This window comes from Carcharhinus amblyrhynchos, chromosome 2 (assembly GCF_965287045.1).
Source record: "Carcharhinus amblyrhynchos chromosome 2, sCarAmb.v2.hapA, whole genome shotgun sequence".
NCBI lineage: Eukaryota > Metazoa > Chordata > Chondrichthyes > Carcharhiniformes > Carcharhinidae > Carcharhinus > Carcharhinus amblyrhynchos.
Window position 1 is genome coordinate 86,519,262 of NC_137325.1, and position 239,518 is coordinate 86,758,779.

At 41.1% G+C, this 239,518-nt stretch overlaps 1 protein-coding gene across 6 annotated transcripts; it reads right to left on the reverse strand.

Annotated features, from left to right (window-relative positions):
- Window positions 1-24,263: 24,263 nt before the first annotated feature.
- On the reverse strand, window positions 24,264-213,891 carry LOC145356100 (tyrosine-protein phosphatase non-receptor type 3-like). Of its 6 annotated transcripts, XM_080208739.1 has the most exons (28): window positions 213,362-213,451; window positions 167,799-167,953; window positions 153,446-153,553; window positions 153,295-153,337; window positions 149,475-149,544; window positions 147,346-147,390; window positions 134,465-134,517; window positions 129,980-130,100; window positions 129,437-129,524; window positions 127,058-127,146; window positions 125,487-125,550; window positions 124,299-124,471; window positions 119,201-119,335; window positions 117,130-117,312; window positions 96,685-96,708; window positions 94,832-95,066; window positions 88,924-89,007; window positions 86,958-87,014; window positions 73,455-73,611; window positions 67,505-67,671; window positions 64,871-64,961; window positions 64,622-64,683; window positions 61,749-61,895; window positions 51,594-51,722; window positions 38,738-38,889; window positions 36,095-36,230; window positions 34,131-34,215; window positions 24,264-33,593 (listed from the first exon to the last, which is right to left on the reverse strand). In XM_080208739.1, exons 2-28 carry the CDS (start codon window positions 167,934-167,936, stop codon window positions 33,589-33,591), a joined length of 2,841 nt encoding a protein of 946 aa, XP_080064865.1. In that variant the 5' UTR covers window positions 167,937-167,953; window positions 213,362-213,451; the 3' UTR covers window positions 24,264-33,588. The 6 variants fall into 6 exon arrangements, with proteins under 6 accessions (XP_080064865.1, XP_080064833.1, XP_080064850.1 ...); XM_080208707.1 differs by lacking the exon at window positions 213,362-213,451 and adding an exon at window positions 213,828-213,891 and having other exon boundaries at window positions 24,264-34,215; XM_080208724.1 differs by lacking the exon at window positions 213,362-213,451 and adding an exon at window positions 213,081-213,184 and having other exon boundaries at window positions 24,264-34,215.
- Window positions 213,892-239,518: the final 25,627 nt, after the last annotated feature.

Consider the following 239,518-nt stretch of genomic DNA (forward strand, 5'->3'; position numbering starts at 1 on the left):
TATATGATGTATATTCTGCAAATACCAAGCAAAGTTTTGACAGAAGCATCTGTTATCCAAAATTAACTGATGGTAATTGTAGGAAATGTCCATGAACCAACTCTGTCACACGATCAAAGTCAACCTTGTGTCCTATATATCAAGTTTCAGCAATTTTCAAATGTATTTTTACATTTCATCTTGATATGTGAATTAGGTCAGCAATGGTACTTGCAAAATAAACAGGTAAAGTAAAAAGATATGCTGCACAGTTACAGAAAATAAATGAATAAAGAATTCTTTTCTCTTTGGGCTTCTGTTTTATGTCCAAAAATACAACAGATCTATAAAGAACAAAGAAAATTGCAACACAAGAACAGGCCCTACAGCCCTCCAAGTCTGCACAGACCATGAAAAACTATGTTTGCCAACACTTAAATGATTGTCCTGGAACTTCTAAAAATTAAAGATTGATCTTCTCTTCACTGAGGTGAGCAATGGACAAAGTTAAAGTTTATTTATTAGTCACAAATTGGCTTACATTAACACTGCAACGAAGTTACTGTGGAATTCCCTTAGTCACCGCAGTTCGGCGCCCGTTCAGGTCAATGCACCTAACCAGTACGTCTTTCAGAATGCAGGAGGAAACCCATGCGGACACAGGGAGAACGTGCAAACTCCACACAGACAGTGACCCAAGCCAGGAATCGAACCTGGGTTCCTAGTGCTGTGAGGCAGCAGTGCTAACCACTGGCATTGTGATATTAAAAGATATATATTCTTTAATTTTCTTTGATACTTTCATTTATTGGTTCATAACATTTTTGGGAGATGGTTGGAAAAGACTATTTGACTGAATCATGAATCATAGAATTGCTACAGTACAGAAGGAGGCCATTTGGCCAATTGAGTCTGTACTGGCCACAATCCCATACAGGCCCTATTTCTATAACCCCATATATTTACCCTGCTAATCCCCCTGACACAAAGGGAAATTTAGCATGGCCAATCACCCTAATCTGCACATCTTTGGACAGTAGGAGGAAACCGGAGCACCCCGAGGAAACACAGTCAGACACAGGGAGAATGTGCAAACTCCACACAGACAGTGACCTGAGGCTGGAATTGAACCTGGAACCCTGGGGCTGTGAGGCAACAGTGCTGACCACTGTGCCTCAATGCATTGGTTCAGTTTGAGTTGGGAGATCCTGTGGAAAACCTCCATGAAAATATCTAATCAGAGTTGACAACCCTAAGCAAACATGAGATGGACCAGATCTGAAAGAGGAAGAGTCACTCCCGTGCTCATGTTTGGATCATTTCCGTGTTTCAGGCAAACATTTGATGTGAATCCTGGGAGGGATTTACAATGGGGTGGATACAGGTAGGGTAGGCCCTCAGATACACTCCTGGATGTGAATATTAAGATACTTTTGTTGCTGTTAAAGGGACGGAGCCAGAAGTCATCGAGGCATTGAAGATTGCTGTGACAGAAACAAGAAATTTTAAGATAAAATCTTGGGTCTTCAACCTAAAGATTGGCCCCAGAAACTCACAACATGGCCCAACATCACATTTTTATGGATGATCTGAGGCCAAGCAGAAGAAAAATGGATGGGGAGACAGCACTGGATTTACCATGGAGCAAACCGTGTTGTTGTGTGGAATGGAGTTCCCAGATGATGAGTCCCAAACATGCAAGAGATTTGGGGAGGAAGGCGGAGGATGGGATAATAGTGGGAAGCTTGTCAGTTCAGTTCCACGACACATTCTCACCCCCAGGGAACTCCATGGAGAAGTCTAGAAATCAACTTAGCTGCCTACTTCACAAGGCAGGGCAACCAACTATGTTGATGAAGACCTCAATCAGGTGTAACGTTACAGCCTTGCAGATCTTGAAATAATAAGATTTAGGGTTTTGAGGTATAAAACCCTCCTAATTAAAAAGCTCAAAATTCTTAATTCCTAACATTAGGGTCCTCAGTTGTTCTTAACCTACCAGGTTTGAATAAGTAATATTTATGAATCAAGTCAAATTTATTCAGCAAGATTTTATGTTTCGAACAAGAAGCAGTGTGAACAACATAGAAGTTTCTCATCTCTCAAGATCTCAGGAATTCCTGGTGTTGCCAGCACAGGTGGTATCTCTCTCTGTCTTTGAAGTGACATTGAACTGTGTCCAGAAGAGTTATACCCCAGAAGCCATGGCATCACTGCGCCAGTGAAGGCCTGGATTTAACAATGTTTAGCCTTCAGTCTCCTTTTCTGGAAATGGGTTAAATTCACCTTTTTTATTCCATAGGATGCAAATCATCTTCTGCCACCCCATTCCTCTAACAAGAGCCATACAGACTAAAGACAATTATTAATTTATTTTCTCCTGCCTTACAAGTCATTAACTGAGATACAGCTCTATTTTTCTTACTCCTTTTGAAGTTTATGTTCCAGTACAAACAAAAGCACATTTTTTTAGATATGTAAAAGCCATAAATAAGGTCTCATTCTCTTGTCAATATATGTTAACCCAAACTGCACAGATATCAGAAAATAAAGGTTCCCTTATTGTTCAGATCAATTAAAGCAATACATGGCTTTGTTTAATAATAGTGCCATCCTGAACTCACTGCTGTTAACTATTCTGTCAAAGCAGAAACCTCCTTGCATTAAGACGTTGCAACAACATTGAAGACATAAGTTCATCAAATGTAATTTCGCTAAAGCAACCCGCCTTCCTGTTCCCCCAGTCACCTTGATTGCTAAGTGTCAAACAGAAATTCAAACTGAAACATTTAATTTTAAACTGTGGCTACAGAATAAAATCCAAACATGTTACAGATTTTACAAGTTAGTATCATTATCAAAACCTTACAAAAAGCTCCATAAAAGTGTTAGTCTCATAGTCTCAGCAAACTTCAAAAGTTAAGGGCTGAATTTACTCTCTGAGGGTGAAGTCCGGTAATTGGGACTGGAAGTCAAGTTGATAACTGGCACAGTCTTGCATAGTTCTGAATGTTGGAGGCCCTTGTAGAACTAATTTGAGCATCAGTGTGCAGATTTTTGCTACTTGATATAAAGTTTTCAAGTCATCAATTCTGATGTCGCTTGATAGCACTGTCGACAACTCTTTCCATTAATTTGATGCTGATTAATGCATCATATAAAAGCAAGTTCTTTATTTTTCCTGAACCGATGACTTTAACCTTACAAAACATATTCAGTCATCTGCATTTCTGCAATCTCTTCTCTATCTTATCTCAACTTCCAGTACAATTCAGGATTGAATACTTAATTTTTCAATTAATTATAAATTTCAAATGAAATTTGACAACATGAAGCAGAAGCAGTGAGAAGTTTGGTGCTAATGTAAACAGGAAGGAGTATGGAGTGATCTCATCAAATCACAAACAGCTAACAGCTAGCTGCCAAGTTTGCAGTCTCTCTCATCAAAACTGGCCAGTACAGACATTGAATTCTGGATTAAATATAGTTTAATCCAAATCTAATCACTGAAATTAACATCAGAAAGAGTACCTAAGGATATCCATTGTTTACCCAATTCTTGCACCATCTCATAGTGGTAATTCCTAATGTTACAATTTTGGCAGTGCTGCTTGTCACCTGATCATACACATATATGTGAGCATATGTATATATATGTCTGCATGTATAAGTGTGAGTACATTTGTTGTGGAGGTCATCCAACTGCACAGATTTTACCCTGAACTGAGGACTCTAATGCAAGCCATTGGCCAAAGTTCAAGCATGGACACCCCAGCCAATCATAAGAACATAAAAACATAAGAACATAAGAAATAGGAGCAGGAGTAGGCCATCTAGCCCTTCGAGCCTGCCCCGCCATTCAATAAGATCATGGCTGATCTGTCATGGCTCAGTTCCACATTCCCGCCCTCTCCCCATAACCCTTAATCCCCTCGCTTATCAAAAACCCATCAACCCGCGTCTTAAAAATATTTAGCGAGGTAGCCTCCACCACTTCAACGGGCAGAGAATTCCAGAGATTCACCACCCTTTGAGTGAAGAAGTTCCTCCTCAACTCCGTTCTAAACCGCCCCCCCTTTATCTTGAGGCTGTGCCCCCTAGTCCTACTGTCCTTTCTGAGTGGGAAGAGCCTCTCCACCTCTATCCTATCCATCCCATTCATCATCTTATATGTCTCAATGAGATCTCCCCTCATTCTTCTAAACTCTATCGAGTACAAGCCTAGTTTATTCAGCCTCTCCTCATAGCTCAACCCCCTCAACTCCGGTATCAGCCTAGTAAACCTCCTCTGCACTCCCTCCAAGGCCAAAATATCCTTGCGTAAGTGCGGCGACCAAAACTGCACACAGTACTCCAGCTGCGGCCTCACCAATGCCCTATACAGCCGTAGCAAGACCTCCCTACTTTTATATTCAATCCCCCTCACTATGAAGGCCAGTGTCCCATTTGCCTTCCTGACCACCTGCTGCACGTGCAGGCTGGGTTTTTGCGACTCATGCACAAGGACCCCGAGGTCCCTCTGCACCGTCGCCTGCTGCAGTTTTTCACCACGTAAGTAATAGTCCTTCCTACCATTATTCCTACCAAAGTGGACCACCTCGCACTTGCCAACATTAAATTCCATTTGCCAGTTCCTGGCCCATTCGCCCAGCCTATCTAGATCCTTCTGCAGACTCTCCACACCCTCCGCGCAATTTGCCGTTCCACCAATCTTGGTGTCATCAGCAAATTTCGACACCATCCACTCGGTTCCCTCCTCCAGATCATCTATATAAATGGTAAATAGCTGAGGCCCCAGCACCGACCCCTGGGGCACTCCACTAGTCACCAACTGCCAATCCGAATAGCACCCATTAACCCCCACTCTCTGCCTCCTATTTGACAACCAATCCTCTATCCACACTAACACCCTACCCCCAACTCCATGCCCCCTTACCTTCTGCAATAACCTCTCGTGAGGTACCTTGTCAAACGCCTTCTGAAAATCAAGAAAGACCACATCCACCGGCTCTCCTCTATCCACCGCCCTAGACACATCCTCATAGAACTCCAATAAATTTGTCAGACACGACTTCCCCGTAATGAAACCGTGCTGCGTCTGCTCTATCAAGCAATTCCCCTCAAGATGCCTCACTATTTCCTCCTTGATGACGGGTTCTAACATTTTACCGACAACAGACGTTAAACTAACCGGCCTATAATTCCCTGCCTTTTGCCTGCCATCCTTCTTAAACAACGGCGTAACATTAGCCGTTTTCCAATCTTCCAGCACTTCCCCGGAATCCAGCAACATTTGGAAAATAACCACCAAGGCAAACACTATCACCTCCGCCATTTCTTTCAGAACCCTCGGATGCATTCCACCCGGTCCTGGGGACTTGTCCACAATCAGTCCCTCCAGTCTGTCGAGCACCGCCTCTCTAGTAACAATAATGTCATTGAGACCCTCCAGTCCTACCACCTTTCCATCGCTAACACCCGGCAAATTATTCACATCCTCCTCCGTGAAGACCGAAACAAAAAAGTTATTCAAGGCCTCAGCCATTTCCCCATCCCCTACCACTAAGTCCCCCCTCTCATCCTCTAAGGGTCCAACGTTCACCCTAGCCAGCCTCTTCCTTTTTATATATTTATAAAAACTCTTGCTATCCCTTTTTATATTAAGCGCTAGCCCAGCTTCATAGTTTCTCCTACCCTTCTTTATCAACTTCTTTGTCAATCTTTGTTGACATTTAAACCTCTCCCAATCCTCTTCTCGCCCACTACTCTTAGCTACTATAAACGCCTCCGCTTTTAATTTAACACTTTCCTTCACCACCTTCGTTATCCACGGCTTATTACCTCTCCTCCTACGGTCCTTTTTAACCATCGGAATAAATTTCTGCTGAGCACCAAGAAAGATCTCCTTAAAGATCCTCCACTGCTCCTCAGCAGACCTACCTTCCAATGCGCTCCCCCAGTCAACATTCGCCAATTCTTCTCTCATCCTACCGTACTCCCCTCTGTTCAAACAAAGGACACGCGTCCGGGAACCCACTTTCTCCTCCTCCATCTGCTCCAGAAACTCCACCATACAATGATCACTCTCTCCAAGAGGATCCTTCACCACAAGGTCCCTAATTCTACCCGCCTCATTACACAACACCAGATCCAAGATAGCTCGCTCCCTCGTTGGCTCCAACACACACTGTTCGAGGAAACTATCCCGGCAGCATTCCAAGAACTCCTCGAGCCCACCGCGTCCAACGTGGGTCGACCAATCAATATGTACATTGAAATCCCCCATAATTATCGCCGTTCCATTCCTGCACGCCACACTTATTTGCGCGTTAACAGCCCGCCCCACCTCCAGATCATTATTTGGGGGCCTATAGACGACACCCACCAGCGTCTTCCTCCCTTTGCTGTTCCTAATCTCCACCCACAACGATTCCACCCTCTGCTCCTTGGCTCCAATATCATCCCTTGCTACCACCCTGATGCTATCCTTAATCAGCAGAGCTACGCCCCCCCCCTTTTTCCTCCTGCCTATCCTTCCTAAACACTTGATACCCCTGGACATTCAGCTCCCAGTCCCTGTCACCTTGCAGCCACGTCTCTGTAATGGCCACCAGATCATATCCATTTGTGCTGATCTGCGCCATCAGCTCATCCACTTTATTCCGAATGCTTCGTGCATTCAGATAAAGTGTCTTCATCCCAGTCTTCACCTGGACCCTATTTGCCAGAATGCCACCAACCATACTCACGCCCCCTACTCCCTTTATTATTGGGACATCCTCGGCCTCTTCCCTTACCTGTACCTCATCTGGTCTCAATAGCTGCAAGTGTTAATGTATACACATATCACATGGCTGAATTATTAGAAATGAACAACTTTCTGTATACTTTGCAAAATATGGTGAAGCAATTAGATATTAAATCTTACAAGCGTGTTCCAGCATTTCCTGAGATCATACCTTCCGAAAGCGCAGAGCAGCTCACAACTCATTTTTGAAGCATAGTTACAGTTATACCGTAGGAAATGCAAGTAGCAATCTCTAACATTCTGACATGCAACATCCATCTCCAGAACACCGCCAAGGTTACTCTGTGCCCAAAGCAAGCAGTACAAATCAAATACGATCATTCTGTATGTTTGCAGCAAGATTCACATTCTGCATAACAATAACATAAACGGGCTGATTTGATGCAATGATCTTTGTGGCCAATTTTTGCACTGATGTGGATGAGCCTTTTAAATTTTTCTTGCAGGGCCTCAAATTGTTTTTCCAGATGTTGTAGGAAGATCAGCATGGGTGGGCGGGGAGGAAGTATTGCTGGTATAAAACTATGTCTTTCTAAACATAAGAACGTAAGAAATAGGAGCAGGAGTAGGCCATCTAGCCCTTCAAGCCTGCCCCGCCATTCAATAAGATCATGGCTGATCTGAAGTGGATCAGTTCCACTTACCCGCCCGATTACCATAACCCTTAATTCTCTTATTGGTCAAAAATCTATCTACCTGTGACTTAAACACATCTAACGCGGTAGCCTCCACTGCTTCAATGGGCAGAGAATTCCAAAGATTCACCACCCTCTGGGAGAAGAAGTTCATCCTCAACTTTGTTCTAAATTGACTCCCCTGTATTTTGAGGCTGTGCCCCCTAGTTCTTGTTTCCATTCTAAGTGGAAATAACCTCGCTGCTTCTAGCCTGTCTAGCCCCTTCATTATCTTATATGTCTCTATAAGCTCTCCCCTCAACTTTCTAAACTCCAATGAGTACAGGCCCAGTCTACTCAATCTCTCCTCATAAGCTAACCCCCTCATCTCCGGTATCAACCTGGTGAACCTTCTCTGCACTCCCTCCAAAGCTAATATATCCTTTTGCAAATAAGAGGACCAAAATTGCACACAGTACTCGAATTGTGGCCTCACCAGTACCCTGTACAGTTGCAGCAAGACCTCCCTGCTTTTATATTCTATCCCCCTCGCTATAAAGGCCAACATTCCATTCACCTTCTTGATCACCTGCTGCACCTGCAGACTGGGTTTTTGTGATTCATGCACAAGGACCCCCAGGTCCCTCTGCACAGTAGCATGCTGCAGCTTTTCACCTTTTAGATAATAATCCCTCCTACTATTATTTCTACCAAAGTGGATAACCTCACATTTGCAAACATTATACTCCAACTGCCAGGTCCTCGCCCACTCACTCAGCATTAAGGACCCCATCTCCTACCATCCTTCTATCTTTAATATCCGGCAAGCTATTTGTGTCCTCCTCCGTGAAGGCCGACACAAAAAACTTATTTAAAGCCTCAGCCATTTCCTCATCGCCCACCGTTAAATCCCCCTTCTCGTCCTCCAAGGGTCCAACATTCACTATAGCCAGTCTCTTCTTTATATATTTGTAAAAACTTTTACTTTCATTTTTTATATTTAGTGCTAGTTTAGCTTCATTCTCTATCTTTCCTTTCTTTATCACCTTCTTAGTCACTCTTTGTTGTTTTTTAAATATTTCCCAATCTTCTAATCGCCCACTATTTTTAGCCGCCCTGAATGCATCAGCTTTTAATTTCATACTCTCCTTTATCTCCTTAGATAACCACGGCTGGTCATCCCTTCTCCACCATCAGAATATATTTCTGCTGAGTACAGAAAAAGATTTCCTTAAAAATCCTCCACTGTTCCTCAGCCGTCCTACCAACCAATCTGCGCCCCCAATCTACATTCGCCAATTCCGCTCTCATCCTATCGTACTCCCCTCTGTTCAAACAGAGGACACAGGTTTGGGACCCTACTTTCTCATCCTCCATCTGCATCAGAAATTCAATCATACTATGATCACTCATCCCAAGAGGATCCCTCACAAGAAGATCCCTAATTCTACCTGCCTCATTACACAGTACCCGATCTAAGATAGCTTGCTCCCTCATAGGTTCCGTTACATACTGTTCAAGGAAACTATCCCGACAGCATTCCAAGAACTCTTCCTCTAGTCCACCATGTTCGACTTGGACTTTTCCTCTCATCTTTCTAAACTCCAGCGAGTATAAGCCCAAACTGTTTAATCTCTCCTCATGCATCAACCCTTTTATTCCTGGAATCAATCTGGTGAACCTCCTCTGAACAACTTCCAATGCTACCACACCCTTCCTCTAATAAGGAAACCAAAAATAGACACAATACTCCAGATATGGTCTCAACAACACCCTATACAATTGCAACAATATTTCTCTACTTTTATACTCCAGTCCTTTTGCAATGAATGCTAACATTTCATTTTCCCTTTTTGTTACATGCTGTACCTGCATACCGACTTTCTGCGATTCATGAACAAAGACACCCAGATCCCTCTGCCCAGATACATTTTGAATCTGCTTTCAATTTAAATACTAATTTGTCTTTTGCCTTTTATCTTTTACTTCCAATCTTTCTACCTTGAAGGCAGCGAGCAATCCATTGTGCCACTTGTCCACTGTGTTTGCATTCTATGATCTTATTCATTAATCTAATATGGTGACATTATCAAAGCTCTTTTGAAAGCCTAGGTGGGGGGAGGAAGGGGGTGATTCTCCCGGCCCAGTGCAGCAGGCCTGGAGACATAAATGAAGGCCGTTTAGCAGGATCTCTGATGGGCGCCACAGCCTCTGCGGTTCTCCAGCTGCCGGATTTCCGGTGTCATCAGCTCTGTGCCAGAAATCAGTGAAGAGCTGATATGAATATTATAATCCTCATTTAAATCTTATTTGTGGGCCCAGGACTGAAGTCTCTGGGCCCGCTAGCCTCTCACCCCTCCCCTGCCAGAAGTGTTTCATTCCAACAGTGTTTACAACAGCTCCCCACTAACAGGGAGCTGGCAGCCCGACCCCGCTGGACTGAAGGGAAGCCTACTGAGCATGCGCCAATCTCTGCTGTGATAGGTTGGTGTACGTTCAGTGGCCCAGTCAGTGCTGTGGTACCGGCCTCTTCAACGGGAATCAGCCTTAGCCACAGATTTTTATCGAGATTCACGCTAGTGCACTCTACAGTGCACAGAGTATAAGAGACTCATTTTGAAAATCCAGCTAAAAAAAACAGCAGGATTTACTCCAGTTTTTATGTGAATTCAGCACCTTCAATTTTTTGGGAGAATCCCAACCCAGATAAATTGCATCAATTGTGTTACCATTGTTTACTCTTAGTTATCTCCTCAAAAAAATTAGATTTCTGTTTTGGAATCCATGCTGACAATATTTATTATTGTATTTTTTAAATTTATAAATGTTGTTCTGTTCTGTCCATTATTTTATCCATCACCAGTGTTAAATCAGTCTGTAATTTTCCAGCTATGTTTGTTCCCTTATTAAATGGAGGAATTGTGTTAGCTATCTGCAGGCTTCTGATACTGCACCTTCTTCTAATGATTTACTAAATGACTTTTACATGTTAATTGCCTTTTGCTGAGAAGAGTTTATTGCAAAATGAGGCCAAGGAACAATTGCAACAAAACTGCAAAGGGTCTGATGGGTCTTTCAGTTTTTATATGATTCAAAGTTGACATTGCAAGAATAATGATATCCCCATTATTTCATAAGAAATGTGCTTGGTTCTAATTGCCCATCTATAATAGCCTGAAGTTTAACTTTAAACAGATAACTTCTGTCTAAATTACACTTAAAGAAAAAGTGGAGATTATATGACAGGAATTAATCTTAACAGGGCATCGGGAACTAATGAAGATTCCTACAAATTGATTGTAATTTAAAAAATAAATTTCATATTTCACCATGTTTTAATCTTTGGTCCCCATTATTGATAAAAAAAATCTATAAATATCTCACATAACATTTGGATGTGTCGTGCCTGTTTTTTCAGTACTTTGAATTATCTTAGGCCACCAAAATTCTCCCAAGCCCCCCCTGGTGTGTTTGATAGTGGACATGGTGGGAGAATATAGCAGGAGGCCCAGAAATTGGTTGCATGCTGGCGTGAATTTGCAGCGGGATCTTCCACTGGTGCCCACCATGGCAGCTCAGAAAACCCACCAGCTTGGGTGAACCTCTGTTCATGCTGGTCTCTAAATCTAAGGAACAACGTGGCGTGCTGATGTTAGGACTCATCTGAACGATGGTTGGTGCTGCCTCTCGAGTTCAGGATGGACGCTGCCCATAATCCTGGACCCTGGAACACTGCAGCGGTGGGTCAGACGAGCAATTGCAGGTGGACTTTCCAGATTAGATAACCTGGAGGGGGTCCACCTTCCAGCCTTTGAATGTTCCAGGAAATCCATCATCTTTATCAGGATATCTATTTTCTTGTCTCAGAGTGCTCCCTTATCCTGAGGCCATGCCCTCATGTTTTAGAGTCTTGGAGGTTTACTTGTCCACACTGCCCCTTTTCACCAGCTAGCTGAAAGAAAATGTTAGTGTCCACCCTGTGAAGCTCCTTCAGTATCTTTTATATTTTGATGAGATCATCTCTTTGAACCTCCAGAGAATATTGGCCCAATTTACTCAGCCTCTCATCATTAGATAAATTTCTTATCCCAAGGACCAATCCATTATGTCACCTGCAAGACAACTGTATCCTTCCTTAGATTTAAAATCAAAACTGTACACAGTACTCAAGATGTGGTCTCAGTAAAGCCTACTATAATTGTAGCAAGGTTTCCTTATTCTTACTATCTCCTTGCAGTAAAGATCAATATATCAATTACCTTGCTAATTGCTTGTTGACTTTGTATGCTACCTTTCTGTGTTCCTTTTATGAACATATCTACTTAAGAAAGGAACCACAATATTTTATCCAATATTTTGTCAATTTATTTTATACACAATGACTGTGATTTTCTGGCTCTTTCCAATGGTGGGAACTTGTGGTCCCACTGCCAGTGAACCTCCGCCACTGGCAAACCCCCACCAGCAATGAATCGCCGCCACCGGCAAACCCTCACAACAGGTTTCCTGATGGCAGAGGTGGATTCAAATCCCATTGATAGTGGTGGGACCAGAAGATCCTGCTGCTAGCCAATGGCAGACCACCTCCCGCCACCGAGAAACACTTTGTGGGGGGAAGATAGTGTTGGAACTCAAGGCAGTTATATGGCAGAAGAAAGTTGCAATGTGGTATGGAAGTTAGAAACATAATAGTGAGGATGGAAACTAATAATGTTTCGGGGTGCTCAGGAAAGACAGAAAAAATAGATGTAATCACAGACAACTGGGAGTTAAATTCAGTCGATCCAGTGTGAGGGAGAAGTTACAAAACAAATAATTATGGTTAGATATCTCTAACGTGAACAAGTCCAAACTAGACAACAGATTGGCTGTTGAAAACCAGACAATAAACAAAAATATTGTTTGCTCCAGAAAGTGATAAGAAGGGCATGTGAGAACAAGCAAATGATCTTACTGGAGGAGTTCAATCAACCCATGAAAATGCGACATTCAGAGTTAGTAAATAGAATGCATGACTACCCCATGACTCAGTGCCTACGGGAGACACTGTACAATTTGAACTGATATTTGTGAATGAGTCACAAAATGTACATGGCATGGAATTGTAGCACTCCTTGGGGGACAGTGAATTCAGTGATTGAATTCACATTATCTGAAACTCAATTATACCAAAGATCAGGCTATAACTTGAAAAAGCTAAATTCAATAGAGATAATGGAAGAATTTAGGCAAATGAACTGATGGACAATATTTATTAGCAGTTCAATGAACACAAATAAAAAGGCCAAGATCTCTTGTTCCCAGAGGTAATTGTAAAATTGTAAAATGTTATAAACTAACCATGTCCTTGGCAAGTTTCTTCTTTTACTCCCTTCTAGTAGCTTGATCTGTTTTCCATTGCTGATCTTTGTATCTCTCCAAGTCCCCTGGGTTGATACTATTCTTTGTACTATGTACTCTTTTTGTTTAGTTTTATGTGTTTGTTCCCTTTTCCCTCCTGGTGGTTTTATTTGGTAAGAAGAGATTTTCTTCTTGGGAGTATACACTAGTTCAGGTTGAAGCAAAATTATTTTTGAACATCCTTCTGTTTGTCTGTAATAGTACCAGATATAGCTTTGATCAGTCTGCTATCATCAGTCTGTCTTATCCCATTAAATTTGATCTTACCAAAGCCTAGAATCTTAGTAACTGTGCTCAATTCATCATAATTGCGTAGGATATATGACACAGAAACAGGTCATTGGGCCCAGCCAGTCCATGTTGGAAGATATGCTCCATTTGATCCTCCACCACCACCCCCCCACCCGACCCTGGGCACAACACTATCTTATTCTTGGCCTCGTACTCTGCTCCTTCCTGACCCTCTGCTCCCTTGATTACAGTCCCTGGCTTTCTGCTCCCCTGTTGCAGGGCCCTGACTCTCGTGTTCCCTCGTTGCCGGGTCCTGGCTTTCGTGTTCCCTCGTTGCCGGATCCTGGCTCTTGTGTTCCCCTGCTGCCTCTCATGGAAGAAAACCTCTTTCCAGAAAACTCACCACTGATGGTGCTCATTGCTCCTCCAATGACAAGACTTTGGTGCGTTGGGGGGGTGTGTGGTGGAGGAGGTGGGGGTGCTCCCATCAGTGGCTGTGCCCTCTTCTCCCTGAGTGCTGCATTCGGTGGAGATCTCCTGGGAGCTCTGCCACCCATCCCTAATTGTCCTTGGGAAGGCGGTGGTAAGCCACCTTCATGAACCGTCACTACACGTATGGTGTAGGTGCACCCACAGTGCTGTTAAGAAGTTAATTCTTTTTTGGGACTCTCAGTCTTGGCAATAGAAGATGCTATCTATCCTCTAATTATAGAGTTCTCTTTCTATACCACTTTTCTATTCTGTTCTTCTTCCCTCCCATCACTTGAAAGTTTTTTGAGCAATAGTGCCTTGGCCTGCATTGTAGTGGTCCTCCCTGTAATCTTTCAACCTATCTTTACAGGTAGCAAGTACTTGCTGGATAGGACCAATACCTGTGGATTCTAATTCTCCATTACTTGGCTCGTTGACAGTCACACACTCCCTTTCCTGAACCTGTGTTTTTCCCTGGTATGTGATTGCAAGATCAAATATAATGTAAATATCTGGGGTTACAAGAATAGGGTGTTGTCGATGCTGACTTGATGGGTTTAATGGCCTCCTTCTGCACTGTATGGATTCTATGATTCTATAAAATGGACAAGAAACTCTTCTCTCTCCTTCAAATATCAGAGCCCTCCATTATGTACTCCAGCTCAGTGACTCTGCAGAGACTTGAGTTGAAAATATTTCTTGCATATGTGCTTGCTTGAGACAGTCTTGCCTTTCACCAAGTCCCAAATTATGTCAAACCGAGCAATGAATTCCATTCTATTATGATCGCTGTTAGTTAATGATCTAATGTAAGGATACATTTATCTAAGTCTGGCTCATCACTAATGAATAAATCTAGGTTCATTAGTTCCCTAGTTGTTACTAGAACATTCTACTGCAGAAAACTACCCTGATGTATTTGAGAAACTCATTACTACCCTGATTGAGCTATTCTGTTCTTCCCAACCTCTTTGAAAATTAAAGTCATCCATTAAATAACTTTCATTTTGAAATGCATCTCTAATCTCTGAATTAATACAATCTGCCACTTCATTGCTGCTATCAGGAGGCCCATAGACAACTACTACAATTTAAGTTCTCTTTTATTCCTCAATTCTAACTAATGAGTCTTTGCTGGATGTTTTTTCTTACCCATACTCTCTGTTGCTCATGTTTTAATAGTATCTTCAATCAATGAACATAGCTCTCCTCCAAGTGGTGTCAGTGTTCCAACAATGTTGCAAATGTGCTCTAGAATTTAGTTACTCAGCCAACATAAAAGGAAAATATATCGAAACCATGTTTTGGATCCTCATTCAGGCTGCTATATAATACACCACGAGTTCGCATCAAATTCAACAACCTTTACAGCTACATTCATTCTAAATCTGGATAGTACTAAATTATATTTTTCTCTACCACATCACTGATTATGTATTGACCATCTCGTTGTTCGCAGCACTGTGAAAGTTGCAGATGGACAAATATCAATTTCATAACGGTCTGTTACCAGACACAAAGGGCAGAATTTTCCCAAAATTGCAAAGTGGACCAGGTGAGGAAAGCAGTGTGAAACTCGCTGACTTCACAGATACCTTTTCTCGCCTGATTGAATAGTTCTCTGCAATTGCTGGTGGGGATCTCACAGCTAGCTAAGGGCCAGAGGCTAAACTTGGCAGCAAAGCCGTGATTCAGAGATTACTCACCACCCCTGCCCAACCATCAACCCATCCACCCCCACCACAATGCCAACATCAGGGCACATCACCCTTGCAGTCATCAGGGCTGTCCCGTCCCCACCAGCCACCGACCCCTCGCCTACTGCAGTCTTCGGGGCTCTCCCCGCACCCTACTACTGCACATCAGGGAGCACTCCCAATGGAGGGTAGATAAACCCCACCTCTGTCAGAGCTCCCTTGGCACTTTGACCTGCATGTGCCACTGGCACTGACCACTTGACACTGCCTCTAAGAGGCAATGCCCTTTGTCCCTGAACCCCTGGAGCATCCTGGCACTTTTACACTCCCTCGGTAGGCGTGAAACTGATCACGTAATTGGCAGGAGATGGGGAAGATCTAAAACCGAGATCTCACCAACACAAATCCCACTTCGGCCCTTTTGTAAAATTTGCCAACCAGAACAGGATTTGCGCCTGTGATGAACAGGGCTGCTAGAAGTTCTACAGTGTCCTCCTCATAGTTTACAATGCTTCCAAGTTTTGTGTCATTTGCAATTTTTTGAATTATTCATTTGTGGGACAAAGGTGTCATTGCCTGGCCAGTATGTATTGCCCAACCCGAGTTGTCCTTGAGAAAGTGATGGTGAGCTGTCTTCTTCATCACTGCAGTCCATGTGCTATGAGTTGACCCACAATGCTGTTAGGGAGAGAATTCCAGGATTTTGACCCAGCGACTGCGGAAGAACGGTGGATATATTTCACAGTCTGGACAGTGAGTGGCTGGCAAGAGAACTTGCAAGTGGTGGTGTTCCCATGTATTTGCAGCCCTTGTCCTTCTAGATGGAAGTGGTCATGGGTTTGGAAGGTGCTGTCTAAGGATCTTTGGTGAATTGTTGCAGTGTATCTTGTAGATAGTACACACTGCTACTACTGAGCGTCAGTGATGGAGGGCATGGATGGTTGTAGATTTGGTGCCAATCAAGTGGGCTGCTTTGTCCTGGATGCTGTCAAGCTTTTTGAGTGTTGTTGGAGTTGTACCCATCCAGGCAAGTGAGGAGTACTCCATCACATTCCTGACTTGTGCCTTGTACATGGCGGATGAGCTTTGGGGAGCCAGGGGATGAGTTACTCGTTGCAGCATTCCTAGCTTCTTGACCTGCTCTTGTAGCCACTGTGTTTATATACTGAGTCTCACTGAATTTCTGGTCAATGGTAATTTTGAAATTGTCCACTGCACCCAAAATCTAGATCATTAATATATATCAGGAAAAGCAAGGGTCCCAATACTGACATCACTAAAAACCTTCCTCCAGCCTGAAAAATATCCATTGAACATTACTCATTATTCTGTTTCCTATTATTCAGGCTACTTTGTATCCACGTTGTTACTGTCCCTTTTATTCCATCAGTTATAACTTTTCTCACAAGTCTGTTGTGTGGCACTGTCTCAAATGCCATTGCAAAATCCATGTATACCACATCAATAGTATTATCTTTCTGTTACCTCTTCAAAAATTTCAGTTAAACATAACTTTCCCTTTAGAAATCCATTTGGCTCTTCCTAATCAACCCACATTTTTCCATGTGATGATTAATTCTATCCTAACTAACTCCCTCTAGAACCTTCCCCACTACTGAAGTTATAATGACTGAACCGCCTCATGCCTGCAAGGAAATATCCTCCTCAAAGTACACCACTGGCTAACAGCTTCTGAAGCACTTCTGTGACCCAGGAGCTCAAAAAACCCCACAGTTGGGATTCTCTGGCCATGTTCATCCCAAGGCCAGGAAGTCCCACCCAAGTTCAACGAACCTTTGAATGGTTTGGCAAATTTTCTGTCTTGCTATGATTCCCAAGATGGGAAAATTTCAGCTCATGTATCCATCTGCAACCCCATAGTTCCTACTACGACACACTCTGCCTCCTACAAACTGACAACTGCCCCATCTCTTGATGACACATTTCCTGGCTGACTGCAAACATCACCAACGGCAAGCTGCACTGAGCCAAGAGGTGAAATCTCAGATGCTAATCTTCTTTGGAAAATCTGAACAACTCTCAACCACTTGAGAATGTTCCAGGGAAGACATAATCAGTTAGTCCACAGGAGAACGTGAGAAACAGCTCAAATTGTAACTGTGGCCATCCAAGTCATACCATCACCCATTTATTGAACCTCTCTCCAGAAAGATCCATTCCTGCTGGCATCCCAACTATTCATACAGCAGAGCCAGGAAGATTAAAGAGCGCAAGAAAAAGCGAGGCTGAGAGAGGAGCAGGGAACTTGGATTTCAATAAGGAACATGAACAGGGAAGTAAAGTTAAAGCAAAATAAAACAATAAACAGAGTCCGATAAAGTTAGCATAAGTGTAGTAGAGTTACTAATAATTTATTCTACTCATTCTACTTAAGCTAAGTGTAATAAATAGTTGTCATGTTACAGAATGCAGGTCAGCTTGGTCAAGTGGAGCGTATATCCTGTGGTATGTGTGAAGTCATACGTCCTATAAAAACACATCTGTATTGTCACCAGCTGCACAAACTTGAGCTCCAGGTTTTGGAACTTGAGCGACAACTGGAGTCACTGTTACGCATCCGCAAGGCAGAGGATTACATGGATAGCACATTTAGAGAGGTGGTCACACATCAGGTTAGAAATGTACAGCCAGAGAGGGAATGGGTAAGAAATGCTAAACAGGTGGAGCAGGAGGCCTGATCTAACATGCTTGCTAATCAGTTTTCCATTTTGGAAGCTGATGGAGGGCAATGGCTGCTCAGTGGAATGCAGCCGGAGCATAGCCTGTGGCGCTATGAGCAGTCTATCTGCACAGGGGAGGAAGAAAATAGAAGAGCAATAGTGACAGGGGATTCCAGTCAAGGGATCAGACAGGCGTTTCTGCGGCAGTAAACATGACTCCAGGACGGTGTGTTGCTCTCTGATGCCAGGTCAAAAGTATCATGGGATGGCTGCAAGACATCCTTTGGGGGAGGGGGATCAATTAGAGGTCATGGTCTACATTAGTACAAATGACATAGGTAGGAAGACGGTGAAATCCTGAAAGCATATTTCAGGGAGATATGAAGGAACTTAAAAAGCAGAACCTCAAGCTTAGTAATCTCAGAATCCAATTCCACATGTTGGTGAGCAGAGGAATCTGAGGTTTGGTCACAGAATCCCTACAGTGCAGAAGGAGCCATTTGGCCCATCAAGCCTATTCTGATAATGATTCCACCCAGGCCCTATCCCTATAACCCCATATATTTATCCTTAACATCCAGTCAAAGTGTCATTAATGGGCACTTTATCATGGTTAATCCACGTACCTCATACATCTTTGGACTGTTGGAGGAAACCAGAGCACCCGGAGGAAACCCATGCAGACACGAGGAGAATATGCAAACTCCACACAGTCCCTGGTACTGTGAGACAGCAGTGCTAATTACTGTGCCATTCTGCCACCCAATTAAATACATAACTGGAGAAAAGGTGAGGAAGGGAAGGCATCAGATTTCGGAGGCATTGGGACCAGTACTGGGGCAGGTGGGATCTGTATAAACTGGATGGATTACATCTTAAGGGAGTTGGCACTGTTATACTCACAGGGAGATTTGTAAATGCTATTGAGGTGGGTTTAAACTAACTTGCCGGGGGGTGGGAACCTGAGGGGTGACCCAAATTGGAAGGAAGTTGCTAACAGGAAGTAGTGTGGGAGTAGAAGGCAGCAGAAACTAAGCAGAGTATATATCAAATGCAGATAACAAATTGACAAAGCGAAGGGCATTCAACCTGAATGCGCAAAGCATTCATAACATAAGAACATAAGAACATAAGAAATAGGAGCAGGGGTAGGCCATCCAGCCCTTCGAGCCTGCCCCGCCATTCAATAAGATCATTTCTAGTAACAGTAATGTCATTAAGACCCTCCAGTCCTACCACCTTTCCATCGCTAACACCCGGCAAATTATTCACGTCCTCCTCCGTGAAGACAGAAACAAAAAAGTTATTCAATACCTTAGCCATATCCCCATCCCCTACCACTAGGTCCCCTTTCTCATCCTCTAAAGGACCAACATTCACCCTAGCCAGCCTCTTCCTTTTTATATATTTATAAAAACTCTTGCTATCCTTTTTTATATTAAGCGCTAGCCCAGCTTCATAGTTTCTCCTACCCTTCCTTATCAACTTCTTTGTCAATCTTTGTTGACATTTAAACCTCTCCCAATCCTCTTCTCGCCCACTACTCTTAGCTACTCTAAATTCCTCTGCTTTTAGTTTAACACTTTCCTTCATCTCCTTTGTTATCCACAGCTTATTACCTCTCCTCCTACTATCCTTTTTGACCATCGGAATAAATTTCCGTTGAGCACCAAGAAAGATCTCCTTAAAGATCCTCCACTGCTCCTCAACAGACCCTCCCTCCAACGCGCTCTCCCAGTCCACATTCGCCAATTCTTCTCTCATCCTACCGTATACAAGATGTATGATCTAACGGCACCAGTAAAGGTAAATTGTTATTGTATAATTGCCATTACAGAAACATGGCTGCATGGTGACCAAGACTTGGAACTGAATACGCAAGGATATTCAACATTTAGGACGGTCAGATAAGGAAGGTGCAATTGCATTGATAATAAGGGATAAAATCAGTGTAGAAGTAAGAAAGGATCTCAGATCGGAAGAACAGTGTGTGAAATCTATTTGGATGGAGCTAAGAAACAGCAAAGGGCAGCAGACGTTGGTTGCAGTTGCTTATAGGCCACCTAATAGTAAAGGTATGTGGGGTATAATACCAGTCAGGAGATGAGAGAACTGTGTGGCATGGGTAATACTGTAATCACTGGTGACTTCATTCTGCACTTTGGTTAAACCAAGTGATCTAATGCTGTGAAGACAAGTTTCTGAAGTGTGTTAGGGATGAGTTTCTAGAACAGTAATGTTGGGCATTATGTAATGACAAAGGGCTAATTCATGATCAAGTTGTGAAAGAATTTTTATGGATGAATGACCACATCATGATAGGATTTTATGTTTGAAAGCAAGGTCGTTTGGTCTGAAGGCAGAGTATTAAAGTTGAATAAAAGCAATTATGAATGCATGAGGCACAAATTGGTTGAAGTTGATTGGGAAAATAATTAAAAGGTGTGACTATGCCTAGGCAATGGATAGTCTTCAAATAACTATTAATTAGCTTACTGCAAAATACACATTCCTTCAAAGTGCATAAACCCAAAAAAGACAGTCAACCATGGCTGATAAAGGAAATTAAGGGTTGTATAAGATTAAAAGAAAATGTTTTTGATTTGATTTGTCACATATATTAATAATGAAAAGTATTGTTTTTTGTGCATTATACGGACAAAACATACTGTTCGTAAGAACATAAAAACTAGGAGCAGGAGTAGGCCTTCTGGCCTCTCGAACCTGCTGCACCATTCAGCAAGATCATGGCTGACCTTTTTGTGGACTCAGCTCCACTTACCCGCCCACTCACCATAACCCTTAATTCCTTTACTGTTCAAAAATTTATCTACCCTTGCCTTAAAAACATTCAATGAGGTAGCCTCAACTGCTTCACTGGGCAGGGAATTCCACAGATTCACAACCCTTTGTATGAAGAGGTTCCTCCTCAACTCAGTCCTAAATCTGCTTCCCCTTATTTTGAGTCTATGCCCCCTAGTTCTAGCTTCACCTGCCAATGAGAACAACTTCCCTGCTTCTGTCTTATCTATTCCCTTCATATATGCTTCTCTAAGATTTCCCTTCATTCTTCTGAATTCCAATGAGTATAGCCCCAGTCTACTCAGTCTCTCCTCATAAGCAAATCCTCTCAACTCCGGAATCAACCTAGTAAATCTCCTCTGCACCCCCTCCAGTGCCAGTATATCCTTTCTCAAGTAAGGAGACCAAAACTGTACACAGTACTCTAAGTGTGGCTTGACCAGCACCTTATACAGCTGGAACATATCCTCACTGTTTTTAAACTTCATCCCTCTGGCAATAAAGAACAAAATTCCATTTGCCTTCTTAATTAACTGCTGCACCTGCAAACCACCTCCTTGAGATTCTTGCACAAGGACACCCAGGTCCCTCTGCACAGCAGCATGCTGCAATTTTTTTATCATTTAAATAAGAGTCCATAGAGAAGGAAACAAGAGAGTGCAGAATGTAGTATTACAGTCATATCTAGGGTGTAGAGAATGATCAACTTAATGCAAGGTAAGTCCATTCAAAAGTCTGACAGAGGCAGGGAAGAAGCTGTTCTCGAGTTGGTTGGTACGTGACCTCACTTTTCCCATCAGAAAAAGATGGAGGAGAGTATGTCTGGGGTGTGTGGAGTCTTTAATTATGCTGTATAAATGTGTATGAAGTTGCCAGAAACAGTAGTAAAATTGAGGTTTTTAAAATAATACAGCAAAGGGAGGCCAAGAAACTTATAAGAGGGAGAATAAAATATCAATGCAATGTAGCAAAAAACATAAAAATAGACTGTCAAAAATTCTATAGGTATGTAAGGAGGAAGCGTTTGGCTAAGACAAATATGGGGTCCATTATAGGCAGAATTACATAAGAACATAAGAACATAAGAAATAGGAGCAGGAGTAGGCCATCTAGCCCTTCGAGCCTGCCCCGCCATTCAATAAGATCATGGCTGATCTGTCGTGGCTCAGTTCCACTTTCCCGCCCTCTCCCCATAACCCTTAATCCCCTCTCTTATCAAGAACCCATCAACCTGCTTCTTAAAAATATTTAGCGAGGCAGCCTCCACCACTTCAACGGGCAGAGAATTCCAGAGATTCACCACCCTTTGAGTGAAGAAGTTCCTCCTCAACTCCGTTCTAAACCGCCTCCCCTTTATCTTGAGGCTGTGCCCCCTAGTCCTACTGTCTTTTTTGAGCGGGAAGAGTCTCTCCACCTCTATCCTATCCATCCCATTCATCATCTTATACGTCTCAATGAGATCTCCCCTCATTCTTCTAAACTCTAACGAGTACAAGCCTAGTTTATTCAGCCTCTCCTCATAGCTCAATCCCCTCAACTCCGGTATCAGCCTAGTAAACCTCCTCTGCACTCCCTCCAGGGCCAAAATATCCGTGCACAGGTGCGGCGCCCAAAACTGCACACAGTACTCCAGCTGCGGCCTCACCAATGCCCTATACAGCTGCAGCAAGACCTCCCTACTTTTATATTCAATCCCCCTCGCTATGAAGGCCAGCATCCCATTCGATTAGGAGAATTCATCATGGAGAATAGATAAATGGCAAAGAAACTAAATAATTTCTTTGTATCTGTCTTCACTGAGGAAGATGCAGCAAATGTCTCAGGTGTATTTTCAAGATAAGGGAGAATGTGGAGTTGAAGGAAATTGGTATAAGAAGGTTGTATTGGAGAATTACTGGGACTGAAAGTTGTTCGACAGTGTTGAAAGAGATTGTTGTAGAGATAGTGGATTGAGTGCCCATTTTTCAAAATTATCAAAAGATTCTGGAATGATTCCTGAAGATTGGAATTTGGCAAATTTCACCCCACTTTTTAAGAGGGGAGGGAGTGAGAAAGTAGGAGATTACAGACCTGTTAGCCATACATCAGTAGTATGGAAAACGCTTGAATCTGTTATAAAGAATGTGATAAATGGACAGTTGGACACTTGTGATCTGATTGGCATAGTCAAAATTTACAAATGGAAATCATGTTTGACAACTTGGAGTTCTTTTGAAAATGTTACAACAAAATTGACAAAGGAAAGATGATCAACTTAGAATGTTTGGATTTGGTAAAGTCCCCTACATGAGGTTGATTAGCAAAATAAAATCACATCGGATAGGAGGCAATATACTGGCATGGACTAAGATTTGGCTAACAGGCAGGAAACAAAGAGTAAGAATAAATGGGTCATTCTTGCATTGGTTGGCTGTGGCCCGTGAGTTACCGCAAGGATTAGTTTCTTGGGCTGAATGGTCCATTCCTGTTCCTGTGTCAGCTGAAGCCGTTGAATGGATTGTTGACCATGACATTGAAATAATTGTTTCCCTGCCATAGGAATGAAATGTAAAAGGCATCTAAAGTTATTTCTCTTATCTTCCAACTCTTCTGATTTTCAATGTGTTCTATTGCCACATCTTCAAAAATATTACTGCAGGTCATATACACACATATTCAAACAAGACATTAAAGGAGTAAACAAACAATACTTTATTTATTGTACCAATTAATTGTAACTATTGTATCATACTGACACTTTATTTACCAACAAAAAATGTCTAGGATTTGAAGTCAGATCATGCTGAAGTGTGTTTCCCAACAACTCCAGACTAAATAAGTACAATTACTATACTAACATTAACCTTTAAGTGAAGCTACAAAAATAAAACAATTTTTTTTTGTTTTATTACATTCATTCAGGAAAGTTACTAAGTATCTTAATAATTTAAATGTTGAAAGTATTAACACCAATTTACAATTTAATGATTTTTCAGAATAGCACATTAAGATGCTAATTCAGACTTTAAAAAAATATTCACAATTATTTTGAATATCAATGTCTTACAATAGCTTAAAAATCCCCAGTGAGGATAAGAAAAAACTACTGTGGCACAAAATGTGCTTATCATCATCAAAACAAAACAGAAGAAATTAAAATAGAATCAATTAGGTACTGAACAGTATTTAAAATTTTAGTGTACAATATAATAGAATAACCAAAACAGATAATTTAACATTTTGAAGAAAAATATATGATGTTCCAGTGTTATAGATACTATGTTTAACAAACATAAAAGTGGTTATTGTTCTCTTATAAACAAGAAAGGCAAAAGTGACAAATTGGCCATCCTTACAAGTAAACAAAACTAACAGTACTCTGCATACAGTTCAACGATAATTTTATGATCTATTTGAGAAATGATTGTGATTATTTCACTGGGTTTTGTTATCAAAAAACATTGTGATACTCCAGTGAGCCTTCACTCTGGTTCAGTTCACTCTGTACACAAATAAAGACACCAGCATCTGATTCCATTAATGTTAGTGTTACATGTAGAACAAATATACTGAATGAAGAAAAAACAAATTAAAGGAGAAGTTAATTATCAACAGTACTTTAATACTTCCATTAATACTTTAGGGAAACCTCAAAGATTTGTACTTTAGACATATTCCAGTACCTTGTAGTAAATTAAATAAAAAATCAAGTTTAAATTGATTTAGTTTTGAGATTTTAGCTTTCAATTTACAACTATCTGCCAAATGATATTCAGGGTTCTCCCAAAAGCATTTCTTAATATGTCATACAAAGATTTTGTTCTATATTGCTCATTGGTCAAAGTAAAATAAGGCACAAAATACATGAAAAATAGTGTCTCACTGAAAGCACAAATTATTCTTTTGCAAAACCTACATTAGGCAATTATGGAACATTGGAAACAAAGCTCACAAAAAAGCAGAATAAGTAATTCTAAATGATCCAATCTAGATGCATTTACAAATATTAACACACTATAATAATTCTACATTTATGGTGTGATACTGAAAGTGCACCGATGGACAATGTTGATGCAAAACATTGACATCTGCGATTATTTTAAAAGTGATTTGAAAGCTTACAGTGGTGTCAAATCCCCAAAATTACCCAGTAGAGCACTCTGGTTTACTAGTTTTAAGTATACTGATAGCAGAATCACAGCTGAAGTTAATTCAGATTTTAATTTTATGCAATAAGCCAGTTAAAAAAAAACTTAACTTGATGTTTTGAACACATTTATATGCTGGAAGAATTAATTACCAAATTACCATGGTACTTGGCACTTTCAATTAAATTTCAAATAGGTTGGGTAGGTGACTGACACTGTGTCAAATCAGTATATGTTAATATTATTGCATAACTAAAATACAGCTCTGGCAGACATTTCAGTGCAAGTTTGATTTCCAATCAGTTACATTTTAGAATTAGTATAAGCTTTATCATGTGAATAAATAACATTTTGTGCCTTGCATTTTAAGTTCAGAAAGTCCCAAATTTTAAAGTACTGTAACATATGCTATACTTAAACCATTCAATTTTTATTATTGCATATACAAAGAGTAAATTAAAACACAAATTTAAATTAAACTTTGAGCTCAATTAATGATGTTTCCATTTACTTCCATTACCAAGGTAAAATGTAACCATTTGCCATCATAGAACTCAGGAGTTAAACACAAAATTATGTTTTTTTTTTAGTTAAACAAGAAAGAATGCGATTTATTAATACATTGAATGATAAGTTGTACTGTTTTAATTACATCATGGATAAATTTGTTTCATTTGGAACTTCTAGTGGGGAGCCTTGCTCACCAGAAACCCATCAATTATATGTTAATGTCTCTGGAGTATGCTTGAGCCCATGAGCTTCTGGATTAGAGGCAAGATGCTAACTCTGAGCCAAAGCAGACAATTAGTAAAATGAGCAAAGCACAAATTTGAATTTTCAGTCTGTGCTTTCTGGTGGGCAAAACTCTCCATTGAAATGAAAAGTCAGAAAATTGCACCTTATGGAAGAGGAGGATTTACTGTGAACAGGCAACACCCATATTAAACTAGTCTTAATGAGAAAGGTAAGTCAATGTTTCTTTATGAATGGGATACATTCCACATAAAATGGAAATGCAAATTGTGCTCTCATGCATTTTATTTCTTCTTATTGTACAAGTGCAATCTGTATACGTCAACAATTTATAAATTGGAATTTTTAGCATTTCATGCCCAATATTGTAAAATTTATCTTACAAATTACACCTCCGCTTAAGTTTCAATAACCTAATATGCGTGACTTATATATCTGTTCAACTACGGACAACAGAGGTTACGAGATCAGCTTTTTGTACTAGTCTGACATATGCTTTTTTAATGGTGGTTGGCTGCATGTGGATAATGAAATTAAAATTAATTTTATACTTTGCAGCTACAGATTGTGGGGTAAATTTTACATCCAAAGGGGACACTTATTAAGAATACAGATGTGAAGGCCAGCTGTCTCGATGACTGTTTCAATTCTGTGCCAAGTAAACAAAATTTAAAAGTCAAATTTAAAAATTTGCCTAAGCATATTGGAGATTTCGATCTTTGCTTTAGAAATAAGTTGTTTTGACACCACTGCCACAAATCTCTGCAATATTGCAAGGCAGATACTCATATTTCACACTTGTGGTTTCAACCTGGTGTTTGTGCAGTGCTTGGCGGGGTGGCAGGCAGTGGGGAAGAGTCTGAAAAAAGTCACTTTTGTTCCACAACTACTTTATGCCTCTTTTCCATTATATCTAGACCCTAATAATTCTAGGCATGTCAATAGCAACCCAAAAACCCATCAAGGCCAGGGATTTGAAGGTTCTGCTAAATTTAATTGCAAGACCTCATTAACATAGTTTTATGCAATTTACCACCTGGCAGCTGGCTAAATTGACAGGACAGCTAGATGCCAGGTGTGAAAACCAATTACAGGAGGTTCCAGGCGAGAACCTTGGGAACTGTCGCCATCAATCAGGAAGGGGTAGGCCACAAATTTGAACAGGGAGGTCAAAAGCAAGACAGGAATAAGGGACAGCCTGTAATCAGATGAGAGGCTGAAAGATCTCTTAAGGTACAAGGGATAGCATGCCTGCTCATCCTGGCCTACAAAAATGCTACAAAAGGCACTTAAACTCTGGAACTGCTACTCTTTCTATGTTGGATTTCCCAATTCTTGGAAATCCATGTGGCGGCAATTCAATTTAAGTTGGGCTCCCAATGTGCTATTGGAGCCCTATTTACATATGTTAATAATATTTCATGTCTTTCAATGATGGGACACTCTTGTTTCAAATGCAGTTAACGTTTTTTCGGGCGAGTCATATTGCACATTAAAAAAATGTTTACCACACTCCCATCCATTGTGGGGAAGCGTGGGAGGGGATTTAATATTGAAGCCATAGTGTCAGATAGTCTTCACTACCTTATGCACACAACTACAGAGATTTAAACTAGGAGATAAGCACTAGCTAAGCTACTTGCTAAAAGTGGTTCAGAAGGGTTAAACTGACAGAAATAAATTGGAAACCTAATCTGTACCTAGACTCATGTCGAATGCAATTTTATCTATCTATTAGTCATGAATAGTTGCTATACTGGTACAATGCAATCATGAAGTTAAAATCAATATCGATTTTCTCTTATTCCTTTTCAAATAATGCAGAAGTATATTGGTTATTTATAAAGACCTCTCCATAGCAAAATCAGTTCTCAAGTTAGTTGCTGTGATGATTAGTTTTCAGAAAATAAGTGTATTTGCAATGTTCAACCTAGGCCCTGAAGATCTTAATCCATTTTCAAAATTAATCGTCCTCTTTGAGGCTTACTTTATATGAAAGTTTTCTTTTAAAAAGCTTGTTGTAATTTTAGTGGCCAGACACGTTGTGAATACATGTAGATTTTAAATGAACCTTTTGTAAGAATGCAATGTTATATAAATACATGCCCGATGATAGGATCTTAAGGAAAGAGGGCTATCTGGCCCATCATACCTGTGTCACTGAGCTATTCAATTAGTCCCACTTCCCATTGGCCTGAAAAAATGTCAAATATATATCCAATTTTTTTTTGAAAGTTACAACGGAATCAGTTTCCACCACCCTTTTAGGCAGTGCATTCTGCATAGAACAAGTCACTGCAAACAAAAATAACAGCTCTGAGGGGGTTCTTATTAAAGTTTATTTATTAGTGTCACAAGTAGCCTTACATTAACACTGCAATGAAGATATTTTGAAAATCTCCTACCAACTATCTTAAAGCTCAATCTCTGATTTACCATTTATCACACTCTTACAAGTCCAAAAAAATACACTGGGTTTACAATAGTGCTTTTCTTGTATGAGCTACTTAATCTAACCCTCTATTCTATTCCATTTAATATTTGTTTGTATCAAGAAAATATCCAATTTCCTTCATGAAAAGTGCATGGGCTTTGCTGCAATAATAGTATTCTACTTTCTAACCACACTCATTTTGCTAAGAGGGAAGATGTATGGAGACTGATAGTCAACGTAATGGGGAAATAGAGAGTTTATGTATGCACAAGGAAAAGGACATTAACAAATGATGTGACCAATTAGATGAACAGAGGAACAGTTCTCCATTTAGCCCTTGAACAAACTCTGCCATTTAGTGAGATCATAGCTGATCTGTGACCTGACTTCATAAAATTAGCTTTGCTCCACATTCCTTAATACCTTTTGTTAACAGAAGTGTCAGATTTAAAATTAGTGATTAACCTAGTGTCAACTGTTCCTTGTGGAAGAGACTTCCAAACTTCTTCCACTCTTTAAATGTAGAAATGTTTCTTAACTTCACCTCTGAAAGGCTTGACTCTTAATTTTTAGACAATGCTTATTCTTGACTTCCCAACTACTGGAAACAGTTTTCCCCTATCTACCCTATCAGAAGGTATAAATGTTCCCATTTATACCTCAAAAGCTTTGATCAAATCATCCTAATATACCCTAGTTTGGGTAATCTCTCCTCACAATGTAATTCTTGGAGACTAGCTATCATTGCAAGACCACTCCTCAAAGGCCGATTCCCATGGTTCAATGTGGTGACTCAACAGGGCACATCTAACCATGGCTTTGTATAGCTTGCTTATATTCTAGTCTTCTAAATATAAACACCAGCCTTTTACCAGCTTTTTAAAACTGATCTTTTATACCCACCCTATAACATTTTAAAGATGTATATGGGCCTTTCAGTATCTCTGTACCTCGGTGCTTTCCATGCACCATTTTTCCATTTAGATCCATTATTTTAGATCCCTACTGAAATTTATTTGGCATAGATTTAATGAATGGGTAAAAATAAAAATTTGTAATTTTGTGCTTCTGACTACACTATCTTTGTCTCGTGGGCAAACTTTAATATGTGGCTCTCTATCCTGCATCTGAGTTATTAATAAATAGCCAACAGTTGAGGCCCTACACACATCTCTACGTGACGCATTAATTATATCCTGCCAATTAGAGTAACCGCACACTATCTCTACTCTCTGTTCAACCAATCCCCTAACCATATTAATAATTTATTCCCAATTACATGAGCTTTAAATGTCAGATTTAAAATTAAGTTGATTTACTAGTGTCACAAGTGGGCTTACATTAACACTGCAATGAAGTTACTGTGACAGTTCCCTAGTTGCCACTCTCCGGTGCCTGTTCAGAAGCACTGAAGGGCAATTTAGCATGACCAATACACCTAACCAGCATATCTTTCTGACTGTGGGAGGAAACTGGAGCACCTGGAAGAAACCCATGCTGACATGGGAAGAACATGCAGACTCTGCACAATCCAAGCCTGGAATTGAACCTGGGTCCCTGGTGCTGTGAGGCAGCAGTGCTATCCACTGTACCACCATGCCACCCAATTAACCAATGGTCTAACATGAACTACTGTTAGCAGACAAGAATTCAATGAAGCAGTTTCTAGTTCTTCAGAAACTGGTAGATATTCCTAGAAAACAGTATGGCATTGACTTTTTTTTTGTTACAATGAAAGCTGAATATGATCATCTTAGAAATGATGAAGTTAGCAAAATGACTGCATTAAAAAGTGACTGAAACTGAAAACAGGGAACACTATTTCCAAACTGCATGCCTCCCAGAATCTTGGATTAGGTTGTGAAAGAGATAGATAAAGCACTAAATATAGTTTTCCAAATATCTTTGGAAATAGAAGCTGGAGTTTGACAAATATTATACCCTTACTTTGCAGAAGAGGAATAGATAAACCAAGAAATTATAAGACTTTTTTTTGGCGGAGAATGCAGAGAAGTTTTTAGACCTCTTTTGTTTTCTATTTACTGAAATGATTTTAATATAGGTATAAGAGGAATGACATTGAAGTTTGCTTATGAGGCCAAATTAGCAACTGTAGCAAAATGAGGAATGCAAACACAGCAGCAGAGATATAAAAAAGTATTAGTGGAACAGTAGGAAATGCAGAGAAATGAGATGCAGTGTATTTTGGAGAAAGCACTGGGAAGCAAATATGTGCTAAATGATTAGCTTTTATTAGCTTGTAGGAATAAAAATAGTTAGAGGGGAACATGGATCACTAAAGGTGGGAGTACAGATAGAAAAAGCTAAACATTGGCAAATGGAAATTGGGGTTTATTTGTAAGAGCAATGAATACAAAAATAAGGAATCACCTGAAAAGTTATTGATCTTTAACCATAAGCTGGAATAAGATAGCTGAGGAAGTAATGCTTCAATTGTGCAGAACTTTAGTCAGATCCTGTATGAATTTGAAAGTTCAGTCTTAGACACCAAACTTCAGTAAATAAAATTATTCTTGGTTGGGTATAGTGTAGCTTTGTCAGAATGTTACAAGGGTTAAATTATGACTACAGGTACAGAACTTGGTTTGGTTTGCTTTCAATTGAGCAGGTAGAATGCGACAACATTGAGGTTTTAAAACGAACAGATTTGACAGGGTATGTAGAGGCAAACTATTTTCTCTGGTGTGTGAATTGAGAACAAAAAGAGGAGAATATTAAAATTAAAACAAGGCCTTTTAGAAATGAAACTAGGAAACCCTTTATCACACAAGGTAGTGGAAATCTCCCCCCAGAACGACATGAGTGTCAGGTCAATTGAGATTTTCATGAGTCAGATTGATAAATTTTTATTATCTAAGGGAAATGAGAGTTGAAGCATACAGATCAGCCGTGATCTTAGTATATGTTGGATAAATGGTCCAGTCCTGTTCCAATGTAATGATGAGGGATTTCCCACAATTGAAAGACATGCAGCTCTATACGCACATTATAGGAAGGACATTAAACTTGTGGGAAGGATATATTGAAAATTTATTACAATATCAGGATCAAGAGGTCATTGGAATGCAAAAAAGAATGCAGAATCCAGAAAATGACTTGACTTAGGAAAAACAATGAATCAAAAACCATTGGCTGAGTTTTTCTGATCCTATCTATAAAGGATTGGGGTGAGGCTTCATTGCAACATATTTGCTACCACAACTCTGGATAAATTTCTGGGGTCGAGGATTGAGTAGGTACTTATGGCAGTTTCCCAATGGGATCTCCACCTATAACCAGAGAGATTACTGGTGCAACAATTTAGGAAGTAGGAGACATCATTAAACAGACCACACAGTCCTGAAGATGGTTAATTAATTAGTGACATTGACAGAGGTTCAGGCCTTCAGCAAGTAAATGACCAAAGGAAGAGGAATCTCTAGTATGGCCGCTCTCTCAAATGGGAGCATCTGGATTTATTCCTACTGCTGCACTAGGCCAAACATCATGGTACACTTGGTAGTCCCAGGATTAGCAGCGGGAACTGAGGGTGGGCAGAAAGGAACCTGGCTCTGTAAGCATTTGCATGCAATAAATGGGAAAGAGGGGCCAGCAATGATCCTAGGAAGGGGAAGTAATAGTGAATTCAGATTGGGGCAATCAGGTGGCAGTGAATCACAAAACAACTTGTTTCCCTTTACCACCACTATTCCATCCAATTTCAGATGGGCTTGTAGAGGAACTTTCATACCAGCTGTAGCTTAAGGGCTATTGGCTGTGTTGAAATCACGTAAATTACATTTTACAAATCAAACATACTGCTCAATTTACGCACACACTTTCTGAAACATCACAGCGGCACTTGTGCATTTGTGTTTCAACAATTTTAGAGTATGCAAGTAAATAACATATATATATAATGAAGCAAAAGAAATAAGATAAGGGCACATAAGAGATTCCTGCAAAATCATGCTCTCCCCACACACAGCGTAAATTACAAGAACTGTACTGCACAAAACTCTATTGCTTCAAATTGCAAAACCTGGCACAGGATCTTTTGGGAAGTGTGAGTCAGCACTGAGCAGTGTTAGAAAAAGACTTTGGTTTTTGTGACCTTTCAGAAAGTAAATGATGAATTGCGAGTTTGTGTAAATTTATGTGAAAAGTTTCCAGTACAGCATGTCTTTGGCTTTTACTCTGTAACTAGAAGTTATTTGTTGACATGTCAACAAATGTTTGTTATAATTGGCACTAATTCTACAGTGAAACCATTATATTTTTGCAACAATACTGCTTTATTCTATTAATGTGTATAATAATTACAATTCAAGTACTTTTTTAAAAAAATTGAATAAAATTTTAAAATTGCTGAAACAACGAAAGTAATTGCTTTTCTTTTACCAGTCCTGTACAAAGTGTATCATGGAACAGTTTTGATAGGGTACATGTTATCATCAACTCTTCTGCATCCCATTTACATAGCACTGTTCTCCCTTCTTTGACTCAGGAAGGAGCTCAGCCTGGCTAGAAACACTTCACATGTCCTTCAATGTTGCATATTATAGGCTACCAGAAAGTGAGATTCAAATTTGGAAAACCTATCTTATACATGTGAACAGGAGTTTTATCTCTTAACAGTGTTACCCTCAACAGAACCACTGCAAACAGAATTAATCAACAGAAAACCAAGTTACTAATGCAACTAAATGTGATTGTAAAGTAAAGCTGTACAAAATTACAGCACAAAGATGAAGAACCGTTTCAACCTTTGGAATAGTTTGCATGTGGTATCACATGCAAAATTCATTGCAACATATTTGCTAATAAAACTATATTGCACTGAACTTGTTACTACCAAAATGGACTGCATTGTACCATAAACTAAAAACACAGACACTGGAAGGACAAGCAGCCAATCAATGCCTCTCACTGCAACACTGAAGTGGAGCACTTCTTAAGTCATTCTGAATTATCGATTTCCCACAGCCTCCTGCAGCCACATTTTAAATATCCAAAAATATAATCTACAAAATATTTAATTTAACCTGAATAAACCTATTGTGATGTTTGACAATTTGAATCATCTTACTATTCACTGTTCCCTCCTTGTGCCAGAAGTTTCATACACTGTGGCTTTGTATTAATTCTGTAGGGGTAGGTGAAACTGGATCCATGACATTGCCCCTCAGTCTGAAAACATACAGAGCTACATTCTGTGGCCTTTTAAAGCACTGTTTAAAAATATAATGTCCTATGAGGACAGACAGGCCTGAATACCAAGTCAAAGCTGTGATGCAAAATTTGGACCCTCAACTAAAACATCCTTTTTTGTATGAAGATTTATAAAGGATCAATTGTATTGCAGTATTACTGTTATACTTCTTAATTACACTTACTTACAGTGCATGAATAATTCATTAAATTTTAACCTAATCAGAAGGGCCAAATATGTAATTACACTTTGTGTGCATACATACATTTATACACGAGTCTGCATTTTCTATAAAGTTATACTGTATTGTCCTACAAAGAAGAAAACTGTAGTGCTTTCCAGTACAAGCTGTTCTGATTTCATGGAATAAGAGGCATGGTTAATCTGTGAACGAGATGAAATCAAAATGATAAATAGTCCTAAATAATCAGAAAGCAACTGTTTGAAACCAACAACTATCAGATGATTACATGAAAAACAAAAAGTTAGCAGCATTAACCATAACCATTAAACAATGCACACTGCATTTTTAGTCTTTAAATGAGCCCATTGTTGCACATTGTGTCTGTGTGGATTAAACTTAACTGCTGTCAATTTGTTAGTTTGGAAGTGCAACCTAGGCCTTAGTACTTTGCTGAAAAGGTACACTGGAGACTAATAATAAAATTTGTAACTTGAAAACATACAAAACAATATGGTAAAAGATAGTGCCTTTTAAAAAAAGTCCTCTAGAACGATGGGACACTGATATATTCCTCTTTTAAATAACAGTGTAAAGTGCCAGAAATCAGGTGTGCTCAATCATCAGGCAGGTTTCCCTTTAGATTTGTGAAGCTGGCCAAGCTCTGAGATGCGCACTACATTTCCATATTTGTTTCAATCCATTGAAATTAGTCAAAATTCTCCAACAGTGGTACTAACTTGCATCCTGGCATGCTTCCAATGGTCGAATTAAACCTTCCTCATACACACGTAGGATGGCTTCACATACAAATTTGTACTGACTCTGGAAAATAAAAGTGCTATTTAAAATATGCTTTGAGTTAAATTAAAACACATGATAACCATCAGCAACTGTAAAAGATTATTGCCCAATAATGTCTGAAAGAATAAAATCAGTTCATGCATGGATGTTCACAGTTCACACACCATCATAAACACCATTGATTGCTTTCTCTGTTCATAAAGAGTATTCACAAAATCTGAACCACTTTTGGGAAGCTTCTGTAAAGTATCTGTTGCGAAGTGACAGACTGTGGATCCCTTTTCCCTTGGGAAATCACAATAAAACAGGGGGTGCTTAGGGTGCTTTTGAAATAGAGATGGAGAGGGCAATGTGCACAGGTTCAGGGAGAGGTTTCCAAAGGCAATGTAAAATGATTGAAACGATACTCATTGACTGTGGAACATGGGAAGAGCTACAAGTTGGTATTGAAGGAATGGAGGGTGCATGCTTGCAATGAAATAGAGCTGTAATAGGTAAGGTTGCCATGTGATTTGAAAGCTAAGGCAAAGAATTTTAAATCAATTAGCAGAGCACAGGAAGTATAATTAACTGACTGTGCCTCTGGCAGGGAGTTCATTGGCCAAGATTGCTTATGGAAGATTTTGGTGAATGCTGCCCAAAACTTTCCAAACATTATTTTAAATGCTTGAAAACATACATGCAGCAGATCCTGGGATTTCTGGTATGCATTTTTGCTGGGTGGGTTTCCTGTGAAGGTAATGAGCCACTGCAGTTTGGTAACCATAAGCATGATATGAGGTTGAGAATTTGTGTGGGTAAAGCTGTGAACTGTGACATGCCTTAGGAAGCTGTGTAAAAGCAGCATCGGGAAAGTGAAGTTTAGATAGTAAAAAGATTTAGGTTAGGTAGCGGTGGGATGAAACAAGTCCAGGTGAAGTCAATTGGTGACAGTTTTAAAACTTTGGCAGGTAACTGGTGGAACCACCTGGAAAAGACCTGACTTTGGGTGGAAGTTCCTGTTCTTGAGCCTCTTTTTGGGATCCAGTATTGTGGTGGTGGCTGTACCTCTTCATGAGTAGACGTATGTAACAACAATGAGAACGCGCATTTGTAATTGTGCCTTTTATGTAGTAAAATACCCAAGCGTCTACACAAGAGGAGCATTATGAAATAAAATTTGACAAAGTTACACAAGAGATATTAGGACAGGTGATCAAAAGCCTGGTCAAGGAGATAGATTTCAAGGGGTGTCTTAAAAAGTGGGAAAGAGACATAGAAAAGCAGACGGGCATGGGGGAAGATTCCAGGATTTTCATTTTATGTGGTAAAAAGATGCCCTGTGATGGTGAAGTCAAATTATTGGTGTCACTCTTGTTACGCTTTTCCCCAAATTATCGGTGTGAATCTCAGTCATGCTTCTCACACTAATCAGTTCAATGAATGACGGTTTAGACTGCTGCAGTGCACTAAACATTTAAACTGACAGCAAAGGTGCAAGCACGATGCCATTGCTTTACATATTAAAATAACTGGAAGTAATTTAAGGTGGTGTAGCATATTGATGCACTACTGTCGTGCCATTTACTGCTGCCAAAGGCAACTTGATCATTTCAGGAAAAGAGGAGACTAAATTTGTGAAGCTTTTACACATCTTAAAATTACTTGGTTTCGTAATTGATGAGGACACAGAAGAAGATTGTGTGCTCTCTCAGAGAATGATGCAGGGTATAACTGGAACATAAAAAGAAACTAAAACAATATCTAAGACATGTATCTGAAGGTGAGGGAAGATAATAAATTAGCCAAAATTCATACAGTGCATTAGCTCGAAAATTCACTTGAGTAATCTTTCAAGATCTTGAAATTTAATTTAGTAAGTAGCTTCATTATTCTTTCACACTTATTATCCAGATCTTACCGATGTCTGTACCATCATGGCTCGTTGGTCTCTCATTGTTCTAACTATATCCAATGGATATACAGGTTGGCTGTTTTCAATTAAACACATTGCTGTCTCCATGGCAATAAGGACACCAGTTCGACCAATTCCAGCACTGCAAAGAAATCAACAAAGAATTTAAATGAAGCACTGATGAGGGGCAAAACAATTAATACGTGTATTAAGCATAACTGAGTAATTAAGACTTTTAATTTAATTTACATTAGGGTGACTGAGTGAGTGATAGACTGACATACACAAAAACAAAAGGTGAAATTTTCCTTTTTGTTGGCAAAATATCATCGCCAGCAGGAAAAGCAAAGGGTTGCCTGCTGGTGGCGTTGGTCAGTTTTCCTGAGCTTAAACTGGAAGAACAGAGGGACGCAATGTGGAAGATGAATTCTGCACGCAGGGATGAAAATTGAGAACTTTGAAATCTTGCTGAGGACACAGACTCATTGCTGAAGCTTTGCGTCACGCTCTCCTCAGGACATACACAGAAATGCAAAATTTCAAATGATCACAACAAATTTCAACCAAGGAGAAAATGTTCTTTTTGCCACTTAAAAAAATTCCACGGGTTTCATGTTGCCTCTATGGGGACCAGCCTCTGATCTACCTGTCCTGCCATCAGCTGAATGCCTCTGTTTAAAAGCCATCTCAGCACTCCCCAACACTTGTTCCAAGTCCAATCAAGAAAATGGCTGCAAGTTGCTCCAAGGTTCTCAGACGGCTACCTCATTCGAATGCTGGATGCTGCGGAGGAAAGGCACCACATCTTGTACCCGCAGATAGGAAGGAGACCTTTGAGCAAGTAGGTCAGATGTGCACAATCCCATGATTAAATCCTATGACTACAATGCTCCAGAATTTTTTTTTATAATAGATTGCCTATGCTTGCATCATCAAAAGCTTTCACTGATGGTACAAAAATAGAATCATTGAACCCTACAGTGCAGAAGGAGGCTATTCAACCCATCGAGTCTCCAACAACCACAATCCCACCCAGGCTCATCTCCATAGCCCCATGCATTTACCCTATCTGGTCCCCCCCTGACACTAAGGGGCAATTGAGCATAGCCAATCCACCTAACCTGAACATCTTTGGACTATGGGAGGAAACCCACACAGATACGGGGAGAACGTACAAACTCCGCACAGACAGTGACCCAAGTCAGGAATCAAACCCGGATCCCTGTGAGACAGCAGTGTTAACTGCTGGGCCACCGTGCTGCCCCAAATGTGTCATTAGACACTGAAAAGTGATTTTATCTATCCCAAATTTTCTCCTAGATTGCATAACAGATATTCGCCAGCAGACTATTGCTTTAGGTATCATGGTACTATGGTGCAGGTTGATGGAGCAACTAGCCTAGGTTGATTTCATGTGTGCACCTAGGCATGTATATTTCTGGTTTGGGAATGCAGTGCAAGGCTAAAATTATTTCAGATACTGCCTGTACTGACATACCAAGTTTCGTTTTTCCCACCTGAGTTCTGTAATATAACTTGCGGCAAGACCTGAGCAACACTCAGGCTTGGACTGATAATTGGCAAATTATATTTACGCCAGACCAGACAACTGCCAACTCCAACAAGAAAAAGGTCCAACCACCTCCCCTCGAGTGTAAACAGTACTATCATTGCATCATTATCCACCATCAGTAAGCTGGGGATTACCATTGACCAGAATCATAATTGGACCAGCCACATAAATACTGTGGCCACAAGAACAGTTCAGAGGGTGCAAACTCTGCAGCAAAAAAAACTCACCTTCTGACTTCCCAAATCTTATTCATCATCTAAAAGGCATTTCCACTAAATATGAAGGCTCCTTCAATGGCACCTTCCAAACCTGCAACTTTACCATCTAAAAGGATGAGGGCAGCAGACATGTGGGAGTAACACCAACTGAAAGTTTCCCCTGCAACCCCCCCACCCCCTCACAAATTAACACACCACTCCGACTTGGAAATGTATCATCGTTCATTCACTATCGTGGGTTAAAATCATGGAACTCTCTCTCTACTGTACTGACATTGTAGCAATTCAAGAAGGTGGCTCATCACTGCCACCTCAAGGACAATTTGCAGTGGGTAATAAATGCTGACCTTACCAGTGATACCCTTACCCCAGGAATGAAGTAAAAAAAAGTCTTCAAATCACAATGCGGACTAATTAGGCAAGTATTCAACGTAATGTGGTTTCCAATTAGGAAAGCCCAATTTATGCATCTAAAACTGGAAAATTTACCAGACTGGCTGATGCTTCATTTATCTTTGAAACGACAGACCAAATTAATGGTCTTCTATACCCATGAGACACCAGATGGAACTCTCTCACTTAAAAGCTGCTGTTCTATTAAACTTTAATACATTGTTATACTAGCCAACACAAATGAATACTATTAAAAGCTTTTTTGCTCAAAACAACGGGATGTTAATTTCAGAAGGAGACCATGACCTGCTCTGCAGCGGATGTCATCATTCTCTACCTGAGGATAAGGACTTCATTATTGAGACAATAGAGGGAGTGTCAAGTATTCCTGCTGATGTACCTTGCAACCAGACTCAGCACGAGAGCGTGCATAATTGTCTTCTCTGCTGAAAAGAAAATAAGTACCTGCAATGAACAATAACCGGCTCATTTTCTCTTCCAACCCTTTTCCGTCTCACACAAGTCACAAAGTCAAAGAAATCCATTGAATCATCAGGAACACCGTGATCCGGCCATGCTACGTACTGAAGATGAGTGACAGCACGTTCCAGACCCATCTGTGTCAACAGGAAAAGACAAACCAGTTCAAATTGAAGGAAATCTGTCAACATTTACTTCATACTGTTGACTATTTTCCTCAGGTCAATATCTTAAATGAAAGCAGGAAATGTTGAAAACATGCTGGCCTGTGAAGTAGATGTAAAAGTATCCTAATGAGGTTCTTAACCGTCCACTGTGGGAACCCTATGGAGGGGTGGGGGTGGAGGGTAATCTCAACGTGAAATCCTACCAGTGTAAAAGGAGTTTCGGGGCTCCCGTTAAATTCTGCAACCCCTCCATCATTTCCTCAAGGCGAGAAACGGGGGTAGAAAATGCCCCCACTGTTTTCATAAACAGAATGTAATGCAAAATGGTTGCTATAATACAGAGAATTGAGATGCATTAGAACTATCCATGAAAGAAGCGCACAATCCATCTTCAGTCATCTGTTGCAAGGTGAACAAGGCTGGGAACTGAATAGTTGGGACACTTGCATTTCAAAAGTTTAGGCAGAAAGGAAAAAGAAACAGTGAGACTTTTAATAAATTATGAAATCAGTATAACAGTGAAAACTAAGCTTGGGTCAAAAGATCAAAATCTAGGATCAGTTTGGGCAGCCATAAGAAATAGGAAGGGAAATAAATTAGTGGTGGGAATAGGCGATAGGTCTATTAACAGTAGCTACACTAAGACAGTATGAATCAAGAAATAATAGAAGCTTGTTATAAAGGGACACTGATAATTGTGGATAACTTTAGTGTTCATATTGATTTTATAAATCAAATTGGCAAAAGTAGCTTTGAGGATGAGTTCACAGAGTGTACATGGGGCAGTTTGTTAAACTAATATTTTATGGAACCATCCAAGGAACAGCCCATTTTAGATCCACTATTATGCAATTAAATCTTGGAGTAAAGGATCCTCTCAGCAAGAACACAAGAGCAAAGAAATAGGAGCAGAAGTAGATCAAATGACTGTCAAGCCTGCTTTGACATTCAAATTGATCAACCCTGATGTTGGACTTCAATTCAACTTTCATATCTGCTCGCCACATCCCTTAATTCCTTGAGACACCAAAAATCTGTCTATCTCAGCCTTATTCTGGAGCTTACGTTGGAATGATTAAAATTGCAGTTGCTGAAGCCAGGATAAAAAAGAGTGCAGATTTTAAAAAATTCATTTATGGGATGTGGTTGTAACTGGCTAGGCCAGCATTTATTGACCATTCTTAGTTATCCTTGAGAAGGTGGTGGTGAGCTGCCTTAGAATATAGAACATTACAGCACAGGACAGGCTCTTTAGCCCTCAATGTTGTGCTGAGCTATGTCCAAACCCAAGATTAAGCTATCCCACTCCCTATCATTCTGGTGTGTCCATATGCCTACCCAACAACCGCTTGAAAGTTCTTAAAGTGTCCGACTCCACTATCACAGCAGGCAGTGTATTCCACATCCCAACCACTCTCTGAGTGAAGAATCTACCTCGGACATCCCTCCTATATCTCCCATGTAACAGCTACATCCACCCAAGGAAATAGTCTCTGCACGTCCACTCTATCTAACCCCCTCATCATCTTATAAATCTCTATTAAATTGCCTCTTATCCTCCTCCGCTCTAAAGAGAAAAGTTTACTCTCCATCCTTAGCATTCACATTTGAGTCCCAGGAGAAGCTTGTCAAGTATCACTGCCCCTGGTGAAACCAAATAAAAAATGCGCAACCTTCTTTGAAAGCAAGTGCATACCAGAAACAGAGGGGAAACTAAATGAGAGGAAATACCAAACAAGCGATCGTCCATAACTCAATCATATGCATTATCCTATCTTCAGCAGAACCTTTCAGATGCAAATTGGCCTTTGCGATCATCTAAGTATCCAGCGGAACCTTACCAAACACCCCAGATGATGGACGCGGTCATCTTTGCTCCAAAGACAAACAAAAAATGCAACTGTTTCTCACACTTCTCTTTGTGCTCTCTCATTGTGAGAGGAAAGACCACAAGTTCGAGGGAGAGGCAGAGAATTGGGGCTAGAACTACAGTCCTGGAAGAGGAAGTCCTGAAGATATGCAGGATGGCAGAAGTACAGATAGTTGGTGATGGAGGAATGGGGAACCGAGTGACCTGCTGCATCAGAAATCACAGTTCCACTTAGCACTGAATAAATTGATGTTACCAATACAGCAAATGTTATGGTTTGCACTATGTTAACTTTTAACTATTTCACCTGCATTTAGCACTAACTGATGTCTCTGATCTCCTAGATTGATCTCTGGCATTGCCACAGCCAGCACAGGAGATGAGGTGGAACCTAAAGAGTCCTGTCAGGAGGACCAACAATCTAAAGCTCTACTGTCAAATGATTCCTGTGCACTCTTCACCAGCACAAACCTGTTCTGGCCTACCTATGACTTCAGACCCACAGCAATGTGGTTGACTTTTAACTGCCCTCTGAAATGGTGTGGCAAGCCACTTAGTTGAAGGGCAATTAGGGATGGGCTACAAGTGTTTGCATTACTAGCAACACCCCCATCCCATGAAGGATTTTTTAAAAAAAAATTAGATGGCTGTGTATTCTTATACAAATGAATTTCTTTTACAATATAAACAAAATTTAATGAATTGATTGCAAGCATCTCTAACAGTAAAAACTCAAAAGAATTACCTTTTTCTCAGATGCAACAGCATCAGTGTCAGATATTCCACTATACCATCTCATTTCAAACAAAATTGTAATCAATAAATCTGACTTTTAATCAGAAAGCAAAATTCCTAGACTAATGAACAATTCCATTACTATACAAATAGCACGAAAATGAGATTTATTACACATGGAAATTTCTAAAATTCACAAATATCAGCTTGATAATGACTTTGTAACAAGCATATGTCTTTGTTCAAAATCAAATATATAACTACCAATTGCAGTATTCTGAAGGATGTGTTTATCAGTAGATAACTCCACACATGCCAATTTTGTAGTGACTCATGCTGTTTTAAGTTTTGCACATAATCACCTAATATTCATGGCTACTTTCCAGTGAAAGGAATAATATTCTTTCACACGTTATGGTTTTGTTAGTTTGTGAAAACTCCTATTTTTAGCAGCTGTCACTATCATATTCATGTAAAGCGAGCTACTGACACTGCTGCAAGTTAATTATAAATTACATCAAATCATTCCTGCAAATTAAAATTAGCTGCATTAACTGTCACACATCTGAAATTATTCATGCTCTTTCAAAACATATGCGCACTTTTACACTTTGCAGTAAGGCTAGTTCAAGCAGGCTCTTTACAGCTCACTGCTCTCAAGTTATACTGCGTAACAAAATTCCAATTACACTTGAACATTTAAAATCCAAAATATGCTCTCAACTGTGCAATCAGCAGCCACGGAGATTGTGCATTAAAATTGAATTCTTTCCCATTTTCTTAATACTTTGAAGTTCAACACTGGCTTATTGTGATGTGGTTAGGTGAGGAAAATATATCACTGCTAAAGCACAAGCAAATGAAGAGTTAGGCAGACTACAGAAGTCCATCTGAGGATTGTGACTTTAAAAATTCAGTATCCACAGGTCTCTGGGGTAGAGAATTCCAAAGATTTGCAATCGTTGGAGTGAAGAAATTTGTTGACCCCTTGCTCTGCAACTGTGTTCTACATTCCTCAGCTTGGAAAAACATTTTCTCAGCATCTACCCTGTCAAACCCCTAATGTTTCAATTAGGTCATCTCAGTCTTTGAACTCCATGGATTATAAAACAAATCTACACAACCACCCCTCATAGGTAATTCCCCTAACCCAGTGCAAACTGAGTTTCCATGAACTTTTATGTTACTTTGTAAAAAGTGCAATGGAATCAAACAAAACTGGTCTTATACCAAGGACGAATTAATCACCATTGTAAGCTTCCTCTAATTGATTTGTTAAGCCTTTGAGGAGGCTCTAAATATTAAGCTTTCTCAAGGTGCTGGACACCAATTACAAAACATTTGAACTGTTAAAAATATGACTACCCACTACCATCATCTTCAACACATTGCATCAAGGTACTTACAACCTGTTGTACACCCTGGACAGGATTTCATTGGCATGAAGCAAAGTCATTGGTGGCTTCCAGACTGGCGATGACAATGCTTCAACAGTTCCCTTGGATAGTACACTTTCACAGGGCTCCTTTGTTATGCAGATTTGGCTCAACCGGTTCTCTCCCTCATTCTTAATCCGGGCATAGTTGATGAGGCACTTCACAGCCTTCTGGATCCAACAATGAGCTCAACAAATTCAGATAATAATACCTGTCCCCATTCATGCTTTTGGACAGCAGCTGTTGGTGATGATTCTTTTTCCATTTACACCACCTGTGAACCCATCTTTTGTTTCTTTTCTTATCCTGTTTGCTTAGACTTAATCTGGATGGAGGCTGGGCCCTTAGCCACCAGGCCCTGCCTGATTAAATGCCACCTCACCAGCATATTCACCACAGGTGGGGGCATTAAATACCACCAGTTAATTCAATTCCCCTCTCCATTGATGCTGACAAATGTGCTGAGTATTTCCAACATTCTCTTTTTTATTTCAGGTTTGCAGCATATGCAGCATTTTGTTTTAGTATATGACTCATTTAATGGCGGAAATATTGTCTTCTGCCTAACTAATTAGCTTGGGGCAATTATATAACTAAGTTATTTTTATCTATTAATCCTTACAAAACATCTAATATACTTACGCAATTAGCTGAGAGACATTCTGAGTGAAGAAATTTCCACGCATCTGTGTCCTAGATAATCAACCCCATACCTTAAGATGGTGCCCCCATGTTCTAGATTCCTAGCAAGTGGAAACAAACAGTGTCTATCTACTCTGTCAAGCGTCTTCAGAATTTTGTATGTTTCAATAAGGCCACCAATTGTTTTTCTAAACTCCATAGAGTATTGACCTAATATTTTCAGATCATTTAAATCACCAGCTTCTGGTGATGTGGAACTTTGGAAGAACATGAGTGTGGAATCTGAAATAGAGCAGGTCATATGAGGTCTGAATTTGGTGGATTCATTTAGTTGGCCAGGGTAACCCTTTGGAGAGGTAAAGTACCCTTTTGAAAACAGTCCTGGAACACTTTTGGGAGAGTTAAGACACCCTTTCAGAGAAGTATGGCACCCTTTGGGACTGCTAAGAGTGAACATGATTATGCACTTTTCATACACAAACTACTTGGAACTGTCGAGCTGTAAACAAAAAAGATGTCCAGCTGTCAAAATACTGTAAAAAGACCTCTGTAGCTGTAGAGAAACTGTCTAGCTGTCAAGGAACTGTAAAGGAGCTATCCAGCTAGCATGTGACTATAGAAATGTTGTCTAGCCATAAAGGAACTGTGAAACCTTCGAAGAATTATAAAAGGGATGTCCGGAACTGTCAAAACTGTCAAGGAGTTGGTCCAGGTACACAGCTGACTTGGCATGGAGTGGATAAGGGCAGAGGTTGATACTTCGGGTCAGGGGTTGACACTAAATTGCCACAGAGAGTATAAGAACATTGGAGTGGGCAGAGGGGGTCTTGCTTGGCAAGGGAATATGGGGGAAAGAGTGGGGAGCCCTAATTTGACATGGGCAAAGTAGTGGATAGAGGATTACTAAGTTAACATTGGGAGTATGAGGCCATGGGAATAGATAGAGGGATATAGGTTGGCATGGATTAGGCATCACAAGTGTGTGGAGATTGAAGGGCAAGGGCTGGGTGAATGAATCAGTTGATGGGTTGCCAAGAGACTTTCTGGTTGGCTTGACAAGTGCCACTGGAGCTGCCCACCACTGCACTTAGTCCTAAAATGGAGAATTCTGCCAACGGACAGTGGAGCTGAATTCTAGACATGAGGTGCAAGTGACTACACTTGACACCAAGTTATCATTTGACTGAGTAGGGCATTAAGGAGCCCAAGTAACATTGAAGTCAGTGGGTACCAGGGGAAAACTCTTCACGAGACAGCATATAGGAAGGTGGTTATCTCATCCCAGCCTAAGTCCAATTCATCTTCACTCATCCACCATAAAGTCAGAAATGGGCATACTTGTTGATGGTTGTACAATATCCAGTCCCATTCACAACTTCTCAAATAATTAAGCAGTTAACGGCCGCAGGCAAGGCATGGACAATTTTCAACTTTGAGCTGATAAGTGGCAAGTGACATTTGTGTGCCACACAAAAGTACCATGAAAATGACCATCTCCAACAAGAGAGAAACTAACTCCTTCCCCATGACATTAAACTACATTCATTGCCGAATCCTGCACCAACACCACCTTATGGTCACTACTGAGCAGAAACTTAACTGACCAACCATATAGCTGATTGGAAACTGTGATTCCAGTAATTGGACTCCAGACTACTCAAAAGTATTTTCACCATCGTCAAAGCACAAATCAAAAACGTAATGGAATATTCTCCACTTTCCAGGGTTATTGCAACTACAGCAACAATCAAGAAGCTTGATGCAATTCAGCAACCTGCATGGCTGGCAATGCATCCAGCATCAGTTCCCTGTGGTTGCAGATTTTGGCATCTACAGATGTATTGTAGTAACTTTCCAAGTCTTCTTCAACAACAGTTTCCCCATAACTTTTAATCGCAACATAGGGATATAGGAGCAGGAGAAGGCCATTTAGCCCATCAAGCCTCCACTGCCATTCAACATGATATTGGCTGATCATCCATTTCAATGCCTTTTCCCACAATATCCCCATATCCGTTTATGTCACCGGCATTTAGAAATCTGTCAATCTCTACTTTAAACCAACCAAAACCCCTGGCTGAAGTCCTCTGGGATTATGAATGCCAAATATTATAATACTCTGAATAAAGAATTTTCTCCTCTTCTTGGTCCTAAACATAAGAACATAAGAAATAGGAGCAGGAGTAGGCCATCTAGCCCCTCGAGCCTGCCCCGCCATTCAATAAGATCATGGCTGATCTGTCGTGGCTCAGTTCCACATTCCCGCCCTCTCCCCACAACCCTTAATCCCCTCGCTTATCAAAAACTCATCAACCCGTGTCTTAAAAATATTGAGCGAGGCAGCCTCCACCACTTCAACGGGCAGAGGATTCCAGAGATTCACCACCCTTTGAGTGAAGAAGTTCTTCCTCAACTCCGTTCTAAATCGCCCCCCCTTTATCCTGAGGCTGTGCCCTCTAGTCCTACTGTTCTTTCTGAGTGGGAAGAGCCTCTCCACCTCTATCCTATCCATCCCATTCAACATCTTATACGTCTCAATGAGATCTCCCCTCATTCTTCTAAACTCTAACGAGTACAAGCCCAGTTTATTCAGCCTCTCCTCATAGTTCAACCCCCTCAACTCCGGTATCAGCCTAGTAAACCTCCTCTGCACTCCCTCCAAGGCTAAAATATCCTTGCGTAAGTGCGGTGACCAAAACTGCATACAGTACTCCAGCTGCGGCCTCACCAGTGCCCTGTACAGCTGCAGCAAGACCTCCCTACTTTTATATTCAATCCCCCTCACTATGAAGGCCAGCATCCCATTCGCCTTCCTGACCACCTGCTGCACCTGCAGGCTGGGTTTTTGCAACTCATGCACAAGGACCCCGAGGTCCCGCTGCACCGTCGCCTGCTGCAGTTTTTCGCCACGTAAGTAATAGTCCTTCCTACCATTATTCCTACCAAAGTGGACAACCTCACATTTGCCAACATTAAATTCCATTTGCCAGTTCCTGGCCCATTCGCCCAGCCTATCTAGATCCTTCTGTAGACTCTCCACACCCTCCGCACAATTTGCCATTCCACCAATCTTGGTGTCATCAGCAAATTTCGACACCATACACTCGGTTCCCTCCTCCAGATCATCTATATACATGGTGAATAGCTGAGGCCCCAGCACCGACCCCTGGGGCACTCCACTAGTCACCAACCACCAACCTGAATAGCACCCATTAACCTCCACTCTCTGCCTCCTATTTGACAGCCAATCCTCTATCCACGCTAACACCCTACCCCCAACTCCATGCCCCCTGGCCTTCTGCAATAACCTCTTGTGAGGTACCTTGTCAAATGCCTTCTGAAAATCAAGAAAGACCACATCCACCGGCTCTCCTCTATCCACCGCCCTAGACGCATCCTCATAGAACACCAATAAATTCGTCAGACACGACTTCCCCTTAACGAAACCGTGCTGCGTCTGCTCTACCAAACAATTCTCCTCAAGGTGCCTCGCTATTTTCTCCTTGATCACGGATTCTAACATTTTTCCTACAACAGACGTTAAACTAACCGGCCTATAATTTCCTGCCTTTTGCCTGCCACCCTTCTTAAACAACAGCGTAACATTAGCCGTTTTCCAATCTTCTGGCACTTCCCCGGAATCCAGCGACATTTGGAAAGTAACCACCAAGGCATCCACTATCACCTCCGCCATTTCCTTCAGAACCCTTGGATGCATTCCATCCGGTCCTGGGGACTTGTCCACAATCAGACTCTCCAGTCTGTCGAGCACCGCCTCTCTAGTAATAATAATGTCATTCAGGCCCTCCACTCCTACCATCTTTCCATCGCTAACACCCGGCAAATTATTCACGTCCTCGTCTGTGAAGACCGAAACAAAAAAGTTATTCAGGGCCTCAGCCATTTCCCCATCCCCTACCACTAAGTCCCCCCTCTCATCCTCTAAGGGTCCAACGTTCACCCGAGCCAGCCTCTTCCTTTTTACGTATTTATAAAAACTCTTGCTATCCTTTTTTATATCAAGCGGCTTCCCTCTTAGTTTCACTTCCCTAAGTGGCTTCCCTCTTAGTTTCAAATTCTGTTCCCTGGTTCTAGTCTTCCATTGGGGTGGGGGTTCAATGAGATTGCATTATATTCTTTGAAACTCTGGAGAATACAAGCCCATCTACCCAATTATTCTTCATACTGCTGTCCTACTATTCCAGAAACAAGTCTGTTGAATCTTTGTTGCACTCTCTCTATGCCAATAGCATCGTTCCTGTGTTAAAGGGTCCAAAACTGCACAGAGTACTCCAGCAGCGGTCTAACTAAGGTTCTATACAATTCAGACTTCACCACCCCTGTATTCAAATTCTCTTGCAATAAAGACCAACATATCATCTGCTTTCCTAATTGCCTGCTGCACCTGCATGCTAACCTTCAGTGACTCACTGAGAACCCCAGGTACTTTTGTAGATCTACATTTAATCTTTCACCATTTAAGAAATACTTTGCATCTTGCTTTCTCTTACCAAAGTGGATACCCTCACATTTTTCCACATTATATTCCATCTACCATACCTTTGCCCATTCACTAAGCCTGTCCAAATCTGCTTAAAGATACTTTGGGTGCAATCTGACCAGCTAGCCATGCAAGGCAGTGAGATAGGGCAAGAGGTGAAAAATTAGGTTTGTGCCTGGTTTCTTATCTTTCCCAATCTCACGAGCAGCCACCCCACTGGCAAGAATTGCATCCAGACTCTTCTTTTGCACTAACAGCCATAAGACTGCAACTTGAGGCTCGCCCAAAAACCTGAAATTATTACATTTGTTCCCACATCCAAATCATTGACATATATTGTGAACAGCTGGGGCTGGAATACTGATCGCTGTGATATTCCACCAGTCATACTGCCAACGCAAGATTGACTCACTTATTATTTCTACTTTCTGCCAGTTTACCAATTCTTAATTTATGCCAGAATATTACCTCATCTTGAATTTTACTAATCAACCTCCTGTGAGGGACTTTATCAAAAGCCTTCTGAAAATCTAAGTGCACTAACTACATCCACTGGCTCCCCTTAATGAATTCTGTTAGTACCATCCTCAGTAAATCCCAACAGGTTTGTCAAACATGATTTCTCATTCATAAATCCATGTTGACTATGCCCAATCAGATTGTTATTACACAGGTGTTCATTTTTTCACATCCTTAATGACATATTAAAGCATTTCCCCTACTACTGACATAACCTACTACTAACTATGTAACTACTCACCTACTACTTTCCAGGGGATGGTACTAACAGGTCTGCAGTTCCCTGTTCTCTCCCCCCCTCCACGTCTTAAAACAGTGGGGTGACATTTTCTAACTTCAAATTTGCAGGAATCCATTCTACAATCTATATAATTTTGGAAGATGATCACCAATCATGTATCCACTATCTCCATGTCTAACTCTTTCAGCACTCTGGAATGTCTTCAATCCCACTGATTTCTCCAATACAACCTTCTTACTACTATTAATTTCCTTCAATTTCTCTTACTCCCTTATCCCTTTGGCCTTTAATTCTTAGAGATTTTCTGTATATTCTTCAGTGAAGACTGGTACAAAGTAATCATTTAGCTTCTCTGCCCTTTCTCTATTCCGATTATAAATTCTTCTGCCTGTAAAGGACCCACATTTGTCTTAGCCATTGTTTCCTTTTTACGTACCTATGGAAGGTTTTGCAATCTACTTACATTTTTTTGTTAGTGTACATTCATTTCCTTTTCTCCCTTTGTCAGCTTCTTAGTCCTCCTTTGCTTTATTTTAAAAATCTCCCAACTATATCTGGCAACTTTACAGGCCTTTTCTTTTAATCTTATGCAATCCTTAACTTCTTTTGTTAGTCATAGTTGACATTTTCTTTTTTATGTTTTGCACCTTTAACGAATGTATAATTGCTGTAAACTATGCAATAATTCTTTAAAGACTACCCATTGCTTATGTACTGTCACACCTTTCAATGTATTTTCACAATCCACCTCAGCCAAATTACTCCTCAAACCATCATAATAACTTCCTTTGTTCAAATTTAACACACTGGCTTCCGATTAAACTACCTCACTTTCAAACAAATTGTAAAATTCTATCATAATATGGTCACTTATCCTTAAAGATTATTTTACAACAAGATTATTAATTAGCCCTTCTTAGTTACATAATGTTGGATCTAAAGTAGCTTCTTCTCTAGTCAGTTCCTCAGCATACTACTCTAGAAAACCATTCCTAACACACCCCAGAAACTCATCTTCCTCCAGAAACATATCTTCTGTAGCATTAGTACTCATTAAGTTTAACCAATCTACTTGCGGATTGAGGTCACTTGACTACTGTATCACCCATGTCACTTGTTTCTCGAATCTCCTGATTAATAACATGTCCCACACTATACCAATATTTGGAGGTCTATAAACAATTCCTACCAATGCTTCTGTCTCTTGCTGTTTCTTAGCCCCACCCAAACAGATTCTCAGTTCTGGTCTGAGATCATCTCATTATTGTACTGGTCCCATCCCTTATTATCAGTACAACACCACCTCCTGTTCCCTTTTGCCACTCTTCCTAAATGTAAATATCCTTGAATATTCAGTTTCCAGTCATGGTCACCCTGCAGCCATGTTTCCGTAATGGCAATTAAATCATTCCCATTTACCTCTATTTGTGTCTTTGGGCACATGGCAATACACCACTTGCAAATTCTCCTCCAAGTCACACACTATTACTTTATAGACCCCTGGTCAAAATCCTAGAATCCCCGACCTAACATCACTGAGTGCTTCAGCCAATGGACAGCAGCGATTCTAGAAGGCATCTCACCATTTCTCAACAACAATAAATCTGGTCGTGCCAGGAACTTCCATGTTACAGGAATTAATTTGTTAAAAGTTAAGCTTTGACAAGCTAACAGCTGAAGGACTTAAACCATGCTGCTGTTTAAATAAATTAGTTTGAATATCAGTCTATTACAGGTATGATTGGTACCAGTATTTGCTTACAACACAGGGGCAAAGTTAATCCTATCCATCGAGAAGCAACTGGACTGGGGCAGTTAGAAACCACCCAGGTTACCTACCCATTGAAAAGCTACCAGAAACTTGCTGTTCCAAATTCTAACCCGGCTCTGAGGAGGTGAAAAACACATCCACCCAAGTCCTTTTATGTGTTTGTACATTGTATTCTGATCAAGTAAATTTTAGTAATCTGTAGTTTTTCTTCTTGGAGATAGTAGGTGAGGCACAAACAGTAATTTTGTTTCTCCTTTCCTAATGAGACTAGGAGGAATTTGAGGGCTTCTCCAGTCTCCACAATGACAGTTTAGGCCACCTTGCCAAACTCAACCCTGGAGGTCAATCCTGCCTCCTGCCTGGTGGCAGCCTCTGATCCATGCAATTTTTTGCCATTGCCTATCTGTTGCAGGTATAAAGTTACCTATCACAATTTAAATTAAGATTTAGAGTGAAAATAGATTCCTATGCTTATTAGGAATCTAGTCAACCGTGCACACAAATGATAATCATATTTCTGAGTCAATGCCAAAAGGGCAAAGTGCAACAAACTGTATAATTCCCTACATTTCTTCTGAAGGTAGCAATGCTTGGCAGTGGCTCACCATTTCACCAATCCATTGTTTCCACTTCTTTTTCAAGATCGACATAATGAAATCATGTGTAGTTCAATATGCAAAAAAACATGACTTGTAAATCAGCTCCTATCGTATATTTCTTATTTTTCCTTCTGCTGAAAGGCATAATACAAAAACCTGTCTTTTCTGAACAGATGTTGACTGATCTAGTACATATTTCTGGCACTGTTTTTATTTACAATTTGGAGTATTGGCTGTTTCTTCTTTTATTATTATTCTGAGATTCAGTAAATGAATAAGCAATACATTCTGAAATAAAATAGAGTAGCAAGCAAAAGACAATTTGTTGATTTTTAGAATCTAGGAACAAGTGACTCCTACCTCTAAATTAGTAAGTGTCATTTCTCTGAAGACATAAGCAATGCTACAATCCTCTGAGTGACATGTGACCTGAAAGCTTCCATATTTGCATACTTCTGGAGGATCTGGCCAATACTGATGGCATTTCACCTGTGACATAAAACAAAGCCAAAAACAAAGATCATTTAACAAATCAAGAGTGACTAAGCTATCAAAAGTAAACAAAGAAATCAAAAATGCTAAAAGGGAGATATGATATCTTTAATTAAAAAATAATTATTAAACACACTGGAAATATTAAAACAGAACATACCATACTAAGCAATAAAACATTATAATCTTTTGTGATTACAGTTGATCTCTTAGTAGTCAACTACAGATTACCAGATAAATCTTCATAAATGTCCCAGTTGTTAATTCATTTATCGAATCATCATGAATCAAAAACATTGGTGTGCATTCATAGTTAGTGTCTACGAAACATAATGCTTATATACAACACTGAATTGATATACAGCCCCTACAACTTTCATGCCAATGCTCATCACACCAGCCACCTATATTGGGCAAATGGTACTAATCATTTATTATAACTATAAATATCAATTACGTTATTCTGTGACCTCCTAACTTCCCCAGAATTTGTCCACCAACTACATGGCACAAGTCAGGAAAGTGATGAATTACTCTCCACTTGCCTGGATGAGTGCAGCTCCAACAAAACTAAAGAAGCTCAACACCATCCAGGACAAAGCAGCTTGCTTGATCGGCACCACCTTAAACACTCACTTGCTCCATCATCACTGGATCAAAAACCTGGAAGTGAGGGACTTCCAGGTTTTTGATCTAGTGCAACAGTGAAGAAACAATGATATCATACCAAGTCAGGACAGTGTATGGCTTGGGCAGGAACCTTCAAGTGATGGTATTCTCAGGCATCTGCTGCCCTTGTCCTTTGAGGTGGTAGAGGTCACAAATTTGGAAGGTGCTGTCAAAGGAGACCTGATGAGTTACTGCAGAGAATCTTGTAAATGGTGCATGCTGCCGCCACTGTGTGATGATGGAGCAAGTGAGCGTTTAAGGTGGTATCCTGTGATCTGGACTGTGCCCTTGCTATAGCTTGTAAATAAAAAACTGATTTTAAACTCCAAAATTCTTTATCTGGTTACTTGAAAGGAACAAAGTCTGTAATAAGCAGGACATCCAACAGCCCCACAGCGCTTAGCAACCAGGATGATTTTCTGACCCATTTGATGCAGAGGTAAATCATGCTATAGCCAGAAATTCTCGTGAGAAGGCCACAATGGAATGTGTGTCAGGGAGATTCTCTCTCCCAACCCCTCCACCAGTAACATCATTAGGTTCATGCCCAGCAAGAGTGTGATTACCATTCATTTAAATATATTTAAATATTAACAACTGGTTAATCGATATCTTCCAGCAACATCATATGTTCCCACTTGCCAGCATGACATAATGGAATCACTATTCCATTTTTAGAGAACAGATGTGATAACCATGCTGGGGGCTCGAAGGCCAGCATAGCCCCTGGCTGGTCAGGATCTGACACCCTGGCAGCGCCAACCTGTTAAAAGCTAGCTGGAGTCCTGTGTTCATCCACATTTGTAATAAAAAAAAACAACAGTTATGTATGGTCTTTTGAGCCAGGATTCCGTTCTGGAACCTTCATGTCCATTAGTAACACCACCCAGGATCATAACGAAATATATTAACACATTCAAACTACCACTGTTGGATAACTTACTATTCAAGCAGACTGATGATATCTGATGATAGGGAAAGCACTCTGCAGTGTATTGTCATTGGACTAGTAATCTAGAGACCCAGGGTAATGCTCTGGGGACCCAGGTTCAAAACCACCATAGCAGATGGCAAAATTTGAATTCAATAAAAATCTGGAATTAAATGTCTAATGTGACCATGAAGCCAATGTCAATTGTCATAAAAACCCATCTGGTGCACTACTGTCCTTTAGGGAGGAAGCATGTGATTAGATTCTGTTTTGAGTGGAGGATGTACAAGATAATGACAGAGAAATGCAGATACAAAGAGGACTGAAAAAGACAGATTATGTAATAAAAACACATCAAGGAGACAGACATATAATGATATCAGAGACACAGAAGTTAAACTGATGATATGCACATCAGAGCAAAAAGATTCTGACAGCACACAGACAAGACACAGAACAGTCCCCCTAAAATTAAGTGTAAATCATTGGTATCTACCATGAAAAGCAAGAGACCTAATATTGAGCCCTACAGAACACCACTGGAAACAGCCTTCCTGTCATTAACACCTGTGACCATTACCCATTGCTTACTGCCACTGACCAATTTAAATCCAACTTGTCACATTTCCTTGGATCCCATGGGCTCTTGCTTTTCTGACCAATCTGCCACAAACATCAAATGTGTTATTTTCCTTGTTACCCCCTCAAAAAATGTGATCAGGTTAGTCAGATAAGACTTGCCTGTACCAAATCTATGTCGACTGTATTTGATTTACATGTGCCCTTCTAAATGATGATTAATACTATCCTTCAGAAGTTTTATCCATAATTTAACACCGCCAGTTGGCTTACTGGCCTATAATTTTTTGTTCGATCCATTCCTCTTTTTCTAAAAAGTGGTAGAATGCTAGCAAGTCTGTTGATCCTTTGTAGTCAGACAGGATTGCAAAATGATAGTTACAAGCCTCTGCTATTTCCTACCTTATATTTCTTTGGAAGTTTAGATACTTTTATTCAGATCTTGGCAATTTATCAACTTTCAAGGGTGTTAAAGCCCTTAGTATTTCCTATGTTTATGCCATACAATATTTCACACACAGTGTCTGGGATTTTCTGGCCCCCTTCCACTGGTGGGATCAGAAGTCAACAGACATTTGAGTGATTCATGCATCCTCTGTGGGGCAACCTGCTATGGTGGGACTGGGAAATCCCAGTCTGTCTCCTTAGCTACAATGTGTGTACACTGACCCTCTCTTTAACGAAAACAAGAACTAAGAACCATGCATATATCTTTGGTCATCTTGCACAGTTAATTTTTTGGTCTCTAATGGGCCTTATTCTTTCCTTAGTTATCCTCTTCCTCTTTCTGCACTTATGAAATACCTTTTTTTGATTAGACTTGCTAATATTTTTTTCATGCTCCCTCTTTGCTTTCCTAATTCTTATCTAATTTCACTCCTTTTCTTTCCATATAAAAATAGTTTCTGTCGTGTTGAGTTCTTATTTTTTGTCTTATCCTATTCTGGGTATTTGACATCCTATCGTTTTTCTGTCTGGGAACATACTTGTTCTAAATCCTTCTTATCTCCTCCTTGAACACCTCCAACTGTTCTGACACTGATTTACAACCAAGTAACTGTTTCCAACTTACCTTTGCCAAATCAAATCTCAATTTTGTAAAGTAACCTTTTGTCAATTTAAAACTTTTACACTTGGTCCATCTTTTTTCTTTTCCATAACCAAGCTAAATCTAACTGAGTTAAGATCATCACCAAAATGATCTCTCTCGTAACCCTTCGACTTGCTCTGCTCCATTTTCTAAAACTAAATGCACCCCTGCCCTTTCTTATGGTGAGTTTGCTATGGACTCATCATAAGAAAATTCGAACAAATTCAGTAAAAAAATTCTGCGCCCTCAATATCTTTTCCACTGATTTTATCCCAATTAAAATTTGGGTAACTAAAATCACCTACTGTTGCTGCCCTATTGTTTCTGCACTTTTCAGCAACATATCTGCCTTTCTATCTCCCTCTGAATCTTTGGGGATCTATGGTATGCCCGCAGCTGTGTGACTACCCCTTATTTTTACCTCCATTTAACCCATATCATCTTATTTGATGATGCTTCTAGCATTTCAACCCTCCTCAATATTGCAAAATTCATTCTTTTTTAATTTTCTTGATTCTGTTTGAAAATCTTTAAAACAGAGAATGTCAATATTCTGGGTTAAGTGACATTCAGTTTGTTACATTTTTATACTCAGTATATGATTTGATATTATACGTGCAAATATTCAACTGTCCCCTCAGCTCATCTGCTTTATTAACAAGAGCCCTTCCATTTAAATATATACCAGTAATCACTGAACAACTCCTTTGTTTTCTATTTTCTAGCCTTTGCTTTCTTGGCCTTCCATACTTGCTTATTAATTTATTGTCTGCCATTTCCAGTTTTGTTTTTCCTCCTTTTGAATCTATGCTCAGGTTCACATTCCCTGCCAATCTATGAGCTCTCCCTCACCTCCTCTAAAAACATAGCTTATATCTATATAGCATCTTTAAAAGAATAAAACATCTTACGGCATTTCACAGGAGCACTACAAAGCAAAATTAGACACAAGCCACTTTGGGGGGAATTGGGCAGATGGTCAAAAGCTTTATCAGAGTATAAAAGTATACATAAGAAAGGAAGGTAGGGAGGTTTAGAAAGGGAATGCCAGAGCCTAGGGCACAGGCACCTGAATGTATGACCACCAATGCTACAGCAATTAAAATTGGATATGCTCAAATGACTGGAATTAGACGAGCACAGATGTTTCATTATTTGTAGGGCTGGTGGACATTATAGAGGTAGAGAGAGGCACAGCCAAAGAGGGATTTGGAAACTAGAATATTAATTTGCTTGTCCAAAAACCATTGGAAAGCATCAAGCATAGGGGTGATAGGTAAAAGGGACTTGGTGCATGTTGATAACTTTCGATTTAGAGGGTAAAATGTGGGATGCTACCCAGGAATACAATGAAATAGTCAAATCTAGAGATAACAAAGACACAAACGTGGGTTTCAGCAGATGATCTAAGGCAGGAAAAAGTCAGAAAATGTTACAGAAGTCGAAATTCCTTCTTAGTGATGGATATGTGGTGAGAAGCTCAACTCAATATGACACCAAGGTCACAGACAGTCTAGTTTAGTGTCAGGCTATTGTCAGAGAGAGGGATGGAGTGCATAGCTATGGGAATGGAGATCGCTTGTTAGCTCACCTGATGAAAGAGCTTGAGACTCCGAAAGCTAGTGCTGCCAAATAAACCTGTTAGACTTTAACCTGATGTTGTGAGACTTTTTGCTGTGCTTACCCCAGTTCAACGCTGGCATTTTCACATAATGGAGATTGCAGGAGAGACCAAAAGGATGGCTCCAGTTTTTCTAATATCTAATTGGAGGAAATTTTTGCTCATCCAGTATAGGAGGTGGTTAATCAGTTTGATTAGCAACAGTGAAGGAGTTCAGAGGAGTGGTTAGGAGATAGAGCTGGGTGTTATCAGCTTATGAGTGAGAAACAATGCTGTGCTTTTGGACGATGTTATAGAGGAGCAGCAAGTAGATGAAAATAGAAGGTGGGGTCAAGGATAGATCCTTGGGGGAGAATACGAGTAATGATTTAGGAGCAGGAAGTAAAGCCTTTGGAAGTGATGCTCTAATTTATTTATTAGCGTCACAAGTACACTTACATTAACACTGCAACGAAGTTACTGTGGAAATCCTCTAGTCACCACACTCTGTGCCTGTTCGGATACACTAAGGGAAAATTTAGCATTGCTGATGCACCTAACCAGCAAGTCTTTCGGACTGCTGGAAGAAACTGAAGCACCAGGAGGAAACCCATGCAGACACAGGAAAAACATGCAAACTCTACACAGACAGTGACCCAAGCTGGGAACTGAACCTGAATCCTTGGCACTGTGAGGCAGCAGTGTTAACTACTGGCTATGAATAGATAAGATAGGAATAGAACCTGCCAAGTACAGGCCCACCCAGCTGGATGACAGTGGAGGGCAGGATGGTATGGACAACTGTGTTAAAGGCTGCGGATCGGTCAAGAAAGACAAAGGGGATTATTCACCTTTGTCAGTTAAATATGTTGTCATCAGTGACTTTGACAAGAGTTGTCTCGGGAGTGTAGAAGGGGTGAAAGGAGGGATTCAAACATGGAAATCTGGGAAAGATGGACACATTTGGGAAATGACAACACAATCAAGGACTTTGGAGAAGGGAGTTTGCAAATGGGGTGGCAATTTGCAAGGAAAGTGGGCAAAGAGTTGGCTTTTCAGTAGAAGGATGATGAAATCAGAAACTGATTGGTGCAAACTTTTAACAATATCACCTAACATGGGGACCAGGAGGTGGGTCTAATGGACAAACTGAGCTCAGAAAGGCCATGAGGGGAGATGGAAGAAAAAACAGAAAAAGATGCAAGTTCAGGGAATAGGAGTACTCAATATTTACTTCCTTTCCTCATTAGAGGTTTACCTCACCTCAAACAAGTATATCCCTGTGCTCTAATCACCTCCTTCCCCAACTTAGTAAGCATCATTTTCCCCCCTCCCATTCCATTCATGCTGCCATCTTCTATCACTGCAATTTAAATTCAAAATTATCGTACATTTAAGATTTATGACTGGCTCATAATTGATTATAAAATTGTATTTCTATGCCTGTCATTCACCTTATATTCAAACGTCAGTTATGGCTCAATTTGTAACACATTCATTTCTTGCGTTAGGATGTCATGAATTTAAGCCCTATTCCTGGACATGAGCACAAAAATCTCAGTTGACTTTCCAGTGCGATATTGCATTGTCAGAGGTGCTGTATTTTGGATGACTTGTTTAACTGAGTATGTTGTCAGTTTATTATTTCAAAGATGAACAGGACTATCACGGATAATATTTATTTTTGAATCAACATCATAAAATTACATTATCAGTTCATTATAATGGACAGTAGGGTGACATAGTGGTTAGCATGCTGCTTCAAAGCATCAGGGACCCGGGTTCAATTTCAGCCTCGGGTCATGGTCCATGTGGAGTTTGCATATTCTCCCCCTGCTGTGGGGGCTTCCTCCGGGTATTCTGGTTTTCACCTAACCACCAAAGATGTGCATGTTAAGTTGACTGACTGTGCAAGATTGCCCCTTCGTATCAGAGGGACTAGTATGGTAAATATGTGGGTCATGGGCCTGGGTGGGATTGTTGTCACTGCAAGCTTGATGGGCTGAATGGCTTCCTTTTGCACTGTATGGATTCTATAATATTGCTTCGAAGCTTGCCTGTTGGTAGAAGCTTGTTGTGTGCACAATAGTTTTTGTGTTTCTTACATTACAATGGTGACCACATTTCAAAAGTACTTCATTGGCTGTACAATGCTGAGGTCAAAAGATGCCCCATAGGCTCTTGCGATCTTATATAGATACAAGTCTATCTTTATACATTTACCACTGACCAACAGCAATTGCCTTGTTGATGGCCAATGGTAATAGTACTAGAAACTCAGCTATTAGCAGGAAGGAAATGGAATCACGAGTATCACTTTTAATACTGTTTCACTTTAGATGCACAGGGTAAAGGTTATTCACCAATTGTGGTGTTTGTTTCATGTCACGGCTGTTAATAATAACACCTGCAATGTGAAAGTCCAAATGGTACAGCGGGTATTTTCCAATGCAGATTTTCTGTATTTTAGAAAATGTATTTCAAAAGAACTTACTTGCACACATTTTGAAGGACTCTTGCTTGGAAAACTATAAATCTTGAATGTGATAAATGTTTATGAAAGAGCTGTAAAAATATAGTTCTCTGTGCATCAGCTTGACTGAAAAGAGCATTATCTAACATAAAATTAATGTAGGCCTAGGTTTAGACAACTGTCACTTATTTTGATAATTCATTTTTAGTGAATGTGAATTCTGAACTATTTTCCCTCAAAAAATTCAATTTCTGAAAAAGCAACAAGAATCTATCACAAAGGCATACAAATCCCTTGGAAAAGCGCTTCATCTCACTTTGAGCACCAATGTTTTTCCCCAATCTACTGTGCACTGCAATAAAGTATGCTGAAACTTGCACTTATGTTCCATACCTGCAAGTAGCCAATTATTTGATGTTTCAATCAAATTTACTTTCAGGAAATGAAATAAAGTGTTTGAAAAATGCTGGATGAACATCCTTCCAATAGTATCTGTCTGCTTCGCAGGTTCTTGGAATAGGTACATTGAGCAGGATTTTCACACACAAACATGGAGGTGTGCTACATGTTTCTGCCATTTTTCTGGAGGCATAATTGGAGTCAGCAGAGCTATCCAACTGTATGTGGTGAGTATTCAATTAGGATAGTTAAAGGCCTATTGTCAGAGGCCAAGTTAAATTTTCCAGTTGACCTGGCAGCCCCTCCCCATCCCCTTTCTTGAAATGTCAGGGACTTTACCAGCTGCCTTGGGGCATCCTCTTGGCAATAGATCTTGAAGTCCTTCCTACCTCTCAACTGCGGTTGTCCTGTGGAAGGATTCCCCCATTACAATGGCGGTCTGACTTCTGAAGGTCTTTTATACGTCAAAATTTTAAAAATTTGGAGCAGGGGCATTGCTGGATGGCAGCAAACCTGAACTCTGCACCATAGCTTTTTCGAACTAGAGGACTTTGTATTAACCCTTCAGCTTTGAGAACCCACCATCATCCTCAGATTCTGAAGCAGTCTATGCCAATTCAAAGTTGGGTTGATAAATGGCAAGAAACATTCGCATCACGCAAGTGTGAGGCAATGACCATCTCCAACAAAAGAGAATCTGATAATCTTCCCTAGACATTTAGTAACATTATAATTACTGAATCCACCACCATCAACATCCTGAGATGTATCATTCACTAGAAACTAAACTGGACCAGCCATAAAAATATTTTGGCTATAAGAGGTTAGAGGCTTGAATTCTGAAATGATTAACTTGCGTCTTGACTTTCCAAAGCTTGTCCACTATCAAGACATGTTCAGGAATGTGATGGAATACTCACCATTTGCCTGGATGAGTAAAGCTCCAACAACATTGAAGAAACTGGAAACTATTCAGGTCAAAGCACCACACTTGGCTGAAACCAACATATATCAGTCTGAACATTCATTCTGCCTATCTTTGACACACTGAGGCTGCAGTATGTACTGTATACAAGATGCTCTGCAACAACTTATCAGGCTTCCTTCAACAGCACCTTCCAAAATTGTGACTATCGCCACCTAGAAGGACAAGGGTAACAGATGCCTGGGAACACCACCACTTGCAAGTTCCCATCTGAGCCTTACACTGTCCTTACCTGGAATTATATCACCATTTCTTCACTGTTACACTAGGTCAAAAACCTGGAACACTCTCACTACCTGCACCAAAAAGACTTCAGTGGCTCAAGAAGGGAGCTCACCACCACCTTCTCAAAGTTAAGGATGGGCAACAATGTTGGTCCAGTAACACCCACACCCCATTAAAGAATTAAACAAAAGATGGTGATAAGCCACTCTCTGGCCACCACATGAAACGTCCAACCCAGGGAAAATCTCCATTACATAGTGTGGGGGTCATGGTATAATTTAACTTGGACGACTGAGTTCCGACTTTGCCTGCTAATGTTGTCTTTCACCAACCTTTCCCCTCATCCGCTTTCCTGAATTCTTGCTTGGTAATGACTGCATGAGGGTTGATTGTTCTGGTATTTTGTCCAGGTGACCTTTATTGCACTGCGACTTGAAAGCGATTGTCAGAAGGTAATAGCTACAGGAGGTTTTCATTTGATGACCATATGTGTGAAATTTCAGGAAGATTTATTGCTAAATTGGAAGCTCCCATCCCAGAATACTGAAGTCAATTTTAGTTCCCCTACAGTTGCTTTAGCTGATATCCCTTAAACCACCTTAGACAAGGGATGAAATCTAAGATTTCTTGTATGTGCATCAACTAGACTCCAGCTCAGTTGGCTAAATAGTTAACATGTTCATCAGATTAACAGCAACAGCATGAAGTTCAATCTCCATTCTGGCTGAGGTAAACTCAGAACCTTCCTCCCTGACCTAAACTAAACTGTTAATCATGGCACTTTTTCATAGTTCAATGAATAATCACCAAAGATCTGCCTTTGGGTATAGAAGTCAAGAAAAAGATAGATCAACTACTCACTCAATAAACCTGCTGAGTAATTGGGAAAACCTTTAGATTTACAGCTGAGCAAACTGACTAAGTTTCCATTAATAAAAGTCTTCAGTAATTGATTTGAATTGCCCTTCTTAATTTTGATGTCAATGTTATTAATTTAGAACAGCTACAATTCCACTAGAACACCACATTCTACCTGACATGATTCAAAATGCGATAATGTCAAAATACTCACCCGTCCCCTTTCTGTAAGTGTTGTTAACATGACAATTAAGGATGAACCTTTCTCCCAAACTGTTTGCCAAAACTGTGGACAGGTATGCAGGAGTGGTCCTTGGGATGCTATGTACTTGTTTAGGATAGTGGTACAGCAGATTTCCATCTACAGAAGGAACAAAAACATTGTAGTGATGCACACTACATTAGTACGGTTAACAAAGCAAAGCACATTAACCTCAAAACTTTTCATTCCACTAGTTCACACACTTATCTTGAAATGTTTGACATTTTTCCTTTTTAAAGCTAAAACTGGAAATAAAAAAAATCCAAAAACAGTTCCCTTTCATTTTCTTTTATGCCTTGGCAAAGACAGACCTCAGCATTAAGTGCTGAAGGTGGAATATAGTCAGAGGAGATAATTACAAAGTCCTTTTTCTTCCTGAAAGCAGCTCAGATCCATTATCACTGCTTCCTGGAGGCTACAGCGACATTTCATGGAACCCTCTGATGCAGTGGCAGGTCAGGTGGATGGGGAAGGAGAACATCCACAGAAGAGTGTGCTGCCTCTTCCAAGCCATGATTTGTAAATAGTGGGAGGGATGAATCTCTGGAATTCTCTGCCCGTTGAAGTGGTGGAGGCTGCCTCGCTAAATATTTTTAAGAAGCGGGTTGATGGGTTTTTGATAAGAGAGGGGATTAAGGGTTATGGGGAGAGGGCGGGGAAGTGGAACTGAGCCACAACAGATCAGCCATGATCTTATTGAATGGCGGGGCAGGCTCGAAGGGCTAGATGGCCTACTCCTGCTCCTATTTCTTATGTTCTTATGTTCTTATGTCTGGCCAACACAGAGTCCCAGTGAGGCTGAAAGTTTACTTCACTGTCTACATTTTCGATCATTCCTTCTATGACAAATTCCAGCAACAACCCCACCCCTCTCGCCTGGGCATTTCGCCATGGAATAAGTCATAAGATGAATGAGTGAACAGGTATTATTGCCTTAATTATGCTTAATTAGTTAATTCCAGGGTTTTGAATGTTATGTAGCTTTAAGGATGCACAGACAGTTGTCAAATGGTCCCTTGATTAATGAGAGGTCATTCTTGGACCTTGGGTTTAAAGCGGGAAACAATTGAAAACAGACAATGATGCTCATCATGTCAATAATCTGGCTCACCAATACACCTGAACACGTGAAAAATATTGAGTCTGTTGGTCTATGTTCAACAAAGCTGAAGTTGAAATGCAGTTAATGCCAAGATGATAAAAAACAAGCTGTTTGTTGTATGCCATTTCTTTAGCTCAGCTAAACTATTTAAGGAAGTTAGAGAGATGAAGGTTTAGAAAAGAAAAATTAAAGTCTTATTTATGGCATCCTTTCACATTTCCTTACATTACTCATTCTAGAGCATCAGGAGATCAATTTTTTCATGTTGGCTGACATCGGAATGAAGTGCGAAAAATAATTCATAACATTAGTGAAGTAGCTTTCGTCCATGATGTAAGTTGCAGGATAAATTAATGAACAAATGTTATTGCCTTATTTATACTTAAGTAGTTATATCCTGGACTTTAAATATCAGAGGTTCTATATAGAGTCCTGGATGTTGACTAAATCAATAAAGTTGCAAAATATCACAACAATAGCTGGAAAATACCATTTCATAATTATTCACTATCTGTTGTTATAGCATGGATATGAAATAATACAGTGATTCAATCAGTTGTTTGGGCACTACCCAAATCATGGAGAATGGCGACCAGAGTTACATGCAGAAATGGAAACACCACTAATTTAATTCAGACTTCAATAGAATATAATTTAATCAAATAAACAATGCACTTATATTCAAAATTGTCCCCGAGAGAAAGTACCAGGCACACAGTGGCATAGTATTGCTGTCTCACAGCACCAAGGACCTGAGTTCGATTCTGTCCCTGGGTGACTGTATGGAGTTTGCACCTGGTCCCTGTGTCTGCAAGGGTTTCCTCCGGGTATTCCGGTTTGCTCGTACAGTCCAGATGTGTGCAGATTAGGTGGATTGGTCATGCTAAATTGCCCCTTAGTGTCTAAAGTAGGTGCTTCAGCCATGGTAAGGAAGTGGGGTTTCAGGAGTATGCCTTAAAAGAAATAACTTACTGGTCACACATCTGGAGTAACATAAAGGATAACTGAAATGTGAAATCTTTAGATATTTCCAACTCTATTTGAAATTATTGGTCTTTAGCATTAATTTCTTGTTATGAATAGAATGGTAAATTGCACTTTACCCCAGAACAGACTTTGATTCAGATACATTCATTTGTACAATCATATTCACAGTTTTACTTCTATGATCTCTATTTATAAATTAAACAATATCATAAAGATGAAGGATTCTTTTCATTCCAAAGGTTCCACCAATTTCTTAAATTGGCCACTAGAATTCTGCAAGAAAGAAATCCTGAGCTCCTATCCAGAAAAATAATCTCCCTGCCAAGAGGAAGAAAAGATTTTAGTTGCACTTTATGCTCAATGCTTTTGCTGTAAGAGCTTCATTGCAATGTGCTAAATCACCTCTATTGGATTATCTTCATTTAAGGAATGACAGTAGACAGTTTCATTGCAAGCTGGTCAAGAATTAATCCCTCCCTTTGGTTGATGTAATAGATTATTCTTGTGCACTCATATACGTACTGATTTGACCTGTATTTAAATCTGGGAATGTTCACAAGTCAATTTCACCAACCTCAAATTCAGATGGATGGTATGTCAAGTGGACTATTCCAACTATATTACCACCCTCAAAGGATAAAACCTTTCTGGGCTGTATATCTCACTACCATTAAATTATACATTTACTCACAGAGCCATCAATACAGTTTCTTTCATCAAGAACTTTATTACTTACATTTACATAATTGCTATTAACGTAATCGTCTGATCCATCCAAGACAACTCTTGTAACATCATCTGTACAAAACATGAAGATGTAGGAAATCAAAAATTCCCAGAAGTTATTCTCAAACCTTCTTTCTTAGCCATTTCAGAATAATCAGGAAAATCGGATTTAGAGTTCAGTGAATTGTTTTTTGTTCATTACCAGCAAATGCAATATTATCAGCATAAATAAGCCAAGAAACATGCATTTAGCACTCACATGGCAATACATCTTTGTATCTGTTTTTGTCCATATTTTGTGGCATCTTTGCACATGTGATGGCTAATCCAGGTTTTTTCCTGTACAGTTGCTTGAAAAAGAAGATAAAAAGAATTAGTTCCAACTTGGTCAAGTTTTCATTTTAATGTCAAGTTTGCTGACGGGTTCATGCCAGGCAATATTCAAAATAATTCACTACCACTGCACAAACTACTGCTCCATGAGATGGAATGCTGCCAATGAGGTTATTTGGGAGAGAGTGAAAGAAATGTAACCAAACTGGTTGTTTGAATCCCCAACCAATGATCACTAAGTCTGGTTGTATGGATGGTCTCTGAAGTGTACATTTATCATTTGCTGTAAACTTAATAAATCTATACCAGCTGATTTTTGATGTTTAAAACCTTATTAATTAGAGAAATGTAAGAAGCCTGCCTCTAACACTAGCATGAGTACGACGCTGATGTCCAAATTCTTACAATGATCTACCACTTCTGGGCTAGATATAGATCAACTTGCACCTTTAGCATAGAAAAACATCCCCAGATACTTCCTAGAAGGCAACACAAAAAAAAATATCAAATCCAGGGAGTGGATATCAGGAGAGTAGATGAAAAATTTAGCTAATGAATCTTTAGGATGACCTTAAAGGAGAAGAGATGGTGGGAGAATGACAGAGCAGCTTAGGCAAGGAATTCTGAAACCAGTGACCTAGTTGGTTGAAGGAATGACCACCAATATTAGGACAAAGGGTTGGGTTTGGGCCTGCACAAGGAAAAGGAAAATCTGAGTACAAAATCAAGGATATCCCAGATAGAACAAAGAGGAATAAACTAACTGAGGTGGGACAGAAATTAAAATCGATGCAGTGTGCAGATTTTTAAAAAACTGGAATAAATATTTTCAAATTACCCATAGAATCAAATTAAATTGAAAATAAGGCAATGTAGGATTTACATGATGATAATAGAAGAGAATATAAAATAATTACAGAATGAGATAATCAAGGCAAAGATGGAGTAACTATAATGTCTCATCCATGAAACCATTCGCCTTCTCCACTCTATGCAAAGCTTCACCTCCTTCCTAAGGTGTGGTGCTCAGAGCTGAACACGATAATCCAGCTAGTGCAGAATGAGAATTTTTTACGATGACTTAACTTTCTGACTTTTATAAGCATGGGCTGGATTTTCCCGCCCTGCTGCACTGGTCGAGTAGAGTAGCAGGGTGGGAAATATCAGCAACAAGCAGAAAATTGGACTTGCTCCCGATATCTTGGCTCTCCCAATATTGCCGGCCCCATTCTGCAGGCATAATCAGCCTCTTGTCTGGGAAGTGGATTTAAATACTTATTAACTTACTTCAGGACCATTAGTGAGCCTGGGATGCAATAGCCCAGGTTCACTTACCTTTCCAGCCTTGCCAGTGGGGGTCCTCATTGATGAGAATCACAGATGGTTCCCAGCAACAGGGATCAGATGTAATGGCTTCACCAGTGGGATCACAGGCCACTGAAGCCCCCTGGTTAGCCAGGGGCGGGCAGTGCCAACCTGGCACTGCCAATCTGGGACCTTGGTACTGCCAGTCTGGCTCCCTTGCTTTACCCTCCGGTCACTGGGCAATGCTAAGGCGGCAGGACTTGATGTGGGTGGAGTCTAATGGGGCAAGGGGAGGTCCACAGGAAGGGAGGGAACGGGCTGGTTGGTGGAGCTGGCAATTACTTTCAAACATGCATATATTAACATCCCCAGATCTCTTTGCTCTTGCATTAGTTTTGAAATTGTACTGTCTCTCCCCATTCTTCCTGCCAAATTAATGAACTTGTATTTCGTGTGAATAATTTAATCTGCCAAATATCTGCCCATTCCACCACCCTCCTAAAGTCCACTATCTTCCTCAACTGTTCATGTGTCATCTGCAAGTTTTGAAACTGCGCCCTCTACTCTTGTCTAATCTCACCAGAGCACCCATAGTAATTCTCTCTGCTTATTATTACACAACTATTGTTTGTCTTCATGTAAAATATATTAAACTGCAGTGATCAAGCATAATTGTCAGTCAAGATCACCAGCCATGATCAGCCAGAAAATATTCATATCCAATATGCAAGATAAAGGGGGGGCGGTTCAGAACGGAGTTGAGGAGGAACTTCTTCACTCAAAGGGTGGTGAATCTCTGGAATTCTCTGCCCGTTGAAGTGGTGGAGGCTGCCTCGCTAAATATTTTTAAGAAGCGGGTTGATGGGTTTTTGATAAGAGAGGGGATTAAGGGTTATGGGGAGAGGGCGGGAAAGTGGAACTGAGCCACGACAGATCAGCCACGACAGATCAGCCATGATCTTATTGAATGGCGGGGCAGGCTCGAAGGGCCAGATGGCCTACTCCTGCTCCTATTTCTTATGTTCTTATGTTCTTATGTTTATAGCCATTTGAAAAAATTCCACTTCAAAAGTCACTCCTCCTAACAACGTGATGCTCAGTTATAGCAGCAGTCAGCCAAATATGAATACAAGAAATATAAACATCAACAGTCACACAGCAGGTTTTCATCTGACTTTGTATGTATAAACAAATATGTATGTATAAACAATGCAATTGTACAAACTATTTTACGGACAACAGAGTGAACACTTACATCAAACTGATTAAGTATAGCTCCACTTTCAAGTCCTTTTCGAAGCTGAATCATGGATTCTTCTAATGAGTCACCATATTCAGGATATGAAGAATCCATGGAATTATTTGGAAAACACTGCAAGTCTGATTCCTCTTCCACCTTGTCCTCTCTATGGCTGCTTGCAACTTGAAAGTTATAAGTGATATGGACAAAGGATTTTCATTAACAATTTTACATGAAGCTGCTGATTTACACTTCACAATGTTTGTATTATTTTTTTATCTGAAATCACAAATTTAAAAAAATTGCAATATAAATATGTAGTTACATGCAGTGATTAATACAATATCAAACAGTTCATTGGTGAACAGAAGGGAAATGGGGGTTGATTCTTGTCTCACTAATAAGTAGCAAGTGAAATTTAAGGTAGGGAGTGGTGGTGATTTATCTTGGTAGTAAGAATGAGGAGAGACAATATGAAATAAAGGGTACAATTCAAAAGGGGTGCAGAAGCAGAGGTTCCAGAGGCTTTATGTACACATATCATTGAAAGTGGCAGAGCTAATGGAGAGAGTGGTTAATTTGGTCTTTGGCTCTCTAAATAGTAATATGGAGTACAAAAGCAAGGAAGTTCGAATAAACCTATAAGAAATACTGGTTCAGCCTCAGCTGGACAATTATGTCCATCTCAGGGCAGTACAATTTGGGAAAAATGTGAAGGCATTAGAGCAGGTGCAGAGAAGATTCACAGGAATAAGAACATAAGAACATAAGAAATAGGAGCAGGAGTAGGCCATCTAGCCCTTCGAGCCTGCCCCGCCATTCAATAAGATCATGGCTGATCTGAAGTGGATCAGTTCCACTTTCCCGCTTTCTCCCCATAACCCTTAATCCCCTTGTCTATCAAAAACCTATTTACCCGTGACTTAAATATATTTTGCCTCCATCACTTCAACGGGCAGAGAATTCCAGAGATTCACCACCCTTTGAGTGAAGAAGTTCCTCCTCAACTCCGTTCTAAACTGCGCCCCCCCCTTATCTTGAGGCTGTGCCCTCTAGTCCTGCTATCCTTTCTAAGCGGGAAGAATCTCTCTACCTCTACCCTATCCACCCCTTTCATTATCTCATATGTCTCTATAAGATCCCCCCTCATCCTTCTAAACTCCAACGAGTACAGACCCAATCTACTTAGTCTCTCTTCATAGTCCAACCCCCTCATCTGGTATCAGCCTAGTGAACCTCCTCTGCACTCCCTCCAAGGCCAAAATATCCTTGCGCAAGTGCAGCGACGAAAACTGCACACAGTACTCCACCTACGGCCTCACCAGTGCCCTGAACAGTTGCAGCAAAACCTCCCTGCTTTTATATTCTATCCTCCTCGCTATAAAGGCCAACATTCCATTCGCCTTCTTGATCACCGGCTGCACCTGCAGACTGGGTTTTTGCGACTCTTGCACAAGGGCCCCCAGGTCCCTCTGCACCGTAGCATACTGCAGCTTTTCGCTCTTTAAATAGTAATCCCTCCTACTATTATTTCTGCCAAAGTGGATAACCTCACACTTGCTAACATTGTACTCCATCTGCCAGGTCCTCACCCACTCGCTCAGCCTATCCAGATCCCTCTGCAGACTTTCCACACTCTCTGCACAATTTGCTTTTCCACTCATCTTTGTGTCATCAGCAAAGTTCGTTATGCTACACTCAGCCCTCTCCTCCAGATCATCTATATAAATGGTAAATAGCTGAGGCCCCAGCACCGATCCCTGCAGCACTCCACTAGTCACTAACCACCAATCAGAATAGCACCCATTGATACGAACTCTCTGCCTCCTATTAGACAACCAATCCTCTATCCACCCTAACACCATACCCCCAACTCCATCCACCCTAACCTTCTGAAGCAACCTTTTTGTGAGGCAAAATGATCTTAGGAATGGGAAAAATTTGTTAAATTGGGGAGTTGTTCTCCATGGCAAAGAGATGATTAAGAGGCAATTTTATACAAGTATTCAAAATAACCAGGGTTCTGGGCAGAGTAGGTAGGGAGGAACTTTCCCCATTTTTGAAAGGATCAGAAACCAGAACACACCACCGACGCAAGATGATTGGCAAAAGAAACCACGGTGACATGAAAAGAAACATTTTTATGCAGTGAATGGTTAGGATCTGGAATGCGTTGCCTGAGAATTTGATGGAAGGAGAATTAATCATGGTTTTCAGAGGAGAATTGGATAACTTTCTTAAGATAAATATTTACAGTACTACAGAAAAAGACAGGGGACTTGGAGCTGCTTTAGCAGACAGTTGGCACAGGCACAATGGGCTGAATGGTCACCCTCTATGCTGTAACCATTCTAAGATTTTACATACTGACAGTCACTGTTAGCCAGTATCAAACATTCTCTGGGATCAGTCCATCCTCCTTTCCAAACCTGACTTGCAGATCATTTCAGTATAGGAGACAATCAATTTCTAGCACTTGCAATTGTGAACTAATTAGCTCACTGGCAGCAATCCAATGAGTCCCGAACTAAAATATGGGCAGTGACGTTTCTGCTGGTTTTGTTCCATTTCAGTCGTGGGCTGAGGTTGTGAAGAAGGAACTTAAAATCATCCCCAAGAATCACAAAGGAACTGTTTCCCTACTGGAATTTTATTACAGATGATAAGGGTACAAACTTGAATGTCTTGACAAGTAACCCTTGCAGAGGATTGTTAGAACATAGAATGGCTTGTCAGAAACAGTTGTGGATACAGAACCCAGACAAATAGCTTTTAAGAAGTTGCTAACTATCTTCAAAAGGGCAAATTAAAGGGTGAAAAGAGCAGGGGGAAGGGAATGTGAATAGCTCTTTCAGGGAGCTGGAGCAAAGTCAAATAGCCTCTTTGTCTTGTCAAACCATAATTCTATGAAATCACAAAAGATTCCATCACTTCGACTGTTTTAAAAGTCAGCAGTAGCTAGGTTCACTAAATTAACAATTAAATGTTTAGCGTCAACACTTCGATTATGATAATATCTACAAAGTACAGTATCATTATGTTCAATCAGAAATGGTGATATATTTTTACAATTATCAATATTTTAATGATTGTGCAAAGATTGAACATGAAATAAAAGATTAACTGCAGCAAACATTTACGCGGATTGAATTTAATTGGAAGTTGTGTGTTTGGAGTGCTCAAAAGAAGGGCTACATTGAAGAATCCATTTTATGTGCAGGACTCCATTTTATAGTTATTGAAGCAATGTTGGAAAAGGTGATAGAATATCAACAGTTCAAACCTGCAAAGCTGGACGAATTGTTGGCATACAAGATAACATTGGACATCATGCGAATTACAGAATTAAATGATCGAACAACCAACTGATTAGATCTAAGCTTTTAAGTCCTGCCACATCCAGCCGTAAAAGATGGTGAATGATTAAACAACTAACTGGATGAGGCTCTACAAAAATCCCCAGCCTTGACGTTGGGGAGTTCAGTACATTAGTGCAAAAGAAAAGGTGGAAGCATTTGCAACCATCTTCAACCAGAAGTGGATGCGTGTTTGGTCTCCAGCACAGCAGATGCCAGTCCTTCAACCGATTCGATTCGCTACACGTGATATCAAGGAATAGCTGAAGGCACTGGATACTGCAAAGATTATGGGTCCTGACAACATTTCAGCAATAGAACTAAAGAGGCATGCCACCTAAGTGCCAGGCAATGACCATCACCAACAAAAGAGAATCCAACCATCACCCCATTATATTCAATGGCATTACAATTGCTGAATGCCTCATTATCAATATCCTGAAAGTTCCATTGTCCCTTTCTTTTATACCTGTGATGAAGTATCAATATTTCCCACAATAGGATTCATCCGAGGTTGTCAAAACTACCAGATTTAAATTTAATAGGTTTTTGGTATCTCAGTGCCTGACTCAAATTGAATGGGAACATTATTACCATACATTTTAATATCATTAGTAGGTTTCCCTGCTGCATCATTCTCCCACATTCAGGTTTCTGCCCATTGATGTGGAAGTTCTGGACCAACCTTGTTTGTATTTTTACCTTATTTAGATCATGATATCCTTTAAAAAAAGGTGCCCCATCTCTGGAAGGTGCATGTCTTGTCAGTGTGACGTTGTGGGACCGGCCTCCAGGATTTATTTTGACCAAGTGTCAAAACACATGGCAGGAAAAGCTGACAGTATCGCCGGCAGGCTACATATCACTTTTTCCACCTGAGTTCACACTTTGTACAACAAAATTGGAAAATTCCAGCCCTAATCTGCATTTGAAATACCTCTTAAAGTTCTTGTTCTACTACAGCTTTTGCTGTCAATCTCTGGTTCCATTTAATCCTGGCTAGATATCTTCACACACTATTCACTGCATTGTGGGCAGCACAGTGGCAAAGTGGTTAGCACTGCTGCCTCACAGCACCAGGAACCTATGTTCAATTCCAGCCTGGGGTGACTGTCTATGTGAAGTTTGCATGTTCTCCCCATGTCTGTTTGGGTGACTAGAAACTGAACTAGACCACATAAATACCATGGTAACAAGAGCATGTCAGAGGCTACAAATTTTGCTATGATTAACTCATGTCATTCCCCAAAGCCTGTCTACTATTTACAATTCCCAAGTCAGGAGCGTGACGGAATATATTCAATTTGCTTGAATGCATGCAGCTCAAATACCATTCAGGAAGCTTAACACCATCCAGCAGCCCAATTTATTGGCATTCTGTCCACCCATTGAACATTTACTCCCTCCACCACCAATGCACAGTGATGGCCGTGTGTATCATCTATAAGATGCACTGCACCCTTCGACAGCACCTACCAAATATACTTCCTTTGTCATCTAGAAGGACAAGGGCAGCAGATGCATGGGAACACCACCACCTGTAGGTTCACCACCAGGCCATACACCATCCTGGCTTGGAGCTGTATCACAGTTCCTTCACTGTCACTGGGTCAAAATCCTGGAAGTTCCTTTCTAACAGCACTGTGGGTGCACTTCAACCTGCATGGACTGCAGTGGTTCAAAAAGGTAGTGCATTACTACCTTTTCAAGGGTAATTAAGGATGGGTAATAAATGCTGGCCTAGCTAGTGTGGCCTACATTCTTGAAAGAATACATTTTTTAAAAGGTCTAATCTCATCAGTCTGTCTAACAACTACTTTAACTTTACAAGTAAGGACAAGTGAACTAATGTAAACTGGTGTATACCAAGAATGAAAGTTATGGAGGAGGTATGATGGAATGTTTTTTTAAACTGAGGATAAAATCAAGATCATATAAGGAAATTGCAAAAGATTTATTTTGCTATTAAACCTTAGACTGAATGCAGTCACTACAGTGTGAGGTGTCCTGCAGCCTTCACATTATCATGTGTGTTACCTGTTGGGCATTGACCCTCCAGTAAAATCTATTAATAAGGACACTATGCCTAGTATTTTAATTACTGATACAGAAACAAAAAGCTAGTTTCTTGACAGTGTTAACACATTGGTAAAAATCATGAATATGTTTGCTTCCTATGTTTTAATATATGAATGTGAGGAAATAACGCAATCCCCATCTTACTGAATTCCTAATCTAAGCAAAGTTATTGAGATGTGCCAAGGATGAACCAGACAAATCAGCACAAACAGGGAGGGTAAAATTTAAGAGTGTGAGATTTGTTGGCACATCTCAATGAAATAAGGTTTTAGGCTGGGCCCTGTGTTACATTACATCATATGCCATTTTTACACAGCTGAGGAAGAATAAAAATTAGGAAAAAAATTCTCAAAGACCAAATCAGCACTCATACCCATTATTTGAATGAACTGCTCTTCTGCATTATACACAAAAAAATTCTTACCCCACGTAAAATATAAACACAATGGTTTATCACTTTTACATTACATATCCATTGCAATAAAGTTAACATTTACAATAATTGATTATGTTTGTCAATTATTAGTTACCTTTCCGTTTGACCAGCAATACAAGCTCTCTGGAGTGTGACTCTCTGCTCGCTTTTATGAACATAACAACTTGGTCATGAGTATGTTCAGAGATATCTCTGCCGTTAATCAACAAGATCTGATCCCCTTCATTCAGTTTTGGCACACAAACGTCAGCCTACACATCAAATATTAAAATACTTAACATAAAAAACATAGAAAACTTTGGGATAAGAACAAAGAAACTTTAATTCTGTTAATTATGTGAAAAGAAAATTGCATTTATTTGATGCAAGAGCAATCAACTGTCTTTGGCCCTTTGACAACTTAAACAAGATGTCTCTTATTGTAAAATATTTATTGTGTTGTTCAAGAAAAATCTGATCCCAATGTTCAAATCCCAACAAGCTATTCTCAACTGACGTACCTAGACGTCCAAACTGTACATGTACATATTTACACTTCCTCTTTTTGACAACGTTTTCAATACTACTGACATTTTCTGGAACCTCAGTTCTGTCCTCTTCCATCTACAGTCATCCCTCTCATGTGAAGCACTTTCTGATTCTTTCCCTTCCACCTCTACATGTTCTGCTTCTATCCTTATCTGCAGGTGGTGACTGTGGTCATTGTTCACCTCAGCTCCACTGGATAATCTGACTTTGATCCTCTGTGAAAAAATTCTGTCTCTCATCTTATTGAATTAATCCACTGTCTTTATCAATCTCTTAATTTTAACACATGCCTACCTTTTTGTCTCGCAAAATCAAATCATTGATTTCTAACTTCCATTCTCAAATTTGAAGTTTCATTATCAGCAGTGGTTCCACTTCTCCAATTTATCAAGCTAATGATTAATGTGTAATAATGACATATTTTCGTGTTATTTTTATTTCTAATAAGAACAGAACAGTACTCTCGAAAACTACTGTTCTTGAAAATTTTTCCCTCAATGATGTTAACATTGGAAAAAGTTGTATTTCAGGTCCGGACATTGCATGTAAACATAAGCATATACAGATTATCAAATTAATATGTTAGGTGACTAATACTGATCTTCAAAAGTTAGAATTAAACCGCTGGATGTTAAAATAAAAACACAGGTTTTTCATCACAAAGGACATAGTGTAAGAGACGACGATGACTGCAGTATAAAAGCCAATAAGTTGCCAACGGCAGAAGATTTTGTACCATAAATTTATGGTTCAGGACTAGCAATTATGGAAAGTAACGGTATAATACCAAAATACGTGCGGCTTCTCATCGCTATTTGCAATCCTTCTGAACAACTGGGCAGTTATAAAACATCAGATAAGCATTGTATCCTCCAGCAAACAGACCATTAAGAAAGTGCTATTAGAATTGTAGTATTTTCACTTAGTTCAAGGTCCAGTGGCATGAACAAGTGCGAGAAGCAATTTTCACAGTTGCTAGTTAAATCTTACATGCAAGTGTTAAAAGTTAAGGCGGAAATGTGCATGTGGTTATTTAAGATTAAAGCTTTGCCCATAATAAATGAAGTGTTGGAAAATTGGACACATTGGCTGGAATTATTCTGCCATGCCCTCCCCGGGCTTGCAGAATGGAATTCTCTGTTGGCCTCTGGTGGGATTTTACACGCATCGCCTGAGCAAGGTCATAAAATACCGGCTATTATGGTCACCAGCTTTGCAAATATGTTAGAAGGATATGAAAGGAATTATTCAATGCTATGGCAAACCGTAGTGACAGCCAAGAATAGTAGATGTTTGAACGTGCTCTGATTTGATAAAGCCCTTACATGCGTGGAAGCAATAAAGTTGTTCATATTTGATACTGAAATGCTAAATAAACTAAACAAATGGCCAGTATCTTGCTCAGCATGATTCTGGATCCTGTAACATTGCTGAACTTGTTTCAATCATCCTGGTGGCACCAAGTTCCAGGTCATTACCACTTGCTGTGTATAAAAGTTTTTCTTCAGATTCTCCCTGCGTCTCTTGCCAAAAATCTTAAATGCCCAACCCCTCACCCTTCCACATCAATCAAATTTCCTCTCAATCTCTTTAACTCCAAGAAAAGACTCAGCCTTTCCAACCTAACCTTGTAACTATCCCACCACCCCCATCACTGAAAGCATTCTAGTAAATTTCCTCTGTACCCTCTAATTGATCTTCATGTCTTTCCCAAAGAGCAACCAAAACTGGATACAGAACTCCAGTTGCAACCTAACTAGAACTTTCTAAAGGTTCAGCATAACTTCCCTGCTTTGTACTCAGCGCCTCTACTAATGAAGCCCAGAATCCAACATGCTTCACTAACCACTCTCTCAATATATGTGCCATCAATGCACATGCACACCTCAGTCTCTCTTCAGCATTGTGCCATTCGTTCATTCTGCCTCTCCCTATCCTTTCTGCCAAAATGGATCACTTTGTATTTCTCTGAATCCAGTCCATTCATTCTGGTAATCTATTTGTGCCCTGTTGGAGATGATTCATATCATCACTGTTTGCTGCTCCTCCAAGTTTGGTAGCATTGGTATTTTTAAAAATCTTACTCCATATTTCAAGACACAAAGTCACAAATTAGAGCTAAAAAAAAAAGCAATGGTCCTAGCACCGATCCTTGGAAACACCACTGTCTATGATCCTTTAGATCGAAAACAACCATCTACCATGATCTGTTGATTTTATGTTTTAATGGGACACGAGAGTTGCTGGCAAGGCTATTACTTGTTCCTTGTTGCTCATTCCTAGTTACCCCAATTACCTAACTGGTTAACAAGAGAAGTTAAAGATTCTATTACATCAAAGGAAGTGGCATATAAAGTTGCCAAAGTAGGCCTGAGGGCTGGGAGCACTTCAAAATTCAGTAAAGGAAAACCAATGAATTGATTAAAAAAAAGAGAAAAGGAACATAATTATTGATTGTAAAAGCTTCCATAGCTATGTCAATAAATATAGGCTCATTAAGGGCAGAAAATGAAGAATTTACAATGGGTGGAGGAAATGGCAGAGAAACTAAACAAAAACTTTGTTTGCCTTCATGGAGGACGATACAAAAACCCTCTGAAATACTGGGGAGCAAAGGAACTAGTAAGGTTGAAGACTTGAAAGAAACTAGTATTAGTAAAGAAGTGGTGCTGGAGAAATTAATGATTATGATACTGAAATGATCAACATCTCAATGTGGAAAGAGGTGAACACATTTGGAGTACGGTATACAGTATTAGTCACCTTATTTAATGAAGGATGTAAATGTGTTGGAAACAATTCAGAGAAGGTTTACCAGACTACTACCTGGAACAGGTGGTGGGCTGTCTTATGAGAAAAGGATGGACAGGCTAAGTGTGCATCCTCTGGAGTTTAAAAGAGCAAGAGGCAACTTGATTGAAACCTACAAGTTTCTGAAGGGACTTGACAGTATGACTATGGAGAAGATGTTTTCTCTTCATGGGAGAATCTAGGACTAGGAGTCATAGCTTAAAAATAAGGGTCTGCCAGTTTAAACTGGTTGATGAGATGACATTTTTCACACAGTCTTTGGAACACTCTTCCTGTTAAGATGGTGGAAATAGAGTCCTCGAGTATTTTTAAGGCAGAGATGGATAGATTCTTGGTAAGCAAAGAAGTTATGGGTTTTTGGAGATAGGTGGGATGCTGATTTGAGTTTACCATTGTTATAAGGCAGGGTTGATCTCCCCTCTGAGAACTAACACTGCAATATCCAAAGAGGAGTACCTCACTTAAAAACCATAAAAAGTGTGTGTGAAGTGAGGTGACCTGCTCTTCAGCAACTTCTAGGGGTTAAATACAAAATAGGTCCCTGACACTCACTCTAAAATCAACACACAACAATTTATTTATCGAACTAACAATGAACAAATTAACTAAACTATTAACAAACTGAATAAATCCCTTCTATTACGGAAGAAAACAAGATTCTACTGGTATGCTGTTCAAATAAATATAATTCCCACTCACTAGCAAAATAGAATTTAATCACTCTAAATTACAACCAGATCTTGTGTCTTCCTGAATATCCTGGGCTTTCTTTGTTGATTCTTCTGTCTGGAACTTCTTTCTTTTTTGGTTTGGTACCTTTGATATCTACATGGTGCTTTCTCGAAGACATAGATGAACCTACGACAGCCAGTGATTATCTCTCTTTCTCTCTCGAAGAGAATTGAGAGCTGATAGCTCTGGCAGGTGGCAGCTGCCATCTCCTCTTTGTTCCATTGTCCCTTTCTTTTATACCTGTGATGAAGTATCAATATTTCCCACAATAGGATTCGTCCGAGGTTGCCAAAACTACCAGATTTAAATTTAATAGGTTTTTGGTATCTCAGTGCCTGACTCAAATTGAATGGGAACATCATTACCATACATTTTAATATCATTAGTAGGTTTCCCTGCTGCATCATTCTCCCACATTCAGGTTTCTGCCCATTGATGTGGAAGTTCTGGACCAACCTTGTTTGTATTTTTACCTTATTTAGATCATGATATCCTTTAAAAAAAGGTGCCCCATCTCTGGAAGGAGCATGTCTTGTCAGTGTGACCTTGTGAGACCGGCCTCCAGGATTTATTTTGACCAAGTGTCAAAACACATGGCAGGAAAAGCTGACAGTATCGCCGGCAGGCTACATATCACTTTTCCCACCTGAGTTCACACTTTGTACAACAAAATTGGAAAATTCCAGCCCTAATCTGCATTTGAAACACCTCTTAAAGTTCTTGTTCTACTACAGCTTTTGCTGTCAATCTCTGGTTCCATTTAATCCTGGCTAGATATCTTCACACATTATTCACTGCATTGTGGGCAGCACAGTGGCAAAGTGGTTAGCACCGCTGCCTCACAGCACCAGGAACCCATGTTCAATTCCAGCCTGGGGTGACTGTCTATGTGAAGTTTGCACGTTCTCCCCATGTCTGTTTGGGTTTCCTCTGGGTGCTCCAGTTTCCTCCCATACTTCAAAGAAGTGCAGGTTAGGTTGATTGGCCATTATAAATCGCTCTTTAGTGTCAAGAGGATTAGCAAGGCAAATACGTTGGGATATGGGGATACAGCCTGGGTGAGATTATTGTCAGTGCAGTCTTGATGGGCTGAATGACCTCCTCCTGCACTGTAGGGATTCTATGAAGATTTAAATGAGCCCTTTCCCAATTTAGAAGTTCTCTATTAGATTGTTCATTGCTCTTCTCCACTGCTAATCTAACCTTTATAATACAATGATCACTTTTAGCAAAATGATCCCCCACAGACCTCTGCTCTACTCAGACGACTTCATTTCCCAACATCAGTTCCAGAAATGTCTCCTTTCTAGTTGGGCCGAGAACATACTGATCATGAAAATTCTCCTGAATATATTTCAAGAATCCTTCTTCTCCTTACTCTTAACATTATCACAATCAACGTTTGGGCAACTAACTCCAGCATCACAATTCTAGACAGCGTTCGCAAATCTCTGTGATTTCCCTGCAGATTCGTTCTTCAATCTCTCACCATTTGGAGATCTATAGAATACCCCAAGTAGTGTGACTTTACTAAGCTCCTGCCATTGGCACTCTATTCTTGCTCCCTCATAGACATCCTGTCTTTCTAACCCTGCAAAGTCTTCCCTAACCAACTGCCAGCTCACCTCCCTTTTTCTCCTCCTCTATCTTTCCTGAACACTTTATATCTTCATACATTAACAGCCAGCCCTGACCATTTTTCCACTATTGCTGCTATATTAATATTCCCACACTGTTAATTGTGCTTGTTTTATTGCTCACCAACCTTATTCACCACACTTAGTTTACATTACATGCATTTTACATTCTTTTCTTACATACCTCATAGTCTTTCTTGTTTCACTTTTGCCTAATATAACAGTATTTTTTTCCTTCTCTGACTGAACAACACTTTCACTTGACGCAAATTATTCTTTTTTTCAACTTGTCTGTACTGGTGTCCATCCCCCTGCTAAGTAGCTTAAACCTTCCCCAACCATACTGGTTAACCTCCTCATCAGCACTTTAGTTTCAGTCCGGCTTTTGGATAGGTACGTCTGTCCCAGATCTGATCCCAATGCCCAAATATCTGAAGCCCACCCTCTTCACAAAAAACATTCTGCAAGTTCACAAGGAAGTATGTTAGAGCGAGTCAAGAAAGCAGAGAAATTGTGATAGGTGATGTCATGCTGGCAGTGCCCAATGAAAAGATCAAGGAAGGGGAAAAGATCAGAGGGAGGGGTCCAGCTAAAATAATTCTGAACTAAGGAACCGGGGCTACTTTGCTCCTCAAGGCTGTTTTGCCACTCGAGATCAGGTCTGCTCTATGGCCTCAATTTCACATATCCCCATTCATCCCATGCCCCCTTAATACGTTTGCATAACAAAAATCTTTCAACCTCAGATTTAAAGTTAATTGATTCAGCATCAATTCCCATTTGCAGAAAAGGATTTCAAACTTCTGTCACCCTTGTGTAAAGTGCTTCCTAACTTCATTCCTGAAAGGCCTGTCTAAATTTTAGGCCACGCTCTCGGTTTCATCTACCCTACCTGTTCTCTTTAATATCCTGAAAATTTCAATCAAATTACCCCTTAACTTCCTAAATTCCATGGAATAAGAACATAAGAAATAGGAGCAGGAGTAGGCCACCTGGCCCTTCGAGCCTGCCCCGCCATTCAATAAGATCATGGCTGATCTGTCGTGGCTCAGTTCCACTTTCCCGCCCTCTCCCCATAACCCTTAATCCCCTCGCTTATCAAAAACCCATCAACCCGCTTCTTAAAAATATTTAGCGAGGCAGCCTCCACCACTTCAACGGGCAGAGAATTCCAGATATTCACCACCCTTTGAGTGAAGAAGTTCCTCCTCAACTCCGTTCTAAACCGCCCCCCCTTTATCTTGAGGCTGTGCCCCCTAGTCCTACTGTCTTTTTTGAGCGGGAAGAGTCTCTCCACCTCTATCCTATCCATCCCATTCATCATCTTATACGTCTCAATGAGATCTCCCCTCATTCTTCTAAACTCTAACGAGTACAAGCCTAGTTTATTCAGCCTCTCCTCATAGCTCAACCCCCTCAACTCCGGTATCAGCCTAGTAAACCTCCTCTGCACTCCCTCCAAGGCCAAAATATCCTTGCGCAGGTGCGGCGCCCAAAACTGCACACAGTACTCCAGCTGCGGCCTCACCAATGCCCTATACAGCTGCAGCAAGACCTCCCTACTTTTATATTCAATCCCCCTCGCTATGAAGGCCAGCATCCCATTCGCCTTCCTGACCACATGCTGCACCTGCAGGCTGGGTTTTTGCGACTCATGCACAAGGACCCCGAGGTCCCTCTGCACCGTCGCCTGCTGCAGTTTTTCGCCACGTAAGTAATAGTCCTTCCTACCATTCTTCCTACCAAAGTGGACCACCTCACACTTGCCAACATTAAATTCCATTTGCCATTTCCTGGCCCATTCGCCCAGCCTATCTAGATCCTTCTGCAGACTCTCCACACCCTCCGCACAATTTGCCTTTCCCCCAATCTTGGTGTCATCAGCAAATTTCGACACCCTACACTCGGTTCCCTCCTCCAGATCATCTATATAAATGGTAAATAGCTGAGGCCCCAGCACCGACCCCTGGGGCACCCCACTAGTCACCAACCGCCAATCCGAATAGCACCCATTGACCCCCACTCTCTGCCTCCTATTTGACAACCAATCCTCTATCCACGCTAACACCCTACCCCCAACTCCATGTCCTCTGACCTTCTGCAGTAACCTCTTGTGAGGTACCTTGGAATGCAAACTGCAATCTCTCCTCATAGTTCAACCCTTGGTGTGCTGATATCATTCTGGTAAATCTACATTGCACTTTCTTCAAAGGCCAACATGTTCTTCCTGAGATGTGGTTCCCAGAATTGCTTACAGTACTCCAAGTGTGGTCTGATTAGGACTTCGCTGAAACATGACTTCTACCCCCTTATATGGTAATCCTAAAGAAATTAAGGTCAGCATTCCATTAGCTTTTTTTTCTGTTTACAACATTTTAACATTCTAAGTACATGAACCCTTATGCCTCTTTACAGCTCTTTTTATTGGCTTTTTGGCATTTGGGAAGTACACACTTCTATCCTTTTAAGATCCTTATATACAGCACTAGATAGAGAGAAAAAGGGAGGCTTATGGCAGAAATCTAGGTCTCAAAACGACTGAAGCCCTAGAGAAGTATATGTGAAGGAGAATGTGCAACAGGGAACTTAAAAAGGAAATTAGGACAGCAAAAAGGAGGTATATGAGAATATTGGCAGGCAAAATAAAGAAAAATCCTAAATTGTTTTACAAGTACATTAAGGGTAAAAGGGTAACTAGGAAAAGAGTAACGCCTATTAAGGACCACAGTGGTAATTTGTGTGTGGAGCCAGAGGATGTACATGGGTTCTAAATAAATGCTTTGTGTTGGTGTTCACTCAAGAGGAATGTTGATTATATATATCTATCAGTGCAGTGGTCTGTGATCCAATTAAATAAATTAACATAATCAGAGGGGAGGTTCTGAGTGGTCTGGCAGACTTAACAGTAGATAGATCTCAAAGGACAGATGAAATGTATCCCAGGCCATTGAGTGAGGCAAAGGAGGAAATAACAGGGGCGACGCAATAATTTTCAATTCTGTTCTACAGCCAATGTGGTACCATTATTCAAGAAGGGAGGAAGGGATAACCCAGGAAACTACAGGCAAATCAGTCTAACCTCTGTGGTGGGGAAACTGTTGGAAGCAATTCTGAGAGACAGAATTAATCAGCATTTAGACAGGCAGTGATTAATCAAGAACAGTCAGCATGGTTTTGTTAAGGGGAGTTCATGTCTGACCAACTTAATTGAATTTTTCAAAAATGTGATTAGATGTATAGATGAGGGCAACACATTTGACGTGGTCTACTTTGACTTCAGCAAGGTTTTTGATAAAGACGCATATGGGAGATGGAAGTGATGGTAAGAGCCCATGGGATCCAAGGAAATTTGACAAATTGGATCCAGAATTGGCTGAGTGGCAAAAAAACAGAGGATGATGATTGTGAATGTATTTCTGACTGGAAGCCTGTTTCCAGTGGGGTTCCGTAGTGTTGGGGGCCTTGCTGGTTGTAAATGATTTAGACTTGAATGTAGGGAGATTGGTCAGTAAGTTTGTGGATGATACAAACATTGATAGTGAATAATCAGAAGTACACCCCTCGACCATCACCCTCTGCTCCTTAGAGTACAGGGAGATAGATGGGTTGGTCAGATGGATTGATCAGTAGCAAATGGAACTTAGTCCGGACAAGTGTAAAGTAATGCATTGGCTAGGACAAACAAGGCAAGGGAATTCATGATGAACATCAGAACTCTGGGAAGCATCGATGATCTGTGAACCTTGGTTTGCACATACACCAGCCCCTTTTGGCAGCAGGACAGGTGGATAAAATAGTTATGAAGGCATATGGTATACTTGTCTTTATTAGCTGAGGCACAGGCTGGAATTTTACTATCCTGCCCACCACAGGAATCAGAGCAGGTGAAGGATGAACAATGGGAAAGACCGTTGACCCTGGGCAGGATTTTACGGTTTTGGGATGAGCGAGGCCATAAAATCCCACCCATTGAGTTTAACAGAGTGGTTATGCTGGAACTGCATAGAATGTTAGTTATGCTACAGCTAGAATACTGTGCACAGTTCTGGAATCCACATCATAGCAGGGATCTGATAGCAACTGAAAGGGTGCTGAGGAGATTTACCAGGATGCCACCTGAGCTGGAGAGTTTTAGTTATGGAAAGAGGTTGGATAGACTGGGGTTGTTCTCCTTGGAGCACAGGAGACTGAGGGAGGACATGATTGAGATTATATAAAGTTATGAGGGGCATAGATTGGGTAGACAGGAAGAAACTTTCCCCTTGGTGAAGGGATCAATAACTAGGGGCAAGGAGCAGGAAGTTTAGAGGGGATGTGAGAAAAAACCTTTTCATCCAGAGGATGGTGAGAGTCTGGAATTCTTTGGAGTCTGCCTGAAATGGTGGTGGAAGCAAAGACCCTCATAACGTTTAAAAAATTTTAGGTGAGCACTTGCGATAAATACTAAGGCCAAGTGCTGAAAAAGGGATTAGAATAGTCAGATGTTTGCTTTTGACCAGCACAGATGTGAAAGACTGAAGGGCCTTTTCTGTGCTTTATGACTCTATGACTTCAAATTTACCAACACTGGAATCTATTTGCCAGTTTTACCTATTTAAGCTATCAATATCGATTTGTAATGTTTTGCTTCCATTTGCGTTGCTTACAATGCAAGTTATGTGTTTCATCGGTAAATTCAGATATGTGGCTTTTCATCCCATCACCTAAAACATTAGTAGGTATGGTTAATAGTTGAGGCTTGAACACAGATCCTTGTGTGACACTATTATCCTGTCAATTACAGCATCTGCCTTTGTCCCGACTTTGCGTCTCCTGCCACTCGACCAATTTCCTAATCAGCTCAATAACGTACCTTCGATTCCACAAACATCAACATTAGTTAAACAGTCTCTTGTAAAAGTCTTTATCAAATGCCTTCTGGAAGTCCCAGTAAACAAGATGAATAACAATTCCCCTGTCCCCTTTGGTTTAGCAAGCATCAACTATCCATTACAAATCCATAGTGTCTATCTCTGATCAACTGAAAAAATTGGAGATGTTCAGTCCCATATCTTTAATGCCAGATTCTAATCACACCTTGACAAACTAGGCAATAATTCCCAGTTTCCTTCCCTCTTCTTCCTTAAATAACTGAGTGGCATACTCAAATTTCCAATCTACATGACTGGTCCTGAAATTTGTCATCATTTAGTGCCTTTTTTTTCCATTATTCTTGCGTACATTAATTTTGATCCTGATTCAATTTTAGTTTCCATGCAACATCTGGCACACTGACCTCATCCTCTTCTATAAATTCTGATGCAAAATAATTATTTAGCATTCACCATTATTGAATTATTCACCACTTCCTTATTGTCGTTGACAATATAATTGTTATCAGTTTTCAAGGGGCTGTCATTGCTCCTGATCATTTCATATTTCCTCATTGTAATTTGTGTTGGTCTTGATATCCTTTTCAAGTGCTCCTTTCAGTACTTATGTCTATCTGTTTTGTCATCCTTGGTAAGTTTTCATGTTACCATGGTCTGTATTTTGTTTTGTTTTTTTTAAAGATTTATACGGTCTCTTATGTGATAGTTATCCATGACTATTATTTTTGCAATAGGGATACAAGCTGGTTTTGTATGACATTAAATTCTGTTTTGAACAAGTCCCACTGATCTTGTCATTTTAACCATTAACAGGCCTGTCCAGTTTACTCTGGACCGTTTGTATCTTATTCCATTGAAATCAGCCTGTCTAGATCTAGAATCTTAGTTTGATGTTTTCTCCCTTTCAAATACAACATTGAACTCAAACATCTTACGCTATTACATCATGTTCATACACCATTAGGCCATCACTAAATCATGACTCATTAATCAATCAAATATAGCATATATACGCTCAAGAAATTGACGTGTTAGCCTATTCTTCTTAATGTATATGAAAGTTAAAATCCTTCATGAAAATCGCTCTGCCTATACTGCATGTTCTTTGAATCTCTATATCACTTCACATTTGCTACCAGAAACCTCCCACTACAATTTTAAATCCTCTTCTATTTCTTTATTCTACCCATGAAGTCTCCACTGTCTGCTTAACTCTCTGAATATATACTGTCTTGCTAGGTAAGTGACTTCACCTGTGATACCAAAAGTTACTCTTCTCCCTTTTTGTTTACTCTTTCCTGGTATGTGCATGTCACTGATGAGGCCAGCATTTATTGCCCATCCCTCACTGACGTAATATGTCCCAGTCCTGATCACCTAGCAGTCACGCCAAGTTGCATTTGCACCTCCAATTTATTCAGATTGTTTCTTATGCTCTGTCTCTCAAGCACTTTGAGCTTCTGCTTTCACATTTTACGAACACATTTCTTATTTCTCTCTTCTGGTTTAATTATTTGATATCTTTTGGCTTTCCCTTTGCCCATAGTACCTCATGTATAATTTTTGACTGTTTCTTCCCATTTGTTGTTTACCAACTATTTTGTATGCTACCTTTTCTATCTGAACCCTTCTCACCCCACCTCCCCCGGCTTAAACTTACAAGTTTAAAGTCCTGCTGAAAGTCCTGAAGACAGGAGGAAGGATCTGCTGGGCATGGGGAAGACTCCTGGCCAAAGAAATGTGTACAGAGGAGAAGGCAAGGTAAAAGTAGCTCAAGTATGTTCAGGAATGAAACTGGGGCCTTTTCTAAGGACTGACCATGCAGGGTCAGAGAGGAGCAGGTCAGAGTGGTAAAAACAAGGCAATGGGTGAGACTAGAAGGAGAACGAGGTCAGAGGAAAGTGAAGGGAGAAAAGGACCCAAAGGGGTGACATTACTTAAGAGTTGTTGAAGCTTGCGGTTCTTGATACCTGAAAGAAAGAAAATAGCTTTTTTGTTAAAACACCAGACAAGTTGAAGGATGAAATGGAACTGTGTTTCAGAATAACTCTGAAGGAGAGTAATTTGGTGCTGCTGCATTTGGTGGTGTATGATTTTGAACATCAATCTTGGGAAGCAGTGAAAACAATAGTTTGAGGAACGCAGAATAACATGCAGACATCTGGAATTATGGGTGGACCTGAAACACGAGGAGTGGAATTTCATTCGGAATTCCTATGGAGTAAGCTGGAGCTGGAAAGGAAGGAAATGCAACTATGAAAGTGAGTTCTAGTGTATAACTGATCAAACATTCAAAGGAAAATGGAAAGCAGTGAAAGTAAAAAAGATAAAAGAGGCAAACAGAAATCCCGTTGGAGAGAAGAACAGAATTTCAGGGTAGGCCAAACTAAGTGTTGCAAAACAAGGATTACTTACTGGACAGGTAGCCTTGTTCAACACAAATAAAGGTATGTGGCTGAAAGGTACCTTCTACAATGTTAGGACTGAGACCGCTACTGCACACAGTGATTACCGTGGCCACAACACTTTCACAGAAATAATTTTGTTACAATTAAATTAAAGAACAAAAAAAGTAGGCAGAAACAATTAGAAAGAAAAGCATGGCAGCAAGAAATCCAACAATTTCAAAATTGGACTGCTAACCAACAAACATGAGCAGCTTATTCAGAACCATTTAAACATTCTGTAGCAAGGGACTCTCCAAGCAGTGTGAAAAAGGAACACGAGAGGTGTAAAGATAGTCAAAGAGTTGCAGGGGTAAGAATGGTAGTTGTAATGATTCAGCAAGTGAGACTGGAATTTCAATTACCCTTGTGGCCCCTTCCTCATGCACTCAGTGCCATTACACCCCTTCCTTTGTTAAGGAAAGAAATGATGAAATTGTGCAGGAGGTCAAGACTTTTGCTCGATCCCTTTCATAGCAAACTGAGGCTGTGAAGCAGATGTATAAAAATTCCTTTGTTAGATATGCAGAGTAATAAAAGATTTACTGAAGTTACTGAGAAAGGCATTACTCACCGGTGATCCCGGGCTTACTCTTGATACAATGAGGGGCATTTTCTGATCAACTCCACCCTAAAAGTAGACAGTGTAGCAGAGATGTGAAGAGGGAAGTAGTGAGACGCTTCAAGACTGTATACACAATATATGAATTCAAAATATTCAATTTTCTGTTCAGAATTTACAAGGGAAGTTTGTTGTTTATCGGTTTTACACAAAGTTTTTTTAACCATTACACTTATACACTTCTCTTGCTCTTTGAAGTATTTTTATTTGAAAGAATCCTGCCTGCATCAATGTAGAAATGGTTGGATGAAGTAGCTCAGCTCAGTACTGATTTAGCTGAATTAATAATGTACAACTAAAATTAAGGATTAAATGACTGTTTACTGAAATTTATTCAACTTCTTCACATTTGGTGAGTTCTGCAATAATGTCAAAGCCAGTTCATGAATTATTGATTTTGAATTATTGATCAGAAAAATGTTCAAATAGATGATCAAAGAAAAACAAAATGAAATCGAAGCTGCTTATTATTTGTTATTCAGTTTAAAAATAGTTCCAATGGTGCAAACACAAACTCCAATGCAGTGTGTCACAACGAAGTCACATTAACTCTTTCTATCAGTGAATTACATTCATACAAGGACAAATAATTTGCACAATAAGGAGGTGAATAAGACATTGAACAGTGCATCACTCTAATTAATTTTGGAACAGCCAAACAGAGCAGTGTGCCAAGAATTTGTGGCCAGGATGCAGCTCTTCCCTTTATAAAACAAAAAAAACAGGGAACAATATTAGTTTTCCCCACCACTCCCCCATCAAAAAAAGATAGAATGACAATATCAGAATTCTACGGAGTTAAAAGCAAAATACTGTGGATGCTGGAATCTGAAACAAAAACAGAAAATGCTGCAAAATCTCAGCAGGTCTGGCAGCATCTGTGGAGAAAGAATAAAGCCAATGTTTCAAGTCTAGATGAACCTTCACCAGAGCTAAGAGCAAAGAAAATCAACAGAGATTTATACAATGAGGTGGGGGTGGGAGGGTGCTGTGATCAGATAAAGTGAATATAAACGAGGATGAAGAAGGCTGGGAAAAGTGCTACAAGTGTCCAATAAATGGTCGGAATGTGTGAATGGCAGAACAGAGGTACAAATGGACAGTACATTTCTGGGCCTGGAAAAAATGATCAATTTTGCTTCCAATTTCCACCCCTCTATTACCTTCACATGGTCCATCTCTGAAACTTCTCCTCCCTTCCTTGACTTCGCTCTCTCTCTCTCCAAAATCTTCAACACCCTCCTGTCCTTGGTCTTTTGCAATGTTAGAGCGAACTGGAGGAACAACACTTTATTTTCCCATTGGGCACTTTACAGCCTTCCAGGCTGAGCATCGAGTTCAATAACTTCAGAGCATGAACTCTCTCCTTCACATTCACCCCATTTCCATTTATTTTATTTCTCATTTCCATTTCTCCACCTCTATTCCAGCTTTCCTTCTTGGCGTCCTCTCCCCCTTCAAGGAAAGTGCCATAATCCTCAGGAAATCCCTCAACCATCTGTACCTTTGTTCTGCCATTCACACATTTCAATCACTTAATGGGCACTTTTAGCAACTTTCTCAGCCTTCTTCATCCTTATTTACATTTCCTTTGTCCAATTACAGCCACCCCACCCTCATAGTATGAATCTCTGCTAATTTTCTTTGCTCTTAGCTCTGACGAAGGGTCATCCAGACTTGAAACATTGGCTCTATTCTCTCTCCACAGATGCTGTCAGACCAGCTGAGATTTTCCAGTATTTTTTGTTTTTAATTCTAGAGTTAGTTTCTTAGAATTGAATTTCAACCCTGTTGTGTAACTATGCCATTTCACTCTATATCTTGGAAAGTTGCATTGTGCATTTTATCTTTGCTTCTACATACTGCTAAGTATACAGTCTGTAATATTACATATGATAGTGAAAGTTATGCTATTTACCTTCAAATTGAAGCCAAACTTTCCTTCTTCATCAGGTATCATTCGAACCCAGAGCAAGCCATTGTCAGTGTTTACCAGATTAGTCTGGAAGGAAGAATAAGTCAACTTTAGTCTCTCTTCATAGGCTAACCCCCTCATCTCCGGTATCAGTCTAGTGAACCTTCTCTGCACTCCTTCCAAGGCCAATATATCCTTGTGCAAGTGCGGCGACCAAAACTGCACACAGTACTCCAGCTGCGGCCTCACCAGTACCCTGTATAGTTGCAGCAAGACCTCCCTGATTTTATATTCTATCCTCCTCGCTATAAAGGCCAACATTCCATTCGCCTTCTTGATCACCTGCTGCACCTGCAGACTGGGTTTTTGCGACTCATGCACAAGGAGCCCCAGGTCCCTCTGCACCGTAGCATGCTGCAGCTTTTCGCCTTTTAAATAATAATCCCTCCTACTATTATTTCTACCAAAGTGGATAACCTCACACTTGCTAATATTATACTCCACCTGCCAGGTCCTCGCCCACTTGTTCAGCCCATTCAGATCTCTCTGCAGACTTTCCACACCCTCTACGCAATTTGCTTTTCCATTCATCTTCGTGTCATCAGCAAATTTCGTCACCTTACACTGAGCCCCCTCCTCCAGATCATCTATATCAGTTTCAGTTTCAACTGTTGGTGGCACTGAGAGAAATGCTCAATTTTTAAGTGTGTAGAACCTTGCCAGTCACAGATCCACTCAGCTTGTTGGCACATATGGTAGTGAGTGTAGTTAAGAAGTGCTAACTATTTCAGTTTCTTGGTATCTGCTTTCTCACAATTTGTAAAATCCTGATATATATCTTATTTATATAGTGAACACTAGAGCATCCCACGCCCCCGAATCAGTAGCTGCAAGCATATCATAGCAATTACACTCTTACTCTTCGCTCATACTAAAAATTAGTGTGATATGAAAGCAGCCATTATAATGCAATGCCAACTAACTGCTCATCAGACACAACATCACAAATATTTTTAATTACAGACCTCCTTATATCTTTATCATCTAGAAAGGAGGTAAGAAATGAATTAATTTCAAGATAACTTTGGACCACAGAAGCAGAAAATTCTGGTGCTCTAGGGAGTAAACAAACGGAGTGCACCAAGGCTCAGAGTGCAAGTTTGGAGTATGGTAAGTGGGGAGTTCACTGAAGTGGGGGATTAGAGACGTTTCTTTCCCCTTTGTTCTTTTTCTTCTTTTCTCACCCCTTTAGGATTGGTTGTTACTCTGCGACAGGGAAAGGAATTAATTTTTTTAGTGAGGATCTGGTAAGTGAGTCAGTTCCACTCTTTCCCCGAGGTTTAAAATGGTGCATAACTTGGCAGTTATTTAACAAAATATAAAAATAGCATTGTAAATAAGTAAATAATTGAATTAAGTAATTACTTAAAACACAATAAGGATAGCAGGATAGGTGATGTGTCAAGGCTATAGCATGTGGGTACTCCTTAATAACATTGCGATCCAGGGCAAACATGTCTGCATTAAGTGTTTATGCATGAGGAACTTCAGCTCAGAGGCATCAAGCTGGAGGCTGAGCTGCAGACACTGTGATACATCAGGGTGGGAGGGAGTTACCTGGCTGCTTTGTTTCTGGAGGCAGTCACAGGAAACAGGATAAAGGGTTTTCTGGTTTGAAAAGTGGGTTGGGACTGATGGGTGGGGAGGGTATGAATGCAGCAGAGGGCAGGAATGTCAGCCTCTGCAATTGTTCAGTAGGTTTGAGGTTCTCTCGGTTTGTCTGGATGAGAGCGAAGGCCGCAGGGTAGACGAGCACATGGCACTTTGGAACAGGAAGCCATTCAAGTGGGGGAAGCAAATAAGAATGTACTGGTAGTAGGGGACAGTACAGTGAGGGGGATTGACACTGCTCTTTGCAGCAAAGAGCCAGAGTCCAGCTGTGTTGTCTGCCCGGTGCCAGGGTTCAGTCATTTGTTTTGCACTGGAGAATTCACAGCAGGAGGGGTAGGATCCCCTTGTTGTAATCCATATAGGTACCAATGATTTAAATAGAACAAGGAAAGGGGTTCTGCATAGAGTGTTTGTGGCGTTAGGCACAAAATTAAACAATGGAACTTCCAAAGTTATAATTTCTGGAGCCAAATTGGCATTGGGTACAAAAAAAATTATAGATGAATATATCGTTCAAAGACTGGTGTGGAAGAATTGGGTTTCGGTTTGTGGGGCACTAATATGAGTACTGGGGAAAGGGGGTTGTACCGTTGGGACATCCTACATCTGAACCCTGCAGGGACCAGTGTTCTTGCAAACTATATTATTAGGGAGATAGAGAGGATTTTAAACCAAATAGAGGGGGGGGATAGTTCTAGAAAGGGGTATGTAGGTTTACAAAGCAAAATTATATGGCAGCATTGCAAGGCAGCTATTTAGGTAATGATACCTAGAGGATGACAGGAAGCACAAAGTATACAAACATAAAACAACTGCAGCAAATAGGATCAAAAGAGGGGGAAAGAGTAAAAAGTCAAAATTAATGGCTTTTCACATAAATGCACATAGTATTTGGCACAAAATAAATTAATTAATAGCACAAATTGAGGTTAATGGGTATGATCTTACAAAGAGAACAAAGCTAGGAACTAGACATTCAGGGGAATGTGACTTTTGCTAAGGACAAGCAGGAAGGAAAGGGTTGTGGAATAGCTTTGTTAGTACGAGATGGAATAAGTACAATAATGAGAAATGATTTTTGATCAGAAGATGTAGAATCCATATGGATGCAGAGAAAAATTAACAAGGGAAGACGAAACTGGTGGGAGTAGTTATAGGGCCCTCAATTGTAGATATTTGGATGGATAAATCAGGAGATAAGGAGAGCATATAAAAAAGGCTGTACGTTAATCTTCACATTGATTGGGAAAAATCAAAATGTCAGAAGTTGTCATGAAAGAGATTTCACAGAGTGTATTCAGGACAATTTCTTATAATAATATGTTGTGGAACCAACCAGGGTCAAGTTATTTTATTTGGCAATATGTAATGAGGCACATTTAATAAACAATCTCAGAGTAAAAGATATTCTAGGAAACAGTGACCATAACATGATAGAATTTAGGATTCAGTTTAAGAATGAGAAACTTGGGTCAGAAATAATTTTGCTAAATTTAAATAAGGGTAAATAAAGAATGTGGGCAGAGTTGGCTGGAGTGTACTGCAAAAGCATAGGGCAGCATGGCGGATAGTGGTTAGCACTGCAACCTCACAGTGCCAGAAACCTGGGTTCAGCCTTTGGTGACTGTGCGAAGTTTGCATGTACTCCCCATGTCTACACAGGTTTCCTCCAGGTACTCTGGTTTTCTCCCACAGTAAGATCCGCAGATTAGATGGACTGGTCATGCTAAATTGCCCCTTAATGTCCCAAGACGTGTAAACTTAGGGGGATTAGCGGGGTAAATACATGGGATTATGGGGATAGCGTAGGGGTGGGCCTGGGTAAAATACTCTGACGGAGAGTCAGTGCAGTTTTGATAGGCTGAACGGCCTTCTTCTGCACTGTAGGGATTTGACTCTATGAAAAGATGGTTAATCAGCATAGTCAGGGATAAGTTAAGCATGGTTAACCGAGGAAGTTAAGGATAGTATTAAACTGAAAAAAACACACAATGTGGCAAAGGTTTGTGATAAGCCATTGGATTTGGAAAGTTTTAAAAACTAACAGAACAGAAGGCAAGTGGTGAGGATGATATAAAGAGGGATTTCAACAAATTATGAGAGTGGGCAAAAACTTGCTGGACAGAATAAAATGTAGGAAAATGTGAAATTATGCACATTGCTAGGAAGAATTAAAAAACTGAATATCATTTAAATGGAGAAAGATAGAAAGGTGCAGCACGAAGAGATTTGGGGTCCTTATGTATAAATCACAAAGGGTTAACAATCACTTTCAACAGGCAACAGGGAAGGCACGTGGAATGTTGATCTTTAGTTTGAACACAACAGAGTTTAAAAAAAGTCTTACTAAAAACTATACAAGGCAATTACTAGTTAGAACACATCAGGAACACTGAACAGCTTTGGTCCCCATATCAGAGGAAAGATATGTGGGCATTGGAGGCAGCCCAGAGGAGGTTCACTAGGTTGATCCCAGGTATGGAGGGATTTTCTTATGAGAGGTTGAATCAGCTGAGCATGTACTCACTGGAGATTAGATCAAATTGAAACATATGGGATTCACAGCGGGGCTTGGCAGGATAGATGCTGCGAGGATATTTCTCCTGGTGGGAGAGCCCAGGACCAAAGGGCATAATCTCAGAGTAAAGGGTCATCCATTTAAGACAAAACAACAGGAATTTCTTCTCTCAAAGGGTAGTAAATCGGTGGAGTTCTCTACCACAGAAGGCTGTAGAAGTTGGGTTGTTAAAGACATCCAAGGTTGAGATAGAGATATTTTTAATCAGTAAGGGAATCAAGTGTTATGGGGATAAGACGGGAAACTGGAGTTGAGGATTATCATGTCAGATTAGTCATGATCTCACTGTATGGCAGAGCAGACTTGATGAGCCGAATGGTCTACTTCAGCTCCTATGTCTTACGGAGGATTTGCTAATTTATAATTCAAAGCTACTAACTTTCTAAATAAATTGAGTTAGAAGAAATTCAAAACTCCAGTTATGAAGGAAGACAGTTTTCAGTTTTCAAGAGAATTTTTCCCAATGAACATTCGGAAAATGATTCACATACTCACACTGCTACATTTAGCAAATTCTAAACAGAATGGTAGATATAGGATTAATGCCAACTGCAAAGCTAGAATTGAGAAGCTGAAAATTCAAGTGAAAGCTTGAACAAAGGAAACACTTAACACTATAAAAAAAAGGCAATTTGATGGCTAATTCTGAAATACCTGAACTTAAACGTTCATATTCTATTTAAAACCTTATGTGAAAGGTACCGTGAAAGATCATCGGAATTTCTTAATAAACTGAAGTTGGCTTTCTTCTGATTACTCTCATTTGCAATTCTTCAGACCCAGAATTTTCAACTTGCTTGGGAATTTAAGCCAGTCAATACTGTCTATGCCTTATAGCAGGGGCCTCCAAACTACAGCGGGCTACATCTGACCTATAGCCAGTGGGGTGGGACGGGATTCCCACTGCTGAAAACATTCCCGTGTTTGGAACCCCGCCGCTGACTCAGGACCCAGACGCAGGGACGGAAGCCACAGGCCGGACATTTGCTGCCGCTCCGCATGGTGTCTAATGGACCCATGGGAATCCCTGCCCTCTTTACCAGCCTATTGTCCAATCAGAGCTACTGTCTTGTGACTCACAGTTCATTAAACGAATCAGCAATTGAGACATCTGTTATCCAATTGCCGCTCTGCATTAATTGAGTGACAGCTGCTTTATCCAATCCGTAAGCTCCATCCGTCTGAAATGAGCGAGAACAATGATGGCGGCAATTCAGACCAATCGTAGAGCGATGTGCTCAGTGCAACACCTACATTGTAACGCAGTCACCAATTGCAATGATTAAAATTATTTGGCACCTTTATTAGAAAAATAACGTTATTATAAAAGTAACCCCCTAACTTTAGACCATTTTTTCTTTGGCCTGCGAAAATATACAATGTGGCCCTTGTACTGAAAAGTTTGGAAACCCCTGCCTTAAAGGCACAAATACACACATCACTTTCCCAAGCCTATTCACACCCTACAGAGAGTGACAAAAGCAACCTTTTAATTTTTATAAAAACAGGTGGTACACGTGGAATTGGCTAGAATGAAGAATGAACAACTCATATTGCTGTTGGAATCTTCATTTTCCCATCAAATTTAATTGCTATGTAAACTGATATAATGATAGATTACATTTTGCTTTTAAAATGAAAGCTGCATTAAGTTTTGCAAACCTTGTCATCGCAATAGTACTGGCAGGGGACCGTTTCATCCACATTTGGGGTTTTCAATCCATAGGTCTCAAGAAACTGCAAGTCAACACCATCCAGTGGGTGAGAAACAGACACAGATAGGTGATCATCACTTGGTACAATAGTGTCGATGCCATTCACCGAATGTGTGAACGATCGCCGTTGTCTTTTGATACAATGAGAGAACTGTTGTTGCATTTCATCCCCAGCAATTATCCTACAAGTAAGTTAAATTAAAATAAAAATCATGGGATGGAAGATATTCAATCATAAGGATACAAGCCTAAAACTCATAATTAGGAAACCTTTTACTCAAATTCATAATTTTTACATACATCACATTTGCTAAGAACTTTCTGGATCAAGGTATTGTGTGGCATGTAGCATTAGTTAGACTATTTCCTCCATCCACCAGCTTGGAAATATTTCCATTGTAACTTGTGAGTTAATAATGGGGTGGCAAGGGCAAAAGGTATCTGAGGCTTTAGTGAAGAGTGAGACCAACAATACATCTTCTTAACCAAGGAAACTTGAGGATCGAGAAAGAAACCTGAACAAGGAGACAGAGGATGAATTAGAATCAAATGTTACAGAAAAAGAAATGAGGAGCAGTAAGAAAGACTGGATTAGAAGAAACCAAAAGAAAGGTAGCTTTATATAATTTCTTAAGAATTAAAGAACATAAGAACTAGGAGCAGGAGTAGGCTATCTGGCCCCTTGAACCTGCTCCATCATTCAATAAGATCATGGCTGATCTTTTCATGGACTCAGCTCCACTCATCATAACCCTTAATTTCTTTACTGTTCAAAAATGTATCTATCCTTGCCTTAAAGATATTCAATGAAGTAGCCTCAACTGCTTCACTGGACAGGGAATTCCACTGATTCACAACCCTTCAGGTGAAGAAGTTCCTCTTCAACTCAGTCCTAAGTCTGCTTCCCCTTATTTTGAGGCTAGACCATTACTTCTGGTTTCATCCGCAATGGAAACAACTTTCCTGCTTCTATCTTATCTATTCCCTTTCATGTTTTTATAAGATTCTCCCTCATTTTTCTGAATTCCAATGAGCATAGTCCCAGTCTACTCAGTCTCTTCCCATAAGCCAACCCTCTCAACTCTGAAATTAACCTAGTGAATCTCCTCTACACCTCCTCCGGTGCCAGTATATTCTTTCTCAAGTAAGGCGGCCAAAACTGTACATAGTACTCCAGATATGGCCTCATCAGCACCTTGTACCGCTGCAACATAACCTCCCTGTTTTTACATTCCATCCCTCCAGCAATGAAGGACAAAACTCCATTTGCCTTCTTAATTACCTGCTGCATCTGCAGACCAACTTTTTGTGATTCATGCACAAGGACATCCAGGTCCCTCTGTACAGCAACAGGCTGCAATTTTTTTTACCATTTATACAGTATTCCATTTTACTGATCTTACGTGCAGGAACAAGGTTGACAAGTTTAAATTGTTCCCTACCTGGGACAAAAAGGTTAGTTTCCATTGTATTAACACTTATCACATTGTTATGTTCCACCCTAACTCTCTATGGTAAGTTTATTGACAACTAATTTGCAAATTCAGCAATTTCTTAAAAACGACTGGAAGGTTAAGGGCAAGATGCTATTTGTGCGAACAAGTGGAGCTACAAAAATCGACCAATACGTTCTAGAGATTCACATGTTATGGCACCCTCTCTTAATCCCCTGAACTTGCTGGCCAATTTTTACATTAATATGAATATGCATGATTAACATGGCACTATTTCCCAACAACATTTGACCCACTATAATTGATAGTACTTTACAAAGGGTGGAAGAAGAAATAGCAAACTTACTTTGGTGATTGTTGTCCCTCTGACCTGTAAAAGAATAAATTTGAAAATTACTTAATGGAATGATGTGCATACTTTGTAGACATACAAATATATCCTTATTATACTTCTGAAAGTAGATACATTCTACACTTTCCATAATAGTAAAAAAAACTGTTCAAAAGCAGGAAGCATGAGATATTAATCCAAATTTTACAGATGAAATTTTGTATTTGTATTTACACGTGTTGCCTTTTCTATTGCTTCTTACAATGCATTATATTTATTTAATAATTTTCCATCTCAATTTTGGCATAAGAAAACTTGACATACAAAAGGTGTTTAATAAAATTAGTTTAACAAAATGGTAAATAAGTAACAGCTATACTTGTGTTTCAAGGAAATAACTGGCAGGAAGGTACAAGATACTTTGAGAGTTGCAATCAGCTAATCAAAGGTAAGTTAGGCTTTTCAAACCTCGGGAGTTTTCTATTTCAACTTAGAGTGATAAATAAAATCCCGTCCACATTAACATTTATTCCAAAATAATTTCATTACCTAGTGGCTTACTCTATAAAGTTAAGAGATGCAATAAAGAGATGCAACAAAAATCAACTTACATGTCATCTTTTATATTGGACAAATATCTCAGAAAAGAAGAAAATGGATACAAAACAATGGAGAATAGGCATTATAACACTGGTATGGAATGGTATGAGGGGAACAATGCCAAAAAGAGGTGAGCAGTAGAGTTTAGGAATTTTGAAAGCAACAGGGATTGTGGGATAACTTGAAAGATCGGCCAATCAAAGATGACGAGGAAAAAGGAGAGTAACATCAACAAATGTGGGAAGAAAGGTCAGCTAAGACAAGCAGTATTCTGAGGTTTCCACCTGCAGCTTTACTCTGTCATGGCAGTTAGAAAGATTAACAGGGTTAACAAGAGAGGCACAGATGAACTGATGAGTAAGAAATACTTTGGTTCTGCCTATATTAAGCTGCAGGAACCTTACTTGTTGGGCAAATCTCTGAAGAACTGAATAATAGACCTGGAAAGGTACAGGAGGGTTTTGTCAGCAATCTGATCTTCCACTTATTGATGCTGTCACTAATAATTACCATATAAATGAAGAGAAGAGAAACAAGGGTGAAGCCCTGCAGTATACTGATGGAGATCACATAAGATAGGAAAAATCACTGGACAATACATTTTTCCTGAAAACACTTTCAGCAGCCAGCTGATGGAATGCTGGCAGTTCCAGTCTCAGGCTATGATTAGAGACCGAGTGCCTCAAGACGGGCAGAAGGCATTGGGCTACAACAGGATTGGTAAGAAGAGCAATTCGCTTTCTTCCAGCCCTAAAAAGGAGGAACTTACCTTTCAGGTCCTCATCAGCTGGGAAACTAACTGATGCTGATTGGAGCATGTGCAACTCATATCCTGCCCAATGTAAATCTAAAATGGTAACTGAGGTCAGAGGGACTAGTCACTGGGCTAGTAATCCAGAAGCAAATCCCACCACAGCAGCTGGTGGGATTTAAATTCAATTAATCAATCAAAATAAAAACTGGAATGAAAACTAGACTCAGCAATACTGGCTTTGACACCATTAGCATTTGTCATTAAAAATCCTTCTGGATTACTTTTGCTCTTGCATTTCTTATGTGGAATGGCCTACAGGCAGCTTCAGACCCGTAACAATGTGGTTGACTCTTAACTACCCACAAACACAATTGGGATGGACACATCCCATGAAAGAATAAATAAGGCACATCATAGGACATCAAATAATATTTTAAATTGGCTAGACTGCATGTTTCAAACAGTCATATAGATTGCTGTGTAGTATGTCCAGTGGAACATTGTCATGAGCACTGTGATGACAGTGAGGTGTTTGTCATAAACCATTTTTGGGGCCATCACCATCCCATTTTAGTCAGATGGGAGGCCTGAAAATTGAGCTGTTCTTGGGACTATTATGAACGTAAACAGAGACAGCAGTGCCACAAAATTGAAATACTTAGAATAAGTGCTGGAGGAGAATAGAATAGTCAACTGTGTCAAAGGCAGCTGACAGGGCAAGACATATGTGACAGGGCAACAGCAGATATACAGTAATAGAAACCATCATTGCTGACTGATCACAGCAGTCTTTGTACTGTAGGAGATACAGAAAGCAAATTTCCATTTGAAATGGGGAGAATTGGGACAGAAGTGTGAATAATTGTGCAACAATAGAGTCCCAGATGTTCAAGTAGACATTCTAAATTTGGGGAAAAAAATCAATTTATTTATCAATCTAATTTACTATTTAACAGTCAGTCACTTGTTAGGGACAAAGCAATTTAGGTTTGACCATTCTACAGCTTTGAATTTTCCTGCAGGACTTAATATCTTCCTGTCTCCTATGTTCCCAGTTATTTGGTCTTCTATATCTTAGCCATGGTGTTCTCACCGTGAACTATACAATTATAGCCTGTAGCCCTGATGGTATTCCAGCTGAGGTCTTCAAAGCTGTTGAGTTTTTACTCACATCAAGACAAAAAGAACTCCCCTTACCACCATCCTGATTTCTAGAGTTAGTCAGATTTTTGATGGACAAGGGTTATGGAGGACAGATGGCAAAGTGGAGTTGAGTCCACAACCATATTGGCTCTGCTCTTATTCAATGGTGGAGCAGGCTTGAAGAAATGAATGGTCCATTCCTGCTCCCAAGTCCTATCTTCCTATTTAAACTTTCTATTGTCTGAAAACATTCATATTGTTGAGACACATTTTACTTTGGACAAGGAACATGTTCAAGGAATACATCTATCCCTTCTCATGAACTGTGCACTAAAGGCAATATGGAAGTAAGTGCAGAGATAGGTGGTGTTTTGAAGGTTTAAGGTGGTTATTTTGGTGACAGAAAAAATATGGGGAAAGTGATATGCAGCTAGGGACAATAAAGTAGTCAGTTGTTGCAGTGATGCTAAAGATAATTCAGAGCACAGACCAAAAAGATTGAAAGCAAACAAAAGAGAGAATGTATGCACAAAGCATATTGGTCACATGCAGTTTTTGCTTTCAGGCAAAGGGATGTATAGTGTGAACATAATAAATATTGCCTTGATCTAATTCTTTCCTTTTATGTCAGGTTTCAGGTGCGGTATGGTTGTACAACAGTCTGAAATTAATAGAAAAAAATTGAATAATCAGATTGAAATACTGCATCCTAAAAATTTAGCTTTCAATGGGTCAGGGCGTTGAAATTATTTCATAGATTTTATTTATCCCAATAGAACAGGAAATTCTAGACTTTGTTGTAACTGAACAAACTATACAATGAGTATTAAACAAAATACCAAATAATTTACAGTAATACCTAATTTACAGTACTATTTGTTGCATCTAAGAGAAGTAGTAAAATAGAAGGTGCCTCAATATGTTGCTCGCAATTTATGGAAGAAGAATACAAGTCTGCTTTTTCAACCAGTCTGATGATTCAAGTAATCCTATAATTCTGAAAATGCAGACAGTCTGCCATTGTAAAGAGTTATTATAATTGGGCAAGAGTTGTAGAACATCACTTTCTAATAGCTGCCAACATAATTGCTATTTGGCAGAACTAATTCTGAAGTCCATCCCAGGCTAGAATATTGCTCCCACGTCTGGAGAGGCTCTTTTTAGCTCCATTTCGCACTCCAAGACAACTCAGTGCCGTGGCAGCCGATCCCACTCATATCCAACTCATTTTCCTCTGTCAAAACTTTTCCCTATTTAACTAGTTCAAACTCCCCACAAATCCTACAGAATTCCTCTGGGCTTGTCTTTCTCTTTCAATCTACAGGTTGAGACCTAAGCTCAGTGTTACCTACCTGCTACACCATGATTTACTTACCAAGTCTGGTAAGTGTCCTTTCCATTCTAGATTCTTCCTTTAAGGATATATTTCACAGACACTTCTAGTTTATTTTCTTGGACGCGACATGTCACTCTCAGTTCTAAAAAAACATATTCTTGGCAAACTTATAGCTGAAACATTACTTAACAAAGACGTTTCAGTTCAAAATCACTCCCTCAAATCCTATTCCAGGATCCTCCTATTCAAAATCCTCTCCAAAGACCATGGAATGAACAGGGATATCCACTGTTTGCTGAAGTCCAGGTCTGAGGTGTTCAAGTCAGGCGACACTGACCGATACAAGGAAGTTACGATCTAAGGAGATCCATCAAAGATGCCAAAAGACAGGTAGAGTCCCAGGCTAGCCACACCTATGGCAAGGTCTGCAAGACATAACAGGCTACAAGATGAAGGCATGCAAAATTGCCGGCTCCAATGCACCCCTCCCTAATGAGCTCAATGCATTCTATGCCCGTTTTGAGCAAGAGGTCAGTGAGAGTGTGCCCTCCACCCTGGAAGCGCTGGATAAACTTGTATCTGGGATCACTGTTGCAAATTACAGAGCAGCTTCCTTGAAGGTGAATCCACGCTACGACTGTAATACTACATTCTTCACTCTCTCGTTTCCTTCTCTATGAACGGAATGTTTTGTCTGTATAGCGCACAAGAAACATTAGTTTTCACTATGTTAATACATGTGACAATAATAAATCAAATCAAACATCAAACGTTTTTTGTCAACTCATGATCTGATCAGATTTGTTGGCAGTGCTCAGATGGGGTATCCGGACGAGCACTCAGATCCTGCAAGGATCAGCTGGCAAGGGTATTCACAGACATTTTCAACCTCTCTTTTACAACAATCTGAGATCCCTATCTGCTTCAAGAAGATGACCATCATCCCAGTACCAAAGAAAAACAAAGCAGCATGCCTTAATGACTATTGGCCGATGGCTCTGACATCAATCATTATGAAGTGCTTCGCAAGGTTAGTCAAGGCACAAATCAATTCCAGCCTCTTGGGCTACCTGGGTCCACTACAGTTTGCCTACCGCTGCAACAGGTCCACAGCAGACACAATTTCCCTGGGCCTGCACTCAATCCTGGAACACCTAGACAACAAGGACTCCTATATCTTACTTATTGACTATAGCTCAGCCTTCAACATTATTATTCTCACAAAACTCATTTCCAAGCTCCATTACCTGGACCTGGGCACCTTCCTCTGCAACTGGATCCTGAATTTCCTAACTCACAGGCCACAATCAGTAAGGATAGGCAACAACACCTCCTCCACAGTCATCCTCAACACCGATGCCGCACAAGGCTGTATTCTCAGCCCCCTATTATACTCCTTATACAGCTATTACTGTGTGGCCAAATTCCCCTCCAATTCGATTTTCAAGTTTGCTGATGACACCTCCATAGTGGGTTGGATCTCGAACAATGACATGACAGAATCCAGGATCGAGATAGAGAATCTGGTGAACTGGTGCGGCAACAATATTCTCTCCCTCAATGTCAACAAAACGAAGGAGACTGTCATCAACTTCAGGAACACAAAGGAGAACAGGCCCCTGTCTACATCAATGGGGATGAAGTAGAAAAGGTTGAGAGCTTCAAGTTTTTATGTGTCCAGATCACCAACAATCTATCCTGGTCCCTCATGCTGATACTCCGGTTAAGAAAGTCCACCAATGCCTCTGCTTTCTCAGAAGACGAAGGAAATTCGGCATGTTAGCTACGACTCTCACCAACTTTTACGGAAAGCATTCTTTCCGTTTGCATCATGGCTTGGTATGGCTCCTGCTCTGCCCAACCCAAGACTGCAAGAAACTATAAAGTGTTGTGAATGCAGTCCAATCCATCTCACAAACCAGCCTTCTATCCACTGACTCTATCTATACTTCTCGCTGCCTTGGCAAAGCAGCCAACATAATTAAGGACCGCATGCACCCTGGACATTCTCTCTTCTATCTTCTTCCTTTAAGGAAAAGATACCAGAGTCTGAGGACATGTACCAACCGACTCAAGAACAGCTTCTTTCCTGCTGCTGTCAGACTTTTGAATGGACTTACTTTGCATTAAGTTGATCTTTCTCTCCACCTTAGCTATGACTGTAATACTACATTCTTCGCTCTCTCGGTTCTTTCTCTAGGAACAGTATGTTTTGTCTGTATAGCGCGCAAGAAACATTAGTTTTCACTATGTTAATATATGTGACAATAATAAATCAAATCAAATATCAAACGTTTTTTGTCAACTCATGATCCGATCAGATTTATTGGCAGTGCCGCTAAATTTAGTAAACATAATCACAGGAACACACTCTGATCCCCTACAAACTCAAAAATTGCTCTAGCAATATTGATCTACATGTTATAGTGATTGTCTATAACTCTGAAAAATAATTACACATTATTGAAATTAAATTTACTTTTACATAGTATTTGAGTAATTTAAACCCATGATCAGTGAGGCATGGCTTTCAATAAAAATCCATAAGGGATTACTTAATAATTATGCTCTGAATGCAGTGTCTCCTGTACCAGAGTACACATTTGCATTGCAGCTTAGCAGAAGACAAAAATGTTTCTAAATGTTGGACTGCAGCTTTCTTCCTGATATCAGCTATTTTGCTGTAGGAAAACCAAATCCACACAAGGAAGGTAAGTATATGTGAGCATAAAGAACCAAACCACAAGACAACTGCAATATTGAGCGGAATTTTATTGCCCCTCCCACCGGTGGAATCTTCTGGCCCCACTGGACTTTAGAATAATTCGCTGCATTTTCCATCTCCACACCCATGAAACTCTGCCCATCATCTCTTTATATTTTCAGTTCCAGGATAAACTGTAATTGTAACACTACATTCTGTACTCTTGCCTTTCCTTCTCTATATACGGTATGCTTTGTCCGTACAGTGCACAAGAAGCAATACTTTTCAATGTATACTAATACACGTGACAATAATAAGTTAAATCAAATGGTATGATAAGTGAATGGGACTTGGTGCAAATTAGAGTAGCAGAGTTTGAGTGAGCTTAAATTTTGGAGGGTGGAAGATGGAAGGTTGGCCACGAGTAGTCAAATCTACAAGACACAGATGCAGGCTTCAGCAGGAAATGAGCTGAGGCAGGGGCAGAGTCAGTGATGTGATGGAGGTGAAAGCAGTCTTATTGGCCTGAATCTTAGGGTCAAATACAACATCATAGTTCATACAATCTGGTTAAGCCTCACAGTTGCTAGGGAGTTGCCAATCGCTAGGATCTAGTAGGACTTCTCTTTGTGTGGTTGATGCACACAAGAACACAGGAAGTAGAAGTAGAACTAGGCCATTCGGCCCCTTGAGCCTGCTCCTTCATTCAATACGATCATGGATGATCTGACTGTGGCTTTATCTCATTTTTTTGTCACTGCCCCCATAATCCTCAACTTCCTTGTCAATCAAAAATCTGAGTAACTTGAGCACGTAGACTTCACAGTATCAGTACCTCCAGTTGTTTTTTGATATCACATGGCGTGAATCAAATTGGTTGAAGACTTAACATCTGTGATCCTGGGGGCTTCCAGAGGAGGCTGAGATGAATCATCCACTTGGCAGTTCTGGCTGAAGATTGTTGCAAATGCTTCAGCCTTCTTTTGTACTGATGTGCTGGGCTCCTCCATCATTGAGGACGAGGATATTTGTGGAATCTCCACCTCCAGTGAGTTGCTGAATGGTCCACCATCATTGGCCAGATGTGGCAGGATTGCAGAGTTTAGATTTGATCCAGTGGCTGTGGGATTGCTTAGCTCCATCACTTCCTGTTTGCCACACAAGTGTTATAGCTTCACCAAGTTGGCACTTCATTTTTAGGTATGCCCAGTGTTGTTCTTGGCATGTCTTCCTGCACTCTTCATTGAGCCAGCACTGATCTCTGGTTTGGTGGTAATGGTAGAGTGGGGGATATGCCAAGCCATGATCTTACAGATTGTAACTGAGTACAATTCCGCATCTGCCGATGGTCTACAGAGCCCTCATGGATGTTCAGTCTTGAGTTGCTAGATCTGTTTGAAGTCTATCCCATTTAGCACGGTGGTAGTGCCACACAACGCGGTGGTTATCCTCAATGTGACGACTTTGTTGTCACAAGGACTATGCAGTGGTCACTCCAACTGATACTGTTATGGGCAGATGCATCTTCAGCAGGCAAGTGGTGAGGATGAGGTCAAGTATGTTTTTCCCTCTTGTTGGTTCCCTTACCACCTGCTGTAGTTTTAGTCTAGCAGCTGTGTCCTTTACAACTGAGCCAGCTCAGGCTTTGGGTGGTATTGCCGAGCCACTCTTGGACACTGAAGGCCCCCACCTTGAGTATGTTCTGTATCCTCCCTATCCTCAGTGCTTCCTCCAAATTGTGTTCAACATGAAGGGATACTGATTCATGAGCTGAGGGGGACAGTATTTGGTAATCAGCAGATTTCCACGCCTGTTTGACTGGTGCCAAGTCAACATTGAGGACTCCCAGGGCAACTTCCTCCCGATTATATACCACTGTGCCTGCACCTTTTCTGGGACTGTCCAGATGAGATACGACATACACAGGAATAGTGATAGTGCTAACTGGGATATTAGCTATGATTCCATTAGTACAATAATGTCAGGCTGTTGCTTTACTAGTCTGAGACACTCTCCCAATTTTGGCACAAGTCCCCAAATTTTAGTAAGGATGACTTTGCAGGGTCGACAGGGCGGGGTTTGCCGTTGTTGCTTCTGGTGCCTAGATTGATGCCATGTGTTCCATACCTTTTTGTTTTCTTTGTAGCAATTGAACACAACTGAATGGCTTGCTAAGACATTTAAGGATCAATCAAATTGCTGTGGGTGTGCAGTCACATGTAGGCAAGGTAGTGACAGCAGGTTTCTTTCATTAAAGGACACTAGTGAAGCAGATATTTCTGACCTATATTGGCTCCTGGCTAAACATTACCTCAATTTACAAACTCATACCCTAATTTTTGACTTCTTCCCTGTTTCGCCTCCATTTCTGTAACCAGTACCACAATCAACAGTGGTTTCATGGTCACCATTAGACTTTTAATTCCAAAAGTTTTCTTGAGTTTAAATTCCACCTGCTATAGTGGGATTTGAACCTGGGTTCCCAGAGCATTACCCTGGGTCTCTGAATTATTTGTCAAGTGATAATGTCACTGAGCCACTGCCTCCCCAAAATTTCTAATTATAGCAGCTTTAATGTTGCAAAGTGTCCCAAAGTTTTTCAGCTGAGTGGTAGTAATATTTGTCATCAAACAGACTGATGATGATATTAAGGCAGATGACCTCGCTTGGGAAAAGAGGTATATTTTAAGGAGTGCCTCAGGGGGATAACGGTAAAGAGGCCGAAAGGGTGAGAAAGACAATCTCACAGTTTAAGGGCTTGGTTGCTCAAGGCACAAACCCCAATAATGCAGCAATTAAAACTGGTAATGCAAAGTAGCCAGAATTAGAAGAGTGCGAATATCCCACAGCATTGTAGGATTGAAGGGGAAGAATTTGGAAATTAGGTTAAGAATTTTAAAATCGAGGTGTTGTTTAACAGAAAGCTAATGTAAGTCAGTAATGACATGGATGATAGATAAATGGGGCTTGTTGCAATTTAGGTTACAGGCAGCAGAGTTTGGATGAGCTTAAGTTTATGGAGGGTGGAAGGTGGGAGACTGGCAAGTAGTGCATTGGAATAGTCAAATCTACAGGTAACAAAGACACAAATGAGAGTTTCAGTAGCAGATGGGCTGAGGTGGGGCAAAGACAATGATGTGATGGAGTTGAAAACAGGCAGTCTCATGGCCTGGCTGTACAGATTCTCAGCTTAGGGTTAAACACAACACAAAAGTTCTCACAATCTCATTCAGCCTCACAACTGTCAGCGAGTGGGCTGGATTCAATGGCTAGAGAATGGAGTTTGTTTCGACAACCAAACACAATGGCTTTAAACTTTTCAATATTTAGTTTGATTAAATTTCTTCTCAGGCTGGAGAAGCAGTTTGACAATTTAGAAACAGTGGAAGCTTGAGAGAGGTGGGAGCAAGGTAGAGCAAACTCTTTAGTGTCTTCAGCATACGTATGGACCCTTTCTCTGTCCTTTTGGATGATATCACCCAGGGATAGCATATAAATGAGAAATATGTGGGCAAAGGATAGATCCTTCAAGGACATCAGAGATAACAGTGCAGGACTGAGAAGAAAAGTCACTCCAAAGAGGGGCATGGAGGAGGATAGTGGGTTAACTGTGCCAGAGACTGCAACAGGCTGAGAAGGACAAGGATGGATTCTTTATCATGGTCACATGAGATGACATTTGTGACTTAGATGAGATCTGTTTTAGCAGTATGGCATAGACAGAAACCTGATTAGAGTAATTAAACAAGGCAGCTCTGGCAAAGATGAGCATGGATTTGATAAGCAACAGCACATTCAAGGACCTTGAAGAGGTATGGAAGGTAGGAAGTTGGAGCTGCAGCTTGTGAAGACAGAGAGGTGAAGAGTTGGTTTTCTGAAGGGTTGGTTTTCTAAGATCTTGCCGGCAGCCAATGGTGAGTTGTGGGAAAACTTGCCGCATGGGGATTTCAATTTTTGTTGCACTATTCAATGAATGAGCGGAATCCATCGCACCAAGTAAACAAACAAAAAGACACAAGATGCCAACTCTTTAACTGGCTAGCCAGAACGATAGATGACTTGCAGTTGATTGATAAAATTTGAAAGACAGCAATCAACATGGAACTTGATAATCTGATCAATGTAGCATTCTGACAACAGATCAGATCCTCCAAAAGCAGGTCACAAAGAAAAACATTGCATGCGCATTGGAGATCAGAGAAAACGCATGAGCAAGGTGTTAGTTTCACTGTAAGTAACTCGTTACCCTCCATGTTAGAAACATTCACAAACGGTTCAGAGCATGCTCTCTTTATCCACCTCTCTACTCAAAGAGGGCCGGTTACCTTTTGGGGGATATCAATGCATAAATTGATTGAGGGTGATTTAGCAGTTTGGATCAGGAATTGGCTCGCTGATAGAAGACAGAGGGTGGTGGTTGATGGGAAATATTCAACCTGGCGTTCAGTTACAAGTGGTGTACCTCAAGGATCTGTTTTGGGGCCACTGCTGTTTGTCATTTTTATAAATGACCTAGATGAGGGTGTAGAAGGATGGATTAGTACATTTGCTGACGACACCAAAGTTGGAGGAGTTGCAGACAGTGAGGATGGATATTACAGTTTGCAGAGGGACACAGATAAGCTGTAGAGGTAGGCCGAGAGATGTCAGATGGAGTTTAATACGGAAAAGTGTGAGGTGATTCACTTTGGTAAGAATAACAGGAGTACAGAATATAGGGCTAATGGAAGGACTCTTAGTAGTGTTGACAAGCAGAGAGATCTCGGGGTACATGTGCATAGCTCCCTGAAATTTGGCACCCAGGTTGATAAGGTTGCTAAGAAGGCGTACGGTGTGTTAGCTTTTATTGGTAGAGGGATTGAATTTCGGAGCTGTGAGGTCATGTTACAACTGTACAAAACTCTGGTGCGGCCGCACTTGGAGTATTGCGTACAGTTCTGGTCACCGCATTATAAGAAAGACGTGGAGGCATTGGAAAGGGTGCAGAGGAGGTTTACCAGGATGTTGCCTGGTATGGTGGGATGGTCTTATGAGGAAAGGCTGAGGGACTTGAGGTTATTTTCATTGGAGAGAAGAAGGTTACGAGGTGACCTGATTGAGGCGTACAAGATGATCAAAGGATTGGATAGGGTGGACAGTGAGAGCCTTTTACCTCGGATGGTGATGGCTAACACAAGGGGACATAGCTTTAAATTAAGGGGTGGTAATTATAAGACGGATGTCAGAGGTAGGTTCTTTACTCAGAGGATAGTAAGGGCATGGAATGCCCTGCCTGCAGCAGTTGTGGACTTGCCAACTTTAAGGGCGTTCAAATGGTCAGTGGATAGGCATGTGGATAACATTGGAATAGTTTAGGTTAGAGGGTCATTAGATTGGTTCCACTGGTCGGCGCAACATCGAGGGCTGAACGGCCTGTACTGCGCGGTAATGTTCTATGTTAAATGGATGTGGACCTTGAACATGAACTTCTGCTTTGGACATCACGGCCTGGGAGAGATAACTGAGAATCGACAGAGACTACTTGGGTTTTCCTGCTACCTTCAGCTTTGTGCAATTAACACCTTCATTCAGAACAAGACAAAGGGCACTAGCATTAGCGTCAGCTGGATCTGATCATCGCCAGATGTGACTCTCTGAATAACATTTACACAACATATTTAGCTATCACAGCGCTAGCTGTGATACAGACCACTCCCTAGTGTGCACTAAGGTGAGGATGAAACATCTGAACCTTTTTCTTTCGAAGTAGAATTGCTATCTCATATCAGTGCCTACCCAGATAAAAAAAGTTCCATGACTCTTTTGAACATGTGCTCTCTGGCATTCTCACACAGAGCACAGAAGCGAAATAGAACATACTTTGGGACATCATCTAAACTACAGCACTGTCAAGATATGGGATGCAAGACAGAAACGTTGTTGACTGGTTCAATGCTAACATCACTGTAATAGAGCGGCTCACTGTTCACTGTCATTAAATGCATGACAGATCAGAGCAAGAAAACTCTGAATGTACTAACTACTGCTCAAAGTAAAGTCTGATAGACAGCTAGGCTGTGTGCGAATGACTACTGCTTACAACTCTGTCAGAATATTCAGATGTCCTTTGGCACAGAGAACGTCACTGGCATGTGTGAACGAACCAAAAAGGCAATAATTCCATCAGCAAAGAAATCAGTTCCATTGAAAACAAAGGAACAGGTGGTCAACACTGACTGCAACTGACAGTTGGAGTAATGAGTGATACACAATCTTGTACTTGAGACAGCACACTGTTACTAAGAAAGCTCTGGACGCTATAGGAAACCTAACTCTGATGACAGCTGAATATCAAATGTACAGTGAAGAAGTTTAGCAAAACTACTGACTCGTTACAATGACAGCTGATGTCATTGCTGTGCAAGCCATACCCCTAAGTGAAGTCAGGGAAGAGCTCCTGACCATAAAAGCACAGAACTCCAGCAACCTTTGGAACTTTTAAAATTAGAAGATTTATTAAAGAGAAAAACTAAAGCACACAAGATACAAGTTACACAGTTAAAACAATTTTACAGGACAGCTGTCAAAAAGGATTAAAAGTGCACAATTAAACTATCTTTTTGGTAATAACCTTTTATAGATTTTAACCATAAAAATCCTGTAAATTTTATCCAAGTCAAGAAATTGTTGTCACTTAATAAACGTACATCTCACAACTTCTCAACACTTCTACTCGATGTGGAATTGCAAAAAGGGGTTCAGAAACAAACTGTTTCTTAAAATAAAGACACCTGTTTAACACTGAATGGCTGCCTGTAATCCAAAACATTCACAATTTCTCAGCATCCCACACAAAGAAACTGGTTTTCAGGGACCACACCGCCACGTTTCAATCCCATAGCAGTTAGGAGAGGCGTAACCACAGCCATGCTATGTTCACCCTCACTAAAGGCACTCAACGTGCCTGATTAGTTTAGAGATTAAGCCTATCTTGCACTTTTGGAATGACTGGATGTCCATAACCTACTACAATGGGTCAGAGCACTTCACAGGGTTTCACTGATCATCTTGCAGATAACCAACCACTATGCTTCCTTACCAGCTGGACGCATTGTCCTTTCCCACATTCCTCTCACTTTTAACTGCTCAAATTGTCAACTTTTAATGTGACGATAACAGCATCAAATAAAAGCACACTTTTTGTTAGTGATCCCTCAATAAAGTGTTCATGAGTTCTATGAGCTCAACCTTCTTCTCCATAATGAGAATATAAGCATTACAAGGGTGCCCTTGAAAGGGTCCCTCAGTCTAGCCATGGGCTTTTCATATGACCACAGGCCCTTCCCAAGCACACTGCTTACCAGTTTCATTTTTAAACTGTGTCACTCCCTCAAGGTCTCAAGATGGTGGGGTTGCATTTCTATTTTGAGACTAGCTTTGACCTTCCCTTGTCACCAATCATGTCCCTCCAATTGCCCTGGAATCCCTACGATGTGCCAACAGACCTCCCTCTGGTTGATATTCAGCCTCTACTAGTAACACTCAGTACATAATAATTTTTGCCCTCTTCACTGAACCCATCAATGAACGCCCCCATGCCCTATGTGGACCTCACCCCTTTCCATCCCGAGGCTGCGTGCATGGTGATACACAAAGGTGACATCATCAACCCCCTTCCCTGTGTCCCCCCCCGCATTAGCGTTCAGGTACCATCTCCCATTATTACATTTTCCCCAATTACAGAGTGGTTGAAAGTGGCCCTCAGACGGATCACTAGGCAAGACAGAGTCACCAATTTGGAGGTCATAGAGATTGCTAATTTCTTCAACACGCAACCACTGCTAAGCCAGTGATGTCTCTGCTGATTCAGAGTTCATCAGATGATGATGACGGTATATCCAAAGACATTTGCTAGGTCATGACATTCTTGACATCCATACCTCCGCAACAAGGATACCTACAAGCAAAACTTGGAGGTGGCAGGTTTTGACATCAATTTTCAATGAAGTCTTACTGAAGTCTGTGATCCCTGGAGGCTGACTTTTTGGAAAGACATTGAAAGAGGTGACCAGAAACAAAAAGCTCAGTTAGCCAAGAAGAGGACCCAGAGAAAACAGAGGCAAATTAATCCTGCACCTTCTCAGCCCAGAGACTTGCTCTACAGCATATGTGGCTGAGACTGCCATGCCAGAGTGGGACTCCTGGGCCACACTAGGTGATGCTTAACACAGAGTGCAAATCACTTACCTTATGAAATGAAAGGCTGCCAAATTGAGGTATCTCATTAAAACATACAAGATCCTGAAGAGGTTTATTAGGGTAGATATAAAAAGATGGGCTCCCCAAGCTGGAGAATCTAAACACAGGGGCACAGTCTCAGGATAACAGGATGAAGATGTGGAAACTGTCTTCAAACAGCTTGAAATTTTCTATATCATAGGGCTGTGGATGCTCCATCATGTAGGCTAGGATAGACAAATTTGATTTCTCAGGGAATAAAGGCATATGGATAGTAAGTAACTTTCAGGTAGAAAATGGATTTGAAGCCAAAGGTCAGTCCTGATCATACCGACTAGAGGAACAGACTTAACAGGCCAAATGGTCCTACTACTTATGTTCTTAAAAGTAGAAGTCCTACTCAAATGCTGTACCATTATAAACAATTCCTAAGTATTTCTGCCACCACCACATTTTTAATAGTGAACAGCAGCCTTTTAAGTACTGCTGTTTCACTATTTTTAATGTTCCCAGCAAAGTGTATTACAGAACAAGCTCTATTCATAACCTGTTCAAATTGAGGAGAGGGATTCTTATCAGGCAATTCAATGAGACAAGCTCCCCACTGCCTCTTGCTACTGACTCGCTCAATTTTGACACATGTGAGCATTAGATGGTTGGTAAGTGCTGGAAAGTGTGGTAATATAACTGGTAATGATAATCATTTATTTCAGGGAGACTCTGTATAGACTAAGTAATGTTTTAAAAGTTCTTTAAATTAATTGAGAAAACCTACCTATTGGCCTTAAGCAGAGCATTCCACTCCATCACAGTTTAGAAGCATTTTTAAATAGGATTCTGTAGTTCACAGGCAAGAGCCACTGGGAGAAAACTAGAATTCTGTGAAGACAGAGGATTGGCTAATCTTTCTAACTGAAGCAAGCCAATAAAAATAAAAGAATTACACCAGAATGAAAAAAAAACTGAAACGTGTTAAATGACCTTTTGATGACACCTCAAGTTTTCCGCCAGGGATGATAGCATTGAAGAACAGATTCAACAAACCTTTTGCCAAAGCTTCAAGAGAGTTCCAAGTTAATTGAACTATTCAAGTAAGCAGCGAGAAATAAAATAACTACAGGCCGGTTAGCCTGACATCAACGAGCAGGGAAATGATGGAATATCACATGATTAGGTACAGTCAAAATTATTTTATGAATGGGAAATCATGTTTGAGATTTTTAGGGGTGTAACATTCAAGGGAGATAAAACAAACAAGTGGATGTAATATGTTTGGATTTCCAAAAGGCTTTCAACAATATTTGCCACACAGTAAGTTATTACACCAGATAAAGGTTAATAGGGTTGAAATATTACATTAGCAAGAATGGAGGATTGATTATTGGACACAAAGCAGAAAACTGGGATAACAGGGCATTTTTAAGATGGTGGGCTGTACCATCTCGCCCTGAAGAACCATGGATGTTAAGTCATTAAGTATATTCAAGGCTGAGATAAATCTTTGGATTTTGGAACTGGGAAATCAAGGGATATAGGACCATGTAGAAAGTGGGGTTGAGGTTTAAAATCAGATCTTAATAATGGAGCAATCTCGAGGGGCCAAATGGCCTATTTCTGCTCCTATTTATTATGTTCTTATGAGCATATGTAAAACACAAACCAGAGAAATTGAGTTTAGGTGCATGCAATATTCCAGTTCCCTGTGGAACCACTGGTTATCTTCAGTGTGGGATACAGGTGACCCATAGAAAAGTTACAGTGCAGGAAGAGACCATTTTGTCCATTATGTCTGCACTGGCCACTGAAGAGAAAAAAGTAACTAGCTGCTCATTTTAATCCCATTTTCCAACCCCTGGTCCACAGCCTCACAGGTTCCAGCACTTTAGGGGCAGATCCAGCTACCTTTTAAATGAGTTGAGCGTTTCAGCCTCAGTTACCAATTAAGGCAGTGGCCACCATTCTCTGGGTGAAAATGTTTTATCTGCAAAAAAAACTGCATGAGGTCCATTGGGCTCTAAGAGCTACTGCCCCCAGACCATACGTGTGAAATTTTACCATTCTGCCTGCCACGGGAATCACAGCAGGCAAGGGGCGGACCATGGAAAGGGCCGCTGACCTCAGGTGGAATTTTATGATTTTGGGACGAGCACAGCTGTAAAATCCCACCCCACATAACTATGTCTCTACCTCTGTTGATGGGACAGGAGATATCATGAATACTGATGACTGAACAGCGCCAGAATTTTCTGCACCTATCCACAGTGGGTGTCATGGTGAGCAGGAGAGGAGAATATCAGATATAGCATGAAAATCAATTTTACAATGTAAAACCCAGTTCACAATAGTGCTGTCAAGCTTTCAATGATGGGACGCTTTTCCCACCATGCAAAGGTGAGAATGTATTTTGCATACGTTTTTATGTCATGCATGTACATTAAATGAGGTGCTCGCCAGAATCATTGCCCCATGCTGAATCAATAAGGTATACTGACATGCAATTAGACTAATATATTATACACTCAAGTTATATAAGCTGTGTTCACCTGGCAACATGCACTTCAATCAGGATGATGATCATGCACCAGCTTTGCATCGCGCAGTGCTTGCAACATCTCAGGTTCAGCTCAGGGCCTCACTGACAAAAACACATCGTTTTTGCAGAGAGGTTACTGGACAAGGCTTTGTCTAACACATCAGCACTAAGGTACGGTTTATCTAAAGTCAGCTGCAAGGCCAGATCCCCGATTATATATCAGGAAAAGTGATGTGGAGATGCCGGCGTTGGACTGGGGTAAACACAATAAAAAGTTTCATAACACCAGGTTAAAGTCCAACCAGTTTATCTGATAGTAAACCCACAAGTTTTCGGAAACGCTGTTCCTTCATCAGGTGTGTCGAAGGTTCCACACACCTTCCACACATCTGATGAACGAACAGTGTTTCCGAAAGCTTGTGGGTTTACTATCAAATAAACTGGCTGGACTTTAACCTGGTGTTGTGAAACTTTTTACGACAGGAAAAGTGGCCAGAAAGGTTACAAGGTCCCTGACTGAAAAATGGGATACGAACATTTACCCCATTAACTACATTTGCAGCTTGGGCCAGAGTGGGAAGGTGGTGAACTGAGAAACCACTTCACTTTACATTGCTTATATTGCAAAGACTCTCTTTATCCCAATCAAGGAAGAGACAGGCAGGGTAGTCCAGTCTCAGTCATGCCCATAAGCTTATCTGCTGGATGAGAACTTAAGACCACATACATCAGTCTGGGGAGAGATTCTCAAGCATGCTCATGGACTGCAGATGATACATTCAATCCAGGGGGGCATCTACAGCCCACTGATAGGGGGAGGGTCATTTGGGGGCATTTGAAAGTATCATGTGGGAGAGGAGGAAGGACGGTGATGTGATAGTTTTTAAATTACACTTTACCAGAGGCCTCAAGTCAGGGAGTGGCAGGGTCCACAGGCACAATCAAGATCACAATGGGGGTCAAGTATTAGAGTGGAACAATTGAGAGATCATGGAGTGAGAGAAACCTCAACATCATGCCACATCAGGATGTCAGGAGAGATTTCCATATTCACACAGAGAGGGGCCAAGCAGCTCTCGCACTGGGACCTCAGCACCACTATGTTACAATATGAAGTGATTCAGCAGCGGACAATGTAAATGTGGGCAGACTCAGCTGCTGAGTTCTCGGACAGCCTCATGGACAATTGGTAAATTGAATTGAGGAGCTGAATAAAGGATCAGCCAACAGCTATGGGGCAGCACTGTGGCACACTGGTTAGCACTGCTGCCTCACAGCACCAGGGACCCGGGTTCAATTCTGGCCTAGGTTACTGTCTGTGTGGCGTGTGCACTTTCTCCCTGTGTCTTAGTGGGTTCTTCCAGGTGCTCTGGTTTCCTTCCACAGTCCAAAGACGTGCAAGTTTGGTTGATTGGCCCTGCTAAATTGAGCCTAGTGTCAGGGGAAATAACAGGGTAAATGGATGGGGTTGCAGGAATGGGGTCTGGGTGAGATAGCGGTCAGTACAGACTTGATGGGCCAAATGGTCTTCTGTTCTGTAGGGATTCTATGATTCTATTCTATGGTTCTATGAGCATTCTAGGATGAGGAGAGATGCACAGCTCAGGGTTATTCACAATGCAAGAGATCAGGAAAGCACCAATGAATGGCATTTATGCAAGATTAATACCGATAAGTAGCTCTAATTGGTGAATTTAGAATCACAGAAACCCTACAGTGCAGAAAGAGGCCATTCGGCCCATCGAGTCTGCACCGACCACAAGCCCACCCTGGCCCTACTCCATATCCCTACACATTTACCCGCTAATCCCTCTAACCTACACACCTCATGTCACTAAGCGCAATTTTTAGCATGGCCAATCAACCTAACCCGCACATCTTTGGACTGTGGGAGGAAACCAGAGCACCTGGAGGAAACCCACGCAGACATGAGGAGAATGTGCAAACCCCACACAGACAGACAACTGGGAATCAAACCCAAGTCCCTGGAGCTGTGAAGCTGCAGTGCTAACCACTATGCTACCGTGCCGCCCTACATGTGCACTTGGAAAGTGCACTTGGCACACAGGAGTGTAAAAAGCTCAGAGGAAGGACTCATAGCATGAAAGCTCTGCCACATTAGAGTTCAAGGAAACGTGACACTTTTCTACCTCTAAGCATTTCTCCTTCTACGCTAGCCTTTAACTTCTCTTGAAACGTTGCAAGAAGGGATTTAATGGTGGATCCTTTGAGAGGGAAAGGATAAAGACACATTTGAAAGGGAGGGGCACATTACCTGAAGAAAAGGATGCATTCGACATCTTTCTCTGATCATGATTTAATGCTTGCTCATTGCTCCTTCTAATTTAAAGGTCAATCTTTCAGCTAATACTGATCATCTTCTGAAGCCTTTTGCTTTTGCTACTTTTACTTAGTCCAAAAGCTTCCTAAAACAAACATGCCTCTTGAGCTATATCTTCATTCTCATCTCTCCCTTCATTTGAAGGAACAGGCTAAAGAAGCCCTAGGAGAAGGTTGGTTGCATTCTGGAAAAATGGGGAAACATGAAGATGATGATTTTTCTCTCTACTAGAGATGGAATTAAATAGGTTATGATTACAGCAAATGGACAGAACATTCTGCAAATCTCAGCTGAGGGTGCTGTTAAAGATAGATGACAAATTCTTACTGCTGATAGAAAATACATCCTCTTCATGGTCAGACCATGAAATGTCAAACGCATGATGAAACAGAACTCCAATTAAATGAGAAAGCTGCAGCAACTTTGTCAACAGGATGGAAGTTGGACTGTGATTACAACTGAACTACTAAACAATCAAGCTATAATGAAGCCATCCAGGCCTGAATTGATTCTGAATGAAATATTAAGAAAATTGAAAAGTGAACGTAACATTTTGCAGAATGATCTCTGAACTTTTGGACGAGATTTTAAGAAACCAAAAAGGTCAATTGTGATGAAAACAGACAAAAGTGAGATTGAAACTCCTAGTTTGAATTCAAGATTTTCCCCAGTCGATTACAAAATTATTTTTTAAAAAATCATTCAATATATATTAGCTGGTAGATATTTCTAAGGCCAAAAATACATTCTAATCCAATAATGTACATCTTTCACCATTTCCAAACCAAGAGCTAATTTTATACCAGTTAATAAAAACTCCTAAGTCACATACCAACTGTGCGATGCATGTTTTGGACAGGACTCCATCTCGTTTTTATTTGCAATGACTGGAATGTTCGTCTTGTAGTTATAAAAAACCTCTTCACTCTCTGTGATATATGCCATTTCAGTGGCAAGGTTATCTACGGAAGAATGCCGTGGCTTTTGAGCATCGTGCCTTAATCTTGGACTTGGCCTATTGGTAGTACAAGGGGATGAAACTTTTGTTAGTTGAAGTAGGTCCCTTGGTATCATAACTCTTAAGGAAAAAATGACATTTATGCGAAGTACTTAAAAGATTTTGGAAATAATCAGAGGGAACAACAATCACAAAATTTCCCCTAACTCAGATGTCAACTGGATTGGTGGGCACCACACATGTGGATGCCAAGTGTACCAGGTTGTCAAATGTGAAAGTGAGGTTCTCCTGACAGTACAGGCCAGTCTCAATCTTTTTATTGGCAAAATATTTAAATACTTTCTTCCTAAGAATGGGGGCAGGTCCTAAATGGTCCCTGGAAGGGAAAGACACAGCACTTTGTTGCCCACAATTCTCAAGACCTCCAGGCCCACCCTCAGATACCTGCAACTGCCATGACTACCTTCTGGCCCATAGCCTTGGCAATTTGAGATTGCACTCTCAGCCATTGTTATGACAATTTGGTGGCATCCACAGAGAATGTTCCTGGTGAGCACATGCCATAATTTATGCAGAGGTGCATTCCCCCTTCAATGGAAACAAAGTATGTCTAATAAATTAGTATTATAACATTTTCTGCATAAAATGATTACATAGAGCGCTTTTCTAATGTTTACTTGAATGCATAGTTTAGGACAAATGCATCTTGAAACAACTGCTATAAAAATGACCACGAACAATACTGAGGTTCCAGCAACTTCCCCCACCTAGTGGTATATCTGTGGAAACAAATCAGGGATGCCAAATCTTTACAAATCCACACAATTTAATTCCAATCACCCAGTGGATATTCAATTTGTGAATTTGAAGACAATCTTAAATTGTAATTGCAATAAAATGGTTACTGTTAACCAACTATTTTACATGGGCAGGATGTTTGATTTATGTTCTTATTTGATCCTTGCTCAAAATAATGAAATTCAGTGTGGGATTTTAGTAGTTAAACTGGGAGTAGACATTGCTTTTGTTTCAACTTCTTCAAACATCTTTTCTTGTTAAATTTGCCTGTGCTTTTCATGCCATTGTCAAAATAGAGCATCGAAGTGTCTTTCAGAATTGCTGGAACTGTTTTGATTATTTTGTGCCTTTTTTTCTCTGGTGCATGAGTGCTTTTTTGGCTCCATCTTGTCGAACAGGGGATATCATATTACTGTGTAGTTTACGGCTAATGGAACGTCAAACAATTAGAAAAATAAAGTGTTGTCAGAGATAATAACTCTGTGCCAGGTTCATTTCTTGGTATTCTTGCAAAAGCCAATGGTCTTTCATCAATGCTCCATTTAGCTCAGGTCGTTGGTTAAATATTTAATTAATCTTATTGTGGTTGGCTTAATAGGACAACTCAAAGCAAGTTAAATATGGCATCAGACAAGTAGACAACAGTAAATTCTAATACAACTGTTCCGTTGTTGCTAAAGGGCTTCTTAATGTGATCATTTCGAGTTAATAGCCCTTATCTCAGTGGGTGCTCGAGTGTGGGTTTGGAGTTTGCTAATCTTCATGTGGGCTGAAATCCAAGATACATATTCCACCAAGCAACACGCCCAGGGCCACAGCTTCTGCCTTCAAACTTCTACAACTCAGTTGGTTGTAAGAACATTTGTTCCACAGTTTCCCTATGGTAGTTACCATCCGAGCTGACTTTGCAACGCTGGGAGCAGTGTTAGGGCTGAATGATGAAATCTTACTTATTTTCTTATGGGGAAAGTGTGGTCTTCGGACACAATCCAATCCATAGTGAAACTAGTACCTAAATGTGCCCCATTATCCTGTTGGAGCTCCTTTGTGTTACACTGTTATGTTGTTCACTTAATTCTACTTCCAAGGATGGAACATGTTAGGTAGTTTACAACAAATGTGATCAAAGTTCTGTAACATTGTTTACCAATCAGGTGTAGATGGTGGAGAGCGAGAAGGCAAGCTTCTGGTTTCTAACTGTTCAACTGACACAGACTTTCTTAATATTGGATTCCAGACCATGCCACCAATGACACGATGACAGATCTGATTGTTGATAGTTCTGCAGTAAACAAAGAAAGAGAACGTAAATAATATGATTTTTCCAATTTGTTTTAATGTCATAAAGGTGAAAATCTACTCTATTTGTTTCAAATTAAGTTTGGTGTAATATAGAAAAATACAAAAGTAAAGGAATCTTTATTCCCGTCTAACAACATGCATTCACAATCTTTGAATATCCTTTACTACAATGGACTGTCCGATCAGCTACCTCTGCCACTTTGCTTCTTTCTTTAGCCCAGCAGGTCATACATCCTCTAAAGTTCCCCATACTCTAGCCCTGAACTCCCATCTTTCCCTAGTTTCTCTCCCATCTTCCCTCATACCTTCTCCTAGTTCATCTTATCAATGAGATGCACTCCCCTACCTTTGACCTTCCTTCCACAAAAATCTGCCATGCGTCACCCCCTTCTCAAAAATAAACTGTTTGATCCTCCCATTTCCTCCCATTTGCAACTTCTCCTTCCCCTCCAAAGCCCTTGAACATTCTATTGCCATCCAACTCTGAGTCCATCTTCCACAGTATTCCATATTTAAATCACTTCAATCAGGTTTCTGTCCCTCTTACAGCTCTCATCAAAGTTCCAAATGGCATCTATAGGACCATGGCAAAGGTGAACTGTCCCTCTTTGTCCTGCCTGCAGCCTTTGACATAGTTGGTCATACCATTCACTTCCAATGCCACTCCACCATTGCATAGCTAAGAGGAACTACACTTTCATAAGAACATAAGAAATAGGAGCAGGAGTAGGCCATCTAGCCCCTCGAGCCTGCCCCGCCATTCAATAAGATCATGGCTGATCTGTCGTGACTCAGTTCCACATTCCCGCCCTCTCCCCACAACCCTTAATCCCCTTGCCTATCAAAAACCTATCAACCCGTGTCTTAAAAATATTGAGCGAGGCAGCCTCCACCACTTCAACAGGCAGAGAATTCCAGAGATTCATCACCCTTTGAGTGAAGAAGTTCCTCCTCAACTCTGATCTAAACCGCCCCCACTTTATCTTGAGGCTGTGCCCTCTAGTCCTACTGTCCTTTCTGAGCGGGAAGAGCCTCTCCACCTCTACCCTATCCATCCCATTCAACATCTTCCACGTGTCAATGAGATCTCCCCTCATTCTTCTAAACTCTAATGAGTACAAGCCTAGTTTATTCAGCCTCTCCTCATAGTTCAACCCCCTCAACTCCGGAATCAGCCTAGTGAACCTCCTCTGCACTCCCTCCAAGGCCAAAATATCCTTGCGTAAGTGCAGCGACCAAAACTGCACACAGTACTCCAGCTGCGGCCTCACCAGTGCCCTATACAGCTGCAGCAAGACCTCCCTACTTTTATATTCAATCCCCCTCACTATGAAGGCCAGCATCCCATTCGCCTTCCTGACCACCTGCTGCACCTGCAGGCTGGGTTTTTGCGACTCATGCACAAGGACCCTGAGGTCCCTCTGCACCGTCGCATGCTGCAGTTTTTCGCCACGTAAGTAACAGTCCTTCCTACCATTATTCCTACCAAAGTGGACATCCTCACATTTGCCAACATTAAATTCCATTTGCCAGTTCCTGGCCCATTCCATAATTGTGGTCAGAGAATTACCCGCAATGGCTTCTCATCCCACTCCCATTGTTACTTCTGGTGTACCTAAGGATTCATCTTCTCCACAGTTTTCATTTACGTGTTGTCCCTCAACAACACCCAAAAATTCAGACACATGTTCCACATGTATGCTGATAACAACCCAACTCTACCCCACCACCACCTCTCTTGATCTCTCCACCATCTTCAAATTTTCAAAATAACTTGTCCAATCATCAGCACAGTGTGCAAAAATTCCTTCCAACTAAGTATTATGAAGACCAAAGTCATTATCCTTGGTTTACATCACAAATGTTGCTCTCTAACCATCAACTCCATGCCACTCCCTCGAAAGTGTCTGAGGCTAATAAGCTTGGTAAACTTCTGAACTTTCATAAGCTTGGTGTCACATTTGACCCTGGGTCTAACTTCTGACCAGTATCTGCATTAAGACCACCTACTTCCACCTGCAGAACATCATCTTACCCCATTGTGCCGCAGCTCACCAGCTGCTGAAACTCTCATCCAGTGCTTTGCAACCTTTAATTATACCCACGAATCCAGGTCGGCAATCCTCGTTCTACCCTTGATAAACTTGGTCATCTAAAATTCTGTTGTCCATGTCCTAATTTGCACCAAATCGTGTTCAGCCAAATCCCTGTGTTCACTGACCTATCTTCATTCCTGGTTCAGCAATGTTTCAATTTTAAAATCATCATTCTTGTTTTCAAATCCCACCGTGGCCTCATCCGTCCTCTTCTCTGTAGTCACCTTCAGCTCCACAACTCTGAAGTATTTGCACATCTGTAATTGTGGCCTTTTGAGCATCCCCAATTTTAATCGCTCATACCTTATTGGCTGCGCCTTCAGCTGCCTGGGCTTTCAAATACCCTCCCCGTACCTTTTCACCCCTCTACCTTGTTTTCTGCCTTTAGGATACTTCTTGAAACATACCTCTTTGACTAAGGATTTTGTTATTTTGGAAAAAAAGCTTTGGATATGTGCCTTAATATGTTACCTGGTTCAGCGTCCGTTTGTTTTATAATGCTCCCGTGGAATGTTTTGTTATATTGAAGGCACTAAACAGGTTGTAACTGTTAATGTACAAATATGAATTTATTACATTTCTGTGTGTCAACCATCCTTGTAATATTTAAGTTGCTCTGCCAATTCCGAGAGAGGTATTCTCTCTGGGCAATCGGTTGACAGTGCCCAAAAATCAATTTACATAATACTTAGCACTTAGCAAGGAAAGGGATAGTCTCTAAGGTGAATAACTACCGAGATGCCAAAAATACAAAAATACTGTGCCAACCCCTAATATAAAGCTGAAGTCCTAATATAATTTTTAATCAACTGAGAAACCTCAAAACTGATTACCACTAAACATTCTTGTACAATGCATTTTACTTGATTTAATCATAGAATTACCCCTCGTTGTAGGAGGCCATTTGGCCCATCAAGTCTGCACCGATACTCTGACAGAGCATCCCACCAAGGCCACCCCCTTCCCTATCCCCATAACATACAATTATCCTACTAATCCCCCTAACCTACACATATTTGGATAATGAGGGACAATTTAGCATGGCTAATCCACCTAACCTGCACGTTAGGACTGTGGGAGGAAACTGGAACACCCAGAGGAATCCCATGCAGACAAGGGGAGAATGTGCAAACTCCACACAGACGGCTGGAATTGAACCCCAGTCCCTGACGCTGTGAGGCAGCAGTGCTAACCATTGTGCCACTTGAAGGAAATCGCACAGACTCTTACAAGAAAGAGCCAATAGCCCACTGTGCCTATACTGGGTCTCCACAAGAGCTGTTCAAAGTTCCTTTCTCCATCCCTTCTTTAATCTTTTCTTTCCAAATTATCTTCTAAAATCATGATTTAACATTCTATCCCCTTTCATGTTAGCACAGTCCATTGCTTTACCACTGTTTGCATTAAAAATGGTTCATCCTACTCTTTTCATTTTGTTACTTTGCTTAAATTCTTGCCTCTTATACTAACTCACTGACCAGTGAAAATAGACCATTCTCAATTTACTTGAATCATATTTTAAAAGTTTCTGCACAGGTTTTCATTTCTCTTCTTAATCTTTGTTCTTCAGAAAAGTTCCATTGTGTGTCAAGGAACTAAATTATAACCAAACCTCAGAACTAAAGTAAATATATCTTGCATTATTGTAAAAAATCCTTTCTATAATCTATAATTCTTCCTAAAATAGATACTTAAAATTAGACACAACATTCTAACTGTGGTCTGCCAAATAATTTTTTTCAGGTCTAGGTTACCCTTTAGCTCCTTCTTTTAAATAGAGTTAGAAGTTTATTTATTAGTCCAAGTAAGCTTACATTAACACCACAATGAAGTTACTGTGAAATTCCATTAGTCACCACATTCTGGCGCCTGTCTGGATCAATGCACCTAACCAGCATGTCTTTCAGACTGTGGGAGGAAACCGGAGCACCCGAAGGAAACCCACACAGACACAGGAGAACATGCAAATTCCATACAGACATCAACCCCTGCCGGGAATTGAACTCGGGTCCATAGCACTATGAGGCAGCAGTGCTAACCACTGTGCGGCTGTGCTATCTGAAGGAAAGCACATGGTATCTCGCAGAAAAGATCCAATACCCTATTGTGCCTACATTGCCTCTCCACAACAGCTGTTCAGAGTTCCATTCTCCTTCCTTTCTTCAATCTTTTCCTTCCAAATCATCTTCTAAAAATATGATTGAAGATTCCACCCCCTTTTTTGTTAGCACAGTTCATTGTTCAATCACTGTTTGCATTAAAAAAGCAAAATGAATAGTTTAATCAACTTGCATTTCTGTACCAAGTAGCTCTGTCCTTAAGTTCTTTTTTTGCCTCTTCATTAATTTGCCATGTGCTACATTGCAATATATTTGAAAACTGAATAATTTGAAAAAAGTGCTATACCCTGGTTCACATTTTTTTAATATTGCAATGGGGCAAGCTGGTTTGAATTCTAAATTTTGTTGCTGTGGATGTGTTCAGCCACACTTCTCAATCTCCTTCATGTTTAATTATTATAGTTTGCAATCAGAGTAAATGCATGAATTGGCAAAAAAAATTAACTTGCGAAAATAGCAGAAGGATCGTTAATATTAACTGTCAGTATTTGTTCCTTCCCTCTGTGACTGTTAAGTGCAGGAATAGTCAGTCTTTAATGTGCAGCATTCAGAACAGACCATGTTACCAAAACAAACGGTGGTCATGCGAGACTTGCTGCTTCGTGAAAATAATTTAACAAATACACACTTATGTGTCATTGAGATATAGAATGTCAAATTGATACATGAACAACTCCGCAAAACAAGTATATAGTATATCTTAACAGAATTATGAATGTAATCAAACCTGTTCTGGTTTCTGTGGCCAAGTGTAAAATAGTTTGAGAGTACTTTTTTCTCTCGAGGTAGTGGCTTCTTTGCTTGAAAGAATGTGTGATGCTCAACACATGATTTCCAAAGGATTTTACATGCTCTATAATTAAGCATATTAAATCCAACAACACTCTCCTGAGATTCATTCTGTCAATTAAATAAACAGATTGGTAAAATTAAGCATCTTTATTCATGGCTGTATAAAGTAGGATTGAACAAAATAAAGCTAGAAACACATCTTTACAAGATTTTACTAGTTATGATCCACACAAGATTATTTTTATGTCAGCCACTAGAATATCTTCCACTGCATATCATTGTGATGATTGCTACATTATGGATATGCTTTCAAAATTCAGGTCTGTAAAAGCCTTTTTATAGAAATTTGGAAATACTGTAACATGATTTTCAGAATTAATAAGATGCTAGTTAATTTCCAAGAACTAAATATAAAGCACCAATTTTCCAGAGATAGACTGGATGTGACTACACCGCTACCCAATAGTCAGTCCTCTCTCCCCTTGTTGAAAAGATAGCAGATAAACCCTTAATACTTCCCTAGTTCAGCAAAATCTCAGAGCCATCTTCATACTTCTGCCATATTTGTTTCGCAAAAGAGCCTTTCCATGCTGCTGCACTCAAAGTTTAGTTTGTGAAAGTCCACTATGACTTAAGGCTACCAAAGTACAAAGCTGTCCCTAGTGCAGTTAAACCCCACTTCAATCCAGAAGTACTAATTACCATACACCAAACTCTAAAGTCCATACTTGCTGTATAGTCTCAACTTTAAAATGGAGAAATGGTAAAAGATAAAAAAGTCAACCAATTTTTATATAAAGGCTGCTCATTTATTATTTTCACATAATAAAGTGCACCAGCAAAAATTCCCAAATGCCATTAAATATAAACTAAATTTGATAGTCTGCCATTATCACCAATACAGTATAAACTCCCCTAATGTTATAGAACCATATATTCTCCAACCCACATGGCCCCGGGATAAGTTATGTGACATGAAAATCCATAATTTTCATGTCACATAACTACACACACACACACACACGCACACACACACACACGCACACACACGCACACACGCACACACGCACACACACAATCACTGTGATTACAATATACAACTTTTTCAGTGTGGGATACTTACAGGTTTTTGCCTTAACTGAATGAAAAATCGTTTCCTCTTGAAAGAAATCTTTGTTATATTCACCCTGAAAGAACAATATTCTAAATATATCTCAAGTTGAAAAAAACATCTGGAGTTGTGAATGATCAAAATTGAAAGTTTTAATTTGCAGAACAAGATACAATAAAATCTTTAGAACGCTTGCAGGGAAAAGTTCCTGCCCACAATGGGTAGGTTTTCGTAGGAAAACAGGTGATAGTGAATCATTAGATCATTTTACATCTTCCCTGATCTTTATTTCCAAATAGTTCAATGAATAAAGACATCAGGAGAGATATAAAACAGGCTGATGACTATCCCCTATTTACACTACAGCACAAAGTCATGATCTACTCCTTTGACATTAAACATCCTCATTACATCAATATTTACATCTGGTTTTACTAGTTGTTGAAGATTCTGCCGATGATAATGTGACACTCAAGTATACCAGAATATAATTAAGTGTTCACGTCTTCAATATTTTTCAAATATCTTCATTAATTTAAAATTAAAACACAAATTATAACAAAATAGACCATAAATGCTATTTAAACTGTTATCAAACATTTACTGCTTTTTCACCTATTCAAGTAATGTAACAGAAACTGGGTCTGGGATTTATTTGGGATGAGAGGCCAATTACTGCATCGCTTCATTTTTAATTAGGACACATTGGAATAAACTACATGCAACAAGTTTAATTTAAGATAAAGGCAAACTATTGCAGATGCTGAAATCTGAAACAAAACAGAAAATGCTGGAAAATCTCAGCAGGTCTGACAGCAACCGTGGGGAGATAATACAGCCAGCATTTCGAGTCTGAGGAAGGGTCGTCCAGACTTGAAACATTGGCTCTATTCTAAAAATCACAGAGTGGCAATGGTAGCACAGTGGTCAGCACTGCTGCCTCACAGTGTCAGGGACCCAGGTTCAATTCTGGCCTCGGGTGATGGTCTGTGTGGAGTCTGTATGTTTACCCCATGTCTAAGTGGGTTTCCTCCGGGTGCTCCACAGTCCAAAAATGTGCAGGTTAGGTGAACTGGCCATGCTGAATTGCCGCTTAGTGTCACAGGATGTGTAGGTTAGGGGGATTATCCATGGTAAACGCATGAGTTATGGGAATGGGATGGGAGGGTGGAGGGCTTGGGTAAGATGCTCTGTTGGAGACTCAATGAAGACTTGATGGGCCAAATGGCCTTCTTCTGCCTTGTAGAGATTCTATGCTGTTAGACCTGCTGAGATTTTCCAGCATTTTCTGTTCAGGATTAATGTTCACAAATAACAGGCATTTTTCCCGCAGCGCGCCAAAAATCACAACAAAACCCAAAATAAATGTTTGAACAAATGCATCAGGAATGGGCATCAGCTTTCTTCACCCCCACCACATCTCAGCCCCCCCAAAAACATAGCGATATGACATTCTCTTAGATTAACCTAAGAAATATTGCTCCCAAGAATGAATTTATAGAAATAAATAAATGCCAGCAACGTAAGTACTGTTCATGCTATAACATATCAACTAACATAAGTCAGTAACTAGTAATCTTTACCATGGATAAAAACTGATCCGAGCCATATTTCGGTAGACACGCAGCCCTTCTGAAGATATCCCAATCTTTATCTCTAAATTGCCTTGATCCTAAAATAAATAAATTAGATAAATGAATAACTCACAGCAATTTGCCAAGGACTGTAAGGAAGATGATAAGTAGATGCATCAATAAAATTGAAGATACTTGAGCACATCATGACTATTTTCAAAGGAAATTCCATTTCGTATACAGGACAAAACTTGCCAAGATATATTTAGTTCAAGTTGACTGAGGCTTTTCAAATAATAAGGGTGAGCACAATTTAGCGTCAGTCAAGAGATAGCCGCAGAATGCTGGATGAGGTAAAATTTATATAGGATACAGCATGGAAGCCTGGCCAAGAGGACACTGAATTCATTGAGCTTTGCATGAGACAAAGTTATGAATGAGAAGTTCAGCAAAAATGGTTTGAAAAGGGGCACTGATGTTCTGATGTACCTTGACCTTTTTAATGAAGTTCTATATGAGAGGCTACTAATTAATCTCAATATTAGGCAGATCAATGTCAGAGTGGTGGGTATGTTGAGGGGGCTGGGGGATATGTGGAATACTGATTGAGGTGGCTGAATGCTGAAGCAACATTGGTTCTAATTTACCTAAGTGACCTGGGTTCATAAGTCTATTGCAAAGTCATATTCCCCAAAGGGGAATTTCACAGTAACTTCATTGCGGTGTTAATGTAAGCCTTACTTGTGGCTAATAAATAAACTTTACTTTTACTTTACATATTTGCAGATGATGGCAAACTGGGAAAGGCAGTGGATCAAAGGAGAAATGAAAGAATGGGTTGGACAAAACATTAAGCCAGCAGAATAATGGCAGATTAATTTTGATGTTGCCAAGTGTAAAGTACTAAAGTACTAAAGACAGGAGGGAAAAATAGATGACACAATCTTCATAAACAGTGTTAAAAGGAAGCAGCCAAAAGGAACTTAGTTCACATTAGTTGAATGGTCCTCTGCGTGATTAGTAATGTTTGCAATTGAATCTAAGTAGCTAAAATAGGAAAATCCAAGTTAGAAGAGGTAACAATCAAACTTTATAGTACTCAGGTCAATTCTCACCTTAAAAACTGTATCCAGTTCTGGTTGCCTAGACTCTACAAAGACAGCCAAGCTTACAGGCAGTGTAGGGAAAATCTAGCGGTGAATTATGAAGAATCACTGGTGAAACTTGCACTCTTCAGTCTAGACAGGAGATATCTGTCTAAATACCTACCTGTTTATCACTATACTACTCCTCTTCTGAATGACCTGCTGATAGATCAGCATAATCTTTAAATGATTCAGGGGTCTCTGCTGGCTGCATGGTTCTAGTTTGCTTTATTGTGCATAGGAATTGGGTTCTTGCTGAGTCTCAAGTCAGTCAGTCAGTGAAGGATGCTATTTAAGAACAGAAAAGTTTTCAATTTTCTAACTTTTAAAATCCATCACCTTCATGGGCAAAATAATTAGTGTAAAAAATATGGAAAAACTAAATCAAACTACTCTACATACAATTCAATTCATGGGAAGTCACCCCAAACTAAATTAGTAAAGGACCAAAAACTGACAATATAATTTTTTTAGGACTGGCACCCAGCAGAGGGACTCTTGTAAACAATGACAAACAAAAAATTAAGGGCACACATCCCAAAAAGAGGGTCCATACTGTGGAAGTTGCCCAAATAGGAAAAAAAAATGCCTTTTTGGTTGAAGTCATTTATTTCAGATCTATATGGAGAGACAAGTTCCATGCTCAGGTTTAATGTTGTAAATTAATTAGAGCATGTATGGTAATTTTTTCTTCCTGTTGGTGAAATTATCTATAATATGGGTCAGTTCCATTACCGGCAGAGAGACAAAGTCTTCTGTCAAACAGTTTCATCATACTTTCACTAACGGAACTCCTGTGGCACAGCTGTTGAAATACAATTGTGTTGTTTAGCTATTAACCTGTCCTGTAGTTTAAGATCACTGTCCTAAATAAACTAAAAGCAATTTGGTATGCTGAAAAAAACACCACTTTTCAAAAAATATATCACACCATATCACTCAAGTTGGTGAAAGGCAAACTTTATCTTCTTCCTGAAGAAGGTGAAACCCTTTATCAGAAAATGAGCCAAGTCTGTCAGCAAGAGGGGAAATTATACCTAGTTATATATTTGAAACTACGGGGAAGAATTGAGCTCTGCCACATAACTTTTTGTTTATCTGTGAAGAGAGTAAACTTTGAAGACTAAGGTGCTAGACCACCAGCTGATTACCAGCAAAACTGCACCATTACTTTCTTCTTTCCCCCACACAAAATAGAATAAATAGCAATTACAAAATTGATCATTTTCAATGATAGGCTTACCCTTGCATTGTGCAATTCCACACCATAAAATTCAAGGGTTTTTACCCTGTTTAAATAACCAAGTTCTGCTTCCGATTGTTTAAGATCTCTAGAACACAATTAATTAAAATATAAGTCATGAGAAAAATACAAAAAAATTGCACAGTAGTTCAAAAATAGCAGACCATTTTATTTAGTGGACAATTAATTTTACTGTCTGGAATATTTATATACAGAACTGTGTGTTACATAGTTAGTGATCTAGACTGCAAATAGATCTCCACAGCATTTTTGCCAAACTTCAATTTATTCAGTACGAAGCACAATTTGATCATATACAGTTACTGGGCGTAGGAAGATAGCAATTGGTAGTGTTGGCATGACCATGACAGCTGAACAGATAAAACTGATACAAAGTCAAATGAAATTGCAAAGGTATTATGTACTTAATGAGTTACAATTGCACAAAATTCTTAAATATCACAAATAAAGAAAATTAAACTAGAAAATAGTTTGCTTATTTTTATTTCAGTTCCTTAATGAAAGCACTTTGGTGTTGTCTACCTGTGTTGTTTGTGCAAGGTCATCACATTGGTTTGAAATTCTTGGTTTTTATCAGATATAAAGTGGAAATTTTCTACATAGCCAGGATGATGTTCAGAAGGATTGTATTCACCAAGCTCAGCTGTAAGATTTAATTTAACATTAATTCACATTTTAATAGTTACCATTCCATTGCTCTGTTCACATTTTAAGCAAAATTACCTACATTTTTTGGCATTTTCCATTTATTTTAAAGGTTGATTTCACTTGGAAAATTGAGGCCTATATCTTTACTGATTTTTTCCCAATTTAAATAAATTTCTGTTTTATGCAATTTATTCACTGTAAAGTACACCATTTTGAATTAAATGGTAGATAATATATAGCATCTTCAGATAAATGAATCCACCAAAATACTTCTGTTGTTTCATTATTCTACACAAAGGAGTTTTTTCTCAATATTCCAAAATGCACAACAGTCCAATCCCTAACCTAAGAGGTTTACATAATGTAAGCCATCTATTGGTCACATCTGACAATACTGCAGTAACTTTCAATTTTTTATGTTAAAGATGACATGAGAACACATATGAACACAAATAATAAGAGCACGATTAGGTCATTTGGCCCTTCAATCGTGCATCACCAGTCAATCAGATCATGGTTAATATGGCATAGTTTTAACTTCACTGTCTTATCTACTCCCACATTACCCTCGACTCCCTTGTCAATCAAAAATTTGTGCAACTTGACATCGAATCTTTTCTACTGCTGCTGGGGGAGAATTTCTAACAATAACAACCCTCTGAGAAAATAAATTCCTCCTCCTCTTTGTCATAAATGGGAGACCTTTTTGTTTTAAACTGAGTCCCCTACATCTAGATTCGTCTCCCAGGGAAAATATCTTCTGAACATCAACCCTGTCAATCCTCCTCAGAATCTTACGTATTTCAATAAAATCACCTCTCATTCTTCTGAACTCCAATAATAGGCTCGTTGCACCACCTTGCCTCATAAGAAATATCCTGAAAATATGCCGTAGTTAAAAGAATTTCATACTTTGACAGGCATATTCCAGCCAGAGAAAAAATATTAAGAACATAAGAAATAGGAGCAGGAGTAGGCCATCTAGCCCTTCAAGCCTGCCCCGCCATTCAATAAGATCATGGCTGATCTGTCGTGGCTCAGTTCCATATTCCCGCCCTCTCCCCATAACCCTTAATCCCCTCGCTTATCAAAAACCCATCAACCCGCTTCTTAAAAATATTTAGCGAGGTAGCCTCCACCACTTCAACAGGCAGAGAATTCCAGAGATTCACCACCCTTTGAGTGAAGAAATTCTTCCTCAACTCCGTTCTAAACCACCCCCCCTTTATCTTGAGGCTGTGCCCCCTAGTCCTACTGTCCTTTCTGAGCGGGAAGAGTCTCTCCACCTCTATCCTATCCATCCCATTCATCATCTTATACGTCTCAATGAGATCTCCCCTCATTCTTCTAAACTCTAAAGAGTACAAGCCTAGCTTATTCAGCCTCTCCTCATAGCTCAACCCCCTCAACTCCGGCATCAGCCTAGTAAACCTCCTCTGCACTCCCTCCAAGGCCAAAATATCCTTGCCTAAGTACGGCGCCCAAAACTGCACACAGTACTCTAGCTGCGGCCTCACCAATGCCCTATACAGCTGCAGCAAGACCTCCCTACTTTTATATTCAATCCCCCTCGCTATGAAGGCCAGCATCCCATTCGCCTTCCTGACCACCTGCTGCACCTGCAAGCTGGGTTTTTGCAACTCATGCACAAGGACCCCGAGGTCCCTCTGCACCGTCGCCTGCTGCAGTTTTTCGCCACGTAAGTAATAATACTTCCTACCATTATTCCTACCAAAGTGGACCACCTCGCACTTGCCAACATTAAATTCTATTTGCCATTTCCTGGCCCATTCGCTCAGCCTATCTAGATCCTTCTGTAGACTCTCCACACCCTCCGCACAATTTGCCGTTCCACCAATCTTGGTGTCATCAGCAAATTTCGACACCATACACTCAGTTCCCTCCTCCAGATCATCTGTATAAATGGTAAATAGCTGAGACCCCAGCACCGACCCCTGGGGCACTCCACTAGTCACCAACCACCAATCCGAATAGCACCCATTGACCCCCACTCTCTGCCTCCTATTTGACAACCAATCCTCTATCCACGCTAACACCCTACCCCCAACTCCATGTCCCCTGACCTTCTGCAATAACCTCTTGTGAGGTACCTTGTCAAACGCCTTCTGAAAATCAAGAAAGACCACATCCACCGGCTCTCCTCTATCCACCGCCCTAGACACATCCTCATAGAACTCCAGTAAATTTGTCAGACACGACTTCCCTTTAACGAAACCGTGCTGCATCTGCTCTATCAAGCAATTCCCCTCAAGATGCCTCGCTATTTCCTCCTTGATGACGGATTCTAACATTTTACCTACAGCAGACGTTAAACTAACCAGCCTATAATTCCCTGCCTTTTGCCTGCCACCCTTCTTAAACAACGGTGTAACATTAGCCGTTTTCCAATCTTCCGGCACTTCCCCGGAATCCAGCGACGTCTGGAAAGTAACCACCAAGGCATCCACTATCCGGGAGATGTGTGGTGGTGGTGGTGGTTGGTTACTGCTGCCCATCATCACTGACGTGCTACTGCATCAGTGATGAAGAGGATGGACCTTCTGAAAAAGGGGTGTTCTGGTTCCCAGTAGCCCTCATCCCAACTCCAGAGGCAGCACCAGACACCTGACAGTTCAGATAAGTCTGAACTTCTGCACACTACATTGTTCTCAACATTTCCTGGACTGGCACGTTTTCCAACTAATGTAAAGGAGAATTGGAGTTGGTGGGAAAATTCTGGTTGGACCTTCATCTGCATTTCATTAGCAGGATGCAAATGGGTTCCATGCAGGTTGCCAGCAGAAGATCCCACAGGAAATTTACACGAGCCGGAAACTAATTTTTGGATTCCCACCGTATTCTCCACCACTGACTGCCACTGAACCTGCCGGCAGGGCATGGAAGAATTCTGCCCTAGGTTTTCTGGTACTATTCTTAAATTTGCTAATTATTCAGTTTTTAGTTTGTCGTACAAAAACACCTGCAAACTAATTAATGGCAGATGATCTCTATTCTAGGCACTGTCAATAAGTGTACGTCATCAAAATATTGTGCTCATGAGGCACTTTATTTCTTTACACTTTGCAATCACTCTTTGCATGTCTAATTGAAATGAAGGTGACTGGAAGGAACTAGGAATCATCTGACAGTCTTTTTGCATTCTTCCAATTATCTCTTTGAATATTCCAACAAATTACCATTCGTAGAATTATTTCTGGCTTGTCTGAATTGTGGATTAGAATCCCATCCATTAGTGAGTAGTCAACGAACAGAAAATCTAATGCAAAGTATGTCAACCACTGGAATAAAAAAAAAATCCTTGATTTACTGTTACAACTGATGCTTTCATTCCTGTCATCGCTTGTGTAGTTTCTCTTTCTTTGTCTCACAGAAGATTCCATCTCTCATTATTTTCTAAATTTCCACCTTACTCTCATCATCTTGTAATGTTGCTCATCATATATAACATCCTTAACTGTCTGAAATACCCTAATTGCAACCCTTATAATTAACCAATGCATTTCTGCAACTTCAGAAGTTGTCTTTGCATTCATGGCCAAAGTTGTCTCAAGTAATTTTTCCTTTCATTCCACCGTACAGTTGATAGTTCTGCTGAAGAGAAAGCTGACGTTTTTACTAACCTCTCTAACTATGATCAAGAATTTCTTTCCAATATCCCATTTTATTTCACAGTTCAGACTGTCCCTTTATCTTATGAAATCCTCTTTTTTTCTGGATTCTAAATAAAATTTCTGGCCATGATATTCTCTTTCCCATTTTCTTGAAGATGTGTGTCCCCAAATGTACCTCTGATTCAAGAAGTTTAGCTAAATTCTGATACTCCAGTTCATCATTCCTTCACTTCTGAAATTTACTCACTTTTATCCTTTTATGAGGTATTTTGCTGCTTTGAAGGTGCAATATAAATGAAACTGTTGCTGGAGACCTGATATTGGTTTAAACCAGCAACACTTTTTCAATCTGTCAGTAGAATTCAGAGAATTAAGAGGTGTGAATAGCTGCTTGAAAGTGCCTTTGACCTGACTTTGGCTGAAATCAGCAGAACCTTTGAAATGGACAAATACAAGGCAAGTATTTGCACAATATAGAAAGTTGCCCATGCTAATTGTGGACAGTTTAAGTGTGGGGATGGTACATCTATTCAAAATTATAGATTCAAAACTTGAAGTGTAGTTCAAGGAAGATCTTAGAAAAAAAGCTAAAGTGTGCTTTTGCAAACGTTTTCAGAACAGCGCACTATTTACATAAATAAATCAACCCCAAACTTTTCATCAAATTACACTGAAGCTAATGAAAACTTAAAGGGAAAATGACACAGATTATAATTTCACCACTTACATTGGACTGCATAGGAAGCAAGTAAAACTGCTTTATTGTGAGGACAAGGTAATCTGGAAAACATATAAATTTAGAGATTGTATTGTCAGAATAATGTGATGATTCACTACCGAAAGGACAACACATCCATTTGTAAAACACACTGCGCTTAGTTTAAAACAGGTTCTGAACAAGTAATTTTCATTCTTAAATAGTTGCATGATTATACATTCAAACACTTTTTCTATAATATCCTTAAGCATTGCTGCCATTATTTAAATTGACCACATACTCTGAAGGCTAAGAAACACACATAACCTTTTACAAAAAAATACACTTGCCCAGAAAGGGGGTGGCATTTGACCTAGTTTTAGGGAATGAAGTTGGGCAGTTGACAGAAGTGTCAGTGGGGCAATATTTTGGTGATAGTGACCGTAATTCGGTTAGATTTAAGGTAGTCATGCAAAGGACAAAGATGGACTAGAAATAAACGTTCTGAATTGACAGAAAGCTGATTTTAATAGGGTAAGGTAGGATCTGACCAAAGTGGACTGGGAATAACTACTTGCAGGAAAGTCAAGATTAGAGTAGTGGAAGTCATTCAAAGCCATCATGTTCCTGTAGAGGATGGGACCAACAAATCCAGAGAAACTGGGATGTCAAAGAAACATAGAATTGGGTAAGGAGAAACAGGAAGGCTCATGGCAGACTCAAGGGGCTGTAAACAGTAGATGCCCTAGAGGAGTATAGACAGTGTAAGGGTTACTTAAAAAAGAAATTAGAAGTGTGAAGAGAGGCATGAAAAAATACTGCCAGACAAAATAAAGGAAAATCCCAAGGTGTTTTATAAATATATTAAGAACAAGAGGGTAACCAGGAAAAGAGTAATGCCCATTAGAGGCCAAACTGGCAACCTGTGTGTGGAAATGAAAGGCATAGATGAGGTATTAAATGAATATTTTGCATTTATCTTCATTGTGGAGAAGGATGATGTGGGTATAGAAAGCATGGTGGAGAGCTGTGATATAATTGAACAGATTGGCATTTAGAGGGAGGAGGTGTTAGCAATTGTAGGGGGTTAAAAGTGGATAAATCCCCAGGCCCAGATGAAATGTATCTGAGGCTACTGTGTGAGGCAAGGGAAGAAATTGTAGGGGCTCTGACTAATTTTTAAATCCTGTCTGACCACAGCTGAGGTGCCACACAACAGGAGGACAGCTAATATGGTACCATTATTTAACAGGGAAGTAGGGAAAAAACAGATAATAGAAACCAATGAGTCTAATGTCAGTGGCAGAGAAATTATTAGAAAAGATTCTGAGGGACAGAATTACTCTGCACTTGGAGAAGCAACGATTAATCAAGGATAGTCAGCATGGCTCTGTCAGGAGAAGATCATGTTCAACAGATTATGTTGATTTTTTTCAGGGAGGTGACTGGGTGTGCAGAAGAGCACAGTGCAGTTGATGTAGTTTACATGGACTTCAGTGAGGCTTTTGACAAAGTCCCACAAAGGAGACTGATTGAGAAGGGAAGAGCCCATGGGATCTGAGGCAATTTGGCACCTTGGCTTAGTGGCAAGATGCAGAGGGTGTTGGTTACAGGTTGTTTTTGAGCCTGGAAATCTTTGCCAATGGTGTACTGCAGGGATTCGTGCTGGATCCCTTGTTGCTTGTAGTGTATATTAATGGTTTAGATAGGAATGTGGGAGGTTTGATCAATAAATTCGAATTAACACAAAAATTGGTGGTGCAGTATATAGCGAGGAGGAAAGTCTTAGATTACAGGGTGACATAGGTGGGCTGGTAAAATGAGCAGAACAGTGGCAAATAGAGTATAAGCCTGAAAAGTGTGAGGCGATGCATTTTGGGAAGACTAACAAGACAAGGTAATGCACAATGAATGGTAGGATGCTTAGAAGTACAGAGAACCAGCAGGTTCTCGGGGAGCATACACATAGATCCCTGAAGGCAACAGTGCTGGAAAATGGGATTAGAATAGATAGGTGCTTGGTGGGCAGTATAGGCATAATGGGCTGAAGGGTACCTTTCTCTGCTGCAAAACTGTATGACTATATGAAATTTTCTGATGGAAGACCCTTCAATCCCATCTGGTGCAGCAAACCTCACAGGGACAAGGACAGAGAATTCATGCAGAAGCCATGTCCCCCTTTTACGGCAGTAGCTGCTACATTCTGATAAATAAAGCATTTAAATGTTCCAGAGCTACTTTGATATCAGTTCCAGAGAAAAGGTGAGTGAGTAATGTAAATGGGTAAAGAGATAGTATGGATAAAGCAAGTAAGTAAGGAGATATGATTGATAAGGTAAGTGGGTAAGGAGATAGGATGGGGTATGGTAAGTGGGAAGTAGGGAAGATGACTAAGATGGGTTAGAAAGCAGGGGGGTGAGTAGGTTGGGTGGTACCTAGATAGGTAGTTTGGGGGTAGTCAGGTTGGAAGCTAGGCAGGTTGGATCTGGGGTAGGGGGATAGTCAGGTGGTGAGGACTGATCAGGGCGCATCGAGTGTTTAGGAGGGTTAGTCAGTGTTGGGATGGGGGAAATCGAGGTGTAGATGTGGTGATCTCTGAATAAGTGGGAGGGTCAACTGTATAAATACCCAGGTATTAGATTAGGTTCTTTTTCATGTCTAACATTTCTTAAATTGGTAATGTCCAAAGTCACCGTCTCTAACTCAGGGTATCAGGGATCCAGGAATTGCGCATCAGAAGTTCAAACTTCCTCGTAATTCCCATGGAATTGTTCCATTGGGACTTCCAAAGGGCCTTGTCACCCATCCCAGGATACATCCAGTCTCCAGCTATCCAGAGACTGCAAGATCTGGGCCATTAGTTACAGACAGTGAGTGAAAAGGGTACAAGGGTTTCAGTTCTCTTACGACCCTATGCGTAAAAGTATTGTTTCTGTTACTTGCGTAATGTTGATGAATGAGTGATTTTCTGAAGTTTTTATTGGTTGACACCTTAAAAAGCTTTTTGTGCAAAGTTCTGGAATTGCATTTACTAAATGAACTGCATTTACTTCAATAAAATTGAAATGCTTGTAGATGCTTGTGCATTTAAATAAAGAGTATTATTTAGGCAGACATTCACCCAAAAACGCAATGACGCAATGACACACACACACAAAGATACAGTTCAAGAGAACAGCGCACTTTACAAGTTGTGAACAAATAGGGGAGGGGGAGAAATCATGAGAGGGGAGACATGGTAAATTAAATGGAAGCGAAAAGGTAATAGAGCAGGGTAGCAATTTGGATAATGATTACCAATATGTGGCAAGGAAGGACAAAGCATAAAAACCTATAGATACGCCAGCAGATAATGAAAGATTGCAAAAATGATAAAAAGACAAGAGTTAAAGGCTCTATATCAGAATGTGTACATTCATAACTAAACTGATGAATTGTTAGCACAGATAAAAATAAATATGTATAACCGGGGCAGCAATCTGAGGGGAGTGGGGATGTAGGAGTGATGTCCAGGGCGAACTGGGGAGGGGTTCGATATCCAGGTGAGTGGGGGAGGGGGGTGGTGCGACAGATTTCCCAGTGCAGGCAAGAATCACACTTGGGCTTTTCTTTTTCAAAGTGCCATACAATTGCATCTGGGAGCTCCTCCAAAAAATGGACATGATTCTCTCCTGCTTTCACACTCATTTGGCATTTAGAATTCTTCTGATAGGATCACCCCCTTCCCCTCAGACTGAAATCTGAATATTGAAGAATCTTTACATTTTGGAATGACAGGAAGCTAGGAAAAGTCGGTATGGTTGCTGCAATAATTAAGGATGACATTAATAGAGTAGCAAGAAATGACCTTAGCTCCAAAGTGCAAGGTGTTCCACGCCCATTGGGCACCACAGGGGCTGGGGTGCGTCATTGACCCTAATAATCACATTTTAATTTGATGTTTTTTAAGTTTCCTCTACTTTGATTTTGTTCAGGCTATTCCCCCTCCTTTTGGGGAGCTGCCCCTTTTACTTTGTCCTGATTGAACTTGAGTTTGTTTATCTGGTTTGACCTCAAAAGAGGCCAAAGTGCAAGGCGTAGAGAAAAGAAATAGGAATGGCAAGAGATCACTTGTAGGCGTAATTTATAGGCTCTCTTACAGTTGTCACTAAATTGGATGAGTAAGAAAGATGCTTCAATAATCTTGAATGACTTTAAACTTCATGTTAATTAGGTGAATCAGGTTGGCATGGTAGCCTGGAAAATGAGCTAAAAATGTTTTTGGGACAATATCTTAATAGGAGTAAGTTCTAGAGCCAACAAGGAGTAGGCTGTTCTAGAGTTGGTAATATGCAGTCAGACAGGATTAATAAATAACCTCACAGTGAAAGAGCCTCTTAGTGATAGCGATCATAACATGACAGAATTTCACATTCAACTTGGGAGAGGGGAGGTGGGCAGTGTGGGTCAAAGACCAGTGTTTTAAACCTAGATAATGATAATTATAAGGATATGAAGGCAGAACTGCCTAAAGAGAACTGGGAAATTAAATTAAAAGGCAAGACAGTGAGATGCAGTGGCAGATATTTAAGGAGATACTTATTAACTCTCACCAAAGATTTATCCTAGTGGGAAAGAATCTTTAAGAGGGATGCATCATCCATTGCTCAACAAGGAAGTTAAGGATCATATCAAAGTCATGGAATCATAGAATCACAAAATCATACAGTGCAGAAGGGGCCCTTCGGCCCAAGGAGTCCACACCGACATATCAGAAACATCTGAACCATCATCTAATCCCATCTGCCAGCACTTGTCCCTAGCCCTGAATGTTATGATGTACCAAGTGCGCATCCAGATGCTTTTTAAAGGATGTGAGGCAACCCACCTCTACCACCTTCCCAGGCAGTGCATCCAGGCCATCATCACTCTCTGGATAAAAAAGTTTTTCCTTACATTCCCCTTAAACTTCCTGCCTTTCACCTTGAATCTATCTCCCCTCATGACTGACCCTTCAACTAAAGGGAACAGCTGCTCCTTATCCATTCTGTCCATGTCTCATAATCTTGTATACCTCGATTAGGTCGCACCCTCAGTCTTCTCTGCTCCAACAAAAACCAACCCAAACCTATCCAGCCTCTCTTCCTAACTCAAATGCTCCATCCCCAGCAGCATCCTGATGAACCTCCTCGATGCCCCCTCCAGTGCAATCACTACTAAAATGTGTATTAATGTGGCAACCAGAACTGCACAGAGCTCTAGCTGCGCTCTTACCAAAGGTCCACACAACTCCAACATGACTTTCCTGCTTTTGTAATCTATGCATGGATTGACAAAGGCAAGTGTCCCATATGCCTTTTTCACCACCCTATTAACCTGCCCTTCTGCTTTCAGAGATTGCGACAAACATGCCAAGGTCCCTTTGTTCCACAGAACCTCCTAGTGCCCTACCATTCATGGCTTCTAGTCAGTAAAGCAGCCTTCTGTCATCACCGTCTGTCTCCTACAACTTAGCCAATTTTGAATTCACTTTATCAAATTGCCCTGTACCCCATGTGAATTTACCTTCTTTACAAGTCTCTCTTGTGGGACCTTGTCAAAGGCTTTGCTGAAATCTACATAAACTACATTGATTGCACTACCCTCGTCTACACACCTGGTCACCTCCCTAAAAATTTCAATCAAATTTGTTAGGCGTGACCTCCATGCTGACCATCCCTGATCAAGCTTTGTCTCTCCAAGTGGAGATAGATACTCTCCTTTAGAAGTTTCTCTAATAGTTTGCCTACCACTGACCTGAGATTCACTGGTCTGTAGTTCCCTGGCTTATCTGTACAACCCTTCTTAAATAGTGCAACCAGTTGTTCTTCAGTTGTCTGGCACCTCTCCCCATTGTAGGACACAGATGGTGATGACAGAAGGCTGCTTTAGTGACTAGAAGCCATGAATGGTAGGACACTAGGAGGTTCCAAATATTATTTTGTAAATTGAGTTTGTGTCTTTCTACGTCCTGTTTGTGAACAGAACCGTCACTTACCTGACAAAGGAGCAGCGTTCTAAAAACTAGTGGCTTTTGCTACCAAATAAACCTGTTTGATTTTAACCTGGTGTTGTGAGGCTTCTTACTGTGTCCCTCTCTCCGTGGCCAGAAAGGAATTGAAAATTTGGGTCAGAGCGCCTGCAATTTCCTCCCTTGCCTCCCACAGTAGCCAAGGGCACAATTCATTTGGACCTGGAGGTTTATCCATTTTTAAGTCTGCCAACACCGACAATACCTTGTCCTTTCCTATGTCAAGTTGCTCAAGAACTTCACAATCTCTCTCCCTGAATTGCATACCCCCATCGTCCTCATTTATTTTTAGGTGAAGGCAGATGTAAAGTATTCATTCAACACTTACTAATGTCCTCTGGCTCCACCCACAGATTTCCCCCTTGGTCCCTAATAGACTCTACTCTTTCCCTGGTTATCCTCTTCCATTAATCTACTTATAGAATATCTTTATACTGTTGTGAGGGCTCAGGTGGTTAGGGGATGTAAAAGATTGGGCCTGGTGATTGGGGACTCCACAGTTAGGGGGACAGATAGGAGAGTCAGAAGTAATGGTAGGGACTCAGGGCTGGTGTGTTGCCTCCCAGGGGCTGGGGTCCAGGATGTTTCAGAGAGGGTGTTCAGGACTCTTAAGGGAGAGGGAAATCAGCCCCAAGTCATAGTTCATGTGGGGACGCATGACATAGGGAGGTTAAGGGAAGGGGATATTAAGCAGAAATTTATGGAGTTGGGGTGGAAACTTAAGGCCAAGTCAGACAGAGTGGTTATCTCGGGACTCTTGCCTATGCCATGGGATAGTTTAGAGCGGAACAGAGAGAGGGAAAGTTTGATCTCGTGGCTGAGGGGATGGTGCAGGAGGGAGGGGTTCAGGTTCTTGAACAATTGGGGCTCATTCTGGGGAAGGTGGGACCTCTACAAGAGTGATGGTCTACACCTGAATCAGAGGGGAACCAATATCTTGGGGGGAAAATTTGCTAAGGCTATGCAGAGGGGTTTAAACTGATTCAGAAGGGGGGTGGGATCCTGAGTAGCAGGGATGAAAGTGAGGGGGGCATAGATGGGGACTGCAATGCACGACATCGTGGGGGTGGAGCAGAGCAGGGTTTGAAATGCATACACTTTAATGCGAGGAGTATTCGCAATAAAGTGGATGAACTTGCAGCGTGGATCAGTACCTGGCACTTTGATGTTGTGGCCATTTCAGAGACATGGATAGAGCAGGGACAGGAATGGTTGTTGCAGGTTCCGGGGTTCAAATGCTTCAGTCGGACTAGGGAAGGAGGTAGAAGGGGGGGAGGAGTAGCATTATTAGTCAAGGATTGTATCACAGTGTCAGAGAGGAAGTTTGATGAGGACTTGTCTGTTGAGGTAGTATGGGCTGAGATTAGAAATAGGAGAGGAGAGGTCACCCTGTTGGGAGTCTTTTATAGACCTCCTAAAAGTTCTAGAGAGGTTGAGGAAAGGATTGCGGAGACGATCCTGGATAGGAGTGAAAGTAATAGGGTAATTGTTATGGGGGACTTTAACTTTACTAATATTGATTGGAATAGCTATAGCTCTAGCTCATTAGAGGGGTCAGTTTTTGCACAAAGCGTGCAAGAAGGTTTTTCGACTCAGTATGTAGATAGGCCAACTAGAGGTGAGGCTATATTGGATTTGGTGCTGGGAAATGAGCCAGACCAGGTGTTAGACTTGGAAGTTGGTGTGCATTTTGGTGATAGTGACCACAATTCGGTTACGTTCACCTTAGTGATGGAAAGGGGTAGGCATGAACCTCGGGTCAGTAGTTTCAGCTGGGGGAAGGGTAATTATGAGGCTATTAGGAGAGAATTAGGAAGCATAGGTTGTACTAGGAGGCTACAGGGTCTGGGAACGTCCGAAATGTGGAGTTTTTTCAAGGAGCAGCTACTGCGAGTCCTTGATATGTATGTCCCTGTCAGGCAAGGAGGAAATGGTCGAGCTAGGGAACCGTGGTGCACTAAAGAAGTTGATTCGCTGGTTAAAAGGAAAAAGGAGGCTTATGTCAGGATGAGACTTGAGGGCTCAGGTAGTGCACTGGAAAGCTTTAGATTGGCTAGGAGGGAGTTAAAGAGTGAGTTAAGAAGGGCTAAAAGAGGACATGAGAAGATTTTGGCTGATAGGATTAAGGAGAATCCTAAGGCGTTCTATAGATATGTTAAGAACAGAAGATTGGTTAGGGCAAGATTAGGGCCAGCAGTGGGAAGTTATGTGTGGAACCGGGAGAGATTGGAGAGGCATTGAACCAATATTTCTCTTCGGTATTCATGCAGGGAGACATAAATGTAGCTGTGGAGAACACTGGGTTACAGGGTTGCAAACTGGATAGTATTGCAGTTGATAAGGAAGATGTGCTAGATATTCTTGAGGGTTTGAAAATAGATAAGTCCCCTGGGCCGGACGGGATTTACCCTAGGATTCTCTGGGAGGCAAGAGAGGCGATTGCAGAGCCTCTGGCTCTGATCTTCAGGTCGTCGTTGGTCACAGGTATAGTGCCAGAAGATTGGACGATAGCGAATGTTGTCCCATTGTTTAAGAAGGGGAACAGAGACTTTCCCGGGAATTATAGACCGGTGAGTCTTACTTCTGTTGTGGGTAAGGTTTTAGAAAAAATTATTAGGGATAGGACTTATAGTTATTTAGAGAGTAATGAATTGATTAGAGATAGTCAGCATGGTTTTGTGGAGGGTAGGTCGTACCTTACTAACCTTATTGAGTTTTTTGAGAAAGTGACCAAAGAGGTGGATGGGGGTAAGGCAGTTGACGTGGTATATATGGACTTTAGTAAGGTGTTTGATAAGGTTCACCATGGAAGGCTTCTGCAGAAAATGCAGATGTATGGGATTGAGGGTGATTTAGTTAATTGGATCAGGAATTGGCTAGCAGATAGGAGACAGAGGGTGGTGGTTGATGGTAAGTATTCGTCATGGAGTTCGGTTACAAGTGGTGTGCCTCAGGGATCTGTTTTGGGGCCACTGCTGTTTGTAATTTTTATAAATGATCTGGATGAGGGTATAGTTGGGTGGATTAGTAAATTTGCTGATGACACCAAAGTCGGAGGTGTGGTAGATAGTGAGGAGGGGTGTCATAGTTTACAGAGAGACTTGGACAAGTTGCAGGGCTGGGCCGAGAGGTGGCGGATGGAGTTTAATGCGGAAAAGTGTGAGGTAATTCACTTTGGCAGGAATAACAGATGTGTAGAGTATAGGGCTAACGGTAGGACTCTGAATAGTGTTGATAAACAGAAGGATTTAGGTGTATGTGTACATAGATCCCTGAAAGTTGGGAATCAAGTAGATAAGGTTGTTAGGAAGGCATACGGTGTCTTGGCGTTTATTGGTAGGGGGATTGAATTTAGGAGCCACAGCGTCATGTTGCAACTGTACAAAACTCTGGTGCGGCCGCACTTGGAGTATTGTGTGCAGTTCTGGTCCCCACATTATAGGAAGGATGTGGAGGCATTGGAGAGGGTGCAGAGGAGGTTTACCAGGATGTTGCCTGGTATGGAGGGGAGGTCCTATGAGGAGAGACTGAGGGATTTGAGGTTGTTTTCGTTAGAAAGAAGGCGGCTAAGAGGGGACCTTATTGAAACATACAAGATGATTAGAGGTTTAGATAGGGTGGACAGTGATAGCCTTTTTCCTCGGATGGAGAAAGCTAGCACGAGGGGTCATAGCTTTAAGTTAAGGGGTGGTAGTTATAGGACGGATGTCAGAGGTAGGTTCTTTACCCAGAGGGTGGTGAGGGATTGGAATGCCCTGCCTGCTGCAGTTGTAAATGCGCCTAGTTTGGGGGCGTTTAAGAGATCCGTGGATAGGTTTATGGATGGAAAGGGATTGGTTTAGGTTAGAGGGTCATTGCTTTTTAATTGGTCGGCGCAACATCGTGGGCCGAAGGGCCTGTTCTGCGCTGTAATGTTCTATGTTCCCGGCTAGAGTTTTCTCATATCCCCTCTCTTTGCACTCCTAATTGTTTTTAAAGCTCCACCCTGAACTTTCTATACCTAACTAATGCGTCCACTGATTTGCCCCCCTTGTACTTTTTAAAAGCCTTTTGTTTCTTTCTCATTGTATCATGAATATCTCTGATCATCTGTGGTTCTCTGGGCTTGTTATTCCTACCTATCACCCTAGAAGGAACATGCTGGGTTTGCACCCTCTCCACTTCCTTTTTGAATGCCCCCCAAATTTAAAGTAACACTGTACAATACTGCAAAGGTTAGTGGGCGGTCAGAAGGTTAGACAGATTTTGAAACCAGTAAAGAAAGACCAAAAATAGGTAAAGAGGGAGAACTTAAAGGATGAGGGAAAGTAAGTTATAAATACAAAAACAGATTGTATGAGTTCCTAGAAATATTTTTTAAAAAATATAAAATAACTAAAGTAAGTGCTGGTTCCCTAGAGAAGAGTCTGGTGAATTAATGATGGAAAACCAAGAAATGACAGAGGTGCTAAGCAGGTATTTTGTGTCTGCCTTCACTGTTGAAGACTTAGAAAATTTCCCAAAGATATGTGAACATCATGAAGTGAAAGGCAGAGCAGCATGGCAGCACAGCGGCTAGCACTGCTGCCTCACAGCACCGGGGACCTGGGTTCAATTCCTGGCTTGGGTCACCATTTGCACATTTTCTCCGTGTTTGCAGGGTTTCCTCCGGGTGCTCTGGTTCCCTCCCACAGTCTATAGATGTGTGGGTTAGGTGGATTGGCCAATGATAAATTGCCCCTTAGTGTCAGGGGGACTAGCTAGGGTAAATGCATGGGCTTTGAAGATAGGGCCTGGGTGGTACTGGCTGAATGGCCACCTTCTGCACTATAGGAATCTATGATTCTGTGAACTTAAAATGGTCCCCATCATTATGGAAGAGGTGCTGGGGAATCATACCACTGCATCTTATATTATATGCTTCGTCGAGTTTTGACATCAAACACCAGAAGTTGTAGTAATGTCAATGGGAGATGATAAAAACCTAATAACACATTCTATTGTGCTTAAAATTAAAAAAAATTGGAATTTTAAAAACAAAAGAGTGAACCAACTTGAAAAACGCTAATTTTAAGAATGAATGTGCCCTGGCTGTAAGAAACTAAAAGCTGAAGCTCAACTCTGTTGACATCCTATATGTATAATGCTTTTAATTAATTGACCTCAAAACTCTTTAAACAATTGTCTTTTGTGATTTTCATGGAACAATCCAGAAGTATTGCTGTAGTATATCATTCCAAAAATTATAAACTAATAGTGGATTGATAAGGCCTTAGAAGGAGCAGTTTTGCGCAGTGAAATATCCAAGCTCTAAGTCAGCAAGAACAAACCTAACACCAATTCGTAATACAGCCATCTCAAATTCCCCAAATGAACATCATGCCAAAATCTGGCTACAGTTTCCAGCCTATTTTGCAGGAATTTTCACTTGCCTGCTGCATAACTACTGGGAAAAATGTATAGAGATGGTATCACAAGATTTGAGTCTTAAGAAAGAATTAGTCAGTGTAGAAAGCAATTGCTGAGTCTTTCCTTCAACACAGTGAGAATACAGAGAGAAAACAAGTCATAAAAACAGGTTCCGAAGAGGAGTGAAATTGAACTCGAAATATTAACTCTGTTTCTCTCTCTATAGATGCTGCCAAACCTGAGTGTTTCATCACTTTGTTTTTATTTCAGAAAAGCAACTCATTTGGCATTGATGAGCATGAAGACAAAACGGAGAAACATGGTGAATTATGACAGAGAGACTTGAAGGCAGAAAGTGAGATAAAGATGCCCTTTCAACCAGCAATTGGTAAACCTTCCCTGGAAATAGTCAGGATGTTGACAGTCTTGACCTTCATAAAATATTAAAATCTATTAAGGGAAAAGAAGCGTCTGATTAAAAAAAAAGTGTTTCATCAAGATTAGTAGAAAGAACAATACCAGAAAACATTGAGTTGACTCAGTTGTGGCGCTCTGCTTTCATACAAGCAGGTCATGCATTCAAGAACTACTTCAGAACTTTCTAGTCTGATGCTTTAAAAATGCCATCTTTCATATGAGATATTAAACCGAGTCCCCATCTGTTTGTTCAAATTTTCAGAGGATCCCATAACACTACTCAAAGAGTAGGACAGTTCTCTTACTGCTCTAACTAACACACTTCCTCAACCAACATCACCAAAATGGATTACTTGGAGAGTTATATCCTCGTAGTTCATACTGTACACAAATTACTTGTTGCATTTGCAAAGTAATTCCCTTGCTATGAAGAAGCAAAATGCGTTACTTTCTCCTCATGATCAAAAAGCACAAAAATAAAACCATCAGAAGGGGAAGATCATTGGAAAAGACAATGCTGTAGGCCAGTACCTGGATGAATGTCCTCATCATACTATCCGTGGGGGTCTTGTACGTGGTTGCCTGTGTTATGGCCAGCCCCCAGGGAAACAATGTAGTGCAGCACAACTTTAAATGCTGTTTAAACTATGTGAATTCCATCCATGCCCCTCTCCCCACTGCTAACCACACACACAACCCAGAACATCTTCATTTTTTTAAAAATGGACAAAATAGTTTTTGTGCTGTTTCCCCAGTGTTCTGGCTTAAGAAGAAATTTATTACCATTTATGGACAAGTAAAATATGTCAAAATATCATTGTGGTAATAATATAAATACGCTATACTAGAGTATAATGAATAAAATCAGATTTTAGGCTCATATTTTATTTGCCAATGTCTTCATTCACAGTCAATGCACCAATTACTAACATGCAATCAAACTACTCTTGCTTAATCTTCAAAATGGAAATGTTACTGTGAGAAATCAATATATATTAAAACTTATGGCCTGTTACAGGTAGAAGAGTGCATGATATATATGAAACATAATACTTACCTTCCATCAATAAATTCCTTCTTCAGATGTAAAAAATATAAGTGCCTGAAAAGTAGACCAAGATGTTAAATATCAGTGCATAATCTAAATAGAGAAGGCATTTGAAAAATAGATGGTTCCGATGTCTTCATACATTTTGATCTGCAAGTTTGAAATGGGATAATTTTCATGCCTAGCAGCTAGTAACAACATCCTGGAATTTGCCAACTGTAACATGCATTGTTAAAATGCAGAATTCTAAAGTTACATTAGATTTTCTATTGGACTTGGTTGCCACTGACACATAATGCTATTGGGCATATAACCAACAAACCAATAGTGATTTCAAAACAATTTCTCTTTGCTGAAACAACGGAAATGACTGCTACTTTCCAACATTCGTATTTGAACAATAATGCTCCTAATAGTAATAATTCAACCAAGGACTCTATCTGTGATAAACCTTGCTCCCTCGTTAAAGAGTGAGCCCACGGCTTGATTTTTCCAGTTTAAAAGTCAATCACAGCACATCACCATTTTGTGTAATTCTTGATAAATAACTAGATCTTGCAAACACATCCATATATTTCTGAAAAGTCACACTTCTGTGGAGTTGCTCCAGGGGAGGCAATACTAAAAATCAGACACAAGACACAAACAAGCAAAGTCCTTTAAAGAAACTGAGAAGCAGACATTGCACACGAACAAAGTGCAGGTCCTTTCAGGTGGCTGTGCCATAGAAACCACAGAGAACAGAACTAAAGCCTGAAATATCTGATGAAGGGTAGGCTACTAAACAGAAGAAGTTATTGAACACGTTTCTAGCAGGAAATTGGTAATAAAGGACAATTTCAAAGCTTCTTTTGCAAACAATTTAAGTTTTCAATATGATTGATATGACCCAAATTGTGTTTGTCTTAAAGAAAAAGTTATTCAAGTGATCGGATTGGTCAGCTTTGCTTGGTTTGTCAATACAGTGGAAAATAATAGAGAGATCTTATTGTTCTATTTTCTAATCAGAAAGTGGGGGGAATCTGCAAGTGACAGGCTGAAGATGCAGCAGCTGATAAAATCTACCTACAGCAGGAGTAAATGAAAACCTGTCTGGCATCTTTCATGAATGTTGAGTAAAGGACAGATCAATAAATCCTTAACTTCAAATCAATACTGCTCCAGGACTATCTGAAAAAAAAATTCTAGCCTGTGGCAATTTGAGTTAATTTTACATTTTTAACCATGCAAATAACTGAACTAATGAACTTGTGCATGAGTCGCAAAAACCCAGCTTGCAGGTGCAGCAGGTAGTCAGGAAGGCGAATGGGATGCTGGCCTTCATCGCGAGGGGGATTGAATATAAAAGTAGGGAGGTCTTGCTGCGGCTGTATAGGGCATTGGTGAGGCCGCAGCTGGAGTACTGTGTGCAGTTTTGGGCGCCGTACTTACGCAAGGATATTTTGGCCTTGGAGGGAGTGCAGAGGAGGTTTACTAGGATGATGCCGGAGTTGAGCTATGAGGAGAGGCTGAATAAATTAGGCTTGTACTCGTTAGAGTTTAGAAGAATGAGGGGAGATCTCATTGAGACGTATAGGATGATGAATGGGATGGATAGGATAGAGGTGCAGAGACTCTTCCCGCTCAGAAAGGATAGTAGGACTAGGGGGCACAGCCTCAAGATAAAGGGGGGGGCGGTTTAGAACGGAGTTGAGGAGGAACTTCTTCACTCAAAGGGTGGTGAATCTCTGGAATTCTCTGCCCGTTGAAGTGGTGGAGGCTACCTCACTAAATATTTTTAAGACGCAGGTTGATGGGTTTTTGATAAGAGAGGGGATTAAGGGTTATGGGGAGAAGGCGGGAATGTGGAACTGAGCCACGACAGATCAGCCATGATCTTATTGAATGGCGGGGCAGGCTCGAAGGGCTAGTTGGCCTACTCCTGCTCCTATTTCTTATGTTCTTATGAATGTGTTAGATAGGCTTGGAATAATATCTTTGTCAAAGCGAGAGAGTTAAAATAGAACTTGCAATATATTGCAATTTTGTGGACTGGGCAGTAGATAATTGAATAAATATTATTTACATTTTAAAGATTCTTCAGCCACACAATGTTGAAGTGTTATGCCATAAGTTGTACTTACATGCACATTGCCTACCTTGTCTGTTCTTGCTGCAGAGCATTAGGGTCCGTTACAAAAAATCTCACTCGGAAATTTAGTGTGCCTCCTAAATATTTTGGGTGAAAAAAAACACATTTAAATTATCAAAACTTCCTTTACTTTAATAATGTTATTTGTGCTGGGGAATGAAACTCCTCGCAGGGGGTCAGATATAACAACTGTTCCACTAAACTGCAAAAACATGTCTCATTTCTAACTTCAACTTGCATTCAACATTATAAAATATCCCAAATACTTCAAAGGAATATGATACAATAAAAGTTGACACCAGTCCACTTACGGAGATATTAAGGAAGATTTTTAAAAATTCTTTCATGGGATATGGGCATCACAGGCTAAGCCAGCATTTATTGCCCATCCCTAATTTCCCTCGAGAATGTGGTGTTCGTAGTATAAGGGGCTTGCACACCTAGGGGCTAATGTGGGACTGAGTACACAGTACCACCAACACAGCTATGTCAAACGGTATATGACCCAGAAACGTGAACAGATCTGAGCATGGAGACACCTCCTACCTTGTATCCTTTACTGTACTTGCATCGTTTTAGTAGTTGATAAAGACTTTCAGTTAACCTAGGGTGGCATGGTGACACAGTGTTTAGCACTGCTGCCTCACAGCGCCAGGATCTTGGGTTCAATTCCCAGCTTGGGTCACTGTATGTGCGGAGCCTGCACCATCTACCCGTGTCTATGTGGGTTTCCTCCAGGTGCTCTGATCTCCTCCTACAGTCCGAAAGACATGTGGTTAAGTGCGCTGGCCATGCTAAATTCTCCCTCAGTGTACCTCAACAGGCGCCGGATGTGGCGAATAGGGAATTTTCACAGTAACTTCATTGCAGTGTTAGTGTAAGCTTATTTGTGATACAAATAAATAAACTTTTAAAATAATTAAAAAGCTATGGAGATTTCTCTAAGACATACTGTTCTGCAACCAGCATCCTCCCAATATGGTGGTAAAAACCCAGAATCTTGCTAAAGTATAGAGACAAGGCAACACCGGAAGAAAAATTAAAAAAAAAAATTCTGCCTGAAAAGAAGCTCCAGAAGTAAAGGCGCATAGGAAAAATCACCAGTAAAAATTCCAAAGAAAGATTTGGAAACTGGAGGATGAAATTTTAAACCCCTCACTGCAGCAGACACTTCGAAGCCTATCTCTAGAGTGCAGAGTTGATGGAACCTGCAAGAGTGTGTTCAATCTTTTAAAATTACAGGTTGCACCAAGTCCTAACAACTGCTTAAGTAATTTAGTGTCAGAATTGCAGTTCGAAAGAAACTTGTTGCTAAAACCCAATCCCCAGGTCGGAGCCTGAAAACATGGTGTCTGACTGAAGGAAATGAGAAAATAATTAATTAAATATTTAGTGGCGGTCAGGATAGTCTGGCTTGGAGTGGAACCTGCAGGTGGTGGTGCTCCCATGTATCGCTGCCTTTGATCTTCGAAGTGGTAGAAGTTGCAGGTTTGGAAGGTGCTGTTGAAGAAGCCCTTGTGAGTTGTAGCACATCATGTAAGTGGTATACACTGCTGACACTATGTGTTAGTGATGGACAGTAAATGTTAAACAGGATGCCAATTAAGTGGATTGCTTTGGCTTGGGTGGTATTGAGGTTTGGGAATGTTGTTGGAACTGTATTCATCCAGGCAAGTGCAGAGTATTCCATCACACTTCTGACTGGAGGCTCGTACATGGTGAACAAGCTTTGGGGAGCCAGAAGTTGAGTTACTTGTGCTGAATTCCCAGCATCTTAACCTGCTCTTATAGCCAAGTATTTAAATAGTTGGTCCAGACTAGTTTCGTCAATGCTAACCCTGCCAAGGATGTTGATGACTGGGGATTTAGCTATGGTAATGCTAGTGAATACTGTACAGTGACGGCTAGATTATCTAAAGCTTGGTCAGAGAGATAAGTTTTATAAGGATCTTAAAGGAGGAAAGAAAAGTTGAGAGGCGGAGAGATTTTCAGAGGAAATTCCAGAGAAACTGCCTTGGCATCTGAAGGTGTAGAGTGATTAAAATTAGAAATGTTTATAAGGCCATAATAAAAGGAATGCTAATATCTTGAAGATATATTGAAGATCTTCATTTTGAATAAGTAGAACATTTCCTGTAACAGTCACTGAGAACATTTGGCAAGTGGGACATCAAGGAGGTTAGCACTGCTGCCTCACAGCACCAGGGACCGAGGTCCAATTCCAGCCTTGGACGACTGTATGAACAAATACAGAATGGTTTCCCCCAGGTGCTCCGCTTTCCTCCCACAGTCCAAAGATGTGTACATTAGGTGGACTAGCCATGCTAAATTGCTCTTATGTATCCAAACAATGTGTCAATTAGCTGGATTAACCATGGTAAATGCGCGGGGTTACAGGTACAGGGAGAGGGGACGGGCCTGGTTAAGATGTTCTTTCGGAGAGTTGGTGCATACTTGATGGGCTGAATGGCCTCCTTCTGCACTGCAGTGCTTCTGAGCTATGGTTAGTTGGTTTATTACCGATTGTCGTAAAGACCCAGCCTGAGAAGGAAATCTGCCATCCTTACCCTGGTTGGACCTATATGTTACTCCGGACCCAAAGAATTGGCTCTTGGAAGCTCTCTGAAATGGCCTAGCAAGCCACTAAGTTCGAAAGCAAAGTGATGAGCAATAAATACTGGCCTTGCCAGTAACACCCACATCCCATAAAAGATTGCGACATATCCCATGAAAGAATACACTTTGTTTCAGCTCATACTTACTGGGAGTTGGATGAAAACCAATTTCCTATCTAGCCTAACACAGCATTTCTTGTAGAAAATGCCTAACATTCCTAGGGTGTAGTAGAGCTTCTTCTCCTTCCAGCAAATATGGGAGGTTTGAGATGCTATTGATGGGGTTAGGGAGAAGAGTCTGGTAGTGCACTACAACATAGCTACTGGGGTGAGTACCTGGTATTAACAGTTAAATGACTCTTCCTAAGAATTTGATAAGGTTACAATGGAGACAAAGTATTTAGAAATACCATGCGTCACGTTTCTAGTAACACTACCAGAATTTCTGCTGTTACTTGTACAATAAGCTGCTGAAAATTGAGGAAGACACAAGAGAATTTTGTAACCGAATTGGATAAATACAGCATTAATCTTTTCATTGACGTCATGATTTGTGTTATAAAACAGGAAGCTCTTTGCTGGAATGGTCTATTCTGAGCTCTCAATGTAATTTGGGGCATGCCAACTGCTTTCAGCAGCTTGTCAATCTGGGTTTCTAATTATTCTCCAGTGCCTCCTTTTAATTTCACAAGTGGATATTGTATAAAAGCAAGATCAGACTTGATTGTGATACTTATGTATAAATAAATATTTCAACATTCATTAAAGCTCATAGCTAAACAACCATGCGTGAGAGGCTGCAAAGTCAGGGAACTGCAAACCCAATAATATTTTCAGAACAGGAAGGCAAGGAAGAAAAATACTTGTATTTGAACAAGGATTATAATGTAGAGCAATGTCAATAGCTCCTTTCACAGTAAGGTTAAGTTAGCTCCATGCCACCAGCAGAGGTAATGATCGAAAGTGGTCAAGCACTTTCTCAAAAGGTTGAGGGGGAAGATTTTTCACTTCAAAAACTTTTGTGAATTCTGAAATATAACGGCCAGTTTATTAAGGCACAGATTCCTTCATATTTGCATACATTTTTACTAAATTCATTAACATTATTCGCATTAGTTCCATTTTAAGGAAGCAACTAAAATACAGTGGCTAAATAATTCAACAGTTTTGGGAGGTTAATAACATTTAGTTATAGTAAGTCACTACACTTACCTTTAAGCTGTTTCCTGATAGGTTTGCTAGGTTCAAGCCACCTCTGTGCATGAAATATTAGTAAATCCACGTTAGATTTTACGATCAAGTTAGTAACGAAATGCATGCAGAAGAAAAAATATTCAGATTTTTAAAAATAATATATGCTTACAGGACATTCTATTGAATCATCTATAAATTGTAAACCAAAATATTCCTTTTCAATCAAGTCCAGGTGTTTATAGACCATATCCAACAGAACTTGACCAGCATCTTGTTTCTGCAAAACAAAACATGGTTTTATAGTAAGAACATGTCACCGAGATTTTATATTTTGAGTCCCAGGCTTTCACAACTCAATCAAAATGCCGAAGCAAAATACACAGATGTTGAAAATTTGAAATAGAAACAGAAAATGCTCCAGGAGCGGGCTAGAATGGCTGGAATTTGTGGTAAGAAGTCTCACAACACCAGGTTAAAGTTCAACAGGTTTATTTGATAGTAAACGCCACAAGCTTTCAGAACACTGTTCCTTCGTCAGGTGAGTGGAAAGTTCTGATCAGAAACAGGGCATATAAAGGCACACACAGTTTACAGAATACTGATTAGAATGTGAGTCTTTACAGCTAACCTGCTATTCAAGTCTTAAAGGTGAACTCAATTAAAAAATCTGAAATTAATTGAAATTTAATGATGATCATTCAAATATGGTGATCATCATAAAACCATTGTTGATGATCATGAAACCACTGATTATCGTAACTGGCCGCCCTCACTTGGAATGGCTTGTATGTGACTCCAGATCCACAGTAATTTGATTGTCTTAAATGCCCTCAGCTCAACGGCAATTAAGGATGGGCCATAAATGCTGGCTCAGCCAACGATACCCATTTCCCAAGAAAGAATTAAAAACCTATCAGGGACAAAATAAACTTTATTTTGGAAATGCTCAGGTTAATCGAGAACCAACATATAAGTTTGCAGACAACATAAAACTTGACAAAGCAGTAAAGTAGATACGATGTGAATAGTGATATGCTTTAGGATGACATAGGTTAGTGAAGTGGGCAGTGCATGGAGAAGTGTGATCTACTTTGTGGCAGATTAAGCCGAATGAACTTGCTCTGCACTGTATGCTTCTACGATTGCATGACCTAACAAAATTTCACATTTTCTCTGCAACCTCCCACCCCAAACGTAGTTTGCAGATCTTGAAAGAAAAAGAGAGGAGTAAATTTGAGAGGAGGAAGCAAAAGTGACTAACCAGTTGAAAGACATCAGAGATAAGCAAGTGTGTGACCACATGTTTCAACTTGTCATAAGCACCACTGAGAAGGCTGATATATTACATAGTAAATTAGGAATTTAGGATTAATTTGACAGCAAGATAGTTAAGTACGTGCAGGGTCTGCAGTTCCTGAAAGCAGCATTGTGATGGAATTTTCAATGGTAAAGGTGTCACACTGAAACACACATTAGCTACAATTGATTGTGAGTCTCTCACTTTTGACAGTTTTCCCTAAAACGTTGAAAATTATGGTTTATTCTTTCCATTTGTACTTTTTCTTAATAACTTAAGAAAGTTTTCTACACCATTTGTACTATAACTTGTAACTGGGATCAACAATTTGCATATGACCTCAATTTACATATTTAAGTGTAAGGCCTGTTTCAGGCTTCTTAACCATTTACAGGCCCCAGAAAACTGCATCGGGGGACCTTGCTACTGCTCCCCCTCCCCATGGTTTTCAATTTCTGATAGTTCATTTTTCAGGTTAGAATTTAGAGACTGGCAGCTGAAAATTTTTCCCTTCATATCAGTGTTTCTGTGACTTTTTAATGAGAATTCTAATTGAATTTTCATGAGATATTGCTAACTCTTTACATCTGTGAGATGAGGCAAAACCAATAGAGCAGGGAGAGAAAGATTTTAAAAGAAGTATTTTGCATGTATTTAATTTTGGGAAGCAAGAACAAGTAGATATGACCAACTTAACCTGAGAAGACTTCGTCAACAACAACATGAGAAAAAAATCAAATACAGAGCAGATTGGATAAAGGTGGCAGGGTTGTATTCTTTAAAGGGCATTAGTGAACCAATTACACTTCAACATTTTTTTGGTGCTGGCTGACAATTACCAGACACATTGAATTCAATTTCACAATTTCCCCTACTGCAATTTCAACCACCTGTGGGTTGGTTGACCAGTATCATAATCCACATAAATTAAAATTTGGTGAAGTGGGGAGGGCATGCGAGTGAGGACACAGAAGGGGAGGAGGAGGGTGAGAGCACAGCAGTAGAGGGCAAGGTCAGAGGAGGAGAGGACACAGAAGGAAACAGCAAGGGCACGGGAGAGAAGGGCACAGGAACGGGCTAGAATGGCTGGAATTTGTGGTAAGAAGTCTCACAACACCAGGTTAAAGTCCAACAGGTTTATTTGATAGTAAACGCCACAAGCTTTCGGAACACTGTTCCTTCGTCAGATGAGTGGAAAGTTCTGATCAGAAACAGGGCATATAAAGGCACACACAGTTTACAGAATACTGATTAGAATGCGAGTCTTTACAGCTAATCTGCTATTCAAGTCTTAAAGGTGCAGACAATGTGAGTGGAGATAGCATTAAGCATAGGTTAAAGAGATGTGTATTGTCTCCAGTCAGGATCCTGCATTTACTATCAAATAAACCTGTTCGACTTTAACCTGGTGTCGCGAGCCTTCTTACTGTGTTTACCCCAGTCCAACGACGGCATCTCCACATCATAGAATTTGTGACACAGAGACTGGATAGCATGGGAGGACTGGGATGGGAGATAGGAGTTACATAGGAAGGAGAATAGTATGAAGGATGGAATGGGGTTGAGGGGAAGGATGAAAAGAATCAGATGGATAAAGCACGAGGGGGATGGCCAAGGAAGGATGGAAAGGCATTTGATTAGAATTTTAAAAGGTATTACTGCAATGAAGATACTAATTTTACCACAGTATTTTGCAGGTCTCTGCTTGTCAAAATCATTCTGAGGTTATCCACTTTGAAAGGAATAATAGTAAAATGGACTATTATTTAAACGGTGAAAAGTTACAACTTGCAGAGGGACCTGGGGGTCCTTGTGCATGAATCACAAAAACTCAGTCTGCAGGTGCAGCAGGTGATCAAGAAGGCGAATGGAATGTTGGCCTTTATCGCGAGGGGGATAGAATATAAAAGCAGTGAGGTCTTGCTGCAATTGTACAAGGTACTGGTGAGGCCGCAACTAGAGTACTGTGTGCAATTTTGGTCTCCTTATTTGCGAAAGGATATATTGGCTTTGGAGGGAGTGCAGAGGAGGTTCACCAGGTTGTTTCTGGAGATGAACATAAGAACATAAGAAATAGGAGCAGGAGTAGGCCATCTGGCCCTTCGAGCCTGCCCCGCCATTCAATAAGATCATGGCTGATCTGTCGTGGCTCAGTTCCACTTTCCCGCCCTCTCCCCATAACCCTTAATCCCCTCTCTTATCAAAAACCCATCAACCCGCTTCTTAAAAATATTTAGCGAGGCAGCCTCCACCACTTCAACGGGCAGAGAATTCCAGAGATTCACCACCCTTTGAGTGAAGAAGTTCCTCCTCAACTCCGTTCTGAACCGCCCCCCCTTTATCTTGAGGCTGTGCCCCCTAGTCCTACTGTCTTTTTTGAGCGGGAAGAGTCTTTCCACCTCTATCCTATCCATCCCATTCATCATCTTATACGTCTCAATGAGATCTCCCCTCATTCTTCTAAACTCTAACGAGTACAAGCCTAGTTTATTCAGCCTCTCCTCATAGCTCAACCCCCTCAACTCCGGTATCAGCCTAGTAAACCTCCTCTGCACTCCCTCCAAGGCCAAAATATCCTTGCGCAGGTGCGGCGCCCAAAACTGCACACAGTACTCCAGCTGAGGGGGTTAGCTTATGAGGAGAGATTGAGTAGACTAGGCCTGCACTCGTTGGAGTTTAGAAGGCTGAGGGGAGATCTTATAGAGACATATAAGATAATGAAGGGGCTAGATAGGGTAGAATCAGAGAGATTATTTCCACTTAGAAAGGACAGAACTAGAGAGCACAGCCTCAAAATAAGGGGGAGTCAATTTAGAAGAGATGAGGAGGAACTTCTTCTCCCAGAGGGTAGTGAATCTTCGGAATTCTCTGTGCATTAAAGCAGTGGAGGCTACCTCGTTAAATGTGTTTAAGTCACAGATAGATAGATTTTTGACCAATAAGGGAATTAAGGGTTATAGGGAGCAAGCAGGTAAGTGGAACTGAACCACTTTCAGATCAGCCATGATCTTATTGAATGGCAGGGCAGGTCGAGGGGCTAGATGGCCTACTCCTGCTCCTGTTTCTTGTGTTCTTATGTTCTTATTCTGACACAACAGTGTAATGAACCTTTAGCTTCAGGAAACGTCTTTCACTGTCAATATGACAGGTTTCCAGTTGCCAATTTGGCTCAGGACTACATCTGACCTTAGTGACATAATACACAATGGAGACTTGTTGTAGTTCATGAGACCACAAGATAAATACAGACAAAGGAGAACATTCAGTTCATCTTAAATTATACATCCAAAAAATCCTCAAGTCCTTTCACTTGATATTTCTTGAATGTGCGCAGGATTATTGATGACATTATTCCTCTGGAAGTTCAATCCATGCACTGATCATTCTTTGTATTAAAAACCTTCCTGAAGTCAGTCCTAAATTCACTATTTTGCAATATGAATCGGTGTCCCTATTTCCTATTGTCAGATAAGCTGAGTATTCAATCCAGGTCTCCTGTAACTTCGCCCTTGGCCACTTCAAGACTATTCAGGAAATACACATGCACCCATTTTTCTTTACTACATGTACACATGCTACATGCCTGCTTTTACATTTTAACTATCACATCTAATGCCATGTACAACTTTATCTGTTGGAACATTTCCCATGCCATTGCTATTTGGATTTCAAAGCCAAAGGGTGGGATTTTCTGGCCCTTACCCTGCTGGATCTTCCAATCCCACTGAAAGTATCCCCAGCAGTGGGCTCCCTGCCATGCAAAATGCTGGAGACATCGGTAGGTCCAGAAGGTCCCACCAGTGGTGAATGTCAAGCTGCCTCCCCCATTGGAAAGCACACTGCAGAGGGAAGGTGGAAAATCCCATCTGTGAGTGGGCAAAAGTTTATATCCGCATCATGCTTTCCCATAAATAGCAAACACATCAGCACAGAAGAAGAATTATACTAGTGATAGGATTTCCAAGTTGCAATATCATGAATTAGGAATGGAAGCGGTCAACAATGATAGACATTAACCTTCAACAAACAACCCTTGAAGTTCTTTCCCCTTTAGTCAATCAAACAACCAGACTCAGTCGAGCATTCTATCGGCATTGTATAAAACACCTAAAGTATTCTAAAGCAAAACAAATCATTTTCTTCAACTGGTAATCAGAGGACACAGCATTCCTGAGAAACAAAGTATTCCAAGTTTCTGATTAGACTTTCCTTGTGGATCAATAGTTCTTTGCCTCAAATTTAAACCCACCAGTCTGAGCATACAAAAAAAGGTATAAAAACTAAAATTATTTCCACACTTTTCCGACCTATGTTTTCTTGATGCACATACAGGAATTTTGACAATATTTATTCTTGAACATGTAGTAATAATACAAAAACAGGTAGCTTTGAAATTAGACGCAAAGCACACCACCTGAGTAACTTGAAGCAGTATAATATCGAACGTTTCCTTCTGGAGGCCTTGACATCCAGAATGGGACACAATGTTCCCCACTTTGGCGAATCGCAGAGAATAGTGAATCAAATGTATCCATTTCCTTATTTGAATTTTCTTAATCGCTGCAATGATTAGCTACCAGTGTAAATAATAACTGAAGGTCATTCAGAAGCAGAAAGCATAGATCAGGATGACAAAAATGTGTTTGATCAGTTTGAGTTTGAATGCCTATAATCTATAATTGATAAACGTTTATTTGAGTGACAGCTCATTGAGATTGATAGAAACTTCAATTCCATTAATTGAAGCATTACTTCAAATAAGAATATCTGAACATTTTTAATCAGTTTATTGACCAGTTTCTTTATTGTCGTCATGGGCAATATGCTGCTTCGGCAAGAAACAGAATATAAATAATCGTCGAGCAGGCCAGAGGCATGGGAGGTCTTGTGATGCAGCGGTAGTACCCTTGCTCTGGGTTCAAGTCCCATTCCAGGGCTTGATGACCAAGGAAGGTGTGTTCACAATGTGGCCAAACAGGTTGAACATCAATCTGTAAATCCTCTCAATATATGCCAATATCAGACAGTAAGATCAGGCAAGATGCCTGGTCAGCCATGTGATGGAAAAAAACTGAAGGCTCCATCATCATGAAGCATAGCTCTACGCTACAGCATGCATGTACCAGAACCTGGGGGGGGCGACTAGTTGGTTTAGTTGGCTTGATGGCCAGTGTGGATCACACTGGTGCCAACAGCAAGGGGTTCAATCCCCATTCCAGCTGTGGTAGTTTTGAGACCAGCCTCCTTGTCCTATCCTTGTGGAGGTCGTGGCATCATGAGTCAGGAGAGAACTCATGAAGATGGCCAGAAGTAATTACTATTCTTAAGAATTTTGATTTCTATCAAACAGATAAGTATGCAAGTACTGAGGGAATGAACAATCACACATTTCAATTTCATACACCATAGAATGGGCGACAGCACAAAAGAAAGTCATTCAGCCTCTTATGTCTGCCTTAGCTCAGGAAAACTGACCTAATGACGCTCCCCTACCATTTCCCCACAGCCCTGCAATGTCTCCCATTTCAGACAATGCTCCAAATCCCTTTTCAATGCCAGATTGAATCTTCTTCCACTAGACTGTCAGGAAGTGCATTCCAGATCCTAACTACTCACCATTGGTTCTTCAGTCAATAAATTTAAATCTGTGCTCTCTGGTTCTCAATCCCTTTGCCAATGAGAACAGTTTCTCCAAATACAATCAGATAATTCTTTCATATATCTATCAAATGTCCTCTCAATGTTCTCTTCCCCAAGGAGAGCAGTTCCAACTTCTCCAATCTATAACTCAAGCTCCTCACCCTGGAACCGTTCCTATGATTCTTTTCTGTACCCTCTCCAATGCCTTCACATCATTTCTGAAGTGTGTTGTTCAGAATTGGATGTAATGCGCCATAAGATAATAAAAACAGGTTCAGACGTAGGTTATTTTCCCCTCAGGGCTGCTCTGCTATTTAATAAGATAATGACTGATCTGATTGTGGCCTTAGTACCACTTTCCTGCTTGTTCCCTATAACGCTTGGCTCTGTTATAGATCTAAACTCTGTTCAACTCATCCTTGGATGTATTCAATGACCCAACTTCCACTGCTCTCTGGGGAGGAGAATACAAAATGACTTTGTGAGAAGATAAATTTCCCCTCACCTCTGTCTTAAATGTTAGGTGACTTATCTTTAAACTGTGCCCCTGAGCTGTATACTTCCCCATGAGGGGAAACATCTTCTCAAAATCTAACCTGTCAAACTCTTAGAATCTTTTCTGTTTCAATTAGATCACCGCTCAACTTTCTAGAGTCCAATGAGTACTGGCCAAACTGTTCAACCTTTCCTCACGAACAGCCTAGGAATAAGCCTACCAAGTGTTCTCTGAATTGCTTCCAATGCATGTCCATCCCTTGTGACCAAAACTGTATATAGTACCCTCAGTGCAGTCTTATCAATGCCCTGTACAACTGCAGCAAGATTTCTCTACATTTATAACCCATTCACCTTCCAATAAGGGCAATGTTCCATTTGCCTTCTTAATTACTTGCCGTATCTACATGCAAAGATTTTATGATTCCTGTAAAAGAACATGCAGATCCCTCTGTACCTTAACATTTTCGTTCCATTTAAGTAATATTCTGTTTTCCTAATCTTCCTGGCAAAGTGGGTAGCTTGAAATTTTTCCACATTGTAGCCCATCTGCCACTTTGATCCACTTACTTAACCTATCTATATCCTTCTGTCGACTCTTTGTACCCTCCTTGCAACTTGCTTTTCTGCCTTTCTTTGCATAATCAGTAAATATGGTTGATACAGCAAATACAATCAGTACCTTCATCTGCATCATTAAGATGGATCACTATCTAACCTGTCAAATTCTCTGACAACCTTTTCTGTTTCAATGAGATTTAAAGTTGAGGGCCTGTGTTGATCTCCATGGCTCACCACTAGTTGCAGTTTCTCCTGAAAATGATCCATTTATCCTGACTGTTTGGTTCTGTATTAGTTAGCCAATGCTCTAATCATGCTAATATACCACTCCGAACATCATAGAGCTCTTACCTTGTGCAGTAAATTTTTATCTTATTGAATGCCTTTTAGCAGTTCAAATACACTATATCTGCTGATCTCCTTTCATCCCCTGTTCGTTACATCCTCAAAGGCACCTTATAAATTAGTCAAACACTATTTCCCTATCACAAAGACATGTTGATTCTGCCTTATTGTATTATGATTTTCTAAATGTTGTGCTACTACCTTTTCAGGAATCGATTCTAGCATTTTCTTAATGACAGATGAGTTGATGCTGAACTCGCGTTTTATACAGCTTTATCATAACTTTGTTCTGTTGTATTCTTTGCCCCTATTTATAAATGCTTTACAAACAATGCTCTCAACTTTCTCTGCTACCATCAATGATTTGTGATCATAGATCCCAAGATCATTCCACTCCTGCACATCTTCAGATTTGTACACTTTATTTTACTTTGCTTTTCTGCCGACCAAAATGAATCATTTCACACTTCTCTGCACTAAACTTAATCTGCCAATTCCACCAACCAATGTTATTTTGAAGTTTCATCCTCCTCACAGTACACAATACTTCCAAGTTTCATATCATCAGCAAATTTTAAAAACTGCATGCTGAAGTCGAGGTCATTAGTGTATATCAGAAAGAGTAAGGGTCCTAACAAAACCCCTGGGGAACTCCTCCATAAATCTTCCTCCAGTCTGACAAACAATTGTTCACCACTACGCTCTGTTTCCTGTCACTTAGCCAACTTTATACCTATGTTGTTACTGCCCCTTTTATTGCATAAACTCTGATATTGCACACACCTCTGCTGTGAGGCACTTGATGGGGAAGCCCATGTACACCACATCTGTGACATTATACTAATCAATCTCTCCATAATCCCATCTAAAAACTCAAGCAAGTAGTTAAACATAATTTGCCCTTAACAAATTGTGCTGGCTTTCCTTAATTAACTTGCATTTACCCATGTGCCTATTAATTTTATCCTGAATCATCGTTTCTAAAAATTTCTCCACCTTTGAGGTTAAGGTGATTCAACCTGTATTGGCTGTACTTCTCTTTAGATCCTTTTTCTTAGAAGGGTGTAACATTTGGAATCTTCCAGTCCTCTGCCAATTGAATAAATGTATTTTATAACTGGCTAGACAACATGTTAATCATCAGCTAGGGGTAATTTAAAATACATTTTGGGCACAATGGTAGCATCCCTACCTTTAGGCCAGGAACTCAAGGTTCAAGTCCCACCCTAGGACTTGATGGCCATGGAAGATTTGGCCAAAGTGGCCAAACAGGTTAATCTTTTCAATACCCCTGATGGTAGGTGGTAAGAGAGGGGTAGTTTCTTGATCAGCTATATCAGGGAAATGGCAAACCACTGCAATACTCTCCAACACCCTCTCAGGGCATGATACCCGAGGGAAGAAGAGGTTCAATAAATCAGCCTGTTTATTCTATCCCAAATGCTTTAGGTGATTGATGTTCATTCTGCAGTAGTGGTGTTGAATCATAGCTGTGCTTGAGCTCACCAGGGGGATACGTGCAGTGAGCTTTACATGTGTTTTTACAGACAGTTAAGTGGCAAATGAACTTTTGAGTTCCTCCCTCCCGTTTCTTCATTTACAGCTATTTATAAGGTGTTACTTGTACCCTCAATAGCAATGCAAAATACTTGCTCAATTCATCCACCTTAACCACATTTTCCATTATCAGTTCCCCAGATGCCATTTCCGTAAGACCAATGCTCATTTTATTAACTCTATTCTACAGAAATATCTACATAAACACTCATTATCTATTATTATATTACAAGCTAGCTTTCTCTCATACTTTAGCTTTTCTCTCCTTATCAATGTTTTTGTTATTCTTTGATGTTCCTTATATTCTTCCCAATCTTCTGGCCTGCCACTCATCTTTGCATCAACATATGCTTTTTCTTTAAGTTAAACACTGTCTTTAACTTTTTAGTTAGCCACAGGTGACAAGTCCTCTCCTTTGGAATTTTTCTTTCTTATTGGAATGTGTGTATTCCATGTATTCTGAAAAATCTATTAAGGTGTCTGCCATTGAACTTCCGTCGGTCTATCCCTTAAGCATATTCACTCTAGCTAGCTCAGTTTTCATCACATCGTAATTGCCCTTATTGAAGTTTAAAATACTGTTCTTGGATGCACTCTTTTTGTTCGGAAACTGAATGTAAAATTAAGGGGAATGTATTCCTACGTGAAGATATCATGCAATCAACCTCATGCAAATAAAAATCCACAAGTGGCTCCAGATTTTTCAATTTCTTGAACTGAAATCATCCAGCTTCCCTCTTCCCACCTTCCCTAGAAGACTTTCCCGCTGGAAACTTTGCACGTGTGGAGATTGAGCAAAGACAGGGCAGGGTTCAGCTACACATGTGCCAATCAGACTATCCAGAAGGTACTGAAAGGGGAGCTTCCATTAAAATTGGGTATAAAGAAATTTAGGTTGCTCTTGGAATTCGAGCAACCAGGTCCCAGTAGAACTAGGTTATTCAGGTATTCCGTCAAAAGGTCAATGACCTGAAACATAAATTCCATTTCTCTCTCTCCACCATTGCTGCCCAGCCAACTGAATATTTCCAGCATTTTCTGCTTTTATTTTGCTCAGGGCTAATGTCAGAAGGCACTTCTTCACATAAATGGTAATGGAAATTTCAAGCTCACCTCTGCGAAAAGCGGTTGAGGCCAAATCAATTGACAATTTCAGAGCAGATCAATAGATTTATGTTAGACAAGCGCATTAAGGGTTACAGAACCAAAGTGGGTAGCTAGTTAAGATACAGATCATCCACCATTTAATTGAATATAGGAACAAACTCAAGCAACTGAATTGTATTCTCTTGTTCCTGTGTTCTCTGTGTTTCATACATTATAGCACAGCCAATCAGCAGTGCTTTAGTAAGTGCTGGCACTATGCATTATGGCCCTGGCGTTCTGGCATGGCATGACAGGCATATCCAGAGCACAGTAAAATTGCATAAGTGAATTCGCTTTGCATTATGCTTTATTCACTCATGGGATGTCAATGTCACCGGCAAAGCCAATATTTGTTACCCATCTCTCAAGATCAGTTAAGTGTCAACCACATTACTGTGGGTCAGGAGTCACAAGTAGGTAAGGACTGCAGATTTCCTTCCTGAAAGGGCATTATGAGGTTACTGGGTTTTTATGACAATTGGTGAAAGATTCATGGTTACCACTACCGTGATCTTTCAAATTCAGATCTTTTTCTATTTAAATTAACTTAAGTTATAGCTTTGGTGGAATCTGAAGCCGTGCCCCACAGCATTAGTCTTTGGGTTACTAGTAGAATGATATTAGCACTCCACCACCAGTTCCTCTATCCATCATCTGGTGTGATCAATTCAGTTATGAGAACATAGCACCTGTGTGTCACACATACCACTTTATCAACCCCATATGACAAATGGCTAGATCAATAGTAAACAGTCGATTTAATTTTTTTTAGATTTCACCATTTTTTAAAAAGAATAGCAAGTATAAATATAGCCATTAGCAAACTATAGCTTTAATATTCAAAATGCTTTAGAAATTTTGGTCCAGCTACACTTCACTTACAGCTTCTTTGCACAAAATAAGGGGAATTTCAAACATAATGCATCTTCATAGTTTTATCCACAGAAAGAGAAGAGACAAAATGTGGTTGAAAATATGACAATAACAAAAGTCAGTGCACCGTGGATTCTGTGGCAGTGTTGTCGCCAAGCATTTAAACTGAAGTCAAAACAAAATTACATCAGCTCTGGACAATCTTTGATGAAGAGGTGTGAGATGAAGGAGCTTTGATAAGAATGGTATGACTGAGATTGATTCCAATTTGATGGATGCACAGGACAAGTTTTACACCGTGTTTTCTAAATGCACATGAATTTGCTGTAAGTTTTAGGATGACAAGGGATGTTGTGAATTCAGGGAGCAGGATTGGAATGTTCATAATGAATACAAATATACGTTAGTTAAATTTGTATGCCACTATACACATATCATGCCAAAACTTACTCCTCATTCTATGCATGTAATAAAATCTAATGCAACTTAATAAGGTAGCTCAGGTGGCATGGTGGAACATTGGTTTGCACCGCTGCCTCACAGTGCCTAGGACTCCGGCTCAATTCTGGCCTTGGGTGATTGTCTATGTGGAGTCTGCATATTCTTCTCATGTCTGCATGTGTTTTCTTCAAATGATCCAGTTTCCTCCCATAGTCCAAAGATGTGCTGAGGAGGTGGAATGGCCATGGTAAGATTGCCCCTTAATGTCCCAAGATGTATAGATTAGATGGATTAGCATGGCATGTATGTGAGATTACAGGGATAAGGCAGGGGAGAGAGCCAGGATAAAATACTCATGCCAGAGTCAGTGCAGACTTGATGGGTCAAATGGCTTCCTTCTGAACTGTGGGGATATTATGATTAAGGCACTTACACAGCTTTTTCATTCAGTTACAAAATTATGAGAACAAATCAACAGATTTAGTGACTATGAATTGTGACGTTAGTGTATCTTTAAGAGACTTTTTAAAAAATCATGTTCTTTGCAGCTTTCACACCCGTAGCTCTCATTGTTGCCAATCTGTTTGTAGAAGTCTGTTTATAGCTACTTCAGTGGTTTAAATGGGTTTTTGTTTATTTTTACTCTGAGATTTTTTATGACCCTGAATTGTTAAGAGAAAAACTGATTGACAGGCCAAGTGTTTTTGGACAGGTTCTTTCCCTTCATTAGAGTTTAAGGTTCATTTTCTGTTTGACTGGCTGTAATTTTAGTTTAAGGGACATCAAGCTGAAAAGAAGCCTTTCTCTCTCTCCCTGGTTTTGGAAATTCTGCATTGTTGAAAACAAGGCTTCTTGCTTTCCTGGAGAAGAAAATCTGCTGCTGGTGGCTTCGATGTGGGTATGCCGGCGTTGGACTGGCGTAAACACAGTAAAAAGTCTGACAACACCAGGTTTTAGTCCAACCTATTTATTTGATAATATTCTCACTAGCTTTCGAGGGGACAGCCTCTTCGTCAGGTGAATGGAGAGTTCTGGCCTCAGACAGAGCATATAAAGCACAGACAGTTTAGAGATTACTGATTAAAATGCGAATCCTTACACCTAACCTGCTGTTCAAGACCTGAAGTGGCTGACAATGTGAGTGGTAGGAGCACTGATCACAGTTTAAAGAGATGTGTATTGTCTCCAGACAGTACAGTAAGTGAGGTTTTGCAAACCCAGGCAAGTCACGGGGGTTACAGATAGTGCGACATGAACCCAAGATCCCTGTTGAGACCGTCCTCATGTTCCTCAAGTTCCGCACACATGAGGACGGTCTCAACAGGGATCTTGGGTTCATGTCGCACTATCTGTAACCCCCGTGACTTGCCTGGGTTTGCAAAACCTCACTTACTGTACTGTCTGGAGACAATACACATCTCTTTAAACTGTGATCAGTGCTCCTACCACTCACATTGTCAGCCACTTCAGGTCTTGAACAGCAGGTTAGGTGTAAGGATTCGCATTTTAATCAGTAATCTCTAAACTGTCTGTGCTTTATATGCTCTGTCTGAGGCCAGAACTCTCCATTCACCTGACGAAGAGGCTGTCCCCTCGAAAGCTAGTGAGAATATTATCAAATAAATAGGTTGGACTAAAACCTGGTGTTGTCAGACTTTTTGCTGGTGGCTTCACCAGAGGGTTTTCCTGGTGTTCCAGGAAGCTGTTCTGACTTCAAATGGTTCTGAGTGTATCCAGAGGGCCGTTAGAAGTTGCAAGGCTGAGAAGTCAGGATTTCAATTCCCCAACCAAAGGACTCATTCCCAGTATCACATGAGCATTAGTCCTTGCTGTGTTAAACTTGTGGAAAGGGTTTTGTCTGTGGGAAGCTTTGTTTGATTGGATCATTTTAGATATATTTGTTAAGGGTTATACATTATCGTGGTTGTTTTGTTTGTAATTGATAAAAGTTATTGCTCATTTTCTTCCTATACAAGTTAACAATATTTTTAATTAAACTTTGATAAAAGCTTCTTAGTGGGTCATTTGAATCATACCTGAAGTGAAATGTATCAAGCTTACCCTAGCCAAATTCAAATTGCAAAATGTTATGATCCGGGCGGACTTCTTAAAACATTTTAGAGTTTCTGACATGAATTATAACGAAATATAAAGGGTACCAACTTACATTGACTTTGAAGCTGTGCAAAGTGCCATCCAGGAAATGTACATTGCAAATGACCTCTGCCCGATGTTTGTCTCTTGGTATCTCAAAAGCACGTATGTGGTTTGTCCTCCCACCTAGCACACGAAATCGTGATGTCATCACTGTCCTTTCAACACCTAAATATAAATACTGAGATGCAGTTAAGAGTGCAAATTAAATGTACGTTCCAATCAAGTTATCAACTCAGAATTAACTTCAGTAGGCTGCAATTTCATTTGCACGGAATTGTCCTTAGAAAACTGAGGCTCGGAATCAATAAGTACATTCTAATTGAACTCCAAGCTGTTAGTTATGCTGTCTCTAACATTCACTGAAGGTAGTTAAGAAAATACTTATAGTACAGCCGGTACATATTTGATATGCAGCTCGAATTATGATATTTTTTCTACAGGACTGAAAGCTACAGAACAATCACGTGTGCATGTATATCGCATACTATGTAAATATTTAATATATACGAGCTTTAGCATTAAATTTCTTATGGTATTGTATTGGTGAAGTTGGCACCAAGTGTCGTTTTCAGATGAAGAGGGGTTAGAGGGTGGAAAATCATTGAACCAAGGCACGCAGATATTATTCAGTTTTTGAAATCATCCATTCCAGTATTATTGCATCTGTTAGTCTTCACTCTGCAGTATTCAGGAAAAGCAGGGGAGAGATATTAGGGGCCAAATTGGACCATGGTAGGCAAAGGAATAATTGGAAGATGAAGCATGGGAATAGGAAAAAGAAGGGAAGGGGTGGATTGTAGAGGATGAAGAGGGGCAGGTAAACAGAGGGGAATAGAAAGGATACAAGTAGAATGGTACCAGAAGAGGACTTGGGGGGAATGGGTAAGAGCTAAGGAGCAATAGCGGAAGGGGGAACAAGGGAAAGCTTGCAGCTCGTGACAAAACTATGACAACAAAAATACAAGCAGAAAGAAAAATATTTCTACACTTCCACATTTAATCCAACATAATTTTATTTTAATACTAAAAGGCTGACTTCATTCTTACTTACAATAATTGGGAGTAGCTCAAGGAATTGTGTGATTGAGATGGAGACCTTTTGTTTATCTGCCTCTGATTCTCCTTCCATGTTCCCTTGCTCGTCAAGCAGCATCCATCCCAAATTCTCCTAGCATTTCTCTAGAATCTCTTCCATCTTCACAGCTCCGTACCACACCCCCAGCCCCCTCCCGCAATATCCCCACACTAACCTACATGGCAAATGGTTCTTTTCTCTCAGGTACTGTACCGCTCCATGCCCGCTCCATGCCAAAAGAAAAAAAATTTGCATTAGTATTATTTCTTCACAATCTTTAGACATCCGAAAATGTTTTACAGCAAATTCAGTTTTTGTTAAGTATGTTTGATGTTATAAGATAGAAAACTGCTATCAGCACTCCCTCCTCAAAAATAACCCATATCTACTCTGTCCTTAGAAACTGCTGCCCTATCTTCCTTTCCGCTCAAATTCTTGAATATGCTGTTCCATTCCAGCAACTCCTTTCTGAAGTTCTTCAATCAAGTTCCTTAATCTAAGTTAAAAAATAACATTCTCTGTAAATATTTGTTACTGTGCAGCATTATTCATTTTTGACATTGCTGCAGCTCTACAACAAGGTCAACCATAACATTTTCCTCCAAACCTATCTGCTCAGTTATTCAGCTGAGTGGGACTGTCCTCATTGATTTAACTATCTTAACTTTTAACTATCCAACTATAGCCAGAGCATCATCAGTAATGGCTTTTCATTCCATCCTCTGATATCTGTTACCTCTGTTAACCCTCAATGATCTCTATCTTGTCCCCCATCTCTTCCTTATGTAAAATTTTGTTGTCCATGCCATTATTCAAACGAGTCCTGTTTTGGCTAAGATCAAGTGCAGTACTAACATGCTGTGCTTGTTTGAAGTCATTAGATTACGTTTCAACTTCATTTGAAGCAATTTTTAAAAGTGGCATCTCGGCCTTTTGGCTAAAATGCAAATGAGATCAAGTCTTGGAGGAGGAGCTATGCCTACTCCAATTAGCTTGGATCATGTAGATCAAGCCCAAGACAGGAGGTGAGAGCCCTGTCTTGTCAGCTTGGATGGGAATATCTCAATTTGTTGAAACTCTGAACTGGACTTGATTGGATCAAATTGAAATAAAAACAAAAAAACCATCAAGCATGTGCTTGTTAATCTACACTGGCTCCCAATTAAGCAACTTCTGCGTTTAAAAATTCTTATCCTTGTTTTCAAATGCCTCTATGGTCCTCCCATTCCATCCCTCCATATCTGGATTCATCTAATCCTGGCCTCTTTTGGTTTTCTGATTTTAACTGCTCCACCACTGGTGGCTTTACCTTGAGCTACTAAGACCCTGAGCTCCAGGATTTCTTCCCTTCACCATTCTGCCTCTCTTTTTTTCTTTTAAGACAATCTGTAAAATATTCCTTTTAACCAAGCCTTTCGTCATCTGACTCAATATTTCCTGATTCGGCTGTGGAATTTTGCTGTAAAATACTCCTGTGAAACACCTTGGAATGTTTATGTTACAAGTGCTTTGTAAATACAGTTAGCTGTTGTTGAAATGCATCTGCTTACAGCATACACAAGAAATTTTATGTCATACCAATCAACTTGCTGGTCTAGAAATCAAACTCCAGTGCCTCATAGCAGGCTTAGTTATCACCAATTGCTTAATGTGAGAGGCTGTGACAAAGCTGTGCCTGTCATGAGGCTAATGCCCTCTTCAAGGCAACAGAATGAAGACATGACTTCTCCTTTATGTCTCAAATCTGTGTCTCAGATTAATCCTGAAATTATCACAAACTGAAGGAACTCCTTCCTTTGCAAGCCTCAAAGATCTGAGCCATAACAACTAAAATATAGGTCACGTGCTAAAAGTTAAACTGCACTGGTATCTTGCGATCATTGAAGATGAGAAAAATCAAAATTCAATTTGTTAACCCATGTAGCAGTACACTCGGACTGATGCAGCAGCAGGATCAGAAATTTCCACACAAAGTCAACAGACTTTCGGTTGCTCTCCAAATTTTCCAGTCCCAGTGGGCAAATTCCTGGTGGGCAGGACCAGAAAATTCTGGCCAATATCTCTGGATTCCTCTTGGCCTGCACAAGCTCTTAATACAATACTCAAGGGCATCTATCATTCTATTTGCCCAGAACATTGTTAATCAAACTGGAAAGTTCCTGAGAACTTTACATAAAAAAAGACTATCATCTCAATATGCCATTTATATCGTACAGATATCTAACATGTCCCTTTGAAATTGAAATAGATTACAATATAACAATTAATCTCTTTTCTTCAGCATGGGCAAAAGTCTTTGTCTGTCACCTCCTGGTAACTGACTAGCTGAGGTCCAATTTCCAGATTGTCTCCGAGCCAGAAAGTTGAGTTCAAGATCCACTCCAGAAACTTGAACACAAAAATGTTACTGGATGTCCCAATAATAAAGGGAGTAGGGGGCGTGAGTATGGTTAGTGGCGTTCTGTCAAATAGGGTACAGGTGAAGGTTGGGATGAAGGCACTTTATCTGAATGCACGAAGCATTCGGAATAAAGTGGATGAGCTGGTGGTGCAGATCAGCACAAATGGATATGATCTGGTGGCCATTACAGAGACGTGGCTGCAAGGTGACAGGGACTGGGAGCTCAATGTCCAGGGGTATCAAGTGTTTAGGAAGGATAGGCAGGAGGAAAAAGAGGGGGGGGGGGGTGCGTAGCTCTGCTGATTAAGGATAGTATCAGGGTGGTAGTAAGGGATGATATAGGAACCAAAGAGCAGAAAGTGGAATCGTTGTGGGTGGAGATTAGGAACAGTAAAGGGAGGAAGACGCTGGTGGGTGTCATTTATAGGCCCCCAAATAATGATCTGGAGGTGGGGCAGGCTGTTAACGCGCAAATAAATGCGGCATGCAGGAATGGAACGGCGATAATTATGGGGGATTTCAATCTACATATTGATTGGTCGACCCATGTTGGATGTGGTGGGCTTGAGGAGGAGTTCTTGGAATGCTACCGGGATAGTTTCCTTGAACAGTGTGTGTTGGAGCTGACAAGGGAGCGAGCTATCTTGGATCTGGTGTTATGTAATGAGGCGGGTAGAATTAGGGACCTTGTGGTGAAGGATCCTCTTGGGAAGAGTGATCATTGTATGGTGGAGTTTCTGATGCAGATGGAGGAGGAGAAAGTGGGTTCCCGGACACGTGTCCTTTGTTTGAACAGAGGGGAGTACGGTAGGATGAGAGAGGAATTGGTGAATGTTGATTGGGGGAGCGCGTTGGAAGGTAGGTCTGCTGAGGAACAGTGGAAGATCTTTAAGGAGATCTTTCTTGGTGCTCAGCAGAAATTTATTCCGATGGTTAAAAAGGATCGTAGGAGGAGAGATAATCAGCCGTGGATAATGAAGGAGGTAAAGGAAAGAGTTAAATTAAAAGCGGATGCGTTTAGAGTAGCTAAGAGTAGTGGGCGAGAAGAGGATTGGGAGAGGTTTAAATGTCTACAAAGAATGACAAAGAAGTTGATAAAGAAGGGTAGGAGAAACTATGAAGCTGGGCTAGCGCTTAATATAAAAAAGGATAGCAAGAGTTTTTATAAATATATAAAAAGGAAGAGGCTGGCTAGGGTGAATGTTGGACCCTTAGAGGATGAGAGGGGGGACTTAGTGGTAGGGGATGGGGAAATGGCTGAGGCCTTGAATAACTTTTTTGTTTCGGTCTTCACGGAGGAGGACGTGAATAATTTGCCAGGTGTTAGTGATGGAAAGATAGTAGGACTGGAGGGCCTGAATGACATTATTGTTACTAGAGAGGCAGTGCTCGACAGACTGGAGGGACTGATGGTGGACAAGTCCCCAGGACCGGATGGAGTGCATCCGAGGGTTCTGAAAGAGATGGCGGAGGTGATAGTGGATGCCTTGGAGATTATTTTCCAAACGTCGCTGGATTCCGGGGAAGTGCCGGAAGATTGGAAAACGGCTAATGTTACGCCATTGTTTAAGAAGGGTGGCAGGCAAAAGGCGGGGAATTATAGGCTGGTTAGTTTAATGTCTGTTGTAGGAAAAATGTTAGAATCCGTGATCAAGTAGAAAATAGCGAGGCATCTTGAAGAGAATTGTTTGGTAGAGCAGACACAGCACGGTTTCGTTAAGGGGAAGTCGTGTCTGACGAATTTGTTAGAGTTCTATGAGGATGTGTCTAGGGCGGTGGATAGAGGAGAGCCGGTGGATGTGGTCTTGATTATCAGAAGGCGTTTGACAAGGTGCCTCACAAGAGGTTATTACAGAAGGGCAGGGGGCATGGAGTTGGGGGTAGGGTGTTAGCATGGATAGAGGATTGGTTGTCAAATAGGAGGCAGAGAGTGGGGGTCAATGGGTGCTATTCGGATTGGCGGTTGGTGACTAGTGGAGTGCCCCAGGGGTCGGTGCTGGGGCCTCAGCTATTTACCATTTATATAGATGATCTGGAGGAGGGAACTGAGTGTAGGGTGTCGAAATTTGCTGATGACACCAAGATTGGGGGAACGGCAAATTGTGCGGAGGGTGTGGAGAGTCTGCAGAAGGATCTAGATAGGCTGGACGAATGGGCCAGGAAATGGCAAATGGAATTTAATGTTGGCAAATGTGAGGTGGTCCACTTTGGTAGGAATAATGGTAGGAAGGACTATTACTTACGTGGCGAAAAACTGCAGCATACGACGGTGCAGAGGGACCTCGGGGTCCTTGTGCATGAGTCGCAAAAACCCAGCTTGCAGGTGCAGCAGGTGGTCAGGAAGGCAAATGGGATGCTGGCCTTCATAGCGAGGGGGATTGAATATAAAAGTAGGGAGGTCTTGCTGCAGCTGTATAGGGCACTGGTGAGGCTGCAGCTGGAGTACTGTATGCAGTTTTGGTCGCCGCACTTACGCAAGGATATTTTAGCCTTGGAGGGAGTGCAGAGGAGGTTTACTAGGCTGATACCGGAGTTGAGGGGGTTGAACTATGAGGAAAGGCTGAATAAACTAGGCTTGTACTCGTTGGAGTTTAGAAGAATGAGGGGAGATCTCATTGAGACATATATGATGATGAATGGGATGGATAGGATAGAGGTGGAGAGGCTCTTCCCGCTCAGAAAGGACAGTAGGACTAGGGGGCACAGCCTCAAGATAAAGGGGGGGGGCGGTTTAGAACGGAGTTGAGGAGGAACTTCTTCACTCAAAGGGTGGTGAATCTCTGGAATTCTCTGCCCGTTGAAGTGGTGGAGGCTGCCTCGCTAAATATTTTTAAGACGCGGGTTGATAGGTTTTTGATAGGCAAGGGGATTAAGGGTTATGGGGAGAGGGCTGGAATGTGGACCTGAGTCACGACAGATCAGCCATGATCTTATTGAATGGCGGGGCAGGCTCGAGGGGCTAGATGGCCTACTCCTGCTCCTATTTCTTATGTTCTTATGTTCTTAAAATAAGGAGGCTGCCAATCAGAAGCGAGGAAGTATTGCACTAATTGTTGGGAGCGGTTTCTTTCTAAAACACTGAGGTCCTTTGTGGTCTCTCAGATGAGCATTAAAGAACCTATGGCATTACCCCAAAGAAAGGCAGGGAATCTCAGTTGCCATGGCCAATATTCATTCCTCAAGTAACATCACTAAAAGCAAACTGTCTGGTCATTACGACGTTGCTGCAGATTGGCTGTAAAGTTTCCTATATTCCAACATTGATAACAACTCCAAGATACATCAGTGAATAAAAACGCTTTGGGATGCTCTGAGGTTGTGAAAAGCACTATGATTGTTTTTACTTTTCCCAATAATCTACTCAAAACATTCTAATTAAATATTGCACGTTACAGGTCAAGTTGAAAATCTGAAATATTGTTACTTCATGGGCAGGATTTTACAGTCTCGCTCGAAAGTTCCGCCCAAGGTCAATGGACATTTCCAATGTCCGCCCCTTGCCCACTCTGATTCCACTGCAGGCAGTGCAATAGAATTCTGGCACATGTTGCTTTTGACTTTGAAGTTGCATCCTAATTTATGCAATCTAACAGCTTTATGAGAAACAACCAGCAAAAGACCTGAATTGGAATAACCAGACACCAATGGCCAGTGCCATTTCTGAAGATAATTCCATGTAAAGAAATGAGGATAAAGCAGCAAAAACAGGAGAATATTTGAGAGGTAATGCATTATGGAATGGTCTTGCAATACTCTGGAGGTAAACAAAGGAGTCCCTTGCAAAAGATTATGATGAAGGGTCGAAAGGTTTAGCCAAATACAGGCACAACTTCAGAGATGTGCAACCAGGTAGGTTAACAGAATTGAAACAAGAAGCTTATAGGTTTTAGTGAGAGCTGCATCAGAGAACTTCTTCCTCATACTGGTGCTGGGTTACAAAATATTAACTCATTCAAGTCCCGATATCATACAAATAAGCAGACAGTGTAGCAGAGCCCTTGAATCAAGAAATTTTGGCAGAGAAATAGAGCATATGGAAACAGACTTATGCATGATGTTTCTAAGGGGATAAATAAAAGGGAGACATTCATGGTAAGTGATAATGTAAGGCAGCTTTAGACAAAAAGATAGAAAACATAAAACTATAAAAAAACATACAAAAATGCAAAAAATAATAGAAGATCGCAAGTGGAATCAAAAATCTCAAGTGGAAAAAATACAGAAGTGACAAAGCAGATAGTTTGAACTACAGAAGGAAAGAAACTTGCAAGGAATTTTCAAAATCAACACAACATCTTACACAATATTAGAAAAAAAACGGGGTGGACAACAGCAATGTGGGCCACTTAAACAGATATTGATGAGATTGCCAATGAAAGAAATGGCAAACATGCTGAATACTTTGCAACAATACTTCAGAATATCAATAGAGCAAAATGACAGACGTTCCAAGAAAATTATTACTGAATCAAGGACAGCAACTCAATAAAAGTAATGCAAGCAACGTAACAGTAATGGGGCAATTAATAGCAATAAAGAGTGGCAAGCCCACAGGACCAGATGGTTTTATCCCACAATTTTAGAAGTAGGTGAAAGCATGAACTATCAAAGTTCAATACAGGAATTATTGATGGGTGAAAATAATTCATTTTTTCCAAAGGCTCTTCTTCAGATTTTCTCAAGGGCTACTTTTTCATTCTTTCCATGAACTGGTGAAGTCACAGCTAAAGTACTTTCATTGCACATGCATAAAGCTACAAGAATTCAACAGGCTATTTACTACCCTTCTTACAATAATAATATAGAAAGGATACAAAAAAGATTCCTCAGACATATCAAGTCTATTTATTTGAGAGCTCATTAACCTATTGTTACAAAATAGAGTAACACAAGACCATTATGCCAGCATTAATTACAACATACAGCACAGTGGTCCAGCACAGTGATCCAACAAATAAATAGAGGTTATGAATCATTTTTAAAAATTGAAAGAGGATATCAATTCACTGAGCCAATAAATTATGTCAACTTTTGAAAGAGGCAGAAATCTAAAAGGCTTGTCAACAGTAGAGTGAGGACGCAAGCTGCTGCACTTTGCAATGCTCCTCTTTGACAAAGGGCCATCTAGACTCAAAATGTTGTCTCTATTCTCTCCCCACAGATGCTTTCAGACCTGCTGAGATTTTCCAGCATTTTCTGTTTTTGTTTCAGATTCCAGTATCTGCCGTATTTTGCTTTTACCTCCTCTCTCCACATTCACTCACTCAGCAACCTCACTTCCCAATTTTTGCAGTCTCTCTCCCCCACCTCCAGAGTCTCTCTCTCTCTCCCCCAACCCTTTCCTCTCCCTCCCTTGGAGTCTGCCTTCAAGTTCATTTGTGGGGTGTGAGCATCACTGGCTAGATCAGCAATTATTGCCCATCCTTAGTTGACCTCAAGAAGGTGCCTTCTTGAACTGTTGCAGTCCCTCAAGTATAGGTACACCCACCATGCTGTAAGGGAGGGAGTTCAAGGATTTTGACACAGTGACAGTGAAAGAATGGTGATATATTTCCAAGATGTGCAGATGCCGGCGTTGGACTGGGGTAAACACAGTAAGAAGACTCACAACACCAGGTTAAAGTCCAGCAGGTTTATTTGTTGGCAAACGTGGTAGTGACATTTGCTACCAGATAAACCTGCTGGACTTTAACCTGGTGTTCTGATATATTTCCAATCAGGATGGTGAGGGAGTGAGTGGTGGGAAGCTTCCAGGTGGTAGTGTTTCCAAGTATCTGCTGCTCTTGCCCTTCTAGATGGTAGTGGTTGTGGGTTTGGAAGGTGCTGCCTAAGGTCAGTTACTGCAGTAAATCTTGTACATGGCTGCTCCTGTTCATCTGTTGCAGAGGGATTGCATCGTTGTAGAAGGGATAGTAATCAAATGGACTACTTTGTCCTGGATAGTGTTGAGCTTCTTAAGTGTTTTTGGAGCTGCACTTATCCAGGCAAGTGGAGAGTATTCCATTACACTCCTGACTTGTGTCTTGTGGATGGTGAACAGGCTGTGGGAGTCACTGCAGCATTCCTAGCCTTTGATCTGCTTTTGCAGCCACAATATTTATATGGCTAGTTCAGTTCAGTTTCTGGTCAATGGTAAACTCCTAAAGGTTGATACTTGCGGACTCCGCGATGATAATACCATTGAATGACAAGGGCTGGTGGTTAGATTCTCTCTTGGAAACGGTCATTGTCTTGCAGTTATGTGGTGTGAATGCTACTTGCCACTTGTCAGCCCAAATCTGAATATTATCTAAATCTTGCTGCATTTGGACATGGTCTCCTTCACTACGTGAATCAGTATCACAAATGACACTGCAGTAGTGCAGTCATCAGCGAATATCCCCATTTCTGACCCTGATGGAAGGAAGTTCCTTGATGAAAGAGCTTAAGAAGGTGGGGCCAAGAATACTACCCTAAGAACTTCTCTGCAGCGACATCCTGGAGCTGAGATGATTGACTTCCAACAGCACAACCATCTTCCTGTGTGCCAGGTATGATTCCAACCAGCGATGGGTTTTTCTCCTGATTCCCATTGTATCCAGGCTTGCCAGAGCTCCTTGATGTCACTATCAGTTAAATGCTGCCGTGACATCAAGAACAGTCACTCTCAACTCAGCTCTGGCATTCAGCCCATATGTTTAAACCAAGGCTATAATGAGGTCAGGAGCTTAGTGCCGCTGACAGAGCCCAAACCGAGCATCAGTCTGTCACTTTCTTTCTTCCTCTCTCTACAGCACCCCACCCCCACCATACCTCAGAGTGTGTGTGTGGTCTCTCCCTCTCTCCACCTCCCCCAGTTTAGAGTCTGGCTGTCTCTCTCTCTCATTCCCTTAAAGTTTGTTTCTTTCCTCACTCTCATTAGTCCAGAGTCACTGCTGCCATTCCGACTCATACACTCGGATCCTGCCACATCTCCTGATGGAACATGCCGTTATTAGTTGTGGTTCTGGGACCATCGAGACCAAGAAGTTGCGGCTGGCTCTGGAGCTGGCCAACCCAATATCCAATATAGTAAGATGTCTCACAACACCAGGTTAAAGTCCAACAGGTTTACGTGGTAGCACAAGCCACTAGTTTTCAGAGCGCTGTCACTTCATCAGGTGAGTGGGCAGCATTCTGAAAGCTGGTGGCTTGTGCTACCAAATAAACCGTTGGACTTTAAACTGGTGTTGAGAGACTTTTTACTGTGTTTACCCCAGTCCAATGCTGACATCTCCACATCATAGCAACGCAATACAGGCATTGGGAAGCCAGGGTCAGTGGGTGTGCTGAGGTGTTTGGGAGCAGGGATTGTCTGGGGTTTGGCTGTTTTTCCCTTCCTCAGCTGGTCCAGTAGCATTGGTTGTGGGTTTGGTCTGGGTATCCCAGGGTGAGGGTGACTGAGGTCCTGGTTACTGCTTCCCAGGAAAAAGGTTCTCTTTGGTCAGAATCTAAGGTGCTGTTTTACAATCTGCCTGCACTCACGCGTTGCTCCTGCAAAGTCATGGGCTGTCTCTTTTCCACATTTGGGGCTGATAAGCTTGCTGGTGAGATGTACTTGAGACCATCAGTGGCAAGCATGAGAGAGAAACAGCCTATGATTGCAGAAGTAGCTCCTCACCTAATCAGTCACTTCCACATATAGGGGCACTTATCCTTTATTGGTCACATCCATGATTGACTTTTCCAGGGCTTTTTAGGGCCTCGAGAGCAAATTTGTGTATTTTGAACCCTGCAATTATTCCTTTAGTTTGTAAAATTACACATATTAGTCTATTATTTAAGGAAGATGGGAAGGGAAACCACAGAAGTATGGATAAATTAGCCTAATATCTGTTGTTGGGAAATTGCTATAATTTAAAGTTGCCTAAGTACCTTGAAAATGTCCAGTTGCTCAGACAGAGCATGGATTTGCAATTAGTGCATGCCTGATGAATCTGATTAAAATTTGTGAAGAAGTGACCAAAGTAGTGGGCAGGAAACGTCTATGGACTTATATTTAATTATGAATTTATACAAGTATCCAGAAGACATTTGATGAGATACAGTTAGCTGAATTGAATCTCATGAAATGAAGGCAAACTATTGATATGGTTATAAAACTGGTGAGGCAGAAAACAGAATAGAGATAAAGGGCAGGTAATATAATTAGCAGGGTGGGACTAGTGGTATCCCACAAGGATCTGTGTTGAGGTCTCAACTACTTACTCTACTAACAGCTTAGATAATGGAATAACAAAAACCACAAATCCAAATTTGATGATGCAACAACAGTCAGCACTGTAAGCAATGTAGATAGCAAAAAGGTATTGATAGATTGAGTGCACAAAACTGTATCAAATACATTTCAATGTAGGAAAATCAGCTTTGAGCCTTAGATGGATCAAACAGGAAACTTGCCACAGGGTGAAAAAAACTACAGATAGTAGAAGCTCAAGGAGACTTGGGAGCCCAGGTACATTGATCATTAAAGTTAAATAAAGTTACAGAAAATAATCAAACAGTGAATGGAAGATTTTGAATAGAAAAGGTAGACGTCATCATGCTTTAGATTGACAAAGCTCTGGTTCGATCACACCTAGAACACTGTAAACATTTCAGGCACCACACCTTATGAAGTATATATAGGCCTTGGAGGGAGTACAACATACAATTCCCAAAATGGTACCAGAATTTGAAGGATTCAGCGATTAGGAAAGATTACACAAACTAGGATTGCAATCCCTGGATTTAGAAGATTAAGGGTAATATAATCAAAGTTTTCAAGATATTATGGTTATCAGTTAAAGCAGACAGACAGATTTTGCTGGTTGGAGAAATTCAGGGCTAGTCAAAGAAGTAGAGCCAAATCTTTCAGACATGAAATTAAAAAATGTTTCTTCCCATAGAATGGGAGAGATTAGGAACTCTCACAAACAGAAAAACTTAGAACTAAGATTAACAGATTTTTATTAGCCGAAGTTACTTTATAGGATATACAGTAAAAGCAAGTATATGGAGTTTGGTCGCAGATCAGCTATGATCTCACTGAATGGCGAACAGGATCAAGGAGCTAAATTACCTCCTACTTTCCCTTAGATGGTACTATGTGAGGAAGAGTAACTGTTGAAGTGTCTTGGTGCCATACAGACAATGCAGGACAAGATTGTCATCAGTGTTTCAGTAAAATAATGATAAAACTCACCCCAAAGTATTCATTGAAAGCAATATTAACTGCTTCTAATCTCACTGTCCTCAAAGTTCACACTTCCTTGTTACGGGTGATACACGGGACATAAACAAAATATGAAATGCATATAATGTATATGGCAATTGATGTCCAGGGCATGGATCAGGCACTCAGTAACATGGCCTTTTTGCAGTTGCATGCATCAATGTTTAATTGTTTGTTCTTCTATCTCTCCCTCACCAACCAACTGAACAGAATTGTAAAATAAGCAGCAGCCTTTTGAAGCAATATGCATCACTGTTTTAGGGACAGTACAGTCTGAAAGATGTCTACTAAGATTCCAGTATGATACACCAAGGAAATTTGAAAAGATTCACAGTGGCTCCATCTCATTTTCTTTTTCCACAAAAAAAACATGGACACATATGCATTGCTTGAGCTCAATACTTAAAAACTGATATATTGCATGCTAGCACTTGCCTTACCCTTAAAAGCAAACATTGTTAAAAGAAACAAAAAGTCAGTAAATAGATCTGTTAACAGTACATTTTTTTAATTAACAGAATTTATAAAGTGGTATATCACTCACTGCTTTGTCTACAGTTCACATAGAATTTCATGCTTACAATTAAACTCAATTGCAACAAACCTGTTTTCCAGGAGAAATGCAGTCAGGCTTAAAGTCAGTCACAAACAAGGTGAGAGATCAAGTATCTTTGTGACTACGCCACAGTTTTTGCACATACTTTCACATTCTCTCAGTTTCCTGTTCACATGACTATAGGTACACAAACTTGAATGATTTTACAGTCACTGCCAGATGGATCAAATCCAATTGTGACGTAGTGAGTGCACAAAAGTCCTATAGCAACACCTACTTTTACTCACTGATCCTTCATCTGTAACCTGTTTTCCAGAGTTTATGATGAACATTTTAAGAGCCGGAAAAAGAAAACAACTTCATTAAATTGTTTAGTTAATTTTGTAGTACATTAATGTAACACTGAATCCCGCCTTCCCCCTCTATTCTTTGATCCTCTTCGCCCCAAGTGCTATATCTAACTGCTTCTCGAATACATTCGATGTTTTGGTCTTAACTACTTTCTGCAGTACCAAATTCCACTTGATAACTCTCTGGATGAAGAAGGTTTTCCTCAATTCTGTCCTAAACAGTCTACCCTGTGCCCTCAGTGACCCCTGATTCTGGACGCATCCATCATCGGGAACATTCTTCTCGCACCTATCCTGTCTAGTTAGAATTTTATAGGTTTCAATGAGATTTGCCCCTCGTTCTTCTGAACTCCAGCGAATACAATCTTAACCGACTTAATCTCTCCTCATATATCAGTCCTGCCAATCCAGGAATCTGTCTGCTAAATCTTTTCTACACTCCTTCTACAGCAAATACGTCCTTCCTCAGATAAGGAGACTAAAACTGTACACAATATTCCAGGTGTGGCCTCACCAAGTTACTGCATAATTGCATCAAGACATTCCTGCTTCTGTACTCAAATCCTCTCACAATGAAGGCCAACATACGATTCGCTTTTTTTTACTGCCTGCTTGCCCTTTTGTTCTGGTCTTACCCACAAGTGGAAATAATTTTGTTACATCTATCCTCAACTCCCTGAATAATTTTATTAAGATTTCTATCTGGTTTCCTCTTGGACTTTTCAAGGGAAAAAAGTCTTTTTTTTGCTCAAGCATGCACACAAGTTAACAGCCTTACAAATGTTTTCTGCAGTTTCTCCAGTGCTTCAATATTCTGTTTGTAGTTTGAAGGCCAGAAACACAGAAGATAGGAGGAAGAGGCCATTTGGCCCTTAGAGCCTGCTCCGCTATTCATTATGATCATGGCTGATCATCCAACTCAAAACACACTGAAGGATCTCTGCATCTCACAGCTCACCCTCACACCCAACTTTGTGTCATCTGCAAATTTGGAGATATTGGGCATGATCTTACTGCCTGTTCAGCCATGTTCCCGCTACAGTGAGGTCAAAGAATTTGGCGGTCAGCAAACCGCCATACACTCCGACCATTTGGAAAAATCCCACGAGTGTGAACAGTGGTAAGATTTCAACCATTATATTTAGTTTCCTCATCTAAATCTTTTTATATAATGAACAGCTGGGGTCGCAGCACTGAAAAAAAGTTTATTCTTACTCTTTGTTTCCTGTCTGCCAACCAGTTTTATATCCATCTTAATACATTACCCCCAATCCCATGTGCTTTAATTTACACACTAATCTCTTATGTGGGACTTTGTCAAAAGCATTTTGAAAGTCCAAATAAATCACATCCACTGACTCCAGCGAGAGCCACAGAAACACCAGAATTAATCAATGGAAAATAAAATGAATTGCATGCAATATAGAGCAGAAAAACAGGCTATTCGATTCCAATTTGTTTATAGTCCACATGAGCCTCCTTCCACAATATTTTATCTAATCTTATCAGCATTTCAGTCAATGCCTTTCTCCCTCATTTTTTTTTATCTAGTTTCCCCTTAAATGCATCTTATCAGCTTCTGGCAGCCAGCTCATCATTCTTTCAGCTTTTAGGTAAATGAGTTTCTTCTGAAATCCCTTTTGAATTTATTAATCACCATATTATATTTACGGGCCTCAACTGGTTTCTTCTTTAGTGTTCTGCCTGAAGGGTGTTGGCATCAACCTAAACCACGTTGGCTATCCCTGCAATTGAGCTAACCAGCCCCCAAAGGAGCTACGAATAGTGATGACAGAAGCTTCAGTTTTATTTCCATCACATGGCTGCCAAGGAATCATTCCTACTCTTACCGTCTGCTACTGACACATGTTGGAAGGACCTGAAGTTCAATATTCAATTCATTTGGCCATGTTGTGAACCCACCTTATTAGGCCATTAAGTCCTGGAGTTTCCGGCTCTGGCAGAGCTAAAAGACCTCTAGTCTTGGTCCTCCCAAGTGGAAGTACCTTCTCTATATCGATCATATCAAAACCCTCCATAATTTTGAAGACCTGCATCAAGTCACCTCTCAACTTTCTCCTAACTAGAAAATAGAGTCACCAGCCTGTCCAACCTTTTCTTAAGCATTTCCACTCAGTTCTGGTATCATCCTGAGAAGTCTTTTTTGCGCACTGTCCGATGTTTCTATATCCCTTTGTAACATGGAAACCGGGTTACTCCAGTCACTTATTTCTGAAACAGTTACATACCTTTTCGCAAAGCAAACAGCATGTGACATTAACTTATACAACATTGATTATACACTACTACTATATAGTTCCTTCGAAAATATATCTAAGTATTCTCTAAGGATAATTGAATATTTTAACAAGTACAAAATTCGCCAGTGAGCAACTGAAATCCCGATTTCTATGTTCGGTGTTAAAGCTTATCTTAAATTGCCCGAGACTTATTAAAGGCATATTTTGTTCACTGTACAATCAGTCTGACAAAGAAAGAATCCATCTCTAGCAGTTGCGTACATTAATCGGTTAAGGTACTAGCTTTGTACATGAACACCTATGCCAACATGAATAGAGGTGGCATGGTGAGTTGAGAATCTTTCAAGCATGAGACTCTCTTGTTACAATTGAGAGACAGAAATCCCTCTTTAGAGATACTTAAAGAGAAGTGGGAAGAATAGGGCAAGTGTTTTTCTTCTGGCACAGCTCTTACCAGACAATACAATTCCGTTTGATAGAGTTACATTGAATTTTTTTCAGAACCGGCATTCATTACAAACAGATAGCACAAGCTAGATTTTCTTTCCAAATATGGATGCATTATTTTTATTCTTTCACAGGATGTGGACATTGCTGGCTAGGTCTACATTTATTGCCCATCCCTAAATGACTTTGCAAAGATGATGGTAAGCCACCTCCTTGAACTGCTGCAGTTCATGTGATGTAGATGCATCCACAGTGCAATTAGGAAGGGGCAGAGTGAAGGACATATTAGCTCAAAAGTTAACAATCTTAGCTTGGTAAGATGAATTAGGTGAACTCAAATTAGGTGAACCTCCACCCATGTTTCCAATGAAAAGCTGAAAATTATGCATTGCCCTTGAATATTTCTTTGAGAGCAAAAGGTTGTGTAAATGAAAGTGCTGTCTTATCAATGGGTGTTTCTGGAAAATGTATGCTCTATTCTGACTGTACTGCATTGACAACTTGAGATCTACTTTTGTATATTTTCATGATGATGGCTTTCCATTCTCAACAAGTTTGTGCATCTGAAATCTGATTGTTGTACTCTTTTTGTAAACGGAGGCATAGAGGCTATTAATAATGGGCAGCAAGGTAGCACAGTGGTTAGCACTGCTGCTTCACAGCTCCAGGGTCCTGGATTTGATTCCCGGCTTGGGTCACTGTCTGCGTGGAGTTTACACATTCTCCTCGTGTCTGTGTGGGTTTCCTCTGGGTACTGTGGTTTCCTCCCATTGTCCAAAGATGTGCGGATTAGGTTGATTGGCCATGCTAAGAAATTGCCCCTTAGTGTCCAGGGATGCATAGGTTAGAGGGATTAGTGGGTATGATATGGGAGTAGGTCCTGGGTGGGATTGTGTTCGGTGCAGACTTGATGGGCCGAAGGGCCTCTTTCTGCACTGTAGGATCCTATGATTCTATAAATAAGAATAGCATGCGCACTTTAAGCCTGAAAAATCATGAAGTGCTGAAACAAAACATTCAAGAGCTCTGTTGAACTTTTCAAACATATATAATCAATTATTAATATACTGCTATAAGGGAGTGAACCTGATAACTCAGATTTAGGCAATAAAAGGTGGCCTACAATTTATTATGTAATCATACAAAACAAAAGCACAGACTGTTGTAGCAGCAGAGAAGAAGTGAGATACCACCAATAAATTGTCAGAATTTTGTTTCAGTTAAAATTTATGGAGCATGGAGAATGAGCAACTAGCCAGGAAAACACTGCTACTACCAGCTAGCCACAACATTTACAAAGCTTGGATTAGAATTTTAGCTGTAGATGAGCTGAGGTAGGGCAGAGGATAGATGATTTTGCAGTGTTAGAAGTAAGTCATTTTTATGATGGGGATTAGAAATGAACAAGATTTTGGTAGTGATTATGTAGTGAATAGTGAAGAAGGTAATGAAGAAAACTGTAATGGAACAATGGATTACCTTTAAACAGGAAATGATTTGGATATAGTTGAAATAAATTCCAATGGGGGAGTGGTAGGGCAAAGAAAGGAAGAGTGCCTTGGATGACAAAAGATATCACAGAAGAGTAAGATGAAGCAGAAAAAGAGTACATATGACAGATGTCAGGTTGACCATACAAGTCAGAATAACGCTGAATATAGAAAGTTCAGAGCAGAAATGAAAAACAAAATGACAAGTATAGAGACCAGCAGCTAACATAATAGGGAACTCCTCAATTGTATTAATAAAAGGTTCATGACATTGTCCTACAACTGTAGCCATTGTACCACTGTCATCAGGATTATGCCCTGACCCTTTACTTTGATGAAGATATTAAGGAAACATTCTATTCTGACCTTGATGATGACGTTCTCACTACCATTTTGCAAGAGGGAATTTAGTGCTAGGGTTGACAATGACTGATTATCTGGAGCAGAAACAATGAGAAAAATGGGGTGGGAAAAGCAAATGCAAACAATGTCCTCATCATGATCTCATTATGACAAACAGCCTCTACTGCCGGAAATACAAATAAAAAACACAGAATCATGATGTCATTGTTCAGATCTTTGGCTGTATCACTCATGGGGGACTGATGCCTGCTGGACAGATCACTGATTATTCACTCAGTGGTGAACATGTGGATAACATCCAAGAATTAAAAGTCTAAAAGGAGGAAATTAATAAAGTCAGCTGTACTAGACTCCTGCACCCAGACTATTGGGTTTGAGTATCATCATCACCAGGACTGGTTTGAAGGGCCTGTTTCTGTATTGTTTGACTTTATGACACCCACACTGCAAAGAGTTAAACTTTTAAGATAGCAGGAAATTCTTTCCATATAGTTATTGGAGACTAAAAAAGAGAGTACTTTTTATATCAATTGGAAATGATTAGTAACAAAAATCATATTGATAGTTGTGTTTCCCAGTTCCAGTGATACAAATCAAAAAATAATCCTTTCCTTTGCTTGCATCTTTTGTGGCTGCACACCAAACATTAACTGAAAGAGTGGACAGGCAACTGGTTCTCAAGCCATTATCAGTGAGTGCTATTTTGTAACTAATTGTGCACGGTGCAGCAAATATTTTAAGAGGCCTGCTGTGTAATCTCGACACAACTTCCTCTGATAAAATAGATTCTCCACCAGTTTTAAGTAGCAACTTCTCATAATTATCTGCATTCATAAACTGACCTAACAGAATCTACATAGTTTTATAAGTTTTCCAACTGGCCTCATTTAATAGTACTGTTGTAATGGGATGTAAAACTATTTTGCCACAGTCTTACAATTCCACTGCAATACTACATTCCTCAAGTCCTGCACCCATTTTTCTGCACTCTGAATTATTTGTATAATTATGTGCCTGATTCACTCAGCAACCTGTTTCTTTCCCACAGGCAAGAAAACAATTTTAAAAATGTATGTTACTCAAAATATGATTATATGGGAACACTTTTGGTTCTCAGCTTATAACACTCAAAACTAATATCAAATCACATAAATTTGCTTAGTGCTGTTCACGTATCCTAAATATATGTATTCAGTCTGTTAAATGGTATCCAGAAGTCTGGCACGTAAATAACTTTTCAGGAAACACAATGTTGGGGCTGCTTGGCAACATATAAAGAATCCATCCCTTCGTCATGGCTGAAAAGAACCTTCTTCCAGTTGGTCGTATTCACAGAAGCAAAATGGAATAATGAGTCTTTTCAGTCGGATAATGCTTTAATAAAGCATTTATTTGGAGCACCTCAATCCAATGCAGGTTATTGCAAGGGCTTCATCACATACCGGCCAAAAGGTGCCAGTCATGTAGCTTTATCAATACTTCCCAAGAACATGCGAAAGAGAAAGAAAAATCAGCCACTTTACTTCAATGTATCTTGTGATGGTCTTTGACCGAGAAACAGTAACTGTAAGGGAATCTGTAATTGCTTTGACAAGGAAGAAGATGCTAACCAGGTCACGGCAAAAGAGGAGGTCATTCATATATAGGATTCATAATTGATAAGTGTTGGATAGACTATCTGTACTTAAAAGTTGATAAGGCATCAGGGACAGATGTTCCAAGGACACTGATAGGAGTGCGAGAGGAGATTGCAGTGCCGTAACTCTTTAATCTTCCTTAGACCCAGGGGACTACCGAATTGCTAAAGGTATAAAGATGTGTCCCGCAATTATAGGCCAGTCATTTTGGTGGTAGGGAAACTTACAGAAACAATAATTCAGGATAAAAATTAATAATCATGCAGTCAAAAATGGCTTAATTAAGAAAAGCCAGCATGGATTTCTTAAGGGAAAATCACGAATTTGTTGGAATTGTTTGAAGAGAGAATTGATGAGGGCAATGCTGTTGGTGTGATGTACATGGATCCCAAAAGGCATTTCATACAAAGCCACACAACAAATTTGTGGACAAAGTTATAGCTCATAGAATAAAATAAATGTGAAATAACGGCATAGACATGAAATTGGCTGAGTGATAGGAAACAGAGCATAGTTTAGATATTTTTCAGGTTGGAGGAAGACTTGTAGTGGAGTTCCCCAGGAGTCAGTGTTGAGACCCTTACTTTTCCTGATAGACCTAGACCTTGTGTACAGGGCACAATTCCAAAATTCACAGATGATACCAAACTGGGAGGCTTAATAAATTATGATGAGGATAGGGGTAGACCCAAAGGGAAATGGACAAGTTGGTGGAATGGGTAGACAGGAATTCAATGTGGAGAAATCAGAGAATCTTTAAAAATAAAATATTGGGTACAATTCTCATAGGGAAGCAGAGAGACCTAGGTGTATATTTGCATAAGTTATTGAAAGTGGCAAGACAGGTTGGGAGCGTGGTTAATAAAGCAGATAGCATTCTAGGCTTTGTCAGCAGGGGCAGAGATTAGAAGGTAAAGCAGATTATGTTTAACTTTATAAGATATAATTCAGTCTCAGCTGGAGTGTTGCATTCAGTTCTGGGTGCCACAATTTAGGAAGGATGTGAAGACATTGAACAGAGTTCAGAAAAGATTTACAAGAATGGTTCTGGGGATGAGGAACTTCAGTTATAAAGACAGACAGTAGAATTTGGGATTGTTTTCTTTGGAGAAGAGAAGGCTGAAAGAAGATCAGATAAGGGTATTCAAAATCATGAGGGGTCTGGACAGAGTAGATATGGAAAAACTGTTCCCATTCGTGAAAAGACTGAGAACAAGAGAGCACAGGTTTTGAAGTAATTGACAAAAGAAACAAACATGAGAAAAAAAGTTTTCGTACAGCAGTTGATTAGGGTCTGGAATGCACTGCCTGAGGGTGTGGTGGAGGCAGGGTCAATCAAAGCATTCAAAAGAAATTAGACGATTATCTCAAAAGAATGAATGTGCAGGATTACGGGAAGGAAGTGCAAGAAAGGCACCAACTGAATTCCTCATTCAGAGAGCCAGTGTAGACACATTATAGAGTCATCGAGGTTTACAGCATGGAAACAAACCCTTTGGCCCAACTTGTCCATCCTGCCCTTATTTTTTTTTTAACCGCAATTGCCCTCATTTGGCCCATATCCCTCTATACCCATTGTACCCATGTAACTGTCTAAATGGTTTTTAAAAGAAAAAAATTGCACCCACCTCTACTACTACTTCTGGCAGCTTGTTCCCTCTGTGAGAAAAAATTGCCCCTCTGGACACTTTTGTATCTCTCCCCTCTCACCTTAAACCTATGCCCTCCAGTTTTAGACTCCCTGCCTTTAGGAAAAGATATTGACCATCTACCTTGTCTATGCCCCTCATTATTTTATAAACCTCTATAAAGGTCACCCCTCAACCTCCAACACTCCAGAGAAAAAAGTCCCAGTCTATTCAGTCTCTCCTTATACCTCAATCCATCAAGTCCCGGTAGCATCCTGGTAAATCTTTTTTGCACTCTTTCTAGTTTAATAATACCCTTTCTATAACAGGATGACCCCAGAATTGCACACATTATTCCAAGTGTGTCCTTACTAATGTCTTGTACAACTTCAACAAGACATTCCTGTATTCAATGTTCTAACTGATGAAACCAAGCATGCCAAATACCTTTTTCACCACTCTGTCCACCTGTGACTCAACTTTCAAGGGGCTATGATCATGTACCCCTAGATCTCTTTGTTCCGTAACTCTCCCCAATGCCCTACCATTAACTGAGTAAGTCCTGCCCTGATTCAGTCTACCAAAATGCATTACCTTGCATTTGTCTAAATTAAATTCCACCTGCCATTCATCAACCAATGGCCAAACTGATCAAGATTCCGTTGCAATTGGAGATAACCTTCCTCACTATTCACCATGCCACCAATCTTGATGTCATCTGCAAACTTGCTAACCATGCCCCCTATATTCTCATCCAAATCATTAAGATAAATGACAAATAACAGTAGGTCCAGCACTGATCCCTGTGGCACAACGTTGGTCACAGGCCTCCAGTTTGAAAAACAACTCTCTACAACCACCCTCTAGCTTCTGTCAAGAAGCCAATTTTGTATCCATTTAGATAACTCACCTTGGATCCCGTGAGATTTAACTTTATGCAACAACCTACCATGTGGTACCTTGTCAAAGGCCTTGGTAAAGTCCATGTAGACAACATCAACTGCACTGCCCTCATCTACCTTCTTGGTTACCCCTTCAAAAGACTCAACTAAATTTGTGAGACATGATTTTGCACTCACAAAGCCATACTGAATGTCCCTACTCAGTCCTTGCATCTCTAAATGCCTATAGATCTTGTCTCTCAAAATACCTTCCAACAATTTACCTACCACAGACGTGAGGCTCACTGGCCTGTAGTTCCCAGGCTTTTCCCTGCCGCCCTTTTTAAACAAAGGCACAACATTTGCCACTCTCCAATCTTCAGGCACCTCACCCGTGACTACTGACAATTCAAATATCTCAGCTAGGGGACCTGCAATTTCCTCCCTAGGCCTCCCACAATGACCTGGGATATACCTCATCAGGTTGCGCAGATTTATCTACCTTGATGCACTTCAAGACTTCCAGTACCTCCTTCTCTGTAATATGTACATTCCTCAAAACATCAATATTTAGTTCCCCAAGTTCCCTAACATCCATGCTTTTCTCAACAGTAAATATTGATGAGAAATATTCATTTAGGATCTCACCCATCTCTTGTAGATCCGCATATAGATGACCTTGTTGATCCTTAAGAAGCTCTACTCTCGTCCTTGTTACTCTATTGCCCTTTATGTATTTGTAGAAGCTCTCTGGATTCTCCTTTGCTTTATCTGCCAAAACTACGTCCCCTTTCTGCCCCCCTGATTTCTCTCTTAACTCTACTCCTACACCCCCTATACTCTTCAAGGGATTCACTTGATCCCAGCTGCCTATGCATGTCATGTGCCTCTTTCTTCTTAGTAAAAAGTCTGACAACACCAGGTTTTAGTCCAACCGATTTATTTGATAATAGACTCACAAGCTTTCGGGGTTAGTCCCTTCGTCAGGTGAATGGAGAGTTCTGGCCTCAGACAGAGCATATAAAGCACAGATAGTTTAGAGATTACTGATTAGAATGCGAATCCTTACACCTAACCTGCTGTTCAAGACCTGAAGTGGCTGACAATGTGAGTGGAAGGAGCACTGATCACAGTTTAAAGAGATGTGTATTGTCTCCAGACAGTACAGTAAGTGAGGTTTTGCAAACCCAGGCAAGTCACGGGGGTTACAGATAGTGCGACATGAACCCAAGATCCCTGTTGAGACCGTCCTCATGTGTGCGGAACTTGGCTATCAGTCTCTGTTCAGTGACTCTGCGCTGTCGTGTGTCGTGAAGGCCGCCTTGGAGAATGCTTACCCGAAGGTCAGAGGCCGAATGCCCGTGACCACTCAAGTGTTCGCCAACAGGAAGGGAACAGTCTTGCCTGGGGGACCCAGGCAAGACTGTTCCCTTCCTGTTGGCGAACACTTGAGTGGTCACGGGCATTCGGCCTCTGACCTTCGGGTAAGCATTCTCCAAGGCGGCCTTCACGACACACGACAGCGCAGAGTCACTGAACAGAGACTGATAGCCAAGTTCCGCACACATGAGGACGGTCTCAACAGGGATCTTGGGTTCATGTCGCACTATCTGTAACCCCCGTGACTTGCCTGGGTTTGCAAAACCTCACTTACTGTACTGTCTGGAGACAATACACATCTCTTTAATCTGTGATCAGTGCTCCTTCCACTCACATTGTCAGCCACTTCAGGTCTTGAACAGCAGGTTAGGTGTAAGGATTCGCATTCTAATCAGTAATCTCTAAACTGTCTGTGCTTTATATGCTCTGTCTGAGGCCAGAACTCTCCATTCACCTGATGAAGGGACTAACCCCGAAAGCTTGTGAGTCTATTATCAAATAAATCGGTTGGACTAAAACCTGGTGTTGTCAGACTTTTTACTGTGTTTACGCCAGTCCAACGCCGGCATACCCACATCATGGCCTCTTTCTTCTTGACCAGGGCCTCAATATCCCGAGTCATCCCAGGATTCCCGACTTCTGCCAGCCTTGCCCTTCACTCTAAGAGGAGATGGCCTACTCCTGCTCCTATTTCTTATGTTCTTATGAATGTGTTGACCCTGAACCCTGATTAACTCACTTTTGAAAGCATGCTACTTACCAGACGTCCCTTTTCCTTCCCACAACTCCCCCAATTAACTTTTGAAAGTTCTTGCCTGATACCATCAAAATTGGCCTTGCCCCAATTTAGAATTTTAACTTTTGGGTCAGACCTATCATTCTCCATAGCTATCTTAAGACTAATAAAATTATGATCACCGGTCCCAAAGTGATGTCTGACTAACACTGCTGTCGCCTGCCCTCCCTTATTTCCGAAGAGGAGGTCAAGTTTTGCCCCTCTCTAGTTGGGCCATCCACATACTGAATGAGAAATTCCTCCTGAATACACTCAATAAATTTCTCTCCATCCAACTCTCTAATACTATGGCTGTCCCAGTCAATGTTGGGAAAACTAAAATCTCCGACTTTTGCCTCCCTATTTTTCTTGGTGCTATCTGTAATCTCCTTACATATTTGCTCCGAATGGAGCCAAATGGCTGGCATTGTAAAAGCTCTGTGATACATTAAAATGTTTGGGGAATCTGTAAGGGTGTATGAGGTGTCAGGGAGGGGTAGTACCTCTGGTGGGGGAACATGTTGCGTCCTTTTCAGGGCAGTTTGTCCATCCTTTGTCCCCACCTGCCACTCAGCTCTTACCTGTGGCTCCCTGTAGCTGTTTGCATGTTGTGGGTGTGCCGGCGTTGGACTGGCGTAGGCAGTCGAAGAGGCAGTCCCCTCGAAAGCTTGTGAGTATATTATCAAATAAATAGGTTGGACTAAAACCTGGTGTTGTCAGACTTATTGCTGTTTGCATGTGACAGTGGCCACACCCCGGACAACGGCTTTGACAAGCAGGCTAAACCAGGTGAGGGTAGCTGACGGGTCTCAACCCTCGATGAGATAGGGGGATATCTATCCCAGCATGTGAAGACAGATTCCGGTGGATTGAGCGGACAAGACCAATGGAAGATCCAACAGTCAAGAAGGCGGTCTCTGCAAGCGTCAAGGAACGCGAAAAGCAGGACAAGATTCAGAAGACGTCCTGGTCATCCACTGTGTTTAGTCCCATGTCCAGCCGTCTTGACTTTTGTCTTGCCACTGGATCCAGATGGGAACTGGGAGAGAGTGAGGCTGAGGCTGATGCTGTGCAACTCTCCCTCACTTTAATCCAAATCAAGTGCTAGTCTCAACACCATCATCATTATCATTGTCCTGTTCAACTTTTGAAGTCCTGTGGCAATGGGTGAGCAATGAAGCAGCAGGTGCAAATACACTGGGAGCTGTAGTCATGGACCTGCACACAGGCAGCTCAGGTCTAATGGTCGTTTTCCGCTGACCAAAGCAGCAGTGAAACTCGGCGTCTACTTGGGCGACTGAGCAGTCCTCTTCAGGAACGCACTGCTCACCTCCGTAGAATGAGGAAGGGGTTAGAAAAGGTGCCCTAAACATTGCGTCTTCACTACACCTTGGCCAGTTTACTGTGGCTGGTGGAGATCCCATGTTGCGGTCGAACAAACAAAATAAAACACAAAGTGATACAGCTCACCACTGGCACTTGGAATGTACGCACACTTTTGGACAACCCTACAGCAGACAGACTAGAGAGAAGAGCAGCCTTAGTTGCCAGAGAGCTTGCAAGGTACAACATTGACACTGCAGCCCTGAATGAGACTCATCTTGCCAATGTAGGTCAGTTGACTGAAACTGGAGGTGGATACACTTTTTTCTGGAGCGGTCACAGCAGTGATGAGCATCGTGATGCTGGAGTTGGATTTGCCACCCGGAGTCATCTTGTTTGGAAACTTGCTAGTCTACCCAAAGGTGTGAACGACCGGCTTATGACATTACAGCTTCCGCTACAGAACAGAAGTCAAGCCACCCTGATTAGCACCTATGCCCCCACAATGAACAACCCGGACGAGATGAAAGACAAGTTCTATGAAGGACTAGACGCCCTACTATCAGCAGTGAGCAGTACCGACAAGCTGATCTTGCTTGGCGATTTCAATGCAAGAGTAGGGTGTGACTCTGCAATCTGACAGGGAGTCATTGGGAGGCATGGAGTGGGCAACTGTAACAGTAATGGCCTATTCTTAATGAAGACCTGTGTAGCACATGACCTCCTCATCACCAACACAACCTTCCGTCTGCCTATCTATTGCAAGGCCTCCTGGTTGCTCCACCACTCTAAGCATTGGCATCTTATCGACTATGTCATTGTCAGGAGAAGACAGGCAGGATGTCAGAGTAACCAAGGCCATGTGTGATGCTGACTGCTGGACAGATCACAGGCTCATTGTCTCCAAAATGAGGGTCTGCATCAGACCCAAGAGGCAACCACAAGGAAGCAAGGTTATGAAAAGAATCAATGTGGCCAAGCTAAAGAGCCCCAGCATAGCTTCAGCACTGGCTGAAGACTTAGAAATCAAGCTTGCTGACCTACACCTTGCAGGCAGTGCTGAGGACGACTGGGAACGCTTCAAGGATGCAATCCATTCATCTGCACTGAAGATGCTCAGGCCCTCTACCCACAAACAGCATAACTGGTTTGATGAGAATGTTGAGGAGATACAGGCCGTACTTGCTGAAAAGCACCATCTCCATCAGGCCTATCAGAAAGACCCATTACCAGCCGCCAAGAAAAATGCTTTTACCAATGTTCACAGGACAGTCCAGAATAAATTGTGCAAAATGCAGGATGCCTAGCTAAGCGCTATGAAACCCTCAACACTCTCTACGGACCTCAATCTCTTGTGAGTTCCCCCCTTCTGAGTACAGATGGTACAACTCTCATTACAGAGAGGGCTCAGATCCTGCAGAGATGGGCTGAACACTTTGAAGCCATCCTCAACCGACTGTCATCTATTAATGATGAGGCAATGGACAGGACTCCCCAGGATGACCCACCAGTAGCTGAAGTCATGAAAGCTGTCAGCCAGCTAACCAGTGGCAAAGCCCTGGGGCAGATGCCATACCCGCAGAGATTTACAAAGCTGCTGATCCTGTACTTATCGAGAAGCTCACCAAGTTGTTCCAGTCCTTTTGGAAGCAAGGATCCATTTCTCAGGAACTTAAAGATGCTTGCATTGTACACCTCTACAAGGGGAAGGACAACCACTGAGGAATCTCTCTGCTCTCCATCACAGCAAAAACCCTCACAAAAGTCCTGCTAAATTGTCTGGTCACTCATTTGGAGCTGGGCCTGATCCAGAGTCACAGTGTGGCTTTCGCAAAGGTCGTGGGACTACTGACATAATTTTTGCTGTGCGCCAACTTCAGAAGTGTCAGGTGCAGAATCGTGAGCTCTACACAACCTTTGTTGACCTCGCGAAAGCCTTCGACACTGTCAGCCGACAAGGCCTGTGAAGGATCATGTCAAAGTTCGGCTGCCCACCCCCCACCCCCCCCCAAATTCATTCAGATAGTACGCCAGTTCCACGATGGCATGATGGCCAGAGTACCAGATGGCGGAGAATCCTCTGAGGCATTCCCAGTTACCAATGGTGTCAAACAGGATTGTGTGCTCACACCCACACTGTTCAGCATGATGTTTACTGCCACGCTGAATGATGCCTTCCAGGACAGTGTTGTTGGAATCAGCCTCAAGTACAGAGTGGATGGGAAGTTATTCAACCTATGAAGACTTCAAGCTATTACCAAAGTGAAGGAGACTGTTCTGAGAGACTTCCTCTTTGCCGATGGCTGTGCCCTGTATACTGGCTCAGAATGTGGGTATGCCGGTGTTGGACTGGCGTAAACACAGTAAAAAGTCTGACAACACCAGGTTTTAGTCCAACCGATTTATTTGATAATACTCACAAGCTTTCGAGGTTTCCCTCTTCGTCAGGTGAATGGAGAGTTCTGGCCTCAGACAGAGCATATAAAGCACAGACAGTTTAGAGATTACTGATTAGAATGCGAATCCTTACACCTAACCTGCTGTTCAAGACCTGAAGTGGCTGACAATATGAGTGGAAGGAGCACTGATCACAGTTTAAAGAGATGTGTATTGTCTCCAGACAGTACAGTAAGTGAGGTTTTGCAAACCCAGGCAAGTCACGGGGGTTACAGATAGTGCGACATGAACCCAAGATCCCTGTTGAGACCGTCCTCATGTGTGCGGAACTTGGCTATCAGTCTCTGCTCAGCGACTCTGCGCTGTTGTGTGTCGTGAAGGCCGCCTTGGAGAATGCTTACCCAAAGGTCAGAGGCCGAATGCCCGTGACCACTCAAGTGTTCGCCAACAGGAAGGGAACAGTCTTGCCTGGGGGACTCAGACTTTTTACTGTACTGGCTCAGAGCCAGAGTTGCAAGTCAGTATGGACAAATTTTCCATGGCTTGTGACAACTTTGGACTCACCATCAACATTTAAAAGACTGAAGTCATGCACCAGCCTGCTCCTCATGCACCATACACAGGATAATCACAATCAAAGGGCAGAAACTACAGGCAGTGGGCCAGTTCACTTAACTTGGAAGCACCCTCTCCCAAGCAGTGACTATTGATATAGAAGTTAACTGCAGAATAGCAAAGGCAAGTTCTGCTTTTGGTAGACTACGCTCCACTATGTGGGAACGTCGAGGAATCAGCCCAGCAACAAAACTGAAGGTCTACAGCACCGTGGTGCTCACTACCCTCCTGTATGCCTGTGAAATGTGGACTGTGTATTGAAGGCATGCAAGACAGCTCAATCATTTCTACATGACTTGTCTTCGCAGAATATTACGCATCCAATGGCAAGACAAAGTACCAGACAATGAAGTTCTCTCTAGAGCAAGTCTACCATCAGTCCACACACTGCTGATGAGAGCGCAGACCCAGTGGGCAGGTCATGTCATCCGTACGTCAACGAGTGCACACCCAAGCAGCTCCTTTTTGGGGAGCTCTCTGCTGGAAGACGCTCGCATGGAGGGCAGAAGAAACATTTCAAAGACACACTCAAGGCCTCCCTGAAGTCGCTTGACATAGACACGGCCACATGGGAAATGCTGGCACAAAACCGCCCTACCTGGCACTGTCTCATCCACAAAGGCTGTCAAGCTTACGAAGCAAGGTACATTGCTGAATCACAACTTAAGCACGAGCTGCACAAATCCAGAGCCACCAGCGCAATAACTACAGTACCTACACAAGTCTGCCCAATATGTGCTAGGACATTCCGTGCCCGAATTGGCCTGGTCAGTCATCTTCGGACACCAAATGACTAATGGTGTCGAGGTCCTCATCGACAACGATGGACAAACGACGAGTGGGGAATCTGTAATATGTGTAAAGGATTTTTACAAACTTATGTCACTTTTAATGAAATTAATTATAACTCTTGCATCATGAGAAATACTAATTAACATCTGATTAAATACTGATGAGACTAGTAACAAATAGACCTAGAGTTATGCTCTGAGAACCTAGGTTTGGTCCCACCTTGAAGAAGGAAGCAATGATGGTGGAAATGGCACCGAACGTATGCTGGATGATGGAATTCAGTGCCCATCACCAACAGAGACTCGCTAGCATAACCACAGATCGAGCTGAGTGCGTCCCAACAGACACAGCTAACAGGCAGACTACAGCAGGCGATGAGGGAACAAGGGGGAAAACATACTTGACCTCATCCTCACCAACCAGCCTGCCGCAGATACATATCTCCATGACAGCATTGGTCAGGGTGACCAACGTACAGCCTTGTGGAGGCAAAGTCCCGTCTTTTCATTGAGAAAAACATTCATCATGTTATGGCATCACCATCGTGCTAAATGAGGTAGACTTAGAACAGGTCTAGCAACTCTACTGGGCAACCATGAGGCACTGCGGTCCACCAGAACTGTACTCAACCACAATCTGTAACCCCATTTCCCAACAGATCCCCTATCATTACCACCAACCCAAGGAATCAGCCGTGGCTCAATGTTGAGTGCAAGAGGGCCTGGCAGAAGCAACGCCAGGACAAATAGATTTTTGAATAGTAACGGAATTAAGAGTTACGGTGAGAGGGCAGGTAAGTGGAGTTGAGTCCATGAAAACATCAGCTATGATCTTGCTGAATGGCAGAGCAGGCTCGAGGGGCCAGATGGCCTATTCCTGCTCCTAGTTCTTATGTTCTTATTATATAAAAATGAGGAGTCAACCTGGTGAAGCTAGAGCACAGGACTACCTCCATGCCAAACAGTATAAGCAGCAAGTTATAAACAGAGCTAAGCAACTCCACAATCAATGGATCAGATCAAAGTTCTGCAGTTGTGCTCCATCCAGCCGTGAATGGTAGTGAACAATTAAACAACTCAGTGGAGGAGGCAGCTCCACAAATATCCTCAATGATAAGGGAGTCCAGCACATCAGTGCAAAAAGATAAGGCTGAAGCATTTACAAAAACTTTCTACCAGAAATGCCAAGTGGCTACCTCCAGAGCTAGCCAATTTTATTGCTTTTGGCCAATTCAATTCACTCTATGTAATATCAAGGAATGGCTGAAGACACCGGATACTGAAAAGGCTATGGATCCCGATAATATGCTGACAACATGTTCCAGAACTTGCTACACCCCTAGTCAAACTCGTCCACTACAGCAACAACACTGGCATCAACCCACCAATGTGGTCATTGAAGCAAATGGACAAGAATTCTGCTTGAGAGGACTGTGTAGCTGAAACTGGGACCATACTGCCTACTGACTTGGTGAGATTGTCTTTGTTACATCTGTTATTCATATGTAGCTCATAATTTGTCACAAAAGTGATTTGCCTGTTAATTTACTTCGATTCTGATTTTTGTTAAACAAACGTTGCAAAAAGTGAAAATTTGTCTGGTAATTTCATTATACTGGAGGCATTTGGTTACTTAGGTTCATTGTTTTGATCCTGTGGGGAGCAATTTTAAAACTGAAATGGTACCATTAGCCATGGAAAAACAATGACACAGTAACAAGAGCAAAGGACTTTGATTTAGACTCCTTCCTCAACTGAAATATCAGAGGAAACCCAATTACTTGCACTGTTTCCTAGAAAACTCAGTTATGCTGAAAAGGAGAAAAATATCAAATTCATCATAAAGCAGTGTAGCAGAAAAACAGGCTACAGATAACAAAATCAACTGTTTGCCATATAATCTCCATTTGTATTGCAAGTTTAATTACACAGCAGGTTCTGGCATCCTTCCATCTACGAAAGAGAATGGAAATACAGCAAACCAATCTATTTCAGATGGGGTTTCTTCATCTGACACACCTATGCTAATTGCTAAAGAGAACAATCTTCAAGAGTCAGCGTCTGTTACAAGTGTTATACATAAAGCTAACAGAGTTATGCACTGATGAATGTCAGAATTTCGGAAAAACTCCATAATCTTTCTCTGCTTAGCACTGCAGACTTTGGACGTGTCCTAGTGGGTTGTTGATTTCAACATTGCCATCTGTTACCAGGTCACTATTTCAATGGTCATCATGAACGTACATGTCAGGAATGTCACAATTGTCCTCTGACATCAGGTTTGGGACTCTCAGTTGAGATAATCAACGTCCAGGACCTTCACATCACGCTTGCAAGCAACCCTGAAGTGGAGCTGTATGCATCCTATTGGTTGTCTGGCTCCGGCTTTCTCACCATACCAAAGGTTCTTCGTTATGCTACCTTCTTCCAATATGCAATTGTTCTCAGGCCAATAAAGCCACCTCTGTTTAATGAATGCTAAAAAACTTGGGAGTTCTGCCTCAGAGAACTGTTGCATTCATGATTTTGTTCTGCCTGGATATATATCAAAATTCCAATGAGTTGAATCCAAGGTGATCCACCCACACGTGTGTTAAGTGCAGCTTTGTGATAGCCAAGGCGGCCCCATTCCCACATGAATGAATCTCTCTATAAACTGAAATGCCTACAAATTCAGTCTATGTAAAAAACAGCTAATTCAAATGCCAAATGAAAACACAGTGAAGCAGTAAATGTGTGAAAACGTCTTTATTCAATTTGTTCTCACCTTACAATAGCCTGACCTTGTAAAATGCCAGTTATGCACTGATAAATGTCAGAAGTTAGCTCCGGAAAAGCTCCATAATCTTTTTCTGCTTCGTATGCAGATTTTGGATGTGTCTTGAACCACATTAGTAAAGCTTTTTCAATCCTGGGATAAGAAGTCATGTTCATCCTATTCCTTGTTGGAATGTTGCTTGTCAAACTATTCCAAGATATTCAACTTGTATTTCATAATGGCGGACAAACGCAATGGTAGAATCTCCCTCTCCTTCAAAATGTCTGCCTTCTGCCTCATGCCACAGAATTTTCCACTTGCTGTATTCTCTCCAATCAACAACACTTTTAACTTTCTCCAGATTTAGCTGTACTTGCAGGCTTTGCACGTCCTTTCATGGGGAGATTTCAAATGTCAAATCATGGCTTGCCCAGTGTTTCATGATTTTGTGTTCTTGCGCTGTCTAGCTCTGCTCTGACTAGTTGACCTTGTCTAACCAATCTGAAATAAGCAGTGTGGAACTTAGGTTTATCACAGGCAGCATTCTATGGGATTTGCTATTTAGTTTAGCAAGAATGGTTGACAACTTCAACATAACCAGAATTTGCCATCCATGTTTGATTCATCAGGACTTCACTGTATATTGGGTATTAATTGTATTGAGATAGTGGAAAATAGGAAACACAACTGTACTCATTTCTAAAAGCTCAGGCTGAAAAGGGGAGTTGATTAGATGAGCATGTTATGCACTATGTCTCAAAACAAACTCCGTAAGAGTATAAAGACTAGGCCCCAGTGTTCTTTCCTTCAACCCTTGGCTTTAAGAATTCTAACATTGCCTTGGATTATCTGGATCCTAAAATCTGGAATTTGTTCCCTGAACCTCTATCCTCTTTTAATTAAATTCATTAAAACCTATTTTTGTGACCAAGTGGTCACCTGTCCAGTATTTCTTTATGTGGATTCGCGTCAAATAAAGCTCCTGTTTTGCTATATTAAAAGGTGCCAGACAAATAAAAGACACTATTGAAAAAAATACAAAACAGGAACCTTGTTGTCCTCATGTTAGTAGTATACCTTCCTTTCCAGCTCTTTTGTTCCCAGCTTAGATGCAACACTTGTCCATGCACTAACTACATTAGTTTTCACACAGCTGCAGTATAGCAGGCAAAGTAAAAACTACAAGAGAGTAAGCCAGCTCATACTGAGCACAGGGGTTAAACTATGATCATGTGGTAGGGTGTGCTTCTCAACCTTTTGGTTAAGTCAAGCATCAGGTCAAGCCCATGATCAGGTGTAATGCCTTTTCTTGTCAGCTTGGATCTTGTATGTCTCTTCTGTGGGGAGCATGGATTGGATTCAATTAGAATTACTTTTTTGAGCAAACAAGGATATAGATTTAAGGGCCCTCCTGATCCACTCCATGCATTGGCTTTGTCACTTTAAGAATGGAGTGGCCAACAGCAGCAACAGCAGATAGGTTTCCAATGAGTACAAAGTATGTATAATGTTATGTAATTTACAAACAGATTCAGTATGCTCATTACTAATGGTATTCCTACGCCTCAAATTATTCTACCTTTGAGCATACCAATTTGGAAAGTTTACATGTAGGTTATACCAACTGTAAGCTGATACAACTTCAAATTGAGGCTATTACTTCCTGAATTTTGGCAAGAGAAAATTTCAGTAGGATGCCATCTCCAAGTGCCAAATCCTCACTCCTTTAAAACAATAAGCAAAAAGGCTTTAAGCATTGTAGTAAATATTCTCAAACTATGCACTTTACTATCAATCAAGGACAACTCCAAAGTACCCTTTTGTATCTAAAGAAAATTAGAAGATTATAGCCAGTGCCTTTGCAATTTTCACAAATGTTTCCCTCAACAACCTAAGATGTATCCCAATTTGACGTGATGACATCCACTAATTGCAATCAGTCTTTTCAGTACCTCTATCAATTTTAAGTCCTCCCAACATCGCAGCCATCTTCTCATTCAGTGACCTTGGAAACCTTGGTGAAAATGTGAAGTACTAATTTAGTGCCTCAGCCAAGCCTTTTGCCTCCACATGTAGGTCTTCTTTTTGGTCCTTAATCAGTTATGCTCCATTATTCATATTTTATTCACCAATGTTGGTTGAATTGGTTAGAACTGTGATCTCTTTACCTCTAGTGACTAAAGCTAAGCTGTTTATTGATTTTGGTACCAGTGCTAAGATCCTCCTCCTCCTTCAAGTACCATGCCCAAAGAGGGTGTTGGCAACCATGGATTTCCATTGGATTCGACCATGATTATTTTTGTCAAAGTACTGCAGTGGCTTGTCATTGCTTTTCGTAGTATGGATGACCATAGAATCCTCCCGCTCTTACCATCAGGCATATTGGAAGAATTTACAGGCTGATAATCAACCTTTTGGCCATGTTGTGAATGCATACTCTGAAGTCCTGAAGCTTCAGTTCCAGAGATAGAGACGCTACCACTCTACAAGACTCCCCATGCTAGACTTCCTATCCAAAATAACCCTGCTTGAACTGGTATGGCAGAGCCATCAGCCATTTTAACAACGCCATGTTTATTCTAAAGCAAGATTACAATGGCTACGTGGACATAACTGGGCATTGAAAAAGTTACCTTTTAAAGAGAAAAAGACTGGTTTTCTCATCTTTCTCTTCATCCAATTTAATGTTGGCAATATTGAAGCCATTCTCTTGGGTTTCCTGGAATCCAGAAATCATATACCAAACAGCCTAACACCATTTCCATTAACTGACGGGCAACAAATGCTGGCCTGACCAACAACACCTATATCCCGTGAAACTTAATAAAAAAAACTAAGAGATGACAATATGATATTCATTAACCCAAACAAGTAATGCACTTGCATTACTCAAATGGGCAGGGAAAAAGACGTTACTTCATGCCACTTTACCACACTCCTTTCCAGTCCCTTCTCCCTCTGTATAGTCAACCAAATCAACCTCAAGGCAGAGCGAGAGATGAGTGAGGTAAGGACAGAAGTGGGAGAATTGTAATTGTGATAAATACTAGAAGCCCCCAACCACAAGCCTTCATCCATACATCACATCTAAAAGAAGCAATAACATTTCTTCCATCAGTTGTATTGGTAAAACAATTTCCTGACCAATTTTGGACAATCACCAACCCAGAATTTTACATTTTCTGTTATCAGCATATGTACAACATTCTGAGAAACTAGACTCAAAACAAAACTGCAAAATATGGGAGAAAAGGAGGGCCTTATCACATTGTCAGAACATTCCAAAGTGCATCATAGACAATTACTTTTTGAAATGTAGACACTTGTCTAGATAAACATGGAAGCCAATTTATACACAATCAAATTCCAAAACAGCAAAATGAGATGACTAAGTGGTTGTCAGATTTGAGAAGCACTGACTAAGAGATGAATGTTGATCGGAAGTGTAATTGCATTGTGTTTATATCCACTTGAAATAGCAAATGGGGGCTTGGTTCAATATCTCATCTAAAAGCAAGTACCTCTGACAATGGATTACTCCCACAAAATTGTGCAGAAGTGTCAGTCTAAATTATATGTTCAAATCCTGAACCCGTGAATTCTCATCAGAGACAAGTGGGTCAATGGGCAAATCAAGCTAGATTTCAAATAGAAGGGGCGACTGATGTTTCAATATTAAAATACAAATTAAACAATACACACAACACTGAATGGCTTGAGGAAGATTAAGCTTGAGGTTTATTTTTCAAATTTATCTCATTCAAATTAATATAATGTGTGCAAAGTGTTTTCTATTCTGTCACATGGAATACTAGGATACACATTTGATCAACATTAACCCACATGCTGTATTTCTTACAAGAGCTGTGCTGAGTGTTAGCCAGATACGATCACATTGGAATAAAGGATAAAGGGGAAAAACAAGTTATCTGGGCCACTGTGCATCATCGCCTAGCAACTGAAACACAGAGACAGAACACTGAGAAGGCTTCCTCAAAAAACATAAAATAGATCTATTCATACTTAATGGATCTTTGGAATTAAAAAAAAACAAGAACAGAATGTATGTTTTTCATACAGTCAGTAATAATTTGAAACAAAGTTTTTGTTTGTAAATCTTTTTCCAAAGATGTCTTTAAACTGTTCATGCAACTGGTATAAGTGAAAATAAATGTGTCATTTACACACTTGATGACAAACACTCTTGCCTCAAATGCAAGGTTGCAGGCTCAAGACCTGAAGGGCTGGGAAATCCCAGCAGTTAAGTGGTCAGAGAATCCTGACCATTACTTTAATTTGGCAGTGAAAAGTCCTAGATAGCAAGCCTCCCAGAGGTTAACTGATAAAGCTTCACACACAAATATTAGCAAAATTTAAAGCTATGGAAATTCAGGGTAAAATATATAAACGAACAAACAACTGTCCAAAGGCTAGAAAACAATGAGTGCTTGTTAGAGGAGTTAGATCGAGGAAGGGTACAGAGCAGGATGGCATAAGACTTACAACTGAGATCACTATCTAAATTTAAAAACTCAATGATAAAATTTACTGATGTATCAAAGTGGGATGAGCAGTTGGGTAAAATCAATGATAAATGAATTTTAAATCAGGATAATTGATAAGGACTTTATTTATTATTGTAACATGTACTAATATACAGTGAAAAGTATTATTTCTTGCAGGCTATATAGACAAAACATACCGTTCATCGAGAAGGGAACAAGAGCGTGCAGAATGTAGTGTTACAGTCATAGCTAGGGTGTAGAGAAAAATCAACTTAATGCAAGACAAGTCCATTCAAAAGTCCGAGAGCAGCAAGGAAGAAGCTGTTCTTGAGTCGGTTGGTATGTGACCTCAGACTTTTGTATCCTTTTCCCAAAGGAAGAAGGTGGAAGAGAGAATGTCCAAGATGTGTGGGGTCCTTAATTATATTAGCTGCTTTGCTGAGACAGCGGGAAGTGTAGACAGAGTCAACAGATGGGAAGCTGGTTTGGGTGATGGATTGGGCTACATTCATGACCTTTTGTAGCTCCTTGTAGTCTTGGGCAAAGCAGGAGCCACATCAAGCTGTGATACAACAAAAAGAATGCTTTCTATGGTGCATCTGTAGAAGTTGGTGAGAGTTGTAGCTGACGTGTCAAATTTCCTTAATCTTTTGAGAAAGTAGAGGTATCAGTGGGCTTTCTTAACTATAGTGTTGGCATGGGGGGACCAGGACAGGTTGCTGCTGATCTGGACACCTAAAAACTTGAAGCTCTCGACCCTTTCTACTTCGTCCCCGTAGATGTAGACAGGAACATGTTCTCCTTTATGCTTCCTGAAGTCAATGACAATCTGCTTTGTTTTGTTGACATCGAGGGAGAGATTATTGTTACCGCACCAGTTCAACAAATTCTCTCTCTCATTCCTGTACTCTGTCTCGTCATCGTTTGAGATCCAGCCCACTACAGTCAGCAAACTTGAAAACTGAATTGGAGAGGAATTTGGCTGCACAGTCATAGGTGTATAAGGAATATAATAGGGGGCTGAGAACACAGCCTTATGGGGCACCAGTGTTTGAGGATGATTGTGGAGGAAGTGTTGTTGCCTGTCCTTACTGATTGTGGCCTGAGTTAGGAAGTTCAAGATCCAGTTGCAGAGGGAGGTGCCGAGGCCCAGGCCATGGAATTTGGAGATGAGCTTAGACTCCATATGTGTTATTACCAGCATGTAATTGATAGAACTAGAGAACTGTCCAGCCATGTACCTGACCGCCCAGGAGCTCCAAAGGCTTTCAAGCCTTCGAGTGTGGTCATAGCATCTATCCAGAGAAATAAACAGTGGCTGCTGGAAGGTCCTCATTGAAAACCCCTTGGAGAATAATTCCACAGTTGTGCCAGCTTCTTCCATGGTTAAATACAAGCTCCAGTACAGGCATGCTGTTCCAACATAAGATGTTGAAAAAGATCCACAATAAATTAAAAACCTTTTAGATTGTGTAGTTGGTCTTTCAGGGGAGGTCTTTCTGATAATTCAGCCAAATGCCTGTTTCCTGTCACCAACACCCATTATTATGCACCAAAAGGAAAAAGCCATGCCTGAGCTTACAGTCAGGTAGTTTTCACCTCTGGACCCACATCTCTGGTTCGGGTAACGTTACAGGCTGAAAAACCACATCAACTGCTTCCCATTTACCAGGCCTCATAAAGCCCAAGGGGAGATCAATTGATGATTTCCCCGTGGTGATCGTAACATCCCTCTCAGTATCCCCATTGTGAGGAGGGCATTTCCGTCACGGTGCTCAGTCGGGAGGTCCGTGAAGATGGGGCTGGTTCAGGCACTGTAATAAACCAAGCAGGGGACTCTCTCTTTCAGAATCAACATCGCAGGGTTACTGATGCAGGTTCATCAGGTTCCACTTCAGCCCAGAGGTCCCATTCTTTAACCTCCATCTTCAAATCCTTAACTTCACTATCTGAAGAGTTCAATGCAGAGTCAGTTGTGAGCTGCAGGCTGGCACTGACTGTGGCTATCCCAAGACCAGTGGCAGGGGTTGCTTGGGCAGGGCTTCCATGGTTCTGAGATGGTCTAGGTGCTTCTTTAGGATTTTATCCTGAACTTTTAACCTTGTAAGATATTGATCCTGTTTTCTCCACAATGATTTGAGGCACCCATCTAGGACCATCCCAGAAGTTCCTTATGTGGACCAGATCACCCATTGTAAAAGTTTGTTCTGTCCTTGCAGGATTATAGTTTCTTTTTCGGTTTTCCTGTTGGGACTCCACCCTCCCACATTTGGGAATAGCAGCTCAATTTGGTTAACACCATCACCCCCTGTTGTCATATGTAGTGTGCCAGTAATTGAACAAAGATAATGCCAGGTTCGTCTCCATGGATGCCACGATTGTTTCTTTATGGAAATCTTCTGGGAATCACCGCTAGTGAAGGCCATGCCACTATTGGAAACCAGGGGATCCAGTATTGTGTGTGTGCTGAAGCTTGTTGTAATTTCTCAATTATAGCCGGAGACATCGTAGAATTCATCTGGTACACCTCCAACCATTTGGCGTGTGCTTCCACAATGATTAAAAACATGGAACCCATAAAAGGGCCCACAAAGACCACACACACACACCCACAGCCTTCCAGGCCACTCCCACAGGTGTAGGAAGGCGTTGGGTGGGATCTTTTTATTTTCCTCACACTAGGCATACCGTTTCACCACGTCTGTGATGTCAGATTCAAGACTGTGCACCAAACATAACTCATAGCCAGCATTTTTCTTCATCTCTGATACTCCTGGGTGGCCATTATAGCATTCCATTAAAATTGGACATTGTCCTGCGTAGGGAACAATTAATTGAGACCCGCAAAGAATGACCCCGTCCTCAACACAAAGTTCAGCTTTCTTACAGGTAGAATTTCATTTCTTCAGAGTGTCATCTTTGGAATCCACTGTGTAGGATCATGTGCCTTATTTTGGATAAGGTTGGACCTTTTTGGGTCCAGCCTTTAATCTGCCTTGCTGATACTGAAAAGGTCTCCAAAAAGTTCAGGGTCATTACAACTTCTTCCAATGCTGATAAAGGTGCCAGGCTTGTGGGCAATGGGAGGCTACTCAGTGCTTCAGAATTAGCTATCCGGATTTCAGGGCGGTGTTCTAGAGGATATTCATAGGCCACCGATAACAAAGTCCAGTGTTGTATCCGAGCAGGGGAATTGTCTTGTCCTTTTTGAACAGGCCCAAAGATTTATCGTCAGTAACTATAAAACTAGATCAACCACGGACATACTGATGGAACTTCTTCACATCAAACGTCAGGGGTAAGTTTTGCACTCAGAGGGTGGTGAGCGAGTGGAGTTGGCTGCCGTCGGTGGTGGTAGAGGCAAACTCGCTGAGGTTTTTTAAGAGACTTCTGGATGAGTACATGGGATTCAGAGTTATAGATAGGCCTGGTAGGTAAGGATATGATTGGCACAACTTGTGGGCTGAAGGGCCTGTTTGTGCTGTAGTGTTCTATGTTCTAAATAGAACTGCCAACCTTTCCTTATTAGTTTGAGGATACCTTTGCTGAGCATCCTGGAAGCACACACAATAGACTTTTCCATCCTGTCTTTCCAGCAACAGCAGCACACCAATCCTTACAGGGATGCATCACAAGTGAACATAAATCTTTCTTAGAGTCAAAATGGGCCAGTAGGTTAGATGACAGTAACTGACATTTAACTTTAGAAACAATCTCTGTTTGCGGAGCTTCACAGGACTCTGGTATTTTTGCAATAGAATTTGCAAGGGGGTCAGCATGAAAACCAAATTAGTGATAACATTTTCATAATAATTTAATCCCAGGAAGGATTTTAACTCCATGATGTTCCTTGGTGTTTGTGTTTCCTTGATGATCTTTACGTTATCCTCTATTGGATGTAACCCCTTGCCATCTACTCAGTAGATTAAATAGGTTACTTTGACCACTTAGAAAATGCATTTCTCCCTCTTCCAGCAAATTCCTGCTTTGAAAAATCACTGCAAGACTTCTCACTGTTCCTGTTCTGAAACCCCCATGACCAAGAAATCATCTCAGTATACTGCTACCTTGGGTAGCCCTTGTAGGATGATTTCCATAGCTCTTTTGAAGATGGCACATGCTGACTAGATCTCAAAGGGCAAATGGGTAGACTTGAAGAGTTCCTTACATATGTTAATTGTCACCTATTTCCAGGAAGACTTGTCCAGTTCAAGGCTGAAGATAGACGTGGCACATGTTCGACTAGGAGAATATCTTGCCACCTGTTAACTTAGTGTACATATCTTCAAATGGGGCAACTATCTTGTTTGGAGATCCAACTGACTGTCAGTTTTTAGGCCCCACAAAGGTGAACAGATTTGTTGGGCTTAAGGACAGGCATGGCCCATTCTGCAGATTACACGGGCCTTATTATGGCCAAGCTTTCAAGACACCCTAGTTCAGTTTCCATCTTCTCCAGTATGGAGTAAGGGACTAGTCTGACTCTGAAATACCTAGGTGTAACAGACTCAACGCAGATCTTGGTCTGCCTCCTTCGATTTTCCCCAGACCCTCTTGAAAAACTCCCAGGTATCTACTGATAACTTCGCCCAGTACCCCCCATTTAGCCTGAAAATTTCCAACCAGTTCAGCTGAATCTGTTGGAACCAATCTTTCCTCATAAGGCTTGATCCATGCCGCTGTACAACAATGAGTGGGAGATGAGCTGAATGCTGCCTATAGTTACTGGAGCCATTGTGGTGCCTTTTATTTGTAAAGATTCCCCTGTATATTAAGACTAGTCTGGCCTTCAAATCTTCCAATCTCAGGATGTCCGATTGGATGTGCATATAGGTCTGTTCTCTGATAACGAAGACGGCAGCTCCTGTGTCTATCGCCATCTTCAAGGAATGGCTATTTTAGAGTATTTCTACCATTATCAGGACAACTTTCGTCAGTATAATATGATTCAGTTCATAGAATCTCTACAGTGCAGAATGAGGCCATTTGGTCCAGAGTCTATACTGACCACAATCCCACCCAGGCCCTATTCCCATCACCGCACACATTTACCCCACTAATCCCCCTGACACTAGGGTCAATTTAGTACTGCCAACCAACCTAACTCAGACATCTTTGAGTGTGGGAGGAAACTGGAGCACCTGGAGGAAACCCATGCAGACAGGAGGAGAAGGTGCAAACTCCATACATACAGGTGCAGTGTGCTTGTCTCTGAAAGAGTGAATACGTGCATGGTATGCTCAGGTATTGGCCTCAGCTTTCCTCCTAGGAGGCACATATTTTGTCTGTTCTTGAAACTTTCCATGTCCTTTGACAGTGTTGGCAATATCGCATCATATGGCAACTGCACCTTTCTGGAGTACGTTCTCTAATAGTCTTGAGGTCATCACTGCCTTTCCTTGACTGTCTGGTAGTTACATTAGGTTTCTGATATCAAAAGGGGGCCCTTTAACATCTGATTTACATAAGTATTCCCTATAGAGGACCGATTATATGAGCCCCTTCCTCTCCATGTGGTAGTCTGACCAAAAGGTCTGAAGTGTTGGGTTCAGATTCAACTTACCAGAGTAGCAGCACAGTGGTTACCACTGCTGCATTGCACACCAGAGACTCGTTTTCGATTCTGGCCATAGGTGTCTACGTAGAGTTTGCACTTTCTCCCTGTATCTGCATTGGTTTTCTCTGTGTACTCCAGTTTCCTCCCACAGTCCAACGATGTGTAGGTTAAGTCAATCAACCACACTAAATTTCCCCTTAGTGTCCAAAGCTGTGCAGGTTAGGTGGATTAGCCATGGTAAATGCGCAGGATTACAGAGGGATGGAGGTGCTGGGTAAGATGCTTTTTCAGAGTGCAACTCAAAAAGAGGAAACACTTCGGATTTAATTGACTGTGAAGAGCAACAAAAACAAAGATACTGTCTTCTGTAAAACAGACTAGGTCTGCCCATCAAGAGGCTTATAAAAAGGTACAGGAGTGTCAAGTTGAATGCACACAATCTTGTTCAAGGCTTTTAGGCTTTTCAGCATGACCAGAGGCTTGAAAAGTTAAAGGGGAATGAAATTGAATGTGAAATAAGCAGTTTAAAAATATCCAGACCATCAGGGAGAATATTTTCACCTTCATCTGACAGATCTTTGAACCGGACATGGCGGGAGGCAAAGAGTCTCTAGTTTACAGAGAGAAGACCTGCCACACTAACCCCATCCCTTGGGAAAGACCCTTGATCCCTCCTGCCTAGCCCGAGCCTCCTCAACTCCCACTTCCTTGAAGGACCTCCCCTCCACACCCTAGAAGTCAGTATTCAAAGAACCCCAGACATATCCTTTGCCCTCCCTCAGTTCCATGTCACAGTCCCCTTTCTTCAAGGCCTGCACTAATTGGTACACACATGACTTCTTGCTAGAGGAATGGAGGAGCGGGAGCATCCCAGGGGGCCTCTGAATCAGACTTCCAGCCTGATAATTATATTCTAATTCATTTACATTAGTAAATGTCAGGTTCTTGCCTGCTCTGGGCAAGAACCTGATTGGGACAGACAGAACAGGCTAGGAGACTCACAATGGGTTTGACACCCAAAGAGAATCCATTTTGGCCCTCGTGCCTGATTCAGTGGCCCATCACCGGAGCTGGCAGCCTGAGAGGATCACTTCCTATATACACACACGCTACAAGCATCGACTTCAAGAAGTGTTGTGGAGAACATGCCCCTGTCTGCATCAATGGGGATGAAGTAGAAAGGTCAACAGCTTCAAGTTTTTAAGTGCCCGCATCACCAACAGCCTATGTGGTCCGCTTGTGTCAACACTACAGTCAAAAAAGCTCACCAATGCCTCTACTCTCTCAGAAGACTAAAGAAGTTTGGCACATCCACTATGACTCCTACTCTGCCCAAGACTGCAAGAAACTACAAAGGGTTCTGAATAAAGCCCAGTCCATCATGCCAACCAGCCTCCTATCCATTGATTCTGTCTACACTTCCCGTTGCCTCAGAAAAGCAGCCAGCACAATTAAGGAGCCCACAAGTTCCAGACATACTCTCTTCCACCTTCTTCCACCGGGAAAAAGATTCAAAAGTTTGAGGTCGCATACCAACCGACTCAAGAACAACTTCTTCCCCGCTGCCAGACTTTTTAACGGATCTACGTTGCATTAAGTCAATCTTTCTCTATACCCTAGCTATGACTGTAACACTACATTCTGCACTCTCTCCTTTTCTTCACTATGAACAGTATGCTTTGTCTGTATAGCAGGCAAGAAATAATACTTTAGACTGTATACTAATACATGACAATAATAAATCAAATAAAACACACACATATGTACACTAATCCCCTCCACACTCTCTCCTCTAAACTCTTTGGTCATCTACTCCAATACATCCTGTGCAGATGAGTGTGAAATTTGATTTTAACACTCACGCATAGTGCCTTGGACTGTTTTGCCACATTAAAAGTTGCCAAAAGGGGAGAAATTGCTTGATGACAAAAAGGAGAAAAGGGCCCCAAGTTTTGTTATAGCAGGGGGCAGAGAATAGATAGAGGCAATGAGGTTAAGCCATAATGGAACCAAAAATAGGCACATCAATGGACAGAGAACATTACATGGTTATGGAAGAAATTTGGAGACATGTCCTAATCATGTTCTCCATGCTGGATCTTTCAGTCTATTCTTGACACATATAGTTTAGACAGTATAACTTTTCTCATCCAATTTATCATTTCTAGATTTAAGACTATTGCATTGCAAAAGGGGAATTTTATTTCAGAATAGCACATGAAATAAACTAGATTTCCTGAAACTGGTTGTGATTATACTGTTAGCCTAATCCCCAAAATGCATTAATATGTTTTCCAAATATAATTAACCAATTGTAAACCATTGTTTTTACACAGGGAACATTTATTTCACTGACAAAGACTGATCTATTCCCAGTCCTGTTCTTCACTTCTCCTACCTTCCCAATGTAATCCAATTAATGTGCTTACATTTTAGACAACAGGCTTCTTGCTTTCATTTCTGCCTCTCCTTATGTTCTTGCGCGAATGGAGAAACATATGTCCCAATCGTTGATTGGCAGAAAACAGGCACACCCACTTCAATGACATCTTGGCATGAGCAGTCTTGCCTGCTGTTCTATCACATGAGTGTTTCTCCACATTATATCAGAGACAGGCAGATCTGCTTCCCCATCATCATTCTCAGCTCCACACTGACCGAAGACTGCAACACAATTATCACATGCAAGCGCAAACTAATTTGCCCTGGTTCAAATGTTTCCTGCCAGTTCAGGTTGACTCATTAACATGTATCTTGGTTATTACTCCAGGACATCGACCCCCTCCCCCTTTAACTCTCAGTACAAGGGTACAGATCTATCCTGGGTCTAGAGACTGACTGTTTTCCCACACTCCTTGATGAATCATCACCTGTCCTGCTGCCCCTGAGCACAGACAGACAGACAGACTCAGCGGGCTGGGCTCTGCTTCAGTCCTGATGGAGCTGCCCAACTCCAGCCCTTCCCAGTGCCGGCGACTCCCTGTGAATACTGACAGGGCGCTGCGCGCGCACCTTGCCCGCCTCCTGCCGCTGTACCTTGACCGCACACCGGGTGAGGAGGAGCGGGGGGGGGGTGAAGGGACAGCAGCCGCCCTCCCACTCACTCACTCTCCGGCCGCAGCGGCAGCTCCCTCCTGGCCCCACTCCGTACCTGCACATTCAGCCACAGTCAGTGCGGGGCCGCTCCCTGTCTCCGCTCCGCCGCCCAAAAAACGCCACAGCTCCAAACTCTCACCGCAAAGCTCGCGAGCAGGTGTGGAACGTCACCCACCCCAACATTCTACACGCGCGCGCACCGCGCCCGCGCCTCCCTCCGCCCAGCGGCGGCCGCGCGCCCGCGCCTCCCTCCGCCCAGCGGCGGCCGCGCGCACTATCCGGGGCTGGCGCGTGGGGTTTGGGTGGTCTGCAGGTGAAGCAACCCGAGCCGGACTGATGAACCAGTCCGCTGGGAGAGTCTTGATTCAACTTCACTGAACAACAAAAATACAGTTTTTAAAATCTGAACTTCTTAAAGCAAAACATTCAGATTTCCAGCAGGGTTTGGCTTTGACCGAACCCAGTTGCTGACTTGTGCTTTGCAGAAGAAGTTCAAAAGAATCAGGCTTTTAAACACATACCAGAGCTGACATCGAATGTTATTTCCCGGCAGGTTTCGCAGTGCAGCACAAATGTCCATGTTATCACGACACATTTCTCAATGAGCTGTTTTGCTGGTCATAGCGCCCATTCTGCCAGATCCATGTTTGATCGTGGGTAGAGGCGGCTCCTTCTGATGTGCTCAAAGTCCCATGTTTGCGCAAAGTTCTTGTACTCCCTGGAGATGAACTGCCACGGGTTGTCTGTTATTGTGCTCTGGGGGAAGCTATCTATGGCCAAGTGTCTCTTCAGCTCGCCAATGACTGTTGCTTTTCAGAATGGGCATATAGTCGATTTCATACCAACCAGAGTAGGAGTCACCCAGGACTGAGTGTTGTTCACCATTCCGTTCAAATATGACTGCTGCCCTGAGCAACCATGGGGGGTCTGGGAACTCGTATAGGTGCAGTGGTTCTTTGGTTTGATGAGGCTTGAGTGTGTTGCATCGTGCACATCTGAACAATTCCCTCCCTATGTCCACATACATGAAACAGTACAAAGATTCCTTTGCCCTATGCCTTGTTGCCTTCTGGGTGCCTTTGGTGGAGTTGCTGGGTGTAGTACCTCGGCACAGGCGTGGGGATGACAAATCTCTACCCTTGCAATATCAGTCTACCTTGTATGGTTAACTCCTCTTTCATAGAAAAAAAGGTGCAGCTCTCATGGGAAAGATCCTTTGATGACTCAGGCCAGCTTTTTATAATGACATCATGGAACTGCCTACACATGAGATTCCCCTGTAGGGCTGCTTTGAGTTTGTCAGTTCTACAGGATAACTGTACTTAAATCATCGTGATCTCAGTGTCCTCCTCATGATCTACCTGGTCAGTGGTGGGTAGGTAAGCCCTGGACGAGGCATCAGCAGGTAGAGCTCCTTACTGCATTTGTAGGGGACACTGAAGTTGTAACGTTATAGCTTGAGCATCATTTGCTGCAGATGCGCTGATACAGTACGAAGAGACTTTTTGAGAATAATTACGAATAGCTGGTGATCAGTTTCAGCATTGCAGGACAGCCATAGATAAACTCATGAAATTTCTGACAAGTGAAGACTAGGGCAAAGAATTCCTTTTTGATCTGGGCATAATGAGTTTCAATGTCAGTGAGGGCCCTTGATGCAAAGGCTACTGGTCTGCCATTCTGGATACAGATTGGGCAGAGTCCATGCTGGGAGGCATCTGAGTACAGGTGCTTGAACATAAAAGTATCGTAACACCAAAGCAACTGAGAATGCCTGCTGAAGTTGGTTGAACACAGCATTATGGTGCTCCTGCCCACATCACTTGGCATCTTGGTGGAGGAGCTGATGAAGGTTCCAGTCACTGCATAGTAGCAGGGAATGAACTAGGATAAATAATTTGTCACATCAAGGAAGCTCTGCAGGGTGTGCTCATCCTCAGGAATGGACATTTGTTGTACAGCCATTGACTTGTCCAGATCTGGCTTCACACCATCAGCTGTGAGCAGATGACCCATATAAGGATCCTGTTTGATCCCAAATCTGTATTTAGCAGGGTTGCACTTCAGCTGAGTGGTCCTGATTCTGTCAAGGACCAAATACAAACATGCATCATGTTCTTACATTGTTCAATAGGTAGATGGATGACTGCCAGAAGAGACAGGCAGATGGTGCAGGAATCTCCTCTGTCTATTCCCCTTTCAAACAGGTATATCGTTTTGGATGCCGTTGAGGTGGATAACCTGTCAGGGGGAATACCAGCAGCAACCAGGCCTGTGACACCACAGCTGGTTCTGCTATGGGACAGGGTCAGGCAAAGAGCAAGCAAGCAGTAGTAATAGGGAATTTACTAGTTAGAGGCACAGACAGGAGTTTCTGTGGCTGCAGGTGAGACTCCAAGATGGTGTGTTGTCTCCTGGTGCCAGGGTCAAGGACACCTCTGAGCGATTGCAGGACATTCTTAAGGGGGAGGGTGAGCAGCCAGAGGTCGTTGTGCATATTGGTACCAACAATATAGATAGGAAAAGGTATGAGTCCTGAAATGTGAATATAGAGAGTTAGGCAAAAGGCTAACATGCAGGGCCTCAAAAGTAGTAATTTCAGGACTACTACCGGTGCCACGTGCTAGTGAGAGTAGGAATAGGAGGATTAGGCAGGTCAATGCCTGGCTTCAGAGCTGGTGCAGGGGGCAGGGATTTAGATTTTTTGATCATTAGGATCCTTTCTGGGGAAGGGCTGATCTGTTCAAGAGGGACAGGTTACACCTGAACTGGAGAGGGACTAACATCCTGGTGGGGAGATTTGCTAGAGCCACTTGAGAGGGTTTAAATTAGTTTGGCAGGTGGGTGGGATCCAAAGCAGTCGGGAGACAGAAGAGAAGTTTGAGGGCAGCACAGAAGTTAAAGCGAGCACATTAATTAGTAAAGGCAGTGTCCGTAATCCTAGTACAAGGCAGAGAGCAAGGGAAGTCCAGATTAAACTGCATTAATTTCAATGCGAGGCCTGACTGGCAAGGCAGATGAACTCAGGGCATTGATGATTATGTGGCACGAGGATATTATTAGCAATTACTGAAACATGGCTATGGGAGGAACAGGACTGGCAGCTTAATGTTCCAGGGTATAGATGCTATAGGAAAGATAGAACAGGAGGTAAGAGAGGAGGGGGTGTTGCACTTTTGATTAGGGAAAGCATCACGGCTGTACTGAGAGGGGATATATCCGAGGGTTTGGCCACTGGGTCTATACGGGTAGAACTGAGAAATAAGAAGGGGGAAATCACTTTGATAGGGTTCTATTATAGACCCCCAAATAGTCAACGGGAAATTGAGGACCAAATATGTTAGGAGATTACAGATAGCTCCAAGAAAAATAGGATGGTAGTAGTCGGAGATTTTAATTTTCCCAACATTGACTGGGACAGCCATAATATTAGAGGGTTGGATGGAGAGAAATTTGTTGAGTGTATTCAGGAGGAATTTCTCATTCAGAATGTGGATGGCCTGACTAGAGAGGGGGCAAAACTTGACCTCCTCTTGGGAAATAAGGAAGGGCAGGTGACAGAAGTGTTAGTGAGGGATCACTTTGGGACCAGTGACCATAATTCTATTGGTTTTAAGATAGCTATGGAGAATGATAGGTCTGTCCCAAAAGTTAAAATTCTAAATTGGGGCAAGGCCAATTTTGATGGTATCAGGCAGGAACTTTCAAAAGTTAATTGGGGAAGTCTATGGGAAGGCAAAGTAACGTCTGATAAGGAGCATGCTTTCAAAAGTGAGTTAACCAGGGATCAGGGTAAACACATTCCTCTTAGAGTGAAGGGCAAGGTTGGCAGAAGTCGGGAATCCTGGATGACTCGGGATATTGAGGCCCTGGTCAAGAAGAAGAAAGAGGCACATGACATGCATAGGCAGCTGGGATCAAATGTATCCCATGAAGAGTATAGGGGGTATAGGAGCACAGTTAAGAGAGAAATCAGGAGGGCAAAAAGGGGAGATGAAATTGTTGTGACAGATAAGGCAAAGGAGAATCCAAAGAGCTTCTACAAATATATAAAGGGCAAAAGGGAGAGAGTAGGCCCTCTTAAGGATCAACAAGGATATCTATGTGTGGATCCACAAGTGATGGGTGAGATCCTAAATGAATATTTCTTATCAGTATTTACTATTGAGAAAAGCATGGATGTTAGGGAACTTGGGGAAATAAATAGTGATGTCTTGAGGAGAGAAGGAGGTGCTGAAAGTCTTAAAGTGCTTAAATCCCTGGGACTTGATGAAGTATATCCCAGGACGTTGTGGGAGCTAGGGAGGAAATATGGGCCAAATGCAGGCAATTGGAATTAACTTAGGGGTTTTAAAAAAAGGCAGTATGGACAAGCTGGGCCGAAGGGCTTGTTTCCATGCTATAAACCTCTATGACTATAACTCTAACCCCAGACCAGTAGGTCATTGATGATGAGTTCACAGGGTTGAGCTGCAAAGAGTTGCACCATGCACCACTGGATGATTTCAATGCCAATGGAGATTCCATAGGGCATACGAAGGAAACAGTATCTTCCTACTGGAGATATGAACATAATGAGCTTCAGGGATTCTTTATCCAGCAGAATTTGCCAAAACCCACACTTCACATCCAACATGTCAGTTATAATCTGGTGAACAATCCTCATGGGATAATGAGGTCTCAGAAATGTCCCATTTAAGTGAATTGGGTGAATGCAAATCCTTTATATTTTTACTGCAGCTACCATTGCTGAAAGCCCTCTTTGGTCTCATCTGTGAGGGGCTATGACACCCAGTCTTACCCAGTTCATTGACTACTTTCTGTTTCATCGGGGAGAGGATGGCCTAGCAGTATTATCATTAGATTATTAATCCAGAAACTCAGCTGATGTTCAAGGGATCCAGGTTTAAATCCTGCCATGGCATATGGTGAAATTTAAATTCAATAAAAAATATTTGAAATTAAGAATCTACTGATGACCATGAAAGCATTGTCAACTGCCCTTGGGTACCTAGGGATGGACAATGAATTCTGGCCAGCTAGCAATACTCTTGTCCCACGAATGGGATATTGTTTGCTTGCACACCTCATCCACTGCCTTCCCACTAATTTCTGATCTTATCCCCATAATACATTAGGGAATAGGTGTGAAGTACCCACTAGCTCACCCATCTTTTGACCTATTGGGGCACTTGGGTGCCTTACCACTTAAGGATCTCACTCCATTTCAGGACCTCAATTCACCTCCACTGCCACAATACACTGGGCAGTGGAAGATGAGCGAGAGTGGAATGGCCATTTTTTCTCAAAGTTGTTGAAAGGGCAGAAGGAAGGGGGATGAACCAAGGCACTCGCATGAAATGTTACTCCCTCTATGTGCCTCCTCACCTGGCCTTCAAAATCTGCACTGTACCCCATCACTCCCCTTCCTAGGGTGCCCAATCCCTCCCCTGACTTACGTGTCTCTAGGATCCAGTTTGTTTTCTTTGTGGAGATGCTTGCAGTCCATGCAGCATGAACTACTGAATTCTGACACTAATTAGACTACAAGAACTAGACAAACAGATTGACCAGTAACTCTTGAGGGCAGGACTTCCTTCCACGGAAGGGCAACTGACTATTCTAATTGTGGGTTTGGGGGAGGGAGGGCAGCAGTGGGAGGGACAAGCAATACAACTTCAATGTCTGAGACTGCAGCACCCATGTTCAGCTATACCCTTCTTACTGTTCAGGTGGTGTCCAAACAGCCTTGCCTACTGCTTCAATGCCCACATAATGACAACACGGTGACAATCACCTGAACTGAGAAAACTCTTAATTCTAGTTCCTCCAGACCCACAATTGACTCCTACAACTTTAATTTTAAAGGTTAAGCCTTTTAATTTTGAGAAGCATTCTCACTTACCTTGTAAAGTCTTCCACCTTCATGACTTTCCCTGATATAGTCCTCGTCTCCATGCAGCTGTTGACATGAACAACAGCTAAATGCTGGCACCCTCCAAGAATATTGGAAACATTTCAGGCTTTTACATAGGTCCACAATGATGTTAATTGTCCTTATAATAGGCGCAGTTCTACAGCTCCCCCCTCCCTTGGGAAAGACAGAGAGGGCAGAAACAGAGGCATGACTTTGAGCTGTGCTATTTTGTAACTTCTTTTATTTTCTCACCTTCATTCTCGCCCAATCGGAATAGTTCAGCCTTTTCTGTCAGTCTTCACAAATGAACAGGATGATGCAGTCATTGTAGTTAAGCAGAGGGGTATGAAATGTTAGACCATTTATATAGATGATCTGGAGGAGGGAACCGAGTGCAGGGTGTCGAAATTTGCTGATGACACCAAGATTGGGGGAAAGGCAAATTGTGCGGAGGGTGTGGAGAGTCTGCAGAAGGATCTAGATAGGCTGGGCGAATGGGCCAGGAAATGGCAAATGGAATTTAATGTTGGCAAGTGCGAGGTGGTCCACTTTGGTAGGAAGAATGGTAGGAAGGACTATTACTTACGTGGCGAAAAACTGCAGCAGGCGACGGTGCAGAGGGACCTCGGGGTCCTTGTGCATGAGTCGCAAAAACCCAGCTTGCAGGTGCAGCAGGTGGTCAGGAAGGCGAATGGGATGCTGGCCTTCATAGCGAGGGGGATTGAATATAAAAGTAGGGAGGTCTTGCTGCAGCTGTATAGGGCATTGGTGAGGACGCAGCTGGAGTACTGTGTGCAGTTTTGGGCGCCGCACCTGCGCAAGGATATTTTGGCCCTGGAGGGAGTGCAGAGGAGGTTTACTAGGCTGATACCGGAGTTGAGGGGGTTGAGCTATGAGGAGAGGCTGAATAAACTAGGCTTGTACTCGTTAGAGTTTAGAAGAATGAGGGGAGATCTCATTGAGACGTATAAGATGATGAATGGGATGGATAGGATAGAGGTGGAGAGACTCTTCCCGCTCAAAAAAGACAGTAGGACTAGGGGGCACAGCCTCAAGATAAAGGGGAGGCGGTTTAGAACGGAGTTGAGGAGGAACTTCTTCACTCAAAGGGTGGTGAATCTCTGGAATTCTCTGCCCGTTGAAGTGATGGAGGCTGCCTCGCTAAATATTTTTAAGAAGCGGGTTGATGGGTTCTTGATAAAAGAGGGGATTAAGGGTTATGGGGAGAGGGCGGGAAAGTGGAACTGAGCCACGACAGATCAGCCATGATCTTATTGAATGGCGGGGCAGGCTCGAAGGGCTAGATGGCCTACTCCTGCTCCTATTTCTTATGTTCTTATGAAATCTTAAGGGATTTAACATCCATAAAAGTAGATGAAATGTATCCAAGGCTGTTAGGAGAAACAATGGCGGAAATAGTAGAGACTTTGACCATCATTTTACCATGCTATAAACATGGCTTGGAGGCATGGAGGACTGCTAATGTTGTACAGTTGTTTATAAAAAAGGAAGGGGTAGACTGTGTGATTTCAGGCCAGTCAGCTGTACCACAGGAATAAAGCACACAGTGTAGTGAAGTTCCAGCACAGTGATCCTTTATTTTACTGACTATTTTATTTTAAAACCTACAAGGACATTCATGAAAAAGAACTGCACTTTTTAACAACTGACCAGCACCGCCCGAGGCTCTAGACACATAGACACAAGAAAATATTCGAGAGCTCAACTCTTGATCTTAAATCATCCAAGTAGCAGAGTTGTTTGTAGAACAGCAGGACCAAGGATGCCTTGTGTCTGGGAAAACGATGGTTAGTGACTGCAGCAAAGAAACAAGGTTAGGAATCATCGTGCTCGTAGCATTCTTATTCCTAATTCCCTCGACCACGTGAGACAGACTACTCTGCCATCCAGATCACAAAGGATATCTTTCACACCCTGGGGCTTCACAGACTTGGAGGAGTTGGGGGTTCTTGGTCTTTAGCAGCTGCTCCAATTCCCTTCACTCCTTCTCAAAACCTTGATTCGCATTCTAACCATTATCTTTTAATTGAGTTTGTGTCTATATATGCCCTGTTTGTGAACCAAATCCTGCACTGATGAAGGAGCAGCGCTCCGAAAGCTCATGCTACCAAATAAACCTGTTGGACTTTAACCTGGTGTTGTGAGACTTCTTCTCCGAAAACACCGACAGAGGTTTCTGACTGCTCTATTTGTTACTCTTGCTCCTGTCTCGCTGCAGTTCACTGTACGAGAATTCCTGCTCTTTCTGACTGTTACCACACTCTCCTTTTCCTCGTGGCTTCTGTCCCCCATTCTCCTGACTATAACCCATTGACATCTGCCAGCAAAGTCCCAGCCAACAGACCTCCTTGATGGCTGCAGGGGACACCTCACAAGTACTCTCCAGGAGAGAATAAGTGAACACATCCTTACAAAGACATGGTGGACCAATTAGATCAGAGACTTGAGTATGATAATGATCCTTCATCCCCTTGTAGTACTGCCAAGAAGGTGGAAGCTGAAGCTCAAGTGATAGAATACACTGTTACAATATCACATTCATCCAAACACCAGTGACCTTCTCGAAAATACGTCTGCACCTATCACCAACCAAAAGTGGTAGTCTAGATTCTAGCAGTCAAACAAGTCCAAAACGAGATACAGAACCAAACTATTCTTCCATGGTGAAACACACTATCCCTATTGCTATACCAGGTCTGTTGGAATTTGAGGGAAAGCAAAGATATGAACAACTGGCTTTCTCACTGCTTCTGCCTAACAAGTACTGACAGAGATAGGAGTCCAAGATTATCAAAGTGCCTTCCAGTACATAAGAAACATGACAATGATGTTAATAAAAGAAAAATGTTACAACTTCTTTGATGAGTGAAATTAGGAAACACTTTGACTCACAAAGGGTAGTAGAAATTTACAACTGTATTCTACAAATGACAGTTAGGTAAATTATTAACTTAATAATTAAGTCTGAGGTTCACTGAATCCCTACAATGCAGAAGAGGCCATTCAGCCCATTGAATCTACACTGACTCTCTGACAGAGTATCTTACCCAGGTACTCTTCCCCACCCTATCCCTGTAACCCCACTCATTTATCATCCATCCAACTTACACATCTTGAGACACTGAGTGGCAATTTAGCATGGCCAATCCACCTAACCTGCACATCTTTTGGTCAATTGATTTTTGTGAAGAAAAGATGTTAATGGGGGTTTTCACAGTAACTTCATTGCAGTGTTAATGTAAGCCTACTTGTGACACTTTATATGATAAGGGGCAAGGGTGAGTAAATGGGGTTAGATTGCACATCAGTCGCGACTTTGTTGAATGGCAGAACAAGCTGAAGACACATAGAGGCCTATTCACATTCCTATGCTGTAGATACTAAATTGAGGGTATGGATAACACTGAAAAAGAATTCTTTAGAAAACTTGTCTGCAAAGCAATTAATTAGCAAATGAAAGTTAACATCAATAAATATGAGATGATACACTTTAGTAGGAAAAATAGAAGCATCACTTGCATCTTAGAAAATAGAAACAGAATGGGGGGGTAAAGAGTAAATGGATCAAAGAATGGTGATGAAAAAATCATTAAAAACAGCATCATGCAAAGCAAAGCTCAACTATATATTGGCAAATGCTTAATTATACATTAAGATTTATTTCTATCCATATAGAATTCAAAAGTAGTAAAGTTACATTAAACTTGCCTTGGACTGTTCCGACTGCAGTTATACAGTTCTGGTCTCAATGCAAAAAAAATAAATAGAAGCATTGGGGAAAGTGTTTGGCTAATTTCCTTTTGGAAGCATCTAAGCTATTGAATAAAAAAACACAAAAAGTAGGAGGAGAGGACAAACAGATTGTCAAGTCTCCTCTGTATTCTAGTGTTCTTTAACGTGTTTAGGAGAAGTAGAGCATTGTGAGGTTATCCACGGGCTTGTGGTACAGTGAAGTATTGAGGTGACCGTCCTTGATGGAGATGTGTGTGTCCAAGAATGCAACCGATTCTTGGATCTTAGAAAATAGAAAATAAACTCGTTAAAGAAGTCATCCCCTATAGACAAGTCCTCGTATACACAGGATCTGCTCAGATGAGCAGGATTGCAACAGACACCTCGAGACGCTGAAAGATGCCCTCATAGGAACAGGATATGACATTCGATTCATCAATCGACAGTTCTAACGTGCCACAGTGAAAAACCACACCGATCTCCTCAGAAGCCAAACATGAGACATGGCAGACAGAGTACTCTTCGTCGTCCAGTACTTCCCCGGAGTGGATAAACTACAACATCTTCTCCGGCGCCTTCAACACGTCGTTGATGAAGACGAACATCTCTCCAAGGCATCCCCACATCCTCACTTCTTGTCTTCAAACAACCGCACAACCTCAAACAGACCATTGTCCGCAGCAAATTACCCAGCCTTCAGGAGAGCAGTGACCACAACACCACACAACCCTGCCACAGCAACCCCTGTATGATGTGCTGGATCATTGACACGGATGCCATCATCTCACGTGAGAACACCATCCACCAGGTACACGGTACATATGCTTGCAACTCGGCCAACGTTGTCGACCTGATACGCTGCAGGAAAGGATGTCCCGAGGCTTGGTACATTGGGGAGGCCATGCAGATGCTACAACAACAGATGAATGAACGCCACATGACAATCACAGGCAAGACTGTTCTCTTCCTATTTGGGAACACTTCAGCAGTCACGGACATTCAGCCTCTGATCTTCGGGTAGGCGTTCTCCAAGGCAGCCTCCATGACACACGACAACGCAGAGTCACTTAGCAGAGACCGATAGCCAAGTTCCGCACATATGAGGACGGCCTCAACCGAGATCTTGGATTCATGTTACGCTATCTGTAACTCCCACGACTAACCTGGGCTTGCAAAATCTCACTAACTGTCCTGTCTGGAGACAATACACTACTTTTTAACCTGTGCTAAACCCTCTCTCCACTCACATTGTCTGTACCATTATTTTGTAAACTGAGTTTGTGTCTTTATATGCCCTGTTTGTGAACTGAAATCCCACTCACCTGATGAAGGGGCAGCGCTCCGAAAGCTCGTGGCTTGTGCTACCAAATAAATCCGTTGGACTTTAACCTGGTGTTGTGAGACTTCTTACTGTAGAGCATAAGCACCAGCACAAGTTAGTGAGTCCAAATTGACTGCTTTTGTTATGTATTTTATGTAATTCTATGTAACACCTTCATCTCTCACTTCAGTGATGCCAAACTTTAGCCTTCCTTGTCCCTTTATTCATACCTTTGTTATCTTCAGACTTGACTATTTTAACATATGTAATTGGCTTCCCACATTCTACCTTGCATAAACTTGAGAGCTTCGTCAGTGATAATTGCGCATCAATTATGTTTAATTATGCGTAGGTGGAAGGTATAAATTGGGGTTTTACTTGAACATTACTCACTAAAACTGGAGTGTAGGTGAGTTAGGGGGTTTATGACTGTTAAACTGAATAAAAAAGTCTCACCAATTCCATTTTTCATCAGCAGGCTTTCTTGAATATAACTCAACTTCCCTCTTCTAATGCATCATGTTGTATCCAGCTATCATTCCCATGCTGTCTGACCGATATTGTTTTCTGGTTAAGTGACTATCTCTGCTTTTTGCCATCTCCTTCCTTCTTTAAGCTTCTTTGCTTTAATATTTCTTTATGTGGTTTGCAATCAAATTTTACTTTGTAGCGTTTCTGTGAAATGCCTTGGCACAGAGTTCAAAAAACAAGTTGGGGGGGGGTGGGGAGTGGTGGTTTGGTGGTTGTAATGGGAACATTTGCCACAGAAATCTCACAAATAAACTCCTGAGCACTACTGCCTCACAGCGCCAGGGACCTGGGTTCAATTCCTGGCTTGGTACACGGTGTACATGTTTTTATTCAATTGCTAAGTTGTTACTGGTAGTGTTGTGGTTATTGATGTGAAAGTTTCTACCTCTTTGACATGGACTACGTCACCTTATTTAAGTCTTGCCACGGGATATGGGACGAACCATCTGATGTGGTCTGCTGTTTTCCTGGAACATACTCTGTCTTTGCATCAAACTTTGTGATCCTGTCTGAATCATACTCATGGAGGCATTCTGTAGAGTATAAGTGCACCACTGAAGTCTTGTGGTCTGTTACTATCTTGAAGTGAAAACCCAAGAACATGATCTGTAAACTTTTTACAAATCCATGTATCAGCTAATGCTTCCTTCTTTATCACTGCATATCTCTGTTCAGTCTTTGTCAATGAACGGGCTGCTTAGTGAACTAGTTTACATTTTCTTTCCATTTGCATCTGAAAGAGCACAGCTCCCAATCATGTAGCAAAGATGCACCTGCAAGAATGATAGTAGGTAGCTCTGGGTCACAGTGAGCTAAAATATCAGCTTATATCAGCTTATTTTTGATTTTTTCAAAAGACCTCTGTTGTGCTCCTTCCCAGCACTATGTATTGTCCTGTTGTAACAGCTGACATAATGGCTCATTGATGACAGCTACTTAGCACAAGAATTTTGCAAATTGGTTTACCAAAGTCTGGAACTCAGTCACATTCTGAGGAGCTGGAAGTTCCTTGATTGACTTTGTCTTCTGTCAACTCTGACCCTGCATGCACCCACAACATGCCCAGGGAACTTGATGGTCAGCAGAAAGAAGTCCTGCTTCCTGTAAATGTTGTAGCACAGCTCACACGTTAGTGTTATGTCCTATGTGAGTGGATTCACAGATCAGGACATCATCCATTTGATATACAACTCCACCCAGTCTTGCTCAGATACTTGACATTGACCTTTGGAAAATTTCTGGAGAAGATGTGACGCAAAACAAAACCTCCCAAGTAGTGTAATGAAGGCTGTGAGCAACACAGACACTTAATCAACCAGTCGTTGGCAAAAAAGTGAAGACTTGTGAAGGTTGAACTCTCCTAATTTTGCCAACCTCTTATCCACAGATGACATAGGTTCAACTGTTGTATTCAGTTGTGTAAGATCTATGCAAATTCTGACAGATCCATTGGGACCATTCCAAGCACCAGCTTGGTGAAATAACCACTTGCTTCAAATCAAATTAGTTTCCCTCTTTAGCTTTGGCAAGAGTGGATGAGGAACTTTTCTGGGTGTAAACAGGCACACTGGCTTTATTTCTGGATGTAGAGTGATGTGCTATGTTCTTTGCAGCTTTCCTTGTCCTGTGAACAGCTGTGGAAATTCAGCTCTGAAATGTTTAGACTGATCTTCTCAATTTTCCAGTTCCTCTGTTCTGCAAATCAGATGTAAATTGGTACAGACTTTCAGAATCACATACAAGATTTCAGTGTTTTTTTCTCTTTATAACGAAGTGTTGTATTCAGTTGTCCTATGTTCTTAATGTTCTATTACTTCTGGCCCATGTAAGTTTTTGCATGGTTGTCATGAATGTGCAAGTAGGTTAAAAGCCACCAGCATTTCCAAAGGTATTTCACAGGATGTAAATCCTAATAATGAGATTAGCAGTTGTTGACAAACCAGAAGAATATATCATCCTGCTAATAGGAAACTCTTTGGGTAGATGATTGCAACATCCAGGGAAGACATATATGTTCATCTTTTAGAATTACAGAAGCTGAGGGGACAGACAGCAAATACATGGAGAAAACCATTAAAGGGAAACATTCGTATAATTGGTGACCTTTCTGTGGAAGCAGGGAGGCAGATTCCATCTGCAGCCTGTGAGCTGGTTCTTGCCAGCAGACCAGAAGCAAGAATGCAGAAACATTTGTGGAGGCAGTTAAAACCATATCTTTGCTGAACCAAGAAGAGATTTTCCCAGAATACCTCTTCAATCATGCACAGTGTGATAATTATAAGCTGTCTTGACTTACAGATCTATTGGATTGGTGTTGTTAGGGAAGAAGGAAGTTTTGAAAGAGTTCAAATCTCATAAATGTACTTTGAATCAAAAAGAGTGTGAATGTGTTTCATAGTTCTTATACATAACTATCTTAAATCATTATAGCCCAGTTCATGTATATTTGTCTTTTTTGTATTGTTGTAATAAATTGTCTTTAATAAGTGTTATATGACAGGGCTGATTACAGTTCTCACTGAGTATCGCACATGGACCTTCACACTATTCCTGTAAACAGAACCATACACCATCATGAACTAGTGTTTCAAGTTGTAACACCCCGGCAGATAACATCAACCAGATTTGTGACAGTGATGACTGAAGAGAAATTTTCTCCAACCAAGGTTCAGCATCAGAAAGAGCCGAAACCGTTGCACCCATGCCCAAATTAAAGCATGTCTTGCTTCCCCACTGGGAAACCAGTACTCTCATGGCTTCCGCTTGCATTTTGGAACTCTTTAAGGAAAAACATTTCAATATCACTGATATTTTGTACTTTACGGACCTTGCTACCTTTCAAAGACTTTTCTTTTTGCTTATTTGATACAGGCTTCTTGTTGTGGCACATAGCTTATAAGAAATCCTTCTTTCTGCAAAATTAGTATTCGGCCTCTTCAGTGGGATAATTTTCATGCCTGTTTTTTTCCAGCCACACCAGTGACAGTTAGCTGAGGCAACTGATGGACACTGCTTTTCTTTCTGCTTTCCTGCTTTAGTATGTCTACTTCCCTGATCCTAAATTTAACCCACACCAAAAAGTCAATCATTTTTGGGTTATGGTTCTTCCTGAATCACCAATCGATTTTGCTTCCTGACCTCAGCTTGTCTGCTTAGTAAAATTGTCTTTGTTATGGTTAAATCATCTCTCGACTGAAAGTGATCAATGTTTCATCCAAGACTCCAATAATAATTCTGTCCCTGATTCATCCATCTTTTAAGCTGCCATATTCATAGTTCTTGTCAAATCTATACAAATCATTGCTAAATATATCAATATTTTCCCTCGTTGTTGACTATATTGTTAAAATTTAGTCCACACAATAATGTTATTAGAATCATTGAATCACAGAATCCCTACAGAAGGATGCCATTTGGCCCATTGAGTCGACACCGACTACAATCCCACCCAGGCCTGACCTCCATGTACTCACCCTAATTAGTCCCCCTGACACTAAGCACAATTCAGCATAGGCAATCCACCTCATCTGCACATTTTTGGACTATGGGAGGAAACCTGAGCACCCGGAGAAAATCCACACAGATACAGGGAGAAGGTGCAAACTCTGCACAAACAGTGACCCAAGGCCGGAATTGAACCCAGGTTCTTGGCGCTGTGAGGCAGCAGTGCTAACCACTGTGCCACCACTATTCTTTTGCAGATTGAGGTAGGTACCAAGTGCTTTTATTATTTCATTATGTATACGTTTTTCTTTGTTGATCCCTTGCCTGACAAGGATATTGGTGCACAGCCATCTAAGGAGAGATATACTGGTATTGGAGGCAGTCCAGAAAAAGGTTCCCTTGTTGATGACAGTTCTGGAGTGACTTTCTTATGAGGAGAAGTTAAGTAGACTGGGACTATATTCATTTGAATTTAGAAAAATGAGAAGCCATCTTATAGAGACATGTAGGATTCTCAGGAACTTGACAGGGTTAATGTGAGAAGTTGTTTCCCTTTCTGGGAAATTTCTTCTCTCAGAGGGTAGTGAATCTGTGGATTTTATTTTAACCACAGAGAACTGTAGAGGCTGGGTCATTAAGTATATTCAAAACTGAGATAGACAGATTATTAACCAGTAAGGGAATCAAAAGTTACAGGGATAAGGTAGGAAAGTGACATTGAGGATTATATCAGATCAGTCATGATGTTATTGAATGGCACAGCAGACACGATGAGCCAAATGGCATACTTCTACTTCTACATCTTATGATCTTATGCTCTATCACAAATGTGACATTAGTGTACTTTTGAGAAATGTTTTTTCTTAATCATGTTCTTTGCAGCTATAAGCTGTTTTGGTTTCATTGCTGCCAGACTGTCTGTTAGAAGTCATTTTATTGTTCCTTCAGCGGTTTAAATGGAGTTATTTATTTTTACTTTGGGATCTTTTATGACCCTGCATTGTTAGGAGGAAGGTCATGTGTTTTGGATGGTTTTTTTTTCTTCCTAGTGAACTTAAGGTTTCATTTTCTGGCTGGCTGCAGTTTTTTTGTTTTGGAAGGGACATCAAGCTGAAAAGAAGCATGTCTCTCTCTCTGGTTTTGGAAATTCTGCTGGTTGGCTGAAAGCAAGGCTTCTTAAGAACATAAGAACATAAGAAATAGGAGCAGGAGTAGGCCATCTAGCCCTTCGAGCCTGCCCCGCCATTCAATAAGATCATGGCTGATCTGTTGTGGCTCAGTTCCACTTTCCCGCCCTCTCCCCATAACCCTTAATCCCCTCTCTTATCAAGAACCCATCAACCCGCTTCTTAAAAATATTTAGCGAGGCAGCCTCCACCACTTCAACGGGCAGAGAATTCCAGAGATTCACCACCCTTTGAGTGAAGAAGTTCCTCCTCAACTCCGTTCTAAACCGCCTCCCCTTTATCTTGAGGCTGTGCCCCCTAGTCCTACTGTCTTTTTTGAGCGGCAAGAGTCTCTCCACCTCTATCCTATCCATCCCATTCATCATCTTATACGTCTCAATGAGATCTCCCCTCATTCTTCTAAACTCTAACGAGTACAAGCCTAGTTTATTCAGCCTCTCCTCATAGCTCAATCCCCTCAACTCCGGTATCAGCCTAGTAAACCTCCTCTGCACTCCCTCGAGGGCCAAAATATCCTTGCGCAGGTGCGGCGCCCAAAACTTGTCTTCTTGTCTTCCTGGAGTGGAACATCTGCTGTTGGTGGCTTGACCAGTTTCTTCCTCGTGTTCTGGGAAGCTGTTCTAACTTCAAACTGTTGTGAATGTGTTCAGAGGGCTGCTGGAAGTCAAAGGACTCAGTTCCAGTATCACATGAACATTCGTCTTTGCTGTGTTAAACCTGTGGAAAGGGTTTTTTTGGTCTATTGGAAGTTTTTGTTTGATTGGAACATCTCAGATATATTTGTTAAGGGTTATACATTATATGGGTGTTTTATTTTTGTTTGTAATTGACAAAAATTATTGCTAATTTACTTACTACATATGTTAACTATATTCTTATATAAACTTTGTTTGATAAAAGTTCCCTAATGGGTCATTTGAGTCATACCTGAAGTGAAACATATCATGCTTATCCTAGCCACATTCCAAGTGCAAAATGTATGATCCAGACGGGCTTCATAAAACACTTCGGAGTTTCTGACTTGAATTATAACACATAAATAACATACTGACTTACTCATCACTTGACTTTGTCACGAGGCCTAATGAGGTGTGATATCTGTCAAAACTTTGCCACCAACTCAGCCTTGCCTCTGCCTGATTGAGACCTGTGACCTGTTCAGTTTTGCAGGAATAGCTGAGACTTTTCCATACGTGTTTATTAACTCACTGCCATCACACAATATTATTTGCTCATTGCGCGAACACAGAATATTCACAGAGTTTGCTGAAGTAAGGAAAACATCAACAGAATATCCCCCTGTGTGGCTTCACTTTGCCATGTGGTCAAGGACAAAGCCAGATCATAAGACATTGCATCATTTCTGTGATGATGTATTGTCCCTTAGCATATCACACTATTTGAATTAGCTCCTTGAACTACAGTCACTATAATGTGATAGCTGAGAGAGCATGGGACATAGTAATTTCCAAATTCAATTTGTACTTTTTAAAAGGAGAGCATTATTAGGTGCCTCTTGGTCTTTTGGCTAAGATCAAACCCAAGATTGCATGCAATGCCTTATCTAGTCAGCTTGGATCTTGTTTATCTCTGCTGAGGAAACCATGAATTGGATTCAATTGGAGTTTGTATTTGGTTTTTGAAGCAAACAAGGAATGGATTTGGGTTTGCCTGATGCTCTGAGCACTGGCTTTGTAATTTTAAAGATGGAGTAAAGGAGTAAAAAAAGTTAAAATATTCAGGGCTAAAGTGCAAAGAATTGTCCTAAACCGAGTGTTGCAGTCTTGCACATTCCAAGGTCCAGGACTATGAACTGAGGGATGCACTGAAGCTTGAGACAACTGATGCCAAGGTGCAGGGGGGAAAGGCCACTGTGTATGGCCTTTCAGCCAATGTACACCGATTGGCTAGTAAGCAGGTAAAACCCCTCTAGGATGATGCGTTTAATTCTAATGGTGTGTAGCTTTATTGAATTATCAATAGTTTGAAAAGAATTGTATTCTCTGTTATGAAAATATTGAAACATATAAAATATTCTCATTACTGAATTGAAACACCTCAGAATGCAATGTGATATCTGGAGAAAACGTGAATTTCATTGCACTTTACTGTTATAACAAGTTGAAATGTTTTGTAATGTGTTTTTCAGATTTTATATAAACAAAATATATTTTTCCAAGAGCTGTTTCTGACCAAAAACTGGCGTGTTTCTCTCCAGCAAAACAGCCAGACTTTCTCTCCAAGTCTTCTGACATTTTGCTCCCCCCTCCCCCCGCAAAAAAAAGCAAGGGGTTGTGTTTTGCACCATCATACCTGAGGGGTGGTGTCTAAAGAACCTGGCAAGGCCAGCTGTACAGAGAACAGGGCATCCAGATCTCAACGTTAACAGACAGACCCCCTCAGCCTGCACAGACATCAAGACTCCCCCCATCAATGTCCACCAGCAATCTCTCACCCCCCCGTCAATGCTCAGCAACAATCTCTCCTCCTCATCCTCCCATCGGAGTTCACCAGAAATCTCTGCCCCCATCTTCATCAATTTGCACTGGAAATCTCTGCCCCTCTCCCTATCAGTGTCCAGCACCAGTCTTCAACACCCCATCATTATCCCACCCCTGGCCCTACTGTCAAGTCTCATCCCTCGGCAGTGCCATCCTGGCAGTGCCCCTTTGTAATGCCAACTTGACAATTCCCCAGCCATTGCCAAGCTGGAAGTGCCAAGGGGTTGTGCCTAGGCATTGCCCTGCCATGCCCCTGATCTCCTGAGGTTGCATTGGGTTCCACACTCATGGTGTGTTCATCTCTACTGCTGTACAGCAGGAGTGATTCCTGATGGCATGACATCATGCCTTTGTGGCGGGGGGGGGGGGGGGGGGGGGGTGTGTGTGTGTGCATATGGCGAACCCAGAAGGTATAGTTTTATGCTGTTTAGACACATTTAAAGTCGATTTAAATTGATGGTTATCAGGTATCAAGTTCACATTCTGGTTGGAGGAGGTCAGCAGGGGGTGATTGGGAGGTCAATTATGACCCAGGTTGTCACGTCCAGTGAAGGCATGTCCTAATCATAACTTTAAACCTAGACTGAGTTTCAGAAGCTTCCACAGAAACAGTCTTTTTTAAAATGCACACTCACAAGGTAGCTAAACTGGCTGTAAAAGGGGTAAGAAACCATTACAATTTCAACACAGAATATCTCAAGCTTCCAGAAAGTTCCTAATTGAGGCATCCCGGGTAGTGGGGGCGGAAGGGGAATCCCCTTGAATGGACATGCCCAGACAGCAACCCTTTGTGGAATTCACACAGTGTTTACCCTAAACACTGAATCAATAAACCTCTTGACATTTTGGGCAGGATTATCCAATGCTGTTCATGTCTGCCTGCCACCAACCACTAGCCCCTCACCAACTCCCCAACCCCATCCCCACCACCACTACCACCACTCCAAACAGCAAGAATGGAGAATTTTAAGCTCAGCCAAAACGCCATTCACTGTAGTGGCACCGGAGAATCCCAACCACAGATGAGGTTGGAAGTTTCCAGCACTCATCTTTAAAAGAGAGGCTGCACAAGAGAGCTGAAGAGAAACCAATTATCCACAAAACAAGAGTGAAAGACTACCTTTATTCTCCAATCATGTAATGATGTCTTTCAATTTCCAAACAATTCTGGTTAATCAATACCTCTATTGGTCAAATGACCAAAACAGGCTGAGATAACTTTTTTTGACCTAAAGACCAAGAAAAGACCCAGACAGTGTGCAGATGAACACTGCAGTTAGCAGTGTTATTATGTTTGTCTTTTAAGCACTGGGAGACTACACAGCCTTGAAAAGCTTCTGAGCCAGATTCTAAAACTCCAAGGCCATCTGTAAAAAGTTTGACTTCCTGATATAAAAACCAAAAGTGCCTAGCCATGTGACCTGCTGAAGTTCATCTCTTCAAGGGAACCCTGCAACAATCCAGATATCCAACTTCAGCTATTTGATCCCATATGAACTACAACCTGAGAGTACAAAAGGACTTCTTGTTGAACTGGGCCCACAATGACTGATTTCCTACCAGGCAAATGTGAACTGGTTTTGGTTTACCACTTGTAAGAATGCACTATAGTCTTGAGTGTGTGATGTGTGACTGATGTGGAATTTAGATTCAGAATAAGTACATGAATAAATTATTTTCTTCAGTTTTAAACTCAAGAAAATCGGTTGTTTTCTTAAATTGACTACTTGCTAATGGGGGCTTAGAAACACATGTATCTACCTTTCTGTAATGGTTATCCCTTTAAAGATCAATCTGCACAGACACATGACCCAGGAAACCAACAGGGGAGCAGTGTGGGGGATCACTCTGGTAAGCAGAGGCTTCTGTACTTGGAGTCATCTTGGGAACTGATTGCAGCCATGAGGCTGCAAGCCTCTGTATTGTTTAACCTGTAAATAAATGAATTCTGTTTTTCCTAAACTGGTGAATGAGCATCTTAACACTTTCTAAAACAGCCACACTGATTACAGACAGTAAGGGAATGGAATTGTGGGAGTGTGGATGGTTTCAGTTTATTTTTCATTTCCTGTCTATAACAATATGTTGGATTCAGTTTTGATCTGTCTAACATTTTCTGGGTAACTAGTCAGGCAAGTACTCAGAACTGACTGAAGTCTCCAATTTGACTGAGAGAAGATTAACAAAGGTTAGCGTGTCAGAACTGCCTTAGGATTGTGTGCGCATCTTCAGTTATTCATCTGGTCTCTGATGACCTGGAATATTTGGCCCAGTAAGTTTAAAGATGTTCACTAACTCTATCTCCTCCTCCCAAAGCCTGTCAGGGGCAGGAGACTGGATATTCACCTTTTGTTCAGGCGAGCTGCCTGCAGAGGAGTGACCAGTCTAAACAGCTCATGCTGAATATGCTGATGAGACTGGAGGATTCATTTCCATTTATCCTTGGGCCTCTGTCTGAGCGTGTGCTAAATCACCCGGCGTGACATCTGTCCCCAAGAATGGGTCCAGATTCTTAACATGGAACTATATAGAAAGGGAGGAGTATGAAATCAACTTGATGAAGCCTTAGGCATTCGGCAGAAATCCTTAACAATGATGTCAGTGAGAACTTGTAAAAACCTGACTTTAAAGCTTTCTCTAGTTGCTTTTGTACTTTCTTCTTCATGGTTGAATGAGCACATTTCCAACAGCAATGTGATTAATGTCAGGTACTTAATGAAAAGTAAACCCCAGACAAACTCCGCATAATTTGCCAAATATCAGAAGTGAATTTCAATGAGGCTGTTGGAGAAGCTGAAAATTTACCCCAACCTCACAAAGTATTATTCAAGTACTAATTATGTTAATTAAATTGTTGATCACTTTATAAAAAGGCACTGCAGAAAATATAGAAAAGCACCAATAGTGTGCCTTTTAAGAATTTTTAAGAAGTGTTTGTATGTGTCTGTATATGTATAAATTACATTTCTAAATTGTGAATAAGTCAGCAAAACTCTAAAATTGGGCATGCTGAAACACATTCATCGCACTTTAGACAATTATAATGCAAAGTTTAGGAAACCCTGCGACTTGGTGAAACCTGATGATTAGATTTTCAGGGTTATGCTATTAATGTTTTCATCAGGTTCAGTGTCAGAACATTTAAATGAGCATTTATTCCCTATGAATTGAGGACGCTTTGCTAGTCCAAGATTTTATTAAGTGTAAGAGCCAAACTGATTAATCTTGATTTAATATCTTGGGCTTACTTGATATATCACATTGTGCCTTATGGGCTCTTCAACTTGGGAAGTTAGAAGAATAAGAACTGAACAATAAATTTGGTGATAAATTATTAGTCAGAGTTATTTCTAAAAACAAACAGGTAAGTGAACACTATTTCACATTAACAAATCTTTGAAGGTATCAGGACAAGTCAATTAAGCTATTACAAAAACTTACTGAATTCTTTATAAATAGGGACATGAAGTAAAAAAAAAGCAAGGAAGCAAAGTTTATCCTTGTAAAACTTTGTGATACCTCATGCTGGTAGAATGAAAGAAATTTTAACCTCAAACAGGGAGCAGTTTTGGGTTGGGTGGAAGTTAAAGTTAAAAATTTGAATCTCAACCCCAACCTAGACACAGTATAGTTGACTGAACTGGTCTCTAAAATGGCCAGGCAAGCAACTCAGTTTTATCAAAGCAGCTCAAAAATGTTGATAAGAGTAAAACCAGACAGACCACTCCTTCAACATTGCAAAGATTTCCTCTTAAAGAAGACTTGCGCCAGATTTGGTAGAGATGTACCAGGCTAGTAAAGTTAACAGCCTGGCATGGTAATATTCATATAATTTCTTTTTCAGCCTATGTCCCAGATTTCTTGATCACCTTCCAAGGTATGTTCTGTCCCATTGACATGAGAACATAAGAACATAAGAAACAGGAGCAGGAGTAGGCCATCTAGCCCTTCAAGCCTGCCCCGCCATTCAATAAGATCATGGCTGATCTGAAGTGGATCAGTTCCACTTTCCCGCTCTCTCCCCATAACCCCTAATTCCCTTGTCTGTCAAAAACCTATCTACGCGTGATTTAAATATGTTTAGCGAGGTAGCCTCCACCACTTCAACGGGCAGAGAATTCCAGAGATTCACCACCCTTTGAGTGAAGAAGTTCCTCCTCAACTCCGATCTAAACTGCCCCCCCCCCGCCTTACCTTGAGGCTGTGCCCTCTAGTCCTAGTGAGAAACCCACCAGTGATGAGTACATTGGTATAAAATGGGAAAACAACTCTCCTAATTTTGGCATGATCCTCTAGCAAGGAAGACTTTGCACGGAAATCATGTTTGAATACCACCACCTGCAAGTTCCCCTCCAAGCCACTCACCATCCTGACTTGGAAATATATCGCCATTCCTTCTCAGTCGCTGGATCAAAATCCTGGAATTCCCTCCCAAACGGCATTGTGGGTCAATCCACAGCGATTCAAGAAGGCAGCTCACCGCCTCCTTCTCAACGGCAACCAGGGATGGGCAATATATGCTAGTCAGCGATGCCCATGTCCCACGGATGAATAAAACAAAATCTATTACAGTTCTTTGAGGATACAATAAACAGAATGGAAATTAGATGTAATGTATTTGGATCTCTGAAGGGTATTTAGAGATCAGATGGACTGTATTGATAATCATCTATTTTTCTATTGGGAAATTACTTGAGATTGTTTCAGGGGATTTACATTAAGATTTGTATACTTATCAGTCTTCTCCACTAAACGGGGTTCATTGAAGTCCTTATGTGCATCCTTGAGCATGTGACCTTACCCTTGGCAAGCTGGCACATATGTTATCCTTCTCCTTATCCTGACTATTGTGCACTTGTGCCTGAAGTCTCACCATATACAGATCTATCCTCTATCCTAGCTTTTTTAAATTTCATGCAGTGTGAGTATCTGAATAGGATTGCAAGATCAAGATCATGTGATGTTGTTCACCTTAACTGTCTTCTTCCTCTTTATCTGCTGCCTGGGAAGGTGGCATTCTTGGATATCTGAAACTGAAAGAGACTGAGGTTGGGTTGGGATGAGCAGAAATAGCAAGAAGCATATGATACTGCCATCTCTCATCTCTGAGGCAGAAGAGATTGAGGGTTGAGGAAGGGAGTGAGAGAAAGTTTAAAGTTTCTAAAGTTTATTTATTAGCGTCACAAGTAATGCAATGAAGTTACTGTGAAAATCCGCCAGATGCCACATTCTAGTGTCTGTTTGGGTACACTGAGGGAGAATTTAGTATGCCAATGCACCTAGCCAGCACATCTTTCAGATTGTGGGGGGAAACTGAAGCACCCGGAGGAAACCCACACAGACACGGGGAAAACATGCAGACTCCTCACAGACAGTGACCCAAGCTGGGAACTGAAACTGGGTCCCTAGTGCTGTGACGCAGTTGTACTAGTTACTGTGCCAACATGCCAACCCTAAAGCCTGCTGCACCTAGTATTCCCAAGCAGTTTCCCCATCCAAGTACTAACCAAGCCTGAGTTTACTCAGCTTCTGAAATCAGACAAGATTGGGTGTTTTCAGAAAAGTATGGCAAGGATTAGGTGTATAGAGACTCTCATCGTTGTTCTCTTCAGCCCTGCCTCCAGCCATGGCGATTCCTGAAAGGCTGCACTTTTCTCCTCCAGATCTTTGCCATCTTCTCCTGAAAGACGGAAGTGTGGCAAAGCTTCCTGAGCATCCAGCAATATGTAGGAAATAAGGAAATGAAAGAGAGCGCATGAAAAAGTTTAGCAAATAAATTTAAAGGAAACATACAGGCCATAGATGAAGAAGGGAGCTTGTGTGTAGGTTAAAAGGGATTTAAATGAATATTCTGGGCAGAATTTTATGGCATCACTTGAGTGAGACCGAGATTAACAGACATTTTTGTTGTCTGCCACTCACTCACTCTGATTCTGTAGCAGGCGAGGCAGGAGAATTCTGGCATCTGTCTCCACGTTTACAAAGGAAAGGATTGATGCAGGTTTAGTCGTCCAGGAGGAACACTGTGAGATATTGGACAGGATAATCATAAAGAGAGACAGAATGATCCTTGGAGGTTGGAATCCTTGAATGTTGATAAGTCATTATGGACTGTCTCTAAGGCTGCTGAAGTCAGGGAGAAGATAACAGATGCTCTGGGGATTATTTTACAATCCTCATTAGATACAGGGGACATACCACAGAAATGCAAACATAGTTCCATTGTGAAAAAAGGGATCTAAGGAAATACCAAAGAATTATATGCCAGTTAGTCTTATATTGGTGACGGGCAAATTAGTAAAATCAATCCTGAGAAATAGGATTAACTGTCACATAGAAAGGCATGGACCTGTCAGGAATCATCACAAACCTCCTGACTGAATGCCTTGAGGGAATAACAAGAAGGGTTGATGAGGGTTAAACAGTGGATGTTGTGTACATGGATTTTAGCAAGGTCCCAAATGGCAGATTGGTCAAAAATGTAAAAGTCCATGGATACAAGATAACATTGCAAACTGGATCAAAAATTGGCTTTGCGACAGGAAATAAAGGGTAATGGTTGATGGATGCCCTTGGGAATAAAAACGTGTTTCAAATCATATCCCATCGGGTTCAGTGTTGAGACCCTTGTTATTTGTATTGTATACAAACATGGGAGGCGTGTTTGGAAAATTTGTAGATGACACAAAGATTGGCAGATGGGTTTTAACATAGAGCAGTGTGAGGTAATGCATTTAAGGAGGTCAAACAATTATAGGGAAGACACAATAAATGGGAACATACTAAGAGGGGTAGATGAAGTGAAAGATCTTGGCATATAAGTACAGAGGTCCCAAAAGGCAGCAGTTCAAATAGACCAGGTTGTAAAGAAGGCAAATGGAATGCTCTCCTTCTTTGGCAGACATATAGAATACGAAATAAGGATATAATGTTGGAATTGTATAAAGCCATAATCTTCTGGCCACCATGTTACAGGAAGGATGTTGTTGCTCTGGAGAGAGTACAGAAGAGGTTTACAAGAGTTTGCCAGGGCTAGAAAAGTGTAGCTATGAGGATAGATTGGATAGGTTATTTTCCTTTGAACAAAGAAGGCTGAGGGGTGACTTGATAGAGGTATACAAAATTATGAGGGGAAGAGATAGACTGTACAGGATAAAATTGTTTCCCTTGGTGGATGATTTAAGAACCAGGGAACATAGATTCATGATAATTGGCAGCAGATGTAGAGAGGAACGAGGCAGAGCTTTTTATGCAAAGTGTGGTGGGTATATGGAATGCGTTGCCTGAGTTGGCGGTGGAGGCAGACCGCCTAAACTCTTTTAAAAAGTACCTGGATCTGCAACTTAAGTGCTGTAAACTACAAAGCTATGGGCTGGGTGCAGGAAGGTGGGATTAGAAAGTGGGTGTCCTCAGGGTGGCATAGACAAATATGGGCTGAATGGCCTGCTTCTGTGCTGTAACTTTTTTACGGTTTGTATGGTCTGGGTGATGCAATTGTCATGGTTGATTAGCTGCCAGTGTGTGCAAGCTATAAGTATAAGGCCTACAATAATGCTGA

Excerpts from the sequence above, each read along its gene's own strand:
- LOC145356100 (XM_080208707.1), bottom strand. The coding sequence starts at position 167,936 with ATGACATCACGATTTCGTGTGCTAGGTGGGAGGACAAACCACATACGT. Across the intron at positions 153,338-153,445 it reads ATGATTCAATAGAATGTCCT|AGGTGGCTTGAACCTAGCAA; the intron begins GTAAGCATATAT and ends TTTCATGCACAG. Across the intron at positions 51,723-61,748 it reads CACTTACAGAAAGGGGACGG|GTGAAATGCCATCAGTATTG; the intron begins GTGAGTATTTTG and ends TTTATGTCACAG.